Source organism: Rhinopithecus roxellana, chromosome 18, assembly GCF_007565055.1.
Source record: "Rhinopithecus roxellana isolate Shanxi Qingling chromosome 18, ASM756505v1, whole genome shotgun sequence".
Lineage (NCBI taxonomy): Eukaryota > Metazoa > Chordata > Mammalia > Primates > Cercopithecidae > Rhinopithecus > Rhinopithecus roxellana.
In genome coordinates this window covers 64367470-64620426 of record NC_044566.1, presented here as the reverse complement: position 1 = coordinate 64620426, position 252957 = coordinate 64367470, and the positions used below count along the sequence as shown (strand labels likewise).

At 42.2% G+C, this 252957-nt stretch overlaps 2 protein-coding genes across 8 annotated transcripts; one reads left to right on the top strand and one right to left on the bottom strand.

Moving 5' to 3' along the window:
• The first annotated feature begins 33665 nt into the window (after nt 1-33665).
• ZMYM2 (zinc finger MYM-type containing 2) lies at nt 33666-164084 on the top strand. 7 transcript variants are annotated; one of them, XM_030921959.1, is made up of 26 exons: nt 33671-33837; nt 34946-35014; nt 70480-70981; nt 71243-71336; nt 80270-80555; nt 82795-82960; nt 84089-84301; nt 97876-97947; nt 104994-105144; nt 105582-105697; nt 110112-110228; nt 113218-113368; nt 115694-115866; nt 126968-127133; nt 127821-127855; nt 132784-132913; nt 133902-134017; nt 135507-135678; nt 137361-137486; nt 139125-139219; nt 141360-141528; nt 141745-141896; nt 156938-157052; nt 157687-157938; nt 158565-158685; nt 160788-164084. In XM_030921959.1, exons 3-26 carry the CDS (start codon nt 70490-70492, stop codon nt 160978-160980), a joined length of 3873 nt encoding a protein of 1290 aa, XP_030777819.1. In that variant the 5' UTR covers nt 33671-33837; nt 34946-35014; nt 70480-70489; the 3' UTR covers nt 160981-164084. The 7 variants fall into 7 exon arrangements, 6 of the variants coding, with proteins under 6 accessions (XP_030777815.1, XP_030777819.1, XP_030777816.1 ...); XM_030921956.1 differs by adding an exon at nt 46492-46538 and having other exon boundaries at nt 33685-33837; nt 70480-71336; XM_030921958.1 differs by adding an exon at nt 46492-46538 and having other exon boundaries at nt 33704-33767; nt 70480-71336.
• A 52937-nt stretch (nt 164085-217021) lies between these two features.
• GJA3 (gap junction protein alpha 3) lies at nt 217022-239519 on the bottom strand. The gene is made up of 2 exons (XM_010353035.2): nt 239357-239519; nt 217022-222022 (listed from the first exon to the last, which is right to left on the bottom strand). The coding sequence occupies exon 2, from the start codon at nt 222003-222005 to the stop codon at nt 220710-220712; it is 1296 nt and encodes a 431-aa protein (XP_010351337.2). The 5' UTR covers nt 222006-222022; nt 239357-239519; the 3' UTR covers nt 217022-220709.
• Between the last annotated feature and the right edge of the window lie 13438 nt (nt 239520-252957).

Sequence of the window (252957 nt, the reverse complement as noted above, 5' to 3'; positions counted from 1 at the left end):
CCAACACTTTGGGAGGCCAAGGCGGGTGGATCACTTGAGGTCAGGAGTTTGAGACCAGCCTGACCAACATGGTGAAACCCCATCTCTACTGATAATACAAAATTAGCCAGGCATGGTGGTGCATGCCTGTAATCCCAGCTACTTGGGAACCCAGGAGGTGGAGGTTTCAGTGAGCCGAGATGGCACCATTGCACTCTAGCCTGGGCAACAAGAGTGACACTCAGTATCAATAATAATAATAATAAACAATCAAATTAATTAATTAACTGGGTGTGGTGGCGTGCACCTGTGGTCCTAGCTGTTCACAAGGCTGAGGTGGGAGGATTGCCTGAGCCCAGGAGGTCAAGGCTGCAGTGAGCCATGATTGCAACACTGCACTCCAGCCTAGGTGGCAGAACAAGACCTTGTCTCTAAATAAATAAACAAATAAAAATAAAAAAATGTAAGAGCAATGAAAAAGCTTCCAATAGTAAATTTTATGTTGTGCGTATTTTAGCCCATTTAAAAACAAAAAAGAGGCCGAGGTGCGGTGGCTTACACCTATAATCCTAGCACTTTGGGAGGCTGAGGCCAGCATGGATCACTTGAGCTCAGGAGTTCAAGATCAGCCGGGCAACATGGCAAAACCATGTTAGCCAGGTGTGATGGCTCGCACCTGTGGTCCCAGCTACTTTGGAGGCTGAGATGGGAGGATCACTCGAGCCCAGGAAGTCGAGGCTGCAGTGAGCCATGATCATGCCATTGCACTCCAGCCTGGGTGACAGAGTGAGACTCTGTCTCAAAAAAATAAAATAAAATTAAGAAAATTAATAATAATAATAATAATAATAATAAAAGAACAGTATTTAGGGAGGTTATTTTGGCAGGGGAGTGGTGAACTTTCAGGGCTCTAGGAACTTTTCATCTCTTTGTGAGGCTTACCTCCTGGTGGAATCATTCCTTAGGTTCTGGAAGTCTAGAGAAGACCTAGTAGACCCAAGAGAAGAACGTGTTTAACAGATCCCTGAACGCTTTGCCTTTTCATTAAAAAGACTGATCCATACATTGAGGCCTGAAACTCATATTTGAGGATAAGATATTGGAATTTATAGAATCATGGAATTTACCTCAGAGGTGGATTTATGTAGTTCAACAATTTTTTTTTGAATCATCTTTATGATATTACTGCCAAGTGAATATCAAACCTGGTCTTTTAAAAAATAATACTGTTGACCGGCTGTGGTGGCTCACTCCTGTAATCCCAGCACTTTGGGAGGCTGAGGCAGGTGGATCACTTGAGGTCAGGAGTTCACAACCAGCCTGGCTAACATGGCGAAACTCTGTCTCTACTAAAAATACAAGCGTTAGCTGGGCATGGTGGCAGGTACCTGTAATCCCAGCTACTCGGGAGGCTGAGGCAGGAGAATTGCTTGAACGCAGGAGGTGGAGGTTGCTGTGAGCTGAGATCATGCGATTGCACTCCAGCCTGGGCAACAAGAATGAAACTCCATCTCAAAAAAATGTTTTAAAATAATAATAATATTATTCTATTAGCAAATTGAGCAATCCAAAATGTATAGCAACGTTTGTAAAAATTACCTGTTACTCAACCAATCGTATATGAGCATTGCCAATATTTTGGCACACAAACGCTGGCTATCTCTCTTTTCCTGGATATCTCTTTATATACACTCTTCTACATAAATTAGCTCAAATTACACAAAGTGATATCATAAAATATTTGTCCTTTTGTGTCTGGCTTATTTCACTAAACATAATGTTTTCAAGTCTCACCCATGTCGTAGCATGTATAAAATTTAATTCCTTTTTAAGCAGAATAATATCCACCACAATTTGTTTATCCATTCATCTGTCAGTGGACACTTAGGTTGGGTCCTACTTTTGGCCGTAGTGAATAATGCTGTTATGAACAAATATCCATTTGAGTTTTTGCTTTCAATTTTTTTTTTTTTTTTTTGGTGAGACTGAAACTCAGTCTGTCTCCCAGGCTGGAGTGCAGTGGCATGATCTTGGCTCCCAAGATCATGATCTTGAACCTTCGCCTCCCAGGTTCAAGCGATTCTCCTGTCTCAGCCTCCCAAGTAGCTGAGACACCACCACGCCCCAGTTAATTTTTGTATTTTTAGTAGAGATGGGGTTTCACCATGTTGCCAAGGCTGGTCTGGAACTCCTGACCTCAAGTGATCCGCCCACCTTGGCCTCCCAAAGTATTGGGATTACAGGCGGGAGCCAGTGCACCTGGCCTATTTTTTTGTATTTCTGATGCTTTGCCATCGGGGGCCTTCCTGATCCTGGAGGGACTACCCTCTCCAGGTTAGCCAACGCCTAGAGATAGTGAAGAACTCACCTGAAAGTGTGCCTTGTATGCAGAACCACCCAGTCCAGAGCCCATACCCCACCCACCTTAATTATTAGACTCTCACACTTCTCACTGCTCTTCCCCCGTCTTACTCACTCCAGGGCTAGATAGCAGAGCAGGAAAGACAGCCCTTGTGCCCCAAAGAGCCTGCTGAAATTATTCTCACTAGCCAACCCTAAACCTGCTTACCCTGCCTTGCCTGTTCCTTCCCTTGGAAGCCACAGTGGAGGTTCTCACCCATGTTTTCCCCTCCTTCTCTCTGCCTTCTGACCTACCTTGCTGTTGCCCTGTGTGGCCTCTGCGTGGTGTGACATTGTGTGCTCTGTCCTTTTGGGACTGAATAACAAACTATCTTTTCTACTGCAACTGCCTCTTGATCCATTGGCCTCGTGTACCTGAATAAGAATAAAACTTGGGCTGGGCATGGTGGCTCATGACTGTAATCTCAGCACTTTGGGAGGCCACAGTGGGAGGATTGCCTCCCAGGAGTTTGAGACCAGCCTGGGCAACATGGCAAAACGCCATCTCTATTTTTTTTTTTTTTTTTTTTTGAGATGGAGTCTTGCTCTGTCGCCCAGGCTGGAGTGCAGTGGTGTGATCTCGGCTCACTGCAAGCTCTGCCTGCCGGGTTCACGCCATTCTCCTGCCTCAGCCTCCTGAGTAGCTGGGACTACAGGCACCTGCCTCCACACTCGGCTAATGTTTTGGTATTTTTAGTAGAGACGGGGTTTCACTGTGTTAGCCGGGATGGTCTCGATCTCCTGACCTCATGATCCACCCACCTCGGCGTCCCAAAGTGCTGGAATTACAGCTGTGAGCCACAGCGCCCAGTGTCTGCTTTTTAATACAAAATAAATGAGCCGGGCGTGGTGGTGCATACGTGTAATCTCAGCACTTTGGGAGGCTGAGGCGGGCGGATCACCTGAGGTCAGGAGTTCGAGACCAGCCTGACTAACATGGTGAAACCTCGTCTCTACAAAATCCAAAAAATTAGCCGGGCATGGTGGCACATGCCTGTAATACCAGCTATTTGGGAGGCTGAGGCAGGAGAATCGCTTGAACCTGGGAGGTGGAAGTTGCAGGGAACAGAGATCGCACCACTGCACTCCAGCCTGGGAAACAAGTGCGAAAGTCTGTCTCAAAAAAAAAAAAAAAAAAAAAAACACATATATATATATGCAGTTTGCCAGCTGTCTTTTAATTGGAGAATTTAAACTATTTACATTTGAAAGAATTGCTGAAAATGAAGGACTAACTTCTACCATTTTGCCATTTGTTTTCTATATATCATATATATATATATATCTGTTTTTTTTTCTTTTTCTTTTTCTTAGACAGGGACTAAGATCTGTCTAAGAAATCATGCCATTCAATTCTGTTGCCCAGACTGTGGTGCAGTGGCACGATCACAGCTCATTGCAGCCTTAGCCTCCTGGGCTTAAGTGATCCTTCTGCTTCAGCCTTCCAAGTAGCTGGGACTACAGGCACACACCACCATATCTAGCTAATTTTTAATTTTTTTGTAGAGATGGGGTCTTGCTGTGTTGCCAAGGCTGGTCTTGAACTTGCAGGCTCAAGCAATCCTCCCACCTTCCCCTCCCAGTGTGGGATTACAGGCTTGAGCCACTGTGAACATCCTTAACTCTAGTTTTCATCTGTTTCTCTGCAATTTTGTATGTTTGTTTTTAAGGGATGGGGTCTCACTATGTTGCCCAGGCTGGTCTCAAACTCCTGGCCTTAAACAATCTTCCTACCTTGGCATCCCAAAATGCTGCGATTACAGGCATGAGCCACCACACCTGGCCTGCAATTTTGTTTCTTTTACCTCTGGTTCATAATGGCTTCTTCTTACTAACTTTAAATACCCACTTACTCATTTTAAGTGGGTACAAACATCTATCTATTATCTCCCAATGTAGTATTCCTTGATTACTTACATACTGAGTTGCATTTAAAAACTTATAAATGGCCGGGCACGGTGGCTCACGCCTGTGATCCCAGCACTTTGGGAGGCCAAGGCGGGCGGATCATGAGGTCAGGAGATCAAGACCATCATGACTAACACAGTGAAACCCCGCCTGTACTAAAAATATAAAAACTTAGCCGGGCGTGGTGGCGGCGCCTGTAGTCCCAGCTACTCGGGAGGCTGAGGCAGGAGAATGGCGTGAACCCGGGAGGCGGAGCTTGCAGTGAGCTGAGATAGCACCACTGCACTCCAGCCTGGGGGACAGTGCGAGACTCCGTCTCAAAAAAAAAAAAACAACTTACAAATTACTTTAATTTGTCTTTTTATTCTAGTCATGGAATTATATTGCTTGTTTTGTTTTTTAAAACTATGATTCCGGATCAATCGTATATTCTAGGAATCTTTTATCAGGACAGTAAAAGAAATGTCAAAATGTTTGTATGAGATGATGTGGCAGTATGCGTTCATCAGTTATAACAAATGCACCACTTTGATGTGTGATGTTGATACCAGAGAAGGTTGTGTCAGAGCAGGGAGTATACGGGAACTATCTGTACTTTCCAGTCAAATGTACTGTAAACCAAAAACTGCTCTAAAAAGGAAAGTCTAGTCTAGGTGTGGTGGCTCACACCTGTAATCCTAGCACTTTGGGAGGCCAAGGCAGGCAGATCACTTGAGGTTAGGAGTTTGAAACCAGCGTGGCCAACATGGTGAAACCCTGTCTGTACTGAAAATACAAAAAAATGAGCCAGGTGTGGTGACGAGCACCTGTAATCCCAGTTACTTGGGAGGCTGAGGCAGGAGAATTTCTTGAACCCGGGAATCGGAGGTTGCAGTGAGCTGAGATTGCACCACTGCACTCCAGCCTGGGTAACGGAATGAGACTCTGTCTCAAAAAAAAAAAAAAGTAAAGTCTATTTTTAAAAGTGTTTATGAAAAGAGAACATTAGGTCTAATAGGGCTGAGAAGTTTACACATTCCATTTTCTTGTTTCGTGGGTAAACTCCTCCCTCTCTTTCTTCACACTTGATTTGTTAAAGAAAACAGGACATTTTGCCATATACTTTCTCTTAAGAATTTTGCAGCCAGTTGTGGTGGCTCACGCCGGTAATCCCAGCATTATGTGAGGCCAAGGCAGGTGGATCACTTGAGCTCAGGAGTTTGAGACCAGCCTGGGCAACATGGCAAAAACCTGTCTCTGCAAAAAATAAAGAAATTAGCCCGGTGTGGTGATGAGTGTCTGTATTCCCAGCTACTCAAGATGTCGAGGCAGGAGAATCTCTTGAACTCAGGAAGCGGAGGTTGCAGTGAGCCGAGATTGGACCACCGCACTGCAGTCTGGGTGACAAAGTGAGATTCCATCTCAAACAAACAAACAAACGAAAAACATTATTTGATGGTTTCGCGGTGAGCCAGGTGCAGTGGAGTCCCACCTACCAGGGAGGCTGAAGCATTAGGAGCCCAGGAGTTTGAGACCAGCCTGGGCAACATAAAGATAGCCTGTCTCTAAAATAAATAAAGATTACTTGGATAGTGGTATTTTGTACAGGAGGCACATCATGTTCAGTTGTTGCTCTGGCTGCGATATTAAGACCAATCACTGCATTTAGGTATAGTCAGCCTGCTTCATCCATTGTGAAGTTCCCCATCTGCTTTCCACCTAATGGCTTAGTATTACCTAATAGTTGCTGATCATTGCCTTGGTTTATTATTTCACTAAGTACTATATTTTCCCGAAACAAAAACAATTAATGAGAAGAGTGGCATTAATTTACATTTTTGCAAGTCTCTTTAGGTCTGGCTCAGTATAAGAAAACTACATTTCGTGGCTATTTCTGCATTAAATATTTTGTGATGTCACATGTCATGTAGCCTCTGGCTAACTGTGGCACTGACTACCCAGAAAGAATGTCAGAGAAAAGGCAAATAAAGTCTTATTGTTATTACAAAAAGCTTTGACCTTGAGGACCCCCAGTGGAAGGGGATTCTCAAGGATTCCAGAACACACTGTGAGAACTGTAAAGGCACAGGGTCTCAATTCATGAAGTATACTTCAGGGTTATCCCAGACAGTAGTATCTGATGTAAAGACTCAGCCAATGTTTATTGGTAATGACGACAGATTTTAACGTTTGTTTTTAATATGACAAACTTTAGTGATCAATGTTGTCATTTCTGGATTTTATGCTTATATAATTTTTTCCCTAACATTTTAATTGCTTAATGTTTCTGTCTGAAAATTTACTATATCTTTGTTGTATATGCATGAAAATATATGCATTAGGAGATGTTTAGTCTATGTTAATTACTTAAAAATCTTTCCAATCATTGGAAAAGACCTGCCACTGGAATTCAGTGACGACTTTTTCATGATTTTGTTTAATCGTAGGTATTACAAATAAAGAAAACCAGTAACTTTATTGCCTACCCCTCCTCATTTTTTCTTCTTTCTCTTTTTCTTTCTTTTTTTTTTTTTTTTTTTTTTTGAGACGGAGTCTTGCTCTGCCGCCCGGGCTGGAGTGCTGTGGCGGGATCTCAGCTCACTGCAAGCTCCGCCTCCCGGGTTGACGCCATTCTCCTGTCTCAGCCTCCGGAGTAGCTGGGACTACAGGCGCCCGCCACCTCGCCCGGCTGGTTTTTTGTATTTTTTAGTAGAGACGGGGTTTCACCGTGTTAGCCAGGATAGTCTCGATCTGCTGACCTCGTGATCCGCCCGTCTCGGCCTCCCAAAGTGCTGGGATTACAGGCTTGAGCCACCGCGCCCTCTTTCTTTTTTTTTTTTTTTTTTTGAAACAGAGTCTCACTCTTATCATGCAGGCTGGAGTGCAGTGGCCTGATCTCAGCTCACTGCAACTTCCACCTCCCGGGTTCAAGCGATTCTCCTGCCTCAGCCTCCTGAGTGGCTGGGATTAAAGGCATGTGCCACCACACCTGGCTAATTTTTATATTTTTAGTAGAGACAGGGTTTCACCACCTTGCCCAGGCTGGTCTGGAACTCCTGACCTCGGGTGATCTGCCTGCCTTGGCCTCTCAAAGTGCTGGGATTACAGGCATGAGCTACCGTGCTCGGCTATTTCTCTGCCTTTTTCAGACCTTGCTGTTTGCAGTTTCAGCAGACCTCTAAAGTGCAACCCAGGAGGAGGTGCACTACACTTCAAAATGACGTCTTGTGTTTCTAATTTATACAGACAAAAATCTGGGGAACACGTGTAGGAATGAATATGAAGGGCCTGAGATAAGAGTGGAAGAAGCGTTAAGAATTTAGCTGGGCGTGGTGGCTCACACCTGTAATCCCGGCACTTTGGGAGGCCCAGGTGGGTGAATCACGAGGTCAAGAGATTGAGACCATCCTGGCTAACACGGTGAAACCCCATCTCTACTAAAAATTATCCAAGCGTGGTGACAGGTGCCTGTAGTCCCAGCTACTCAAGAGGCTGAGGCAGGAGAATTGCTTCAACCCGAGAGGCGGAGGTTGCATCGAGCCGAGATCGCGCCACTCCACTCCAGCCTGGGTGACAGAGCAAGACTCCGTCTCAAAAAAAAAAAAAAAAAAAAAAAGAGTGGAAGAAAACATAAAGCTGTCTTAGGCCAAATGTACTGTTATGAACCCATTAAGCAGAGATTCTGCATTTAGTGTCGCAGTTTTGGGAATTAGAAAGGGTTAGTTAGGTTGGTTGGCTGACACATGGACCATAAAGTTGCCCACAGTAAATGAACGTGAAATGCCAGAGCTGTTTTGGTTTACTGACGGGAAAGGATTCAAAAGCTTAGAAAGATTGGAATGTTAGAGTGGATTTGTCATTTAAGACTTACTCATTCATCCTGGGAGGGCCCTGCAGACACACCTTTCTTTCTTCCTTTTTTTCTGAGACAGAGTCTCGCTGTCACCCAGGCTGAGTGCAGTGGTGCCATCTTGGCTCACTGGGACTTCCGCCTCCCAGGTGTGAGCCACCGTGCCCAGCCTAGGACACACCTTTCATCCTGAATCTGAGAAACAAATATCTGAGAGGAGCCCTAACCCTGCGATCACTCTTCTCTTTAGGCCAGAAATTACAGTGGGAAATTACTACCACTAAATTGGGAAACGTAAATACAATGGGCATAGTTGAACCCAGGGTGGCAGGGGCAAGGTGGATGTGGTCACCGTAATGGACAGCAGAGCCAAAGTGGCAATCCAAGTAGTCTAACTTGGGGAGACCTGTGGTGTCGGCAAGTTAACCATGGTGTTCTAAGAGTGAAATAGATAGGACGGTTACCAAATTTTGACTTGGTCCATAGATGCAGAAAAGTTCTAAGTCAGATGAACGGACGCCTAACCTGAATCATAAAAACAGAAAATCGTAGCCCTTCAGTCAGTTTCCAGTCTTTTTTTTTGAGACAGAGTCTCACTCTGTTGCCCAGCTAATTTTAGCTGGAGTGCAGTGGTGGGATCTCAGCTCACTGCAAACTCCACCTCCCAGGTTCAAGCAATTCTTGTGCCTCAGCCTCCCAAGTAGCTGAAAATACAGGCACACACCACCATGCCTGGCTAATTTTTTTGTATTTTTAGTAGAGACAAGATTTCACCAAGTTGGCCGGGCTGGTCTGGAACTCCTGACCTCAAGTGATCCACTGGCCTCAGCCTCCCAAAGTGCTGGGATTACAGCTGTGAGCCACCGTACTCGGCCCCAATTCTCAGCCTGGACACAATTTACAAACCTAGAACCCTAGGAGTGAAAGAAAGTTTGGGTCACCTTGAGGAAGAACCTTGGTGCACTGCCAAACATTTATACACTTGTTACGCTTTCTTTCAGCCTTTCCCAGAGGGACTGTTAGCTTTTTGTCAGGGCGGCCATGTGTTGGGGCAAAGGAAATAATCAGCCTTCGTGGGTTTACTGGACACTGACTGTCCAATTCCAGAAGACCCAAAAGGTCACTGTGGCCTGCCAGTCAAATTGTGGGCATTTGATCAATAGAGTTTTAGCTGGAAGTCCATCATGTCACAGTGGGCATAGGATGTGCCCAAACCCATCTGATGTTTTCTCCCTAGTTCCAGCATGCATATTTGCAGTAGACATACTCAGTATACTGGCAGAAGGCCCACATTGGTTCCCTGACCTGCGGAGTTAGGGCTATTACGTGGGAAAGGCCAAGTAGAAGCCACTAGACCTGCCTCAATTTAGAAAAATCATAAAGCAGGGCCAGACGTCGTGGCTCATGCCTGTCCCAGCACTTTTAGAGACCGAGGCAGGTGGATAGCTTGAGTCTAGGAGTTTGAGACCAGCCTGGCCAATATTGTGAAACCCCGTCTCCACAAAAATACAAAGATTAGCTGGGCATGGTGGCTTGCCTGTAGTCCCAGCTACTCAGGAGGCTGAGGTGGGCCAATCACTTGAGTCCGGGAGATGGAAGTTGCAGTGAGTCAAGATCGTGCCACTGCACTCTAGCCTGCGCGACAGAGGGAGACTCTGTCTTAAAAAAACAAAAGAAAAAGAAAAAGAACATTCTAAATACAAAGGTGATAATATCTCCACATCCTGGAAATTTATATTGTTATTAAAACATTTTAAAACCTTTTTATTGGCTGGGTGTAGTGGCTCACGCCTGTAATCCCAACACTTTGGGAGGCCAAGGTGGGTGGCTTACCTGGGGTCAGGAGTTCGAGACCAGCCTGGCCAGCATGGTGAAACCCCGTCTCTACTAAAAGTACAAAAATTAGCTGGGCGCGGTGGCAGGCGCCTGTAGTCCCAGATACTCGGGAAGCTGAGGCAGGAGAATCTCTTGAGCCTGGGAGGTGGAGGCTCCAGCGAGCCAAGATTGCACCACTGCACTCCAGCCTGGGCAACAGAGCAAGACTCTGTCTCAAAAAACAATTTAAAAAAAACTTTTCTTTTCTTTTCTTTTTTTTTTTTTGAGACGGAGTTTTTGTTCTTGTTGTCCAGGCTGGAGTATAGTGGCATGATCTTGGCTCCCTGCAACCTCTGCCACCAGAGTTCAAGCGATTCTCCTGCCTCAACTTCCTGAGTAGCTGGGATTACAGGTGCCTGCCACCGCGCCCAGCTAATTTTTTGTATTTTTAGTAGAGACGGGTTTCATCATGTTGGTCAGGCTGCTCTCGAACTCCTGACCTTGGGTGATCCGCCCACCTTGGCCTCCCAAAGTGCAGGAATTAGAGGCGTGAGCCACCGCACCTGGCCGAAAACCTTATTTTCAAATAGTTATAGAACTAAAGGAATCATTTTTTTCAAGTTTACTGCTGACCAGAAAATTGGTATCAGTATATTGCGCCTGCTTAGTTCTGTGTTATTTTGTCATATCTGCAGATTAATGTAACCAGTGCAGCAATTGAAACATTGAATTGTTCTATCACCTCAAAGATGTCCATTGTGTTCCCTCTTTATAGTCACACTCACTCCTGTCTACCCCCTTTCCCTCATTCCTGGCAAATCTGTTTTCCACCTCTTTAATTTTGTCATTTTGAGAATTCTATATAAGTGGAATAATACAGTCTGTAACCTTTTGAGATTGGCTTTTTTTTTTTCACTTAGCATATGCCATTGCGATCCATCCAAGTTGTGTGTATGAAGAGTTTGTTCCTTTCTATTGCTGAGTTTCATTTTTGGATGCACCAGTTTAACCCTATTGAAGACCATTTTTATTGTTTCCAGCTTTTGGCTTTTACAAATAAAGATATTACAATGAACCACTTGTACAGGTTTTTGTGTAGACTAAGTTTTCATTTCTCTGGGATAAATGCCTGGGGCGCAATTGTTACGTTGTATGGTAAGTGTATATTTAGTTTTTTAAGAAGCTGCCAAACTGTTTTCCAGAGTGGCTGTACCCTTTTACATTCCCACCAGCAATAAATGAGAGATCTATTTTCTCTGCCTTCTCACCATCGTAGGGTATTTTTACCATTTATTTTTTAGTGGTTCTAATGCATGTGTATTGATACCTCGTTGTGGTTTTAATCTGCATTTGTCTGATGGCTAGTGATGTTGAACACTTTTCATGTGCTTATTGTCATCTATGTATTTTCTTTTTTTTTTTTTTTTTTTTTTTTTTTTTTTGAGACGGAGTCTCGCTCTGCCGCCCAGGCTGGAGTGCTGTGGCCAGATCTCAGCTCACTGCAAGCTCCGCCTCCCGGGTTCACGCCATTCTCCTGCCTCAGCCTCCCGAGTAGCTGGGACTACAGGTGCCCGCCACCTCGCCCGGCTAATTTTTTTGTATTTTTTAGTAGAGATGGGGTTTCACCGTGTTAGCCAGGATGGTCTCGATCTCCTGACCTCGTGATCCGCCCGTCTCAGCCTCCCAAAGTGCTGGGATTACAGGCTTGAGCCACCGCGCCCGGCTATCTATGTATTTTCTTTGGTGAAATATCTCTATATCTTTTACTCATTTTCTTTTTGAAATGGAATTTTGCTCTTGTTGCCCAGGCTGGAGTGCAGTGGTGCGATCTCAGCTCACTGCAACCTCCACCTGCCTCAGCCTCCTGAGTAGCTGGGGTTACAGGCATGCACCATACCAGGCCAGTTTTTGTATTTTTAGTAGAGACGGAGTTTCACCATGTTGGCCAGTCTGGTTTTGAACTCCTGACCTCGTGATCTGCCTGCCTGAGCCTCCCAAAGTGCTGGGAGTACAGGCGAGAGCCACTGTACCTGGCCAAATTATTTAATTCTTTGTAGGGACTGGATCCTGCTATGTTGTCCAGGCTGGTCTTGAACTCCTGGGCTCAAGCAATCCTCCAGCCTTGGTCTCCCAATGTGCTGGGATTACCATTGTGAGCCAGTGAAGCCGGCCAATGTATATTTTTAAAGTTATGTATCTATGTAGGCGTCATGTATTTATGATCCCTAAATTAACCTTTTCAAGTATGAATCCTCTAGGACAGAGATGAACAAACTTTTTCTGTAAAGGGCCAGATAGTAAATATTGTAGGCTTGCAGGCCACATATGGTGTCTGTCAAAAAAAAAATTTTTTTTAAACAGCCTCTCTAAAAATGTAAAAACCATTTTTAGCTCTAAGGCAGTACAGAAACAAGTCTCAGACCCGATTTGGCTTGTGAGCATTAGTTTGTCATCTCTTGCTCTATGGAAGGATTGGTGCTGTTTCTTCAGGGGAAGGCAGGTGTAAGCAGGCAGAGTTTTGTATCACTCAATTCAGAGTGAGGGTAAGGGGGAGGAAGGGAAAAGCTGAGGGAAGGGGAGGGGAAAAAGAGTCGGGAAGGAGAGGGTGGGGAGGGGAGACTGTGAAGGAGGAGGTGAGTAAGGGGAAAGAGGAGGAGAAGAACACAGGGGAGGGGAGGAGAGGGGTGAGGGGAGAAAAGAGAAAGGAAAAAGACCACATGCCTGGAAAAAGAGGAGGGGGCTGAGGAGGGGAGTTCATTGAGAAACTAGTATATACATGTCCCTTCATTTATGCATGTATGTATGTATGTATGTATGTATGTATGTATTTTTGAGACCGTGTCTCGCTCTGTCTCCAGGCTGGAGTGCAATGACACGATCTTGGCTCACTGCAGCCTCTGCCTCCTGGATTCAAGCAATTCTCCTGCCTCAGCCTCCTGAGTATCTGGGATTACAGGTGCGCGCCACAATGCTCAGCTGATTTTTGTATTTTTTTTTTTTTTTTAGTAGATACAGGGTTTCTCCGTGTTGGCCACGATGGTCTCGATCTCTTGACCTCGTGTTCTGCTCTCTTTGGCCTCCCAAAGTGCTGGGATTACAGGCATGAGCCACCGCACCCAGCCTTTCCCTTCCTTTAGTAAAAATACTGTGAACCATCTGAGTTGTGTTCTTAGGTTAGATATTTATTTATTTATTTGTTTAATTTTGAGATGGAGTCTTGCTCTATTGCCCAGGCTGGAGTGCAGTGGCACAATCTCTGCTCACTGCAACCCTCACCTCCCAGGTTCAAGCGATTCTCCTGCCTTGGCCACTGGAGTAGCTGGGGTTACAGACGTGCGCCGCCACACCCGGCTAATTTTTGCATTTTTGGTAGAAATGGGGTTTCACCATGTTGGCCAAGCTGGTCTTGAACTCCTGACCTCAAGTGATCTGCCTGCCTTGGGTCCTAAAATGCTAGGATTATAGGTGTGAAAAACCACGCCCGAACTTGTTTTTCTTTTTGTTTTGTTTTGCTTTGCTTTTGCATTGACTAGCCATTCCAGTACAATATTGATTAGAAACATTATTGATGAGTCTTGTCTTGCTTATGAATATACTTAATATGCTTTTTAAATTTTGTCATGAACCTGTGATATTTGCTATTGATTAAAAATATATATATATTTTAAAAATTGTTCCCACCTCAAAATTATCAACATATTCTGCAATATCTCACTACAGTTCTTCAAATAACTTTAATGTTTTTCTTTTCTTTTTTTTTTTTTTTTTGAGACGGAGTCTTGCTCTGTCGCCTGGGCTGGAGTGCAGTGGCCGGATCTCAGCTCACTGCAAGCTCTGCCCGCGAGTTTACGCCATTCTCCTGCCTCAGCCTCCGGAGTAGCTGGGACTACAGGCGCCCGCCACCTCGCCCGGCTAGTTTTTTTTTTATTTTTAGTAGAGACGGGGTTTCACCGTGTTAGCCAGGATGGTCTCGATCTCCTGACCTCGTGATCCACCCGTCTCGGCCTCCCAAAGTGCTGGGATTACAGGCTTGAGCCACCGCGCCCGGCCAATGTTTTTCTTTTCAAATTTAGGTCTTTAACACAACTTGATCAAATTTTGTGTGTGGTATGAAGTAGTTAATCTTGTTGACCTACAAGAAAGAAGCTGAGGCAAAATTAATATAAGCAGAGATTATTTGGGCCAAGCTTGAGGACTGCAACCTAGGAACATGAATTCAAGCTGCTTTCGACACACACGCTGATGAGCAGTAGTTACAAGCAGTTTTTGTTTTTGTTTTTTCTTGTTTTGAGATGGAATCTCCCTCTGTCGCCCAGGCTGGAGTGCAGTGGCACGATCTCGGCTCACTGCAACCTCCACCTCCCAGGTTCAAGTGATTCTCCTGCCTCAGCCTCCTGAGTAACTGGGATTACAGGCGCTCACCACCACGCTCACCTAATTTTTTGTATTTTTAATAGAGCCAAGGTTTCAGTATGTTGGGCTGGCTGGTCTCAAACTCCTGACCTCAGGTGACCCGCCTGCCTCAGCCTCCCAAAGTGCTGGGAGTATAAGTGTGAGCCACCACGCCTGGCCACAAGTGGATTTTTAAAGGGGAAAAAGGGGGCAGGGAGTGGGCTGATACAAAGTTGCTAGTCAGCAATTCTCATTGGTTTACAGAAATAACATTGATTAATGATTGGCTCTACATGGTTAAGCTATAGGGTGAGAGTTACAGTGTCCTGCACAGCACTGTTAGGTTAATTTATATCTACTTGTGGCAACAGCAAGCAGTTTCAAAAGACATCCTCCATACTTCTAGGGGGAAGTAGAATGTGATTACGGTCTCATTTTCATGTCTCTCTGGGATTCACATTCCTCAGACAAGAGCTCTTTTCTTTTCTCAATCACGTTTGAATTTTTTTTCTCCATATGAAAAGCCAGTGGGTATAATAATAATAATAATAATAATAAAAGTGCAGCACACCAACATGGCACAAGTATACATATGTAACAAACCTGCACATTATGCACATGTACCCTAGAACTTAAAGTATAATAATAATAATAATAATACTAATAATAATAAAAGAAAAGCCAGTGGTTGGCTGGGCTCAGTGGCTCACACTTGTAATCCCAGCACTTTGGGAGGCTGAAGTGGGCAGATCACCTGAGGTCGGGAGTTTGAGACCAGTCTGACCAACGTGGAGAAACCCCCTCACTACTAAAAATACAAAATTAGGCCGGGCGTGGTGGCTCACGCCTGTAATACCAGCACTTTGGAAGGCCAAGGCGGGCGGATCACCTGAAGTCAGGAGTTCGAGAGCAGCTTGGCCAACATGGTGAAACCCTGTCTCTACTAAATATACAAAAAAAAAAAAAAAAAAATTAGCCAGACGTGGTGGCAGGCGCCTGTAGTCCTGGCTATTCGGGAGGCTGAGGCAGGAGAATCCCTTGAACCTGCGAGGTGGAGGTTGCAGTGAGCCGAGATCGCACCGCTGCACTCCAGCCTGGGCGACACAGCAAGACTCCATCTCAAAAAAAAAAGGAAAAAAGACAAAAGTCAGTGGTCTCAGTGCTTTTTGGTGAATTGCTTATCCTTTATTCATTGATTTGTAATTCCTTTTCTACAATGTATCAAAGTTGCATATCTATATATATCTATTTGTATCTGTTTGGGCTCTTCTTTTTTTAAGAGATGGGGTTTCCCTATATCACCCAGCCTGGTCTCAAATTCCTGGGCTTAAGTGATCCTTCCACTTCAACTCCCTAAGTAGTCAGGATTACAAGTGTGAACTACCATACCTGTAGGGACATTTATTTTTATTTTTTTTTTTTAAGACGGAGTCTCGCTCTGTCTCCCAGGCCGGAGTGCAGTGGCATGATCTTGGCTCATTTCAACCTCTGCCTCCCGGTTTAAGTGAATCTCCTGCCTCAGCCTCCTGAGTAACTGGGATTACAGGTAGGCACCATCATGCCCGGCTAATTTTTGTATTTTTGGTAGATACAGGGTTTCGCCATGTTGGCCAGGCTGGTCTCAAACTCCTGACCTCGGGCGATCCACCCGCCTCGGCCTCCCAAAGTGCTGGGATTACAGGAGTGAGCCACTGCACCCGGCCACGGGACATTTTTGTGGTGTGCCATTGATCTATCCCTGTGCCCAACCACGGGACCTTAATCATCTCTCTCTCTCACTTTGTAACTATCATAAAAGTTTTCAGGTGTTCCATAAGGCTAACTATATTTATATTGTCATATAGCAGATCTTTAGAACTTTTTAATCTTGCAAAACTGAAATTCTGTGTTCATTGAACAACCCACATTTTCCCCTCCCTTCAGCCCCTGGTTATCACCACTCCACTTTCTCTTTCTATGAATTTGACTACATTAAATACTTCATATAAGTGGAATCATAGTAGTTGTCTTTTCCGGCCAGGCACGGTGGCTCACGCCTGTAATCCCAGCACTTTGGGAGCTGAGGCAGGAGAGTTCGAGACCACTGTGGAGCAACATAGCGAGACCTCATGTTTACAAAAAAAAAAAAAAAAAATCTTCTAAAAATTAGCGGGGTGTGGTAGTGTGTGCCTATAGTCTCAGCTACTCGGGAGGCTGAGGTGAAAGGTTCGCTTGAGTGCAGGAGGCAGAGGCTGCAGCGGGCTCAGATAGCACCACTGCACTCCAGCCACTCCTCTCCAAAAGAAGTATTTGTCTTTTTGTGACTGCCTTATTTCACTCAGCAGAATGTCCTCAAGGCTGCTCTATGTTGTAGCATATGTCAGAATTTCCTTCCCTTTCAAGGCTGAATACCATTCCTTTGTATGTATATCCTACATTTTGTTTATCTGTTCATCTGTGGATGGAGATTTGGGTTGTGTCCACCTCTTGGCTATTGTGAATAACACTTCTATAACATGAGTGTTCAGATATCTCTGTGATTACTGGGTTTCAATTCTTCTGAATATATACTCAGAAATGGAATTGCTGGATCATATGGTAATTTTATTTTTAATTTATTAAAACTTTCTTTTGGCCGGGCGCGGTGGCTCAAGCCTGTAATCCCAGCACTTTGGGAGGCCGAGACGGGCGGATCACGAGGTCAGGAGATTGAGACCATCCTGGCTAACACAGTGAAACCCCGTCTCTACTAAAAATACAAAAACTAGCCGGGCGAGGTGGCGGGCGCCTGTAGTCCCAGCTACTCGGGAGGCTGAGGCGGGAGAATGGCGCAAACCCGGGAGGCGGAGCTTGCAGTGAGCTGAGATCGGGCCACTGCACTCCAGTCCGGGCGACAGAGCGAGACTCCGCCTCAAAAAAAAAAAAAAAAAAAAAAAAAAAAAAAAAAAAAAAACTTTCTTTTTTGTTTGTTTGTTTTGAGATGGAGTTTCGCTCTTGTTGCACAGGTTGCAGTGCAGTGACCACGATCTTGGGTCACTACAACCTCCACCTCCCAGATTCAAGCGATTCTCCTGCCTCAGCCTCCCGAGTAGCTGGGATTACAGACATGCACCACCACACCCGGCTAATTTTGTATTTTTAGTAGAGACAGGGTTTCTCCATGTTGGTCAGGCTGATCTCAAACTCCTGACCTCAGGCGATCCACCCGCCTTGGACTCCCAAAGTGCTGGGATTACAGGCATGAGCCACCATGCCCAGCAATTTATTGAAACTTTCATACTGTTTTCTGTAGTGGCTGTGCTGTTTTATAATCCCACCAACAGCGCTATTTGCTATAGCTTTTTAGTAAATTCCCTTTATTTGGTTAAAGGACTTCTTTTATAGCTTAGTTGCTAATCTTTTCTTTATCTGGAGTAGGTCTTTTTTTTTTTTTTTTTTTTTGAGACGGAGTCTCGCTCTGTCACCCGGGCTGGAGTGCAGTGGCCGGATCTCAGCTCACGCTGCAAGCTCCGCCTCCTGGATTTACGCCATTCTCCTGCCTCAGCCTCCTGAGTAGCTGGGACTACAGGCGCCCACCACCTCGCCCGGCTAGATTTTTGTATTTTTTTAGTAGAGACGGGGTTTCACCGTGTTAGCCAGGATGGTCTCAATCTCCTGACCTCGTGATCCGCCCGTCTCGGCCTCCCAAAGTGCTGGGATTACAGGCTTGAGCCACCGCGCCCGGCCTGGAGTAGGTCTTAAATGTTTTCAAGTACTTCTTCCACATTTATTGAGATTATAGATTATAATATGCTTTTTCCCCTTAAACGTGTTATGTATTTAATTATATTAACAGATTTTACATATTAAACATTTTTTAATATCTGAGGTAATCTCAAGTAGTTATGATATGTTTGTGTATTTTAAAAATATGTTGCTGTATTTGAAGTAGTTTTTGTTTTTCATATTCTTCTTGTCCCATTTTGGTATCAAAGGTATACTACTGGCTAGGTGCGGTGGCTCACACCTGTAATCCCAGCACTTTGGGAGGCTGAGGCAGGAGGATCACTTGAGGTCAGGAGTTCCAGACTAGCCTGGCCAATGTGGTGAAACCCCATCTACACTAAAACACAAAAATTAGCTGGATGTGTAGCATGCACCTGTATTCCCAGATACTTGGGAGGCTGAGGCAGGAAAATTGCTTGAACCCGGGGGGTGGAGGTTGCAGTGAGCCTAGATTGTGCCTCTGCACTCCAACCTGGGCAATAGAGCGAGACTCCATCTCAAAAAAAAAAAAATTATGTAATACTCTCATAACAGAGGTTGGGGATTTTATTCTCATCTATTTTCTGCACAAATTTGTATAAGACAAAGATTATCTTTTTTTTTTTTTTTTTTTGACACGGTGTCTTGCTCTGTCACCTGAGCTAGAGTGCGGTGGCACGATCTTGGCTCTCCGCAACCTTGGCCTCCTGGGTTCAAGCAATTCTCCCCCCTCAGCCTCCTGAGTAGCTGGGATTGCAGGTGCCTGTCACCACACCCGGCTAATTTTTGTATTTTTAGTAGCGACAGGGTTTCACCATCTTGGCCAGGCTGGTCTCGAACTCCTGACCTCAGGTGTTCCACCCACCTTGGCCTCCCAAAGTGCTGTGATTATAGGCATGAACCACTGCGCCTGGCCAAGGGTTATCATTTTTTTAAAGGGCTTCTTCAATTTGCTTCAAACAATGAAGGAAGTATTGTTTTTTGGTGGGGGTGAGTGGGTGGAGTTAGGACTACTTATTCTTTTTTTTTTTTTCTTGTATCAGTCTCATTCTGTCGCCCAGCCTGGAGTGCAATGGTGTGATCTCGGCTCACTGCAGCCCCCTCCTCCTGGGTTCAAGTGATTCTCCTGCCTCAGCCTCCTGAGCAGCTGGGATTACGGGCGTGGACCACCAAGCCCAACTAATTTTTGTATTTTTTAAGTAGAGACAAGGTTTCTCCATGTTGGCCAGGCTGGTCTTGAACTCCTGTCCTCAAGTGATGCACCCACCTCAGCCTCCCAAAGTGCTGGGATTACAGGCGTGAGCCACCACACCCAGTCTTTATTTTTATTTTTAGTTTTTGAGACAGGGTCCCATTCTTTCACACAGGCTTGAGTTCAGTGGCACAATCCCCTCTCACTGCAATCTCTGCCTCCTGTGCTCAAGTGATCCTCCCATCTCAGCCTCCCAAATATCCGGGAACACAGGCACGCATCGCTACGCCTGGCTAATTTTTGTATTTTTTGTAGAGACAGGGTTTCACCATATTGGCCCTTCTGGTCTCGAACTCCTGAATTCAAGCAATTTGCCTGCTTCAGCCTCCCAAAGTGCTTGAATTACAGGCGTGAGTCACCGCACCCAGCCAGGACTGCTTATTCTATTTCTTTATTATACTACTAAAATGTTCTATTTCTTCTTGAACTAGTTTTGATAACTTCTATTCTCTAGACAGTTCACGTTGTCTAAAATTTCAAATTCACTGGCATAAGTGATAGTCCCTTTCCTAAGACTTCTAGTATATTTGTAGTTGTATCTCTTTTTCTTGTATTTATTTGCTTTCTCTTTTTCTTGATAATATGTATTTGTTATTAAAAAATTATAACATAATGAATCCTTGTGATCCACCCTCTCAAATCAAGATCTAGACCATTGCCAATAACAGGCATTTACCTGTATTTACTTTCCTTGTCCTATATCCCAATTTGCCCACTAGAGGTAGCCATTATCTTGAAATCTTAACAAATATACTTTAATCACAGAGACAACACACACACACACGTAATTGATTGCTTACTTTTATTAGCTATTGAATTCTAAAAATGTTATGATACTCTATGTGGTCTTCTGAGACATCCTATTTTCACTAAATATAATGCTTCCGTGATCCCTACTGTGTTTATTTTCCAGTCTATTGTGTGAATACACCACAATTATTTATCAGCTCTTTTGTTGATGGATGTTGGATCATTTCCAGTTATTTGCTGTTAAGAATGTAGCTGCCTCGAATGTTCTCATAGTCTTTCCTTGTGTTCAGAAATGCGTGTGTTTCTCAGGTTTGTACTTAGGAATGAGATTGCTTGGCTCTAGGTATGTGAACACTTAGCTTTGAGAGAATGCCAAATAGTTTCCCATGTGGCTGGACATATTTATACTTCAGGGAGCCATGTATAGACAGTCTCTCCGCTCCAAATCTTCTAGCATTTTATATTGTTGAATAACTTAAATTTCTTATCCAAATGGGTTTAGCATAATATTTCACTATAGTCTGAATTCACATTTTCCTGACTAGTAATAAAATTGAGCATCTTTTAAATATGTTTAATATATTTATTGGCCATCTTCATGAACTCTGTTCATATTTTTGCCCCTTTGTCAGTTGGGGTGTGTGCCTTTTTCTTATTTATTTATTTATTCATTCATTCATTTCTTAGAGACAGGGTCTTGCTTTGTTGGCCAGGCTGGAGTGCAGTAGCAAGATCATGGCTCGCTGCAGCCTTGACTCTCCAGGCTCAAGCCATCCTCCCACCTCCGCCTCTTGTGTAGCTGGGACTACAGGCACTCACTACCATACCCAGCTAATTTCCTTTTTATTTTTTTGTAGAGGTGAGGTCCACCATCTTGCCCAGGCTGTCCTAGAACTGGCTCTAGCGAGCCTCCCTCAGTCTCCCAAAGTGCTGGGATTATAGGCATGAGCTAATGCACCCAACCTGCCTTTTTCTTACTGATTTGTAGGAATATTTAAAACGCATTCCTGTGTCGGGTAAGTAGGTCAAAAATATCTTCCGTCAGATTGTGATTTGTGTTTTTTTACTGAGTCTTTTTGCTAAGTGCAATTAAAAAAAAAAAAACGAATAGAGTTGATGTTATCAATCTTTTTCTATCGTTATCATTCTGTGTGTCTTGTTTAAAAAACCATACCAGGTTGGGTGCGGTGGCTCATGCCTATAATCCCAGCACTTTGGGAGGTTGAGATGGGTGGATCACCTGGGGTCCCAAGTTTGAGACTAGCCTGGCCAACATGACAAAATCCTGTCTCTACTAAAAATGTAAAAATTAGCTGGGCATGGTGGCATACACTTGTAATCCCAGCTACTTGGGAGGCTGAGGCAGGAGAATGGCTTGAACCCGGGAGGCGGAGGTTGCAGTGAGGCATGATGAAGCCACTGCACTCCAGCCTGGGTGACAGAGTGAGACTCTGTCTCAAAAAAAAACCCGTCTTAGTAGAGATGGGGTTTCACCATGTCAGCTAGGTTGGTCTCGAACTCCTGACCTCAGGCGTTCCACCCACCTCGGTCTCCCAAAGTGCTTGGGATTACAGGCGTGAGCCAGCAGGCCCAGCCTTTTGTCACATTTAATCTAGGCAATTTATAGCTTTGATTGAGACTGTAAATAATGTCTTTAAAAATTATATCCAACTATTGCTAGTATATAAAAATGCAACTCAAGTTTTATACTGATGTTATAGTCAGTCACTTGTGAAATATTTTTGTTATTTCTACTAATGTGCCTTTAGATTCTTCTAGGTGTTCTAGGTAAATAATCATATATCTGTAAATAATGACAGCTTTGTTTCTTTCTTTCCAATTTTTAATCTTTTTATTGTTCGGATGACATTATGTATTTTTTTCTCCTTTTATCTTTAATGTGGTGATTAATATTTAAAGATTTTTCCAATTTTGAGCCATTCTAGGATTTCTGCAGAAACCAAAATTTGGCATGGTACAATGTCTTTTTAAAATTGTTTGGATTGCCGGGCGCGGTGGCTCAAGCCTGTAATCCCAGCACTTTGGGAGGCCGAGACGGGCGGATCACGAGGTCAGGCGATCGAGACCATCCTGGCTAATATGGTGAAACCCCGTCTCTACTAAAACTACAAAAAATTAGCCAGGCGAGGTGGCGGCGCCTGTAGTCCCAGCTACTCGGAGGCTGAGGCAGGAGAATGGCGTGAACCCGGGAGGCGGAGCTTGCAGGGAGCCGAGATCCGGCCACCGCACTCCAGCCTGGGCGACACAGCCTCAAAAAAAAAAAAAAAAAAAAGAAAGAAAGAAAAACTTTAGGCAGAATAAAGTTAACAGAGTTTATTTGAGCATTAAAGGATTCATTAATTGGGCAACACTCAAAACTGGAAGAGGTTCAGAGATCTCTATTCTGATCTCTAGTGATCTGTAGTGTGAGCAGGGAGCTTTTATAGGCTGAAGGTGGAAGTACAGTAAAGACAATTACTTGACTGACTACCGCTAGGTGTTTTCCTTATTTGGGTATAGTTAGTTTGAGGTCCTTAATTTTATAACCAATGGGCTGGTTGACTTTCTGTGATTGGTTAAAGCTCAGTTCAAAATTAATCAGATACAAGGAATGCCTCTAAGTTATGTTTTGATTTGCTTGTATAAGGGTTCTGGGTACAGGAACAACTCCAGGCAAATGGCTTTCTGCTTTTTTTTTTTTTTTTTTTTTTTGGCAGAGGGCTGAGAGTGGGGGCGGGGACAGGATCTCACTCTGTCAATCAAGCTGCCATGTGGTGGTACCATAAGTGCTCACTACAGCCTTGACCTGGGCTAAGCTGATCCTCCCACCACAGCCTTCTGAGTGGCTGGGACTACAGGTGCATGCCACCACACCTGGCTAATTTATTTACTTTTTGTAGAGATGGGATCTTGCCAGTTGCCTAGGCTGGTCTCAATCTCCTGAGTGCTAGTGATCCTCCTGCTTTAGCCTCCCAAAGTGCTGGATTACAGGCATGAGCCCCTGCACCTGGCCAAAAATTACTTTCTATCTCATCAAGTGAGGTATTTCTATACAATTCTACTTTTCATAATTACCAAACCAAGTGTATAATGCATTATGTTAATTCAATCAAATATTTAATATAAATAATAGCTTCATGTGTAAGAAATTTTCAACACTTAGATTTTTGGTCTAGAAACTTATACATTTTGAATTTTAATGTATTACATATTTTTACTGCAGAGTAATATAGTAGGATGATCACTAAAATTTTTAATAACAAAAATATATTACACTAGGATACAATTCTGTGGGGGAAGTGGAATGGAAATACAAATGTGAATGAGAAAAAGGAACCACATAAAATGTCCTACTACTAAAGAATATATCATCTGTGTACTTTTTAAAGAAATGATGGTAAGTGCCAAATCAATAACATATTTTTACTGACGCAGGAGGATTGCTTGAATACAGGAGTTTGAGATCAACCTGGACAACATACGGAGATCCCGTCTCTACAAAAATTAAAAAAAAAAAATAGCCAGGCATGGTGGCACATGCCTGTAGTCCCAGCTGCTTGGGAGGCTGAGGTGGGAGGATTGCCTGAGCCTGGGAGGTTGAAGCTGCTGTGGGCCATAATCCTGCCACTGCATCCCAGCCTGAGCTACAGGTAGAGATCTTGTCTCAAAAAAAGTCAATCTATCAATCAATCAATCCATCAATCAATAAAAAGTAATTCTTGAAATAGCTCATAATTTTTTAATGAAAAATTTTTTTTTTTTTTTGCTGAAATGGGACAGGTTTTACTACCCCCCTTTTCAGTTTTATGGATGTACGTGATGGAAAAACTGGTTAACAAATAGACAAAAATCGAAGTTTTGTGTAATGCCATCTCTCAATTATTTTGAATTCTTGGGGAATTACATGCTAAAAGCTGTATAGAAATTAGGTTCGTAGGGCTGCCATCACATAAGACTGCAAACTGGGTGGCTTAAAACAGCACAGATCTATTGTCTTACTGCTCTGGAGGCTAGAAGTCTGAAATCAAGGTGTTAGCTGAGCCAAGCTCTCTGACAGCCCTAGAGGTGAACGGCTTCCTGCTCTTCCAGCTTTTGTTTTTTGCTGGCAATCCTTGGAGTTCCTTGGCTTGTAGACGCAACATTCCAGCCATGCGGACGCGTTCTGCCCAAGTTTCCCAGGTTTTCTTCCCTTTATATGTGTCCAAATTTCTCCTTTTCATAAAGAGATGAGTCCTACTGGATTAGAGCTCTTCCTAATGGCAACATTTTACTTTGATTATCTCTATAAAGACTCTATTTCCAAATAAGATCACATTCCAAAGGACTGGGAAATAGGTGGGGAACACAATGAAACTCACAACACCATGCATGTGTGTTTTATAAGATTAGCTGACATCCCAGTTAGCTCTTCATTGAATTTTGTTGAAAATAAAGAATTGAAAACCACCTGATGTTCAAAAATCATCTGCTGTCCAGTCATCAGAGTCATTTATTTAATTCAATTTACACCAGTGCTTCAAATTGCCCTCTCGTTGGGCATTTTGAAGTCTTTTTCACCAGGAAGCACCTCGCCTTCATGCAGTTCTGGGGCGAGATGCCTGCTTTTCGTTTTTAGTGGGAGAAGGGTGGATGGGAATGGGGCAGATCTATTTTAGGTACGTGTACAACTGAATTAGAGGATCTGAAAATGGATTATTGTAAAACTGCTCTTGCCCAGTACCCAGTTGGTATGTGTGCCCAAGTGTGAAATTTTCTGCCTTAAAGATGAAGTAGTTCACCAAACTGAGTGGAAGCCAGGTTTTCACTAGTTTGAGGAAATCGCACAAAGGCAGTCTGTTAAAAGCATGCAGAATTGTTGGGGTAGAGTAAATTATCCAATGTGTCTAGTGTGTAGGCTGTTTGAGAGAACGAGAAGGGAGATGGGGCTGTATCGGTGGGAGTCATTGTAAAATATGCAGGACTGTAGAAAGAACTCTAGAATTGATTCTTTAGGTAATGGGGGCCTAGTAGGCACCCTTGGTAGACACAGACCTCTTTTAGCTACTTCTCTTTTGCTATACATATGTAGAAGGACTCTGTAGGTTTTTAAAACAATATTAAGAAAGAAATAAGAACAATTGCCACAGAGACAGTTACTTAGCAATCAAAGCATTACCCCTTGCTCAGGATAAAATAATTCTTTTTTTTTTTTTTTTTTTTTTTTTGAGACAGAGTCTTGCTCTGTCGCCCGGGCTGGAGTGCAGTGGCCGGATCTCAGCTCACTGCAAGCTCCGGCTCCCGGGTTCACGCCATTCTCCTGGCTCAGCCTCCCGAGTAGCTGGGACTACAGGCGCCCGCCACCTCGCCCGGCTAGATTTTTGTATTGTAGTAGAGACGGGGTTTCACCGTGTTAGCCAGGATGGTCTCGAACTCCTGACCTCGTGATAAACAATAAAAAAATTCAGCTGGGTATGGTGGCACGTGCCTGTGGTCCCAGCTACTTAGGAGGCTGAAATAAATAAATGATTTTTAAAAATTAAAAAAATTAAAATCATTGCGTACTTATTGCCTTTGGAGGTAGGGAAAAGTATTAAAAACTTAATGTAATGATTCAAAACTTTCAGATCTGCTTAATTTTATATTTTAATCTTTTAGTGAACAGCTACTGGCGAATTAAGTTTAGCCTAAAACTACCTGCTTACATATTTTAAGTTTCCCCTTACAGAGTGAACTGCAACCCAGCTGGATATGTAAACAGAATGTAACCTGTTCTTGTACCAGTTGCGGAGTTTTGGCCAATCACAGGCAGCCAGCTGTTCAAACCATGTTGAAATAAGGCAAATGACAAGCTCTAACCAATCAGGATGTTTTTGGGCTTCATTTCTGTTTTCTTTAAGTCACTTTCCTTTTTCTACCCATAATCCTCTCTGACCACATAGCCCCTGCAAAGTCATTCTGAAACTCTTCCGGTTCCAGGTCCTGCCCAATTAGCAAATCATTCTTTGCTCAATTAAATTGTTAAATTTAATTTGTCTAAAGTTTTGGTTTAACACTACCCAGTACAGAAATTCACTAAATATTAACAGTTGACAATATAAGGAGTCCTTTCAGCTTATTATTTTATAAAATCATGGAATTTATTGCTGGAAAAGATCTTGTAAATAATCTGATCTTCCCCCCTTAAAATTTGCTTCTGTTTTGCAGTGAGTACCTCTAAAGCAAGCTTGTCCAACCAGTGGCCAGCAGGCGGCATGTAGCCCAGGACGGCTTTGAATGCATGTGGTCCAACACAAATTTTGTAAACTTTCTTAAAATGTAAGTTTTTTTGTGTGTGTGATTTTTAGATTTATTTTGGCTCATCAGCTATCATTAGTGTATTTTATGTGTGGCCCAAGACAATAATTCTTCCAATGTGGGCCAGGGAAGCCAAAAGATTGGACACCCATGCTCTAAAGCTTAGATGGAATTTGGTGGGCTATGCTGCCTGGGAGATAAATGAATAACAAGAAAGCACGGGTAACAACAGCAAAAACAGACAAATGAGATACATTAAAAAGCTTCTGTATAATAAAGGAAACAATCAAGAGAGTGAAGAGACAACCTATGAAATGGGAGACTGTATTTACAAACCATATGTCTGATAAGGGGTTACTATCCACAATATATAAGGAACTCAAATAACTCAATAGGAAGAAAGCAACCCGATTTAAAAATGGGCAAAGGGGCCAGACGCGGTGGCTCACTCCTGTAATCCCAGTGCTTTGGGAGGCTGAGGCAGGTGGATTAGTTGAAGTCAGGAGCTCAAGACCAGCCTGGCCAACACGATGAAACCACATCTCTACTAAAAACACCTGTAATTCCAGCTACTCAAGAGGTTGAGGCGGGAGGATCGCTTGAACCTGGGAGGTGGGTGTTGCAGTGAGCTGAGATGGGGCCACTGCACACCAGCCTGGGTGACAGAGCTAGACTCTATCTCAAAAATAAAATAAAATAAAATAAAATAAAATAAAATAAAATAAAATAGACAGACAAAAGAATACACACGCTGGCAATGATGTGGAAGAAAGGGAACCCTTGCACACTGTTTCTGGGAATGTAAATTAATACAGTGATGATGGAAAACAGTATGATGGTTTCTCAAACAAATAAATTGACTACCATATGATCCAGTAATTTCGCTACTGAGTATATACCCAACGGAAATGAAATCAGTTCCTTCAGGTGGTGCCTATACTCTCATGTTCATTGCAGTATTATTCACAGTAGCCAGGATATGGAATCTCTGTAAGTGTCCATCAGCAGATGAATGGATAAAGAAAATGTGGCCTATATACACTACGGAATACTATTCAGCCTTAAAAAGAAGGAAATCCTGTTGTTTGTGACAACATGGATAAACCTGAAGGACAGTACATTAAGTGAAATAAGCCAGGCACAGAAAGACAAATACCACATAATCTCACATATGGAATCTTAAAAAAGTTGAACTCATAGAAGCAGAGCATAGAATGGTGATTACCAGGGGCTGGGGTGGTGACGTGGGAGTTTGGTGGAATTTAGAGGATGTGGGTCAAAAGATAGAAGTTTTAGCTACATAGGAGGAAGCTCAAGAGAATGTACACCGTATTGTGCAACACGGTGTTTAAAATCAATAACAGTATATTGTATTCTTGAAAATAGCTGAGAGTAGATTTTTAAGTGTTTCTACCACAAAAAATAAGTATGTGAGGTTATGCCTATTTTATTTAGTCATTGCACAATGTATATATGTTTCAAAACATCGTGTTGTTGTATACAGTAAATATATTCAATTTTTTGCCAATTAAAATAAATACATTTGATTTAACAAGAGAAACATGGTGGGACTCTTATTCCAGTGTGAACTGATAAGGAAGAGTGAAGGGCAATGTTTCTTAAGACTATAGGTGCAAATACTTTTTATTACTCAATAATGAAGCCACGGGAACTCAGAGGAAAGGAATATTTACAATAAACTGGAAAAATGAGATGGGGTTGGTTGGAGGCATTGGGATCCCAAAGGATGAGAAGATTATAAGGAGAGAAGGGATTTTCCTTTTAAGGGCCTAGGATGTACAATTTCCTCAGTTCACTGAAGAAACTGAGGCTCAGAAAGTGGAGGGTCACTACTATGGTTTGAATATTTGTCCCCTCCACAGCTCATGTTGAAATGTAATTGGTGTTGTGATGGTATCAAAAAGCGAGACCTTTAAGAGATTGGAATGGATTAATACTGTCTTCAGGGAAGTAGGTTTCCTTATTGCAGGATGGGGCTTGCCCCTTCTTGCTCTTACTCTCATCCTCTCTCAGCCTTTCAGACATGTGATGCCTTCCTTGATGTTACGACATAGCAAGAAGGCCCATGACAGATGCCAGCACCTTGATATTGGACTTCCCTGCCTCCAGAATGGTGAGTCAGTAAATTTCTGTTACTGATACATTACCCAGTCTTAGGTATTCTGTTATAGAAGCACTAAATGAACTAAGACAGTCACAAAGCTAACAAGTAGTGGAATTAGCATTAACTTTACCTCTGCATACTTTTCCAGGCATTGTTAATAAGCTTCACTACTCTTTCATAAAGTGTAAAACATGTTGATAGGAAAGAATAAGCATTTCATATATTTAGGAAGAATGGCAACTTAAATCTCTATTTGTAAAATTTCAATCTATATAGGCTAGGTGCGGTGGCTCATGCCTGTAATCCCAGCACTTTGGGAGGCCAAGGTGGGCAGATCAGGATGTCAAGAGATCGAGACCATCCTGGCCAACGTGGTGAAACCCTGTCTCTACTAAAAACACAAAAACTAGCTGGGTGTGGTGGTGCGTGCCTGCAGTCCCAGCCACTCGGGAGGCTGAGGCAGAAGAGTTGCTTGAACCCAGGAGGCAGAGGTTGCAGTGAGCTGAGGTTGCACCACTGTGCTCCAGCCTGGCGACAGAGCAAGACTCTGTCTCAAAAAAAAAAATTCAATCTATGGTTCATTTGAGATTACTCTCAGTTTCTGATATCATCTTGTGTTTTTTCAACTGATTTAGAACTTAAATTTATCCATAACTTGCTTTCTGCAGAGTAATATTTTTCAAACCACAGTTTGTAAGCCATGAAATGAACTTGGTGTGTTGCAACTATTATTTATTTATTTAAAAAGAAGGACTAAAACTGTATAGACTAGATTTAAATATACTAGAATGGATAATATTAAAATGCATCTAAGACAGTGAAAGGTAATTAATTATTCCATGAATCCTGTGTTTCAGTTATATAGTCACGTATCTAGTAGGGGTTTGTACTGGGTGCTGATGTACAATGCATATCGCAGTAGTTGTCATGGTCAAAAAAAGTTTATATGCCACTGATCTAAAATGCATTATTTAGTGCTATGTTTAAAATTTTTTAAGATGACATGTTTAAGAGTTAAAATTTAAGAATGAAGACAAAGCTATCTAGAGAGGCCGTATCATGAGGTGGTTAAGGGCATGGATTCCGGAGCCAAGAATCCTAGGGCCAAGGAACTCCACCCTTTCTCCACAACTATGAAGCAAAATTATGGATTTTTGGTTGCTATAATACCAAACATCAGTATAAGCAAATTATAAACGTCAACATCTTAAAACTAACAATTTTTATTTAAAATTCTTATTTTTGAATCCCATGAGAAGCATCCTACCGAGGAGTACTTCATATATCAATAAGTAACATTAAACTGGTTTCAGTCTTTGTTCCTTCTCTCATAGAAAATTTTATTCACTGTTTTCATTATTAAAATACTGTTTTTTTTTTTTTTTTTTTTTTTTTCATTTTGAAACAGGGTCTCACTCTTTTGCCCAGGCTGGAGTGCAGTGACACCATCTTAGCTCACTGTAACCTCTGCCTCCCGGGTTCAAGCAATTCTCTCACTTTAGCCTCCTGAGTAGCTGGGGCTACAGGCATGCACCACCCTAAGTTTTGTATTTTTTGGTAGAGATGGGGTTTTACCATGTTGGCCAGGCTGGTCTCAAACTCCTGATCTCAAGTGATCCACCTACCTCGGCCTCCCAAAGTGCTGGGATTACAGACATGAGCCACAGCACCCAGCCCCAAGACTACTTGATTTAGTTACTGCAATTATTATTATTATTATTTGGATTATACGGTAGCATAGTATTGGTGGTAGAGATATCGATATGGTCCTAGTAGAATATTATAACTTTTTTTCTAATATTTCATTGAGTCAAGTATGAATGATAAAAACAACTAAAATTTACTGAGGTCTATATTAAGTGAGGTGCAAGGTGCAAGTTTTTATACATGTATGCTCGTTTTACCCCCTAAAAAACTCTATGAAAGAGGAATTATTATCTACATTTGACACATGATGAACCGATCAGAGGCTTAGAGAAGCTTACGCATGACTAAAAGCATCTAGCTACTTGCTAGTTGTGGGTAATGCCAGAATTCAGATGGGGGCAGTCTGGCTCTTTAAGCTGTGCCCAGAGTCAGTTATACTACATCTCAATGAATGGTGAGCTCTTGGTCTTCGAAATGCAATTAAACCTAACACTTTTGTGTAACTTTCACAGAAGTTACTTGGTCCTTACAACAACTCTTTTTTTTGAGATGGAGTCTTGCTCTGTTGCCCAGGCTGGAGTGCAGTGGCATGCTCTCGGCTCACTGTAACCTCTGCCTCCTGGGTTCAAGTGATTCTCCTGCCTCAGCCTCCTGAGTGGCTGGGACTACAGGTGGGTGCCACCATTCCCAGTCACAACAACTCTTTATTACTTTATTTTACAAATAAGGAAATGGACTCAGAGAGAGGGTAACTTTCTGAGGTTCTGAGTGGCCAGATGATATTTGAAATACAAGTCTTTTGCTCACGTCTTGCAGTTGCCTCTTGGATGTCTGGTATGCTTTTTGACAGGTACAGAATAGATTCATACACACATACACAGTTTTAGTTGTGGATTTATTGAGATATAATTTACATATCATGCAATTCACTCATTTAAGGTATCCTATTCAGAGGTTTCTAGTACATTCAGAGTTGTGCAATCATTTCAGTCAATTTTAGAACACTTGAGTCACTCCATCAAAAAACCTCATAACTTTTAGCTACCATTTTCTACTCCCTACTTCTCCAGTTCTGGGCAACCAGTAATCTTCTTTCTATCTCTACAGATTTGCCTATTCTAGACATTTCCTGTAAATGGAATAAAATATTCAGTGGTCTTTTGTGTCTTGTTTATTCACTTGGCATAATGTCTTTAAGGTTTGTCCATGTTGTAGCGTACATCAGAACTTCACTCCTCTTAATGTCTGAATAATATTCCATTGTATGGATGTACCACATTTTGTTTATCCATTCATCAGTTGATGGACATTTTAGGGATGTTGGAAATTATGAATGCTGTTATGAACATTCAAACACTTATTTTTAACATTACTTTTATGTAAAATTAAGTCTGCTTTTAACATTATGACAAATACTTTTTTCCCAGTTCTAAATTCTCAACGAAAATTCTCCCTGGTATCAGACTAGCAAACCAATGAACAGTTTCATGGACAAATGTACCTGAATGAACTAAAAAAGTGAATATAAATACTATAATTAGCACAGGTGCTCATTAGTTATATAAAACAGCAATAACACTAGGGAATTAGTAGCAGTATAGAGCTCCAACTGAACAGTATATGGCAACCCAATCTATCATTTAAGTTTATCACAGAGCTTATTTGGAAGTATGTCTACTTCACTCTTCTAAATATAAACTCAACGAGCTGAAGCTACTGCAATAGGAGCTGGCAGCAGAAAAGGGATGGTGCAAGTTTTCACCAAATTATTACAATTTGGTAGTAGAGGATGTGTCTGTTTTAATGATAGTGGCTGTTTTTGTTGTGATGTTTCTGTTGTGATGATAGTTTTTCAGTCTAAAACAGTACTGTGTAGTATAAAATCTTAAGAGGCTATTTTAGTGTATTTAAAACTAAAAAATTTTAGTTACAAAATAGTTTCCTAAAAATTAGTGATACTTTTTGAAAGGCTGGTTCAAGTACATTTTATTCTTTTTCAATAAAAAAGAACAGTGTATTCAAGGTATTTCGTACAAGGTGGAAAGTCTACTTTATTTTTTAATGAGTGACTGAATTCAACTTCTACTAGATTTCCTCTGTAAGTTGCGTCTATTAGTTTAAACATCAGTCTTTCATGGGTGATTAACTTCACTAAAAACTTCATGTTCATCAATATCGTGTTGAACTTGAAACTGTATTATCATCTGTTTATTAATAGGCAATGGTGTCAGATAATCGTGAAATTGAGAAGTCGCCCATCCATTTGGGTGGGAAAATAACCAACACCCTCAGTTGTAATCCCACTAAGAACCGCCAGGGCGAGAAGCAAGCGGCATCGCTTCCATCTTTACGTGAGTCTTGGAAATGGTTCAGCACCATGACGTCCGCCGAAGACGTAGGTGTAGACGAGGAACAAAAGAGAAGACCCCTCGTGGAGGTGGCCTGTGGGGCTCGCCCTTCTCGGGCGCCCGTCGCCGTCTGTCCCTGACTCCGCTCCCCCCGGGGGCCGCAGCGAGTGCGCCCCGCGATGGAGCGGGCTGTGGAGGGAGCCTCCATGGAGTCTCCATCAACAGTTGAGGACCAGGAGACGGTGGCAGGCGGTAGAGCGGCCTGGGCAGGGCCAGCGCCCCGGGCTGCGGAGCACAGGACGGCGGCGCCCAGGGACGCCCCAGGGCGGGCCTCAGCCCCTCCAGCCGGCGGGAGCCCAGCTCCAGGGGAGCCCGCAGCTCCCTCCATCTTGGTTGATGGAGGCGGGGAGCGGCGTCTGGGTCTCTCCACCGTCGTGCCCGTCCCCTACGGCCCCGCGGACGCAGACGCCGGCAGCCGGGGCTCTTCCCTTGGCCGAATGGCAGAGCCCAGTCGGGGCTTCCCCGGGACAAGTTTCCCGGCCCCACGGGGTTTGATTTTTAGGGGGTCCCAAGTTCCCACAGTCGTTCCGACAAAATGGAGGACGTCGTCTCCTCCTGCTGCAGCCATGGCGGGAGGTGGGGGACTATTCCCCACGGGGCGCGGCGAGGGTGGAAGGGCCTCCACTGCCCCCAGCGCGGTCAGGACTCCAGTTCGCCCGTGGCCCCGAAAGCCCACTCGGCCCCGCTCCAGCGCCTCCCCGGCCTCGCCCCTCGCAGGGGCCTTCAAGGAACTGGACAGGGAGGGCGATGGGGCATCGAGGCCGCGGCTCTCCTCGGGCAGGGGCGTTGGGAGCCACTGCCGCGGCCTGGGCGCCCAAGCTCGGGCGAGGGCAGGCGGCCCCGCCGGAGTCTCCCGGGCTGTCTAGGTCCCGAAGAGCCCCGAGCCCTGAGGAGCCGAAGCGGGGTCGGTGCGGCGGGCAGCGAATCTCGGGCTCCTGACCCTGGCAGACCCGGTGGGTGGGGGCGGGGGACCGGCGGGGAGGGGACCCGGCCGGGAGTCGAGGGCCGGCGGAGGCGGGAGTGGAACGGCAGGGCCGGGGGAGTGGCCCGCACCTGACGGACAGCCCTTCGGACCACCCCACCGAGGGGGGGCCCTGAAGGACGGCCGTCGGAGCCAATGGGCATGCCCGAGGCGCTCCGGCCCGCCTCCCCTGTCAGCCAATGAGCGCGCGGAGGGCGGGGCCTCCCCGGGCTCGGCCGCGCCGCCGCCTCCTCCGCCTCCTCCTCCTCACCAGCGCTAAAGCCGGGACTGGACCGAGCGGAGTTGTGCGTGTCGCCGAAGGGGGGTGGGCCGGGGGAGGGGAGGTTCGCTCCGCGGAGCCGCAGCCAGAACCGGGTGAGGCTTATCCCCGCTGTCTTTCCAGTCCGGGGCCGCCGAGAGTGGGGGTGGCTGGGAGCAGCGCAGCCTCCGGAGGAGGAGGCGGAGGCGGAGGCGACTAGGGAGGCGGAGATGGGTGAGGGCAGCCTCCGGAGCCTCCCACCGACCCGGGATTAATACCCCGCGGCGCGGCCGCCGTCGCCGCTGCCGCGTCGGGGCCTCGGGGGCAGCTCGGGGCTGCGCTCATGTCACAGGCGCCTTTGCGTGCGGCCCGAGGGGCTGGGAGAGTGCGGGCGAGGCCGGGAGGGCTGGGTGAGGCGGCCGCCAGCGGCGGGGGTCGCGGGGCCGGCGGGGCGGCGGGACGGCGGGGCGGGGGTGCCGGCCGCCCGGGGAGGTCGCGGGGCATTTTCCTTTCTCTCCTGCGGGGGGCGGGGGAGGGGCGCCCCGGCCGGGTCTCCGCTCTCGGGGCCGCGCTCCCACCCTGTCCACTGGAGCCGAGGTCCCCAAGTTTTTCGGGGTGAGGGCTGCTGCCTCTGCCCCGCCGGGTCCCCTCCTTCGCTCTTCTTTTCCTCGGCGCTGCGCTGCGCGGCTCTTGCTCCGCACGTATTGTTTGGCTGGGTCTCTAATGGCGGACGGGGAGGCAGCGCTGCCGGTCGCCGACTGCAGGGGGGGGCAAACCTCGGGCCCAGGGCAACTGCTTGGGGCAAATGTGGGCGATATCGGCCCAGCGGTGACGTGAGCCGCCCCTTACCTCTGAATTGGTACTTGGAGTGACGGGGATGACGCTGGGTGGGCAAATTTAGGAGGGAATACAAATCCCTTGCTGGCGTCGAGGCAGCGTTTTCCCTTCCCCCCTCCCTTCCCGGGAGCAGGCTCGGTGTCCTCAGGCCCCCTCCCTTCCAGATTTTGCCTTTCACATGGGTTTTGGCCCCAGATACATATTTTGCGCTGTTTTGCCCCACTTACGCAGGAGGGGGCTATTGTGCGCATGGTGGGGGTAATAATAGAAGAACCGAGCCTCCTTGACCTCTTATTCCCTTCTCTGCCTCCTTCTGGCAGAAAGGGTTGGTTTCTCCCACCAGGTTGTGTGTTCTTGATACATTTTTCTTTTTTCCTCCTATCCCAGGACCAAGAATCGCCTTCAGCCCTGTCTGGTGCATCCTTGGCAGAAAGTGAGGAGGAAAACACCCCCATTGTGAGTCCTTTGCCCCTAATTTGTTGCCAATAGAGGACATTGTCAGGTTGTAGGGGTTCAGCTACGGGACCTGGCCCTCCCAGTTGTTTTGAGGGGGAGGAGCTTTCCCTTGGGTGGCAGCTGCCCCCAGGGCGAAGCCTGGGTAATGGCTGGTGAGGCAGCTGGGAGTGGGCGCTGCTGTTTCCACCGCTGCAGACATCGCTCCTGCTGCTGCAATACCAACCTCAGCAACCAGACGACGATCTTCTGCAGCTGCTCACGTTACCGGGGAGGAGGGGTGGTGCGAAGGAGGGCATATTTCTGGTGCCCTCTAGAGTTCCAAAATGGGAATTAAAGTTATTTCTTGTTGAATGCTGAGCATACAACCTTAACATTTTTTCTTACTTAAACAATGGCTAATTGATTGAAGGAATTGGAAACATAGAAATAATCATATTTTTGTTTATGCCTATTGGAAACGCAAATTTTGACACGGTTCGTGAGTTGTTAGATCTTTTTTCATTTATTTACTTACGAAAGGGATGGAGCCCACTCCTCTAGTGCTATCTTGTTCAGCAAGTAGTATGCTGATCAGGCCAGTGTACTGATCTAGTTACTTTCTTCGTTCCCCGTCTTCCGTGTTGATCATCTTTCACTTAGCGGTCGCTTTTGAATGTGTTACCTGAGAATTATTTAATTTGTTGGTTTTAAGGCAACCATGTAATGTGCTGGAGAGGAAGATGAAGATAGCCAGTCATAGTTTCCTTCAGACAATTGAAACTAAACAAAGTATCTGAAGTCAGCACTCTGGATACATTATATCTCTGGAGCCCATTGACAGTTGATACTGTAACTTGTCATCCCTGTCAGAGTCAGAGATGAGTTATTTACGCTTAAGTATTCAGTCCACATGGTTTAAAAAATAGTTAATTGATAAGCGTTTGCTGAATATACATTGTGAAGGATGATGTGAGAATAGTAACTTGTATTAAATATACATCGTTCTAGGCACAGTCCAGGACACTTTCCTTTAATCTTAGCAAGTAGCCCACAGGGTAATACGAATGGCATGTATTGAGCCCTTATTGTATGCTAGCCCGATTCTAAGGTTTTTTTTTTTAAGTTTATTATGGAAACTTTAAATTTTACGTGTAAGAATAGTGTACTGACCCTCCATGTACCCATCATTCACATTCTAAAATTATCAATACGTGCCCGCACTCATTTTTAACATGTTAAGTAATTTAATTATCATGAAAACCCAGTGATGTTGATAACCACAGTTATCAATTAGATTTATATACTGCTTTGTTTCAAAACTAACGGGCTGTTTGGATCAGAATTAACATAGTCTCTTTTTCAATGTGTCTGTAAAATTTACAGTCTGTAATTGTTTTCTAAATACTGCTAACTTGAATGACTATAACTTCTCTAATGAGTTTGAAGTTCATCTCAGGCGTCAGATCATTCAAATATAGTGAATCAAGGTTAGATCTTTCAAGTGGATGGAAGATGCTTATCGCTGCGTATTTTCACAAAAGATTTGCCTTTCTAGGATTTTTTTTTTCTTTGTTCTTAGTTATGTTGATAGGGGAAGCTTGATAATTGGTTATGTTTAGTAGATATTTGGAGACGAGGAACATAAAAAATGTAAAATCAGTACTTTTCTGTAATGCCAACATATGTATACTAACGGGAAGCAGTGCTGCTTTTACATAACCAGAATGTGGTTCTTGTTTTGCTTAACAATTTAGCTTAGAATTGAACATTTCTTTACTTAAAAACAGCAACTAGTGATGCTGTTATGTGCTAGACAGTAAGATGAAGATAACCTGATGATTTTTAATTGGCCTTGACTAAATAAGTACTTTTATTATACAGTAGGAACATATGTGAGTACTTTTAGATCTATTTACAAAGTATTTTGACAGTTAAAACTACTTTAAATATTTATGGCATCTTTCTTTAGTGCATCCTTAATAATATCTATTCCCTCCCACCTATCCTTTTAAACTGTTGGGAGAAAGATATAAAGTGGTCTCTGCTTTTCCATGGGCTGGGCTTTTGCATTTCATGTGGTGAGACAACCCTGAATCACTCAGGTATGACATATACGCTGACATATGAACATTTTTAACTTCTGTGTGGATAGAGAGCTTATATTGCCTTTGAAGAACAGTTTTTTTTTTTTTTTTCAGTTTTATTGTATTTTGCCCTTGTTTGAGGTACGGAGATGTACAAACTTAATACATTTGAGACAAAGTGAGTCTTTACCTTCAGTCAGATGCTCTGGTATTAATGTGATGGGAAGAATAGGTATGAAATGCTGAAACTCTGGTGTCAAAAGGCGTGATATAATTAGAAATGTTATATTTTCTGTCTCTGTAGCATTAATATGTCTCCATCCCATTTGACAATATTGTTAACATATATCATGATAAATGTCGTTTATTATAAGAAGACTGGGCTATTCAAATTGCACGTGATTTTTTTTTTTTTCGAGATAGAGTTTCACTCTTACTGCCCAGGCTGGAGTGCAGTGACGCAAACTTGGCTCACTGCAACCTCCGCCTCCTGGGTTCAAGTGATGCTCGTGCCTCGGCCTTCCAAGTAGCTGGGATCACAGGTGCGCGCCACTGTGACTAGCCAATTTTGTATTTTCAGTAGAAACAGGATTTCATCATGTTGGTCAGGCTTACCTCGCACTCCTGGCCTCAAGTGATTCGCCTGTCTCAGCCTCCCACAGTGCTGGGATTACAGGCGTAAGCCACCTCACCCAGCCTCTTTTTTTTGAGATGGAATCTCTCTTTGTCATCCAGGCTGGAGTGCAGTGGCGCGGTGTCTGCTCACTGCAACCTCCGCCTCCTGGGTTCAAGCATTCTCCTGCCTCAGCTTCCCAAGTAGCTGGGACTATAGGCACTTGCCCACTACACCTGGCTAGTTTTGTATTTTTAGTAGAGATGGGGATTTTCAGTAGAGACGAGGTTTCACCGTGTTGGCCAGACTGGTCTCGAATTCCTGAGCCCCGGTGATCTGCCCGCCTCAACCTCCCAAAGTATTGGAATTACAGGTGTGAGCCACCGTGCTGGCCTGCATGTGATTTTTTTTAGCGAATGCAAGGAGAGCCCAAACTCAAGTGTTTTCTCTCATTGGATTCGCAAATAGTATTTTATGTAGGGCATTTCAATTTAGGGAAGAAATAAATTGCTTTGACTTCCTGCATTTTCCTCCTTTAAAAACACTTCAGTTGGTTAATTTTCTTATATTCCTGTCAAAGCACAAAAGTGAACAGGACTTTTGAAGTATTCAGATCAAAAAGTACTAATGCAGGTCTCCAATATATAAGACTTACAAAGTTGTCAATGAGAAAAATTGCTGTTGGATAAATCTATGAATTTGAGTGCAGCAATCTGAGTAACAGTTGCAGCTTATTTTGGTATTTTATTTTGGTTGTATATCAGCAAATTTTTTTATGTAGTTGGAGTTGCCCATTTTTATATTTGCAACCTGGTTTTTTAAATAAGTCACTTTGTAGTCTTAGATGTCTCTTACTAAAATAGACATATGAAAAGGATCTTTATGGTCATCACCAAATGCTTGGCAACAAGATGAGTTCATCATTTTAAAATGTGTTGGATTATAACACATTTGAACATATCTGTTGTTTTCGTGCATATTTTAAGATATATTAATTTTTTTTGAATTGAGCTTTACACAATACTTGAAGCACCTCTGTGGAGCTGCAGAATGAATTTTCGTAAACATTTTTAAACTTTTTATTAAAGTTTAAAAAATGATGTGCAGAGAGATTAGCAGAATCACTTGATTAGTATGACTTTGGGGTTTGTTCTTAGTACTGTTTTATTTTTAACTTTATAACAGTCCATTGAAAATTAGAAGTAATAAATTTTAAGAAAAATTAATGCTCTTTAATTTGAAAGAAGGGTATATATAGCTGTTGAGTTTTATTTTTACTGATTTGATTAGTGTTCTATAAGTATTCATGTTTGCTATTTCAAGAAATGACGTAGGAGTAAACTGGTTGGCCGAGCTCAGTGGCTCACCCCTGTAATGCCAGCTTTGGGAGACTGAGGTGGGTGGATCACCTGAGGTCAGGAGTTCGAGACCAGCCTGGCCAACGTGGTGAAACCCTCTCTCTACTAAAAATACAAAGATTAGCCAAGCATGGTGGTGGGCATCTGTAATGCCAGATACTCAGGAGGCTGAGGTAGGAGAATCACTTGAAACTGGGAGGTGGAGTTTGCAGTGAGCCAAGATTGCACCACTGCATTCCAGCCTGGGTGATAGAGTGAGAGACTGTCAAAAAAAAAAAAAAAAAAAAAAAAAGAGTAAACTGATTATTCACAGAAATAGGTAATGTATGTTTAATAGGTCGTTTTTTTGTAGAGACAGGGACCCACTTTGTTGTCTCCTGGACTCCTGGACTCAAGCGATCTTCCTACCTTGGCCTCCCAAAGTGTTAGGATTGTAGGCGTAAGCCACCATGCCTAGCCAGTAGGTTGGGTTTTTTATTTATTTATTTATTTATTTATTTATTTATTTATTTATTTATTTATTTATTTGAGATGGAGTCTCGCTCTGTCAGGGAGTGCAGTGGCCAGATCTCGGCTCACTGCAAGCTCCACCTCCCGGGTTTACGCCATTCTCCTGCCTCAGCCTCCCGAGTATCTGGGACTACAGGTGCCCGCCTCGTCGCCCGGCTAGTTTTTTGTGTTTTTTTTTTTTTTAGTAGAGACGGGGTTTCACCGTGTTAGCCAGGATGGTCTCGATCTCCTGACCTCGTGATCCGCCCGTCTCGGCCTCCCAAAGTGCTGGGATTACAGGCTTGAGCCATGGCACCCGGCTGGTTGGGTTTTTTAAACTTTTGCACACTTATGTTTTATTAATATAAGTTATCATCTTGTTTTTGTTTATTCTTAATTTAGACCCTTCTCTTTAATGTCAATAGGCTGCCAAGGATTAGGTTTTTCTCTCTTTTCCAGAGGGTTCCAGATTTTTTTTTCTCTCTAGTGTTCCTAGTGAATTTCAAGGTCAGATTAGTTTTTGTGAATTTATAAATCTAAAGAGTTTTAAAAAATTTATCCTTGGCCGGGCGCGGTGGCTCAAGCCTGTAATCCCAGCACTTTGGGAGGCCGAGACGGGCGGATCACGAGGTCAGGAGATCGAGACCATCCTGGCGAACGTGGTGAAACCCCGTCTCTACTAAAAAATACAAAAAACTAGCCGGGCGAGGTGGCGGGCGCCTGTAGTCCCAGCTACTCGGGAGGCTGAGGCGGGAGAATGGCGTAAACCCGGGAGGTGGAGCTTGCAGTGAGCTGAGATCCGGCCACTGCACTCCAGCCTGGGCGACAGAGCGAGACTCCGTCTCAAAAAAAAAAAAAAAAAAAATTATCCTTAAAAATATGTTTTTTATATTACAAGTTAATGTTTTTTTTTTTTTTTTTTTTTTTTTTTTTTTTTTTTGAGACGGAGTCTCGCTCTGTCTCCCGGGCTGAGTGCAGTGGCCGGATCTCAGCTCACTGCAAGCTCCGCCTCCTGGGTTTACGCCATTCTCCTGCCTCAGCCTCCCGAGTAGCTGGGACTACAGGCGCCCGCCACCTCGCCCGGCTAGTTTTTTGTATTTTTTAGTAGAGACGGGGTTTCACCGGGTTAGCCAGGATGGTCTTGATCTCCTGACCTCGTGATCCGCCCGTCTCGGCCTCCCAAAGTGCTGGGATTACAGGCTTGAGCCACCGCGCCCGGCCCTACAAGTTAATGTTAAATTGTAATCTTTCAAGATAAATTTAGTAGGAATAAATTGGTGCAACTTCATATGAAAATGTTGGGAAAGATCTGTTAAAACTATTGCATTCAACTCTCTAACCATGCATTTAGATTGGATAAGAAAAATGCATAGCTATTTTAAGTAACATCGGGATGCACAGTTAGAAGTTGCAGACAGAATAATATTTGTACAATGTGACTATAATACAGTGAGACAAATTCTTTTTACTTTATAGCAATGCATGTGTATATTACTCTCTGCCATAGTCACCTAGATACCGTCTCTGGACTTACTAGTGTAAGAATTGACAACTAAATTTTTGGGTTTTGTTACTTAACATTAAAAAACGACTTTTTCTAATACTGGAATAGTTTTATAATCATTCCTTTCAAAGAGGTATGTCTTTTGCGTAGGAAGAGTAGTGTTTCTTGGAATATCAAGTTGGACTAGACAGAATGTTCAGGGTAATAATCGGGACTGATTCAACAAATTGGATATTACAACACCTGTTGTATATTAAATAGTCATAAAAGATGTGTTCTGTTAATTAGGGGCTGGCAGTTTCTTTCGCTTTGCTTGGAAGAGCATTTCATCTAGACTTAGTGAATTTTGTTTCTAGTTCTATAGAACTAAGGAAAGTTTTGGGTGGAAGTGAAAATGTAAGTTAAATGAAAATTTTAGTTTATCCTCCTGTTTAGATTTGTACTTTTTTTCGTTCCAGGCTTGTCATATCTTGTTTTAATCATTTTAATGATTTCTGGCTCTGATATGATATCTGAATTCTTTTTTTTTGAAATGGAGTCTTGCTCTGTGGCCTAGACCAGAGTGCAATGACATGATCTCAGCTCACTGCAACCTCCGCCTCCTGGGTTCAACTTCAAGCAATTCTCCTGCCTCAGCCTCCTGCATAGCTGGGATTATAAGTGTGCACCACCACGCCTGGCTAATTTTTGTATTTTTAGTAGAGACAGGGTTTCACCATGTTGGCCAGCTGGTTTTGAACTCCTGAACTCAGGTGATCCACCTGCCTGGGCCTGCCAAAGTGCTGGGATTACAGGTGTGAGCCACCGCACCAGGCCTGAATTCTTACGTAATTCTATATTTGCTTTTTTTTTTTTTTTGAGACGGAGTTTCGCTCTTGTTGCCCAGGCTTTGAAGTGCAATGGTGCAATCTCGGCTCAACGCAACCTCCGCCTCCCAGGTTCAAGTGATTCTCATGCCTCAGCCTCCCGAGTAGCTGTGATTGCAGGCATGAGCCGCCCGCCTGGCTAATTTTGTATTTTTAGTAGAGATGGGGTTTCTCCATGTTGGTGAGGCTGGTCTTGAACTCCTGACCTCAGGTGATCTACCCGCCTCAGCCTCCCAAAGTGTTGGGATTACAGGTGTGAACCACTGCCCAGGCCTGAATTCTTTTATGTCTATAATTCTTTTTTTTTTTTTTTTGATACAGAGTTTTGCTCTTGTTGCCTAGGCTGGAGTGCAGTGGCATGATCAGGGCTCACTGCAGCCTCCACCTCCCGGGTTCTAGCGATTGTCTTGCCTCACCCTCCTGAGTAGCTGGGATTACAGGCATGCGCCACCACGGCGGGCTCATTTTGTATTTTTAGTAGAGACGGGGTTTCTCCATTTTGGTCAGGCTGGTCTTGAACTCCCAACCTCAGGTGATCTGCCTGCCTTGGCCTCCCAAAATGCTGGGATTATGGGCGTGAGCCACCGTGCCCAACCTGCTTGTTTTTTTACATAATGAAAAATTTGCACTTGTTTTAATTAGTTATAGGAAAATAATTATTATAAAATTTAACAAAGTTTTAGCCTTATAACTTTACTATGAATATTGTCTCACTTTATTTTGATTTTTGTCTGTCTTAATATTGTATAGTCCTGTTTCTTAATATTGTATAGTCCTGTTTCTTAATATTGTATAGTCCTGTTTCTTAATATTGTATAGTCCTGTTTCTTAATATTGTATAGTCCTGTTTCTTAGCCAAATAAGTGTTAACTCCTGCCTGGGAAGTCATTCCATCCTGTGTCTCTGTACGGTTTTACATGGCTTATAGAAGAGAAGCTTCGGCCGGGCGCGGTGGCTCAAGCCTGTAATCCCAGCACTTTGGGAGGCCGAGACGGGTGGATCATGAGGTCAGGAGATCGAGACCATCCTGGCTAACACGGTGAAACCCCGTCTCTACTAAAAAAATACAAAAAACTAGCTGGGCGAGGTGGCGGGCGCCTGTAGTCCCAGCTACTCGGGAGGCTGAGGCAGGAGAATGGCGTGAACCCGGGAGGCGGAGCTTGCAGTGAGCTGAGATCTGGCCACTGCACTCCAGCCTGGGTGACAGAGCGAGACTCCCTCTCAAAAAAAAAAAAAAAAAAGAAGAGAAGCTTCTGTTCCAGTTAGTCTCTCTTCCGTGACACAGACTCCTGACTTCTGTTATTTCATGTTCTCTTTATTTGTATATCACATTGTCCTTTTTTTTAAGGACCTTACTCTTCTGTTTTCATTCAGTCTTTCACCTGGACTTACCTATTCATTTGTCTTCCTTTTCCTAACTCCTTTTGCATTTTTTTTTAAAAAAAAGATTGCAGGCCGGGCGCGGTGGCTCAAGCCTGTAATCCCAGCACTTTGGGAGGCCGAGACAGGCGGATCACGAGGTCAGGAGATCGAGACCATCCTGGCTAACACGGTGAAACCCCGTCTCTACTAAAAAATACAAAAAAAATTAGTCGGGCGAGGTGGCGGGCGCCTGTAGTCCCAGCTCCTCGGGAGGCTGAGGCAGGAGAATGGCGTGAACCCGGGAGGCGGAGCTTGCAGTGAGCTGAGATCTGGCCACAGCACTCCAGCCTGGGTGACAGAGCGAGACTCTGTCTCAAAAAACAAAAAAACAAAACAAAACAAAAAAAGAAAGATTGCAGTAACTAATAGCATCCTATATAAAAGTCTGATTATACTTTGTTTTTAGGGGGTATGTTTCCAAATTATAATAAACTTGTGTATTTGGTGAGATCATGATATGTGAGTGTGGTTCTAGAGATATATAAGGGCCTCACATGGAAAGGGAACTAGTGAGTACTAACAGAAGATTGAAAGGGTAACGACTTAATTTTGCAGATTTTCTGCCAAAAAAAGCCATTTTTCTCATTGTAGCATGACATGAGTTGGAGTTATACAGATTCAGGCTTAAATCTGCCCTGCTCATGAAGGGAGTTTTGGGGTAATAGAGTGTTTTATAAAACTGGATTGTGGTGATTGTTGCATAAGTATATACATTTAATACATTTATCAAACCTTTCACTTAAGTAAATTTTACTATGTGTATATTATGCCTTAATATAACTATTAAAAACAATTTTGCTCCAGTATTTACCAGTTTGTGATATCAGGCAAGTCATGTAACCTCTGAGCTGTAGTTCAGTCAGTTAACAAATGAGTATGGTAATGCCTGGTTTCCTGAGATTGTTGAGGTGAGGACTAAAAATAATACAGGGTATGCAGCTGGCATAGTAGGTGCTCAGTTAATAGCAGCTACAATTCTTTAACTGTCTGTATGGACCAAACATAATGAATTTGCTGCCACCACCTGGTATGGTAAACTTACTGTGTGCTCATCTGGTAATGACTAGAAGAGTTTCTGTCTTTCTCTTCACCAACTTCCCTCCTCTGGCTTTTTCATTGGTCTGCAGTGCTTTATCCTCCATCGAGATAAAAATGGTTTATCCTCCAGAATCTCTGCATCTTTTTCTAATGATTTCTTCTCTTCCGTATACTTCTAGAAAGAAATCTATCTGATTTGCACTCTCAACAGTATAACAAATCTGCTCTTTTGAGATCACTGGCTACCTAATTGCCAAATCTTTTAACTGTTTCTTTTGGTCTTAATTCTGTAACATTTAAAATTTTTACTTCCGGGGCTTAGTGTGGTCTCATAGTTATGACCACCTTCACTTCCCCTTGCTAGAGTTTCTTTTTTTTCAGTTTTGCTTTTCTTGCTCAAGCTGGAGCGCAAATGGTGTGATCTCGGTCCACTGCAACCTCTGCTTTCCAGGTTCAAGCGATTCTCCTGCCTCAGCCTCTCGAGTGGCTGGGATTACAGGTGCACGCCACCACGCCTGGCTATTTTTTTTTGTGTTTTCAGTAGAAACGGGGTTTAACCATATTAGCTAGGCTGGTCTTGAACTCCTGACCTCAGGCGATCTGCCCACCTCGGCCTCCCAAAGTGCTGGGATTACAGGCGTGAGCCAGCACGCCCAGCCTGCCCTCACTAGACTTTCTAATGTTGAGACCTTTAAGTGTCCTTTGCTGTCATCTTTAGCTCTCTCTTATTTTGCTTTTAACTTTCACCTTAGTCTGTTAGAAAACGAAATTATTTACAAGGCAATATCTTCCTATTCTTGACTCCAGTGTAGCTAGATTAATTTTTCCTAAAGCTCAGTCTGATGACATTGCTTATTTTGCAAAAACTTGAGAAATTTCTGTTGGCATGTGAAATAAAATAAAAATTAAGCCTGGACTTAACCCTTAAAAATAAAAAATCAAGTAGGAAGTGTGTTATGTGTGTTTTTCATGTAAGTTCTCACTGTTCAGTTTACAGAGATAGTCATATAAATGAGTAAAGATAAACAAAATGTGAAACAAAGTGTAATAGGTAGTAAACAGAAGTGAATAATTATATGCATATCAAAAAGGACATTTCTTAATATTTTTTGGTTATAAAAATAAAACATTCCCTTAAAATCTTTAGGAAGTAAAAAATATATGTGACATAGAAAATGAGAATTCCCACCTAATTCCATTCTCCTTGAGACCAGTGTTTAAACTTTAAAATGTATTCTTATGATTTTCCATCTGGTCATCACACTAATTTGCATATATACTATTCCTATCAACAATGGGCATATTCATCAAAGTCTGACATCCTTGTTTTCCTTTCCCTGCCCTTAGGTTGCAGAAGTCTTTAGCCGATTATTTGAATTCTAGCGGTCAGTTTATTAGACCCAGTTCACTAGTCTTAGTTCTAGCAGATGGGAAGATAATGTGGTATAATGAAAGGTATGTGAACTTTTTAGGTACAAACTTTGTGTGTGCCACCTACAGCTGTATGCCATAGGAGATTTACTTGATTGTACAGAGTAATTTACTCAACTGCAAAATGGGGTCATAATATAGTATAAGGTCTTTTCAAGGAACTTGTGATGAGAGTGCTGTCAAGCATGTTTTTCATAATTGGTAGTTATTGTGTGAGATGTATGATGAAATTCAGAGGCAAAAGTATAACTCAAGGTGTGAAGGAAGGGATTGAATAAAAGAGATCAGCAAAGTAGACTATTGAGGACTGCCTTCTTTAATTAAGATTTATTGAGGGTTGCCTTCTTTGCTTCAGGCTCACTTTATTTACTAGATAATTTAAAAAATAAGAGCTATTGTAAGTGATAAGGTTTTTTATTTTCTGAGATTTGTCTAATAAGGAAATTCTTATGCTCCATGCTCTGTATGCCTTTCACTTTTTTTTTTCTTTTTTAAAGCAATCAGTGAAACATTTGAACATATCAAGAAAAAAATGCTGGTTAAAAAAGAGTTTTGAGTCTTATGAAACAGAGGCAAGAGATTTTTACTTAGTAATGGTCTGTATTAGAGAAATAGATTCTTAGTACCTGAAGTCTACCTTGTTGGATCTGTGGTCTCATTTGCTTATTGATGCAAGTATTGTTGTTTCTTTAGGTTAGATGAGGTCTTAATCATGGAACATTTGAAGTCACGTAAAGAAGGTAATGTTTTTTTTTAAAAGCCCTCTACTCCATCTGTTTAAACGTTACGGGAAATGTGTTATCAAAAGCAGTCGTTAAACTAGATCATAGATTTGGAATACCAACAAGTGGTCATAAGAATAAATGAATGTTTGATGATTTGTTTCCAAATTAACGTGTGTAGTTGAAGTTTATTTGTGCTGTTGTAGTTTTTAAACTATGTTTGGAGAAAGAAGTATGGGTTTATTTAACTTCTCTGGTAAAGGGGATCGCGGGGATAGGGTATGATAACCTTTCATTAGGGACTAAAATCAGGTCATGTTACTACTAACTGTACTTACGTAGATTAATATAGAAGTAAAACGAATTAGGACCAAAGACAAAGGATAGAGATAATTATGTTTTAGCTTGTTTCATCTTTTGAGGGAGTTATTCTAATTTTCCATTTTATAACAGGGAAATGGGCGTGGGGATGAAGTGATTGTCCTGTGCACACAAGAAGAGACAGTGCCAGAATTCACTGTGGGTCAGGGAGGAGTGAAATACCCGCCCCCACACCCTGCAAAACAGGCATCTTCAAATCCCAGAAAGGTTATTTGTTAAAGAGAAATATTCATTCAGTAAATATTTATTGGCCAGGCTTTTATTAAGTTCAAGGATACAGTAAGAGGCAATAAGAGCATAGGTCTTTGCCTTCATGGACCATGCAGTCTTCTGGGGGTTACAGATTACAGATCAACAAACATAACTGCAAATTGGATAAATGCAGCTGAGGAAATGAGTATGATCTGAGAGTGCAGCAGGAGACACCTAATTGAGACCAGTGGTGGATTAGTGGAGTGTTTGACACAGGAGAATCTTTCTTTGAGAGAGTGACATTTAAGCAGAGAATAGATGGAAGCGTGAAAAGGAGTCTTTCAGGCAGAGGAAGATCCTGAGATGAGGAGCTTGAACTCTTCCACAGCCTGAAAGAAGGCTTAGTTTAGTTTAGCTGAAGCTTAATGAGCAAGGTGGGGAAAAGTAGGGCTGAAAGTGAACCTAGATTGTAGGTAGGGATCAAATCAGACAGAAATACTACATACAGGTAAGGGGAGGAATTGTAAGCTTTCTGCTAAGTATACTGAAAAGCCATGTAAGAAGTGAATGTTGCAGTCTGATTTCATTTTTAGTTTATATTTATATATATTTTTTTGAGATGGAGTTTCACTCTTGTTGCCCAGGCTGGAGTGCAATGGTGTGATCTCGCTTACTACAACCTCCGCCTCCGGGGTTCAAGCGATTCTCCTGTCTCAGCCTCCCAGATAACTGGGATTACAGGCATGTGCCACCACAGCAGGTTAATTTTGTATTTTTAGTAGAGGCGGGGTTTCTCCATGTTGGTCAGGCTGGTCTTGAACTCCTGATCTCAGGTGATCCGCCCGCCTCAGCCTCACAAGGTGTTGGGATTACAGGCATGAGTCACCATGCCCGGCTGATTCATTTTTAAGAAGATCTTTAGATATTCTGGGGAGTATAGTAGGTAATGTCAGTATTCCAGCAGAAAAATGATGGACTTCTCGGGCAAGAAGGATAGTAGTAGAGATGGGTAAAAGTGGACAATTGCGAGATTTATTTTGGAAGTAGAATAAGCACTTGATGATGGCAGTCTGTAGCGGAAGAAAGGAGAAAGAATTAAGAATGACCTCCAGGTTTCTATTATTGAGTCGCTAGACACAAAACATGGTGAAATGACAAAAACTGGAAGAGGTACAGATAAAAGGGGATAGAGCAAGTTAAAAAAAAAAAAATAAAACTAGATGTAGAGAGTAGGCAGTTTGGAGTTTTGAAACATCTTGATTGAGATAAAGTAAGGAGTTTAGGGGTATTAGGGTATTATTATTATTATTATTATTATTATTATTATTTTTGAGGCGGAGTCTCTCTCTGTCGCCCGGACTGTAGTGCAGTGGCTGGATCTCAGCTCACTGCAAGCTCCGCCTCCCGGGTTTACGCCATTCTCCTGCCTCAGCCTCCCTAGTAGCTGGGACTACAGGCGCCGCCACCTCGCCCAGCTTGTTTTTGTATTTTTAGTAGAGACGAGGTTTCACCGTGTTAGCCAGGATGGTCTCGATCTCCTGACCTCGTGATCCGCCTGTCTCGGCCTCCCAAAGTGCTGGGATTACAGGCTTGAGCCACCGCGCCCGGCCGGGTATTATTTTAAATCATGGGAATGGATGAGAGCCCCAAAGAAAGTTAAAATTACTTGAAAGTACCTTGTAGTTAAATTTTGGTCCTATGGGAGAGAAGAAATTTTTTCTTACCTCTAGAAATTCTACACACTAGAGATCTCTGAATGAAATAATTGATTTATTCATTTATTTATTAGATCAAAGGGATTTTTGTTTAGACTGTGTCATAACCCTTGAAGGATTTTTAGTAGCTGTGTACTTGAATTAAATGGTTCCTATCATCTTCTAAAGCCAGACTAGCTTTGTTTTAGGTATCTAACAAAGATATGTTCAACAGATTTGTGGCTAAATTGTAAGCCATGTGAATACATAATTTATGTTATCTGTCTTTGGTTCTCAGGTCCCTGTCTCCATTCTCCCAATGTTAAGAATATCACTTTATTTTGTTATTACATTTACCCATAGGAATGATCTGGTAATCTTGTGTATGCCTTTTAAAAACATGTATAGTATACATATCTTTTTACAACTTTTTTTTTTTTTCATTCAGTGGTATGTCTTAGATGTCTTTTAGAGTTAATACAGAAAGATCTCCTTTTTAACTGTCGTGAAGTATTTAATGGCATGGATACAATACAGCTTAGACATTCTTTTGATGCACAGTTTATTTCCAATTTTTTGCTATTGTAGATAATCCTGCAAGGAATATACTTGCATTTTCTTCAGATTTATGAGTGTTTTCTCTAGGGAAGATTCTGAGAATAGGAATTCCTGAGTCAGAGTATATGCATATTATATATTTTAATAGATAACTGCCAGATTGCCCTCCATTATTCCACTATACCAACTGCATTTCCACTACTTCCTCCACATTCTTCCCAACACTGTATATTATCAAATAGCTAAGTTTAACGTGTTCCCTCTGAAGTATAAGTATCGATTGTTTGTTATAGTTGTTACAAATATATATATATATACATATATATATATATATATATTTTTTTTTTTTTTTTTTTTGAGACGGAGTCTTGCTCTGTTGCCCAGGCTGGAGTGCAGTGGCCGGATCTCACCTCACTGCAAGCTCTGCCTTCCAGGTTTACGCCATTCTCCTGCCTCAGCCTCCTGAGTAGCTGGGACTATAGGCGCCCGCCACCTCGCCCGGCTAGTTTTTTTGTGTTTTTTAGTAGAGACGGGATTTCACCGTGTTAGCCAGGATCGTCTCGATCTCCTGACCTCGTGATCCGCCCGTCTTAGCCTCCCAAAGTGCTGGGATTACAGGCTTGAGCCACCGCGCCCGGCCCTTTTTTTTTTTTCGGTGGAGTCTCGCTCTCGTCACCCAGGCTGGAGTGCAGTGGTGTGATCTCGGCTCACTGCAACCTCCACCTCCCAGGTTCAAGCGATTCTCCTGCCTCAGCCTCCTGAGTAGCTGGGATTATAGGTGCCCGCCACCACGCTTGGCTAATTTTTGTATTTTTAGTAGAGATGGGGTTTCACTGTGTTGGCCAGGCAGGTCTCGAACTCCTGACCTCAGGTGATCTGCCCTCCTCAGCCTCCCAAAGTGTTGAGATTACAGGCGTTAGCCACCGTGTCCAGCTACAAGTATATATATTTATGGAATCTTTTTTTGCTATGTAAATTTTTTCATGTAATGGAGAAATCCATTTTATTATTGCAAGAAATAGGAATAACTATAACAAGAAGTATGCAAGACTTTAATGAAGGAAACTATAAAACAATACCGTAGGGGTGCCAGGCGTGGTGGCTCCTGCCTGTAATCCCAGCACTTTGGGAGGCCAAGGCAGGTGAATCTCCTGAGGTCAAGAGTTCAAGACCAGCCTGGCCAACATGGTGAAACCCCATTTCTACTAAAAATACAAAAACTAGCTGGGCATGGTGGCACGTGCTTGTAGTCCCAGCTACTCGAGAGGGTGAGGCAGAAGAATTGCCTGAACTTGGGAGGCAGAGGTTGCAGTGATCCAAGATCATGCCACTGCACTCCAGGATGGGTGACAGAGCAAGACTCCATCTCAAAAAACAAACAAACAAACAGAAAAACCCTAGCACAATACCATAGGGCAAGCTTGTCCAGCCTGCAGCCCACAGGTCCCATGCTGCCTAGGAGGTCTTTGAAGGTGGCTCAACACAAACTTGTAAACCTTCTTAAAACATTGTGAGATTTTTTTTTGCAATTTTTGTTGTTGTTTGCTCATCAGTGATCATGAATGTTAGCGTATTTTTTTTTTTTTTTTCTGAGACGGAGTCTCGCTCTGTGGCCCAGGCTGGAGTGCAGTGGCCGGATCTCAGCTCACTGCAAGCTCCGCCTCCCGGGTTCACGCCATTCTCCCGCCTCAGCCTCCCGAGTAGCTGGGACTACAGGCGCCGCCACCTCGCCCGGCTAGTTTTTTGTATTTTTAGTAGAGACGGGGTTTCACCGTGTTAGCCGGGATGGTCTCGATCTCCTGACCTCGTGATCCGCCCGCCTCGGCCTCCCAAAGTGCTGGGATTACAGGTGTGAGCCACTGTGCCTGGTCTGTTCTTTAAAATATGAGATAATGTATCTGTTGAATGGATGCCTAAACGTGGAATTGCTTGGTCAAAGAAATATTTTTTTAGTTGCCCTCTATAGAGACTGTACCAGTTAACAGGATGGGAGTCTTGCTACATGGGATATTGTTAAGACTTGGTGGCCTTTGTTAATACAAGAGAAAAGTGGTGGCCTTTCAGAATTTAAGTAGTATTTTTGTAGATACATATTTAAGAGTGATTTTTTGTGTGTGTGAACTGTGTTTATGTTTTGTCCTTTATTCTATTTGATTGTTGGTTTATCTCATTGATTGTAGGAGCTCTTTGCTTTCATTTTATTACGAGATGACAAAAATGTTCTTTTTATAGGTTACCATTGTTTTTGGTGTTTTTTTCCCCCCATATAGTGTCTTGTCTTTTCTAAAAAAAAAAAAAAAAAAACAGTAAAATATAGTAACATAAAATTGACCTTTTTTTTTTTCCCACCATTTTTAAGGGTCCACAATTTTGTGACATTAAGTACCTTCACAATTTCTTGTAAAAATCAACATTATCCAGAATGTTTTCATCATCCCAAATAGAAACCATATTCATTAGCATTCCTTGTCTCCCCTCCCTCAAGCCCCTGGTAACTTCTGTTCTACGTTTTGTATTGAACTATCTCATGAATGGAATCACAATATTTGTCCTTTTGTGTCTGGCCTGCTTCACTTAGCATGTTTTCAGAGTTCATCTATGTTGTAGTATGTATCAGAATTTTATTAATTGTTAAAGCTGTATAATACTCCCCTGTATATGTTTATCAACATTTTATTTATCCATTCAATTTTTGTTGGACACTTAGGTTGTTTTTACCCTTTGACCGTTGTGAAAATGCTTCTGTGATCATTGTTGTACAAGTATCTATTTGAGTCATTGCTTTCAGTTATTTTGGGTTTATATCTCAGTGAAATTGATGGGTCATAGATTAATATCCACATGTAACTTTGGGGAACCATTAAACTGTTTTCCACGGTGTGGTACCATTTTACGTTTTTACCAGCAGTACACAAGCGTTCCAATTTCTGAAGGTCTTCATCAGCACTTCTTTTCTTTTCTCTTTTTAAAAAACTTTTTCCTCCATTTAAAAAATTTATGTATGTATGTATGTATGTATGTATATATGTATATATGTAGAGCTGGAGTCTTGCTATATTGCCCAGGCTGGTCTTGAACTCCTGGCTGCAATTGATTCTTTCACCTTGGCCTTCCAAAGCATTGGGATTACAGGTGTGAGCCACCACGCCTGACCTCCTTTTTTAGAAAAATAGCAATCCTATGCTGGGCACGGTAGCTCATGCCTGTAATCCCAGCACTTTGGGAGGCCAAGGTGGGCGGATCACGAGGTCAGGAGATCGAGACCATCCTGCCCAACGTGGTGAAACCCTGTCTCTACTAAAAATACAAAAATCAACAGGTGTGGTGGCGTGCGCCTGTAGTCCCAGGTACTTGGCAGGCTGAGGCAGGAGAATCACTTGAACACGGGACGCAGAGGTTGCAGTGAACCAGGATTGTGCCACTGCACTCTTAGCCTGGCGACAGAGCGAGACTCCACCTCAAAAAAAAAGAAAAATAGCAATCCTATTGCGTGTGAAATGGTACTTTATTTTTTATTTTAAATTGTAAAAAAAAAAAAAACATAAAATTACTATTTTCACCACTTTTAAGTGTTCAGCTCAATATTGTTAGGTATATTCACGTTGTCACACAGGAGATCTCTAGACCTTTTTTATTTTGTAAAACCAGAACTCTACCTATTAAACAACAGTTCCCCAGTTTTCTCTTCCTCCAGCCCCTGGTAACCACCATTTTTCTTTCTGTTTATGAAATTTGACTACTTTAGATACTTCATATAGGTGGAATCCTACAGTATTTGTCTTTTTGTGACTGGCTGTTTTCAAGTAGCGTGATGTCCTCATGGTTCTGTGTTACTGTGTGTGTCAGAATTTTCTTCCCTTTAGAGGTCTGTTGTATGTCTATGTCTTTTAGGTCTGAGTAGTTTATGGTGTTGCTTAAGCCCCTTCCGTTTGCTTACTGATCTTCTGTTCGGTGGTTCTATCCATTTTTGAAAGGGTATAATGAAGTCTCTAGCTATTATCATAGAGTTTTGTGTCTCTCTCTCTCCTTTTAATTCTGGTAATTTTTGCTTTAATATATTTTGGGGCTTAGTTGTTAGGTATCTATGTTTAGAACTGCTGTATCTTCTTGTTAGAATGAACCTTTCATCAATATATAATGTCCTTTGTCTCTTATAACCTTTTTTGATTTAAATTTAATTTCTGATTAGTATAGCCACTCCAGTTCTCGTTTGGTTAATATTTGCATGTGTTAGGTTTTCTATCCTAGCAGAAAATAGTACTCAACTATTCTGTATCTTTGTATCTGAAGTGAATCTTTTTCTTTAAATTGAGATGGGATCTCGCTTTGTTGCCCAGGTTGGTCTCAAACTCCTAGACTTAGGTGATCCTCCTACTTTGGGCTCCCAAAGTGTTGGGATTACAGGCGTAAGCCATGTTGCCTGGCCCTAAAGTGAATCTTTTGTAGACAGCATATAGATGGATAGTGTTTTTAAAAATTCAGTCTGCCAGTGTATCTTTTATTATCATTTAAAACATTTATATTTAAGGTAAGTCTTCATAAGGATTTAGCTCTGCCATTTTGCTGTTTTCTGCATGGCTTACGTTTTTTCCTTTCCATTTGTTTTGAAACAGTGTCTCACTTTGTTGCCCAGGTGGAGTGCAGTGGTGCAATCTCGGCTCACTGCAAACTTCGCCTGGTTCATGCCATTCTCCTGCCCCAGCCTCCGAGTAGCCGGGACTACAGGTGCCCGCCACCACGCCTGGCTGATTTTTTTGTAGTTTTAGTAGAGACGGGGTTTCACTGTGTTAGCCAGGATGGTCTCAATTCCTGACCTCGTGATCCACTCTCCTCGGCCTCCCAAAGTGCTGAGATTATAGGCGTGAGCCACTGGGCCCAGCCAACCGTTTCTATTTCTTTTATTATTGCTTTTTATATTAAATTTTTCTCTAGTGTACCATTTGATTTCCTTCTTTTCTATGTATTTTAAAAGTTGTTTTTTTTTTTTTTTTTTTTGAGAAGGAGTCTTGCTCTGTCGCCCAGGCTGGAGTGCAGAGTGCAGTGGTGCCATCTCGGCTCACTGCAAACTCTGCCTCCCAGGTTCACACCATTCTCCTGCCTCAGCCTCCCAAGTAGCTGGGGCTACAGGCGTGCACCACCACGCCCGGCTAATTTTTTTGTATTTTTAGTAGAGACGGGGTTTCACCGTGTTAGGCAGGATGGTCTCAAACTCCTGACCTTGTGATCCTCCCGCCTTGGCCTCCCAAATTTCTGGGATTACAGGTGTAAGCCACTGTGCCCAACCTATAAGTATTTTTTTTTTTTTTTTTTTTTGAGACAGAGTCTCGTTCTATCACCCAGGCTGGAGTACAGTGGCCGGATGTCAGCTCACTGCAAGCTCCGCCTCCTGGGTTTACGCCATTCTCCTGCCTCAGCCTCCCCAGTAGCTGGGACTATAGGTGCCCGCCACCTCGCCCGGCTAGTTTTTTGTATTTTTAGTAGAGACGGGGTTTCACCGTGTTAGCCAGGATGGTCTCGATCTCCTGACCTCGTGATCCGCCCGTCTCGGCCTCCCGAAGTGCTGGGATTACAGGTGTAAGCCACTGTGCCCAGCCTATAAGTATTTTTTAAATGGTTACCTTGGGGATTAAAATAGCCATCTTAAATTTATAATAACGTATTGCAAATAATTTGGTTTCAGAAGTATACGAACACTCTGCTGTACTTCTCTGTCCTCTTCCTTTGTATTATTGTTGTCATAGATTACATCTGTATATATTGTGTGCTTATTAATATAAATTTAAAATTACTGTTTTTTGGGATTTTTTGTTTTTGAGACGAAATTTCGTTCTTGTAGCCCAGGCTGGAATGCAATGGTGCAATCTTGGCTCACCGCATACTCTGCCTCCTGGGTTCAAGTGATTCTCCTGCCTCAGCCTCTGGAGTAGCTGAGATTACAGGCATGTACCACCATGCCTAGCTAATTCTGTATTTTTAGTAGTGATGGGGTTTCTCCATGTTGGTCAGGCTGTTCTCAACCTCCCGACCTCAGTTGATCTGCCTGCCTTGGCGTCCTAAAGTGCTGGGATTATAGGCGTGAGCCACCGTGCCCAGCCTAAAATTACTGTTTTATGCCTTTATCTTTTACATCATATGAAAAAGTTAATTATAAACCTAAAGTACATTACTACTGACTTTTCTGTTATCTCATTAGTTACCTTCACTCATATTCTTTATTTCTTCTTACCATGTTGAGTTACTGTTCAGTGTTTTACCATTTTTGCTGGAAGAACTCTCTTCAGCATTTCATGTCGGGCAGGTCTGCAGGAAGTGAGCTTCTTTCTGCTTTTGCTTATTTGGAAATGTCTTAGGTTCTCCTTATTTTTGGAGGGATTTTTTGCTGCATATAGAATTCTTGGCTGACAGATTTCCCCCCCCCCTTTCTGTTAGCACTTTAAATGTCTTCCCACTGACTTCTGGCTTCTAATGGTTTCTGATGAAAAATATGCTAGTAATCTAAATGATCTAAAGAGGATCCCTTGAACCAGATGAGTCTCTTCTCTCTTGCTGGTTTCAAAATTTCTGCTCTTTTTGAGGTCCACAATGTGTCTTGACACGGATATCTTTGAGTTTATCTTGCTTTTGGAGTTTGTTGAGCTTCTTGGATATGTATATTTATCATCATCATAGTTGGGCCGTTTTCAGCCACTGTTTTTTCAAATGGTTCGTTAACTTTGGAAATCTGGTTCTCCCAGTCTTTATAGATCGCAGATATTTTACTTGTTGAGGGATAGAGCTGTTCACGTGACTTTTTCTGCACTTTTTTTTTTTTTTTTTGCACAGTTTATGTTTCTTGTTTGTAGGCACTGGAGTTTCTGTTCCATTTTCTCTCTGGTGAGGTAGTGACCTGACAAAAATTTTCTTAAATGTCTACATAGAAAAGAGAAAAGGGTCATGTCTCAGTAAATGTGTGATAGATGCTGCAGGGAAAGCTGCTCCTGCCCAGAAGGCTGAAACCAAGGAAGTGTCTGCTCCAGACCAGCCCAAACACACAATCCTAAACTGTCAGCCCTGTGTATAGCCAGCTGTGCCAAGAACATAGCATGCTATTCCCAAAGCTGAGTTGGGGTGAGGAATGAGGGATAGTGGCTGGTTTGTCCTATTCACTTAGGAATGATCACCAGCCTCTCCCTCCGTTGCTCCTGCGTTGGTTTTAGGGGTACAGTCAGGTTCTAGAGATCCAAAGTAGTTGGTTCCAATCATGTTTTCCCACTCAGTGGTTGCTTGGGTGGAAGTACCCATACCTAGAACTTCTTGCCACACCATTTCGCCTGAAGTCTCTGTCTTCATCTGTGTTTTTTCTTTTTTTAAAAAATTTGTTACTTCATCTATTTTTTATGTCAGATTTGCAAGGATCTTGTATCTTTAAAATTATAAAAATAAATGTTTGGTTTTCTTGTAATTTATTTTTACATTAAATTTTTATTAAATAAGTTTAAAATTTAAGACTTTATCTTGGATTAACGTTTGTGTGTGATGAGAGGTAGGTGGGTCCCCAGATTTTTATTTTTATATTGGAATTTCTTTTGGTGTGAGACAAGAATTGAAAGTAATATTTCTCAGTTGCTTCCAGTTGTTTTATGCTACTTTTCTGGAAAATTTATATCCCCTTTGAAATCTCATTGTATACTAAATTTCTTGATACATTGGGTCTATTTCAGACTCTTTCGTCTGTTTGGTCTGTTTTTTCTTATTCCCTACCTCACTGTTTTATTTATTATAGCTTCATAATATGCTAGTTTCTTCTGTTACTCATCTCTTTTTAGAATTTTCCTGTTCTTGGCTGGGTGCCATGGCTCATGCTTATAACCCCAGCACTTTGGGATGCCAAGGCAGGCAGATCACTTGAGGTCATGAGTTGGAGACTAGCCTGGCCAACGTGGTGAAACCCCATCTCTACTAAAAATACAAAAAGTTAGCTGGGCATGGTGACAGGCACCTGTAATCCCAGTTACTTGGGAGGCTGAGGAACAAGAATCACTTGAACTCAGGAGGTGACGGTTGCAGTGAGCTGAGAATGTGCCACTGCACTGCAGCCTGGGCCACAGAGCGAGACTCTGTCTCAAAAAAAAAAAAAAAAAAAAAAAAAAATTTTTTTCCTGTCCTTGTTCGTTAATTTTTCCATATAAATTTGAGAATCAGTTTATCTAATTAAATATTGTTAGTATTTTTATTGGGATCAAAGTAAGTTTGCAGATAATTTAGGGAAAATTGATATCTTTATGTTACTGAGTCTTGCTTTGGAATTAGGTTTGCTTTGGTTGGTGTTAGTGCCTTGATGAACTCATGGATTGAAGCATATCTGAGGCCGGGCATGGTGGCTCATGCCTGTATTCCCAGTACTTTGAGAGGCTGCGGCGGGAAGATCATTTAGGGCCAGGAGTTCAAGACTAGCCTGAGCAACATAGGGAGACCTCATCTCTACAAGAAATAAAACAATTAGCTAGGCATGGTGGCACATGCCTGGAGCTCTAGCTTCCCAGGAGGCTGAGATGGGAGAATCACTTGAGTCCAGAAGTTAAGGTTGCAGTGAGCTGTGATCATGCCATTGCACTCTAGCCTGGGTTGCCAGTGAGACCTTGCCTCTAAAAAACAGAAAAAAACCTCCCCAAAACCACATATTTTATGTGTTTTAATTAACTGCAGTGATTTTTATTCATGTTTAAATTTTCCTGTCTTTGGCCAGTTGGAGCCTATTCATGTTGGCTCTGGAGTCCTTTTAACTCCTCCATTAGTCTTCAGTAGCTTTCTTGGTATCTACTATAAGCAAGTGTTTGGGCTAGTCTTACACATTTCCTGCCTCTGACCTGCAATATACCATTTCTCTAAGGAGCCCTGGTTTCAGTAGGTGGGAAATGGTATTTTCATCTATTGGATTTTAAGTTTCTGCAGTCATATTTTTAACATGGAGAAGTACCTTCTTCCTCCTATAGGTACGAATTTTTTCCTAGCATTCTGTTCATATTTCGTGGGTATGTTTTCTTATCTCTCTGAATATATTATTTTCTTAAGATGTTTTTTCCCCTTAGATAGTTACCATTTCTACCAACTTGAGTTTTTCATCCCATTTGTTTTCATCATGAAGATATCTTTCATATCTTTACTCATCTGTCAGGTAGTCCTTGGTTGTCTGTTCATGGTTAAGAATGCATGTCTAAAAGCTGTGTGGACACTCGGAGCTGTTGGGGGTCACAGTACACTGTTGATAATCACACTTCATTAAGGGATGATCTGGCTGGATGTTTGTTGGGAAGTCTCCATTCGTGGATATCTTTTTATGAAATCATGTTTCCAGAAAGAGCCTTCCAATTTCCTGAATAGGGAGATGTGTGACTTGCAGTTTTAGGTGGAGGTTAGGTCTCAGCACCAGTACTAAGTTGAGTATGTATCAGTTTATTTTATATCTCAGGTTCAGCTGAAATAAGGGGCTTGCCCCTGAACTGTGCCTGATATCTTCCTGTCCAAAGTCGATCTTGTACTTTCTCCACAGATTAAACTTGTGGATTTATTTGAATGGGAAAGGAAATGTAGGTTTCTAATTGCTTTTCAATAGTTTTCACTGAGTTGTCTATTAGCTGTCTTTTTTTTTTTTTTTGGAGACAGAGTCTCACTCTGTCACCCAGACTGGAGTGCAGTGTCCTGATCTTGGCTCACTGCCACCTCTGCCTCCCAGGTTCAGGTGATTCTTATACCTCAGCCTCCTGAGTAGCTGAGATTACAGGCATGCGCCACCATGCCTGGCTAATTCTTGTATTTTTAGTAGAGATGGGGTTTCACCATATTGGCCAGGCTGGTCTCCAACTCCTGACCTAAAGTGATCTGCTTTCCTCAGCCTCCCAAACATTAGCTGCCCTAAGTACATCATCCCCTTTGGGAAAGAGATGCTGCTATTAGGTTGGTGCAAAAGTAATTGCAGTTTTTGCCATTACTTTCAGTGGTTCCTGAACCTGTTGAGTATTCTATTTTGAACTGTTGCCTCATTCCTCTGAAAATTGTTATGTTGACGAAGATACTTCCTACCTTGACAAGTGAATGTTAACTGCAGTTTCATTTGTAATTTGTTCATTTCAAAACTTTGCTTCCTGTGGGTTCAGTGTTACTTTTTCAGGCCTGCTAAGTCAGTTACGACTAATCCATGCTTATCTGCCTTCCCTCTTCCAAAATTTTAGTGCACTTGAATTCCCTCTTATCTCCCCTTCGTTGTAGATTTGTCCTTTTTTCTAAAAACCCTTATTGTAGGTTTAGTTGACCTTTGGATGGGAGCAAAATTTTATGGCCATTCAGTTGACTGATTTCTACATATTAATTTGTTATGTAGATACAATTATTTTACTGTATAAACTCACTGTAATAGTTTTTCAGGTAAATCTTTCGGGTCTTTGGGGTAAAGAATTGTATAATTTGTATATAATATTTTCCCCACTTTCACTTTTTTTTTTTTTTGAGACGGAGTCTCATTCCGTCACCCAGGCTGGAGTGCAGTGGCACAGTCTCGGCTCACTGCAACCTTTGCCTCCCAGGTTCAAGCAATCCTCCTGCCTCAGCCTCCCGAGTAGCTGGGATTAAAGGTGTACGCCACCATACCCAGCTAATTTTTGTATTTTTAGTAGAGATGGGGTTTTGCCATGTTGGCCAGGCTGGTCTCAAACTCCTGACCTCAGATGATCCGCCTACCTCGACCTCCCGAAGTGCTGGGATTACAGGCATGAGCCACTGTGCCTGGCCTCACATTTGTATATTTCTTCATTTCTTTTTTGTGTAATCGCATTGGCTGTTACTTCTAGAACAGTGCTATATGGTAATAGTAGAAGAATGTTCTTGTCTTATTCTTGACTTTACTGATAATGCTTTTTTTTTTTTTTTTTTTTTTTTTTTTTGAGGCGGAGTCTCGCTCTGTCGCCCGGACTGGAGTGCAGTGGCTGGATCTCAGCTCACTGCAAGCTCTGCCTCCTGGGTTTACGCCATTCTCCTGCCTCAGCCTCCCGAGTAGCTGGGACTACAGGCGCCCGCCACCTCGCCCGGCTAGTTTTTGTATTTTTAGTAGAGACGGGGTTTCACCGTGTTAGCCAGGATGGTCTCGATCTCCTGACCTCGTGATCCGCCTGTCTCGGCCTCCCAAAGTGCTGGGATTACAGGCTTGAGCCACCGCGCCCGGCCTTGACAATGCTTTTAATAATTCTTCCTATAATTCCTTCTGCCTATTTTATTAGGAATTTTTATTCTTTTTTTTTTTTTTTTCTTTTTTGAGATAGAGTCTCGCTGTCTTGCCCAGGCTAGTGTGCAGTGGTGCAATCTTGGCTCACTGCAGCCTCGACCCCCTGGGCTCCAGTGATCCTCCCGCCTCAGTCCCATAAGTAGCTGGGACCACAGGCGTGCATCACTACGCCCATCTAATTTTCCTATTTTTTGTAGAGTTGGGGTTTCTCCCTGTTGCCCAGGCTGGTCTCCAACTGCGGGCTCAAGAGATCTGCCCACCATGGCCTCCTAAAGTGCTGGGATTACAGGCGTGAGCCACTGTGCCTGGCCAGGAATTTTTATTCTTAACATTTTAAATCTGTCTTATTAACTCAGAACTATTATAAGTGCCATGAATACATACTGACTTATAATACTCTTTGCGGTAAAAAAGAGTTCACCTGAGCTTTCTTTGTAATTCTTTAACGATACTTAGAAAGCATTTAGGTAGGCTTGTAAGGGAGATGATGAGTATTTTTGTTGAAGCACTTTGAAGAGCTTTCTTTGTGATTTTGTTTTTTGAAGGTTCATCAGCCTTTTTCAGCAAGTACTAATATTGATACAAATATGTGAACATTTATATTTTAACTGTCACCTTTTCATTGTTTTTTCATGACAACATCAATTGTTCTGTTAATTAATTCTCACTGAATCAAAATAAAGACCAAATAGAACTGAAAGCATATATGATTTATAATGTGGAGTATCACAAGGCAGCTTAAAAATTAATTGGAAACTTACTGAAATTCCGAGGTACAAGCATCAGTTGTCTGGTAATTGTTTAGGAGTTAGGTAAGTATTTAGGAGTGTGCTAAGTGGTTTTCACATCCAGTTATATCTTTGAATTAGAAGAAAAGCCATGTGAACCATTTTTATACCATTTACTGTGGTAAAGTGGAAATTCAGATAAGTTATTTGTTTAGTATTAAATAGCTAGTTAGAATTGACTGGAGGTAGAAGAGTGGCGGCTACATGGAGTAGATTTTACTTTGATAATGGAGAAGTGATCAACTTCTAATTGGATTATCTAAAGGACTAAGTAGATGTTTTCTGGTTGAAACATTATTTCTGTGATATATAGAAGTGACTAATATTATTTACAGTCTGTGATTTTAAAATAGCTGTCATAGTTGAATGGTTATTCTGTTTTGAGAAGTAGATTGCTGCAGGGATCTAACTGTGGTAAAGAAACTTTCTTCTAAGGAGACTGAATTGACACATAGCAGCCACCAGAGGGAACTGTGAAATCAGTTCTAGCTTTTCTGCCCCGGAAGTGGTTTTCTTCTAAGTATGCCAAAACAAAGGAGCCAAATAACTTACATATTAAAAGCTTGCACATTTTATAATATCTGTAGATTTGGGCTGAGCTGTTATCTCATTTTTGTGAAAATCATTATGTTGATCAGGTACTTCCCTTATGACAAGTGAATGTTAACTACAAGTTCAGCTTCATTGTGTTTTTTGTTGTTGTTGTTGAGACAGGGTTTCACTCTGTTGTGCAGGCTGGAGCGTAGTGGCATCATCTCTGCTTAACAGCAACCTCTGCTTCCCTGGCTCAAGCGATCCTCCCACCTCAGCCCCCGAAGTAGCTGGGACTACAGATGTGCACCACCATGCCCAACTAATTTTTTTTTTTTTTTTTGAGACAGAGTCTTGCTGTTTCCCAGGCTGGAGTGCGGTGGCTCCATCTCGGCTCACTGCAAGCTCTGCCTCCCGGGTTCATGCCATTCTTCTGCCTCAGCCTCCCGAGTAGCTGGGACTACAGACACCCACCACCACGCCCAGCTGATTCTTTTTTTGTATTTTTAGTAGAGACGGGGTTTCACCGTGTAGGCCAGGATGGTCTCGATCTCCTGACCTCGTGATCCGCCCACCTCGGCCTCCCAAAGTGCTGGGATTACAGGCGTGAGCCACCGCGCCCAGCCAGTTTTTGTATTTTTCGTAGAGTTAGGATTTCACTCAGTCACCAGGGCTGGTCTCTAACTCCCAGACACAAGTGATCTGCCTGCCTCTGCCTCCTAAAGTACTGGGATTACATGTGTGAGCTACCATGCCCGGCCCCATTTTTTAAAAAATCCCATTGTAGGTTGGTACTTTGGGTTTGTTTTTTCTTTTGAATCTTGTGTATTTTGAATATTGATTTGGTTGTTTTATTGAATGGTTATGTTTTTTTAAAAAATAAGAGCTGTGGCCGGGCACAGTGACGCCTGTAATCCCAGCTATTCAGGAGTCTGAGGCAGAAAATTGCTTGAACCCAGGAGGCAGAGGTTGCAGTGAGACGAGATCATGCCACTGCCCTCCAGCCTGGGTGACAGAGCGAGACTCGGTCTCAAAAAGAAAAAAAAAATAATTTAGCCAGGAGTGGTGGCACGCGCCTGTAGTCCCAGCTACTCGGGAGGCTGAGGCACAAGAATTACTTGAACCTGGGAGGCGGAGGTTGCAGTGAACCGAGATTGTGCCACTGCACTCCAGTCTGGGCAACAGAGCGAGATTCTGTCTCTAAATAAATAAATAAATAAATAAATAAATAAATAAATAAATAAAAAGCCGGGTGTAATGGCATGCGCCTGTGATCCCAGCTACTCAGGAGGTTGAGGCAGGCAGGTTGCTTGAGCTTGGGAGTTCAGCTGAGACCAGTCCAGTGCAACATGGGGAAACCCTGTCTCTGCCAAAAAAAATACAAAAAAATTAGCCTGGCGTGTGGCATGTGCCTGAGGTCCCAGTTACTCAGGAGTCTGAGACAGGAGGATACCTTGAGTCCAGGAGTTGGAGGTTGCAGTGAGCCTAGATCGCACCACTGCACTCCAGCCTAGGCAATAGAGCCAGACTCTTGTCTCCAAAAAAAAAGAAAGAAAGAAAGAAAAAGAAAATGGAAAATTCTGTTTAAAAGCTTAACCCAGCACACAGCTATAGTCCTAGCTACACAGACAGGAGCATCACTTGAGCCCAGGAGTTCAGCATGGGCAACATAGAAAGATCGCCATCTCAGAAAAAACAAACAAAAACAAAAAAAGAGAGGGGTGATTATTTACTTTACCCAAAGACCTATAAATTACTACTCCCTATCCCTAAGATATTATTTCAAAAATTAAAATATAAACGTCATTACTCTTAAGACAGTTCCTTAATAAGGAGAGCTTCTTTATAGCAAAAATAAGATACACTGAGGAGAAAGTTTCAGTTAAGTCCTTTAGTTACTTTTAAATAAATTTGAAAAACAATTTTTTTAACATTTCCATTACAGAAAGTTTTAAAAATTGCAATATACTGAATAACATTTTCCTTCAAAATTATCATAACTAATTCAATTAAAAATTTTTAAATGCAAGTACTGTCATCAGTAATAGCTAAACTTTCTTTTAATGGTTATTGTGGACCAAATATTCATGTCAAACACTATAGCAGCCCCTTAAAGTAGAATCATTATTCTATCAATTGTATAGATTAAAAAAATATCCTCAGCGGGGCACAGTGGCTCACACCTGTAATCCCAGCACTTTGGGAGGCCGAGGTGGGTGGATCACTTGAGGTCAGGAGTTTGAGACCAATCTGGCCAACATGGTGAAACCCCATCTCTACTAAAAATACAAAAAAATTAGCCGGGCGTGGTGGCTCATGCTTGTAATCCCAGCTACTCGGGAGGCTGAGGCAGGAAAATTGCTTGAATCTGGGAGGCGGAGGTTGTAGTGAGCTGTGATCGTGCCACTGTACTCCAGCCTCCATCCTGGGCAACAGAGTAAGGCTCCGTCTCAAAAAAAAAAAAAAAAAAAAAAAATCCTCAACAGTTAAGTAAGCTGCTTAAAACCACAGCAAGAAAATGGTAGAGGTCAGGATTTAAATATTCACAGCTATTAAGCAAAATGAAATTAAATATTAATAATGTAAATAAATAATGCAGCTCTTATATTTTTTTCTTGAGACGAGTGCAGTGGTGCAATCTCAGCTCACTACAGACTCCAACTCCCAGGTTCAAGCAATTCTCCTGCCTCAGCCTCCCAAGTAGCTGGGATTAAAGGCACCTGGCACCATGCCTGGCTAATTTTTTGATTTTTAGTAGAGATGGGGTTTCACTATTTTGGCCTGGCTGGTCTCAAACTCCTGACCTCGTGATCCGCCCACCTGGGCCTCCCAGAGTGCTGGGATTACAGGCGTGAGCCACTGCACCCGGCCCCCTAGCTAATTTTTTGTATACATATATATATATATATATATATATGTTTGTAGGAGAGATGGGGTTTTGTCATGTTGGCCAGGCTGGTCTCAAACTCCTGAGCTCAATCTGCCTGCCTCAGCCTCCCAAAGTGCTAGGGTTACAGACGTGAGCCACCGTGCCCAGCCTAATTTTTGTATTTTAGTAGAGACGGGATTTCACTCTGTTGCCCAGACTGGGCTTGAACTCCAGAGCTCAAACAATCCTCTCGCCTCAGCCTCCCAAAGTGTTGGGATTTCAGGCGTGAGCCACGACACCCAGCCCATTTTCTTTCAAGTAGTTATAAATGTATCTTTTGCCATTTTCCAATCACAGCATGTCTTTTATCTGACAGCAGATAGACACACAGCTCTTTCTCTGAGACCAATGGAGACTGGTTTTGAAATCGAGCTCTGTGTACATAGTGTTTGAATCCTATACTGTCTTGGGACCTTGGGCAGTTTTAATTAATTTGTGAGCTGCTGTTTTATTGTAGAAAAAATTTCTGTTTTTTAACTCAAAGGGATTGTCACAGTTATGTGAGAATAAAATAAGACCTTGGTATTCTGTAAAATATCGTATGTTTTTGAAAATATTTCATTTCCTTATTTTGTTGAGTGGTGGAAAAGTGCCCGTCTGACACTAGACTTGGTTTAGTGAGGACACTTAATCGTCAGAGAATAATACAGTATATATAAACTAAAGGGCTAGAGTGTATACTTTGATAATTAAATAATGCTGTTACTTAAAAATAACTTTGATAGTTAAAGTGAACATAATTGGCTTTGGGTTCTGTTCTTGCCGTAGATATTTGGGATATTTGTCTACTCTGTGCTCAAGCATTGTGTTAGGTCTTAAAGATTCAGTGAAAAGACAAGTTACGGCCGGGCGTGGTGTCTCACGCCTGTAATCCCAGCACTTTGGGAGGCCGAGGCGGGTGGATCACGAGGTCAAGAGATTGAGACCATCCTGGCCAACATGGTGAAACCCCGTCTCTACTAAAAATACAAAAAATTATCTGGACGTGGTGTTGCATGCCTGGGGTCCCAGCTACTCTGGAGGCTGAGGCAGGAGGAGCGCTTGAACCCAGGAGATGGAGGTTGCGGTGAGCCGAGATCGATCGCGCCACTGCATTCCAGCCTGGGTGACAGAGACTCCATCTCAAAAAAAAAAAAAAAAAAGAAAAGACAAATTATTTAAATGTTTCAATGTTTCATTAAAAAGTTAGTGTACCCTTATTTGATGTCTGTGAAAAGTGCTTATTCTGCATCTCTTTTTGTATCTGGAGATTGCATCTTTGACTAGAGTTTTGCCAACTGTATATCATCTTCTGCTACTGACTCTTTTCCTTCCTTTATTCAGTCAGATGCTTTGCTGCATGAAACTCTAGATTAAAGCAGAGTCCGAAGTGCATATGGTTGACCACTCACCCTCCCCTCCCTAAACTTCTGCCCTTCCTAGCAGACTACTTCTATCAGCATGATGTGATCCTCTGAAGAGTTTTTTTTTTTCCCCATGAATTTTTGTATAAATATATATACTTCAGGGAAAATATTGTATATATAGGTTTTTGGGATATGCATAACATCACAGTAGTAATTTTCTTTGTGTTCTATAACTTTTTAAAATTTTTGTGGGTACATTGTAGGTATATTTATGAGTTACATGAAATTGTTTTTGTTTTTGTTTTGGTTTGTTTTTGAGACAGAGTCTTACCCCGTCTATCACCCAGGCTGGAGTGCAGTGGTACAGTCTTAGCTCCCTGCAACCTCCACCTCCCAGGTTCAAGCGATTTTCATGCCTCATCCTCCTGAGTAGCTGAAATTACAGGTGCATGCTACCATGCCCATCTAATCTTTGTATTTTTAGTAGAGATGGGGTTTCACCATGTTGGCCAGACTGGTCTCTAACTCCAAACCTCAAGTGATCCGCCTGTCTCAGCCTCTGCCCGCTACATGAGATGTTTTGATACAGGCATGCATTGTGTGATAATCACATGGAGAATGGAGTATCCCTTCAACTGTCCTTTGTGTTGCAAATAATCCAGTTATACTCTTAGTTATTTTAAAATGCACAATTAGATTATTATTGATTAGGTCACCCTGTTGTGCTATCAAATAATAGGTCTTATTCTATTTTTTTGTGCCCATTAACCTCCCACCTCACCACTACCCTTCTGAGCCTTTGCTAAGCATCCTTCTACTCTATCTCCATGAGTGTTCTGTAACTTTTTAAAGTCATCAGTATACCTCGTAGATTTTTTTCACCCTTTTTTCAGCCACTGTCATCTCTCACTTGGACCATTTCAATGGCCATCTAGTTTGTTTCTTGACTTCCAGTTTTCCTCTCTTGTTCCCACATAGCAGCCGCAGTGATCTATTTAAAACCTGAGGTTGTATCACCTCTTTGCTGAAAACATGGCAGTGTTTCCTGTTCCAGTAAAATCCAAACTTTCTTTTTTTTTTTTTTTTTTTGAGACGGAGTCTCGCTCTGTCGCCCAGGCTGGAGTGCAGTGGCCAGATCTCAGCTCACTGCAAGCTCCGCCTCCCGGGTCCACGCCATTCTCCTGCCTCAGCCTCCCGAGTAGCTGGGACTACAGGCGCCCGCCATCTCGCCCGGCTAATTTTTTGTATTTTTTAAGTGGAGACGGGGTTTCACTGTGTTAGCCAGGATGGTCTCGACCTCCTGACCTTGTGATCCGCCCGCCTCGGCCTCCCAAAGTGCTGGGATTACAGGCTTGAGCCACCGCGCCTGGCCAAAATCCAAACTTTCATGTTTAGTTAGAGTTAATGCTTTCTAAGCTTAGGCAGGGCTGTTTACCTGTTTTGATTACTGATTTTGGCCTTGTGCCTTGAAAGTAGCTTGTGCATACTAGGTGCTCTGTAAATCTGTTAAATGTAATTAATGTATTAGCTAGTTGGCCTTGATGTGTTCTTCTCTGCCTGTTTATCTCGTTTTATCCTCCTCTTTGCTCCTGCTTTGATCTGCCACATTGGCTTTATTTTGCAGCTTGGATTGGCCAACTTCATTCCCTCTAGGCTTTGCAGAAGCTGTTTTCTTTGCCTGGAATATCCCGTCCCCAGTTTTCTCACAGCTGAATCTTTCTTATCATTTCATATTTCAGTTAAATGTCACTTGCTTAAAGAGATGTTCTCTGATCACCAAACTAGTTATCTCTTCACTTTCTGTTATTCTGTTTAAAAATTTTTAAATTTAGTTTTTAAAAAAAGTGATAAATCACGTGATCCAAAATTAAGAAAATGCTACAAGATGTACAGTGAAAAATGCCTCTACCACTGTCATCTGTAAATCAAAGCAATACATATTAGTCTCTTTTTTATCCTTTCAGAGGCTCTTTAAATGAAGTGTTTTTAAACCAGTCTTGAAGAACTATATAGCCAGTATCTCCTCATCTTTTCAGATAATACACTGTGAAAATTAGGCCAAACCACTGTATATAAGCCACTTCAACTTCCTATTCATCCTATCTACAAATTAATCTATAGTCTGTACTTACCCTTCAGTTTTTCCTTTTCTAGTTGGTTCCCCTTGCGTTTCGCCCCCCAAGTTTGATCTGGTTGATCAAAGTGGTTCTTGTTCAGAATTAGTGATACTACCACCTGATGATCTATCTCATCTCCATTTGCTCAGTAACTTTGTTCTAGAAATTTACTCTCTCTGTGTGTGTGTATGTGTGTGTGTGTGTGTGTGTATGTATGTGTGTGTGTGTGTATATGTGTGTGTGTGTGTGTGTGTTTTCTTTTGAGACAGGGTTTGTTCTGTTGCCCAGGCTGGAATATAGTGGCACAATCATAGCTCACTGCAACCTCGAACTCCTGGGCTCAAGTGATCCTCCTGCCTCAGCCTCCTAAGTAGCCAGGACTACAGATGTGCACCACCATGACTTTAAATTTTAGTATTTAGTAGATTTGAGGTCTTGTTATATTGCTCAGGCTAGTCTCGGATTCCTGGGCTCAAGCAATCCTCCCACCTCAGCCTCCCAAAATGCTAGGATTACAGGTATGAGCCGTTGTGTCTGGCCTGAGGTTATCTTCTTAACTCTGCTATTTTCTTTGGCTTCAGCACAGCATGGCATATAGGAGATGCTTAGAAAATATTAGTTGAATATAGCACAATGATGAGTTTTGAACTCTTGAGTTTTAGAGACCTGGGTATTCAACCTAGCTATGTGACTTGGGCAAGAGAGTTAGCATCTGTAAGCCAGAATTTTCTTTTCTTTTTCTTTTTCTTTTTTTTTTTTTTTTTTTTCCATTTTGAGACAGGGTCTCACTCTGTAGTCCAGGCTGGAGCGCAGTGGCGCAATCATGGCTGGCTTCAGCCTCAAACTCCCGGCCTCAGATGATTCTCCTCTTCAGCCTCCTGAGTGGTTGGGACTACAGGCACGTGCCACCATGCCCGGCTAATTTTTGTATTTTTTGTAGAGATGGGGTTTCGTCATGTTGCGCAGACTGGTCTCAAACTCCTGGGCTCAGGCGATCTGCCCACCTCAGCTCCCAATGGTCACACTGCCTTCTCTTTCACCTGTAGTCTCCCTCTGCATGTCTTTTATAAGGGTACTTGTGAGTGCATTTGTGACTCACAGGTAATCCCATATAATCTCACTTGAAAATCCTTAACGTTAATCATATCTGCAAAGTCCTTTTTCCATGTAAGACAACATTTATAGGTTCCAGGGATAGGGACCTGATACCTTTGGTGACCTTTATGCAGCCTGCTACTGGCAAAAAAAGAATTTATGCTTTCTGGATAGGGTCAAGAAAGATTAAAATTTTCAGAAAGATTTAATTGTACAATTAATGGGAGCCAGAGAATATGAGAAAAGTGGGTTAAAAAAAGATAAGATGGCCAGGCACAATGGCCCATGCCTGTAATCCCAGCGCTTTGGGAGGCTGAGGCCAAGGTCAGGGGATCTCTTGAGCCTAGGAATTTTGAGACCAGCCTGGGTAACATAATGAGACTTCATCTGTACCAAAAAACGTTAAAAAAATTAGCCAGGTGTGGTGGCGATGGCCTGTAGTCCCAGCTAGTTGGAGGTGGGAGGATCGCCTTAACCTGGGATATCGAGGCTGTAGTGAGCCATGATCACAACGCTGCACTCCAGCCTGGGTGACAGAATGAGACCCTGTCCTTCCCCACCCCCAAAAAAAGATGAGGTAAGGGAAAGGATTATAGCATGTGATTTTGTATGATACAGTGAATAAATGGGATAAGTGTATAATGAAGTAATTATTTTTTGTCAAATTTTGATTTTTTTTTTTTTTCCTGTTCAGATGTGTGGGAGGATTTATCCGTATTTTTAGTGTTAAAGTTTATGGAGTAAATAATGTACCCCTGAAAGGAGGTGGTGGTGGTGGTGGTAGGAATATGTTGCATATGATTACCATGAATATATTGCATATGATTCATTATCCAATAAAAATTGGATAATTGCCTTCCTTGTTATCCTGCAAAAGTTAACATGTGAACTATATGAAATGATTAATGAATGAGATCACAGAATGGATATCACATAATTTCCTGAATGTTAGATAAGAATCACTTCATTTAGAATAAAAATAAAATAAAAGTACCCTTTAAATCAGTGGTTTCAGTTAGAGTAACATAAAAAGTCATACTGACGTTTTAATTCTTATTTCTATCTTCCTAACAGGCTCTTTGGCATGGACACAAGTTCAGTGGGAGGATTAGAATTGACTGATCAGACTCCTGTTTTATTAGGGAGTACGGCCATGGCAACCAGTCTCACGAATGTGGGAAACTCATTTAGTGGTCCAGCTAATCCTTTAGTGTCTAGATCTAATAAGTTTCAGAACTCGTCAGTGGAAGATGATGATGATGTTGTTTTTATCGAACCTGTACAACCTCCCCCACCTTCTGTACCAGTGGTAGCTGATCAAAGAACCATAACATTTACATCATCAAAAAATGAAGAACTACAAGGAAATGATTCCAAAATTACTCCTTCCTCAAAAGAGTTGGCATCTCAGAAAAGAAGTGTAAGTGAGACAATTGTCATTGATGATGAAGAGGACATGGAAACAAATCAAGGGCAAGAGAAAAATTCCTCCAATTTTATTGAACGAAGACCTCCTGAGACTAAAAACAGAACCAATGATGTGGATTTCTCCACTTCCAGTTTTTCAAGAAGTAAGGTAAATGCAGGAATGGGTAATAGTGGTATCACCACAGAACCAGACTCTGAAATTCAGATTGCTAATGTTACAACTTTAGAAACAGGTGTAAGCTCTGTGAATGATGGCCAATTAGAAAATACTGACGGGCGAGATATGAACTTAATGATTACACATGTAACGTCACTGCAGAATACCAACTTGGGAGATGTCTCTAACGGACTGCAGTCAAGTAATTTTGGTGTTAATATACAAACGTACACCCCATCTTTAACTTCACAGACCAAGACTGGAGTAGGACCTTTTAATCCTGGTAGAATGAATGTGGCAGGAGACGTATTTCAGAATGGAGAATCTGCAACTCATCATAATCCTGGTAAGCAGTAAGAGAAACTCTACTTCATGTAAATAAATTTAAACCTTTGACTGCTGCTTTTTTCATTGTAGTAGCTGTTATTACCTTATTTAGTTTCATATGTGAAATATGTTAATTATATTGAATTTTATCTTAAGTTTGGAATTTTAATAAGAATTGTAAAACCATGTATAGTACTTTTCTGTGGATTACTAGAAAAAGTAATTTTATATTTAAAGGATTTAAGAAAAAATACTCTTTACATTCATCACCAAAGTCTGATAATTTGGCCAGGCACGGTGGCTCATGCCTGTAATCCCAGTACTTTGGGAGGCCAAGGTGGGTGGATTGTTTGAGCCCAGCAGTTGGAGACCAGTCTAGGCAACATAGCAAGGCGCCATCTCTAAATTTAAAAAGCAAAACAAACAAAAGAATGAAGTGTGATAATTTAATATCTTGTTTGTCATGTTTTACTTTTTGCTAATAGAATTTTTGCTAGTGTTTTAATATATAAATTAGAGAATCAGTAGATTAATATAATAGTACATTTAAAGAACAGTGTAATATGGTACAGTAGTTGCATTTAGATTTTTTTTTGAGACAGAGTCTTGCTCTGTCAACCAGGCTGGAGTGCAGTGGCGCGATCTTGGCTCACTGCAATCTCCGCCTCCTGTGTTCAAGCCATTCTCCTACCTCAGCTGCCCAAGTAGCTGGGATTACAGGCGTCCACCACCACACATGGCTGATTTTTGTATTTGGTATGGGGTTTTACCATGTTGGCCAGACCAGGCTGGTTTCAAACTCCTGACCTCAGGTGATCTGCCTACCTCAGCCTCCTAAAGTGCTGGGATTATAGGCATGAGCCACTGCACCCAGCCGCATTTAGATTTATTTCTACTTTCCCTGTGCTTATTTAATTTAATTAATTAGTTAATTTTTTGGGACAGGGTCTCTCTCTCTGTTGCCCAGAGTGGAGTACAGTGGCACAATCTCAGCTCACTGCAACCTTGACCTCTTGAGCTCAGGTGATCCTCCCACCACAGCCTCCAGAGTAGCTGGGACCACAGGCGTGAGCCACCATGCCTGGCTAATTAAAAAAAAAAAAATTATTTGTAGAGACGGAGTCTCACTATGTTGCCCAGGCTGGTCTTATACCCCTGGCTCAAACAATCCTTCTGCCTTGGCCTCTTAAAGTGCTGGGATTCTAGGTATGAGCCACCATGCCCAGCTATTTTATTTTTTATTAAGAGTTGGTTAAGATTTTCTTTTATTTTTCTCACGTTTGAAGAAAGCCAAACATATCATCCTTTTTTTTCTTTTCTAAAACTGAAGTTATGATTGACATGCAAAAGTCTGTATATATTTAATGTATACAACTCAATGATGCCGTGTTTATTTTTGACCACGTATCTTTAGCTTTTAGGTAGCATTTTACTACTTAAAAATTTTAAAAATTATTTTTATTTTTCAAGGGCATAAATAAGCAATACTTTTTTTTCTTATTTATTTATTTATTGACAGAGTCTTGCTCTATCACGCAGGCTGGAATGCAGTGGTGCAGTCTCAACTGACTGCACCTCCGCCTCCCTAGTAGCTAGAATTGTAAATGTGTGCCACCACGCCCAGCTAATTTTTGTATTTTTAGTAGAGACGGGGTTTCACCATGTTGGCCAGGTTGGTCTCAAACTCCTGGCCTCAAGTGATCCCATCTGCCTCAGCCTCTCAAAGTTCTGGGATTACAGGTGTGAGCCACTGCACCTAGCCCCCCACCTTTTTTTTTTTTTTTTTGAAGGTTGATAGATTTCTTGACTATTTGAAATTGTTTTCTGTGAGCAGCCTTGTTCTGTGAAAACTTTAAAATATGGAAGTGATAAGAACTCTGTGCCAGCCTGGGCAACATGGTGAAAAAATACAAACTACCGAAAATATGAAAAGTTAGCTAGGCATGGTGGTGCACACCTGTGGTCCCAGCTACTTGGGAGGCTGAGGTGGGAGGATCCCTTGAGCCCCATAGGCAGAGGTTGCAGTGAACCAAGATTGCACCACTGTACTCCAGCCTGGGTGACAAAGTAAGAACCCGTCTCAAAAACAAAACGAACTCTTGACTTTTTCATGACATGGCTGTGGATGTCTCTCTTTAACCTCTCCCCCAATTCCTCTATGTGTGTGTATCTATCTGCTTTTCTCTCTCACATACCTCTCTCTGTGTCTGACCCATTCTGTCATCATTTTAGGCCTTATCCTAGGGATTGTGGAGAATAACGTGAAGTAATTAAAATCTAGGCAGTGTAGAATGCTCTATGAATTGTTAGTTATTTTTCTTATTTGTAGAGTAATGTCTGATTATTGAAGACTGCTTGGAAAATCTATGATTAAAAACAAGAGCTGGTGCCAAGCATGGTGGCTCATGCCTGTCATTCCAGCACTTTGGGAGACCAAGGCAGGAGGATCGCTTGAACTCAGGCGTTTCAGACCAGCCTGTGGGCAACAGAGCAAGACCTTGTCTCTACTAAAGATCAAAAAAAATGCCAGGGCTAGTTGCGGTGGCTCAAGCCTGTAATCCCAGCATTTTGGGAGGCCAAGGTGGATGGATCATCTGAGGTCAGGAGTTCGAGACCAGCCTGGCCAACATGGCCAAACCCCATCTCGACTAAAATACAAAAATTAGTCGGGCATGGTGGTGCATGCCAGCTGCTTGGGAGGCTGAGGCACAATAATTTGTTGAACCTCGGAGGTGGAGGTTGCGCCACTTCACTCCAGCCTGGGCAACAGAGTAAAACTCTTGTCTCAAAAAAAAAACCAAAAACCAAACAAAACAAAAAACCCCCCAAAAAACTAGCCAGGCATGGTGGTGTACACCTGTAGCCTCAGCTACTTGGGAGGCTGAAGCTGGAAGGTCGTTTTAAGTCTGGGAGATCAAGGCTGCAGTGAGCTATGATTGTGCCACTACACTCTAGCCCAGGCAGCAGAGTGAGACATTGTCTGAAAAAAATAGAGAGAGCTGAGCATAATGGTGTGGGATGTGGAGCTGTTGAGATGGGAGGATCCCTTGAGGCCGGGAGTTGGAGATTGTAGTGCTCTGTGCTGGTGCCTGTCAATAGCCAGCACACTCCAACCTGCACAACACAGTGAGACCCAGTCATAGTCCTCCTGAGTAAAGATGGCCACCATCAATGCTTTGGGTGGTTGTCTTTTAGTCTTTTTTGTCTTTTGTTAACCTAGTGGAAATGCAGAACTGTGTAGTTTTGTTTTGTTTTTTCCTGCACTGCATTTTCTCATACCATTAACTATGTAAGTTTTAATGGCTGTGCAGTGGGTATTGATGTAACATTCCCATATTTGGCTTTTAGACTGTTCCCCATATTTTGCTGTTGTAGGTCTATGATGAAATATTTCTTCACATTCTTATTTCCTTAGAGTATATTCCTACAAGTGAAGTTACTGGGCTAAATGATAAGATTACTCCCATGCCCCTAACGATTTTTGGTTTAAAAATACATACCTGGTATATAGTGGTGTCAGAATAAATATGTTCTTTTTTACTCAGTTTTGAAATTTCTTATTACTTCTAAAACCCCTTGTAGGTAGGTAGAAGTGTGTATGTGTGTATGTGGGTGTATGTGTGAGTTTGTATGAGCATTTTTAACTTACAGAAATATCTTGTCATAATGCTTTTTAGAAAGCTCTTAGCAATTTATACTGCCATGAACTGTATGTTAGTCTTTCATTATAACCTTGCTGCTTAAATAGTGCTCAAATTAGTTTTAAAATAGCTATTTTTTTCTTTCTTATATGTAAAAATAGGAAGAAAATAACATTAAGTCTTACCACTGAGAATCACTTAATTAATGGTACATATAATTCTAACCTGAGATCATAGCATAGGTACAGTTTTGCAACCATTCCTGCCACTCCTTTTAATACCTAGCAGTAGATCTTGAAATTTTGTTCATGTCAATATATGCATGTGAAATTTGTCTATTTTGTATTTAGCTCGGTTCTGGTTTTTCTTACTTAGATAATTATTTTTTAAGAATATTCTTGTGTGTACATGTTGGGATACTTATTTCTTTAGGAATATTGCTGGATCAAAGAGACCATATCATAAGAATTGTGTTCTTGTCTACTCAAACTCTGTAAACTAGTCATCAGAAAAACTGTACACAGAGAAATATGAATTGGGTCTTGCATTTATATGCTGATTTTATTTGTAATAGAGAATAATGGATGAAGAGCTATAAAATCTTGGCTATTTATATTGGTTCTTGGACTAATTGTTAATTGGGAAAATTTACCAGCTATCCTTTCATGAAATCCCTTGTATGAAATTGAAGGTTTAGACAAAATGATTAGGCCTTTTCTATTCCTCAAATTTTTTTTTGATGTTGGAGGAAATAAAAATGTAAAACTAGGGCAAATGTAAATTGGAAATAGAGAAGCACCATTTATTTCAGTGTCAAGGCAATAAATGCCCTTAAGTTTTGATAGGCTCCTTTAACTATGTATTCAAGTGACAAGCCTAGAAAGTAGAACACCCTGAGGAGCCTGTGTTTGTGTGGCAAGAACTGCTTCTTTTAGATCTGTGCAAGCGTAAGTTTTGGTTGGAGGCCTTTTTTTCCTTTCATAAGATGGAATTACCAGTTCTTTTAGTGATTTTCTTTCTCGTTGATAAGATTTTTACCCATTTATTAAAACTGGTCAGTTACTGTGATGATAGCTAAATAACAGAATTCCAGAATGCACTCTTTATTCTAATAAATTTGGCGTGTTTTTGTTTTTGTTTTTCAAACTAAGGGGTATTAATACAGTCAGGTAAAATCTGAATAGCCCCTGGAAACCATTAGGTTGATGGAATGGGTCAGAACCAAAAAATCATCGTTTTTAAAGTTTTGGTAGGAAAGAAGTTTTCCCAAGCTCTGGTTATATTTTGTACTGCAAGGAAAGTAATTTTTTTCCTGTGTAAGGGCAGCTTTTATGTGTGGAAGTTCAAAATACAGGAGAAACTAGAAAGGAAAAAGAAATTTATGAGAGACCAAAGTAGTAGAAATTGGAAGTGGTAACCTGAAACGTTTCAAAATGAAGATAGGTTATGGTATTGGTAGCGCCATGAAAGGCCTGCAGAACAGGAAGTAGTGCAGCAAACTGGAGACTTCCTACTAAGCACTAAAGAAGCTTAGCACGAGAGAGAAAAGATGTCCTCTACCATTAATAGTTACCACACCTCAGTACTGTGCTGTGCTGAACCTGTGCAGTGGTAGAGGAATTTGACATTGGATTAGTCAGTACAGGCATACCTCATTGTATAGTGCTTTGTTTATTGCACTTCACAGATAATTGCATTTTACACAAATTGAAGGTTTGTGGCAACATTGAGCCAAGTAAGGCTTTTGGCGCCACACTTCCAACATCGTGTGGTCACTTTGTGTCTCTGTTTCACATTTTGGTAATTCTCACAATACTTCAGACCTTTTCATTATTATATCTGTTATGGTGATCTGTGATCAGTGATCTTTGATGTTACTATTGTAATTGTTTTGGATGCCACAAACCATACCCATATGAGAGTGAACCTGTTTGATAAATGTTGTGTGTGTTCTAACTCTCTCTCTCCTTGGACCTCCCTATTCCTTGAGACACAGCAATATTTAAATTAGGTCAATTAATAACCCTATAATGGTTGCTAAGTGTTCAAGTGAAAGAAAAAACCTCACATCTCTTGCTTTAAATCAAAAGTTAGAACTGATTAGGCTTAGTGAGGAATGCATGTTGAAAAGCCTAGAAAGGCTGAGAGCTAGGCCTCTTGCACCAAACAGCCAAATTGTGAATGCAAAGGAAAAGTTCTTGAAGGAAATTAAAAATGTTACTCCAGTGAACACAGGAATGATAAGAAAGTGAAACAGCCTTTTTTTTTTTTTTTGAGGCAGGATCTCACTGTCTCACCCAGTCTGGAGTGCAGTAGCTCGAACTTGGCTCACTGCAGCCTCTGCCTCACAGGCTCAAGAGATCCTCCCACCTCAGCCTCGCAAGTAGCTAGGACCGTAAGAATGTGCTACCATGCCTGGTTAATTTTTAAAAAATATTTTTTTGTGGAGACAGGGTTTCACTATGTTGCCCAGGCTGAACTGCTTAAGCAATCCACCTGCCTCAGACCCCGAAAGTGCTGGGATTACAAGTGTCAGCCACCGTGCCCGGCCACAAAACAGCCTTATTGCTGATGTGGAGAAAGTTTAAGTGGTCTGGATAGAAGATCAAACCAACTACAACATTCCCTTAAGCCAAAGCCTAATCCAGAGTTAGGCCCTAACTCTTTTTTGGTTTTATGAGAACTGAGAGAGATAAGGAAATAGAAGAAAAGTTTGAAGCTAGTAAAGGTTGGTTCATGAGGTTTAAGGAAATAAGCCATCTCCATAACATAAATGCGCAAGGTGAAGCTGCAAATGCTGACGTAGAAGTTGCAGCAAGTTCTCCAGAAGATCTAAGATAATTGATATAGGTGGCAACATGAAACAACGGACAAAACAGCTGGCTGGCTCTCTTGTTAATATAGTTAGTGACTGTAAGGTGAAGCCAGTGCTCATTTACTGTTCTGAAAATCGTAGGGTCCTTAAGAATCATGATAAATGTACTCTGCCTGTACTTTTATCAGTGGAACAGCAAAGCCCAGATGGCAGCACATGTGTTTACAGCATGGTTTACCGAATAGTTTAGTGTTGAGACCTTCTGCTCAGCAGAAATGATTCCTTTTAAAATATTACTGCCCAGTACACCTGGTCATCCAAGAGCTCTGATGGAGATGTACAAGGAGATGAGTGTTGTTTTCATACCTGGCTACCACAGTATTCATTCTGCAGCCTGTGGATCAAGGAGTAATTTTGAATTGTAAGTCTTACTGTTTAAGAAATACATTTCGTAAGGCTATAACTGCCATAGATAGTGATTCCTCTGATGGATCTAGGCAAAGTAAATTAAAAGCCTTCTGGAAAGGATTCGCCATTCTCAATGCCCTTATGAACATTTGTAATTCATGGGAGGAGGTCAAAACAGCATTATTAACCAGAGTTTGGAAGAAGCTGATTTCAGCCCTTATGAATGATGGTGAAGGGTTCAAGACTTTAGTGGAGGAAGTAATTGTAGATGTGGTGGAAATAGCATGAGAACTGGAATTTGTAGTGGAAGCTGAATGAGGCCGGGCATGGAGGCTCGTGCCTATAATCCCAGCACTTTGGGAGACTGAGGCAGATGGATCAGTTGAGGCCAGGAGTTCAAGACCAGCCTGACCAACATGGTGAAACCCTGCCTTTACTAAAAATACAAAAATGAGCTAGGTGTGGTGGCGCACACTTGTAATCCCAGCTGCGTAGGAGGCTGAGGCACGAGAATTGCTTGATCCCAGGAGGTGGAGGTTGCAGTGGGCCAAGACTGCACCATTGCACTCCATTCTGGACTACAGAGAGAGACTGTCTCAAAAGAAAAAAAAAAGTAGATCCTGAAGATGAGATTGAATTGCTGCAATCTCGTGATAAAACTTGCACAGATGAGGAGTTGCTTTTTATGGTTGAGCAAAATAGAATGGTTTCTTGAGATGAATCTGTTCCTGGTGAAGATACTGTGAATGTTGTTGAAATGACAACAAAGGATTTAGATTATTACATAAACTTAGTTTATAAAGAAGTTGCAGGGTTTCAGAAGATTGACTGATTTTGAAAGAAGCTCTAGTGTGGGTAAACTGCTGTCAAACAGCAGAAGAGTTCATTGATGGGGTACAGATCATTGTTGTCTTATTTTAAGAAATTGCCACAGCCAACAGCCAACCACCATCACGATCAGTCAGCAGCTGTCAACATTGAGGCAGGGCCCTCCACCAGCAGAAAGATTACAGCTTGATGAAAGCTCACATGAATAGTTTTTTTTTTTTATAGCAATATAGTATTTTTAAATTAAGATATGTAGATTTTTAAAAGATATAATACTATTACACACTTGATAGACTACATTATAGTGTAAACATAACATTTTTTGTGAAACCAAAAAAACTCCCGTGTCTTGCTTTATTGCAATATTAGCTTTATTGCAGTGATCTGGAACTGAACCAGAAATATTTCTGAGATATGCCTGTATACATTGGTTTAATTCCATCATTTCTATGTAATACTCTTTCTATGAGATTATGTGTTATATTTAAAGGCCATGAAACTAAACATGTATATGGAAAAGCTGTTCTTAAAAACATGTCTTGGAAATAATTGTAAACTTTATTAGACTTGCGTTACATTTGTCAAAGGTTCTTGTTAGGATTGTATTCTTTAGTGTTGAAATATGTGTTCCTTGCCTAAAGTAATGTTTTATAAATACGTGAATACTTCCTGCTTAATAACTAGTGACTTTTTTTAATACTTCCTATATGCCAGTTATTAGGCTTTATTATGTCTTAACGTCATTTAATGTTTACTGTTAGCATGAGGTTGAAACCATTTCAAGCGCTCTAAAGAGTAAGGCACAATTTAAGTAGCTTCCTAATCTTGTAAGCGATGGAGCTGGAATGTGAACCATTCTTTTTTCTTTTAACTAATTTTTTAAAATTTGACAAAACTTGTATATTTATTTATTGTGTGCAACATGTTGCTTTGAAGAGGATACACATTGTGGGAATGGCTAGATTGAGCTGTGTGTTACCCGACATACCATTTTTTTGTGCTGAGGACACTTAAAATCTAATGTTAACTATTTTAAAGAATTGTTTAAAGAATTGTTACATGTATTTTAAAGAATTGTCACATTGTTACTGTGACATTCTTACTCCGAAACTTGTGCTATAAACCTCTCTGCTATGTTGCTGTTCCATTAACATCTTAAAATTGTACAAAATGGAAAGTTAATATTTCTCTGATATAAATTTGAATATGTATAAACAAACACTTGTTTCATTACTCTTTCTTGTGCATTTTGTTTTTAAGATTCTTGGATCTCCCAGTCAGCTTCATTTCCCCGTAATCAGAAACAACCAGGAGTGGATTCTTTATCACCAGTGGCCTCACTTCCTAAACAGATTTTCCAGCCTTCTGCACAACAGCAGCCTACTAAACCAGTTAAAGTCACTTGTGCAAACTGCAAAAAACCTTTACAGAAGGGCCAGACAGCTTATCAGCGAAAAGGATCAGCTCACCTCTTCTGTTCTACCACCTGCCTTTCTTCCTTCTCCCACAAGCCTGCTCCAAAGAAACTCTGTGTTATGTGTAAAAAGTAAGGTTTACCTTTCAGCACAATTCCATGTAGTTGAATTGTGGTGGTGTAAAATTTTAAGAAAAGTGAAACAGATTTGTAATACCTTTGGAAACTTTCCTGTCAAATCCAGGTGGCGTATGGATAAAAGGCTTCCTGTTTGGATAGGCATTGGAGTTGAGTTAGATAGGTCCTTATAATTAATTTTGTCTGTAATCTCCATTGGACTCCTCGATTTTGTAACAATGTATGCTTATTTACATAAGTAATGAGAAGAAATTAATTGTTATAGCCAAATAAAAATGCTAAGCAGTTTATGCATGATTCTGTATTAAAATTGGTTAAATTTTACACCATCTTCAGATCAAGATTATAAAATTGGCAAGTCTTTGGATTTTATATGTGTGTGTTTTGAACATTAAGTCATTAGAAATAGTATTTCAAGACTCAGGTACCAATTTTTAGCCAGCCTTGGAAAGACAGGATCCTCTCTTCTGCTGTTTTCTCTGTTTTGTTTTTCTTTTTGTTTTTTTTTTTTTTGAGACGGAGTCTCGCTCTGTCGCCCAGGCTAGAGTGCAGTGGCCGGATTTCAGCTCACTGCAAGCTCCGCCTCCCGGGTTCCTGCCGTTCTCCTGCCTCAGCCTCCTGTGTGGCTGGGACTACAGGCACCGCCACCTTGCCCGGCTAGTTTTTTGTATTTTTTTTTAGTAGAGACGGGGTTTCACCATGTTCGCCAGGATGGTCTCAATCTCCTGACCTCGTGATCCGCCTGTCTCGGCCTCCCAAAGTGCTGGGATTACAGGCTTGAGCCACCGCGCCCGGCCTCTTTTTTTTTTTTTTTTTTAGGCAGAGTCTCACTCTAGCCCAGGCTGGAGTGCAGTGGTGCGATCTCAGCTCACTGCAGCCTCCACCTCCCAGGTCCTCCACCTCCTGGGTTCAAACAATTTTCCTGCCTCAGCCTCCTGAGTAGCTGGGATTATAGACTTTTGCCACCACGCCCAGCTAATTTTTGTATTTTTAGTAGAGACGAAGTTTCACCATGTTGTCCAGACTGGTCTTGAACTCCTGACCTCAGGTGATCTGCCTACCTCAACCTCCCAAAGTGCTGGGATTATAGGCGTGAACCTCCATGTCCAGCCCTCTTCTGCTGTTCTTTTTTGTTCTGGCTTCATTGGTTAAAAATAGCTGGAATATGGCATGTTACATGCAAGGTAAAGCCTGGTGGCGTTTCTGCACCGTATCTGGGAGAAGCTCAGTTCTGGGAAGCTATATTTAGATCTTGAATTTTACAAAGGGTTTAGTGCTCTGTACATGTTTAATAAATTCAAATACGGAAACAGTTGTTGCACAGATTGCTTTGCAGTAGTAAACTTAAACACTACAGTGTAGGATCTTGAAAATCAGAATAAAAGGAAAACTTCAAAGGTCATCAGTATTGTCATTTTTTTTTTTTTTTTGAGACGGAGTCTCGTTCTGTCGCTCAGGCTGGAGTGCAGTGGCGCCATCTCAGCTCACTGCAAGCTCTGCCTCCCGGGTTCACGCCATTCTCCTGCCTCAGCCCCCTGAGTAGCTGGGACTACAGGTGTCCGCCACCATGCCCGGCTAATTTTTTGTATTTTTAGTAGAGATCGGGTTTCACCGTGTTAGCCAGGATGGTCTCGATCTCCTGACCTCGTGATGTGCGCCCGCCTCGGCCTCCCAAAGTGCTGGGATTACAGGCGTGAGCCACCGTGCCTGGCAGTATTGTCATTTTCTAACATTTCTATTTACTGTTGGAGAGCCATGTTAATATTGGGTGAGGTTATTTGGGGATGGGGTGTGTGGGTATATTTTAAGTTCAGTTATCCCTCTAGAACATACACCATATTCCTATGACCTGGATACCTCTTGCTTTCTACTTATCCAGGGGAGGGAACTGATCAGGGTATACCTCAGTGAATTAATCCTTAACATTAATTCCATGTAACTAATAACAGCTTTTCTTTTTTTAGTTTTCCCAATATTTGAAATCCTTTTTAGTGAATTTAAAGATAAATTGAGTAGTGACAAAGATTTAATAGTATAAAATATTTCTGCTTCTCAGTCTTTATTTCCAAGAGTTCATATTTTATTAAGAACGTCTAATAAAAATGATTTATTAGATCCAAGAATGATGTTTGATTTGCAGGACTTAGTCTATAGAAATGAAAAATGTCACTTATGAGTCTTATATTTGATTTCTTTTAGAATGGAATTTTAATATGTACCTGTTATTTTTCAGAGATATAACTACAATGAAAGGAACCATTGTTGCTCAAGTGGATTCAAGTGAATCCTTCCAGGAATTCTGTAGTACATCTTGCTTATCTCTCTATGAAGACAAACAGAATCCTACTAAAGGAGCTCTAAATAAATCAAGATGTACAATCTGTGGTAAACTAACTGAGGTTGGTATTTTTTTACTTTATCATTTAGTTCTAACAAATAGGAATATTTTAAAGTTCATTTAAGAACTGTTAGATACTCTTTTATCAGTTCCTTAAAAATGAATATCTGTAAAGACTATCTTATAAATATCCTGTTATGTAATCTGATTCTCCCATAGGATCTTAAGTTATTAATATCCTTTTATATAATCTGATTCTCCCACAGGATGATTTGGGAAAAATCGTTGTGTTAATGTGCCTTTTTTTCCCTGAGATTGGGAGCACTCACAGACAGAACCATAGTGTTGAGATTGATTTTTGTCTAGTAATATATTTATTTAAACAAGCAGGCAGACTACACAAGAAATACTACAAATAATTTTGCTGAGAAGTAGAATAATTGGAATATTTTTTGATAACCTCACATGATTAATATTGTATTAAGTAAAAAGTAATCTGTTTATATATAAGTCATTTGAATGATTTGTAATGGTTCTCCCCTCCTCATTTTTCTGGAGAAATGTACTTTATTTATAGTTTTTAAAAATTGGTCTAAAGATTTTTAGTCTATGGAGTTTAATGTCACCACTACCCAAACCTGGTTTTCTGTCATCTTCTGATACCTCTAGAGAAGTTTGTAGTGATGTCACTGATGGTTTTTTCTTTTTTTCAGTGCCATACATGTGTTCCTGTGTGTATAAAACCAATTTAAATAATTATGAGAATGGGGCCAGGCCCAGTAGCTCACACCTGTATAATCCTAGCACTTTGGGAAGCCAAGGTGGGAGGATCACTTGAGGCCAGGAGTTTGAAATCAGCCTGGGAAGCATAGTGGGACCCTATCTGTACCTAAAAGAAAAAACATTAGTTGGGTGTGGTTGTGTGTCTGTAGTCTCAGTTACTCAGGAGGCTGAGGTGGGAGGATTGCTTGAGCCCAGGAGATTGAGGCTGCAGTCAGCTTTGATGGTGCCACTGTACTTCAGCCTGGGTGATAAGTGAGACCCTGTCTTAAAAAAAAAAAAAACATCGTTTTTCCTTTTCTCCAAACAAGCCTTATTGGGACGTGCTTATTTCTGTTCAGAATGCTTTATTATTTAGCTACTTGTCAGATTTATCTGTTTTGTAAGATTTTGTTTATTTTTCTTTTAGATTCGCCATGAAGTCAGCTTTAAAAATATGACTCATAAGCTGTGCAGTGACCACTGCTTTAATAGATACAGAATGGCCAATGGTTTAATAATGAATTGCTGTGAACAGTGTGGGGAGTACTTGCCCAGTAAAGGTGCTGGAAATAATGTTCTGGTGATTGATGGTCAACAGAAAAGATTTTGCTGTCAAAGTTGTGTCAGTGAATACAAACAGGTAATTCATGTTCTAATCAAAATTGGGCGTTCTTTAGAATGTGCTTGAAACTGTGGTAATACTTCTACTCTAACAGTGTTTATTAACCGAATTTATCTTAGAATTTCATTTAATTCAATTGTTGTCATATCATGGAGCATACTGAATGCATATTGCTTTGTACTGTTAAAGCTGAACCGTCGTAAGTCAGGGACCATCTGTATTTATTCATTTGAGGTAGGTCATTTCCATGATATAATGATGGAGTTAAGTCTGGGTAAACCCGTTGTAAGTTGGAAATGTCTTAAAATGCACCTTTGACCTTGGTCTTTTCAACTTAGAACGGGTTTATTAGGATGTAACTCCATTCTGACGGAACATCTGTGTATGTAGATTATTGGCAGTAATTTTAATATTTTACATATAATGGTAAATGCTATCAGAGTGATTTCTTTTTTGAATTTATTTCCTTTTTGGGAGTTGGAGAGGGTCTGCAAGTATTTTTCAAACTTTTAAAGCTCAGCTTTGAAGTCATATTGATTATATATAATTTTAAGCTTAATTTTTTTTTTTTTTTTTTTTTTTTTTTTTTGAGACAGAGTTTTGCTCTTCTTTCCCAAGCTGGAGTGCAGTGGCGTGATCTCAGCTCACTACAACCTCTGCCTCCCAGGTTCAAGTGATTCTCCTGCCTCAGCCTCCCAAGTAGCTGGGATTACAGGCATGCGCCACCATGCCCAGCTAATTTTTTTGTATTTTTAGTAGAAATGGGGTTTCACCATGTTAGCCAGGCGGGTCTCAAACTTCTGACTCCAGGTGATCCACCTGCCTCCTTCTTCCAAAGTGCTGGGATTACAGGCGTGAGCCACCTGCACCTGTCCAGGTTAATGTTATTTTAAGGACTTTCTGATTTCTAGTTTTTTCCATTGCTCCTTGGAAAGATACTCTGTGTGATTTCAGTCTTCATAAATTTATGAAGTGTTTTATCAGAAATTATTGCTTTAAAGATCTTTTCGTTGTCTGTGGAGAAGGTTTTATGAACTTTCTTCCTCTTTAGTTTTTTTTTTTTAAGACGAGTCTTGCTCTGTTGCCCAGGCTGGAGTGCACTGGCGTGATCTTGGTTCACTGCAACTTCTGCCTCCTGGGTTCAAGTGATTCTCCTGCCTCAGCCTCCTGAGTAGCTGGGATTACAGGCGTGCACCACCACGCTGAGCTAAGTTTTGTATTTTTACTAGAGATGGGGTTTCACCATGTTGGCCAGGCTGGTCTCACACTCCTGAGCTCAAGTGATCTGCGCTCCTCGGTCTCCCAAAGTGCTGGGATTACAGGCATGAGCTACCACGCCTGGCCTCAGATTTATTAAGGTGTGAGTTATACAGTAGTCCTTTCTCACGCAAGGTTTTGTTTTTTTGTGGTTTCAATTACTCACAGTCAGCTGCAGTTCCCAAATAGGTGAGTAGACTACAATAAGATAATTTCAAAAAGTAATTAATTGTAGGTGAGCAGACTACAATAAGATAATTTGAGAGAGATTAATTATAACTAACTATAATTGTTGTTGTTTTTTGTTTTGTTTTGAGACAGGGTCTTGCTCTGTTGCCCAGGCTGGAGTGCAGTGGTGCAATTTCAGCTCACTGCAATCTACTTTTCTTGGGTTCAGATGATTCTCCTTGCTTCAGCCTCATGAGTGGCTGGGATTACAGGCGCGTGCCACCATGCCTGACTAATTTTTGTATTTTTAGTAGCAACTGGATTTCACCATGTTGTCCAGGCTGGTCTCAAACTGCTGACTTCAAGTGATTTGCCCACCTCGGCCTTCCAAAGTGCTGGGATTACAGGCGTGAGCCACCATTCCCAGCCAATTGTTGTTAATCTCTTGCTGTGGTTAATTAGAAGTTAAACTTTATCGTAGGTATGTGTCTATAGGAAAAGATGTAGTATCAAAGGTTTCAGGCATCCACTGGGAGCCTCAGAATATATCTCTCAAGGATAAGAGGTGGCACTGCCATATTAGTAGATTTCCTAATCTATTGAGCCATCCTTGTATTCCTAGAATAAACTATGCCAGATAATTATTTTTTCAAAAATATGCATACATTCTGATGGTTAATACTTTATTTGGTACATTTGCATTGATATTTATAAGTAAAATGGGTCTGTAATGTCCTTTTTTTGTGTGCCTTCTTAAGGTATCAGTGTTACATTTTCTTTATAAAAATATCCAGAGGAAAATTCATTTCCTCATATACTTACAGCAGTAAAAATGAAAATAAATGAATTAAATAGTCAACTGAAAAAGCTGGAAAAAGGAAAATAAGCTGAAACAAAAGAGAAGAAAGGAAATAAAGATAAAAGGAGAAACTAATTAGGAATTTAAAATAGCGTTAACATTGTTCAAAATGTTGCCTCTTTGAAAAATCAGGTCTTTGAAAAACCAGGGAAAAAATACCCAATTGTTAATTCAATCAGGAAAAGAGTTTTAGAAACAGAAATACACAAAATAAGAAATGACAAGGTAGACATGAGCATCGAAACAAAGGAACTTGACAAAAATCAGTCATAAGAACTAACTTGTAGAGCCCTATATAAAAATCTTGAACCTAGATTGAGTAATTTCCTGTGAAAATATAATTTCCCCAGCAGATAAAATTAAGTGGACAAATTTCTGTAGATGAAATAGAGATAAGTATTAAAGTACTACCCCACAACAAGGGCCAGGCTCTGATGTTTTCATAGAGGAATTCCATCAAATTTAAACAAGAAAATCTCAGTGTTATTTAAACAATTCCAGAGCATAAAAAGGAAAGTAACTCGTAAGTTTTTTAAACATTGTGGTAGAGTATATGTAACATAAAATTTGCAGTTTTAAGTATTTTTAAGTATATAAGTGAGTGGCGTTAGTTACATTTACAATGTTATGCCACCATTGACTCTATTTCTGAAACTTTTTCATCATGCCATACAAAAACTGTGACATTAGCCAATAACTCCCATTTTTTTCTATCCCAGTCCTTAGTAACTTAGTACTTTCTGTCTCTATGAATTTGTATATCCTAGATATTCATATAAGTGAAATTATATAATATTTGTCTTTTTGTATCTGGCTTATTTTACCTGAAAGCTGAAACATAATGCTTTCAGTTTCATCCATAGTATAGCCATGATCAGAACATCGTTATTTTGTATGGCTGAATAATATTCATTATATGTATATGCCACATTCTGTTTATCAATTTGTTGCCCCTATGATAGATGTTGCGTTGTTGCCACCTTTGACTATTGTGAATAATGCTGCAGTGAATGTTGGTGTATAAATTTGATATAAGTATCCTGATTTTCCATTCTTTTGGATGAGTGTGGATTTGCTCAGTCATAGGGTAATTCTGTGTTTCACCTTTTGAAGAATTGTCAAACTATTTTACACAACTGTACCATTTTATATTCTCAACAGCAATGTACAAGGTTTCTATTTTCTATGTATCTTTGCCACACTTGTTATGTTCTGTGTTTTAAGCTTTTGATTTTTCTTGTAGATATCTTAGTATGTGTGCGGTGGTATCTCATAGTTTTGATTTGCATTTCCCTAATGACCAATGACAATGAGCAATTTTGCTTTTGTTGTGTGTGTGTGTTTTTTTTTTTTTTGAGACAGAGTCTCGCTGTATTATCCAGGTTGGAGTGCAGGCGCACAGTCTTGGCTCACTGCAACCTCTGCTTCCTGGGCTCAAGGGATCCTTCTGTCTCAGCCTCCCGAGTAGCTGGGACCACAGGCACAGGCCACTATGCCTGCTAAATGTTTTGTATTTTTTGGAGGCATAGGGTTTCCCCATGTTGCCCAGGCCTGGTCTCGATCTCCTGAGCTCAAGCCATCTGCCTGCCTCGGCCTCCCCAAGTGCTGGGATTGCAGGTGTGAGCCACCGCCCGGCCAGTGAGCAATTTTTCATTTGCTTGTTGACCATTCGTGTATCATCTTTGGAGAAGTATCTGTCTGTTCAAGTCCTCTCTCTGTTTTTGAATTGGGTTTTGTAGTTTTGTTCTTTTCTCTCTCTCTCTCTCTCTTTTTTTTTTTTGTTTGTTTTTGAGATAGAGTTTCCCTCTTTTGCCCAGGCTGGAGTGCAGCAGCGAGATCTTGGCTGACTGCAACCTCTGCCTCCTGGGTTCAAGCGATTCTCCTGCCTCAGCCTCCTGAGTAGCTGGTTACAGGTTTGTGCCACCACACCTCACTAATTTTTGTATTTTTACTTGAGACAGGGTTTCACCATGTTGGTGAGGCTGGTCTCAAATTCCTAACCTCATGATCCGCCCTCCTTGGCCTCCCCAAGTGCTGGGATTACAGGCGTGAGCCACTGCGCCTGGCCCTCTTTTATTTTTAGTTGATATGTAATATATATACGTAGGGGGTAGAGTGATGTTTTTATACGTGTATAAAATGTGGAATGTTCAAATCAGGGTAATTAGGATAGCCATCACCCCAAAATTGTTTTTTTATGTTGGGAGCATTCAAAATTCTCTCTTTTGTAGCCTTTTGAATCTATCCAATAATAATTGTTAACTGTATTCATTCTATAGTGCTATGGAACCATAGAACTTACTCCTCCTATGTAGCTATAATTTTGTATCCCTTTGTACTTTTGTTCTTGAGTTGACAGAGTTCTTTATATCATGTACCGTTTGAGTATCCCTTATCTGAAATGCTTGGGGCCCAAAGTGTTTCAGATTTTAGGTTTTTCAAATTTTAGAATATTTACATTATACTTACATTCAAATAATCCAATTCTGAAAAATCCAAAATACAAAATGCTTCAATGAGCATTTCCTTTGAGCGTCATGTTGGTAATTGAAAAGTTTTAGGTTTTAGAGCATTTCAGATTTTTTGCATCTGGGTTGCTCGTTCTGTATATGTTTTGCAAATACTGTCTTCCATTATGTAGGTTTTTATTTTACTTTCTCAATAATGTCCTTTGATTTGCAGAAGTTTTTATTTATTTATTTTTATTTATTTTTTTTGGGGGGGGGGTGAAGGAGTCTTGCTTTGTCACTCAGGCTGGAGTAAAATGGCACGATCTTGGCTCTCTGCAACCTCTGCCTCCTGGGATCAAGCGATTCTCCTGCCTCAGCCTCCCGAGTAGCTGGGGTTACAAGTGTGTGCCACCATCCCTAATTTTTGTATTTTTTTCTTTTTTGAGATGGAGTCTTGCTCTGTTGCTCAGGCTGGAGTGCGGTGGCACAGTCTCTGCTCACTGCAACCTCCACCTCCTGGATTCAAGCAATTATCCTGCCTTCGCCTCCCGAGAAGCTGGGATTACAGGCACACACCACCATGCCCAGCTGATTTTTTGTATTTTTAGTGGAGATGGGGTTTCACCTTGATGGCCAAGCTGGTTTCAAACTCCAGAAGTCAAGTGAGCCACCTGCCTCGACCTCCCAAAGTGCTAGGATTACAGGCACGAGCCACAGTGCCTGGCCTAATATTTGTATTTTTAGTAGAGATGGGGTTTCCCCATGTTGGCCAGGCTGGTCTCGAACTCCTGACCTTCAGTGATTCTCCTGCCTCGGCCTCCCAAAGTGCTGAAATTACAGATGTGAGCCCCCGTACCTGGTCTTTTTTTTTTTTTTTTTTTTTGAGATGGATCTCACTCTGTAGCCCAGGCTGAAGTGTGATAGTGCGATCTCAGCTCACTGCAGCCTCCGCCTCCTGGGAGCTACTGCGTCAGCCTCCCAAGTAGCTAGGACTATAGGCATAGGCCACCATGTCCAACTAATTTTTGTATTTTTTTAGTGGAGTCGGGGTTTCACCGGGTTGGCCAGACTGATCTCGAACTCCTGACTTCAAGTGATCTGTCCTTCTCAGCCTCCCAAAGTGCTGGGATTACAGGTGTGAACCACCACACCTAGCTGGAAGTTTTAAATTTTGATTTACCCATTTTTTTTCTTTTGGTTGTACTTTCGGTGTCATTTGAGAATCTGTTGCCAAATCCCAGGTCGTGGTTTACCTCTACAGTTTCTTATAAGAGTTTTATGAGTTTAGCTCTTAATTAGGTATTTCATCCATTTTAATTTACTTTTTGTTTATTATGTAAGGCAGGGATCTAACTTCATTCTTTTGTACTGGAATTCCAGTTTTCCCACCACCACCTGTTGAAGGGATTATTCTTTCTACTTGGAATGGACTTATCACACTTGTCAAGTATTAATTGGCTAGAGATCATTTCTGTGTTCCACTGATCTACATGTGTGATCTTATGTATGTGCCATACTATTTTGATTACTGTGTCTTTGTTCTAAGTTTTGAAATCAGGAAATGGGAGTTCTCCAACTTTGTTTTTTGTCAAGATTGGTTGAATATTCTGAACCCATTCTAACTTTATATGAATTTGAAGATGGGCTTTTCTATTTCTGCAGAAGAGTTTGTTGGAATTTTTATATTAATTGCATTGAATCTTTAGATGGTTTTGGGTAGTATTGGCATCTTAGCAGTAGTAAGTTATTCTATCTGTGAAAATGGCATTTATTTGTGAAGACGTACCATTTATTTATATCTTCTTTAATTTCTTTCAGCAGTCTTTTGTGGTTTTTAGTGTACAAGTCTTCACCTCTTTTGCTGCTTTTATTCCTAGATATTTATTCTTTTAATGCTATTTCTAGTGGATTTGCTTTATTTCCTTTTCAGATTGTACATTACTAGTGTATAGAAACACATCTGATTTTTGTACATTAATCATGTACTGTGCAACTTTGCTGAATTTGTTAGCTCTACTAGCTTTATGAGTTTCATGTCATCTGTGAATAGAGGTAGTTTTACTTTTTCTTTCCAATTTGGATGCATTTTATTTCTTTTTTTTTTTTTTTTTTTTTTTTTGAGACAGAGTCTCGCTCTGTCACCCAGGCTGGAGTGCTGTGGCCAGATCTCAGCTCACTGCAAGCTCCGCCTCCCGGGTTCACGCCATTCTCCTGCCTCAGCCTCCCAGACAGCTGGGACTACAGGCGCTGCCACCTCGCCCAGCTAGTTTTTTGTAGTTTTTAGTAGAGACGGGGTTTCACCGTGTTAGCCAGGATGGTCTCGATCTCCTGACCTCGCGATCCGCCCGTCTCGGCCTCCCAAAGTACTAGGATTACAGGCTTGAGCCACCGCGCCCGGCCGCATTTTATTTCTTAACTAAGGGTTGTGGTTATAACTTTCGATACTGCCAAATAAAAGTGGTGAAAGTGGGCATCCTTGTTGCTGATCTTAGAGGAAAAGAATTATTTTACCATTGAGTCTGATGTTAGAATGTATGGCTTTTAGTATGTTGAAGTAGTTTCTTTGTATTACTTTTTTTATTCAGTGTTTTTTTTTTAATCATAAGGTGATTTTTTCTTTTCCTTTTTCCTTTTTTCTTTTTCTTTTTTTTTTGATACGGAGTCTCGCTCTGTTGCCCAGGCTGGAGTGCAGTGGCCGGATCTCAGCTCACTGCAAGCTCCGCCTCCCGGGTTTACGCCATTCTCCTGCCTCAGCCTCCCGAGTAGCTGGGACTACAGGCGCCCGCCACCTCGCCTGGCTAGTTTTTTGTATTTTTAGTAGAGACGGGGTTTCACCGTGTTAGCCAGGATGGTCTTGATCTCCTGACCTCGTGATCCACCTGTCTTGGCCTCCCAAAGTGCTGGGATTACAGGCGTGAGCCACTGCACCCGGCCAAGGTGAATTTTTCAAATGCTTTTTCTATATCCTTTGAGATGATCATGTGGTTTTAATCTTTGCTCCTATTTATGTGATATGTTACATGCATTGATTTCTTTATGTTGAACCACACTTTTATTAGGATGAATCTCCGCTTGATTGTGGTGTATAATCCTTTTAATATATTGAATTCAGTTTAGTAGTACTTTGTTGAGGATCTTTGCATCTGTATTCTTGTGGGATACTGGTCTTTGATTTTCTTTCTTTTGATGTCTTTATCTGTCTTTGGAATGAGGGTAGTGCTGGCGTCATAGAATAGGGTGGGTGAGATATCTTATATCTTCTGATTTTTGGAAGCATGAGAATTGGTGTTAATTCTTTAAATGTTTGGTAGAATTTACCTGTGAAGTCATCTGATCTTGACCTTCTCTTTTTTGGGACTGTTTGTTTGTTTGTCTGTGAGATAGAGTCTCACTCTGTCGCCTAGGCTGGAGTGCAGTGGCACAATCTTGGCTTACTGCAACTCCTGCCTCCTGGGTTCAAGCAATTCTCCTGCCTCAGCTTCCTTAGTAGCTGGGACTACAGGCACATGCCACCATGCCCAGTTAATTTTTGAATTTTTAGTAGAGATGGGGTTCCAATGGCCAGAATGGTCTCGATCTGTTGACCTCACGATCCACCCATCTCAGCCTCCCAAAGTATTGGGATTATAGACATGAGCCACCATGCCGGGCCAGGACGTTTTTGATGACTGAGTCTCTTGTTATATGTCTGTTCGCATTTTCTATGTCTTCTTGTGTCAGTTTTGTTGGTTTGTGTGTTTTTAGGAATTTGTGCATTTCATCTATGCTATGTAATTTGTTGATGTACTATTTATTGTTCATAGCATTTTCTTGTACCACTTTTTATTTCAGGAATGCCAGTAGTAATGTCTCCCTTCCATATTTTATTCTTTGTGTCTATTCTCTTGATATTTTAAAATGACCAACTTTTTGGTTTGTTTCTCTCACTTTTTCTGTTCTGTTTTATTTTTCTCTGCTCTAATCTTTATTATTTCCTTTCTTCTGCTGGCTTTGGGTATAGTGATCTCATCTTTTTCCTCAAGGTGGTGAGAAGTTAAATTATTTACTTGATCTTTTTTCTTTCTTTCTTTTTTCTTTTTTCTTTTTTTTTTTTTTTTTTTGTTTGAGACAAAGTCTCACTCTATCGCCCAGACTGGAGCACCGTGGCATGATCTTAGCTCACTGCACCCCCCACCTCCCAGGTTCAAGTGATTATCCTGCATCTGCCTCCTGAGTAGCTGGGATTACAGGCATTTGCCACCACACCTGGCTAATTTTTGTATTTTTAGCAGAGTTGGGGTTTCATCATATTAGACTAGTCTCAAACTCCTGACTTCAGGTGATCTGCCCGCCTCAGCCTTCCAAAGTGCTGGAATTATAGGTGTGAGTCACCGTGCTGGCCTTTTTTTTTTTTTTTTTTAAACATAAGCATTTACAATTGTAAATAAATTTTTCTTGGATCACTAAGCTGCATCTCATAACTTTTGGTATTCTTTTAGTTTTGTTTTCACTCATTTCTAAGTATTTAAAAATTTCCTGTGAATTCTTCTTTGAGCCACATTTAAGAGTGTATAGTTTAATATCCTCATATTTGTGAATTTTCTAAGTGTTCCTTCTATTACTGATTTCTAGTTTTATTCCATTGCTCATTGGAAAAATACTCTGTGTGATTTCAGTCTTCAAAAATTTATTGAGACTTTTTTTGTGGCCTAACGTCGTTCATTCTGGAAATTGCTCCATGTGCATTTGAGAAGAATGTTTATTCTACTGTTGTTGGCAAGAATACTCAATATATGTTTGTTATTAATAACTCTAGTTGGTTTATATTGTTGTTCAAGATCTGTCTTTACTTAGTTGAAATTGTGTCTAGATGGTCTGTCCACTATTGTAAATGGTGTATTGATGTCTCCAACTATTATTGTACAGTTATGTGCTTCTACCTCTGTCACTGTCTGTTTCTCCTTTTACTTCTGTTAATTTTTTAAATGTATTTTGGGGGTTTTGATATTTGCTATGTATACGTTTGTATTTGTTATATCTTCTTGGTAAATAGACCCTTTGTTCAGTATGTATTCTTTTTCTGTCTCTTGTATCAGTTTTTCACATAAAGGCTCTTTTTGCCTTATATTAATATGGCAACCCCAACTTTCTTAGTTACCGTTTATTTGCATGGAGTGTCTTTTTCCATCCTTTTACTTTTGACCTGTTTGTATCTTTCGATAAATAAATCCTTCCTTATCAGTAATTACATTAAATGTACATGGATCAAATTATTCAATCAAAAGGCAGAAATTGACAGAATAGGAAAAAAATGGTGGCTTTTAATTGGATAATTTGATCCATGTACACTTAACGTAATTACCGTTAAGGAAGGATTTATTTCTGCTATTTTCCTATTTTTTCTTCGGTATATTCTATACCTTTTTTTTGGTATCTCATTTCCTGCATTACAGCCTTTTATGTTTAGTTGATTGTAGTGCACTGTTTTGATTTCCTTCTCATTGTCTTTATATTATTTTTAAATATATTATTTGTGGTTACTGTCAGGGAGGCTTTACATATAACATCCTACAATTCAATCTAATGTGAACTTATAACAAGTTAATTAGCTTTTAAAAATGCTGCGCCTATATATCTGTTCCCTCTTTTTGTTATGAATTACGTTTTTAAACATTGTATTCCCAGTAATACAGATTTATAATTGTGTGTGCATATTTGTCTTTAAAATCGTGTAGGAAATAAAAAATGGATTTATAAACCAAAAATACAATTATACTTGTTTTGTATTCTCCCATATATTTACTAAAGATTGGGTCAAGTGTACTTCCATTTCAATAAAAAGCTTTGACTCCCTTTAGCATTTGTTTTGTAGGGTAGATTTAGTGGCAGCAAACTCCCTCCACCTTTTATCTGTGTGGCTTTACTTTTCCTTCAGTTTTGGATGATAGTTTTGCTGGATATAGTATTCTTGTTTGAAAACTTTTTTTCTCCATTATTTTAAATGTTATTCCACTGCCTTTTGGCCTCCATGGTTGTTTCTTTTGTGAAATTGATGGTTAATCTCATTGAGAATTTGTTGTGCTGAACCATTTCTGTCTTGTTTTTTTTCAAGATTTTCTTTGTCTTTTAACAGTTTGATTATAGTGTGTCTTATTGTATGTGTCTGAGTTTATCCTACGTGTAATTTGTTGTGTTTATTAGATTTGTAGATTTGTGTCTATTATCAAATATGGGAAGTTTTTAGCCATTAATTTTTCAAATAATCTTTTGCCCCTTTCTCTTCTTCTGAAACTCTCATAAAGTATATGTTGGTCTGTTTGATCTTATTCCATGGGCCCCTTAGGCCTTTGCTTACTTTTCTTCATTCTTTCCTTTACTGCTCCTCAGATTCTGTGATGTCAGTCTTGGCCTCTTTACTGCAAGTCGTTGGTAAAAGTTCTGGCTTTGTGCTAGGTCAGACCTCCTCAGGGTGGAGGTGGTTAAGTTGTCTAATTACCACCCAGTGGGGTGGAAGTTCAAGTTTCCTGCTTGGCCTGCTCTGACTTTACCATTGCTAGGGTGCTGAGGTGAGGCATCACGTTGTAGCCAGGCCAGGGTGGAAGTCTAGGCTAATTGGCCTTTTTTATGTGAATGGAATTAGGGTCTGTGGAGCAGAGGAACTGTTGTCTTACTGTTTCTCTAGGCTGCTATTTCAACTGTATTTCCCCTACAGGTGTGTCATTTCTCTTGCCAGATTCAAGATTTTTTGTCTTTGGTTTTCAGAAATTTAAATTTTGTGTACCTTGGTGTTTCTTTGGGTTTTATCCTTCCTAGTGTTTGCTAACCTTCTATCTGTAGATTTATGTCTTTTGCTAAATTTGAGACGTTTAAAACAGTAGTGTTTTTGGAGGACTTTTCTAACTCTGTCCTCTTTTTCCTTTCCCTTTGGGACTCCAATGACATGAATGTTACTTTATTTTTTTTTTATTTTTATGTTTTAAATTTTGTTACCAGCCTACAGATCCCTAAGGCTCTGTTTTACTTTTCCTCCCACCCAGTCTGTTTTTCAGGTTGGGTACTATAATTCTATTTTCCTGTTCACTGTTTCTTCCCATTTTATTCTTTATATCTTCTATTTATTTTCTAGAAGTTTCTGTGTGTTCATTTGTTTTTAAGTGCATGTGTATTGGTTGTTGGAGCACTTTTATGATGATTGCTTTAAAATCTTTGTCAGATATTTCCAGTATCTCTGTAATTTCGGTATTGGCATCTGTTGATTGTCCTTTTCTATTTAAATTACAGTTTTCCTGGTGTTTGGCATGATAAATGGTTTTTTTATTTGAAACTTGAACATTTTGAGTGCTATGTTATTGCCAAGTGGAGATAAAAGGTCAGCCTCTCTACTTGGCTTCTCTGCACCTGTGGAGGAGAAGCAGCTGGTTATTGCTGAGTGGATATGGGAGTTCTGGTTCCTTTCCGGACATTAGCTGATACTACCCTGACTAGAGAAGTAGGAGTTCCTTATACTGTTCCCCACATAACCTCTACTGACACCAAATGATTCTACTCCAGTGGATAGAGAAAATGTTCTTTGTACTATTGTTAAATAAATAAAAATTATTTAAAATAGTGTTTCTTCTTTTATTCTTTAACATTACTTGCATGTTTTATAATTACATATTGTATGTTTATAATTCATTAGTTAATAAATAGGTGGGAGTCCCTGCCCTACTATTTTACTGATAAAGAGACCCAATCGGATGTGTTTGGAGACAACTACATGAGATGCTAGAGTGAATGTCTTCTTTTTCTGCAGCCTGGGAGCTAAACTTGTATCATAATCCTTCCTTCCGTTCCACTCACCCCCTTTGACCTTTGTCTGTAACAATGAACTTAGCTGCCTTTTGTTGTTTTTATCTGTGCTCTCGTTGCTCAATTAGTTTCTGAAGTGTATTGATACACTTAGTTAATAATCTAGATCCTGGTGGTGGAGACTGTATAACGCTTGCCCCATGCCTTTCAGTAGTTTTCCTTTTCTAGCATAGTATTTTGACTTTCATGGAAAGCAGGAAGCATGTCTTTTAAAACTTTTGTGCAAGGAGTAAGGATATATATTTGTATTATATTCTGGAAGCTGTCATATGTGCTTTCAAAAGAATTTCTCAAACATGCCGGGCTCATGACTGTAATCGCAGCACTTGGGTGGCCGAGGTGGGCGGATCACTTGAGGTCAGGAGTTCGAGACCAGCCTGGCCAACATGATGAAACACTGTCTCTACTAAAAATACAAAAACTAGCCAGGTGTGGTGGCAGGCACCTATAATCCCAGCTACTCAGGAGGCTGGGGTGGGAGAATCGCTTGAACCCAGGAGGCGGAAGTTGCAGTGAGCCGAAATCATGCCACTGCACTTCAGCCTGGACGACAGAGCAAAATCTCCATCTCAAAAAAAAAAAAAAAAAAAAAATTCTCAGTCCATTTTGCATATGGTAGGAATTGTAGCTGTGTAATCTCCAAATGACTTAATTTAGGAAGCTTTGGGTTTCATTGTAAGTGTTGGAGTTTAATAGGTTTTAAAGAGATCTTAGAACACTCCAAATTAGAAGTGATTTTTCTCAGAAATTAGAGGTGAGTCAGATCTAAGTGTCTATCTTTAATTCCTTAGCCCATTATTACTGTTTTATCATTATACCATTTTTTCTAAGATACAATTATTTGATAATTCTTTAAGTTGGGCAACAGTAGTGGGAACAGGACAGGCAGACATTTTTAAAAGTTGGAGTGAGTTTGTAAGTCACAAAATATAATTGAGAAGCAACTTTTACATAATGCTTATTTACCTTTCAATCTAGCACCTGTTCTTTATGTGTGTTTATAAAGTCTTTTAAAATCTTTTTTTTAGGTAGGTAGCCATCCAAGCTTCCTGAAGGAGGTTCGAGATCACATGCAGGACTCTTTCTTAATGCAGCCTGAGGTGAGCAGGAATGTAAATGGAGTTCAAGGCCTTAACATTTTCGAGCACTGCTACTACTGTCATTAATATGTATCTGAAAAATCTTGTGCAATTTGAAATATATTAAAATTTCCAAACTTAAATTGTATCAAATGATGAATGTTTTCTTTATCTCCAAGACATAGATAGGTTTCTAATTTCACTACTTTTACATGTATTTTCTTGTGATATGCTCATTTGTCTTTAGATATTTATGTTCTTAGGAAATTATTTTCAGATATAATTTTTTCAGTGCACAATACCTTGTACACAGTAGGCATTTGATAATGGGATATAAAAATCCTCTCTTTTGTGCCTACCTGAAAAGTTAAAAAAAAAAAAAAAACCCTTTCAAAAAAATGTCTAAGCCTGTATTTCTGTTAATCCAGATACATGAATTAGTAATGAGTAATAAGTGTTTAAAATTAGGAAGACTTTTAACTGTAGTACAGTTATCAAGATAATGAAATTTACATCAGTAAACTATTATCAGGTTAGTCAATAGAGCTTATTCAAATTTTGTCCATTAATGTCCCTTACAACAAATGAGAAACAATTATTTCTTGTCTAGAATCCAATACAGGATCATAGGCCATTATTTATTTAAATATATTTTTTAGGCCTTTTCCCAACCCTCTTCTTCTGAGACTCCAATTCCAGATATATTCCTGCCACTTTCCCAGTCACCGAGGCTTTTTTTTTGTATCGTTTTGTATTGTTTTTATATTGTTTTGTATCTGTTTTGCATTGTTGTTTCTATTTGTATTGTTTGTTTTTCCCTAGTTTTTTTACTTCTGTACTCCATTTTGGAAAGTTTCTATTGCTATATCTTTAAGTTTGCTGATCTTTTAAAATCACCTGTGAATACCATGCAGCATATTTTTTCAGATGTTATGTTTTTCATCTCTGAAAGTTCCATTTGGGTCTCTTTTGTGTCTTCTATTTCCTGCCTAATTATGTTCATGTTTTCTTCTAATATTTTAATATATTAGCATATTTATAATGTTCTTTTAACATCTTTGCCTACTGTTTTCGTATCTGTCATTTCTAGATCTGTTTCTATAGTTTGATTTTTTTTTTTTTTCTTCTTCTGGGTAATGAGTCATATTTTCCTGCCTTTTTTTTTTTTTTTTGACAAAATGCCTGTCATTTTTAAGTTTGATTCATAATATTGTGAATTTTACATTATTGGTTGCTGAATTTTTTTTTTTTTTTTTTTTTTTTTTTTGAGACGGAGTCTCGCTCTGTCGCCCAGGCTGGAGTGCAGTGGCCGGATCTCAGCTCACTGCAAGCTCCGCCTCCCGGGTTCCTGCCATTCTCCTGCCTCAGCCTCCCGAGTAGCTGGGACTACAGGCGCCCGCCACCTCGCCCGGCTAGATTTTTGTATTTTTTAGTAGAGACGGGGTTTCACCGTGTTAGCCAGGATGGTCTCGATCTCCTGACCTCGTGATCCACCCGTCTCGGCCTCCCAAAGTGCTGGGATTACAGGCTTGAGCCACCGCGCCCGGCCTGAATTTTGTTGTATTATTTTCAGTGTTTTGTTGGACTTTGTTCTAGCATGGCGTGCTGTCAAATTAACCTCGATTTATTTGGATTCTTTTGAGGCTTGCTTTTAAGTTTTTGAAAATTCTTTGGTAGAGCAAACTGTAGTCTGGGGCTCTTTTTTTTTTTTTTTTTTTTTTTTTTGAGGCGGAGTCTCGCTCTGCCGCCCAGGCTGGAGTGCGGTGGCTGGATCTCAGCTCACTGCAAGCTCCGCCTCCCGGGTTTACGCCATTCTCCTGCCTCAGCCTCCCGAGTAGCTGGGACTACAGGCGCCGCCACCTCTCCCGGCTAATTTTTTGTGTTTTTAGTAGAGACGGGGTTTCACCGTGTTAGCCGGGATGGTCTTGATCTCCTGACCTTGTGATCCGCCCATCTCGGCCTCCCAAAGTGCTGGGATTACAGACAGGCTTGAGCCACCGAGCCCGGCCTGGGGCTCTTTATTCATACTCCCGTGATGATACCTGGAGAGATCTGAATCTTCCCTGTATTACAGGGTCATCCCACTCTTGAACAGGTAGCAGCAATACAGAGTATTCCTGGCCATGTGTGTTCTTTGGGAATTGTTAGCCTAATGCTTTCTTGTGGTTCTGGGGTTCTTTCTCTGGCCATAGGTGCTTTCATCTCACAAATGCACAGATCAGTTTTCAGCCAAAATACGTCTGTAGACGTATTTTAACATCAGAGCTTTTTGGTGTAGCTCCATCATCGTCAGTGCTCTGTTTCCTAAGTTCTAGCTGCCTTGAAAGCCTTGTGTTTCCTCAGCTCAGTTTGACTACTAGGTAGGCTCTGTTAACCTCCCCTTCCCCCAGCTATTTCTAGGCCTCAAGCTTTGGTAGCCACAGGACTCGCTTGATTTGTTTCCCTTTTCTTAGGTGTACAGTTCTGTGCTACCTTGTGTGTAGAGTTTGAAAACCACTGTTTGTGTGTGTGTGTGTGTGTGTGTGTGTGTGTGTGTGTAATTTTCTAGTTGTTAAAGGTGGGTGGGAGGTTTAAATCTAGTTTCTGTTGGTTGGGAGTGGAAGTTAACTCTGCTTTAATCTAAATAGTTCCCTAGTTTTTGTCTTTTACGACTTGACATTTTGAATACCACTTTGGAGAGCATCCCTCACTTTGTGTTTGTTTAATAGTTCCCCAAGATTAGATTAAGGTAATGCGTTTTTGGCGTGAATACCTCCTAAGCGATGGTGTGTCCCTCTTCGTGCACATCAGGAAGCACATGCTGTCTTTGTGTTCCATTATTGTGTGTTAACTGGTTTAAGGGGATGTCTGTCAGGTTTCTCCAGGGTAAAGTTGTTCTTTTTCCCTCTGTGTCTGTTTAAGTTAAGCAAACTTTTCACCCACTATTGTTAGCATCTGTTGTCAATTAGAAAAAAAAATCCTTAAATTACAAAGTTAGAACGTGTCTGTTAAAAGAAAAATTGTAAATTATACAGTAATAGAGAAAAGTAAAACACGATGGTATATAAATTTTTAAACCCTTTTTTCTCTGCACAAACAAATCTTGTAATATGAAGAAATGATTTCCAGGTTTTATTGAATAAATGAATTGTAATTTTTACTTGAAATTATCTTATTTATTATAATAAATATTATAATATGTCATTGTTTAAGTTTTATTGCCACTTCTTCTAATCAAGGTTCTTCACTATTTCAGTGCTTTGGACTCCTTTGGTAATAAGGACAGATTCATTCTCAGAATGTTATTAAATGCATAAAATACCTGTGATTACAAAGACAGCCAATTATATCAAAATATAGTTACCAAAATATTTTTTAAATTTTTGAAATGTGCTGCTTTATTTTAATGTGTTTAGGAATAAAATACAGTGGTTAATAACTCATTTTGAAGTAAAGTTGAATGTAATTGATATGTTAAGGGATACTAAGAGTGATATAAAAATTGGGAATTTTTATTTTTGACAGTCATAGCCCCTATTAAACTAATGAAATAAGTTTGTTGCCTCCAATCAGAGTGAAAGAGAATGTTAAATTTCAATTAGAGGTTAGTAAATATAAAGGTAATTTTTTTACTGTGCAATGTCACAGACTAAAGTTCATATTGTATTTGAATGTGGCTAGGAAAGTAGATAATATGCAGGCTATATCTTAGGGCCCCATTTCCTAAATTAGATTTGCAGCAACAGGTACATCAAGCCATTCTTTCTTGATTACCTTCCAATGTGGTCTACTTGCTTGGTCCAAATGTACCAAATGAAATATATTTCCTACATGTAGAAGGAAAATTTGAGAGAAGTTGTAAAGTCGTGACAGTTTTGATACCCACATGAAATTGGTTAAAATTAACATATAAGGTATATCTTTTAAATGAGTAGACTGAAAATGAGCCAATTTGTCATAAACTTACCCATCATATCTACTTTTTACCTTTTCCATATCTTGTTTTACTTGGTTCTATCTCATTCTTTTTCACTGAAGTTATATATAGGCTTATTTTCCCCCATGTCCAAAAAGGGAATATTTTAAATTCTTAATTTGTTCCACAAAGCTTTGTTCCTTTACATCACTAAATGTGTGTTTATAGGATGCATATAAATTTGTATGAAATTTAAATATGATTATTTTGATTGCTTACATATGAAGCTGAGTAAACATGGCATAAAATTACATTTCCTTTTTGGCTAATGTTCTTTCATTAATTGGTTCTTTGAGGCAGCGGTAGCTGTGAAAGTGGCAGTATTGAAATATTCTCAGTGATTCTGTCATTCTGATAGTACTTTCTCATTTTCTTTTTCTTATTTTTTTTTCTTTGGAGGCAGTCTCCCTCTGTTGCCCAGGCTGGAGTTCAGTGGCGCGATCTTGGTTCATTGCAGCCTCTGCCTCCTGGGTTCAAGTGATTCTTGTGCCTCCGCCTCTCGAATAGCTGGGACTACAGGCATGCACCACCACGCCTGGCTAACTTTTGTATTTTTAGTAGAGATGGGGTTTCACCATGTTGGCCAGGCTAGTCTCGAATTCCCAACCTTGTGATCTGCCCACCTCAGCCTCCCAAAGTGTGGGGATTACAGGTGTGAGCCACTGCACCTGGCCTTCATTCTCTTGAGATAAAATTATTTGTCTGTATGGAACAGTTGCCTAACTCCATGTTTACTTGATGTCTTAAAACTGTTACTAATTATTTAATCATTCTGCCAATAAAATCAGTGTTGGGATCACAAATCCAACGGATAGACTCAGTCAGTTTGAAGAATGTTTCAAATAGAAATCAAATCCATGATTTGATTAGATGGTGGAACTTAATTTATATCAGTAAAGGAATTCTTTATAGGTGCTGATACATGGAGGCCTCTGCAGAAATCCAGTGGGAGCTGGCTTTTCTGTCTTGCAAACTTGCAACATAGTGGCAGTTGTCCCGAATATTTTATAGCATTACTAATTTGTACTGTCATTTCAAGTTTTAAACATGTTATATTCTGTTTCATTGATTTGCTTTGTTTTTGTCCCTTTTCCAGTATAGAAATTTAAGTCATCAAATAGACCTCAGGAAACAAAAACAGAGCATTCTCCTCTGTTGTACTTACACATCATAATAAGATATGTTTACAGTCATTTTTATTTTGTCCTTGTCACCGTTCTTTTGCAGTTGACAAATATTTTTGAAGGAGGACCTATCATTAAAGAATGAGTTGATTTCCACTTTGAAAAGCAAAATTGAGGGCTTTCTTTAGCTGATATTTCAGTAAATGAGGAAGTAGGCAGCATAAGTGTTTCTTTTAATAGGATGATAATGAATGTGCATTCCTGGCACATAAACAGCTGTGGTTTCTTATACCTTTTCTATTTGTTTCAAACTGAAAGGTCTTTTTCTTGATGTTGATTGTATTTTTTTTGTTTATTTTTACCTTCCATTTATTGCCTTCATTTTCTGAATCCCTGTGGTATTTGTGACATTTTTCCATGCAGTGTATTCATTTCAGTTGTGATTTTTGGCCTGATTGTTATGTATAACACCTATTATTTATGCTGTCTATGGAACATTTTGAAGCCTTCTTATATTTTCATATTGTATAGATGCTCGTGGGTATGAAGACGGATTTAATTGCAACATCAGATGGAAAATGGAAACAATTATTTTGCAACATGATTTGTGATACTTGATTTAACTTGATTATGACAGAGTTTTGCAACCACTCAGAAAGAGGATCAAAACAGGTTGCACTTGAAGGCTAGCCTTTCTTTTTTATTTCTACCTTTTTTTTTCTTTTTGTGGAAGATGGGGTCTTGCTGTATTGCCCAGGCTGTTATTGAACTCCTGGGCTCAAGCAGTTCTCTACAAAAAAAAATACACCCCCACCAAAAAAAAATAGCCAGGCGAATGCTTGAACCCAGGCTGGCCTCAAATTCCTGGGCTCAAGCAACCCACCTTGCTAGGCTTCCCAGTGTGCTGGGATTACAGGTGTGAGCCACACCCTGCCTCTCATATTCTTTATCTCCTTTTTTTTTCTCCGTTATCTTGTTGGCACATATAGTCAGGCATTGCTTAATGACAAGAATACATTCTGAAAAATGCATCGTTAGGCAGGTTTGTTTTGTGAACCTCACAGAGTGTGCTCAAACAAACCTAAATGCTATGTGAACATCACAGAGTGTGCTCAAACAAACCTAAATGCTATAGCCTGTTGCTGCTGGGCTCCAAGCCTGCACAACATGTGACTGTACTGAATACTGCAGGCAGTTGTAACACAATGGTAAGTATTTGTGTATCTACATATATCTAAACGTAGAAAAGGTACAGTAAAAATATGGCATTACAATCATTGAGTGAAACATCGTTATTTGAGTGAAACATCGTTATTTGGCACATTACTGTATTCACTTTTGGCAGGAGGCTTAACTTTATTATTATCTATTGATGAATTATTTACTTCATTTTATAACCAGAAGTCATTTTGAATATGGTTTAAATTTTTTTTTAATTCAAAAAATTTATTGTGTTTTATTGTGATTGAATGAGATTTCAAATGTAGTAGATAGGTGATAAATCATTTTTAAGAGATGTTCCAGAAGTGCTTGGAACAATAGCAGCTCAGTGGGAAAATGATTTAAAATCTTCAAATTCATTCTTCACCATACTTTTTATTATTAAGGCTTATATTTCATAGTTCCATTTAATTTATTTTGTCAAATGACAAAGAAGTATATCCTCATTGTAAACAAAAAGCACTGTACCTTTCCTAAATTTTCAGGTTTTACTTACCTTTATGTAGGGATTCTGTTAAACTAAATATAATAGAGAGAAAAACATTCTATTTTTGAAGGCAACTTAGCTGATGATCATTGCTTTGTTTGAACCTTAACAGTTGTTGCATAGTTAATAGTTTGTATGTAGATGAAGACTCGTGACTCTAAACCTGTTTAGAGATTAGCAAGATTGTTTTGCAGAGACAAAAAGTGTAATGAAAAATTGGTAATTCTTTTCTGGTTAAGTTATAGTCTTAAAAATTATCTTTTTATGTTTCAAATTTTAGAAATACGGAAAACTGACAACTTGTACTGGTTGCCGAACACAGTGCAGGTTTTTTGATATGACTCAGTGTATAGGTCCTAATGGATATATGGAGCCATATTGTTCAACTGCTTGTATGAACAGTCACAAGACAAAATATGCAAAATCACAAAGTAAGTTTCACATATTTGGATAGTTAAAAAAACTTTACAAAATAATTACTTTTTGCATAAATACTCTTAATGTTTTTATGCTTGTTTTTAACAGCTTTTTATTTTCTATTAATCTTTTTGAAAACTGTTCTAATTATTTTGATTATTCTGTACTACTTTTTTAGTTCTCTTCATATCTATGTTCTTAACTAAAATTGTTACTCCATCTAAAAAATTACCAAAACTGAGTTTTTTCTCTGTATCTATGTTTGTTTTAGTGGCATAATATCAGAGTCCTTTATGACAATATTTTTAAGGTGCAAATAATCTTCATTATTGAAGGTGCAAATAATAATAGTTTATTTTTTAACAGAAAGTTCTATAATCTCAGCAGTTAAGATAAAAAAACTTTTTTATTACTTTATAAACAAATCAGATATGTACCTTTTCTTTCCTAGGTTTGGGAATTATTTGCCATTTTTGTAAGCGAAACTCTTTACCTCAATACCAAGCCACAATGCCTGATGGAAAACTGTATAACTTTTGCAATTCCAGTTGTGTGGCTAAATTTCAGGTTTGTTGTTTATTTTGCATAACCCATGCCCCCAATAAAATACACATAGAAAATAACCAGTGTAATATAATATGCTTTATCTTTATTTTATCTTAATTTTTGCTAGTTTGTTGAGGGTCAAATTGGAAGGTGGATATCCTAGTCACAGAATATGCGGCTGTACCAGTTTTCCATTTTAGCTTGGATAGTCTAATTGAAATTATAATTGCTACTGTGATACAGATTTTGAAGGAAAAGAAATTTTAATATAGTTTAGTTCAGTGCTGCTGTGTAGTTTTTTCTTATTAGATGGTTTGAATAAAATGTGAACCGTAAGGGGAACTCTTATGTGACAGATGGATGGAGGACCTAGATGTATTTAGCCTAGAAGTGATGAGAATACATGCTTTCTTCATATGTTAGAAATGGACCATGTAAAGAGGGAATTAGATTTTTTACACTAGGCCTTAATTTAATACAAGATACAAGATCAGTTTATCTTGTATCTTGCAGATACAAGATCAGATACAAGATCCTCCTGCAGATACAAGATCAGTTTTGGGGAGACATTTTTCATTTTGGTAAATGTAAAGAAAGACTTTCTGACATAGTTCTTCAAATTTGGAGTATGGATAGTCTCGGAAGATAGATTATTGGAAGCGCTCAAACTTAACCTGGTTGACCACTAGGAAGGAATAGTTTAGAGAAAATTCAAGCATTAGTTAGGTGATACGATTAGGTTTACCTGTTGTGTGTGAAAATTTCAGGGTATTACCCAAAGGTTCAAACCCGTGCATAAAGCCATGCTTCATGAGTTAATTCATCCAACAGTTCTGCTTTGTTCCAGGTACTGTGCTCTATGTTGATTTATTTAAACTGAAAATATAGTTTCTTAAGTATGTTATGATAGTTACTATATCACTTATTAGTATTTAAATTGAGTTGTTTTTGAATTCAAATGAATGTCAGTTTTGTTAATAGTAATATTCTTACTGAACTTAGGTGATAAACCACATTTAAGACTTGTTGTTTTAGAAGTTGGGATCATGGCCATTGATACATCCTTACAGTGGTAGATACTGCTTTTGCCTTGTTGGCTTTTCTTAAACTAGAAATTAAGGAGTAATTATTAATTAGAAGAGAGGCAGACAGTGTCTGTAGTATGCTACTTGTCAGATCTTGAACTTTGTTTTTTCATATTGTTGGATAAACTAAACTGATAATTGAAAATGTTGTAACTGCCCTTTTCATTTAATTGAAACTTGTATCACCCATGATTTGATAAGATCCTCTGTATATGTACATTGTATATTTTAAGGTATACAGTTATCCTTTGCTATCCATGGGCAAGTGGTACCAGGACCTCCTGCAGATACAAAAATCCAGGGAATGCCCAAATCCCTTATATAATATGACATAGTATTTGCATGTCACCTACAATGCAAGTCTTCCTGTGTACTTTAAATCACCTCTAAATTACACTTAGTATCTAATGCTATGTAAATGCTATGTAAAGAGTTGTTATATTGTTTAGGGAATAGTGACAAGAAGAAAATGACTGTACGTGTCCATACAGATGCAATCATCTTTTTTTTTTTATTTTTGATCCTCTGTTGGTTAAATCCATGCATGTGTAGGACCGACTGTACTTAATTTAGGCTCTTATTTTGAGGAATACATCCAGATAGGCCTACAGGTAGCCTCATCACTCTGCATATAAATACAAAATTGACAGAAAAGCAATGTTTTCCCCTTTATCATAAAGCAAACCATATATTTTGAACTTTATATCTTCATTAGATGTTTTTCCTTTTAAAAGTAAGGTAATAGGATAGTATTCCCTCTTAGTCCATTCAGGCTGCTATTATGGAATACCTTAGACTGGTAGCTTATAAATAGAAATTTGTTTCTCGTAGTCTGTAGATGAGTAAGTCCAAGATAAGACACTGACGATTTGTTGTCTGATGAAGGTCTGTTCCTCATGGATGGTACTTTCTTGCTGTGTCTTCACATGGTGAAGGTAGCAAACAAGCTCCCTCAGGCTTCTTTTATAAGAGTACTGACTGATTAGATCATGAGGGTGGAGCTCTAATGGTCTGATCACCTTTTCAAAGCCTCTGCCTCTTCTAATACTGTCACCTTGGGGTTTAAGATTTCAACCTTTGAATTTGTGGGGGAACACCAACATTCAGACTGTAGCATATTCCATTTGTTTTGAAAGACTAGTTAACTTTAATGGGGCTCAAATTTTTTGGAAATGCTAAGGGTAATGTTGGCTTTTATTTTTTAAATTTATTCATCTGATAGTCTTAAATCTGTATATCTTATTTTTCACAAACTTGGTGTTGTACAGTGTATGCAGAAGTTTTAAAAATGGTAGTTTTTTTCTCCTTCTACTGTACATTGAATAGCTAATTTTTATTAACCATTTCATGCATTAAGATTATATATAATATGGCCGGCCGCGGTGGCTCAAGCCTTTAATCCCAGCACTTTGGGAGGCCGAGACGGGCGGATCACGAGGTCAGGAGATCGAGACCATCCTGGCTAACATGGTGAAACCCCGTCTCTACTAAAAAACACAAAAAAACTAGCCGGGCGACGTGGCGGGCGCCTGTAGTCCCAGCTACTTGGGAGGCTGAGGCAGGAGAATGGCGTAAACCCAGGAGGCGGGGCTTGCAGTGAGCTGAGATCCAGCCATGGCACTCCAGCCTGGGCGGCAGAGCGAGACTCCGTCTCAAAAAAAAAAAAAAAAAGATTATCTATAATATATGTGTGATATTGTTAAAAAGAATGATAATTAAATACCAGTGTCCTCACCATTCAGATTAGGAATTAGAAAAAAAATCTGTTAATGTCCATGTATGCTTATATTGTGTCTTGTTCTGTAAAAAAAATTTTTTTTTTTTTTTTTGGAGACAGAATCTCACTCTGTTGCCCAGGCTGGAGTGCAGTGGCGTGATCTTGACTTGCTGCATCCTCTGCCTCCTGGGTTCAAGTGATTCTGCCTCAGCCTCCCGAGTAGCTGGGATTGCAGGCACCTGCCACCATGCCTAGCTAATTTTTGTATTTTTAGGAGAGACAGACTTTCGCCACGTTGGCCAGGCTGTTCTCGAACTCCTGACTTCCAGCAATCCACCCGCCTCTGCCTCCCAAAGTACTGGGATTACTTACAAGTGTGAGCTACAATGTCCAGCCTGTAAATTGTTTTAACTTTAAAAAAATGAATACTAAAATTCCTGGTATGAATACCAGTGTGTAAATCTTTTTTGTCCTAACTTTGAAGAAGAAATGATCAATTTTTAAATGTAACATCAGCCAATTTCTTTTCCGTTTTTTTTTTTTTTTTTTTTTTTTTTTGAGATGGAGTCTCGCTGTCACCCTGGCTGGAATGCAGTGGTGTGATCTCGGATCACCACAACCTCCGCCTCCTGGGTTCAAGCGATTTCCCCTGTCTCAGCCTCGCCAGTAGCTGGGATTACAGGCATGTGGCACCACGCTTGGCTAATTTTTATTATTATTATTTTTTTGAGACGGAGTCTCGCTCTGTCACCCAGGCTGGAGTGCAGTGGCGTGATCTTGGCTCACTGCAAGCTCCGCCTCCTGGGTTCATGCCATTCTCCTGCCTCAACCTCCTGAGTAGCTGGGACTACAGGCACCTGCCACCACCCCCAGCTAATTTTTTGTATTTGTAGTAGAAATTGGGTTTTACCATGTTAGCCAGAATGGTCTTGATCTCCTGACCTAGTGATCTGCCCACCTTGGCCTCCCAAAGTGCTGGGATTACAGACATGAGCCACCACGCCTGGCGTAATTTTTGTATTTTTAGTAGAGATGGTGTTTCATCATGTCGACTAGGCTGGTCTCGAACTCCTGACCTCAGGTCTTTGCCCACCTTGATCTCCCAAAGTGCTAGAATTACAGATACGAGCCACTGCGCCTGGCCAACATAGGCCTATTTCACTGGTAGACTTGGAATGAAAATTATAGTAGTGATGCAGTGGCACAAAACATTAGTAAATTAGATATTTGATGGTTATTGGAAACAGCAATAAGAACTAGGTTTTTGTTTTTTTAAACTTCTGTTAGTTCAGAACATGGGCAACTTCACCTCACTATTGTTTGCTTACTATTACCTCCTTACATTTTCTTTAGGTAAACAGATCACGATTGAATGTATGATTTTTTCTTTTTTCTTTTATTTTAGGTAAATAATAATTCTGTGGTTAAAAAATAAATTGAATTTCAATTTTATAAAATTAACATTTACTATTACAATTTTTAAGGACAAAATTTGGAAATGAGTTTTATGTGCTGAAAAGATATCTAAGCAAGATGCATGTTACTTTCTGGACATCGTGGATATTTGACAGTAATCACAAATAGAAAATCAAAAATACATGTCAGGCTTAGTATCTTTTGTTCTTTGTTTTAGGCTCTAAGTATGCAGTCATCTCCAAATGGCCAGTTTGTAGCGCCAAGTGATATTCAGTTGAAATGCAACTACTGCAAAAATTCCTTTTGTTCAAAACCAGAAATCCTGGAATGGGAGGCAAGTTGTATTTTGCAATGTGTGTTATCTAGTGCTAAAAAGAAAGTCTAGTAAAATATATGTTGTATTTCCATCTGGAAACCTATTTCTTGGTAGATAAGAATATGCTTTTCAGATTTTTTTTGTGATTGGATTGTTTATTCTCATGTGGGAGTGGAAAACCAACAGAGGATCTATTTCTTTTTAGGTCCAAGAAAAATTATTGAAGTCATATTCCTGGTACATTATGTTCATAATAGTTCACAGAATGTCACTTTGTTTAGCTACGTACCTAGAGCAATTGTCTTTCCTTTTTTTGTCCCATGTTTCTCCCTGTCCTGTATTATCTGAGAACTATATTTTCTATCACTCAGCACCTGTACATATTAGAATGTATTAGTCATATGCCACATTGTCATTTATAAAATGATACAATTCTGGGGGGAGGGGGAGGGATAGCATTAGGAGATAACACCTAATGTAAATGACGAGTTAATGGGTGCAGCACACCAACATGGCTCATGTATACATAAGTAACAAACCTACATGTTGTGTACATGTACCCTAGAACTTAAAGTATAAGTAAAAACAAAAAAAGAAAAGAAAAAAAAATGATACAATTCTGTAATTGTTTTTTTTTTCTTTCTTTTTTTTTTTTCTCCTTCCTCAGAGTCTGGCTTTGTTGCCCAGGCTGGAATGCAATGGCATGATCTCTGGAATGCACTGCAATCTCTGTCTCCTCTGTTGAGGTGATTCTCCTGCCTCAGCCTCCCAAGTACCTGGGACTACAGGTGGGCACCACCATGCCCAGCTAATTTTTGTATTTTTAGTAGAGATGGGGTTTCAACATGTTGGCCAGGCTGGTCTCGAACTCCTGACCTCAAGTGATCCGCCCACCTCAGCCTCCCAAAGTGCTGGAATTACAGACATGAGCTACCACTCCCGGCCATAATTGTGTTTTAAGAAAATAGTGGCCTATGAATCCCAATACAAGTTTATTTTCTTTTCCTTTTTTTTTTTACTAGTTTACTAATATGCTTTGACATGTCTCAATTAGCAACAACTCAGATCGTTGACTTTTATTTCATAAGGGGGCAGTAATAGACGGGTAGATGGACAAGGCTGCCCAGGCTGCCCGTTGCTTTCTTGAGCAATGCTTGCCTTTGGCCATTGTTTCTTTTCACTCCTTTAGGGGTGGGGCTGGGTGGGAGGTAGTGCATGGAGTATATGATAAAATGGTATACAAGATTTAGAAGATGTAGTATTAACACTGTTCTTGAGCCAAAATTTATTAGTAGCTGTTGGTGAGTCATTCAGTATGTAAGTCTTAGGTGAAGGGTGGTACCCAGAACTGGATTACATGATTTCTTTCTTTTTTTTTCCTTTTTGAGATGGAGTCTTGCTCTGTTGCCCAGGCTGGAGTAGCAATGGCGTGATCTTAGCTAACTGCAGCCTCCACCTCCCAGGTTCATGCGATTCTCCTGCCTCAGCTTCCCAAGTAGCTGGGATTACAGGTGCACGCCACCATGCCTGGCTAATTTTTGTATTTTTAGTAGAGATGGGGTTTCACCATGTTGGCCAGGCTGGTCTCAAACTCCCGACATCAGGCGATCCGCCCACCTTCGCCTCCCAAAGTGCTGAGATTACTGGCATGAGCCACCGCACCCAGCCTGGATTACATGATTTCTAAAATACTTGGGAAACCTGAAATTTCATTTTAACCGTTTAGTGACTGGAACATTTTTTAGTTTATTCTTCGGTGCTGTCTCCAGATCATTTAAACCAATCCCTATTTGAGACTGTTGTTGGCATCCAGTGATGATTCTTAGTGACTGATAACCTTTAAGTAACAGCAGTAAGAATGAAGGCCCAGTAAGAGATAATAAAGGAGTGATGAGGGAATGAAGAAAGAAATCCATTAGCAAGCACACAGAATAATAGTGTCATAGAAAATGAAGATCCTGCATACACTGAATTTTGGTACTAGATCAAGATGAGGTCCTTTCCGCTGCATTTATGTCAGTGCCACCCCACTTTTGTAGTTGTTTTGGTGTGTTGCTTTTATTTACGTGGAGGTTAAGTGTTAGAAGCAGTTAAGAGGCACTGCCACGCTGAATGAGAGTTGAGCGTGTCCCTGGGAGATTGAGAATTCGGTGGTCTCTTGCTCCTCACTCCATGTGGCTTCTTTGTTACCTTCTTCCTTTTATAAATTACACAGTCATAATGGGGCAACTTTCCACTAATGATTGTTTTACTACTTGAGTTGATTCCCAGACTCCCTCACCTTCCTTACTCTGGTCTTCACATGTCTTTGCTAAGTGTAAAGTAGATGGTTTAGACTTAGTCTGTAGCCTGCTCAATAATGAGAGAACTTCCAGAGCTGCCTCCCTGGAAGTTTTAACTTGTTCATACCTGCTTGGGTGGATATTTGAAAAGTAGCTCTGGCTATTGTGGGTTTGGGCCTGGGAGACGCTAATCATATTCCTAGGGAAACAACTCAGTCTCAAGTTTTGCAGCACACTGTGTGATGGCACCAGATTGAATGCTTTTCTCATGATGATGTGTTACTGTTAAGGTGTGTGCTGGGGATGTGGTGGAGCCTACTTGTTTATACTCGACAAAGGATTTTTCTTTTTGACTGAAAATATTATTAGTGTCATAATTTTTATCTTTTTTTAGTTTACCTATGCTGTATTTTCCATCATTTTCTTCCCATTTCTCCAATTATGTTAGCAACACCAGTCTATCATCTTATTTAGTGATACTTTTACTTTCATTGACTAATTTTAGGGTAGCTAATGGCATTGAATTTTGTGGAGCTATGTTTAAATTTGGCAGTGAATTCGTTAAACTAGGCATCCATGGCCTGTAGGAAATTTATCCCCAAGGATCTTAACATTAAATAGGTAAATGATTTAACTTTGCTTCTGTGAAAGTGGCTTGTTTATTTCTTAAGCTTGTTCTTGAGGTGGTTATCATATACTTACCAAGGTTCCCATTGTGCATTTAGAACAAAGTGCATCAGTTCTGCAGCAAAACTTGTTCAGATGACTATAAGAAGTTGCATTGCATAGTTACATATTGCGAATACTGTCAAGAGGAGAAGACTCTTCATGAAACAGTAAATTTCTCTGGCGTTAAGAGACCTTTCTGTAGTGAAGGCAAGTGTATATACAGTGTTGTTCATAACATTTATTGATATTTAATGTGTTTTGCCAAAATACTTTAATATATCCAGAGTGGCTGCACAATTTTAATGTAGCCAAACAAAAAAATTGAGTTTACGTTTCTACTGACTTGTTTTGTTATTTTATATGTGTTTGTAGACATGGGCTTCAAGATGGTTTTATCTCTAAAAATTTGGTAACCTCTTATTTCATTTAAGTTTTAGAATAAAATAAAAGCATTGTCATACCATGTTATTTCTAAACCTACACATTGTGGTCTGAAAGTTGGTTTTCCAAGTGGATTAAAATTGTTTTCTAAAAATTAGCTCCATTTTCCCTGCCCAGCTCACTACTTAACCTGCAAAGGTTTTCAATATGTATACCAGAAAGAAAATCACATATGGCAGTACTAAAATGGGAAGATGCTTTTAGGTATTCAATTGGGGGTGCCAGGGAAACACTGGGTTCTGTTTTAGTATGTTCAAGAATTCCGTTTCCTCTTATCTACACTTTTGCTGCTCTGGTGCCAGGCAGCAGATTATACAGATGAGTTCAAATTCTAAATCTACTTATCCAGAGATAGGAACTAGGATTGTAGCTATGGATTTTGGGGTTCTTGTTATTCCTATTCCCAAATGTGACATTCTTGCTCTAAGCTGGCTTTCGCTTTCTATTCTTTCTTTGGCCCTTGGCACTGAACTCCCAGCTTTCCTGTCTGCTATCTTTACCTATAATTTTTTAATGAGGAATAATTTTTTCTAGATCTGCTTTTTCTATGGATTCCTAACTGCTAGTTTGGAGTAAGAGAAAGGTTGGAAAATCCTAAATGTCAGCAGTGGAGAATGACAGCAAAATAAAAAGATTTATCAGTTCATTCAACTAGTGCGTTCATTTACAGTCTTAACATGTAATGTAAAGTCATGTCCGTAAGAGGGTGCTGCTTGCTTATAAAACAAAGCATTCCTATTTTAATTTTGTACATTTCACCTGGAATGGAAAGTAACCATGTTTCACTGTTAAGAGCAAAGCTATAATGAAAAATGACAAATCTTATAATGTTTCATTGAAAAGATTGATTCTGAATTAGTCTTTTTACATTTGAGTTGTGCAATGACATTCTTGCTGATTCATAAATCTGGACATACTGATGTTGATTGCTCATGTATGTTATTAATTGTCTGCCATTTGGATTATATGGACTTTACTAAAATGAATAGACAATTAGCAGCAAGTAGGTAATTGACATTCAAGAAGATAATTTTCAGTTGGAGGGATTTATACATTCAGCTGGGTAATAGCATTTTAAAAAAGAACGTGTGTTTTTTTCCTGTTTAATGACATATTTTTTGCTTTCTCTTACTGCACCTAGTTCTCTGCTAGAACCTGTCAGAAATAACAAAACACATAATACCTAGTATTACCGTCAAACTCTAGTTAGATAAAGCTAAAAAGGTAAATTTTAAAGAATATTTAAAAATACAGTTCAAGGTAACAGAAGTCATAGGATAGTACATAAATGATTGCTAAATAAATTATGTAGAAAACAATTGCAGTTCATGTTTGCAGATAGGAAATGTCATTTTAAACTAGGTTGATGTTGGCAGCATTTGTGGTAGGGGTATAATTTGAGGTCCTTATGAAAGGATGAATAGGATTTTAGTAGATAACATGTAAGTCATTCTGCTTACATAGCACAGTGTAAGTATAGAGTATTGATCCTCGTAGAGATGTTATAGGGAATAAATAAGATATGTAAAAATACTTAATGCGTTTATGTACTAGAAAAAAGATATACTTCATTAAAGGACTAGATAACAAAAGTGTTTTCTTTGGGCAAGTCAATAAATCTGTTTTATTTCCCTGAAGGTCCATGTAAGACAGGTAAGCTTGAAAAATTAGCTAAAATGCCTGCTTAAGTTGAACATCTCTATAAGTTTACTCAGAGCCTCTTAGTAGTCTACATTGTTCCTTTTTCTAAAATGCCTGTTTGTATAAGGTATGCTTACTTTGATACTTAAGATTCTATCTATCTATTTCCCCGGCCCAAGCAAGATTCTATTTAAATAGAACAAATAAAATAATTCTGAGACATTACTAGATTTTAATGTCTTGAAACATTATTTTAGCCATGTTAGATAATATGTTATCTAATAAAATATCCCATATTCTGTTCTAATTTGTATAGGTTGATATTGATTATAGTAGATTTTACAGTTTTGATCAGGAGAGGAAAAATCTTGACCAATTTAGATCTGTCTCTGCGCAATAATTAATTTTTGTGTGTTTTTTGTTTTAATATATAAACCTTATATTTTTCAGGCTGCAAATTATTATACAAACAGGATTTTGCAAGACGTTTAGGATTGAGATGTGTTACTTGCAACTATTGTTCTCAGCTGTGTAAGAAGGGAGCAACTAAAGAACTCGATGGTGTTGTGAGAGATTTCTGCAGTGAAGACTGCTGTAAAAAATTTCAGGATTGGTACTACAAGGCGAGTAACTCCTTTGTTATAGCAGCTACTTTAACCAGTCTTAAAAAACGTTGTAGCTGTTACCATTATATATCTGGCAACTCATTTATTTTAAAAATGTACACACTTAAGGCCTAGCCCTGATAATATTCATTAAAATTGTCTTGTCATTTCTGCTTGTTTGAAGTAGCATTTATATCTCTTTTTTTAATAACCTAAGCATTACCAAAAGATTAGGATACACCTATATTTTCAGCATTGTAGTTTAACAAAATGGGTGTTTTTCTAAAATTTATTGTGTCTTTATGTCACTAAATAGAATTTTTTTTTTTTTTTTTTTGAGATGGAATCTCTTGTCGGCCAGGCTAGAGTGCAGTGGCATCATCTTGGCTCACTGCAACCTCCACCTCCCAGGTTCAGGCGATTCTTGTGCCTCAGCCTCCCAAGTAGCTGGGATTACAGGCGTGTGCCACCACGCCCAGCTAATTTTTATACTTTTAGTAGAGACGGGGTTTCACTGTGTTGGCCAGGTTGGTCTCGAACTCCGACCTCAGGTGATCTGCCCTGCTCAACCTCCCAAAGTGCTGAGATTACAGGTGTGAACCACCGTGCACAGCTAAATAGAAATACTTTTGACTATGTTATCAGTGTTGAATGTTAGCACGTAATTGTTTTGGATACTTGGGATATATTTTAAAAACATCTTGCTCTTTTTTGGCTTTTCGTCTTTTTAATTGTGAGTTTTGGGGGACTTTAAAATTGAAAGGAATGCTAAGTAGAGACCAGAAACATTTAATTTGAAACTATAAATGTGTGTATGTGTATGTGTCATACTAAATCCACTTTAACAATTTAACTTTTAAGTCGAGGGGTACGTGTGCAGGTTTTTTATATAGGTCAATTTGGGGCATGGTAAATGACGGGTAAATGACCCATCATTATATAGGTCAGTTTAGGTCGTGTTGTACTGATTGTTTATCACCCAGATACTAAACCTACTACCCGTTAGTTATTTTCCCTGATTCTTTCCCTCCTCCTACCCTCCACTCTTTCGTAGGCCCCAGTGTCTGCTGTTAATGTGTTTGTGTTCTCATCTTTGGCTTTTCTTTTCCTGTGTTGGTTGCTAAGGATAATGGCCTCCAGTCCCACCCATGTTCCTGCAGAGGATATAATCTCTTTTTTATCGCTGCCTAGTATTCCAGGGTATATATGAACCACATTTTCTTTATCCACTCTACTATTGCTAGGCATTTAGGTTGACTAAGTGTTTGCTATTGTGAATAGTGTTACAACGAACATACGTGTGCATGCTTTTTCTCTGCAGAAGCTCTTTAATTAAATCCCATTTGTCAGTTTTTGCTTTTGTTGCAGTTGCTTTTGGCATCTTAATCTTTGCTGGTTCCTATGTCCAGAATGGTATTGCCTAGGTTGGCTTCAGGGGTTTTTATAGTTCTGGGTTTTACATTTAAGTCTTAATCCATCTTGAGTTAATTTTTGTGTGTGGTGTAAGGAAGGGATCCAGTTTCAGTCTTCTCCATATCATTAGCCAGTTATCCCAGCAGCATTTATTGAGTAGGAAATCTTTTTCTCATTGCTTGTTTTTGTCAGGTTTGTTGAAGATCAGATAGTTGTAGGTGTGCGACCTCATTTCTGGGCTCTCTATTCTGTTCCATTGGTCTGTGTGTCTGCTTTTGTACCAGTACCATGCTGTTTTGGTTACTGTATCCCTATAGCATAGTTTGAAGTCAGGTAGCATGATTCCTCCAGCTTTGTTCTTTTTGCGTTTTTTTGCTTAGGATAGCCTTGGCTACTTGGGCTCTTTTTTGGTTCCATAGAATTAAAGACATGTTTTTGTTGTTGTTGTTGTGCGAAGAGTGTCACTGGTAGTTTAATGGGAATAGCATTGAATCTGTAAATGGCTTTGGCAGTATGGCTGTGTTAATGATATTGACTCTTTTTATCCATGAGCATGGAATGTTTTTCCATTTGTTTGTGTCATCTCTGATTTCTTTGAGCAGTGTTTTGTAGTTCTCCTTGTAGAGATTTTTCACCTCCCTGATTGGCTGTATTCCTAGGTATTTTATTCTTTTTGTGGCAATTTTCAATGAGATTGTGTTTCTCAGCTTGATTGTTGTTAGCATATAGAAAAACTGGTGATTTTTGTACATTGATTTTGTATCCTTTGCTGAAGTTGTTTATTAGCTGAAGCAACTTTTGGGCTGAGTCTATGGAGTTTTCTAGATACAGGATCATGTCATTTGTGAACAGGGAAAGTTTGGCATCTTTTCTTCCTATTTGGATGCCCTTTATTTCTTTCTGTCTCCTGATTGCTCTGGCCAGGACTTTCAATACTGTGTTGAACAGGAGTGGTGAGAGAGGCATCCTTGTCTTATGCCAGTTTTCAAGGGGAATGCATGCTTCCAGCTTTTGCCCATGCCGTATGATGTTCGCTGTGGATTTGTCATAGGTGACTCTTATTTTGAGGTATATTTCTTTAATATCTAGTTTATTGAGAGTTTTTTTTTTTTGTTTTTTGTTTTGTTTTTTTTTTTGAGACAACGTCTCACTCTGTCGCCCAGGCTGGGGTGCAGTGGCACCATCTCGGCTCACTGCAAGCTCCACCTCCTGGGTTCACGTCGTTCTCCTGCCTCAGCCTCCTGAGTAGCTGGGACTGCAGGCACCCGCCATCGTCCCGGATAATTTTTGTGTGTGTGTTTTTAGTAGAGACGGGGTTTCACCGTGTTAGCCAGGATGGTCTCTGTCTCCTGACCTTGTGATCTGTCCGTCTCAGCCTCCCAAAGTGCTGGGATTACAGGCGTGAGCCACTGTGCCCGGCCTATTGGGAGTTTCTAACACGAAGGGATGTTGAATTTTATTGAAAGCCTTTTCTGCATCTATTGAGATAATCATGTGGTTTTTGTCTTTAGTTCTGTTTATGTAATGAGTCACATTTATTGATTTGTGTGTGTTGAACCTAACTTGCCTCCCAGTGATAGAGCCTACTTGATCATGGTGAATAAGCCTCTTCAATGTGCTGCTGGATTTGGTTTGGCAGTATTTTGTTGAGGATTTTGGCATTGATGTTCGTCAAGGATATTGGCTTGAAGTTTTCTTTTCTTTTTTTTTTTTTTTTTTTTTTTTGAGGCAGAGTCTCACTCTGTCGCCGGGGCTGGAGTGCAGTGGCCGGATCTCAGCTCACTGCAAGCTCCGCCTCCCGGGTTTACGCCATTCTCCTGCCTCAGCCTCCGGAGTAGCTGGGACTACAGGCGCCCGCCACTTCGCCCGGCTAGTTTTTTTGTATTTTTAGTAGAGACGGGGTTTCACCGTGTCAGCCAGGATGGTCTCGATCTCCTGACCTCGTGATCCGCCCGTCTCGGCCTCCCAAAGTGCTGGGATTACAGGCTTGAGCCACCGCGCCTGGCCTGAAGTTTTCTTTTCTTGTTGTGTCTTTGCCAGTTTTTGGTATCAGGATAATGCTGGCCTCATAGAATGAGTTAGGGAGAAGTCCCCCCTCCTCAATTTTTTGGAATAGTTTCAGTAGGAGTGATACCAGCCCTTTTTTGTACATCTGGTGGAATTATGTTGTGAATCCATCTGATCCTGGACTTTTTTTGGTTGGTAAGGTATTTATTACTGATTCTATTTCGGAGCTCATTATTGGTTTGGTCAGGGATTCAATTTTTTCCTGGCTCAGTCTTGGGAGGGTGTATATGTGTCTAGGAATTTGTCCATTTCTTCTAGATTTTCTAGTTGATGTGCACAGAGGTGTTCATTGTAATCTCTGGTGGTTATTCGTATTTCTGTGGGATAGTGGTAATAATGTCCCCTTTATTGTTTCTAATTGTGTTTATTTGGGTCTTCTCTCTTTTCTTTATTAGTCTAGCTCGCAGTCTATTAATCCACCCCCCCCCCCCAAGAAAAAAAAACACTCCTGGATTTATTGATCTTTTGAATGGTTTTTCATGTCTCAGTCTCCTTCAGTTCAGCTCTGATTTTGGTTATTTCTTGCCTTCTGCTAGGTTTGGGGTTGGTTTTCTTTTGGTTCTCAAGTTCTTTAGTTGGGATGTTAGGTTGTTAAATTGAGATCTTTCTAACTTTCTGATGTGGACATTTAGTGCTATAAATTTCCCTCTCAACACTGCCTTAGCTGTGTACCAGAAATTCTGGTACGTTGTATCTTTGTTCTTATTGGTTTCAAATAATTAACTGGTTTCTGCCTTAATCTCATTATTTACCCAAAAGTTGTTCAGGAACAGGTTATTCTGTTTCCAAGTTTGTGTGGTTTTGAATGAATTTCTTAGTCTTGATTTCTAATTTGATTGTACTGTGATCCAAGAAACTTTTGGTTATGATTTCAGTCCTTTTGCATTTACTGAGGAATGTTTTATATGTGATTATGTGATCAATTTTAAGAGTATGTGCCATATGACAGTGAGAAGGATGTATATTTTGTCCTTTTGGGGTATCCATTTGATTCTGTGCTGAGTTCAGGTCTTGAATATCTTTATTAATTTTCTGCCTTGATGATCTGTCTGATACTGTCATTGGAGCATTGTCTGGGAGTCTAAGTCTCTTTGTACTTCTCTAAGAACTTCCTGTATGAATCTGGGTGCTCCTGTGTTGGGTGCATTTATGTTCAGGATAGTTAGGTCTGATGGTTGAATTGAACCCTTTATTACCATTATGTAATGACCTTCTTTGTCTTTTTTGATCTTTGTTGGTTTCAAGTCTGTTTTGTCTGAGGCAACCCCTGCTTTTCTCTGTTTTCCATTTGCATGGTAGATTTTTCTCCATCCCTTTATTTTGAGCCTATGTGTGTCAGTGCATGTGAGATGAGTCTCTTGAAGATAGCATACCAGTGGGTCTTGTTTCCTTATCCAAGCCACTGTGTACCTTTTAATTGGGGCATTTAGCCTGTTTACATTTAAGGTTAGTATTGATATGTGTGGGTTTGATCCTGTCATCATGATGTTAGCTCGTTGTTTTTCTGACTTGTTTATGTGGCTGCTTTATAGTGTCGCTGGTCTGTGTACTTCAGTGTGTTTTGTAGTGGCTGTTAATGGTCTTTCCTTTCCATATTTAATGCTTCCTTCAAGGGCTCTTGTAAGGCAGGTCTGGTGGTAACAAATACCTTCAGATTTTGCTTGTCTGAAAAGGATCTTATTTCTCCTTTACTTATGAAGCTTAGTTTGGTGGGATATGAAATTCTGGTTGGCAAGTGGCACTGGTGTTAAATTAAAAAAAAAAAAGGTTGAATATTGGCCCCCAATCTTTTCTGGCTTGTAGGGTTTCTGCTGAGAGGTCTGCTATTAGTCCGATGAGTTTCCATTTGTAGGTGACCTGACCTTTCTCTCTAGCTGCCTTTTAACATTTTTTCTTTCATTTTAGTCTTGTATCTGATGTTTATGTGCTTGAGAATGGTCTTTTTACAAGTGCACTTTTATGCCCGTTGTTTAGGAGGTTTTATTTTTAAAATTTTCTTTTGGATAATCTCAATAAAGGCATTTAGTGAGTACAAATTTGGAAATCCCATTTTATTTTTATATCTATTTGCATGGTTTATCTTATTGTTTGAGACAGAAATTGTTACCATGTGATGATGATTTCCCGTCATTTTACTGTACAAATATCTGCCTAATTGTAAAATTATGAATATAAAATTTTAATGTATAATAATCTTTCTTGGAGGATTATTTTGTTGTTCACAGCGCATACTGAATGTATTTCTCTGTTTGGCTTCTTTCTTTGAATGAATGATCTCCCAGCTTTAAAAAATATTACTGGGGTTGGGCTCAGTGGCTTATGCTTATAATCCTAGCACTTTGGGAGTATGAGGTGGGAGAATCACTTGAGGCCAGAAGTTCAAGACCAGCCTGGGGAACATAGAGCCCATCTCTGCAAAAAAAATTAAAAATTAGCCAGGTGTGATGGCATGCCCCTGTAGTCCCAGATACTCAGCAGGATGAGGCAAGAGAATTGCTTGAGCACAGGAGTTCGAGGCTGTGGTGAGCTGTGATTACACCACTGCATTCAAGCCTGGGTGACAGAGCAAGACCCTGTCTCAAAAAGAAAAAAAAAAGATTACTGAGAGCGGTAGCTCACGTCTTTAATCTCAGCCTTTTAGGAGGATGAAGTGAGAGGGTTGTTTGAAGTTGGGAGTTCTAGTCCAGCCTGGGCAATATAGCAAGACCCCAACTCTACAAAAAATAAAAAAAATTAGCCAGGCATGGTGGTACATGCCTGTAGTCCTGGCTCCTTGGGAGGCTGAAGTGGAAGGATCACTTGAACTCAGGTTTTTGAGGTGGCAGTGAGCTCTGATGACACCACTGCACTCTGGCCTGGGAGACACAGGAAGACTTTGTCTCTAAATTAAAAAAAAAAAAAAAAAAAAAAAATATATATATATATAAAAATATAGATAGATAAGTTTGGGATTTGTTTCTCTTTTTGGGAAGCAAAGGTATGTTCTTTGGCAGAAGACCATGTTATTGTAGATGCTGTCATGTGTTCCACCTTGCTTCTTATTTTAAAAGATAGTTATGTCTGTTTTCATTTATGCGGAATTTAGTGATGAGGATTTAATGAAGCAGTGCTTTTCAGAATATACAAAAAATACATTAGTCAAATACCAAGTTACAATCATCTAGTTATGTTTAATGTCAGTATTCTGTACCTTAAATACATTATATATTCCTGCCTTATTTTAAACAGATCTTTGTATAATATACGTAATAACTTATTATATATTATACTAATCTGAGGAACAAAGGTAAGACTATTTTGGTTACATGGTAGAAATTTATAAAGCAAGTAGCAATGCTGATTTTTCTATACAATCAATATGCACCACAGTCTTTGAAATGTCAAGAGTTGTCTCTCTTCATTCATCCTTGGTTTTTCTGCTTGCAGTCATTATTGTAATCAAATGGCAACTTTCTTCTCTGTGCTTTCTACTTGAGTCAGACTGTATTTTCTTATACCCCCCATGCATCCCTTCTATTCACTGTTGCCTTGATATCATCTTTAAATGTGGTAAACTAGTTATGGGGTCCTCCCCCTTTTATGATTTATCTTTTTTTATTTAAATACTCACAAGTTTATATATTTGTGCATTAAAACCTATGACCCTTAAAAATCATTCCGGCTTATCAGAAAAATAAGCTTCAAGCCAAAGGAAAAAAGTGCTTCATCACAGAAACTTAAAAATCAACAGCTAGCCAATCTGGCTGTTATTTCATGTTTAGCTATGAACATTTCTTAAATGGTCATTCACACACATTGTATTTTTACCTTCTCTTATCTTTGCACTTTAGATTGAGAGACTACTACCTATATAAATAACTTCTACATTTTTATTTAAATTTAGTTTTATGCTTTAAAATTTTTTTTACTTGACAAGTCACTGAATGAGCTGTGTTTTCTGGTTTATATCATGGTTTGCTTCTAGATTTAAAATAGAGATTTATTAAATCCTGTCTCTTCTAAATTGCAGTAAGAAACCTGTGACATCATGCAACCAAAAGATGCTGAAAATACAACTAATGTATTTTTCTTCTCCCAGATACCTTTTTAGAAAGAAGTAGATTTTACTTTTCCTCAAGTAAATGTTTCCAGGCATAATGAAAAACCAGATAGTTCTTTTGATCTGTGTAAGTTTAAAAGTTTTTAAGAAAAAGGATTTAGTATTATAATGCAATAATAGCTAGAAGGTGCTTGAAAAATTGGTAAAGATAATATTTCCAAAGGTCCACTGTTTCCCAATGCTGTGTCTATTAAGACCTAAGCTTTTCTTAAACCATATTACTTGCGATTGCACAGGTTTTTAACACAGATTTTGATTTGTTTTCCAAACAAGTAGCGAACGGTGGCAATATTAAATTCTTAATACAAATGCCCTCTAATAGTCTTAACAGTATGATTGATGGGCTTTAAATTAATAATATTAGACTTCTATAATTTTTCTTTATAAACTGCTATATCCATGTTTTTAAATTGTTTTTGAAATTAATTTTAGGAAAAGAATATTTAATATTCAAATATTGCTTTAAATATATATTTCTGGTCACCAGAGAATTCCTATGCTTTGCATAGTACCCAATCACCTTTTATCACTGCATTCTTGTTTTTGTAGTGAATCACTCTACTGTGCTCAGAAAGCTGTATTGAGAAGTCATAAAGAATTTCTGTTTAAAATGTCTGTGAAATACCCCTATCTTTTTCGTATTCATGGTTCTCCCCTGGAATATTAGGTTTGTTTGGTGAATTAGGGAACAAATAGATAGGAAAGTTTGAAAAGATACATATATCAACCCAAAATGAAAAGTTGAAACTATCCAAGAAGTGAAAGGGACTGGGTCAGGATAGGCTGAATGACCTTTTGCTAGTTATTGAAAATGAAATTTCTGTTTAGTTGATAGATTGGATTAAGGTTTTTGAATCAGAATTAGTACCTGGCTGTTACTTAGATTTGTTTGAACCTGTGACTTGTTTTTTTTTTCTCCTCCCCCTTAGTTTGCTATCCTTGATTTCACAATGACAAGAAAACCACAAAATAGATGATGCAGTATTTTTAAAACCAGAGACTTATGTTCCATTTATTTCCTTTTTAATGGTGTCTTAAGAGTTATTTTTTGCAAATGGCTAGGGAATGCATCTTGGAGTGGAGTTGTGTTGGTGTTGGTAAGGCATGATGATCATTAATGATCTTTTTAAATTGGCCATCATATTTTAGCTGAATTCCAAACATTTTACTAGGGGTTTGCATGAGTGGATGTAAAAGAAACAAAAGTTCACAACCTCCAAAATTTTGATTGTGGCATTAAACTTGGAATTATTAGAATGTGTGGAGTTCTCACTTACTGTTTTTTCAGGCTGAAAAAATAGATGCCTATTTTGTTTACATTTGTAAATTGGTGTTAATCTTGCCCCTTTTTTCTTTGGGTAGAGGGAAATTATCTAAATTTGTTTTGAACCTTTAAAAGAAGAAGGGAGCTTCAGGTATTGATTCTATAAAAACCAAGTGTCTAATTGTAGAACGATGAAGTGATTCCATTGTTCAAATTCTTTAGGTGGAATGTGTTTGATTTTATGCCCTTGATCTTCCAAATGATTGTATAAATGGCAATACTACTACTAAGAGTCAGCGTAGTACATGTAATGATTTGAATTAATACAGATTTCTATTTTAAAGGTTAAATCAAGAATCTTCTTGTAGCATTTTATTTGTATTGTGTTAGGATATTTATTCTCTACTCATTTATAGTAACTCATTTTGTCTTTATTGCTTAGTGTACAGGATAAAGCCTAGGTTTTGACTTGGTTGTCTGCCTTTGGAATCCTGTCTCTGCATTTTTAATATTTGGCCTTAGTTATTTAATCTTTTTAGATCTTAGTTTGCAGTACCCATTTTGCGGGGCTGTTGTGAAGATCTATATAGAGAGAAGATACAACGGGTTTGGCTCTTATTTCAGGTTCTCAGTGAACAATGTAGTCAGGCTGTAACTCAACTTTTGGTTCTTGTGCTGTTCAGAATCAGTGAATAAAGTATTAAGCTTCCATTTCCTTCCTTTATGCTTTGTCTCTTTTTTTGAGCATAAATTGTAAAAAGGGAAAAAGAAACTGAAAGAAAGAAAAGAAACCCTGGAACAATTCTATGGTTATTTTGAAAAACAGTCTCGCTGGTGAGAATTTAACAAAGGGACTTTTTTATTATTGAGTGAAAATATGATCTTGGTTGATATTAAGTGCTGTTGTTACTGAGATGATCACATAATACCATCAGCAGTATAAAATTTGGATTCACAAGTTTTTGGAGAAGAGTCGTGATACGGGCATCACTTAGTAGTCATAATTTGTACTATAAATCTTCATTCACTTAACATTTATTCAGCGGGAGAAATACCTGACCTCGAGAAAAAAAAAAAAGCCTGTGTTCTAACCTTGGGGTATGTTTGTTACGTAAGACCTGTTTGTCAACATAGTCATTTGTTAATATTCCTGACCAGGAATTTTGACGTGACATTTGTAGAATTCCTGTTGAAATTATAACGTGAGAAATTTCAAAATCCACAGTGTAAAACTCTAGATTAGAGTAATAAAGGAAAAGCTGTAGCCACAATTATTATGAACTGCAAAATACTTAACAGTTATTACTTTGTCAAAATTTCAAAGCTGGTAAGCCAAAGGGTAATTGAAAAAAATAATAGTAGTTCATTTCTAGATCAGAAACTTAAATTATGAAAAGAACTGTATTTGAAATTATATCATTTTTCTGTATTTGAAGATATATCGTTTGTATTTTCTTCACACTCATTAGTCAAGATGTTAAGAAATAGTGAAAATGGGCAAAATCTAGGGAAATTAAGATCTCTAAAAACAAAAATCTGTCTCAAGATTATTGATTCACCAAAATAAAGTACATTCTGTGAATTTTAATTTGTTTTTCTTGTATCATTTTTTGGTATTGCAAGTTAAGTTGTGGACCATTGGGCTGATTGTTTTCCTAGATGTGGGTCAAATCGCTTGTCTTATTGATATTACTGGTTTTCAGAACATTTAAACATTGAGTGTTTAAAAACATGAACTCAAAGTTCTTGTTACTAAAACTAAATAAATTTATTAAAGCTTTTCAAATTTATATTAAACTGTTGAAAAACTGAAATATTTCAAGTTAACATCCATAAATTTCCCATCATAAGAGCTTGCTTCAAAATTACCTTTGTCTTGTACAACAAACCTGGGAAATCCGTTCATTACTCATAAATGTTCAATATAATGGTAGGAGACGATTCTACCAGTGTATTATATGGCCCTCAAAAGTATTTAAAAACATAAAATACATTGACTTGGTCTACCAGTATGTGTTTAGTTACCCTACCTTTGTGATGCTGGCCTTTGACTCCTGGTAAGTATAGGATGGAACTTTGTCATTTGAGAAATTGCTTTTTTTTTTTTTCCCCACTTTTACTTATTGTACATTTTACTGTCTATAAATGATTTATATTATAGTTCTATTTTTCTTTATCAGTCACGGTTTTATCACATTTGGCAATAATCACCGATAAACTTCTGGAAATCTTCAAAAATAATTTGCAATGTCTGAAACCTTCCTTTTTAAATTAAGGCTGCAAGGTGTGACTGTTGTAAATCTCAAGGAACTCTTAAAGAGCGAGTTCAGTGGCGTGGGGAAATGAAGCACTTCTGTGATCAGCACTGCTTACTGCGCTTCTACTGTCAGCAGAATGAGCCCAACATGACAACTCAGAAAGGACCTGAAAACTTGCATTATGGTATGTAATAATTTAGGTGATAACTTGAAAACCCTGTAAATCAGTCTTTACGTAGTTCTGAATCCAAAACACTGATAATGAATAGTTGATTTTGGAGATCGCTTAATAGCAACTTAAATTCCGTAGATTCTCTGGGTTGCAGTACCCTGGTATGTTGTTTTTATAAATGTATTGCTTTTTGTTTTATTGTCTTTTTGAAATTTCATGCTAATTGAGAAAACAAGGTATAGTTGATAGTGAGGAGAAGCTAAACAGCGTTATAACACAAATTTTAAAAAGAATAGACATCTACCTATGGTGTCATCTGCAATTTTAAATGCAAATTATGTTTAGCAAATCGAATTGCTAGGGCGTAGGTTGGGAGGAACAACAAAAACCCTTTAGAAGCTGTAATTTTTAAAAATATATATATATCTTTTAAGATATAAATCTAAGAATATATAATAGTATTTCCCCAAAAGCAGTGTATACTTTCAGAGGGGACAAAAGGAAAAAAGGATTAATTTAATTTCATTTATTTACCTGTATATTTCTATACTTTATACAAATTTGAAATTCTTCCCTTAAAATGTCTAAAATATTTTCTTTAGTCACATTTTAAATTAGTGAAATTTAATGAGAAATAGGGATTTAGAAAATTCTGAAGAAAGAGTATTTGTCTTATTTTAAATTTTTTATGTTTTTTAGATCAGGGTTGTCAGACGTCTCGAACCAAAATGACAGTAAGTATTGGTGAAATGGAGTGCTAAATTGTGATTTTTTTAATACAGGGTAAAAAATAATTAGGCCAATTTAATGTGATCATAACAGTAATTTTTTTTTTTTTTTTTTTTGCTTTTTGCTTAACTGAGACAGTGGAGTATTCAGCTGAATTATATTAATACCAGAGACTGTCATACATGCTAAGGAATATAAAGGAGAATTAATTATAGCCTCTCCTCACAATGGGGCAATAGACATAAGTGATATTTGAGTTGACGGATGTTTCCATAATAGATGCATCTTTAAGACAATGGCAATAATGTGTTTGAAATGACTGTATTTGTTCTGAAAGATACGAATAAGCTGACTGTAAACAGTTGAGTAGAAGATTATCAGATAGGCATGAAAAATAGGAGAATAATAAAGTGCTAAGCACATGTGTTTTTGGCAGAACTACTTACTAGAGCCAAGCTTGAAGGGGATCTTTGGTGGAATAATGGAAAATGAGGCTGAAGGAATAGGCTGAGGCAGATTAGTAATGGCTTTATGCATTTATCTTTCAAGTAGAGATCTGAAGATACATGTTGGTGGCTAGAATTTTTTGAGTTTAAAAATTTGGGAAATACACAAAGTGTCCTGGATTTTTTTCCTCCTATTTATTTTTCTTTTGGTGTAATATATCAAATTCTACTTTTGTTAGCATTGTAAGAGTTTTATAGGTTGATGCTACTAATGACTACTAAAGATAAGAGGCAATGCTTTTGCCACTCTCTGGAGAGTGGTAGGGCACTGCCTGGCCTTGGCATGCTGCATCTTACAGCTGTCACCAGCGGTGGATCCTGGTGTTTCTTGCATCCTTATCCGAGGGAAGCTCTTTAGGAGTCATTTATCGGCAATAAAGTCTCTGGGCTAGTTCTTGTTATGTTACAAAAGAACAGATCAGTGGTTCCTAGCGCTGACTACTCATTAGAATCACCTGGCAAATTTTCAAAACCTTCCAGTGCCTAGGCTCCAACCCAAAAATTCTGTATTTTAAAAAAGTTCTGGCTGGGCACAGGGACTCACACCTGTAATCCCTGCAACAAGGCAAGTGGATCACCTGAGGTCAGAAGTTCAAGACCAGCCTGGCCAAGATAATGAAACTCCATCTCTACTAAAAATACAAAAAGTTAGCCAGGCGTGGTGTCATGCACCTGTAATCCCAGCTACTCAGGAAGCTGAGGCAGGAGAATTGCTTGAACCTGGGAGGCAGAGGTTGCAATGAGCCAAGATTGTGCCACTGCACTCCAGCCTGGGTAATAAGAGTGAAACTCCATCTCCATTAAAAAAAAAAAAAAAGAAAAGAAAAGTTCTTCAGGATTCTAATATGTAACCAGAAGTGAGAATCACTGATATAGATGAAAATTGGTATTTTTACATTTATTCTATTCAGTGTTTGTTTTTGATGTTAATAGTTGGACAGAATCCTAGAAAAGTAAGAATACTTTTTCCTTGCTTTCTCTATCCATACCCCCCCTTATGGAAATAATTTAAAATCAGATAATTTTGGAAGTATGTAAAGTATTCACTTGAATTATCTGATTTTAATACCAGAGACTTTCATCCATGCTGAGGATATGAAAGATGACTATTCCCTATTATATACTGACATTTATAAGGCAAGTCCTCAATCTTGTTTCAAAGGTGTGTGCTTTTGACCAGAAACCCTTTCTATTAGCATGATATTAAATATTTTTCTCCTCCTACAGGACTTGAACCAAACTATATGACGGAGGGATAGAGGAAGCATTATTGATAGGGAAGGATAAGTAAGGCTGCCATTGCAGCTGTTGCCTTTTGTCATATAAAGTCCTCTCCCATCTTTTCTTCTTTGTAATTATAAAGTCCTCTCCCATCTTTTCTTCTTTGTAAGCTTTTGGAATCTTCTAATTCTCCACCCGTAAACTTCAAAGGATAGGAGCTTAGCTGTTTAATTTTGGGCAAGTTACTTCCCTGTTCTTTGTGTAAGTTTATTTGAAAAATCAAGATGAATGTAGTACCTACCTCATGATGAATACTAAACCATGGTATAGCTGTTTTGTTCCAGACTTCATAGAGGCAGTATGTATAGTGAAGAACATTAACTTTGACATCAGATGAATCTTACTTGAATCCTGATTTCAGAACTTTTAGCTCAGTGCCTCTTGCCAGGTTGTATCACTTCTGAGTCTCAGTTTCCTCATATGTAAAATGGGAGTGATAAAAAGTCCTACCTTTTGTGGTGTTAGGAGTGTGCAATAAGATTTGGTGCTTTTCATACTCCCTGGCATCTAGCAAATACTCAGCAGATGGTGGCTTTTGTCATTATAATTTTTGTTCTTTTGGGTCCTACTTCAGCGTACACAAATAACTGGATTCTGCCTATTGACTAAAAAGTAAAAAACATTCTAAAAAACAAGTTTGGTTCAAGTGTAGATTTTCACCAAGTGGCATAGTTTATTGACATAAAGTAGTATTTGCAGAATGGCAAGAAGTGCAACATTGAGCAATCCCAGGATGTCTATGACTTTAGATCCTCTCTTTTGGGATGTAGAGTATTTTCCAGTTCAGACCAAACTTTCCTAATGCCTGGTATGTAACAGATACTGTTTGCTAAGTTATTCTCTCCATTATACGATGGTGGAAATTGAGGCATAAGAGATTGCGTGACTTGCCTGAGGTCACACAGCCGTAGCTTTAAGTATAGTTGACCCTTGAACAACATGGATTTGAACTGCATTTGTCCATTTCCACGTGGCTTTTTTGTTTTTTTTTTTTCTAACCAAACTTGGATGGAAAATAAAGGATTTGCGAGGCAAATTTGAGGGCAGACTTTTCATATGGGTGAGTTCTACAAAGGCTGACTGGGAGTTGTGTATGCACAGATTCTGGTATGAGGAGTAGGGTTAGGGGCTTTGGCGGATGGTGGTGGTCCTAGAACCAATCCTCCACATATACTGAGAGGTAATTGTGCAGTCAGTCCTCATTCATGGATTTCAAATTTGCCTACCCACCAATAGGCTATTGATAACTGCTGGGAAAATGTTTGATCAAACTGAAAAGGTGTTACAGAAATTATAAAGAACAATGTTAAAAACACAGTGTGCATCACACAGCAGATGAGCATAGAAGGCTTTGGCAACATGAAGGAAGGTGATATCAGAATGGAATTCTGTCTTGGGAAAAATTGTCAATAAAACAGAAAAATGGCCCTATGCTTGAGCACAATCTCAAGTTTAAGCACTACTGAGAACATGCCTTGAGATGCAAAAGGATCTGAGATTAAAAGCTAAGCTGCCAGGGCTGACACAATTTTTGAAGCCAGTTTGAGTAAGAAAATCACTGACACTGTCAGCAAGGCACAAGAGCCAGTTCTACAACCTCGGTTTTCATGCGGCACACCAAGGTTGAGAGGTCAGACCACACAGTGCAGTCTCATCACACATCCTGCAGCTCCATCCACAGTGGAATTTCGTTAATGTTTGTTTTGTTTTTGCTTTGTTCTTGAGACAAATTCTAACTCTGTCATCCGGGCTAGAGTGCAGTGGGATGATCTTGGCTTATTGCAACCTCCACCTCCCGGGGTCAAGCGATTCTCCTGCCTCAGCCTCTAGAGTAGCTGGGACTAGAGGTGGGCACCACCATGTCTGGCTAGTTATTTATTTATTTATTTATATATTTTTTGTATATTTAGTAGAGACGGGGTTTCACCATGTTGGCCAGGCTGGTCTCAAACTCTTGACCTTAGGTGATCCGCCTGTCTCGGCTTCCCAAAGTTCTGGGATTACACATGTGAGCCAATGCACCCGGCCAGCTTTTGTAAAACTTTGACTGCTTAATTTTTGTTTAATATTTTTTAAGACTTTATTTGCATAAAGTTACAGTAAACAGTATGTGTTCAGTGTTGTTTATGTGATCACTGTACAATATATGTGTGGCGTACTGTACAGTGTGCATGTGCTATGTGAGTGATGTACAGTATGTGTGTGCTGTATTTGTACTGTGTTTATCTCAGTGTATTACACAAAAATGCTCTAATGAAATACTGTTTTATTATAAAAAAAAACTGTATGAAGTATCTTTAACAAAATTATGTATTGATCAGTTGATGAAAACATTGTGATCGGAGGCTCACAGGAACCTAATCTTGTATTTCCCATTGAAGCAGCAGTTCAGTAGTCATTGTTTGGGGCAACTGTATAGAACACAACTATTCTGAATTATGTACCTACATTTTCTCCGTATCAATAGGTGATGTGGAGAGTACCTTACCTTTACTCCCTTATGCTCTTCAGCTTATTTCAGATTTTATTTATGTGGGGTTTTGTTTTGTTTGCAATGCAAATAATGCTACGGTGAACTTAGTGCAAAATATCTGAGAGACTGCATCTGTAGAATAGGTTTCAGAAATTGCCATTGCGGGGCCACAGGAAATATACAACTTAAAGTTTGAGGATATCTTTGGTATTGTTTTCGTTTTTCTTTTCAAATTTATGATCATATTTAATGCCATTTATCCAGCAGAGGGAGCTAGAGTATCAGAGAGCCATAATAACTGTAAGATCTTCTTTTTCTGAAATAAATTTAAAAGTGCCTAAGTGTTTTCATAGTTCAGGTTTGCAATCTTGATTTTGTACTTCAAAGTTAAATTGTCTTTTTGTATTTTTCTAAAATCATTCTGATGGTATCCTTTGAAGGTGATATAAATCTATAGAATGAATAATTGCTACTACTTTGCTAGTAGGTAGAATAGATTCATATTGATCCTTATAGATTAAGAGTATGGTGAACATAGTGATAATAGCATAATTTGGTTATCCTCTTCTGCTTTTGTGTGTTCCCTTCTTAGTACTGAAAATCCTTCATTGACACCAGGAAGTACTGAAAATTAGACATAAAAATAAAAATGTTTCTCTTTGCTTCTTCATAGGGTTCAGCACCACCCCCTTCTCCAACACCTAACAAAGAGATGAAGAACAAAGCAGTTCTTTGCAAACCTTTAACAATGACAAAAGCTACTTACTGTAAACCTCACATGCAGACCAAATCTTGTCAGACAGGTAACTTAGGACAATGTGACTTACATACTTCCCCATACCTTCATCTTTACATGCTTTTCTTGAATGGAACAGCCTCCAGGATAGATTCATTTGGTCAGTTTGTCATTTTCTGTTGATTTTGCTTATCTAATTTTAGATATTACCTGGAGAATACAGCATGTCATTTTAAATCATTATGATCAATCTCTGATAAAGGCCTAGAGAATACAAATTATGTCAAAGTGAAAAAATACTTTATCAGAAATTTCCTCTTTACCTGTGATTTGTAATGGTAACAATTCTGTTTCCTTCCTGTCAGAATGAGATGAAATTATTCAAATATGTATTTTTTATCAAATTCACAGTGTTATCTGTATTCTAATTATTTGATTAAATAAGCCTTTGGGGAGGTTGTTGAGGAGAGTATGGTAGGGTATCTGGAACTATATAGTGTTTTTAAAGGATGTTTTCTTTCTTAAAAAAAAAAAATCCCGGCCGGGCGCAGTGGCTCAAGCCTGTAATCCCAGCACTTTGGGAGGCCGAGGCGGGCGGATCACGAGGTCAGGAGATCGAGACTATCCTGGCTAACATGGTGAAACCCCGTCTCTACTAGAAAATACAAAAAACTAGCCGGGCGAGGTGGTGGGCGCCTGTAGTCCCAGCTACTGGGGAGGCTGAGGCAGGAGAATGGCGTGAACCCGGGAGATGGAGCTTGCAGTGAGCTGAGATCTGGCCACTGCACTCCAGCCCGGGCGACAGAGGGAGACTCCGTCTCAAAAAAAAAAAAAAAAAAAAAAAAAAAAATCCCTAAATTCTATTTGTATTTTCTGTAAGTAAGAACAGCTGCTGCTTTCTTTTTAAGTTACCTAACTTGTAAAAACTGGGAATTTAGAGAAAAAGAAAAGGTACTGAGGTAGTTAAATTTTTCTTGATCAAATTATTTTCACATTAAGCACCTGTATATAAGTGTTAGTTAACGTTGCTCCTTAAATATGTTTTGTGTTTTTAGATGATACTTGGAAGACAGAATATGTTCCAGTGCCTATCCCTGTGCCTGTGTATATCCCAGTTCCTATGCACATGTACAGTCAGAATATTCCTGTTCCTACTACAGTTCCTGTTCCTGTAAGTCACATTTTAAGTTCTTTTTCATTTTGAGATTTAGCAGGCACAGTTGAGAAAACAATGTACAGTTGACCCTTGAACAACAAGAGTTTGAACTCCATGCACCCACATATGTGGATGTTTTTTTTTTTTCCCCCAATAAATATGGGCGGCCCTCTATATTGGCAGGTTCCACATCCGTGACCAAACACGGACTGAAAATACAGTATTCTGCCTGTAATCCCAGCACTTTGGAAGGCTAAGGTAGGCGTATCTTCAGCCCAGGAGTTCAAGACCAGCCTGGGCAGCATGGTGAAACCCTGTCACTACTAAAAATACAAAAATTAGCCAGGCATGGTGGCATATACCTGTAGTCCCAGCTACTTGGGAGGCTGAGGTAGGAAGATTTCTTGAGCTTGGGAGATGGAGGCTGCAGTGAGCCGTGATTGCACCATGGCACTGCAGCCTGGGCTATGGAGCAAGTCCTTGTCTCAAAAAAAAAAAAAAAATTATTTGAGGATGTGAAATCTATATAGAAGGCTGACTGTAGGGGTGTGGGACTTTAGTCTGCATAGACTTTGGTATCCATCCACAGGTGATCCTGGAACCAATCCCCTAGAATACTGAGGATAACTGTAGTTGCAGTTACTAGTTTAATGAAGCTAATAAAATCATCTTTACCTTTCTTCAACAGTTAACTTAGATTTGGTTGTATCTCTGTTGTCATGACTGATTGCTTTGTGTGTAACTATGTATATGTTCATCCTCACGAGTAACATTTCGCAGATGTCTGCGCCTGCTCTGTGCATATTGAGTTTTATATTTGGGTTCATTTTCAAAATAAATATTTGTGGGCCATGTGCAGTGGCTCACGCCTGTAATCCCAGCACGTTGGGAGGCCAACATGGGCAGATCACCTGAGGTCAGGAGTTCGAGACCAGCCTGGCCAACATGGTGAGACCCTGTCTCTACCAAAAATACAAAATTAGTCGGGCGTGGTGCTGCACACCTGTAATCCCAGCTACTGGGGAGGCTGAGGCAGGAGAATCACTTGAACCCAGGAAGCGGAGGTTGCAGTGAACTGAGATAGCGCCATTGCACTCCAGGCTGGGCAACAAGAGGGAAATTCTGTCTCAAAAAAGAAAAAGAAGTATTTGTGAAGTCATAAGTTTTAGAACTGAAACGTAGAATTTCATATAAAATATTATTTGATCCCAAATCACTTGCAGTACTTAGACTGACACTACTGTGTCAGGGCTTGGCTGTTATAGTCCCCTGGGGGACAGAAATACTTCAAAAATTCTTTTTCTTTAATTTGTATTCCAAAAAGTAGATGTTTGTATTCTAGGCTTTCTTGTCACAGTTAACATCTTAGTTTTGTATGTGTTCTTTTCAAAGCTTTTATCCAGTGTGATATTATAAAGTAGATCATGTGTCAGAGTAATTTTTAATTTGGAAAAATACCTTTTAATGTTTAGTAAACCTAACTCAAAATGATTTGGTTACTTAGGTGCCAGTTCCTGTTTTTCTGCCTGCTCCATTGGACAGCAGTGAGAAGATTCCCGCAGCAATTGAGGAGCTAAAAAGCAAGGTTTCTTCAGACCCTCTTGATACAGAGTTGCTTACAATGACGGATATGATGAGTGAAGACGAGGGGAAAACAGAGACTGCCAACATCAGCAGTGAGCTACACTAAATTATACCTGGCGAATAAGTGTTACCATTGGTTATTTATAAGTATTGTTCCATTGGTTATTTATAAATATTGTTACCATGGGTTATTTATAAGTATTGTTACATTACTTTCCAGGGCATATAATTTTGTTTCAATTTATGTAGGGGTGGGGAAAGCATTGTAACAAAAATGTATTTTATATTAAGAGATCTACACTATATTTAGCCAGGTGCCCTCAGACAGATATCCGAAGCAGGAATTTGGTCTTTGGTCTCTGTTTTAAGCAGGATTTGACTTGTAAAATCCACTCAGAGTTATTCTTGTTAATGGAGTAGTGCAGATACAAAACTATAACTTGTAGTAGACTCTAATAGTGATCAGAACTCTTCTTTTGTAATAGTTATCCCTAGTTTTTTGTTTTTTGTCTTTTTTGAGATGGACTCTTGCTCTGTTGCCCAGGGTGGAATGCGGTAGCACGATCCCGGCTCACTGAGATCTCTGCCTCCTGGGTTCAAGCTATTCTTCTGCCTCAGCCTCCTGAGTAGCTGAAATTAACAGGCACGTGCCACCACGCCCAGCTAATTTTGATATTTTTAGTAGGGACAGGGCTTCACCATGTTGGCCAGGCTGATCTCAAACTCCTGACCTCAGGTGATCTGCCTGCCCACAAAGTGCTGGGATTACAGGTTGGAGCTACCACACCCAGCCCCTAGTTTTCTTTTATTGCTTATACTGATAAAATAATTTGCATTAGCAAAACCAGAGTTTATCTTAACCTCTGTTAGGGCAGTGCTTGCGCTACATGGTATATAACATGATGAGTGTGTTGTGGATGGTTCTAAGTCACTTAGAATATTTATTTTCCACCCTTAACCCTCTCTTGATACCCAGAGTCCTAGTTCAACCTTGAGCTAATTCTTACCCTACCCTAGAGGACAATCAAAATACTATAATTTTCTCTGGATTTAATAATGAGACAGTGTTTTTGAAGCACTGTGGTAAGAAGTTGTGAAATTAATTTAGTGGGTTGCAACCAATGTTTTTGTTTAACGAAAGAAAAACTAAGTGGAGCAGGATAAAAAAAATGACAATGTGAATCCCAATGTGAATCCCTCATAGAAAGGGTAAGTATTATTTTGTGAAACCAGTGTGTATACAGATGTCTTTCTGTTCCCTGCCATCACCTTGCAGTATGTGCTGGATAAAATGCATTTCTTACCATGACTATAACACAAAAACACTTGAAAGCAATTGATCAAACCATTAAAAGGCAGTTGTTAATAAGCGTATATTGAACGACTTGAGAAACCTAGGTCAAAATTCAAAGAGTATTGAAAACGACAGCTGTCTACCCTCATTAGTTTATTTTTGACAAAAAGTTGCTTTTAGAAATACTTTACTTGTTGAAGTTGTTTTACTATCAAAGCATACCTATTAGCTTTTGAAGGGAGTCTTCCTATAAAATTTATAGGATTGAAAGTTTTCATGTGCTTGTGACTAATTATAATTATGAGGTTTATAGTGGTTTACATTTTGAGATAGTTATATATATAATATGCCCTTTTGTGACATTAAATGTATTTTTTTATATTGCATTTCAAATTAAATGACTTGCTTTTGCCAGATTAAATACAGATACCGTTGGGGTTTTCTGTTTTGATTCCTAATGATAGTATGGATTGATTTCAGGTGTGATTATTGAAACAGATATAATTGGTTCCGATCTTTTGAAGAACTCTGACCCAGAGACACAGTCCAGCATGCCTGATGTACCATACGAGCCAGATCTGGACATTGAAATAGACTTTCCCAGAGGTACTCAAAACCTTCATGACTATGGGATTGAGTTGTGGAGTCAACTATGGTTATGATAATTTACCATTTGATGTTTGTGTCATTGCCTTTAACAGTGTTCATATTTTTTTAAACTCACCTTAACAGTTAACTTCATTTTTTTTTTTTTTTTTGAAAAAACCCACCTTACCAGTTAACTTCTGGAATGAGATCACTTGAACCCAGGAGTTCAAGACCAGCCTGGGCAATGTGGTGAAATGCCATCTCTACTAAAAAATATAAAAATTAGCCAGGATGGTGGTGCATGCCTGTAATCCCAGCTGCTTGGGAGGCTGAGGCAGGAGGACTGCTTGAGTCCAGGAAGTAGAGGTTGCAGTGAGCTAAGATTGTGCTGCTGCGCTCCAGAATGAGACCCTGTCTCAAAAAAAAAAAAAAAAAAAAACAACAACACCTCTAGAAGTAATTCATTATAGAAAGTTTAAAGAAGTGTTTGTGTCCTTTTTAATTTAAAAAAATTGTTAGCGTCTAGGTGCGGTGGCTCATGCCTGTAATCCCAGCACTTTGGGAGGCCGAGGTGGGTGGATCACCTGAGGTCAGGAGTTTGAGACCAGCCAGGCCGATGTGGTGAAACCCCGTCTCTTCTGAAAACAGAAAAATTAGCTGGGCGTGGTGGTGAGCACCTGTAATTCCAGCTACTTGGGAGGCTGAGGCAGAGTTGCTTGAACCTGGGAGGTGGAGGCTGCAGTGAGCCAAGACTGCGCCGTTGCACTCCAACCAGGGCAACAAGAGCAAAACTCTGTCTCAAAAAAAGTATATATATAAAGTATGTATATATTTTGTGTATATATATATATATATATATAGCATTTTTTTAAGATCCCTTTGAAAATTAAGTTCACCTTCAAAGGAAAAATTATTTTCAAGTCTTTTGTAAAATAGGCATGTCACTTTTCATTATTTTCTTTTTTTTTTTTTTTTTGGGACAGAGTCTCGCTTTGTTGCCCGGGCTGGAATGCAGTGGCGCGATCTCAACTCACTGCAAGCTCCGCCTCCCGGGCTCACGCCATTCTCCTGCCTTAGCCTCCCGAGTAGCTGGGACTACAGGCGCCCGCCACCGTGCCCGGCTAATTTTTTGTATTTTTAGTAGAGACGGGGTTTCACTGTGTTAGCCAGGATGGTCTCAGTCTCCTGACCTTGTGATCCGCTCGCCTCAGCCTCCCAAAGTGCTGGGATTACAGGAGTGAGCCACCGCACCCGGCCTCATTATTTTCTTAATCCATGGATGGCTAATGAGCACACTGAGTAGAATGTGAAACGTTGGTTTTTGTAAAAAACATTTAATAGATTGAATCAGATTTGTACCGATACTATTTAGATCTTATAATTGGATTCCAGACTGTAGTAATTTTTCTGATATCATACATTTTCATGAAAATTCTGTGTTGATACTCATTTTATATATGTTTTTAGGAGTTTGAACAGGGTTTGTCAGAACTTACAAACCACGTTAGATGCAATGAGTCATTTATTCCCCAGCCCAGCCCAGATTGTCCCCATGTACGAGTGCTGGTTTACATCCTGTGGTTATTTGCTGGCTGTGTTTATGTAACATAACCTTGTGCTATTTCGTTTAAAATAAAGTTCTGATTTGGTTGTCAGCTGCTGAGGAGCTTGATATGGAGAATGAATTTTTATTACCACCTGTTTTTGGTGAAGAATATGAGGAACAGCCCAGACCTCGATCTAAAAAAAAGGTACATTCACTTATAGCCTATATAACAGTATCTCTCTATAGGCAAACAGGGATACAGTGGTCTTTAGTGTGCCTGAGAATGTGGGAACATATTTTGTTTTCTAGGTTGGAAAATCATTTAAGAGGCAATCTATTTTTAAGTAATAAAAATATCTCAGGTTTAGTTGATACCTCAACTAAACTTTCTTGATGCAGGGTCAAAATAGAAAACAGTTGCTAAAGTAATAAGTTCAATTCTTTCACAAAAATTCAGACTGTTTTCTAGAAAGGGAGCTGTTTTTTTCCATCATTATTTCTGATGAGATTATCAGCGGTGTTGAAGTATACAGTTTATTATTTCTGGTGTCTTTTAGGCATACACACATGGAAAGACATGCTGGACAGTTTGATCATTCAGTAGACCAGATCTACATGCGTGAACAACTGTAATTGTTAGAGTATTCTGCCAACTTTCTGTGTTTCTGACTTCCAACATAAAGCAGGTTTTAAAAATACCTTAAGAAAGATAGCTTTCACAAATTGTCTCCAAAAGAAAGAACAAAAAACCTGAAAAGGGAGAGAATACTTGCAGTAGAATGAAGGTGGACTTCTCGTTGACACCAGACACAACAATTAACTCAAAATGAGCCATATACCTAAATGTAAGAGCTAAAAACATAAAACTCTTAGAAGAAAACATAGGCCTAAATCTTAATGGCCTTATGTTAGGCAGTTTCTTTGGTAAGATACCGAAAGCACAGGGAAGAAAAGGAAAAATAAATAAACTGGACTACATCAAAATTAAAAACTTTTGCATTGCGAACAATGCCATCAGGAAAGTGAAAACGGGGGCCAGGCACAGTGGCACCTGTAATCCCAGCACTTTGGAAGGCTGAGGCGGGAAGATTGCTGGAGCCCAGGAGTTTGGGACCAGCCTGGGCAACACAGTGAGACTTCTAAAAATTAGCCAGGCATGGTGGCACGTGCCTGCAGTCCCAGCTACTCAGGAGGAGGATCCAGGCTGCAGTGAGCTATGATCGTGCCATTGCACTCCAGCTTGGGCAACAGAGCAAGACTTCACCTCAAAACAGAACTCCAGCATGGATACTTACCTGGCAGGAGAGATACCATGATTACAAAACTCTAGCATGGATGACAGAGCAAGGCCCTGTCTTAAAAAACAAAAATAAAACAATAAAATAAAATAAAAAGTGAAAAGTAGTTAAGTGTCACTCTCTATAAGGTGGAGTTGTTGAAAAGTTCTTCAGTTTCTCTCTTACAGTAATATTTAGATTAGTTTATTAATTGTCTTATATTTATTTTCTCATCATTGGTGACTCTCACCACAGAATTTAATATGATTTTGTTGCACAAAGTGATTTATGTAGAAACATCACATTTCCTGAAATATTGACTAACTATTGTCAGATTCAGGAATACCAGTCAGTTCAAAGCAAATACCTGTGTTTCATTTTTTTCTTTTCTAATTTCATGACAGATTAAACAAATAACTATATTTTTATTACAGATTAAAGAAGTAACTATATTTGTAATTGCAGATGATCCTTGTACAATGCAGTGGTTGGGCTCTGATCCCCCCTGCACAGTCACAAATTTGTGTATAAGTTTTGACTCCCTAAAATGTTAAGTACTAGTAGCCTACTCTTCATTGAGCGCCCCCTGCACAGTCAAAAATTCATGTGTTACTTTTGACTCCCTAAAAAGTTAACTACTAGTAGCCAACTGTTGACTGGAAGCCTTGCTGATAACAGTTGATTAACGCATATTTTATATGTTACATACTGTATATTCATAATAAAGTTAGCTAGAGAAAATGTTATCAAGAGAATCATATGGGAGAGAAAATATATTTACGATTCATTAGGTGGAAATAGATCGTCCTCATTGTCTTCATGTTGAGTAGGCTGAGGAGGAAGAGGAGAGGTTGATCTTGCTGTCTCAGGTGGCACGGTTGGAAGAGATAGAAGGAGGCAGGAGAGGCATGCACACAGAAAAACGTATTTGTCCAAGTGGACCCCTGCAGTTCAAACCCATGTTGTTCAAGGGTCGATTGTAATTTGCCTTTGTTGAGAGATGGCTTGTATAAAGTAATGAAATAATGTAGGCTTTAAAAAAGATGTTATGGTGTTTTTTACTAATAGGGAGCCAAGAGAAAGGCTGTATCAGGATACCAGTCTCATGATGATAGTTCTGACAATTCAGAATGCAGCTTTCCTTTCAAATACACGTATGGCGTAAATGCATGGAAACACTGGGTCAAAACTAGGCAACTTGATGAAGATCTTCTGGTATTAGATGAGTTAAAATCTTGTAAGTGTTAATTTTGTTTCTCCTAAGTCCTATTTAAAATCAAGATTTCTGTTGTGGAGTACCTTTAAATTTAAAAAACATAAATGTAACTTAAAATACCTGTAAGAATGCATTTTATTTTTCTTCAGAGCTCTTACAAAGAATGTCAGAAAGTTCTTAACCTTAATAAGACAGTAAATAATAACAATTACTGATTTTTATCTTATGTATTTTTAGCTAAATCAGTAAAGTTAAAAGAGGATCTACTCTCACACACCACAGCTGAGCTTAACTATGGTTTAGCTCATTTTGTCAATGAGATCCGACGGCCAAATGGAGAGAATTATGCACCTGACAGCATCTATTACCTTTGCCTTGGAATACAGGAGGTTAGTAATTTGATGGCTGCTTTCAAGTATAACATTAATAAGAAAAGTTGTGGTAGTTCTTGTTCCTGTAGCATTATGGAACCTTTATTGACTTACCAAGAAAGACAAAGAAAAATTTAGTCTATTTGGAAATACTATGATATTATAAAGGATTAGCTACTTTGTGTTTCTTCTGTAATGGAATATATATGTTCCTAAAAACCTTCAAGTTCTCCAAAACTTTGTACCAAAACCAAAAAGAATTTATGGGAAAAATAGGGTATGGACAGATGACTCCAAACTTCGGCATCTTTTCTAGCACATCTACAAAGTTGTGTATTTGCCACCATTTATATATAAATGATCATCAGGATGAGATTCTTTCCTTACCGTTGCAGATAAATGAATTCACATTATAAGGCATGATATGTAGCCAGATCTGGCTGTAGATCCCTGTTGATCTACAGGTAAACAGAAAAATGTCCTGACTCTGTAAATAGGTCTGTTTCACTGTGTGCTGCTGATGTGTGTCTGTCTTGCTAAACAGTGTAACTACTCATTAATTCTTTGGCTATTTCATAAGAAGAGATCATTCTTTAGGGGTAAAGATAAACTTCATCCACATGTCTATGGATTTGTTTTCTACAGTAAACATGGAGATCAACTTTAAATAATGACCTCTAGTTCTAAACAAATCCTACAGATGTGTGCCCAGAAGTCAGAAAGAATCTCCAACTTCACACCCTATGTATTTTGAAATATGGTAGATGACAGGGGAGATCTTTTCAGAGTTTTGTTTGTAGGCCTAAAAGTTCATTTTATTCTGCTAATAGGTGTTAGATAATGAAATAAATCACTGAAAAAAACTAGAATTGTCTTAATTTGTGTTTTATTTACTTTTTCTTTAGGATAGAAATTTGCTTAAGATTCTGTAAGTGGTGGTGCAGATACATAGCGCATGGCTGTAATTCACTATATTTGAGGACCATCACATATCTTGCAGTAGCAACCTAAAAGATACGTGAATAGGTGTACTTTTTTATCATTTTATAGGTTTACGTGTACTTTGAGCCTCATGCTTAGATGATAATATACGTCCACCATTCCACAAACCTCTGAAAACCAGAATTTTTTTCATGAAAACACACTCAACAGTAAAACCTAACTTAAAGGATTGTGAAGCTATTGTTTTCTTTATTACTCTTGGTGTTAATACTCATCTATAGAACATTCACCATAAAACTTACTATAGGATTGTTAATGTTTCTAAACGAGTACAGAGTGTTTACCCACACCACTCTAGGAATATTAATGTATTATAATTATGTACATGCCCTGTTTCCCCTGTGAAATCCAGACAATTATGAATTCCAAACATGTGACTCCAGTGGTTCTGGCTGAAGGATTGAAGACCATGTGTGTCTTTTACCTCCTCTTCTTTTATTATACCTAGGAGGGAGGGGAGAGTGGGAACAGCGTTTATACTGTACCAGGCATAGATGAAATTGTCTTAGTCCTCGAGTTTCAGAACAATTTTATTACATATAAATCCTCTTAAAAACAAAGGGAAGCTAGGTCTTACTTTTCTTTCTTGTACATACTGTCCACATAGTAGGCACACATTGAGTTGGATGATTGTTGTGACTTTTTACACAATAAACCTCTAGATTCCATTTTCTACTGCTTTTGAATGTGTGTGTATATTTATTTATGGTGGTGAAACTTTTTTAAGGAGAACGTTTATATTTTAGAAATAATTCTGTTATCTAGATCAACTGGTTTTAAAGTGCTGTAGAGAGTACTAGGGTCGTGCCAGATTAACTCAGCAGGAAGAGAGAGGTTGAGTTCTAGGCTCCTCTTGTTTTAATTCATTCCTGCTTTTTGAGGGCTGTGTTTTGGGTTATGTGTGGAATTTCATTTAGAAGAAGTTTCTGGTAGAACAAGGCTTAAAAACGTATTTAGATAATACAACTTTTAAAATCAATAGAAACAACAAAATACCTAGTTCCTCTCCCTAAAGACATGCTTTTTGCTCTTTTTAGCTATTTCCCCTGGCATTACTTGCATATAGAAATATAATTGATTTTTATATATTCATCAGTTCACTATTCTAGTAGGTGGTCTTGTATTTTTTAAATATATCTTAGAATTTTCTATATGCACAATCATGTCACCTATGAATAAGGACAGTTTTACCTCTTTCTGATCTTTCTTTGCTTTGCTTTACTGCATTGCTTAAAACCTTCCCCCATTTTTCTCTCCTGCCACCCAAACCCTAGTCCTAGTACAGTGTTGAATGGAATCAGTGATAGCAGAAACTCTTGCCTAGTTCCTGATAATAGAGGAAAGTATTTTGTCTTTGACCATTAAGTACAATGCACCCTTTAGGGTTTTTTTTTTTCTTTTTTTGGTAACTTCCTGTTACCAAGTTGAGGAGCTTTTCTTCCATTCTTAGTTGACCAAGGATTTTTTTAACTTTTTATTTTGATGAGTTTTTTTTTTAAATTATAAATGCTTATTGAATTTTGTCAACTCCCTTTTCTGCATCTGTTAAGATATGGATTTTTCCTCTCCTATTAATAATGGTATGAATTTAAATTAATTTTCAGACATTAAACCAGCCTAGCATTCTTGGGATAGACTCCAATTGGATAATGTTATCTTTTTTATATATTGCCAGATTAGATGTGCAAATATATTGATGATGATTTTTGTAGACGTTCATGATAAGTAGTTCAAAGTTTTGTTTTTTAACGATAATTCTTACTTATAAAGAACATTGTTCTACGAACAACAACAACAAAAACTCAGGAAAAAAAAGTGATCAGAATATTATTTCTCACAAATAAGGCAACTAATGCCCCGGTATCTCAAAATCCTTTACAAAAAGGAGATAGCTTCCTAAGATCTAGTCAAGGGGTTTTGGTATATTACTTTTTTTTTTCTTTTATGTTACTTTGTTTTTCTTTCCATCTGCTTCCATCTTAAGCCTAATTTCTTCAGCTGTAAGAGCTCCAACTTGCTTATTCTTTGCTTACTTAACTTTTTGTTTGATGCTGGCCACATGAATTTTAGTTTCAGTAGAAGCTTTCTTAGGTTTCACATCGGGTTTTCTGTAGATGGAATTAAAGTTTTGCTTCTTTGCTCGTCTCTTTACCGAGGGCTTCCGCTTGTTTAGCCTTTATTGCTTCCATTTTCTGCCACTGCTTCTGATTCACCTTCGAAAAGTTTTCACCACTAGCCAGTTCGTTATCAATCTGACTTTCTGGCTGTGGTGGTGGGAATGGTGTATATTCTTTCTTAACTTTTTTTTTCTTTGGTTCCTTGCATTTATTCATAGTTGTATATTTGAATTGTGGCAGAAATCTCTCCCAGCTTTTGATTGAAATTCAGAATCTTTTGCCAAGTCTTTTAATCATTAAGGTTTTAATATTATAAATAGGATACATATTCTTCATAGTATATAGGACTACTTTTCAAGCCTTTTATTTTTTTGAGACGGAGTCTCGCTCTGTCACTAGTCTGGAGTGTAGTGGTGCAATCTTGGCTCACTGCAACCTCCGCCTCCCGGGTTCAAGCAGTTCCTCTGCCTCAGTCCCAAGTTGCTGGGACTACAGGTGCCTGCCATCACGCCTGGCTAATTTTTTGTATTTTAGTAGAAACGAGGTTTCACCGTGTTGGCCAGGATGGTCTCGATCTCCCGACCTCGTGATCCACCTGTCTCGGCCCCCTAAGTGCTGGGATTGCAGGCGTGAGCCACCGCGCCTGGCCAGTCTCAAACCTCTTTTTTAAGCCACTAAAAGGTTCAGTGACTGAAACTATGTTTCCCTCCTTTCTAATGGAGCAAGTTCATTAAGAGTTTTCAGTGTTGATCCTTTGAGACCAGTGAGCCATTGTCTTTTTACAAATCTCTTTATTTCTTACTAACTAACCTGTTTTAATGATGTTACATGCAACATCATCTGGAAGAGTTCGTACTGCCTGTTCAAATGAAACACTCCTTGCTAACTGTTTTAGATCTCTGGTTCCAGTGATGATATGTGAATCAAAAGTCTTCTGTTTTTTTTGTTTTGTTTTGTTTTTGAGATAGTCTTGCTCTGTCATCCAGGCTGGAGTGCAGTGGCACCATCTTGGCTCACTGCAACGTCTGCCTCTGGGTTCAAGCGATTCTCCTGCCTCAGCCTCCTGAGTAGCTGGAATTACGGGTGCCCACCGTCATGCCCAGCTAATTTTTTGTATTTTTTAGTACAAGTCTTCTTTGTACTACTGTTCATGGAAGTAAGGCCTTGAGTGTAAATTCTCCAGGTTCTTGGCATTTTAAACAAAGGATTGGACAAAATGTACAAATGACAAAGGAACAAAGCAGGGAAAGCAGAAATTTATTAAAGCAAGAAAGCACTGAACAGGGTGGGAATGGACCCAAGCAAGTGACTCTAGGGCTGAGTTACAAAGTCTTCTGGGATTTAAGTACTCTTTTTGAGGTCCTTATCGGTTACCCTTATCTGGATGAAGGATTTGGTCTAATACTAATAAAAGACTGAGGTGAATTGACCCCCTGTGCAGATGAAGGGATGGTCCCTGCTTGGCCCATGGTCAGTCCAGGGCACTCCCTCTTTCCACCTGAGACCTGGCGGAAGGAAGAGGATTGTAGGGAGAGTAGCCTTTGCTTCATGGGCATGGGGAGATGGGGTTTTCCTTTTTGGTTCAACTTTAGGAAATTGGCGTTAATTGGCCTTAGGTTCCCTGCCCCCAGACCAGGTGTTTTCCCTTGATTCACCATGAATGACTTTAATTTCTCTACCTCCAGACCCCATTCTTCTGCCTCAGTTCAAGCAGTCATGCTGCCCTGGATCCAGGGCAGGGTTGCTTTAACATTGACGTTCATTCAAGGCTTTGCGCACCACTGGCCAGCACTCTTTCTAGTAAGCCTCTCTGTATTTTGGGAACAGAGTTACATAATTGCTTTCCTTCAGGAGTCCTCTGGGATTGTCCTCTTTGGAAAGAGCTGGTTCCTTCCAACCATCAGGAAGAGTAAGGAATTCCCATTCATCTTGGTCTCTGGCTTCCGCTTCTGGTTATGAAATTCACTGTTTACAGCTGCTTTTTTTGGACGGTTCAGAGAGGAAGACACCATTTTCAAATTGCTTCTGGTGGAGCTGGAAGTAAATTTGAAAGTTCTCTTGTCTTTACCTGGCTTTGGTTTGGGGGTAGTAGTGGCTTCATAAAATGAGTTGGGGCTGGACACGGGGGGTTCACGCCTGTAATCCCAACACTTCGGGAGGCCAAGGCAGGTGGATCACCTGAGCTCAGGAGTTCTAGACCAGCCTGGCCAACATGGTGAAATGCTGTCTCTACTAAAAATACAAAAATTAGCCGGGCGTAGTGGCACGTGCCTGTAATCCCAGCTACTTGGGAGGCTGAAGCTGGAGAATTGCTTGAACCTGGGAGGCAGAGGTTGCAGTGAGCCAAGATCACACCATTGCACTCCAGCCTGGGCAACAAGAGCAAAACTCCATCTCAAAAATAAAAAGATAATAATTTTTTAAAAAGTGTTGGGAAATATTCCTTCCTCCTATTTTCTGAAAGAATTTGTGAGAATTGGTATTCTTCTTTAAATATGCAATAGAATTCACCAGTGAAGCCATATAGGCCTAGGATTGCTTTTTGTGGTGGGGGTGGCAGGGTATGGTGGGGGTGGTTTTTAATCACTTAATCAGTTCCTTTAGTTGATGTCAACTGTTTAGATTTCCTGTTTTTTCTTGCACCACTTTCAGCAATTTTGTCTTTCAAGAAACGATGCATTTCATCAGACTCGTCAAATTTGTTGGCCTAAGTTTGATAATAGTTCCTTATCATCCCTTCGTTCCTAATCCTGGTAATCTGTGCCTTCTTTTTGTTTCTTAGTTTTTTTGTTTTTTTGTTTTTTGTTTTTTTTTGAGACAAAGTCTCACTTTGTCGCATAGGACGGTGTGCAGTGATGTGATTTTGGCTCACTGCAACCTCTGCCTCCCAGATTCAGGCGAATCCCTGCCTCAGCCTCCCAAGTAGCTGGGATTACAGGTGCCCGCCACCATGTCTGGCTAATTTTTGTATTTTTAGTAGAGACAGGACTTCACCACGTTGGCCAGGCTGGTCTCAAACTCCAGACCTCAAGTGATCTGCCTGCCTCAGCTTTCTAAAGTGCTGGGATTACAGGTGTGAGCCACCATGCCCAGCCTCTTTTTGTATCTTGAACAGTCCAGCTCAGGAATCAGCCAACTTTTTTGTTAAGGGCAAGATCGTAAATAATTTAGGCTTTGCAGACCAAAAGGTAAAACTTTAGACTGTACTATAGCTACTTACATATAACTGCTTTAAATTGTAACCATTTTTAAAAGAGTAAAAAGCAATTCTTAGCTCGTAGGTTTGTCGGCTTGGGCCCATGGAGCTAGCTAGGTCTGTATAGTTGGCCTAGACCTCACTCATGTAGCTAAAGGTGCACCATTTTAATTTTTCTCCTGTATTGAATCTGAGCTGTATTATTTCCTTTCTTAATTCGCTCTCTTTTTATCCAGCTTCTTAAGACGCAAGCTCAGATAATTGATTTTAGATCGTTCTTTTTCAGGAAAGCATTTAAAACTGTAAACTTTTCTCTCAAACTAGTTTACTTATATCACAAATTTTTATATGTTGCATTTGATTTTTCTTGACTTAAGGAAAATGGTATCACAGGAAGTTGAGTCTCTGGATTGCTTTTTATTGAATGGATTATTTAAATAATTAGGACTTCAATACTATTAGAGGTTTTGAGAGCTAAGTGGATTGTGTAATGATTATGAAGTATGTCTTAAATAGGTTTTTTCTCTCAGTTTTTGTTATTGTAAAATACACATAACATAAAATTTACAGTTTTAAGCATTTTTAAGGGTGCAGTCCAGTGGCATTAAGTACATTCACATTGTTGCGCAACCAGCATCGCCATCTATCTCTAGAACTCTTTTCATCTTGCAGAACTGAAACTCTGTACTCATTAAATAATAACTCTCCATTCCTTCTCTACTGAGCCCTGTAAGCCACTGTTCTACTTTCTGTCTCTATGATTTTGACTACCACAGGCCCCTCATATAAGTGGAATCATACAGTATTTGTCCTTTTTAGTCTGGCTTATTTCATTTAGCATAATATACTCAAGGTTCATCTGTGTTGTGTAGCATATGTCAGAATTTCCTGCATGTGTGTGCGTGTGCGTGCGTGCGTGTGTGTGTGTGAGAGAGAGACTTGGTCTCACTCTGTCGCCCAGGCTGGAGTGCAATGGCATGAACTTTGCTTAGTATACCCTCAACCTCCCAGGCTCAAGTGATCCTCCTGCCTTAGCCCTTTCAGTGGCTGGGAATGTGGGCATGTACCACCACACCTGGCTAACTAACTTCTGTGTTTTTTGTAGAGATGGGGTTTCGCCATGTGGCCCAGTCTGGTCTCGAACTCCTGGGCCCAAGCAATCCACCTTCCTCAGCCTCCCAAAGTGCTGGACTTCACAGGCGTGAACCACTGTGCCCGGTTTCCTTCCTTTTTAAAATAGGTTCCTTATGTATTGATGAATGTTTTCTCAAAAAGTTGTTTTACCACTGAACTGCACATTTAAAAATGGTTACGATGGTAATTTTTTTGTTCTACAGTTTACCACAATTTTTAAAAATTGTGGAATATCTATTTTTATTATTGGATACATTTTCACAGCCTTGTTTTCAAAGACTGTGGTATTTATAAGCAGCTTTAAAAGTAATCCTGAAACTCAGTGTAAAGATAAGATAACTAAAGTAAACTTCCCAGAAATCAGTGCTGTTTAATGTTAGTTCAAGATGTATACAGAAATAGAAGCTATTTTTGGAAGAGTGTGCATATTTTTCTGTTGGATTCATTAGTTTTGCTCACATCTGACAATAAAGATACAGTTGACAGGAAGTATGATTTTCTTCCATATGTCTATAGAACTATAGAAGAAACAATATCTTTTGTTGTAAGGACTAAGTCTAAGTCCTGTGAATGTAAACTGAAGTAAATAGTCACTTCCGTTTTGTACATTGAAAAATTAAACATAATTGTAAATAACTGATACTGTATGAAAGGGGAGCACAGCCTTATTTTTTCTTGTTTTGTTTGTTTTTCTTATTCCTTCTCAAAGTAACTGACCTTCCTCCACTGATTTTGTATAAGGAATGGTGGTTATTGTTAAATGTTCACATAATATGAAAATGTTTGAGGAAGAAGAAAAATGATATGAAATCCTGTGATAACCGTCATTAACATTTCATGATCATTCTTTCATACACTGTTTTACGTATGTGAACACATATCTGTCATACTAAATTCATTATAAATAGAACTATAGACACCTTTTTTTTTTTTTTTGAGACAGAGTCTCTATCGCCTAGGCTGGAATGCAGTGGCTTGATCTCGGTTCCTCCACTTCCTGGGTTTAAGCAATTCTCCTGCCTCAGCCTCCCAGGTAGCTGGGATTACAGGAATGAGCTACCATTCCTGGCCACTTGGTCTCCCCGCCCCGTAGAGATGAGTTTTTGCCATGTTGGCCAGGCTGGTCTCAAACGAGCCTGATCTCAGGTGATCCACCCACCTCAGCTTCCCAAAGTTCTAGGATTACAGGCCTGAGCTACCATGCCAGTCACTTTTTTTTCTTTAATCTCCCCACCTTATCACTGTTAGCTAGATGTGTGTATTTCTGTTTTTTGTGAACGTGATGAAAGAGATAATTTGGTCAGCTAGGAACACTAGACCATATTACACACTTCTACATCTTACTTTCTGTTCATCTACTTCCCAGTAAATTGTGGCAGTCCCTCTAAGCAGGAACGGGCCTAACTATGTCTATATCTCATTGTGTGCTATATCACAATTAATTTAGTAATTTCTACAATGATGAGCGTTCTCTTTGATGAAATTTTGCTGTTATAGACAGTGTATACTTTCCTTCCTCCTCTGCTCCCCTCCTGCCCCACACAAATCTTGTATAATTATCCTAAAGAACTGATACGTTTATTTCTGAGATATGATTCCAGAAAGGGTATTATTGGATCTTAAGAAAAGTATATTTTTTATTTTTAAAGATATTAACAGATTTCTTTCCCAAAAAGTTTGAGGATCTTTGTGTTTATTGACCATTTGCTTTTCTGTGAATTGCCCCATTGTTTATCTTTTTTAGTTTGTGAGTTTCTTGTTTATTACAGACAATAAGTCTTTGTCATTTTTCCAAATTTTTCTCCAGAATTTTTATTTTTTACTTTCTACATGTTAAGTCTTTTACATAGAGGGATATTTTTTAAAGAAGAAAGAACTTTATTTACTAAAATAAAAAATATAGTAAACTCACAGTGTGACTTAATTTAATTTCTGTGTAAATGGGTAGTTTTCAAATAATTAAATTCTATTAAAATACATAGAGGATTTCTAAACTTATTTAATCTTTATTCAGAGGACCTTAAGAATTTTTGGGTTTTTTGTTTTGTTATTTTTGAGACGGAGTTTCGCTCTTGTTGCCCAGGCTGGAGTGCAGTGGTGCGATCTCGGCACACCACACCTCTGCCTCCCAGGTTCAAGTGATTCTCCTGCCTCAGCCTCCCGAGTAGGTACCTGGGACTACAGGCCACCACGCCCAGCTAATTTTGTATTTTTAGTAGAGACGGGGTTTCACCATGTTGGCCAGGTTGGTCTCGTTCTCTTGACCTCGTGATCCACCTGCCTCGGCCTTCCAAAGTGCTGGGATTACAGGCGTGAGCCACCATGCCCGGCCTCTGTTTTTTAATAGCAGTGATGAGGTTGATTCAGGCTATTTGAATCCTTCTTTCATTGGTTAATTTAGCAAACATTAAGTGCTGTTGTATGCTGGATGCTGGACATTGGAGTACGCTTTGGAGACTGAGATAAGCATGTTGACAGCTTACATTTACTGTTTACTGCTTTCCGTGCACTATGCTTGCTACATGCTTGATGTGTCATTCAGTCCTCTCAACAACTTTACTGTAATTATCAGCATTTTTTTATGAGGAAGTAAAGTTACTTGCCAAAGTTACACAGCTCATAAATTTTGAATCTGGTGGGCAGTTTGAATTAAAAGCCATTACAATATGTTCCACTCAAAAGAGTTGAAATACACAGACAAATAATATTTAAATAATGTTATGTTCATGGTCTATACAGACTTGGTAACACAGAATTGGGACTAATTAATTCTACCTAAGTATATACAATGAAAAAGTGTATGAATGTAGATGACATTGAATTTTAAATTTTAAATTGAGTTTTGAAGTACATATAGAAACGTATTCAGCAAAAGGATGAGAGAAGGACAATGGCAGTACAAGGGCACAGTTTACCAGAAACCACTTAGCCTGGCTGGAAAGTATAATGTGAAGTGGAGAAAGCTTTGGGGTATTGAGGTTGGGGGCTGCGGTAAGTAAGAGTCATACCACAAAGGCCTCTATTCTTTTTTTTTTTTGAGACAGAGTCTCGCTCTGTCGCCCGGGCTGGAGTGCAGTGGCCGGATCTCAGCTCACTGCAAGCTCCGCCTCCCGGGTTTACGCCATTCTCCTGCCTCAGCCTCCCGAGTAGCTGGGACTACAGGCGCCCGCCACCTCGCCCGGCTAGTTTTTTGTATTTTTTAGTAGAGACGGGGTTTCACGGTGTTAGCCAGGATGGTCTCAATCTCCTGACCTCGTGATCCGCCCGTCTCGGCCTCCCAAAGTGCTGGGATTACAGGCTTGAGCCACCGCGCCTGGCCCTCTATTCTTTGATTAAATGTTTAGATTTCATCTTTATCCAGGGAGAAACATGAAAAGGTTTTAAGTATTTTTAAAAATGACACTTAAAATTTTTTTTTCTTGAGTTATGTATAGGCATCTGAAAGCTGGAATATTTGAAACAAATTATTGTGCAGAACTACTGATTGATAAATTAATGGTGGAATATTTTATATCATTCTTAATGAAGCTTTATTCATATAACATTTAATAAAAACTGATTTTGAGACTTAGAATCTGATAGCCCTAAAATTATGTCTTATATTCCCAATTTTTATTTAATTTTATAAAATTGTTATGTATATTGTTGCACATAGTGTTTCTTGCTTTAGTTAGATCTCCAAAACATTATTTGACCATATGTTTGTCATATTAGTGACAATACTTGTCTGAACAAACATGCCAGTAGTCTGAACGTATCTAAAACACATGCTTTTCAACTCTCTGTTAGCTGTGTTTATGAGATTTTCATTTTGCTTCGCAAGTACTAGTACCGTAATTTCTGTTTAAGTAGATACCTATTATCAATGTGCTGCTTTGCCCTCCCAAGCATTTTTTATCCATAAGAAACAGAGCCTTTGAAATGTGGCTAGTCTGAAATGAGAAGTGTTCTGAGTGTGTAAAATTTATACAAGATTTCAAAGAATTTGTATTTTTAAAATGTTAAATATTTTTATATGTTGGGATTACATGTTTTGGATATATTGGGTTAAGTAAAATATTATACTTGTTTCTTTTTAATTTTTAAAATGTGGCTACTAGAATAGTTGTTATTTTTATTATTCAATACTGCTCTTTACGGATGTTCCAAAACTATCTAGGGAACTCTAGTTCTCTCATATATAGTCCCAAAGAAATCTAAGTAAAATGAGAGACCAGTAACTCTTAAAAAAGGAATTTATATTTTTTAAAAAATGATACTGATTGGCCGGGCACGGTGTCTCACGCCTGTAATCCCAGCACTTTGGGAGGCCAAGGTGGGCAGATCACAAGGTCAAGAGATGGAGACCATCCTGGCCAACATAGTGAAACCCCGTCTCTACTAAAAATGCAAAAATTAGCCTAGCGTGGTGGCATGTGCCTGTAATCTCAGCTCCTCGGGAGGCTCAGGCCGGAGGGTCGCTCGAACCCTGGAGGCGGAGGTTGCCTGAGCCGGGATTGCGCCACTGCACTCCAGCCTGGCGACAGAGTAAGACACTGTCTCAAAAACAAAAAAAAAAAGATACGAATTCAAATCCCATAATTGAAGACTTCCTGTCACGATTTTTTTTTTATTAAGAAAGCTGCTTTTCAGACAGGCCTATTCTGTCAAGGCGTTTTCTCTGGGATTGGTTACTCTAAGTTGCTGCTCTTCCTCACAGCTTCTCCTTTGCCTCTGTTCCTGAAACCACACATTCTTTTCTTCTGTAGATTCTCACTGGTTGCAAGGGCTTTGGTGCTCAGGCAACCATGTGTCTATAGATTAGATGTTTCTAAGTTGTGACTGCCTATGATGGAAAATAACAGCAGCAATAATATGGCATTGCTTCCCATACTACCAGAAATGAGTAATAAAACATACTGTAATTCATTCTGTAACAAGAGCAGCAGATCATTTATCATGGATTGCCTAGAGAAGCCTTTTCAGGAGGATTAAATGTTGGCCTTTCCTTTAGGAACTGCTTTTAGTAGAGCTGAGTTGGGAACTTAGTTTTTGGTTTATTATTGTTGCTAAGGTTCTGAATGTTACGTCGAAATTTTCTCTTTGTACTAGATTTACAGATGAAACTTTCAGAATCATTTCCCTCATTTTTTTATTACGCATGTTGCTTTATGTTAAAAGCAAAAAATATAAATTGCTCTTCCAAACTTGGGAATTTTACTTTAGTGATTGTTTTATGTAATGCCCAACTAAGTTTGTATTTTTAGAAATATAGGAACAATACAAAAGTTTATAGTCCCGTTAAACAGCTGGAATCCGGCCGGGCGCGGTGGCTCAAGCCTGTAATCCCAGCACTTTGGGAGGCCGAGACGGGCGGATCACGAGGTCAGGAGATCGAGACCATCCTGGCTAACACAGTGAAACCCCGTCTCTACTAAAAATACAAAAACTAGCCGGGCGAGGTGGTGGGCGCCTGTAGTCCCAGCTACTCGGGAGGCTGAGGCAGGAGAATGGCGTAAACCCGGGAGGCGGAGCTTGCAGTGAGCTGAGATCCGGACACTGCACTCCAGCCTGGGCGACAGAGCGAGACTCCGTCTCAAAAAAAAAAAAAAAAAAAAAAAAAAAAAAAAAAAAAAAAAAAAAACAGCTGGAATCGTGCTGCTATATTTTAAACAATCACTGCTATTCTCATTCATAACAATGAAGAGGATCTCCAGGTAGTTTAGGAAATGCTATTTTTAGAACATCTACCCTTTGACTAACCTGAAAGCCTGGGAGAAACCTAGCATTGTTACTTTCTTGATTTACCAGGGTTTTATCAGTTGGTCTATCATTGTATTTGAAAGACTTTAGGAGTTTTTGTTCTACTATTTTAGAATTTTGCTGACTAATATTCCTTTGACTAGTTTGAATAACATTGGATCAACTCAGATGATGGCATTCTGTTTTGATTAGTGTATACATGGTATACATTTTTTTTCTTCTACTTTTCACTTATCTGTTATTTTATTTAAAATAGTTTTTTTGTAGACAGCATATTGTTGAACTTTGCCTTTAAAAAAATTGAATCCGACAATATCTGTCTCTCTTTTTTTTTTTTTTCCCTTGAGACTGGGTCCCGCTCTGTCCCAGGCTAGAGTGCAGTGGTGTGATCTTATATGGCTCACTGCAGCTTTGACCTCCCAGGCTCAAGTGATTCTCCTGCCTCAGCCCCTCAAGTCGCTGGAGCTACAGGCACATCCCACCATGCCTGGCTAATTTTTGTATTTTTTGTAAAGATGGGGTTTCACCATCTTGCCCAAGCTGGTCTTGAACTCCTGAGCTCAAACTGTCTGCCTGCCTTGGCCTCCCAAAGTGCTGAGATTACAGACGTGAACCACTGCTCCCACCCCAGTATCTGTCTTTTAATTGCAGTTTAGACCAAGGACCAACAGACTTTATAAATAAAGGACCAAATGGTACATGGTTACAGGTCATGCTTGTCTGTGTCGTGCAACCATTCAGCTATGTCGTTACAACGTGAAAGCTGCAGTACAGTATGCAAATGAACCAGTATGTCTGTATTCCAAGAACACTTGATCAAAACAGGCATGGGCCGGACACGGTTCTAGGACTCGAGTTTGCTGACCTTGGCTTAGACCTTTTACATGTAACATGATCGTTGCTGTCATTGAATTAAAATCTCTTGTCCTTCTGGTTGTTTTGTATTCTATCTGTTCTTTGTTTTTTATCTTTTTGTGCCTTCCTTTGAATTAGTATGTTTTGTGATTCCACTTTATTTCCACTATTGGTTTATTATTTGTACCTCTTAAGTTTTACTTGTTACCTTAGGTTTGCAGTCTGCATCTTTAATGACATCTCTACATTCAAATAATATTTTATTACTTCACATGTAGTTTAAGAGCCTGAGAACAGTGCACTCCCCATTCTTGCCTTTCATTCTTTGTGCTGTTACCATACTTTATGTTGTTTTCTCTAAGTCCCACTCATGTTTATACTTTAAATGATTCTGTAACAACCCTCACTGTTAAGATTTTTCTAGGTTTGTGACAGTAAGTTATAAGATTCATAAATTTGCACTGTTTGACAGGTGGAGAATTAGGAGTATAGAGACAATAAGAAAAAAGCGTTAGCCTGACAAAGTCAGAGTGCTAGAAGAGAGCTGTCAATAGCTACAGATAACATTTCATCCCATCCTTACTTCTCAGTGTTTTTCTTTAGTCATTACCTTAATTACTCTGACTTCATAAGAAAAAAAAACTAGAAAGAAAAAAAAGTCACTTTTATTTTAAAATTTACATTTTTCTTCATCCACTATATAATAAATACTGGAGTCAAATATTCTGTTTTTTTTTGTCTGACAGACTGAAGATTGTCATCCAGTTTTTACATTCTCGATTCTGGGGTGTGTATTTCAGCTTTGAGTGTTTCAGGCAAGAGACTTGTTGATAATTTATGATTCTTTTTAATTTCTAGGTGCATACCTAAAATCAGTCATGTTTTAGTATGCATTTCAAAGACATAAAGCTATATTTTTTTCTTAAGAAATACAGAGTGTAATATGTTCACTATAATTAGCTGATTTTCTTTCAAGAAAGTTTGTGGGGCCTTTTTTTTTTTTTTTTTTGTAGTACTTGGGTGGAAGTAATCGAAAAGACAACATATTTATTGATCCTGGATACCAAACATTTGAGCAAGAATTGAATAAAATACTGCGAAGCTGGCAACCAAGCATACTTCCAGATGGTAATGCTATTTTAAATAAAGGTGTTGTTATTTTTACAGAGTATGTGTGAAAGTATTATAATTAAGTCACTTACATTAGATAACATTTTCTGAAAACTTAACTCTTGAGCTCATCTGACTTTCATCTCTTGTTGAATTAGAAACGAATGTGGTCAATAACTAGTGTTTATGAAGAACTTTGTAAGAAATGTGATCTACTTTCTCTGGAGTATGAGACTGGATGTTCATGTCTTAAGCCTTCCAGTGGAGCTTCTGATGTAAATTTCTCTTAAATCCGTGTTTTCAATATATGAAGAAAATGTGTATGTGTGTGGAGTCACCAATTTTTTTCAGGAGTTTAGATTCCTGAATTTTAATTTTAAAAAGATTTACATTTTTTTCTGACCACTATTTGGCTTGTCCTACTGAAGAACAGAAGCAAACGTCCAGTCCCTTATTCCATAGATAATAGTTCCATAGTAGCCTCTGTATCGTTAAAGAGCTGCATGGGTAATTCTAAAATTATTCTAGTTGATCTAATATGAAAGAAGAATTGGTATAGATTTGTCCTTAAATTAACTATGTCTACTTCTGGATGGTTAAATGAAAACTTTTATTTATTATCATTCTTTTAAAATAGTTCTCTCTATTTAAGGGTCAATATTCTCTCGAGTTGAAGAAGACTATCTCTGGAGGATAAAACAACTAGGATCACACTCTCCAGTAGCTCTTCTGAATACACTGTTCTACTTTAACACTAAGTATTTTGGCCTGAAAACAGTGGAACAACACTTAAGACTTTCCTTTGGCACTGTGTTTAGGCATTGGAAAAAAAATCCTTTAACGATGGAAAACAAAGCGTGTCTTCGATACCAAGTGTCTTCCTTATGTGGAACAGATAATGAAGGTAGTGTAACAGATTTCTATTTTTATTTTAAAATTTTTTTTGAGACAGAGTTTTGCTCTTGTTGCCCAGGCTGGAGTGCAGTGGTGCAGTCTCGGCTCACTGCAACCTCCACCTCCTGGGTTCAAGCAATTCTCCTCCCTCAGGCTCCCAAGTAGCTGGGATTACAGGCAGGCGCCACCAAGCCTGTCTAACCTTGTATTTTTAGTAGAGACAGGGTTTCTCCATGTTGGTCAGGCTGGTCTCGAACTCCCGACCTGAGGTGATCTGCCCGCCTCGACCTCCCAAAGTGCTGAGATTACAGGCATAAGCCACCACATCTGGCCCAGATTTTTATTTTGAGATTGTCTGTGGTAGGGATATCCAAACCTTGCCTTACTAAAGACCACCTGGGTCACTTGTTAAGAACCTAAGGACTGTCTGTTTTATAAAATAAGACAACCTATGTCTTCTTAAGATGTCTCAGTTCCTTTTGTTTGAAAAATTGTACATTACCAGAAGCCATAACTTAAAATTCCAAGCCAAGGGGCACCTAGTCCCTATTCTTTGGTATAACAGACACTAGGAGTGATGTTTTTATCTTTCTTCAAGATTATTTTAGGAGGTTTATTTCACTTTTTTTTTTTAAGATAAAATTACTACTGGAAAAAGAAAGCATGAAGATGATGAGCCAGTGTTTGAACAGATTGAAAACACAGCCAACCCTTCCAGATGTCCTGTGAAGATGTTTGAATGCTACTTGTCTAAAAGGTGCATGTTAATGATACTTAACTTTTAAAAATGATGGTAGAAGTTGGGCTGGTTTAAATTTAACATTACCAAGAAGTGACTTTTTTTAATGGATTCTTTTTGAGATTTCTTCTCTCTCAGTTATACCTAAGTTCATTCAGTTACGATCTTTTATTTTGAAAATACCCAGCTTATACATCATACTCAGAGTTTAAGCATATGTTAAGAAATCACTCTCTACTAATGAAATTTCCACTGCTGCCATTTTCATTTTCTTTCTGTTTTTTTGTTTGTTTGTTTGTTTGTTTTTGGAGATGGGGTCTTGCTCTCTCACCCAGGCTGGAGTACAGTGGCACATGATCATAGCTCACTGCAGCCTCAAACTCCTGGGCTTAAGTGATCCTCCCACCTCTGCCTCCTGAGTAGCTGGGACTACAGGCATGTGCCTCCATAGCTGGCTAATTTTTGTATTTTTTGTAGAGACAGGGTCTCACTGTGTTGCCCAGGCTAGTCTTGAACTCCTGACCTCAAGCGATCCTCGTGCCTCAACCCCCCAAAGTGCTGGAATTACAGGCATGAGCCATTGTGCCTGTCATTTTCTTTTAAATTACAGCGATTCCAATGACAGCAAAGCAAGGGACACAGACTTTTTCTTAAAGGGTCAGATGGTAAATATTTTAGGATTTTTGGGCTGTAGTATCTCTATTGTAACTAGTTGGTTCTCTTCTAACTAGAAAGCAGCCATATACTGTATATAAATTCATGGCATGTGGCTGTGTTATAGTAAAATATAGTAAATATAGTAAAATATAGTAAAACTTCACATAAGCAGGTGGCTGGCTATAGTTTGCCAATGTGCGGTGTAAAGGTATGCTCAAAGGTTGTATAGATAGGTGGAAATATAAGTGAAGTCTTTACATTTAGGAGAAAACAGTCAAGCAGGTATGAAAAATGGAATCATGTTCTGGAATTTTTTTTCCCCCAATCTCAGACCAACAGGCATTTTAAAAAGTTAAGCCAATAAAAGGTTTAGAGATCATAGATTATTTTATGCTTGCCTATTGTTTTAAGTAAGCACTCTCTAATTTTCAGAAGGTCAGCATGAATTCAAAATGTACTTCCCTATTTAAACAAATTTATAAACCACAGTGAGGTCCCCAGGATGGCCCTCAAGAACTCGTAAAAGCAATAGTGTCATGTATAGGATGGTAGTAGTACAAGTTGGATGCCCCTTATCCAAAATGCTTCTGACCAGAAGTGTTTTAGATTTCAGACTTTTTTGGATTTTGGAATATTTGCATATACAGCATGTCTTAGGGATGGGACCCAACTCTAAACATGAAATTCATTTATGTTTCATATACACCTTATACAGGTAGCCTGAAGATAATTTTATGTATGCATAGCCTGAAGGTGATTTTATTTTCCCCTTGGGGATGCTGAATAACCTGTGTCTTATGTGCCTGTGTTTTGGCTGCAAACTCCTCACATGAAGTCAGGTGTGGAACTTTCCACTTTTGGTATCATTTTGGCAAAGAGTTTCAGATTTTGGATTTTTGAATTAGGGATGCTCAGCCTGTATTTCTCACCATGGTTTAGGGTAGTCCTATTTGGCTGCAGTAGTGTCAGGGTCTTCAGTTGGTAGTAACTATTTGTTAGGTGGAAATTCCTATCTCACTATTATCTTGTTGGTATTTTAAAAATTAAGTTTCTATTATGTAATGCTGTAAGAATTTTTAAATTTTATGTGCTACTATATTTCATCAATTCTAAGACATTTTCACGTTTCACTATTTCTGAAACTGGGATGCACAGTTTAAATTGTTGCATCTTGAAATCATAATTGGCAGTGTTTTACTTGCTTAATGGTAACATTAAAGTAATGAGTGGTGTGTCTATTGATGGTGTCTTGGATTTAATGAAATAGAGTTAAAACTGTGGTGAGAAATAATCTCTATCACACAAAATGACAGAATAATGGAGACAGTGAGGCATAGGGTCTGGTCATATAGCGTGATTAATGGGGTCTGAATTATTCTTGAAAGAAGAAACGAAAGTTCTGGGAAATTTTGTATGTATTTTGTGAAATTGACTTTTTCCTCTCTTTCCTCCCACCTCCAAAGTCCACAGAATCTTAATCAGAGGATGGATGTTTTTTATTTGCAACCAGAATGCTCTAGTTCTACAGATAGCCCTGTCTGGTATACATCTACTTCACTGGACCGAAACACCTTGGAAAATATGCTTGTACGGGTTCTTCTAGTAAAAGATATTTATGATAAAGACAATTATGAACTGGATGAAGACACAGACTAAAAAGGAACGTTTCAGAAGCAATCGGGATAAAACAGCATTAGATAGTCATGCTGCTAGATCTTTATTATGGAAAACATTTCAAGTTTACTCCTTCTGTTTTGAGTTTTGTAGCAGTGTACCCACACTGGGTATTACCATGTAAATAATCTGTGAGTGAAAGTTGCCATTATTCTATGTAGTGGTTTTAGGATACTTAACAAATACATTCAAATTCTTTTTTTATTATTATTTATTTGATTAGGTATGTTTGTAACTTTTTACATTACAGAATATGAATGAGAATGTGCCATGTATAATTTTTTTCTTGTAGTAAGAAACATCCATATTGCACAACTCTGCTGTTGCAAAGCTTCCTTGGAAGGGGCTCTTTTACTGGGTTCTTAACCGGATGGTTGTGTATGGGTAGCACTACTAAAAGTTTAGAACTTGCAGTGTCTTTCGGAATTTTTAAAATAAACTGTAAACTAATAGGCTGGGGTTTTTGTTTTGTTTTGGGGGGTCTTTTTGTTTTGTTTTACATTTTAGTTACTGAAGCCTTACAAGGTTATGTAGAGAGATACCATCTTCTGTACCAAAAATAGACAAGAGAATGCTGTCGATATTGGTGTACTGTAATGTGAATCTATACTGCTGAAAACAATTTTTTGTTCCCCTTATTAAAACCTTAGTGTCCTTTTCTCATTTGTGGCTTTCTGCATCACCCAATCCATAAAAAAACAAATATATATATATATATGTATATATATATATGTATGTATGTGTGTGTGTGTATATATATATATATATATATATATAAATGATTGTAAGTTGAAAAGATCATCAAGACATTTCCTTTGTAAAAATGTCTGATGAAAGTATAAAATTCTGTTTTCTTTTATGCCAGCCATAAGTATCTGAAATCCTCTTCATTGATGGAGGTTTGATTTTTGTTTCTTTTTTTCCCTCTTAAGGATACAGATCATGCTGCAATGTTACCTGTGTAGTACTCTAAAACTTAGCAATTTTATTAGAATTCTTGTGCCTGTTTACATTGGATAAAATTATTTTTAGAAATTCCACTCCTGAAATAGTTACAGAAAGTCAAGCTACGTTACATAAGATAGGATCACATTTTATTATGAAGATTACCAGTGTAGTAATTCTGATATTGCAAATGATTGAGGAACAAAGAAATAAACTAATAGAGAAAGTCAATCTCAGAGGAAATCCCATTTAATGTTAGATTGTTTGGCTTTTTAAATTACTTCTTATAGAAGGTTGCATTTAAAAAAAATTTGTGCTTCTGCATAGCAGTTTATCCATTCAGACCTTTTCTTTTAGAATAAGGAAACTTAAAATCTACTTTCTAAAGACTGAACAAAGTGCTAGCTGCAAATTATCTTGAAATCATTTGGCCGTTTTCTAGCATGTGTGTAATCATGTTTTCTTCTGATTCCTGAATGACCATGGTAGCATTAGTGTTTAGAAATTGTTCAGGGGAAAATTGAGCTATTTTCTGTAGTGGCTAGCAATTGCTACACATCCTTAGATACTCCTCTCTCCCATAGGATAAATGTTACAGCACACAAAAGAAATTTTCTCAATTCTGATTTGGAAAATTTCACAGGTGTCATTATTGTATATTAAGCAATAATTATCTGAATGTTTTTGGCCTAAAATTACTTTATAATGTTCTAACTTGTTTTATAAGTTTAATGACTTTTCTGTCCCTTGATTTTATATTGTTGAGTGATAATCAGACTGATAGTAGCAAATCTGATACTACATTACCAAAATAGATTGCTGATTGTCTATTTAACGAAGACAAGTGGGTAACATTTAAAATATATAATACAAAAATTTCCTCTAACTTACTTTTTCCAGAACTAATTCTTTTAGCACTTTTCCTATTAATGCCTATTGTTGATTAAAAGGTGGTTAATTCTAACCATCTTTTAGTCTTCAAAGTGGTGCTATATTCCATCAAGAGCAATAAAGTTTTTCCCAGGTGTCACTTATTGTATATGTTACCAAATACCATAAATTTCTGCCATAGTACTACTATCAAGCACCTTGTCTTGCTATTTACAGTTTCTTCATTTGTACATTTTTAGCTTTTCTAAGTGGAAATGTCTACATAATTTTGATCTTGACATGATTGAGGATTTAGAGCTCTTGTCTTTGTCTTGATTGCAATCCAATGATAGATTAACTTGATTCTCAGGGGGAAAAGAAAAAGAAAAACTTATTTTATGAGAATTGTTTGTTCTGTGAAACTCACTTCACCTAGAACACATTTCATTGATTCTTGGATCTTAGTTTAAGTGGTCATAGTTGACTGCGGAGAAAAGGACAATGAAATGATAGCAATTTCCTTTTGCTTCTAGGTGATCTCTGATTATAGATAGCATCCTGTAAATATAACTTTATTGTCTTGAAATGTTTATTGAAGATGCTATATTTTTCTGTTCTGTTTTCTGAAGATTTTGCCATTTAAAATGATCCAATGAAACATATTTATCCACATTGAAGAAAGTGGATTTCCCATGCAAATTGAATCTTCATTAACACATTTTAAAAGTCTTTACTGTATTAGGTGACATAGATATTAAAGGATTTTTCTAGGCAAGAAGCTCAACTTTTTTTCCATAAAAATAATTTTTGCTTAAATAGTAACTCATGGTTTTCTTTTATTAAATGGGGTTGTCAGTATGTTAAACATTGAAATAGGAGGAGGATGCATATTGTACTATGCATTCAAATTTATCACTGTTTTTCTGAAGGACTTTCCCTTTGTCCTTTCTAGTTATGACTTGGGAATGAGGTAACTTCTTTATGCATAGTATTAAGGGTTATAGTATGAAGAAATCATAAAATTGCAAGTTTGGGTTTGCATTACTCTAATGTGGGTTCATTTAATCTGAGATCTTAAATATCTTGCAGCCTTAAATCACTACAAACATTTGCATTTTTATTATGCCAGTTATTTCCAAAATGTATTGTTATACGTGTCACTTATGTTTTTAAGCTAATATTGACTGTAGGATAATCTCCTTGTTCCCCTCAAAATAGTCATGAAAGTGTACATGAAAATATTTTTAAAGAATAAATTTCTTTAAATTACATACTTTTGGATTTCCCCCTTAATAAGCCCCTTACTCATTTTTAGAGAAGATTTTGAATTTCATTTATTCCATTCCACTGTGTTCTGAGGATTATATCAGTTTAGAAGTTGATGTCCAGAACAGGTTATCTGTAACAGTTTGGATCTGAGAATAGAAACAACTTAAAGTGCTGTCCCAATTTGTACTTTTTTTTATTTGGAAGTTAGATGTCAGAGGGATACCTCAAGTAAGTGACTGTGATCCCCTGTCTTGTAATGAAGTGGAAAAGGGAAGGTCCCTAAAATCTGGGCAAGTGATGTCCTGATTAGTTACTGAGTTACACAAGTTCATGAATTTAGGCCTTTTGGGAAAGAAAGAAAGGGAATATAAGATTTAACCTGTAAATATTAAGAATAGAACCAAAGACCATTAGTTGTTAAGAGGTGTCAATCTTAGCAGCATATTTTCTCTTGTGCAATGAAAAGAACAACTGTAGCTCTTCAGGGATCTTAGGTCTTTATTCTTTCTGGATGGCTCACATTGAATTCTTGTGAGTTATTTAAAGACACATTTTTCCTGGAGAGGAGAAAGATCTTTTCTAAAATAACCTTAACACGAAGAACATGTTAGGCCTAATTTTAAAAGTCCAATTCAGATAACTCCTCAGAAGTAAATGCAGCACACTAAAATTCATTATCACAAAAGTTAGTATTTGTTTTATGTTTCCTCTGTGCTAAAAGGCTGCTGCTAACCATGGTAGTTAGGGAGGAAGAGAAAGCAAAAGATATTAGTGTTAAAAAACTTACATCTTTTGGGGGTAAACAAGACATACAGTATATTTAAACTCCTAGAGAACTTAAAGTATTGATGGTAGAATAGAAAGAGATCATGGTGGACACACAGAAGTACCTCAAAAGGCCATTATGGTCTAGAAGAGGGTTCACAGGATTACGACCGTCTGTGATGATGCAGTCTGTGAAACGTGAGATCCTGTAACCTGGACATTGCTTTTAGCTCTGTTGGAAACGGTCAGTAGAGCGATTTCTGGATATTTTGATGGCGCGGTGTTGATGGCATAGGTCCTTATCTGTGGCTTTCAGCCCAACTTAATACAAGAGGAGTTAAAAATAGCACCCAAAAGGGGTAGCTAGAGCACCCTCACCATGCACTAAAGAGAAATCTAAAAGGTGTTCAAGTGCATTGAATCAAATGAGTAATCCAGCTTCTAGGTTATGTAGGATGGATGGAGCACACGAATTCTTGGAAACGTTGTAGTTTTTTTTTAAAACTTCATCCACTAAGGATTTTTTTAATAATTACTTTTTTGAAAATAAAACCTCAACTATTTTCCAAGTTACGAGTGTGCTGCTCTTAACCCTATAAGCAAGATGAAGTCTTGCCATTTGGATTACGTATTTGTAGTTCTCTATCGACACCAGCAGACGACAATAGTATACAAATGGTATACAGCATGAGGCTTCCATTGCTTTTACTTTCTTTGTTTATCAGTATACTATAATCCTTTTATCTGAAACCCTTAGGGTTTTAGAATTCAGAATTTTCTCCTTTTCAGAGATGATATATATAACGTACATTACGTAACACCCTCAGTGGGCCCGGGGCAACACCCCATAATCAAATGTTAGTATTTCTGCAGTTCTAAATGAGATGTTCATAGTAACTGGGATTAACTATGTAAGGCAGTAAGCTATCTGCCTGACATAGTTTAGGTCAATTTTTCTCACAAACTTAATGGAAAAACTAGGTTTTCAGAGATTTTTTGGATCTTAGAACTGGTGATTACGGATTGCTGACCTCTACAAGGAAACTGGTGTCGGGTCTAGAATTTTCCTTCCAATGAAATACGTAGCCATTTTCCCCCCTTTTTAAATTGCTTAGCTTTGGTAGAGATAACTGAGGACTTTCTTCTTTAGAATTTGTGTATTAGATTTTTAAGAAAAATGCATGAAGTTATTAAAACAGGCATATATATAAATGGCAATTCTAGAACCATTACGGAATTTTGAAACACTTAACAATTGCTTTCTTTTACTTTTCATCTTGCCTCAATACTTGGAGCATTACAAGTATTCTACGTAAATAAAGGTTCATGAAGAGCTGCAGTCTTACCGTGGAGCCAGTCATTTATTCATTCAACAAATACTCAGATTCTTCCACACACTAATTATTCCAGGTGCTGGGAACACAGAATTCAGACCCAGCCCTTCCTCTCGAGGACTTAGCGTAGTCTGGGAGAAATGGGAATGTGATGGAATATCAGAATAAGATGGGCACTTAGGCCTTATTGAGCATGATCACACTTGTATTTTGAGTAAAATACCCTGATCAAGTAATTTTTCAAGAAGTTACTTTTTGTGACACAGCTCCGTCTCCTGACTGCGGTTCCAGACTTCACCATTACACCTGTCTGTCCCCATTCTGGAAAGGGAGAGGTACTGGCTTTTAGGATGCAGAGATGAGCACATTGAAAAATAAGAGTGAACCAGGTGGAAGGCTCTCGATCTTTAGAGGTGATGAATCAGTGTGTGTTCATTCAGTTTTTAACCAGTCACCTTGCTGTAAGAGCAGAACATAATTGGCTGGAATGTAATGTAGGGAATTTTTCCCTGTTGGATCCCAAGCACCTAGAAAAGTCCCTAGCACCTATTAGGTGTTAATAAATGTTTGTTGAATGAATCAATGATTACAGGTACTTTTTAAGAATTTTGAAAATAAAGGAACCATTGGAAATACGACCTGTGATCAATGAAGAAATACCTGTTTTTTGGTGTGCCTTTGAACACTTCCCTTGCGTTTGTGTGTGGGTGTGTATCTTTTCTGATTTGCTCAGCATACTAGTACAGCTTGAGTTCCTGTAACCTTCCCTTTGTGAGAGCCAAGGAGATGAAGATGTAGGACTTGATGGTCTGTAGTACTGCTCAAAATAGTGACACTTAAACATCACTTGTGAATTTCGTTAAACTGGAGGTTTCTGGTCTGCCCACTGGAGATGAGTTTAGGAAGTCTGGGTGCAAGTCTCCCAGGGAGTTGCATTTTAAACACATTGGCTAAAAACCCAAACTACAGTCTAAAAAGTGGTCCACCTACACTTTAAAAAATGAAATAGAATTGCATGGAATAGAACATAATAAAGGCATTTTCTTCATGAACTTTGTTTTATACTCGTGTGCATTGGTTGGCAAATGTAAAACATTTTTATGGTTTTGAAAGTGTGAAAGCCTTCCCCTAGGAGAAAACTAAGCAACTCCGCACTACGTACAGAAGGATTTGGTGTTAGTCTGCACCTCCCATTTTGTTTTCAGATGTCATTTTCTACGTTTATCTACACTGAACTCCAGAAAGTTGTGACCTGTGGGGACATGTGCTTTTTCATTTTGCCGTAATAGGTAAGTGGCTAGTCAAAGCTAGTGTGGTGTAGTATTTGAATCATCCATTTCTCTACTTGTTTGCCGTAAGTTTGAGGCAAGATGCTTTTTCCCTTGAGTTACTGTGAGAATAAAAGCAATAGTTCTTGCAGGGCTTTCCTGTGTGCCAAGCCCTGATGTGTTGTGGGTGTTACTATTCCCAGTCTGAAGATGAGCGAATGCCTAAGGTCACACAACTAGGAAGTGGCAGAGGCGCGACCCACATTAGGTCTTTGTGTCTAAAAGCCCACGGGTGCCCCTGAACTACTTGGCCATTCATGTCTGTGACAGACTGAAATAGGTAGTCCTCCCAGGCTACCCCAGTCATCCACGAACCTCTTCTCAACTGGTAGAGCAAATGTTTAGTAAGCATATGCGGAGACAAAAGGAATAGGTGAGCCTGCAGCAGAATTGTGGAAGATCGCAGATGGATACATGGAAAGGAACTTAGCAGAGCCAGCCCCAGCCGCGCTCCATACACTTGCCCTGCTTGCCCCACCTGCACGTTGGCAGCTGACTGCCGAGAGGAGCACACCTGACAACTGGATTGCCATCCCATACCTTTCCCGCCGCACATGAACACTTCTCCGTTCTATATACTCAGGGGTTGGTCAGCTTTTTCTGTAAAGGACCAGAGAGTGAGTATTTTAGGCCTTGCAGACCAAGAGGCAGCATTGAGGATATTATGTAAGTACTTAGAGGAATGTCCGTGTATTTTTTTAACTGACAAAATTCGAAATAATAATTGAGTACAATTTTTCTTAATCGAGTCTACTAATGAGAGGGATAGAATGCTTTTTAGGGGACTGTTGTTCACTGAATTGGAGTTCAAAGTAAGTAGTTGGCTATGATCAAAATTGATTGCAAATGTTCACCTGTTAGGTTTTAATGTATTTCATCTCTGAAAATGTCTTTTCAGGCTGGGCGTGGTGGCTCATGCCTGTAATCCCAGCACTTCGGGAGGCCGAGGCGGGCGGATCACGAGGTCAGGAGATGGAGACCATCCTGACTGACACAGTGAAACCCCCGTCTCTACTAAAAATACAAAAAATTAGCCGGGCGTAGTGGCAGGTGCCTGTGGTCCCAGCTACTTGGGAGGCTGGGGCAGGAGCATGGCGTGAACCCGGGAGGCAGAGCTTGCAGTGAGCCGAGATTGCGCCACTGCACTCCAGCCTGGGCGACAGAGCGAGACTCCGTCTCAAAAAAATAAAAAAAAATCTTTTCAAGCAGGTAAATACTGCCAAATACTGATATCAGTCCATGAGCATGTGATTATAGTAAAATATTCATCACTTGGAAAGCATTTGTACAATTCCGTTAGATCGTTCTCTTGATAGTTACCTTTCAGCATGTTACTGTGTTGCAGATTAATCACCTTCAGTTAAAAGTTAGATGTGATCTGCTCAGTTTCACAATTAAATGGATTTTGAAGTACAGAAATTTCCTTCACACTTGCATTGAGCTCTGAAAAACACTGCTGGAACTCTAGTTTGAGACTGGCAACGTGTCTGCTCTCAATGTGTGGGGATGGGAATGCCATTGCTTTTGACTTTTGACAGCATGAGAATTGCATAAGCAGCTTGATGTTACTTGTGATTCAAGCAACATTAGTTGTCATCATTAACTGAAATAACCTTATTGCAGTATGTTTTGCATTTAAGCACTGTTTTGCCTTGTAATTTTAGGGTGAATTCATCAAGAAACGTCATCAAGCTTGCAACAAAATAACTTCCAGAGCTATTCAGTGTTGAATCGTAGTGGATGAGTGTGGTTTATCTCATTCAGAACAATTGCAGTCTTTGCCCTGAGCTCAAAACATCAAATAAAACTTGATTGCTGCCAAGTCGTTGACCTGCTGTGTGGTAGGGCAAGTCAGGATATTCAACTGTGCTGTCTGACAGATGTTCACAGAATTGACGATAGTTAAATCCATGAAAGTGAATGAAGTTCGCCATTGACACTGCTGGTTCAGTAACACGTGATCCATTCACGACGTGTTTACTGCAAAGCACTGCTGATAAATAATACCATGAACAACCTTAGGCTTTAAACATTTACATTTCAACTAAGACTTTTTCTGCTTCATAATTTTGCCACCATTAGTTGCACTCAGCCAATTCTATTTTCAGGTTTTCTCCACTTTACCTACAGATCTACTCATAGATGCTAATAATTCTTCAGTCACTTTAAACTTGCAATGAGACACACTGAAAAGACACCTAAGCAGTGTCGGTAAAAAATCATCAAGAGCAAAGAAAAACACTTGAAAACATCTACCTTGTTTTCAAAATTTTAAATGACTCCTCAAGTCCTCAAGTCTTTTTGCCAAAAGGCCAGTACTCTTAAACAAGCTTATTTTCTCTGGATACATTGCTTTGGCTGCTGCAATCACATACAATTTAATTAATTTACCATTGGGAAGCGGCTTTCCTTGCTTGGCTAACAAATGAGCCGCTGGAAACTTACTTTGGTTGCAGCTTCATTTGAATTTTTTATTTTTTGAGGAAATTGTGCTGGAGTGAGAGGTTCTGTTTCAAATTTTCTAATTTTTCTGACCGCTGCTCTCCTATGAGTTGGACATACTGTGAGGAGGGCTCAGTCTGGTCATGTTGATGGACACTGTGTTCTTTAGCATCGCTATCGTGTCATTTCACAATAAACACAAAGCCAGCTAATGCAATAGCAGAATCCAACTCCACTGTGCCTTAACATCGGAGCACCCAAAGGATGTTTTAATTGCTTTGACATGGTGAGTTTGCACTGGTGAAAATAAGATGTTGGCGTGGCAATGTGCATGGCACTTGAAACACGGATGTGAAGCCCTCACTGCAGTGTGCTAAGTGCAGCACAGAGCTGAGAGCTGCTCCGTCACAGCTCCTCAGCCTTGCCCTTGCAGCGAAATAGCCACCAAAGGCCATACATAAGTGAAAAAGTGTGTCTGTGTTTTAATACAACCTTATTCATGGAAATATTTGAATGCTATATGCCACAAAATATTTTTTTAAATGTCTCCAACCATCAAAAAATGTGTAAACCATCCTTAGCTAGTGTGTCTTGTAGAAATGGGTCGTAGGTAAGACTTGGTCTGCAGCCTGAACTTGCCAATTCCTACTTGTTAACTTTGCTTTCTACTTCAATTTCTTTTAAATGCACTTTTATTAATGTATTTATTTTTGAGACTGAGTCTTGCTCTGTCGCCCAGGTTGTGGTGCAGTGGCGCAATCTTGGCTCACTGCAACCTCCTCCTCCCGGGTTCAAGTAATTCTCGTGCCTCAGCGTCCTGAGCAGCTGGGATGACAGGCACGTCCCACCATGCCTGGCTAATTTTTTTTTTTTTTTTTTTTTTTTTTTTTTTTTGAGACGGAGTCTCGCTCTGTGGCCCAGGCTGGAGTGCAGCGGCCGGATCTCAGCTCACTGCAAGCTCCGCCTCCCGGGTTCCCGCCATTCTCCTGCCTCAGCCTCCCGACCAGCTGGGACTACAGGCGCCCGCTAGGTCGCCCGGCTAGTTTTTTTGCATTTTTTAGTAGAGACGGGGTTTCACCGTGTTAGCCAGGATGGTCTCGATCTCCTGACCTCGTGATCCGCCCGTCTCGGCCTCCCAAAGTGCTGGGATTACAGGCTTGAGCCACCGGCCCGGCCTAATTTTTGTATTTTTAGTAGAGACGGGGTTTCACCATGTTGGCCAGGCTGGTCTTGACCTCGTGACCTCAACCAATCTGCCTGCCTCGGCCTCCCAAAGTGCTGGGATTACAGGCGTGAGCCACTGTGCCTGACCTAAGTACAATTTTAAAGCAATGAAAAGAGACTTCCATTGATCCCACCATCACTTCTACCCACCTGTAAGCATACTGATTGTTCACTGTAGCACAAAAGCTGCTGTCGATCTCATCTTTAAAACAACCCTTTTAAAACTCTACTTCCCTCCACTTCATTTCTCTGCTTTCCTTTATAGCAGAATTCCTCAAAAGTTGTCTAGCCTTATGGTCTGTAATTCCTGTTTTCTCTCAGATATCAAGAAGGTTTTTGTCCCAAATCACACTGACTGCTCTTACCAATGTCACTCCTGACTTCTATGTTAAATCCAGTGGGTAATTCTTTTTTTTTGTTTTTGTTTTTTGAGACAGCATTTTGCTGTGTCACTCACCTAGGCTGGAGTGCAGTAGTGCAATCATAGCTCACTGCAGCCTGGACATCCCAGACTCAAGCGATCCTCCTGCCTCAGCCTCCTGAGTAACTAGGACTAACAGGTGCACTCCACCATGCTTGGCTAATTTTTGTACTTTTTGCAGAGATGGGGTTTCACCATGTTTCCCAGGCTGGTCTTGAACTCCTGAGCTCCAGCAATCCTCCCATCTCAGCCTCCCAAAGTGCTGGGATTACAGGAGTGGGCCACCATGCCCGGCCCAGTAGGTAATTCTTAATCATCATACTACTTAGCATTTTAAACTGCAGCACATGATTTCCTTTTTGAAACATATTTTTGAACTTAGTTTCCTATATTCTATAGTCTCCTGATTTTTCTCCTACTTCATATGGCTCTTCTCAGTATTCTTTGCTAATACCATCCTTAACCCCTTAACCCCTAACCTCTTAAAGTTAGGATGTCCACAGCTCAGTTCTTGAGCCTCTTATCTAATTTAAATCTGTGGGGTTCTTACGTAGTCTCAATGGCTTTAAATGCCACCCGTACACTGAAAACTCTGTTACATGTATTGACTATATACCTCCAACTTGGGGAATAGATGTTTTGTTCCAGCACTTCAGCTATATTAACGCAGTTAATACAACCACCCTATAAGCCAAAGGGTGGAAAACCTTTCTATTAAGGGCCAAAGGGCAAGTATTTGAGGCTTTGTGGACCTCCTAATGTGTCCTGAATTCCTTCTGGTGGGTTCTTGGTCTCGCTGACTTCAAGAATGAAGCCCCGGACCTCGCGGTGAGTGTTACAACTCTTCAGAGTTTATTCCTTCAAATGTTTTTAGATGTGTCCGGAGTTTCTTCCTTCCAGTGAGTTCGTAGTCTGGCTGACCTCAGGAGTGAAGCCGCAGACCCTCGTGGCGAGTATTACAGTTCATAAAGATAGTACAGACCCAAAGGTTAAGCAGCAGCAATACTTACTGTGAAAAGGAAAAGAACAAAGATTCCACAGCCTGCAAGTGGACCTCAGGAGGTTGCCGCTGGTGGTTGCTGGCGGGGGGACCAGCTTTTATTCCCTTATTTGGCCCCGCCCATGTCCTGCTGATTGGTCCATTTTGCAGAGTGCTGATTGGTCCATTTTACAGAGCACTGATTGGTCCATTTACAATCCTTTAGGTAGACACAGAATGCTCATTGGTGCATTTACAATCCTTTAGCTAGACACAAAAGTTCTCCAAGTCCCCACCCAACCCAGAAGCCCAGCTGGTTTCACCTCTTACTGTCATTTTGTTGCATGTTCTTTTATGAGTTTTTTTTTTATTCTTTACAACCGTTTAAAATGTGAAAACCATTCTTAGCTCATAGGCCATACATAAACAGGCCATGGGCCAGATTTGCACTGATGGCTGTGGTGCGCTGACCCCTGCCGTAAGCTATTACAGAGTAGTGTATTATTATCCCAGTTTTACATATGGAGATACTGAGGCACAAAGAGTTCAAATAACTTGCCAACACTCATCAGCTAGCAAATGAAACGAGGGTTCCAATAGGCAGTCTGGGCTCTAAGTCTGTGTGCCTAATCACTACGCTGCCTAGAAAGTTAAAATACGTGTTGGTAAAAAGGAAAGCTAACCAAAAGCTAGCAATTATGCCCCAGAACTCCAAAAAGTCTTAGGAATTGGAAGCATGAGACACTCTGAAGATCAGATACAGGCGATTGTTTAAAAGTCTGCCAGTAAAACCATGTAGTCCTTTCCAAGATCCTCCCCCCAGCCTTAGCAGCCATTCCCCACAGGTAGGAGTTGAGGTTTAGTCTCTGGAAAAAGTGCAGTAGAGAAGCCTGGGACTCGGAGAGGCCAGACAAGACTGAGGCTGGCGGGTTGCATGCCAGTCTACAGCTGAAAGTGAGAGCCCTACTGCTTGGCACCCAGGATGCTTGAGGCCAGGCTTGCAGAAGATCTGACGATTCCTCTCTGGGGGGATAAACAGCCCAGGACAAATGACAGTGATACCTACAGCTGCTGACATCACGATTCTGCACAATGATCTTACAGTGAATGCCAGCAGTCAGGAAACCCTCCTCAGGTCCACAGAGCTCCCTTTCAGGGGGTTTGCACTCTAGGTAAGCATGGACTAGACATTTGAAGAAAGCTTTCGACATGAAAGAGAACCAAAACAAGAAGGAAATGGGAAAAAAGTGCTACGATGTAGGAAACAAAGGAAAACTTTAATTCGATTAAAAAAAAAAGATAGGGCCGGGCACGGTGGCTCAAGCCTGTAATCCCAGCACTTTGGGAGGCCGAGACGGGCGGATCATGAGGTCAGGAGATCGAGACCATCCTGGCTAACACGGTGAAACCCCGTCTCTACCAAAAAAAATACAAAAATCTAGCCGGGCGAGGTGGCGGGCGCCTGTAGTCCCAGCTACTCGGGAGGCTGAGGCAGGAGAATGGCGGGAACCCGGGAGGCGGAGCTTGCAGTGAGCTGAGATCCGGCCACTGCACTCCAGCCCTGGCGACAGAGCCAGACTCCGTCTCCAAAAAAAAAAAAAAAAAAAAAGATAGATAGATAGATCCAGGAAGCAAGAATCAGAGGCTACGAAAAAGGAATATTAAGAAAGACTTGGAAAAATTCAAAATATGATAGCAGAAATAAAATATTCAGTCAAAAGACTGGATAACAAATTTAAGAAAATCTCACATAAAGTAGAGCAAAAAGATAAAGAAGGGCAAAGTAAGAAAGAGAAAATATTTTTTTTTAATCCTATAGGTTTAACCCAGAAGGTCCACTATCAGACAACTACAAATTCCAGAGAGAGAGAGAGAATGGAGAAGGTGCAGGGGAAGAAAATGGCAAAGAGATGATATGCGAAAAGTTTCTAGAATGGGAAAGTGAGATTATCCATGTTGAAAGGGCACAGGGTGCCCAGGGTAATTAATTTAAAAAGTCTCAGACCAAAACACATCGTCGTGAAATTTCAAAAAATGGGATGTGAAGCAAAGATTCTACAAGGTTCCAAAGAGGGAGAAAAAAAATCCAAAAAGCAGATTACATACAAAATATCTGGAATCAGAAAATGATTTGACAGCAGTGCTGGAAGTTAAAAAAAAAAGTGCTGTAAAGCCTTTAAAATGCTGAAAAAATTACTTCCAACCTGAAATTCTATGTCTAGCCGAGCTATCCAGTGGAGGAAGGGTATTTTCAGATCTGCAAGTTCTCAGAAAGTTTCCCCCTCAGATGTCGTTGTCAAGAGGTGGCTCTGTTCTGCCGAAACGAGATTATGAATGAGGAAAGGGGATCCAGGAAACAGGAGCTGCAGCCCGGATGAGAGGCACTGAAGGATGGCGGCAAGCTTTCAGGCAGCTGTGTGACGTATCATCGTGCCCCGGTTGTCACTTTATCGTCTCTCGGCTCTAAATCCACCATTCTACCTTTCTTTGTGCTCCTGGAGCTGGACCCTGTAAGCATTTCCCGTTTGCTGGCCGTCGCAATGGCAAGGCTTGTCAGTAAAGGGCATGGGAAGACATTGCAAGAGGAAAGGGTTTTCTTGGGGTTCAGTCCTCGTTTTTCTTGTTTTCGTGGAGAGACTGCCAGCAGAACCCCAGGGGGAGTTTTCCTGTGAGTTTCATTGGCAAATCAGTGGTGACTTCTGCCCATCGGCCCAGCCTCAGGACCTCATTGACTCTACCATAGGCCGCAGCCTCAGCCTTGGCCTGCCTTGCTGCCTTCCCTCCATCCTAGAGGTAACAGCTGCTCTCTACACCTGCTGTTCCTGCATTCTCCAATGTTCACTTTATGCCTCCCAGGAATTCATTCCTTATTTACTAGTTAATAATTCTTTATGTTAAATTTTCCCTTTTAGTGTTACTGGTGTGGATTCTGTCTCCAGATGATCCCGACTGATACGCATAGTACTATAAACACTGAAACATTATTCTATCAAGATGTATGCTGTGGTGGTCTTGGGATGATGGAAAGGGGACATAGGTATGGATGGACATGTGAGGGGGTATGTATGTAGAAGAGCCAACTCTTCTGTGGTGAGAAGTCAGTAGATTACATGAAAATTTAAAAACTAAAACCAAAAAAATGCACTGAAGTATGTTTAGAAATATGGCCGTAGTGACCAGGAGAAAGAGCTCAGTGACAGGAAAGGTGCTGCTCTTGGAGAGCAACAGGAGAGGAATCTGGAGTGGGCAGGGCACTGCTGGTTTTTATTATATGTCTCTCAGTGCTACAGCAGCCCCCTCTTCTCCTCGGGGGATATGGTTCAAGACCCCCAATGGATGTCTGAAACCACAGATAGTACCAAACCCTATATATACTATATTTTGGTCTGATAATCTAGATGGCTACTAAGTGACTGACAGGTGGCAGCAAGTGCAGTGTGGAGACACTGGTCAATGGGATGACTTGCGTCAAAGGGTGAGACGGCTTGGGACGGTGTGGGACGTCATCACGCCACTCAAAACGCTGCACACTCTTACCTTAGATAATTGTTTATCTCCAGAATTTTCCATTTACTATTTTGAGGCTGCAGAAAGCAAAACAGCCAATAGGAGGGATGACTTCTTTTTTTTTTTTTTTTTTTTTTATATTTTAAGTTCTAGGGTACATGTGCATAATGTGCAGGTTTGTTACATATGTATATTTGTGCCATGTTGGTGTGCTGCACCCATCAACTCGTCTGCACCCATCAATTCATCATTTATATCATGTATAACTCCCCAATGCAATCCCTCCCCCCCCCATGATGGGCCCCAGTGTGTGATGTTCCCCTTCCCGAGTCCAAGTGATCTCATTGTTCAGTTCCCACCTATGAGTGAGAACATGCGGTGTTTGGTTTTCTCTTCTTATGATAGTTTGCTAAGAATGATGGTTTCCAGCTGCATCCATGTCCCTACAAAGGACGCAAACTCATCCTTTTTTATGGCTGCATAGTATTCCATGGTGTATATGTGCCACATTTTCTTAATCCAGTCTGTCACAGATGGACATTTGGGTTGATTCCAAGACTTTGCTATTGTGAATAGTGCTGCAATAAACATACGTGTGCATGTGTCTTTGTAGTAGAATAATTTATAATCCTTTGGGTATATACCCAGTATTGGGATGGCTGGGTCATATGGTACATCTAGTTCTAGATCCTTGAGGAATTTTCATACTGTTTTCCATAATGGTTGAACTAGTTTACAATCCCACCAACAGTGTAAAAGTGTTCCTATTTATCCACATCCTCTCCAACAACTGTTGTTTCCTGATTTTTTAATGATTGCCATTCTAACTGGTGTGAGATGGTATCTCATTGTGGTTTTGATTTGCATTTCTCTGATGGCCAGTGATGATGAGCATTTTTTCATGTGTCTGTTGGCTGTATGAATGTCTTCTTTTGAGAAATGTCTGTTCATATCCTTTCCCCACTTTTTGATGGGGTTGTTTGTTTTTCTCTTGTATATTTGTTTGAGTTCTTTGTAGATTCTGGATATTAGCCCTTTGTCAGATGAGTAGATTGCAAAAATTTTCTCCCATTCTGTAGGTTGCCTGTTCACTCTGATGGTAGTTTCTTTTGCTGTGCAGAAGCTCTTTAGCTTAATTAGATCCCATTTGTCAATTTTGGCTTTTGCTGCCGTTGCTTTTGGTGTTTTAGACATGAAGTCCTTGCCCATGCCTATGTCCTGAATGGTACTACCTAGATTTTCTTCTAGGGTTTTTATGGTATTAGGTCTAACATTTAAGTCTCTAATCCATCTTGAATTAATCTTCGTATAAGGAGTAAGGAAAGGATCCAGTTTCAGCTTTCTACTTATGGCTAGCCAATTTTCCCAGCACTATTTATTAAATAGGGAATCCTTTCCCCATTTCTTGTTTCTCTCAGGTTTGTCAAAGATCAGATGGCTGTAGATGTGTGGTATTATTTCTGAGGACTCTGTTCTGTTCCATTGGTCTATATCTCTGTTTTGGTACCAGTACCATGCTGTTTTGGTTACTGTAGCCTTGTAGTATAGTTTGAAGTCAGGTAGCGTGACGCCTCCAGCTTTGTCCTTTTGACTTAGGATTGTCTTGGCAATGTGGGCTCTTTTTTGGTTCCATATGAACTTTAAAGCAGTTTTTTCCAATTCTGTGAAGAAACTCATTGGTAGCTTGACGGGGATGGCATTGAATCTATAAATAACCTTGGCCGTTATGGCCATTTTCACGATATTGATTCTTCCTATCCATGAGCATGGTATGTTCTTCCATTTGTTTGTGTCCTCTTTGATTTCACTGAGCAGTGGTTTGTAGTTCTCCTTGAAGAGGTCCTTTACATCCCTTGTAAGTTGGATTCCTAGGTATTTTATTCTCTTTGAAGCAATTGTGAATGGAAGTTCATTCCTGATTTGGCTCTCTGCTTGTCTGTTACTGGTGTATAAGAATGCTTGTGATTTTTGCACATTAATTTTGTATCCTGAGACTTTGCTGAAGTTGCTTATCAGCTTAAGGAGCTTTTGGGCTGAGACGATGGGGTTTTCTAAATATACAATCATGTCATCTACAAACAGGGACAATTTGACTTCTTCTTTTCCTAACTGAATACCCTTGATTTCTTTCTCTTGCCTGATTGCCCTAGCCAGAACTTCCAACACTATGTTGAATAGAAGTGGTGAGAGAGGGCATCCCTGTCTTGTACCAGTTTTCAAAGGGAATTTTTCCAGTTTTTGCCCATTCAGTATGATATTAGCTGTGGGTCTGTCATAAATAGCTCTTATTATTTTGAGGTACTTTCCATCAGTACCGAATTTATTGAGCGTTTTTAGCATGAAGGGCTGTTGAATTTTGTCAAAAGCCTTTTCTGCATCTATTGAGATAATCATGTGGTTCTTGACTTTGGTTCTGTTTATATGCTGGATTGTGTTTATTGATTTGCAAATGTTGAACCAGCCTTGCATCCCAGGGATGAAGCCCACTTGATCATGGTGGATAAGCTTTTTGATGTGCTGCTGAATCCGGTTTGCCAGTATTTTATTGAGGATTTTTGCATTGATGTTCATCAGGGATATTGGTCTAAAATTCTCTTTTTTTGTTGTGTCTCTGCCAGGCTTTGGTATCAGGATGATGTTGGCCTCATAAAATGAGTTAGGGAGGATTCCCTCTTTTTCTATTGATTGGAATAGTTTCAGAAGGAATGGTACCAGCTCCTCCTTGTACCTCTGGTAGAATTCAGCTGTGAATCCATCTGGTCCTGGACTTTTTTTGGTGGGTAGGCTATTAATTGTTGCCTCAATTTCAGAGCCTGCTATTGGTCTATTCAGGGATTCAACTTCTTCCTGGTTTAGTCTTGGGAGAATGTAAGTGTCCAGGAAATTATCCATTTCTTCTAGATTTTCTAGTTGATTTGCGTAGAGGTGTTTATAGTATTCTCTGATGGTAGTTTGTATTTCTGTGGGGTCGGTGGTGATATCCCCTTTATCATTTTTTATTGCATCTATTTGATTCCTCTCTCTTTTCTTCTTTATTAGTCTTGCTAGCGGTCTGTCAATTTTGTTGATCTTTTCAAAAAACCAACTCCTGGATTCATTGATTTTTTGGAGGGTTTTTTGTGTCTCTATCTCCTTCAGTTCTGCTCTGATCTTAGTTATTTCTTGCCTTCTGCTAGCTTTTGAATGTGTTTGCTCTTGCTTCTCTAGTTCTTTTAATTGTGATGTTAGAGTGTCAATTTTAGATCTTTCCTGCTTTCTCTTGTGGGCATTTAGTGCTATAAATTTCCCTCTACACACTGCTTTAAATGTGTCCCAGAGATTCTGGTATGTTGTATCTTTGTTCTCATTGGTTTCAAAGAACATCTTTATTTCTGCCTTCATTTCATTATGTACCCAGTAATCATTCAGGAGCAGGTTATTCAGTTTCCATGTAGTTGAGCGGTTTTGATTGAGTTTCTTAGTCCTGAGTTCTAGTTTGATTGCACTGTGGTCTGAGAGAAAGTTTGTTATAATTTCTGTTCTTTTACATTTGCTGAGGAGTGCTTTACTTCCAATTATGTGGTCAATTTTGGAATAAGTGCGATGTGGTGCTGAGAAGAATGTATATTCTGTTGATTTGGGGTGGAGAGTTCTATAGATGTCTATTAGGTCTGCTTGGTGCAGAGATGAGTTCAATTCCTGGATATCCTTGTTAACTTTCTGTCTCGTTGATCTGTCTAATGTTGACAGTGGAGTGTTGAAGTCTCCCATTATTATTGTATGGGAGTCTAAGTCTCTTTGTAAGTCTCTAAGGACTTGCTTTATGAATCTGGGTGCTCCTGTATTGGGTGCATATATATTTAGGATAGTTAGCTCTTCCTGTTGAATTGATCCCTTTACCATTATGTAATGGCCTTCTTTGTCTCTTTTGATCTTTGATGGTTTAAAGTCTGTTTTATCAGAGACTAGGATTGCAACCCCTGCTTTTTTTTGTTCTCCATTTGCTTGGTAGATCTTCCTCCATCCCTTTATTTTGAGCCTATGTATGTCTCTGCATGTGAGATGGGTCTCCTGAATACAGCAGACTGATGGGTCTTGACTCTTTATCCAGTTTGCCAGTCTGTGTCTTTTAATTGGACCATTTAGTCCATTTACATTTAAGGTTAATATTGTTATGTGTGAACTTGATCCTGCCATTATGATATTAACTGGTTATTTTGCTCGTTAGTTGATGCAGTTTCTTCCTAGCCTCGATGGTCTTTACATTTTGGCATGTTTTTGCAATGGCTGGTACCAGTTGTTCCTTTCCATGTTTAGGGCTTCCTTCAGGGTCTCTTGTAAGGCAGGCCTGGTGGTGACAAAATCTCTAAGCATTTGCTTATCTGTAAAGGATTTTATTTCTCCTTCACTTATAAAACTTAGTTTGGCTGGATATGAAATTCTGGGTTTAAAATTCTTTTCTTTAAGAATGTTGAATATTGGCCCCCACTCTCTTCTGGCTTGTAGAGTTTCTGCCGAGAGATCTGCTGTTAGTCTGATGGGCTTCCCTTTGTGGGTAACCCGACCTTTCTCTCTGGCTGCCCTTAAGATTTTTTCCTTCATTTCAACTTTGGTGAATCTGGCAACTATGTGTCTTGGAGTTGCTCTTCTCGAGGAGTATCTTTGTGGCGTTCTCTGTATTTCCTGAATTTGAATGTTGGCCTGCCCTACTAGGTTGGGGAAGTTCTCCTGGATGATATCCTGAAGAGTGTTTTCCAACTTGGTTCCATTTTCCCCCTCACTTTCAGGCACCCCAATCAGACGTAGATTTGGTCTTTTTACATAATCCCATACTTCTTGCAGGCTTTGTTCATTTCTTTTTCTTCTTTTTTCTTTTGGTTTCTCTTCTCGCTTCATTTCATTCATTTGATCCTCAATCGCTGATACTCTTTCTTCCAGTTGATCGAGTCGGTTACTGAAGCTTGTGCATTTGTCACGTATTTCTCGTGTCATGGTTTTCATCTCTGTCATTTTGTTTATGATCTTCTCTGCACTAATTAGTCTAGCTGTCAATTCTTCCACTCTTTTTTCAAGATTTTTAGTTTCTTTGCGCTGGGTACGTAATTCCTCCTTTAGCTCTGAGAAGTTTGATGGACTGAAGCCTTCTTCTCTCATCTCGTCAAAGTCATTCTCTGACCAGCTTTGATCCATTGCTGGCGATGGGCTGCACTCCTTTGCAGGGGGAGATGCGCTCTTATTTTTTGAATTTCCAGCTTTTCTGCCCTGCTTTTTCCCCATCTTTGTGGTTTTATCTGCCTCTGGTCTTTGATGATGGTGACGTACTGATGGGGTTTTGGTATAGGTGTCCTTCCTGTTTGATAGTTTTCCTTCTAACAGTCAGGACCCTCAGCTATAGGTCTGTTGGAGATTGCTTGAGGTCCACTCCAGACCCTGTTTGCCTGGGTATCAGCAGCAGAGGTTGCAGACGATAGAATATTGCTGAACAGTGAGTGTACCTGTCTGATTCTTCCTTTGGAAGCTTCCTCTCATGGGTGTACTCCACCCTGTGAGGTGTGGGGTGTCAGACTGCCCCTAGTGGGGGATGTCTCCCAGTTAGGCTACCCAGGGGTCAGTGACCCACTTGAGCAGGCAGTCTGTCCCTTCTCAGATCTCAACCTCCGTGTTGGGAGATCCACTGCTCTCTTCAAAGCTGTCAGACTCGTTCGCGTCTGCTGAGGCCTCTGCTGCTTGCCCTGTTGTTTTTTTAGCTGATCCCTGCCCCCAGAGGTGGATTCTATAGAGACAGGCAGGTTTCCTTGAGCTGCTGTGAGCTCCACCCAGTTCGAGCTTCCCAGTGGCTTTGTTTACCTACTTAAGCCTCAGCAATGGCGGGCGCCCCTCCCCCAGCCTCGCTGCTGCCTTGTGGTTAGATTGCCGCAGACTGCTGTGCTAGCGATGAGGGAGGCTCTGTGGGCGTGGGACCCTCCCGGCCAGGTGAGGGATATATTCTTCTGGTGTGCCCATTTGTTTAAAGCGCGGTATTGGGGTGGGAGTTACCCGATTTTCCAGGTGTTGTGTGTCTCAGTTCCCCTGGCTAGGAAAAGGGATTCCCTTCCCCCTTGCACTTCCCAGGTGAGGCGATGCCTCGCCCTGCTTCAGCTCTCGCTGGTCAGGCTGCAGCAGCTGACCAGCACCGATTGTCCGGCACTCCCTAGTGAGATGACCCCAGTACCTCAGTTGAAAATGCAGAAATCACCGGTCTTCTGTGTCGCTCGCGCTGGGAGTTGGAGACTGGAGCTGTTCCTATTCGGCCATCTTGCTCCGCCCCCCCAGGGATGACTTCTTTACTTTTAAATTGCTTAAAGTATTACTTCGTCTTTTAATTTATTCATGAGAGCTCAAATATGGAAACAGCTCAAATGTCCATCAACAGATGAATGGATGAGCAAAATGTGGCCTATCCATACAATGGAATATTTTTCAATCCTAAAAAGGAAGGAAATCCTGTCACATGCTATAACAAGGACGAACCTTGAAAACATTATGCTAAGTGAAATGAGCCAGTCACAAAAGGATGACTATCGTGTGATTTCACTTATAAGAGGTGCTAGGGGTTGGGCACGGTGGCTCACACCTGTAATCCCAGCATTTTGGGAGACTGAGGTGGGAGGATCACTGGAGGTCAGGAGTTCAAGACCAGCCTGGCCAACAGGGTGAAACCTCATCTCTACTAAAAATACAAAAATTAGGCAGGTGTGGTTGTGGGTGCGCGTAGTCCTAGCACTCAGAAGGCTAAGGCAGGAGAATTGCTCAAACCCAGGAGGCGGAGGTTGCAGTGAGCTGAGATCCTGCCACTGCACTCCAGCCTGGGTGACAGAGCAAGACTCTGTCTCAAAAAAAGAAAAAAGGAAAAAAAAAAAGAGGTACTAGGGTAGGCAAATTCATAGAGGCAGAAACCACAGTGGTGGTTGCTGGGGCGGGAGAGGGGAAGATGAGGAATGGTTTAATGGGTGTAGAGTTTCAGTTTGGGAAGACTAAACAATCTGCAGATGAATAGTGGTGATGGTTGCACAACAGTGTGAATATACTTAATATCACTGAGCTATACACTTAAAAATGATTAAAATGTTGAATTTTATGTTTGCTTTACCACAATAAGAAAAGCTGAATTTAATTAAATTGGTGCATTTGAAATACAGGCCTTTGCTACAAAGAACATTAATTCATGCCTCATGCTTGCAGTATTATCATCTGTAAACTAAGCATTAGCTTGAGAAAGGTATTTTGGGAATTTCATTTTATTTATTATTTAATTTAATTTATTCCTCTCTAACTTTGTCTTATGTCGTAAATGGCCACTACCTTGCCTCCATTATTTCAAGCATGATTTATACCAGAGAAAAATACTTGAGCATCAAAGAGCAGTTTTCAGTATGACATTCATTGACTTGCTGAAAGGAGATGTCAGATTTCATTCAGGGAGGATTCAAGGACCTGCTACATGTCAGCCCTGTGAGGCACAGGGTAAACAGAGACAAATAATATTTCCTTAAAGTATCTCCCACAGTGTAATAGGAGAGACAGACAGGGAGAAAGAAAGGGCCTGTGATCTACGGCGTCCAAGGTGAGCACACGGCGGGCAGAGGACACAACAGGACGAGGACAGCACTTCTCAGGTTGGTAGAGAGGAGCCTGGGGCCAGCACCACAGAGAGGCGATGAGGTCTTCGAAGGCGCGTGACAGTTTGTCGCGCAGCCACAGGAACCAGGTGAAGCTGAGCCTGCCCACCATCTTTTTTCTTTTTTTTTTTGAGACGGAGTCTTGCTCTGCCACCCAGGCTGGAGTGCAGTGGCCGGATCTCAGCTCACTGCAAGCTCCGCCTCCCAGGTTTACGCCATTCTCCTGCCTCAGCCTCCCGAGTAGCTGGGACTACAGGCGCCCACCACCTCGCCGGGCTAATTTTTTTTGTATTTTTAGTAGAGACGGGGTTTCACCATGTTAGCCAGGATGGTCTCGATCTCCTGACCTCGTGATCCGCCCGTCTCGGCCTCCCAAAGTGCTGGGATTACAGGCGTGAGCCACCGCGCCTGGCCCAACCACCATCTTTCGAACACCTGCCCCGTGTTCCTGCTTCCACGTCTGTGGTTGCTGCAGATGCGTCGCTCTCCACATGGCACCTCCATGCTGTACTGTGTGATGCAGAATGCACCAGATGCTTTCTCTCGGGATCTCTCCCATACTGGAGGCTGGAGGAAGCACCCCGCGTCTCGGGGCATTTTCAGTCTCACTGGAGTGACAGATCTTATCGGCAAAGACTCACCCAGGAGGACAAGTGTCCGAACGGGTGCTCGTGGGAGTGTGCTAGGGGGTGGGCAGCGTTTCCTTCTGTTTTGTGCTGCTACAATAGAATACCACGGACTGGCTAGTTTATAAAGAAAAGAAACGTCTTTCTCACCGTTCTAGAGGCTGGGAAATCCAACGTCCAGGGCCAGCGTCTGGAGATGGGTCATCGGCAATGGGAGGCAGAACATGGGCGCACTGGAGAGCACGGGGGCCGCACTCCCTTTACACCAAATGCACTCCACAATCATGGTGTTGATCCTGCACTTGAAGGGAAAACATTCTATAACAGAAGTAGTATTTGTTGTCTCCTGAGCCCATCTGGATCTACCTGAACTTGCTGCCTTTGGTAAGAAGGCAGCGTTTTGACTTAAGTGGGTGAGGAAGTCTAGCAGCCTCAGGTCCCCACACGGAATGCCTGTGTATACTTGTCAGCATCGGTTCCAACTCCTTTCATCCTCAGCGTGTGAAGGAGGGAGAGGATTTTTCTCCTTGGCAGTGTCCCACAGATTCTCCTGTTTGAGGAGCATTCCTGGCTAGTGACATGGAGGAGCACTCACTGAGAGAGAAGGGGTTGATTTTATCCCTGAAAACCCAGCTCTGTGGTACGTTCTAGAAGCTCTCAAGATGCAGGTGAGTTTTACTCAAAGACTTTTCTGGGAAAAAGGAAACCTTCCGAAATGAGAGACTGTTGTTTAAATTCTCATTCTTCTTTCCCCTTCTCCCCCAAGTCTGATGGTGGGCACGAGAAGCTCCTCCATCCTGTTGGATCTAATGAGAACGTCATGTGGGCAAGCGTTCAGTTAACACCCAAAACAGCTGCAGCCACAGACTGGCAACACATCGGGAAAGGCAGACGGGAACACATTCTAGTGAAACGCAGCAAGTTAGAGACATGAGGCAAGAAAGATGTTAAAGAGTTTTGTGTCAGAGATAAGCAGAAAATGCTTAATTACTTTTTGGAGTTTGGATTTCCAAATCACAGCTTTCTGGAAAATTCACATTCTTATCGGTAAAAGATCCTGCTTTAGGTTATTCAATGTTTGGAGCCATATTATTAGTATTTTTTTTGAGACTGAGTCTCACTTTATCACACAGACTGTAGTGCAGTGGTGTGATCTCAGCTCACAGCAACCTCTACCTCCTGGGTTAAGGTGATTCTTGTGGCTCAGCCTCCCACATAGCTGGGATTACAGGCGCCCGCCAACACACCTGGCTAATTTTTGTATTTTTAGTAGAGACGGGGTTTCACCACATTGGCCAGGCTGGTCTCAAACTCCTGACCTCAAATGATCTGCCCGCCTCAGCCTCCCAAAGTGTTGAGATTACAGATTTGAGCCCCTGTGCCTGACCTGGAGTCATATTATTTTGTAAAAGCAGTAAAGAATAGAAAATGGTAACCATAAAGAGGAAACATTTGAATACAGCAAATATATCTGAAATTTGACCCCTAAGCATATCAGTATTCCCCCCATCTAGCCCTTCTCTTATATATCCATATTATTTGTATGTAAAACAAAAGCATTTTTATCTTCCACCTTTTTCCTCTGGTATATTGTGAGCGTCTTACATAATTCCTCTGAGGAGTTTTGATTATATGAAATATTATATGAAATATTTCTACACTTTAATGCCCTTTAAACCATTTTTTAAAGCCTAAAGGAAGGACTGCCATTCTATTTCCCCCGCTTTGTTAAAGTTGCCAAGATTAATTTGATATTGGTTGACTGAGACAGGGTCTTACTCACCCAGGCTGGAGTACAGTGACTTGATCATAACTCACTGCTGTGGCCTCCAACTCCTGGGCTCAAGCGATCTTCAGGCCTCAATGTCCTGAGTAACTGGGACTACAGGTGTGTGCCACCATGCCCAGCAAATTTTTAAAAATATTTTTTAGAGACAGGGGTCTCACTATGTTGCCCAGGCTGGTCTCAAACTCCTGGGCTCAAGTGATCCTCCCTCCTCTACCTCCCAAAGTGCTGGGAATACAGGTGTGAGCCACCGCACGTGGCCTAATTCAATGTTTATTAAGAACTACCAGTGACATACATGTTGATGCTAGTCTGTGGAATGGGTTAAAGGGTACAAAAAACCAACACCAAGACAAACAGGTTTTTGTGGATTTTTTTCCTCCAGAAATGGGGAAAACAATATCCTTCGTTCATTCATACTTATTCACAGGATCATATGTTACTTGGATATCTACAGCGGGTGAGGTGTGCATAGGGACACTCAGTGCCCGCCCAGGGAGCTCACTGTCCACTCGGAAGACGGCTCCTACATACAGCATCAGACGACCCGGCGGGAGGGACACAGACTAAGTTCCACAAGGCACAGAGGACAAAGAACTGACTTCAGCCACACGGACCTGGGAAAAGATCGTGGAGGGACTGGATTTTAAATTGAAGTTGGGGAACAGATAGAGAAAGAGAAGGCATTTTACTGTCAGGGATGAAAGAAGTGAAGTCACCCAGGAAGAGAACTGCTGGGCATGTGGGAAGAGCAGTGAGCAGCGCTCCACAGGCTGGCTGCAGAGTGCGGGGTGGCCGGGCAATGGGGCCGGCCCACTGCTCAAAGCCCGTCACGGAGGGCCTCGCGGCCTTGCTTAAACAGGAACTCACAGGTGGCTTTCGATTAGGTGAGTGACTTCAAGAGAGGGCTTTAAAGCGTGAATCTGAGCAGTTGTGTTCAAGATAGGCTGAATGGGGGCCAGCCTGCCCAGAGAGCGCAGGGGACAGCCCAGGGAGCCGGTGGCAGAAACTGAAAGGAAGGGCCACTGAGGAGGTGCTGGGATGGAAGAGCAAAGGGATTTGGGATGGCAGACAAGGGAGAAGTACACGAGTTATTCTGGGGTTCTGAGTTTGGGGTGACGAAAGATCCCACAAATGGAAGGGGCACAGTCAGGAGCAGGCCCAGAGGGTGGCCTGTCCTCAGTCCAGCTGCTCGCCGTGTCTGGGGTCCAGGTGGACCCAGGTGCAATGCAGAGCTCAAGGGAAGGAGGGAAGAGGCTGGAGTTGGTCACAAAGAGACACAGACCCAGAGGTGGACGGGATCTCTGAAGGACGATGCCTAAAGGGGAAAGAACAAAGGACAGAACTTCTGGGAGTGCCCACATTGAAGGAGAAGCAAAAGAGGAAGAGAGAAAGAAGGCACTGCGAGGGCCTGGAGGTCAGTAAATGCACTGCCATGAGGTCGGGGGGCAATGAGGGGGTGTCCGTGTCAGGTTCATTGAGGCCAACCTTGACGCTGAGTTCAAAACACAGATCAGGAGCTCCAGAAAGAAAGGGTGCCCCGTTCTGCGAGCTTTGCTGGTGAAAGGGAGAAGAGCGGTGAGGACTTAATTTCCCTTCTGAGGCTGTCCTAGAAGCTGGCACTGCAGTTGTCACAGGGCCGTTCATTTGGACCCATATTTCTTCCAAAATAGTCTGTGGTGGAATGGGAGCTGGGGTCACTGGCACCCAGCCCTTTGCACTTCCCCACAGTGCTGTTCTTCCAGGCAGGTGGGTCCATCAGCTGCCTCTCCTCACCACACAGTGCAGATTCCATGTGACTACAGAACTGGAAGACTCCCCCGCGGTTATAGACATTTAACAGGAATTGAGTAAGAAAAAGCTCAGATGTTAATGCCTAAGGCAAAAGAGAAAAGGACAGAACCCTGAGTCTAGCCTCCTCCAGCTGGGGCTGGCCACTGCGCTTGCCCTGCTGGCCTCTGGGTGTTAGTGGAACCTCCTTTCCCTCCGCTGCTGTCCCTAACATCAGCCAGCACCGAGCAACTTAAATCCAAAATGCCACACGTCCCAAACGTAACAGATTGAAAGAATCCCAGAGTTGGAAGGAGACTCAGAGGTAACTTAGATTATACAACAGGGATTGCCAAAACTGCTGCCTGCACGTCATCCCACCACTGCCCTTTTTGGGTAAAGAAGTACTGGTGGCCGGGTGTGGTGACTCACACCTGTAATCCCAGCACTTTGGGAGACTGAGGCAGGCAGATCACCTGAGGTCAGGAGTTCGAGCCCAGCCTGGCCAACTGGTGAAACCCCGTCTCTACTAAAAATACAAAAATTAGCCGGGCGTGGTGGCGGGCGCCTGTAATCCCAGCTACTTGGGAGGCTGAGGCAGGAGAATTGCTTGACCCCAGGAGGCGGAGGTTGCAGTGAGCCAAGATTGCACCACTACACTCCAACCTGAGCGACAGAGTGAGACTCTGTCTAAAAAAAAAAAAAAAAAAAAGTACTGGTACACAAGCCACACCCATGGGTCCACTTATTAACTGTGGCTGCTTTTGTGTGACAGTTGTCGAATTTAGCAGTTGCATGGGAGACTATTTGTTTCACAATATCCAAAATATTTACTATCCAGCCCTTTACAGAAAAGGTTTGCAGAGCCCTGGATCATACGCTGGCTCACTAGCTAGCTGTGCCTTCACTATGAACAAACAGGCCTTTTTCTTTCAAACTGGGCAAATTATGGTGTTTTTAAAAAGCACCAAGAATACTTTTTGGAAGTCAGAGTTTTCTATCAAGTGGCTTTGGCTGTACTCCAGATCTTTTTTATTCATTTGGCCATAGAGCTGGATGGGCACATGGTATAAAAACAATTCTCAGACCTCACTCTTGTTTCTGCTCAATTCCCGTCCTTTTAACCAGCACAATGAAAGTGCTTCAGTCAGCAGGGTCAAGTAGGATAACCAGAGCGAAATGTGAAAACGAGATTAGAGCTGTGATTAGAGGCTGGGATGTGTGCTGAATTCCCTCTAATCACGTGATATGAGCTAAGGCCACCATTGATCATAAAACAAACTGTCCAGCTTTGGAAGACATGGAATGGATGACAACTGCATTTTAAAACGTGTTCGAGTAAATGAAGCACAGTCATTTTCGAAAACAAGGAAGCAACGCTTAAAAATAACTGAAAGGGTTTTCAAGTTTTCATATGTGTATGTTCCTGAGGGATTTTCGTTACTTTTGTTCTGAAGTGAGATGTGAAGTGGTTTCCTTTTATTAGCATATGAATATCGGGGCCTTTTGACTTTGGAGAGACGCACAAATGAAAGTCAATGAACATTTGGGGGGCAAGTCCACCAACCTACCATGAATTTACCTGAGTCAAGTTAGGTGAGAAGTCCTCCTGCGTGGGGAAAGGTGAACTTGTGAGCTGCCAATCAGGGAGGAGCCATCACAGGCTTTTTGGAAAGTGGTTTGGCAATATGCATCAAAACCCTTAACAGAGCCCATATCCTTCACCCAGCCATCCCGCTCCTAGAGGTCCACCCTAAAGAAATAACCAGAGATGTGGAGACCAGTTATGTGCAACAAGCATTATTTAACACAGGCCCAACGTGGAAAGAACTTAAATGTTCAACAGTGTTCAACAACTGAGTTCTGCTTAAACAAAATGTCATACATACATAAGGTGCAATGTCATGAAGCCTTTAAAACTTTGATTTTGAAGAAAACATAATGTGGAGAAATGTTCATAATAAGGTTAAAAAACCAGGATAAATATACAGCAGGATCCAAATTTCATTTAAGTGTACACTTAGAAAATACCTCAGATAAATCAAAATGTTATCAGAGGTTACCTCTGTGCGCTCAGATGCAAATCCGTATAACTCATATTCATGTTTCAGTGTTTGTACTTTTGCTATAATGTGTCTTGACTTGGTGGTTTTTTTTTTTTTTTCCTTGAGTTGAGATTTCTTGGACTTCTGAATCTATAGATAGGATCTTTTGTCAATTCTGGGAAATTCTCAGCTCTAATCTTTTCAGATATGTCTCTGCTCCCTCTCTGTCTCCTTTACTCCTAATATGTGAGACCTCTCGCCATTCTTCATGTCTCTGAATCACTTTTTCATATCTGCCATTTCTTTGACTCTCCATGCTGCATTCTGGATAATTTCTTCATATGTGTGTGTGTGTGTGTGTGTGTATTTTTTTTTTGGGGGGGGGGGGGATGGAGTCTCTGTCACCCAGGCTGGTGTGTAGTGATGCAATCTCGGCTCACTGCAACCTCTGCCTCTGGGGTTCAAGTGATTCTCCTGCCCCAGCCTCCCCAGTAGCTGGGATTACAGGTAACTGCCACCATGCCCAGCTAATTTTTGTATTTTTAGTAGAGACGGGGTTTCACCATGTTGGCCAGGCTGGTTCTTGAACTCCTGACCTTGGGTGATCCGTCTGCCTCAGTCTCCAAAAGTGCTGGGATTACAGCCGTGAGCCACCGTGCCCGGCCTCTTCAGCTATGTTTTTTAGTTCACCAATTCTTTCTTCAGCTATATGTTAAATCTGTCCACTGAGTTTTAAATTTCAATTATTATTATTATTTTTTAATTTCGAGAACTTCTATGTGGTCATTATTTATTATATCTTATTTACCTCACATATTTCTAATCTTGTTTTTGTTGTTGTTGTTTACATGTTTACATTCTGTGTCTGATAATTCTAAAATCTGAAGTCTTTGTAGGTCTATTTCTAGTGTCTCTTGTTTCTGTTCATTTGCTGTCATAGGGCCTCATTGCTTTGTGCATGTACTGGGTTTTTGTCTGTAAGCTGTGTAAGGGAAAATTTTAAAAATGACTTTTTTCTTGCTGCAGAAAGGGGAAAAGACCATTACTCCTTCAATAGCCGCTTACTGGAAGATCATGTGGGGCTTCTTTGAGACACAGGACGAAGATGATCCCTCCCGGGAGGACTGGCAGGTGCTTGTCCCAGGTTAGAGACACCTTAAACCCAGCTGTCACCTTGAAGGGATTTTTGTCCAACTAGTTGTGTGAGCTCAGGCTAAAAATATGCCTGAGAACTAGCTTATGGTTATAAGTTATCTGGGGCAGGATGACCACTTTCCACTGAATACCATGGATTAAACAGGCAAAGTTTCTTGCAGTCTTAGGAGGGAGTGATTACTAATTCTTTTCTTTCTTCCTCTAATTTTTAAGCTGGGTGCACAGTCCTTTGGGATGTTAGCTGTTGTCTAGTAGACTCTTTGGGTAAACCCTGGCCTTTACCCTTGACCATTGTGCCTCACAGTGCCGTGAAAAATGAAGCTCAAATTCATCCTCAATTCCTTTCTTTTTCTCCATGTTGCACAGTGGCCATGACGGGATATCCTACAGGCCCCATCTTCCATTTATATCCAGCTTCTGACCCCTTCACACCACCTCAACTGCCACCTCCACGCCGGGCCACCACCATGCCCAGCCTAGATGGCTGTGCCAGCCTCCTAAGCAGCCTCCATGCTCCTTCCCTGCCCTCTCATAGTCTTTTTTTTTTTTTGAGACGGAGTCTTGCTCTGTCCACCCAGGCTGGAGTGCAGTGGCCCGATCTCAGCTCACTGCAAGCTCCACCTCCCGGGTTCACGCCATTCTCCTGCCTCAGCCTCCCGAGTAGCTGGGACCACAGGCGCCGCCACCATGCCTGGCTGATTTTTTGTATTTTTAGTAGAGATGGGGTTTCACCGAGTTAGCCAGGATGGTCTCAATCTCCTGACCTTGTGATCTGCCCGCCTCAGCCTCCCAAAGTGCTGGGATTACAGGCGTGAGCCACTGCGCCCGGCCCCATTTTTCTATTTTTTAAATGTGACCTGAAACATTTCTCTTAGAGTTGAAGTTAATTTTAAAAATGAAAATAACTTTTATAAAAATTATGAAAACAACATAAACTCATTTTAGAAAAATCAGAAAATAGGGATGAGTATAAGGAAGATAGCTGAAATAAAAGTAACCTTTCAGTTAGTGATATCCAAAGGCTTTAGATGTAAAGGACCAGATAAAGAAGGTAGGGGCTTGAAGCCCCATAGAGTAACTCTGTGTTTGGTTTAAGGAGTTAGAAAAGTTCTTAAGTTAAAGTTTCCTGCATTAGCTAATTTCAGACATTAGTTAAAATTCCAGGATGAAGTGTTTGGGGGACTTTTGAATAATTTTGATGTTTGTAACCATCGGTGGATATAATCCGTTTTGTGTAAAGCTTAATTAAGGCTTTAATTCAATGAGTTTTTGAGAAACTCTTTCTTTTGAGGACAATTTTCTTAACTTCATAAAAAGAAATTATTAAATACACTGTATTTATTAAAAATAAATTTTATTAAATAAATATAAATTTAATAAATTTATAAATAAATATATAAAATAAATATATTTATAATATATTAAAATAAATAAATTTATAAATACATATAAATAAATAAATATATAACAATAAATTTATTAAAAATAAATACAGTGTATGTTTACATCTGTAATCTCAGCACTTTGGGAGGCTGAGGTGGAGGATTGCTTAAGCCCAGGAGTTCAAGACCAGCATGGGCAACAGAGTGAGATCTTGCCTCTACAAAAAATAATAAAATAAAATAATAAAATAAATTGCCAAGCACAGGGGTGCTTGCCTGTAGTCCCAGTTAGTAGGGAGACTGAGGTGGGGGGAGGCTGAGGTGGGAGAATGGTTTGAGCCTGGGAGGCTGAGGCTGCAGTGAGCTGTGACTGCTTCACTCACTCCAGCCTGGGTAACAGAGCAAGACCTTCTCAAAAAAATAAATACACTACAGTAAAAATTTCTCCAATAGACATATTACTGGCGAATATGGTTAAAAAAAAAAAAAAAAGACACTGTTTCTAACATCAGGAGAAGCAGCAGCATTTAAAATATGATAGTCTTGGCCGGGTGCAGTGGCTCACGTCTGTAATCTCAGCACTTTGGGAGGGCGAGGTGGGCAGATCACCAGGTCAGGAGATCGAGACCATTCTGGCTAACACGGTGAAACCCTGTCTCTACTAAAAATACAAAAGAGAAAAAAATTAGCCGGGCGTGGTGGGGGTCGCCTATAGTCCCAGCTACTTGGGAGGCTGAGGCAGGAGAATGGGGTGAACCCAGCAGGCAAAGCTTGTGGTGAGCCAAGATCGTGCCACTGCACTCCAGCCTGGGTGACAGAGTGAAACTCTGTCTCAAAAAATAAAATAAAATAAAATAGTCTTGCAGATAAATGAATAAATGATATAATTATTTGTTATGACTATTATTAGCTGTGATGGTTGAAAAATATGCCTATATATATATAGAGAGAGAGAGAGAGAGAGAGAGAGAGAGAGGAGAGAGACAGAGTCGTGTTCCGTCGCCCAGGGTGGAGTAGAGTGGCACCATCTCGCCTCACTGCAACCTCCGCTTCCCGGGTTCAAGCGATTCTGCTGCCTCAGCCTCCCAAGTAGCTGGGGGACTACAGGCGCCCCCATCACGCCCGGCTACTTTTTGTATTTTTATTAGAGACGGGGGTTTCACCATGTTGGTCAGGCTGGTCTCGAACTCCTGACCTCAAACGATGCACCCGCCTGGGCCTCCCAAAGTGCTAGGATTACAGGCGCGAGCCACCGTCGCCCGGACACATTTCTTTGAACTACTAGTGAAATAGCTCTATTGAATTGCGAGTGAGGAGTATCAATGTACCTACAGCTTCCATGTCCTGCTTTACTGACCAGCCGAGTATCAGTGACATACACCGGGCGGCCTTTCCGTTCCAAAGCAGACATTCTGGGCTGTCTGACCTACCTCGGAGGACGCAGCCTCACCATCCCACACTTGGCATCCAGCGCTCAGGCTCCCGGCGGGAGCCTCCAAGGGGTGGCGGCGTGGCCCGCCACAGGGAGCTGGGGAGCTGTCGCCTGCGATGGGCCGGCCCCGGCTGCGTCCTGAGCACGCGGCCTGCCCGGGGGGCCCGGAGCCTCGGCGCGGTCCCCATCCCTCTGCTGCGAGTGCGCCGAGGGCCGCGCGGAGCCCGGAGCGCCCGGGAGCCTGCAGGGCCGCCTCTCTTTTCAAGCTGCGCTTCCAGGGACCTCGCGTTTGCGCCTGGCGGGCTGCGGTTGGAAGAAAGGTGCCGACACGGCAGTTCCAGGGTCAGGCCCCTTCTTCCAGGAGGCCTTTCTCCGCCAAAGCGACGCGGCGCTTCTTTTCCCTCTTGGCACAGAAGTGAGGAAGAGCAGCTGAGCCGCTCTCGGGTCTCCCAGCTCCGGCAGTCTGAGGACCCGAGATGCGCCAGCCAGGGCAGACCCGCGCGGGGGTGCCCCTCCCCCTCCCCTCCCCTCCTCACCCCCGCGGGGTGCCCCCCTTCCCTCCCCTCCCCTGCGGGGTGCCCCCTTCCCTCCCCTCCCCTGCGGGGTGCCCCTCCCCTCCCCTCCCCCGCGGGGTGCCCCTTCCCTCTCCCCCTCCCTCCCCCCCCCGCGGGGTGCCCCTCCCCCCCCCCTCCCCGCGGTGCCCGCCCTTCCCTCCCCTCACATGAGGGTGCCCTGCCCCCCACCCTCTCCCCTCACCCTTCCCCGCGGGGTTGCCCCTACCATACCCCCTCCCCTGCGGGGTGCCCCCTTCCCTCCCCTCTCCTGTGGGGTGCCCCTCCCCCACCCTCCCCTCCCCACACCCTCCCCTGCGGGGTGCCCCCTTCCCTCCCCTCCCCTGCGGGGTGCCACCCCACCCCTCCCACGCGGGTGCCCCTCCCCCACCCCTCCCCCGCGGGGTGCCCCCCTTCCCTCCCCTCCCCTGCGGGGTGCCCCTCCCCCACCCCTCCCCCGCGGGGTGCCCCTTCCCTCCCCGCCTCACTCCTTCCCCGCGGGGTGCCCCTCCCCTACCCCCTCCCCTGCGGGGTGCCCCCTTCCCTCCCCTCTCCTGTGGGGTGCCCCTCCCCCACCCTCCCCTCCCCACACCCTCCCCTGCGGGGTGCCCCCTTCCCTCCCCTCCCCTGCGGGGTGCCCCCCACCCCTCCCCCGCGGGTGCCCCTCCCCCACCCCTCCCCCGCGGGGTGCCCCCCTTCCCTCCCCTCCCCTGCGGGGTGCCCCTCCCCCACCCCTCCCCCGCGGGGTGCCCCTCCCCCACCCCTCCCCCGCGGGGTGCCCCTTCCCTCCCCGCCTCACTCCTTCCCCGCGGGGTGCCCCTCCCCTACCCCCTCCCCTGCGGGGTGCCCCCTTCCCTCCCCTCTCCTGTGGGGTGCCCCTCCCCCACCCTCCCCTCCCCACACCCTCCCCTGCGGGGTGCCCCCTTCCCTCCCCTCCCATGCGGGGTGCCCTGCCCCCACCCTCCCCCCCTCACTCCTTCCCCGCGGGGTGCCCCTCCCCCACCCTCCCCTCCCCACACCCTCCCGCGGGGTGCCCCTCCCCCACCCCTCCCCTGCGGCGTGCCCCCTTCCCTCCCCTCCCATGCGGGGTGCCCTGCCCCCACCCTCCCCCCTCACTCCTTCCCCGCGGGGTGCCCCTCCCCCACCCTCCCCTCCCCACACCCTCCCGCGGGGTGCCCCTCCCCCACCCCTCCCCTGCGGGGTGCCCCCTTCCCTCCCCTCCCATGCGGGGTGCCCTGCCCCCACCCTCCCCCCTCACTCCTTCCCCGCGGGGTGCCCCTCCCCCACCCTCCCCTCCCCACACCCTCCCGCGGGGTGCCCCTCCCCCACCCCTCCCCTGCGGGGTGCCCCCTTCCCTCCCCTCCCATGCGGGGTGCCCTGCCCCCACCCTCCCCCCTCACTCCTTCCCCGCGGGGTGCCCCTCCTCCCAGTGTCGCCTCCTTTCACGTGCCTGCCCCTCCCCCATGTGTCTCCTCCTACGTCCGCCCCTCCCCGTCGTGTGTGGCCCCCGCCCGCGTCCTCCCCAGCGCCTGTGGAAGGGAGGCTGGGGCTCCCGGGACCAGCAGGGCAGCAGCTGGCAGAGAACGTTGAGTGTTCTCCCTGCCAGGGTCTTCCCCACCCCTTTTGGGGCCCTCACCCCGACCCACCCCGCTTCCATCTTGGGTGCAAAGGCCCTTCCTTAGCAGCGGGCGGCAGCTGTGGGGTCGGCGCGTGTTTTTCTGTGGGGACACCCGGCGCGGAGGGTGAAGGAATGGGGCTGCGCGTCACTCCCACGGCTTCTCAGCCGTTCGCTGGGAGGACCGAGTGTCACGCGAGTGAGCTGGGGGAGGTCACGTTACCTTCCGCTGAGAGGTTCAGACACAGCTCAGGATTTTACCAGTGCGGAAAGAGGAAACCTTCAGGCGGGGCGCGGTGGCCCCAGCTACTGGGGAGGCCGAAGCAGGAGGATCGCTTGTGCCCAGAAGGTTGAGGCTGCAGTGAAGCCGATTGTGACACTGCACTCCAGCCTGGGCAACAGAGCGAGACCCTGCCCGGTCCCCCAAACACACACACACACACACACACACACACACACACACACACACACACACACACACGAAAAAGAAAGAAAAAGAAAAAAAAAGAAACTTTCGGGAACCGGACAGCTTTTCCGTCCACTGGAAGGCACTCATCCCCCTGTCCTGGTAGATTCCTACCCATGCATCTGATGTCAGCTCAGACGTCTTCCTCCAGCGCCTGTAGGACGCCCAGACCCGAAAGGGTGCCTCTAGATGCCCTCCTAGTTCTCAGGCCTTTTTCTTCTAGCACGTGTCACCGTTTGTGAGAACAAATGATTTCTGTGATTGAGAACTGTCTCCACCTGTCGCCCGTGAGCCCTGTCAGTCCGGGGTGTCTGATTCTGCTCCCATGCTCAGGACCCAGAGGCTGATACATAGTATGCACCCGAGGAAAAAAAAGGTTTTTGAGTGAATGAATCAATGTATCTGACCCCAGCTCTGCCTTTTACTAGCTCTGTGACACACTGAGATACTTAACGTCTCCGAGTTTTACCTTCCACATATGCACAGTGGTGGTGTTAAATAAGATTTATGGGAGGCCACTGAATTGGACTGAGCTCCTGCACTAGGCCCCAATAGGCCAGACCAAAATGGAATCACTTGTGCTGAGTGCCACGTAATCAAACTGAAACTGAAACAAAGCAGGAAAATCCCCCAACAGGGCCAGTTTTCCTGAAAGAATAGACTACCAGCAACCAATCAAAAGGGGTCGGTCCAGTCCACTGAGCCTGCATAATAGAGAGGTCTCCTCTGCTTAAACTCATACAAGGACAGGTTACCAGTGGAGGGGTCCAGGTTGTTGGCGTTTTGAGCAAAGAATTGGACGAAACGCACAAAGCAAGGAAAGAAGGAAGCAACAAAAGCAGAGATTTATCGAAAATGAAAGTATGCTCCACAGGGTGGGAGGAGCTGGAGCATAGGGGCTCTTGTTACAGAATTTTCTGGGGCTTAAATACCCTCTAGAGGTTTCCCATTGGTTACCTGGTGTACACTCTGTGTAAATGAAGTAGTGACCTGCAAGCAGAGGCTGAGGTGTAACTTCAGTTACAAAGGTTACACCCTATGCAAGCCTCTGATTGCAAAGTGAAGTTACAAAGTTACACTTCTGTGCAAAGGCGGACTTGGCCCACCATCGGTCTGACTGGTTGTGGGAAGCCACAAAAAAGAGGTTGAAGTGAAGTTACAAAGTTACAATCCTATGTAAACGTCTGATTGGCTGCCCTCAGAGACACTTTCAATTTTCTATCTGCCAGGCAGAAAAGGGTAGGGTTTGCAAAGGGAGTAGCCTCCGGTTTTTTTTTTTTTATTTGTTTTTTCTTTTTTGAGACGGAGTTTCACTCTCTTGTCGCTCAGGCTACAGTGCAATGGCGCGATCTCGGCTCACTGCAATCTCCGCCTCCCGGGTTCAAGTGATTCTCCTGCCTCAGTTTCCCGAGTAGCTGGGGTTACAGGCGCCTGCCAACACACCAGACTAATTTTTGTATTTTTAGTGGAAATGGGGTTTCACCACGTTGACCAGGCTGGGCTGGAACTCCTGACCTCAGGTGATCCGCCCACCTCGACCTCCCAAAGTGCTAGAATTACAGGCACCATGCCCGGCTGCCCCTGGTTTTTTTGTTAGTTAGGTGTGAAATGTCAGGGTTTTCCTTTTGATTTAGTTCTAGGAATTCAGTGTGAATCGGCCTTGGGTTCTCTGCCTCCAGACCCTATTCTCCTACCTCAGAAAGTCACCCAGTGATAACCAACGAGCTTTTCTCAAACAACACCGTTTCCTCAGCCCTACTCAAGCTGCCTTACCAAAGCCAATTGTTCTGCGCCACCCAGCCGAGTGCCTTCTATTTTGTATTCGAAAGGCTGCCTGTTGCATACATTGCTAATAAGAGTCAATTAGATCTTTAAAACTCAATTTGTGAAAATGTTGTTCTTCAGTGTCAGAGACCAATACTGTAGGGAATTTGTGCTCATTAACTGAGCTCAAGTACACAGAACAGCAGGAGGGAAGAGACCGGCAGGGCAAGGTATGAGGTGGGGGCTGCAGGCGCACCACACTCCCACAACTTGGAAACTCTCCCAACCTCCTTGTTCAAGAGCTTTTTCAGAACTTGATTTCTAGTCCCCTCCCCTTCTCACAAGTTTAAGGGTGAGGCTGAAGGATCCAACCTCCTACTTACCTGGTCTTTCCGGTGACCAACCCCATCCTGAAGCTATGTAAGGGTTTACCCTAAGTCACCTCCGTAGCATAAACTCAGATGTGATCAATAGGGGCTTCATTACGAATAACAAAAGACACTACTATCACTCAGGAAATTCCAGGGGCTTTAGGGGCTCTGTGCTAGGAGCCAGGGACAAAGACCAAATATATTTCTCTAATTGTACCCTATCAGCCAAATGGGCTCAAGGTGGCATCTTATTGTGGTTTTGATTTGCCCTTTCCCCAATGATTAGTGACATTCAGCATCTTTTGTGCTTATTAGCCATTTGTAGGTCTTCTTTGGAGACCTGTTTATTCACGTCCTTCACCCATTTTAAAACTGGGTTATTTGGGTTGTGTGTGGTGGCTCCTGCCTGTAATCCCAGTACTTTAGGAGGCTGAGGTGGGCAGATCACCTGAGGTCAGGAGTTCAAGACCAGCCTGGCCAACATGGTAAAACCTCGTCTCTACTAAAAATACAAAAATTAGCAGGGCATGGTGGCAGACACCTGTAATTCCAGCACTTTGGGAGGCTGAGGTGGGCGGATCACGAGGTCAAGAGATCAAAACCACCCTGGCCAACATGGTGAAACTCCGTCTCTACTAAAAATACAAAAATTAGCTGGGCATGGTGGCACATGCCTGTAATCCCAGCTACTTGGGAGGCTGAGGCTTGAGAATTGCGTGAACCCGGGAGGCAGAGGTTGCAGTGAGCCGAGATTGTGCCACTGCACTCCAGCCGCGGTGACAAGAGTGAAACTCCGTCTCAAAACAAAAACAAAAACAAAAACAAACAAACAAAAAAAAACAAAAATTGGGTTGTTTATTTTCTTGTCGTTGAGTTTAGGAGTTTTTTGTTTTTTGTAGTTAAGGGTTTGTTGTTGTTGTTGAGTTGCTTATACAGTCTGAATAGTAAACCCTGGTCAGATAAGTGGTTTACAAATATTTTCTCTCATTCTGTGGGCTGCCCTCTGTTGATAATGTCCTTTGATGCACAACAGTTTTCATTTTTGATGAAATTTGTCTATTTTTGTTGTTGTTACTTGTGCTTTTGGTGTTGTAGCCAGGAAACCACCAGTGCTAAATCCAGTGTCATGAAGCTTTTCCCTTGTTTTATTCTAAGAGTTTTATAGGTTTAGCTTTTACATTTAGGCCTTTAATTTTTTTTTTTTTTTTTTTTTTTTTTTTTTTTTTTTTTTTTTTGAGACAGAGCCTCCCTCTGTCGCCCAGGTTGGAGTGCAGTGGTGCCATCTTGGCTCACTGCAATCTCTGCCTTCTGGGTTCAACAGATTCTCCTGCCTTAGCCTCCCAGGCGCCTGCCACCATGCCCAGCTAATTTTTGTAATTTTAGTAGAGCCAGGGTTTCACCATGTTGGCCAGGCTGGTCTTGAACTCTTGACTTCAAATGATCTACCCACAGCCTTCCAAAGTGCTGAGATTACAGGCGTGAGCCACCATGCCCGGCCTGATCCATTTTGAGTTAATTTTTGCATACAGTGTGAGGTATCCACATTCTTTTGTGTATGGATATCCAGTTTCCCAACACTATTTGTTGAAAAGACTGTCCTTTTCCCAAGGGACTTTGTTTTGTTCACTCCTATGTCTGCAGTGCCAGAAGAGCGCATAGCACACGAGTCTTATTAAGTGTTTGTTGAGTTACGAATGGATAAAACGAGATGTGCTCTTTCCAGGCCTCTGCTGTCCTGTTCCACAAAATAAGATCACTAGATGAGGCCAGCTCCAAGCCTCCTTCCAGCTCCTCTGTGACTTTTAACTCACGAAATGCTTTCCAGACTGGAAGGGAGCATTTGCCGAATGCAGTTGAGGTGGAGGAGAATGGAGACACCCAAATTTATTTTCAATACATTCTGTGTTGGAGGACCGACTTGGTAGGACATTTTCCCTCTTATCCTGTTCTCAGTAGTGTTGTTCAGCCCAGATCCACGGGAAGGTCTCACAGCCTGAAACTCTGTATTCCAGGCATCCCCAGACAGGAGGGTTTTTAAAAAGAACATTGGGAAGGCACACAATTTAATCTTCATATTTTCAGGGGTTTTACACAGAACCACATTGGAAAATCAAAAGGAGGCTCATAGTTATGAGTTTAAGCCTTTGTTTTTCTTTTTCCCTTTCCCTTCCTTTCCTTTCCTTTCCTTTCCCTTCCTCTTCTCTCTTTCTTTCTCTCTCTCTCTCTCTCTCTCTCTCTCTCTCTTTCTTTCTTTCTTTCTTTCTTTCTTTCTTTCTTTCTTTCTTTCTTTCTTTCTTTCTTTCTTTCTTTCTTTCTTTCTTTCTGTTTTGTTTTGAGACAGAGTCTCACTCCATTGCCTAGGCTGGAGAGCAGTGGCATGATCTCGGCTCACTGCAACCTCTGCCTCCTGGGTTCAAGCGATTCCCCTGCCTCAGCCTCAGCCTCCTGAGTAGCTGGGATTACAGGCACCCACCACCATGCCCAGCTAATTTTTGGGGGGACTTTTTGTAGAGACAGGGTTTTACCATGTTGGCCAGGCTGGTCTCGAACTCCTGACCTTAAGTGATCCACCTGCCTCAGCCTCTCAAAGTGCTGGGATTACAAGCGTGAGCCACTGTGCCCAGCCTATCCTTATTCTTTTCTCTGTGATTGCTGTTGTGTTGATTTTGTTCTTTATTTACCGGTTTAACTTTACTTCAAGGAAAAGCCATTTGGTACAGTCTGAGGTGTTTCATCAGAAGAAACAATGATGTTCAAGAGGAAGAAAATAGAAAAACTAAATGGAATGTAAAGTCTTGTGTGGGCAAAGCCCTTATTTCCAAACAGATATTTAATATATGTTGTCTAGTCCCAGGACTAGACATGATAATTTTTAGTGTTTCCAATCTAAGGATCTCAAAAATATTTTATACATGCGAAAGTGTATGATGCATTCATTCACTTATTCAGTGCATGCTTGAGTGACTATTACGTGCTGGGCATGTGCCACTCCATGGTGTCGGGGAGAGAACAGTGAACAAAGCAACTCAAGATTCCTGCCCTCGTCTTATACATAAGGTCTGATTTAAAGACAGGAATCAGAATGAACCAGATCTTTAGTGTGCTAGATGATGACACGTGCTGTAGGGGAAAGGGCGCTGGGAAGAGGAGGACAAGGTGGGTAGGAGCTGCAACTTAAAACTGTGGGGTCGGCTGGGGGTGGTGGCTCCTGCCTGTAATCCCAGCACTTTGGGAGGCCAAGGTGGGTGGATCACCTGAGGTCAAGAGTTTGAGACCAGCCTGGCCAAAATGGTGAAACCCTGTCTCTACTAAAATACAAAAAATTAGCCAGATGTGGTGGTAAGCGCCTGCAATCCGAGCTACTCGGGAGGCTGAGGCAGGAGAATGGCTTGAACCCCAGAGGTGGAGCTTGCAATGAGCTGAGGTTGCGTCACTGCACTCTAGCCTGGGCAACGAGAGTGAAACGCCATCTCAAAAAATAATAAAATAAAATATAAAATAAAACTGTAGGGTCAGGGAAGGCCCCATTGAGAAGGTGACAATAGAGCGGAGCCCTGGAGAGGAGGTGCAGCTATGGTGGTGTAGAGGGTGCAGTGGCTGGAACGGAGGGGCGGTAGTGTGGCCAGGGAGGCCAAGGGGATCCGGCCCAGGGGTCTCGTGGGCCTCCATGAATCCCTCAGCTTTTGCTTGGAGTGAGGTGGAAGCTGCTGGAAAGGTTTTTAACAGAGGAGAGGCATGATTTGACTTCTTGCATGGAGAGTGGACTGTCAGGAGACAAGGGTCCTACAGGAGCCTGAGGAGAAATGATGGTACCTTAACACCAGGACAGCAGGAATGGCTGGGCCCTGGAAGCAGGGGGCAGACAGACTGGCGTGCTGAAGTTGTTTCTCCTGCTTGCCAGACATTTTTCTCAACATTATCATGTATCTACTGCCTGGGCAATTTTAAGCAATACTCTATTGATTTAATTGTCATGTCATTTAATTTATGTTGCTTTAAAAGGAATAAAAACAGGCCAGGCGCCGTGGCTCACACCTGTAATCCCAGCACTTTGGGAGGCCAAGGCGGGTGGATCATGAGGTCAGGAGTTCAAGACCAGCTTGGCCAACACAGCGAAACCCCGTTGCTACTAAAAATACAAAAAAAAATTAGCCGGACATAGTGGCAGGCACCTGTAATCCCAGCTACTTGGGAAGCTGAGGCAGGAGAATCGCTTGAACCTGGTAGGCAGAGGTTGCAGTGAGCCGAGATTGTGCCACTGCACTCCAGCCCGGGCAACAGTGCAAGACTCCATCTCAAAAAAAAAAAAAAAAAAAAGGAAGAAAAACAAACCCGTATTTTTAAACCTCTTACCTTCTACATTTTACAGTCATTCACTCATGTGTTCATTCATGCATTCATTTGTTACTTCAACACGTATTTATTGAACACCTACTGTTCACCAGGCACACAGTAGGCTACAATTGCTCTGACGTTGTAAGATAATGGACTTATTTTCTATATGAAGGATAGTGATATATGCATATGTTCAAGGAGATTTTTGTGTCATTTACCACATGGTAGCTAGTACAGTTGCCAGAGAAAGTAACCGAAAACAAAAAATTCTGCCGTTGGTAGGAGTTTATGATCAGTCACAGAGCATGTGATCTGGCTAAATATAGACTTCAGAATTTCTAAGAAACAATACATGTAAGATAATTCTTTAACTCCCTACTACTCATTTTCTTTCTCTTTGGGTAGTCCAATTAATAGTAAAGTGTTACTGAAAATAAAAATTTATAGGTTTTTAGCTCTGTCCTGTTCAATATTTTTACCAATGACTTGAATAATGATAGAGAAAGTCCGTTTACTTCATTTCCCAGTGACACCACGTTAATACGGCAAATGACTCAACTAACTGGGCTGGCACCCAATGAACAAGATGATTTAACCAGGACAGTGTTGTCTGTTCCACTTAGGCTGGACCCATTGCAGGGGTCCCCGAATGCAGAGGCTTTTCTGGGCAGCTGTTCATGTGAGGAAATCAAATGAGATAGTGTAAGTGAGAGCACTTTGTAAACTGTGCATTTACAAATGTTAGCTATTTTATCAGTAAAAGTCCTGGGATTTTGTTGTCTACAAGCCCATGGTGAGCTCACATGGAGACAAAGGCAGCTGAGAAGGAGTGGTCCAGTGAGCAGACGCAGAAGGAAAAAAAGCAATAGAAAGGCAGCCGTGGGCAAAGCCCCCAGGAAAAATGCTGCAGGTGAGAGCAACTGATGGATGCTAAAATCCAGGGGGAAAGTGTGAGGAGACAGGCTTTGCATCATCTCAGAGTATCTCCCCAACTTGTTAGCTTTATAGCAGAGAAACTGGGAAGATGCCGCTGTAAGCAAACAGCCAAGGTGTGCTTAACTAAGTCACTATGGTATCACACACCCCTTGGTGTGATGCACTGAGAAGGGCATGCTTCATTTCTGTGGTCATCTTGCCAAAAATGTCAGATGACCAACAACCTAAAAACGAAGCAGTTAAGTCACTTTGGGAATTATCTAGGTTGCAAGTATATTCATGCCTGTCTTTGCCTTGTAAATAATGGACATTATTGGCTGTCATTTTTGCTTGTTTGTTTGTTTGTTTGTTTGAGATGGAGTCTCGCTCTGCTGCCCAGGCTGGAGTGGAGTGGCACGAACTTGGCTCACTGCAACCTCCGCCTCCCAGGTTCAAGTGATTCTTATGCCTCAGCCTCCCATGTAGCTGGGATTACAGGCACCTGCCACTATGCTCAGCTAATTTTTTTTTTTTTTTTGTATTTTTAGTAGGGATGGGGTTTCACCATGTTGGCCAAGCTGGTCTTGAACTCCTGACCTCGTGATTCGCCTGCCTTGGCCTCCCAAAGTGCCGGGATTACAGACGTGAGCCACCGCGCCCGGCCTGGCTGTCATTTTTTCAGCCTGGTTTATTCTCCCACAAGCAGGCCTGCAAGCTGTTTTTGTTAAAGGTGCTTTTGTGATGTTTAGGGCTGCTGTGTATAGTTGTGCAGGTTGTTGACTGTGCGTCTCTGGCGTGACAGTGGTTCTTGTAGATTGTGGTCCATGGACCAGCAGCATTGGTATCACCTGGGAGCTTATTAGAAATGCAAATTCCTGAACTCTAACCTTACCTGCTGATGCAGAAGCTCTGGGGACCAGGAATCTTTCTTCTTTTCTTTTCTTTTTTTTTTTTTTTTTTGAGCTGGAGTCTCGCTCTGTCACCCAGGGTGGAGTATAGTGGTGCGATTTCGGCTCGTTGCAACCTCTGCCTCCCGGGTTCAAGCAATTCTCCTGCCTCAGCCTCCCGAGTAGTTGGGACTACAGGCACACACCACCACACCCAGATAATTTGTTTGTATTTTTAGTAGAGATGGGTTTCCACCATGTTGACCAGGCTGGTCTCAAACTCCTGACCTTACATGATCCACCTGCCTCGGCTTCCCAAAGTACTGGGGTTACAGGCATGAGCCACTGTGCCCGGCCCCAGGAATCTATTTTTAACAAGGCCTCCAAGTGCCTCTTGTGTAAGCTAAAGTTAGATAACCAATAGGCTGCTATGAAATGAAACAGAGCCTCTAGCTTTAGAAGTGTTCAGCTCACACAAACGTGGGTAGCATCCTTGCTCAGCATCCTGTCTTTGGACTGCAGTCCCCACCCAGTGATCCTGGATTCCTGGATGTGGCTGTTTTCAAAGTGCAGGGTATTTTCAGCAGGATCTCACCATAGTGGGCTCCACCATGCCCAGGCTGAGAGCTCTGCCTGCTCTGTTAGTGAGGAGGTAGGGGTGCCCATTGGCCTCCTGACCCCACTCCCTCCCTCCTCTCCTCTCACCTCCCTCTCTCACCACCCCCAAACCACCTGTTTTGATGGCAAGCGTTGCTTCTGCACCCCTGAAGCTGCCTGGGCTCTGGTTTTAGTCGCGCTCAGTGGAGGAGCTGTGGGCTTGCATCTGAGGACCTGGGCTTCAGCAGGGGATCTGCCTCTTACCAACCGTGCTTATTAGCCCACAGCGCTGCCCGGGAGTCACTGCTTGTGCTTTCTGCATCCTGGTGTGACCTGAAGCAAACCTTTAGGCCATTTTTTTCCCCTTTAGGCCAAAGCTTTTTATTTTTTTAGACAGGGTCTCCTTCTGTTGCCCAGGCTGGACTGCAGCGGCACCATCATAGCTCACTGCAGCCTCCACACCCCCCACCCTCCCCACCCTCACTAGTAGCTGGGACTACCTGCAGGTGTTGCATCACCACGCCCGGCTAATTTGTTTTGTTTTGTTTTGTTTTTTTTTAACTTGTTTTAGAGGCGGGGTCTCACTATGTTTCCCAGGCTGATCTTGAACTTTTCACTCAAGTGATCCTAACACTTCGGCCTCCCAAAGTGCTGGGATTATAGGCGTGAGCCATGTGCAGAATCTGGACCAAGTCTTGATTCCGTCTGGATGCCCCCAACTGAAACATCAGGATGCCGCCCCGGGGGTCCATGGGGCCGGGGAAGTTGCTGAGCAACCTCGTCCTGCGAGAGCAAAGGCGCGCGTGTCCCTCGGGAGCGTACCCCGAGTGGGCAACAGGGCCAGCCCGCGCGTCCCCCAGGGTCAATGCTGGGGCCATGAGGGTGAGGTGTGAGGTGAGGTCAGCGGGCTGGGGAGGTGCCCACCGTGCGCGTCCGCATCCCGCAGGCCACGGAGCAGCCCCGGAACCGGAGCCCCCGGCCGCCGTGGCGCGGTGCCCTCCGCTGGGCCGTTCTCCCCGCAGCCGCGAAGTCAGCCTTGCCCCCTTTCCCACTCCCGAGTTCGCCCCTCTTTGCTGCCCTCCGGCTGGCTGTCCCGTGTCCCCTGCCCGCCAGTGTGCCACCCGCTCTCCTCCAGCCTGAGCCGCCGGCTCCCTGGTGTCCGGGTGGCCAGGCCTTGTTGCCCGGAGCCGCAGCATTCGAATCGCGCAGGCACGAGGAGGCCAGCGGGGCGGCCGGGCCCGGGTTCCACCGTCGGGTCGTGGGGCCGCCGCGGCGTCTCACGCAGCCTGACTTCGGACTCGAGCGCAGGCTCCTGCATGAATCGCTGTGTAGACAGGGTGGGTGGGGGCTCGGGTCTCCCCCGCAGGCCTGTCCGGGGGGCGCTTCCCGTCGATTCCAGGGGCGCCCTCGTCTCTGCTCCGCGCCACGGGGTCCAAGCGAGGGGAAGTTCGAGACTTTCAAGGCGGGGGTGACGGTGCCATCCAGCCCGGAATACCCACCCGCCGTGCCCGGGCCCTGATCCCTGCCCCTGCAAACACCAGTTTCTATCGCCCACGGGGCTCTGCAGATGTGACCAGGCTAAGGGTCCAGAGTTAGGGAGATCGTCCTGGATGATCCGGGCGGACCCCAAATGTCATCAAAGCGTCCTTGTAGGAGAGGGCGAGGAGGCGAAGGGAAGTGACCGTGGGGGCAGAGGCTGGGGACCGTGGGACCGATTCCGGACGCCCAGAACTGTGGGAATGCGACTGTACTGGGCGGCCTGTAAGCCACCGCATCTGTGGGATTTTGTTAGAGCAGCCACGGGACCCTCCACCCCCTCCAGCTGTGGTTCTTTACGCGGCGGGGCCACCTGGCAGCAGCCGGGCTCCCCATCCTGTGGGGTTCCTCTCGCCCGCAGACCGGCTCGGCCATAAAAACCTTGCTGAGAATCAAAGAGAGGGAAATACATGGAACGGAAGAGTCGACGATTTTGTGTCAAGTTAAGGATTCGTATTCATCGATATATATTTACATATATGCACCCGCAAATATATATATTTCCTTTGAAAACTTTATTGACACAAAATTTACATATAACAATATAAATTAATTTTAATGATGCAGTTTAGTGAATTTTGAAAAACGTCTGTACCTGTGCAGCCGCCACTCGCGGTGGTAAGGAGGGAGGCTCTGGGACCTACCCCTGGAGTGCGTGTGGTTAGGGAAGGCTTGAGACTCGGGCTCCCATCGGTGATGCTAAGTTTTCGTTTTTCTTAAGAAAAAAAGTTCTTCCGGCCAGGCGCGGTGGCTCACGCCTGTGATCCCAGCACTTGGGAGGCCAAGGCAGGCAGATCACGAGGTCAGGAGTTCGAGACCAGCCTGACCAACATGGTGAAACCCTGTCTCTACTAAAAACACAAAAATAAGCAGGGTGTGGTGGTGGCGCCTGTAATCCCAGCTACTTGGGAGGCTGAGGCAGGAGAATCGCTTGAACCCAGAGGCGGAGGTTGCAGTGAGCCGAGATCGTGCCATTGCACTCCAGTCTGGGCGACAAGAGCGAGACTCTGTCTCAAAAACAAACAAACAAAAACAACAAGAAACAAACAAACAAACAAAAGTTCTTCCTTTCCAGGCCACACTGCCGTTCTGTGGTTTTGTATCTTCCTCATGTTTTGTCCGGATTTAGTCCCAAATATTTTAAGACCAAATCTGAGAGTACAATGAGAAGGAATAGAGTGTGTACACACATTCACTCACACACACACTCACACACATACACACATATATATACACACACAGACACCCCCCCACACTCATACATTTAAACACCTATACTCACTAACAAACTCACACCCCCCCCATACACTCATATGCTTACACACAGTTACACTCACACACACATTCACATATAGATACACTAACATCCTCACAGGCACCCACTCACAAACACATGCTCACACACATTCACACACGCACACACACACACTCATACAGATACAGACACAATCACATACACAGACACACATTCACATGTACAGACATACATATAGATACACACATACACTTTCATAGACACACAGACACACACTCATACAGATACATTCACCCTCCTAGTCAGAGATATACTAACACACAGACAAACCCATTCACACACACACTCAGACACAGATTCACACTCATACACCCACACCCACATACAGGCACTCACACGTATACTCACAGTCAAACAGATACACTAACTATACACCCAGACATACTTTATTAGTCTATTTTCATGCTGCTGACACATACCCGAGACTGGGTAACTTATAAAGAAAAAGAGGTTTAATGGACTCACAGTTCCACGTGTCTGGGGAGGCCTCACAATCATGGCAGAAGGCGAAAGGCACATCTTACATGGCAGCAGGCAAAGAGGGAAAATGAGAGCCAAGCAAAAGGGGAAAGCCCTGATAAAACCATCAGATCTCGTGAGACTTACTCACTACCTCAAGAACAGTATGGGGGAAACCGCCCCCATGACTCAATGATCTCTCACCAGGTCCCTCCCACATGTGGGAATTATGAGAGCTACAATTCAAGATGAGATTTGGGTGGGGACACAGCCAAACCATATCACCTACCCACTCGCATACACATATAGACACAGATTCACACACACAGATATACACATAGACACATACACTCACACGCATTCACACTCATACACACGCATTCACAGACACACTGACATACACTAACACACAGATACACCCACTCACATACACATATAGACACACACAGATACAAACACACACAGATACACACAGACACATACACTCACACACATTCACACTCATACGCATTCAGTCATACACACTGACACACACTAACAGATACACCCACTCACATACACATATAGACACACTCAGATACACTCACAGACATACACTCATACAGCACAAACACACACATCGACACATAAACATTCACACACACTCATACACACACATATACACACAGACACAGGCTTACACTCACATACACACACACGAACACACACACGGACACATACACAGATACACTTACATATACATACAGGCGCACACGCACACACACACACACACGAGGTAAATGCTAAAATGGAGGTGGGATGTGCTTTCTGATTATTGTACTTTCTGTATGGTTTTCGAAGACGCTGAAAGTGAAAATTTGTAGCTCAGGACTGCTTTTAAGACCACTCTGTTCAATTCTGCCACAAGTGACCCATTGTGCATGTACATAGTTCCTCAGCACCTGCAGCCCACAGGTGCCATTGGGGAAGTGAGGGAGGCCAGGCCCATTGAGGCTGGGGCTGGGGGACCTGGGGGCTGTGCTTCAGCTCCCTCTCCACCCTCACCCCTCTGCCAACTTCCTACAGGCCTCTGTGGGCCTCCTCCTACAGTCAGCTATGCAGGCTGTAGCCGGGATTAAGAGCTTTCTTACGGCTTACTGAACTCATGCACAAATGACTGACTTTCAAAAGTCAGTCATTCTCCCCTCCCCTGTTTAATGTGCTTTGAACTTTCAAGGAAAATAAGAAGGAAGGGCACCTCCTATATTCTGTAAAAGTCTCTATTTCCATTTTGGTATTTGGAACCCAGTGAAGCCCTTTGAGGCTGCAGATCCTCTCCCCCAGCCCATTACTGGACAACGTAATCCGCAGTTTGGTGGGAAGCCGGAAGTGTCGGGTCCACTTCTGTGTGCGTCGCACCCACGAATGCCGCACAGAGGTAGATGAACAAGTACCAACTTTTCTGGAGGAAGGTCAGCTCATTGGCACTTGTGTCTATTGAGTGAATCATCAGCCCTATTAGAACCGAGTAGAGCAGAGGTTGCAAGTGTGTGATTTGGTGGCCTGGACGTGACTGTCTGACTCCCACAGTGTTTAACGAGGCATTCATTCCTTCAGCACGTATTATCGACGTTCATTCATTCAGCACGTATTATCGAGAACCTATGCGTGCCAGGCATTGTGCCTAGAGTTCGACGCCAGGCAAACACAAAAGCCACAAAGCCAGAGGGTGGGAAGCAGACAATCAACAGAACAGGTTGTGAGAAGGTGATCCGAACTTGCTCTAGAGGAAGGGAGTATGTTGGGGAGGGCCTTGCTGACAAGGCTTGGAAAAATTCCTTCTCTGATGTAAAACCTTACAGAAGTTGCTGCTCACCCAACTCCTGGAGCTTATTGGGAAGCTGTGATCACCAGTTTCTGGTGTTTCTGTTTATTGGGAGACTGCCTTTCCCTGGCACTGGCTGTGACCAATGATTGTTTTAGAGAGAGTGTGACAACTGCCTGACCATCACCTGATGGTCGCCTGACATTCCTGGTGAGGTGGAGGGAGCCCTCTCCTGCCACGCTCAAGCCTGACTAGCCACCTCCTGCAACACTCCAGCATACCTCATGTGGCCACAAAAGCTGCCCTCAGCAAGCATCTAATCCAGAGCTCATTCCAAGCGTTGGGTACAATTTCTTACTGCCCCCGGGCAGTGTTCTACAGAATCCACCGAGAGGGAATCCCGGCAGGGGTGCCATGGAGGTGAGCTGCAGTGATGAGACAATAGCGAGTGGGCCAGATGTGTAGCCAGCCTGAAAAACAAGCGCCTTCCGTCCACACAACGGAGAAACAACTTCTCCCCGAACTGGAAAATTAGTACACACAGCAAAACAACTAGCCAAGCTGACCAAAAAATTAGAGTTATTATGTCCTAAGTGCCTCCAAGGTAGCACAAATATAGTAGCATGGCAGCCTCATTCCCCCTGCCTCTGAGGGGCAAAGAAATTGTAGCTCATTTCTTTCTTTTTTTTTTATTTTAACAATTTCTATTTTTATTTAAAAAATGTTTGATTGTTGTGAATAGAATCAAAACATATAAAATTTGCCAACATTAAGTGCATTCACACTGTTGAGCAGCCATCATCACCATCCATCTCCAGAACTCTTTCATCTCTCCAGCCTGAAACTCTGCCCCCATCAAACACTCACCCACCTTGCCCCTCCACCCAGCCCCTGGCAACCACCATTCTGCTTTCTGTTCTATGAATTTGACCCCTCCAGATACTTCATGAATGGGAATCATACAGTCTCTGTCCTTTTATCCTGGCTGATTTCACTTAGTATCATGTCTTCAAGGCTCATCGATGTGGCATGTGTCAGAATTTCCTTCCTTTTTAAGGCTGGATCATATTTATTGTATGGACAGATCCCATTTTGTTTCTCCACTCATCTGTGGATGGACTTTGGGTTGCATCCACCTTTTTGCTGTTACGAATAGCCCTCCAGTAACTGTGGGTGATGCTGCTTGTTTTCATTCACAGATCTGGTCCCCTCCATGAGCCTGGCCCACTGGGAGTGTGTGAGGGCAAACTATGAGTCAGTGACATCCCCAATGTGAAGGGAGCTGAGGGGAGTTTGGGGCCCCTCCCCCTTGGCCTGATCTTGGAATAATATCAATTTGATTCTGACATCATGAAATATTCTTACTCCTTACAGCGACTGGGGTGTCATCTCCATTTCACCAAGGGGGAAACTGAGAGCCCAAGAGGGAAACTGTCTAGAAGTCACTCAGCTAGTACGTGACAGACCTGGGTCGACACCTTACTGGTTCCAAAGCATGGGATTCCCTTAATATTCATGACACGACACTGTTTTTGTAATTTTATGGTGTTTAATGGTGATTTTTATGATTGGATAGGTCTTAACATCTGAGAATGCAGTGAGCACATTCATTACCATCCTCCTTTCAGGCAACCCTGTGACATGATTTTTAATTCCATTAGGTGGCAGTGACTGAGGCTGACAAACAGGTGCCCTAGGTTCTGCCCTGGTGCTACCTCTAGCACTCACAGATGTGTTGTCTGTTGGCCTAGAAACTAGGAAAAGTGGGCACACACTTTCTTTGGGGGAAATGAAAGAAAGCATTCTTTTTTTTTTTCTTTTTCCTAGCAAACACATTAACCTCTGGAATTGGACACCCAGGTGAGTGTGGGGCCTCCCAGGGTGGACCCCAGGGAGGCAGCCACCCCTCCAAGCCCAGGGACCTGCATGGCTTTTTGTGATGAAACTGCTTTCCAAGTCTAAAGCAATTTATTTGGAAAAATCCATAGAAACTGCCTTTGGGGGAGATTTTTGTTTTTATTTATTTATTTATTTATTTTTAATTTTAATTTTTTTTTGAGACGGAGTCTGGCTCTGTCGCCCAGGCTGGAGTGCAGTGGCCGGATCTCAGCTCACTGCAAGTTCCGCCTCCCGGGTTCACGCTGTTCTCCTGCCTCAGCCTCCCGAGTAGCTGGGACTACAGGCGCCTGCCACCACGCCCCGCTAGTTTTTTTTGTATTTTTTTTAGTAGAGATGGGGTTTCACTGTGTTAGCCAGGATGGTCTCGATCTCCTGACCTCGTGATCCGCCTGTCTCGGCCTCCCAAAGTGCTGGGATTACAGGCTTGAGCCACTGCGCCCGGCATTTTTATTTTTATTTATTTATTTAATTATTTTTGAGATGGAGTCTTGCTCTGTCGCAGAGGCTGGAGTGCAGTGGCACGATCTCAGCTCACTGCAACCTCCCCCTCCCGGTTTCAAGTGATTCTCCTGCCTCAGCCTACCGAGTAGCTGGGACTACAGGCGTGTGCCACCACGCCCAGCTAAGTTTTGTATTTTTAGTAGAGACAGGGTTTCACCATTTTGGCCAGGATGGTTTCGATCTCTTGACCTTGTGATCCACCCACCTTGGCCTCCCAAAATGTTAGGATTACAGGTGTGAGCCACCACACCCGGCCTTTTATTTTTTTTTATTTTGAGACAGGGTATCACTTTGTCACCCAGGCTGGAGTGCGGTGACATGAACACGGCTCACTGCAGCCTCGGCCTCCAGGGCTCAAATCAATCCTCCCACCTCAGCCCTCAAGTAGCTGGGACTACAGGCTTGCCCCATCACGCCCAGCTAATTTTGGTATTTTTTGTAGAGATGGAGTTTTGCCATGTTGCCCAGGCTGGTCTTGAACTCCTGAGTTCAAGCAATCTGCCTACCTCGGCCTCCCAAAGTGCTGGAATTATAGGCATGAGCCACCACACCTGGCCTAGATTTTTTTTTTTTTTTTTTAAAGAACTATAAACCTTTTTGTTTTTCTCACTAGAAATTTGATGAAAACTCATGAAATGGTTCAAAGAAGATTCCACATCAAGGCCAATAACAGTGTTCTGGGGTGAGTTAACGGCTTGTCAAACCGACACGGGACCAAGCGCCAGGATGAGGACAGCTGCGGGTGACTGTATCCCAGGCCACTTGCCTCCTTCTGCACCTCCCTTCCCTCCTCCCATACCTGCCCTTCCAACCCCTCCACCCCCACAGCCCCCATCCCAAGGGCCTCCTTCTTTTCCCGGAGGAATTTCAGCATGAATAATGACAAGAGAAAGGGTGGGCAGTTGTGACATAGACAGAGGACAGAGAGGGCAGCTCTGGGGAGGAAGCCATTTTCTGTCTCTTCCTCTAGGTATGTTCAGATCCGCCAAGCGGTATGCGCAGGCATCGCGCCATTTTCCGTATGTATTTTAGTTCAGTTTGAAATGCGATTGTTATGAGCTTCTTGAATCTATGTATTTTAAAATTCTAATTGTGGTAAAATACACATAACAGGAAATTGACCATTTTAACCATTTTCAGGTGTACAGTTCTGGGTCATTGAACCCACTCACAGTGTTGTGCAACCATCACCACCATCCTTTTCTGGAAGTTTTCCATCTTCCCAAACTGAAACGGTCCCCAGGAAGCAACTCTCCATTCCCCTCCCCACAGCCCCTAGTGCCTCCATTCTAGTTTCTGTCTTCATGAGTGTGACCAGTCTATGGTATCTTGTACAGGTGGAATTGTGTCGTGTTTGTTCTTTGGTGTTTGGCTTATTTCACTCAGCATGAAGTCCTCAAGTTTCATCCATGTTGTAGGATGTGTCCGAATTTCCTCCCTTTTTAAAGCTGTATAATATATATATATATATATTTTTTTTTTAGTGGGACGGTTTTGCTCTGTCGCGCAGGCTGGAGTGCAGTGGCATAATCATAGCTCACTACAGTCTTGAATTCCTGGGTTCAAGCAGTGCTCCTGCCTCAGCCTTCCGAGCAGCTGGGACCACATGTGAGTGCCATTATGCCCGACTAATTTTTATTTATTTATTTATTTATTTTTTTTATTTTTTTGAGGTGGAGTATCACTCTTGTTGCCCAGGCTGCAGTGCAGTGGCATGATCTCGGCTCACTGCAACCTCTGCCTCCTTGGTTCAAGCAATTGTCCTGCCTCAGTCTCTCAAGTAGCTGGGATTACAGGCACCCACCATCATGTCTGGCTAATTTTTTGTATTTTTAGTAGAGACGGGGTTTCATCATGTTGGTCAGGCTGGCCTCAAATTCCTGACCTCAGGTGATCCACCCACCTCGGCCTCCCAAAGTGCTGGGATTACAGGCATAAGCCACCGGGCCCAAGCCTTATTTATCTTTTTTGAGACAGAGTTTTGCTCTTGTCACCCAGGCTGGGTGCAGTGGTACGATCTTGGCTTACTGCAACCTCCGCTTCCTGGGTTCAAGCGATTCTCCTGCCTCAGTCTCCAGAGTAGGTGGGATTACAGGCATGCACCACCATGTCCAGCTAATTTTTGTATTTCTAGTAGAAACAGGGTTTCACTATGTTGACCAGGCTGGTCTTGAACTCTTGACCTCAGGAGATCCACCTGCCTCAGCCTCCCAAAGTGCTGGGATTACAGACATGAGCCACTGCGCCTGGCCTGCCCAGCTAATTTTAGTTTTAATTAAAAAAATTTTTTTTGTAGAGAGGGGCGTCTCACTATGTTGTCCAGATTGATCTTGAACTCCAGGCCTCAAGCAATGCTCCTTCCTCAGCCTCCCAAAGCGTTGAGATTATAGGCGTGAGCCAATTGGCCTAAAACTGTTTTGTTTTGAAATAAAGGTAAACCATAAAAATGGGTAGGCAGGTGAAAATTTTGGTCAGCCTGCGGATTATTTTTATTTACCCTGAATCTTGCATTTATTAAGCATCGCTATGGGTTAAGGACTAGGCAAAGCATTTTAAGTTCATTCTTTACTCCTTGCAACTTTATTTCAATTTTTCAGACAAGAAAACTCATCTACAAAGTCAAAGACGTTAGATAACTTTCCCAAAGTCAGCTGTGGGAGAAGAGAGGTGCAGGATTCAGCCCCTTGTCCATGACCACAGCGGCTCACCTGGACTCGGGCGTGGAACTGTCCACCGTACAGGACCGTTGCGAGTTCCTGGTGAGGAGACTCCCTTCTAATGGATAGGCCCGCGCAGACGATAAAGCCCACGGAAAGCGTCTCCTTCCACGCTCGGCCAGCCTGGGTTCTGTGGCGCCAGCAGCAGGCGCTGTGGCTCCCGCGTCCCTCCCGGGCCTCCCGCGGCGCTGTGCGGAGCGCACTTGGCGCTTGTTCCCAGGTGTGCAGCCAGCCCAGGCTCAGACTCGGGTCCGCACCGTTTCCTCGCCACCCCCTCCCGAGGGAAACGGTCCTGATCCGTGTGTCCATGCTTTTTTTTTCTTTTTTTTAAGACAGGGTCTTGCCCTGTGGTCCAGGCTGGAGTGCAGTGGCGCCATCACGGCTCACTGCAGCCTGGAACTCCCAGGCTCAAGCCATCCTCCCACTCAGCCTCCCCACTAGCTGGGACTGCAGGCGTGGGCCACCGCGCCAGGCCTTTTTTTTTTTTTTGCTGTTTTGAAGAGACGAGGTCTCCCTATGTTGCCCAGGATGCACTTGTGCCTTCTTACCACGGCCCCTCTCCTCTCGTCGGTACCACTCGCGCACTGTCCCCAGGGTCCGGGCCGTCCTGGCCCGCAGTGAGCAAGGGACCCACAGGCTGCGGCCTGGGACTGTTAAACATTTCCCTCCACAGGCCGCGACTGTCTTCCCCAAACTGTCCCTCACGACAGGTGTTTGCACTTGCCTGCAATATGGGAAACTCCCACCAATTTGTGTTTGGAGGAGCTGAGTTTTGAGTTCTGGGTGTGGAGCTCTGAAAGCTTTCCCAGCCCCCAGGCCGGCGGCTTGGTGTTATACTGTGTCCCTGGGAATCATCTCACATCTGGGTTCATAAAGCAGGAAGGCTGCAGGTGGGAAATGCGTTCCTTCTCAAGCACTGAAAATCAGACGCATTCCAGTGTTGCCAACAGTGTCACAGAGGCAGATACAGCGGGCCCCTTACATAGAATTCCATGCGGGCCAGCTTCCCAAGAACCACAAACTCCAGCCTCCTAAAGCAAAGATCTCTTTCTCGCTCTCATGAAGCCCTATGGGGCTTGAGAGAACGCTGCTCAAGGGCGGACTTAACGAGACAGGAAGAAGGTGAACTTTTATATTATTTCTGCAGAAGAACTCGCTGCAGGCATCGGCAATGCTTGAACCCTGGGAGAACGTGTGTTTTCACTCTGGGGAAAGCCTGTGAGAGATGGGACCGCCCCTGCAGTGACTTCTCAAACTGCTTCTGTTAGGAAAAAAGGTCTTCCTCCTTATTATATCCAAGATGACAAAAAGTGTGATTCTGAATACCTGCTTAGGGAGTCTGTCAATGAAAGCAACCCACTGCAGAACTAGTGGTTTAAACTTAAGGCCACTTTTATTATTTTAGAAAATGTTTACTTCCAGTTACAGTGTAATCCAGGAAAGACACTTGTTATGGCACAAAAATTAAGTTTTAGTAAGAGTTTTGCAAATATATGAGCTAAATGAACATTCACACACCAAACAGCTTCAAATATGACATTTTCTGGAAACAGTTTGTTGCTTTGAGTGTTATTCAAATCCCTAACTTGTTTGCCTTGTTATGTTCTGTAATGTAAAGGGGAAAACATCTTGTGGGCAGTCAGAAACCTTAGAGTGAGTCAACCCAAGATTTGCACTGTAATATAAAATTAGGGAGAAAAGTGCCTTGCCTGACCTTAAATGTACAATGTCCATATGTTACATTAAAGGTTATGTAGGATATCCTCAATTTGTGGGAGTAGCAGGTGGTGATGGTGGCAGGACTGTACTCATCTTTGGAAAATGTATTTACTCTCTTAAATCATGCAATACTCTCTATAAGTATTTATTTTGGTGGAGATTCATGAATTAGTGTTACAAATATCAGAAGTTCAAAAAATTCAGAAAAAAGGACTTTATTCAGTAATACAAAATAATTACAGTGTTAATAATACTTTCTAAAAAGCCTAAAGTGAAAGGAGACCTAAACCCTGTTGGGTTAATTTTTTGTAAAGTAATGTTTAAATGATATTCATAGTTATTGTTCTAGGTATTGTTGTGTAGGAATTCTATGATCTATCCACTTACTTGTCCAGAGTCGAAGAAATCCAGGATAAATGAGAGAGATGCTGGCTTGCTATTTTTCTTTTGTAAATTTAAGGATTTCTTGGTGTCAATTCTATTAAAAAATACAAGAATAACTCAGTAAAAGTTTAAAAAGGAGAAAGTGAGTGATAATATAAGAAATAGTTTTAGAATTAAAAAAATGAATTTTGGTACTGTAACTATAGTGATCTTTAACATTTTAGAAAAACAGGGATATAAGAAGTAATTGTATACAGCAGCTTAAAAACCATGTATGTAAATATAATACTCAAATGCTATAGGTACAGCATTTGAGTTTTAAAATAGGCTTAGAGATTTTTTAAAACTTTCTAATAAAGCGAGAGTAAAATAGTTTCAGTGAAATTTCCAGGCTAGAAAAAAAAATGGTCTGGAATCTCGCCCACGGAGAGAGGCGATTTCTATTTTTATTGCACGTTTCAATGTCTTAAAGGACTAGTTGAGTAGAGAACAATTTCACACTGCCCGAGAGAGAAAGACCCAGCCTGTAGAATCATGGATACCTCAAAGAGGAAAAGGATGTAAGACATGCTTTCATTTCTTACATGAACTGAAATCAGTATGCTAACCTGAAAAACACCACAGGCACTGTTCTATTGCAAAACCTCACTTCTTTATAGATTAGTGATTTTCAAGTAGGTGAATCTAATTCTACACTCCTATCCACTCTAAATGGGTCTACTAGACTATGGTCAATTGTACAGTACTGGCATTTCCATAAACATATTTTGACTAAATTCAATTTTAAAATGTAAAAACTAAATACAATTTGAGTTCTCATGCTCATCTCCAACCCCACTCAAAATCAAATTGTGGGTAAACAAGAAGCCTGTTACTGTTATGAACATTTATTATGGTAGAATTTAAAGAAGCAAGTATTCACATCCACTTGTACTTGAGCTGTACTTATATGCTCTTGGATGATTGCTACTGCATTTTCTAAATGGCCAAAGCTTTTTATCCGAATGCTTCCCACACTAGGATCTTCCAGCAGCCTTTATCACTCACGAGAACTAAGTCCTGCTGCCCTAGGCCTATGGCATACACTGCATGTAATGAGTTAACTTCGGAGGGAAGTTATGCATCTAGAATGGCTGTAGTTATGCACCAGCCTGGTAAGAGGTGAGAAAGTCACTCACAGTTTTCCAAAGGGCTAACTTCTCTCTTTCTCAATCTGGTTGAGAAAGTCTGTGAGGAGATGTATGGAAAGGTTAGCATTTTTCAAGCCTAGGAGCCTGTCCAGTGAATCCTACAGCAAGCAGAATGTACGAATAAATTCTTTGTGTTTGACTGACACGAAAAACTAGTTGCATGCAGGAATCCGAGACTTGGAAATTGCATTCCTTTCATCAGATTGTTAGTGGAGCACCCTTTATGATAGAAAACAGAAAGTATGTTTGGAGTGTGGTCACAAATGCACCATCGAGAAGTTAATTTATAAAAAGAAATTATTAAATTGGTCTTGCTGAACAAGGGCTAACGATACTCAGTAGAAGTTGGAGGTGAAAAGTGGGAGTAGAAACAGGCTCAACATGACCATCCTTCATTTTATAAACAAATGGTGACCAAGATACTACAGCCGTGTGTGCAGGACAGAAAATTCTGCTGTCTTCCAGCCATGCCCACACACATAAATAGCCGTCCCTGTCAGGACAGCTCTGGTGTGGAGGGAGAAGGGGGCATACAGCCTGCATGAGCACACGCCCTCCCCCAGGCAGGGATCCCCAGACACTTATATTATTTACACTGCAGAAAGCAAACAGGCTGTCCACAAAGAATGATTAGGAAGCTTGAAGTGTTTTTATTCTGTACTGTTTTTTTAAAGTGTCGATTGTCATAGATTCATCTTTTCCTGGCAACAGTAGTTCACTTTTCACTTCCCATTCAAAATCTTCAGAACTTCAAGTATTTGAATGCACTTAAAACTTTCCCCTGCTTTTGTTTTATATAATACATTCTCATTGTAATTAGGTGACTCATGAAATTAAAAAATTTCTTTTAAAAGAAAGTTCAAAATCTTTACTAGTATGCATTAGGACAAATTAGCACTGTTTCCGCCACTAATCATTTTAACAGTATTTAGAGAAAGAAACACACTATTTTTCTTTCATTTTTCCTGAAAGAAAGTGGGAGAAAATAGGCATATCTGTACCATTCAAAGCACAAAATAATCATTTAGAAAATAAATACCTACGGCATACCCAACACACTTTTATGTCAATTTCCTCAACTGTTTAAAAACGGCCTCAGGTGTGGCTGCGTCTCCACCTGCCTTCTGCCAGCAACCTCTGGGGCCCTTGCCCACTGAGCCTGCCTCTGGAGGGTAACTGCTCTTTGTCACTTGTCATGAAGCCTGAGGCTTGATATCCTGGGCTTCACATGCAATTTCGGAAACAAATGACACTGCATAGACTTGCTGTAAATCTTTTTTTAGTGCAGTTTGGCAAATATCCCAAATGAAATTCAACTCTAAGTTAAAAGTATCAAACAGAGATAGAGCTAAGTGCCTCTGTGACTCTCTGGGCTGCCCAGAGGCTCTGGAGAGCTTAGGAATAGCAAACCCAATTGCCCTGGAGCTGAAGGGACTGCAGGATACCTGTTGCTTTATCACAACGGAACAGTTACCCCCAGAGACAGCCCTCAGCAACCAGACTTCTGGGCTGCTGTGAAGATCTTAAAGGCCCACAACCCTTGTCCCCCCAACCCCCAAACTCAGAAAGTGGGAGTTAGCCCCACTGCAACTCACAGTGCTAAGAACAGCAAGCATTGAACACGGAAACCTGATCTCTCCTCCATCGTCCACCTCCTGGGACGCCAGTCGCTCACTTTCAGGTTCTATCTGCTGGTGGGAAGTGCACTTTGGTTTTGGTTTCTAAGAAAAAGATCACTACACAGCTGTCTGGAGGCAGGCACCCGGGCCCTAGACGGCCAAGTCCTCCGGCCTGGCCCGCCCACTGCTGGCCCTGCTGGCCCGACCTGGGTCTCGGAGGAGCAAGGGCGGCTGGTGCATCTGAGCCGCGGTGGTCACGGCCTGCTCCTCCTCCTCGGGGGTCCCCGCCAGGGCGCTCCCCTCCAGACTGCTGCCGCTGCCATCCAGCAGCAGGGGCGCCGCGCCGGCCTCAGCCTCGTGCGTGAGCGGCTGGGAGCTGCTGCCGGTGGGGCTGGGGGCTGCGGGCGGGGCCGCCGCCGGGTGGGCCTTGAGCTCGTGGGGCTGCTGCTCGGCCGCCTGGCTGGCCCAGTTCTGCTCGGTCAGCAGCAGGTGGTGGTGGCCGCTGTAGAGCTGGGCGGACGGGCGCTTGCCGCGCGCCTGGGTCAGGGCCAGCAGTTTGAAGTCCGCGGCGGGTGGCGGGGCCCGGGGGTAGCCCACGGCGCGGGCCTGTCCCGCGGGCGCAGCGGCGTGCGCGTAGTAGGGCGGGAACCCGATGGCCACGGCCGTGGGCCGGGAGCTGGGGGGCAGGGGCGGGGGATCGGCCGTGCCCAGCTGGGCCTCGGAGGCGTCCGGGCCGAGGCTGGTCACGCCCTGCTTGAGCTTCTTCCAGCCCAGGTGGTAGATCTCCAGCATGTTGAGCAGCAGGGACGCGCAGGCCACCGCCAGCATGAAGACGATGAAGATGGTCTTCTCCGTGGGCCTGGAGATGAAGCAGTCCACCGTGTTGGGGCAGGGCCAGCGGTCGCAGCGGTACAGCGGCTTCAGCTCGAAGCCGTACAGCAGGTACTGGCCGGCGATGAAGCCCACCTCCAGCAGCGTCTTGAAGATGATGTTGAAGACGTAGGTTCGCAGCAGGGCCCCGGCCATGCGCACCCGGCCGCGGTCGTCCCGCGACGAGGGCTTGTCCTGCGGCGGCTCCTGGGGGCTGGGGCTGTCTCTCTTCGGGGGCTCCTCCTCCTGCCTCTCCTTCCTCTTCTCTTCCATGCGCACCAGGTGCAGCACGTGGCCCAGGTAGATGAGGGTGGGCGTGGACACGAAGATGATCTGCAGCGCCCAGAAGCGGATGTGGGAGATGGGGAAGGCCCGGTCGTAGCAGACGTTCTCGCAGCCCGGCTGCTGCGTGTTGCAGGTGAAGTCGGACTGCTCGTCGCCCCACACCTCCTCCGCCGCCGCCCCCAGCACCAGGATGCGGAAGATGAACAGCACGGTCAGCCAAACCTTGCCGATGACCGTGGAGTGCTCCTGTGCATTTTCTAAGAGTCTTCCCAGAAAGCTCCAGTCGCCCATCGCTTCAGATTCCTAACCTGTAAGAGGAAAACGCTCATGAACACCGGTCGGCAACGGCTGAGTGCCGGGGTTCGCGCCCCTGGGCGGCGGCGGCGGCCCCGATGGTACTGAGATGAGATGGGCCGATGGGCAGCTTCTCCACAGGGCAGGCATCGCAGCTCCCCAGGACCCGGAGGAGCAGGCACTACACAAGTGCAAGCGTCCATGAGGAACCACAGGTTAAACTCTTCATTTCAGAGAGGAGGAAGCCAGAGCCAGAAGAGAAAATGTCCCCCGCTGGCCTCCAGGCTGCCCAAATCCTCGCCCTGAGGCTGACCCTAGAGGAGCTCCGGCCTCTGCGCCCGCTTGGGCCAATTCTGAATCATGACCTTTCTGTTCTGGTGGGATTACAGCAACCTTTTCTCAAACTGCTGCCATCCCCATGCCCATGCCACCTTCAGAACTTCTGCCAAGTTAATCTGATACCTCTTCTACTATTTGCTTTTTCTGTCTTCACATCAACTCTTTACGCTTAAATTTATCTGAACTAGGAAAGTTTACATTACTACTGTCAATGGAAAAATGGCACTAATATCTTCAAGGGATGGTAGCTTTAAGAGTAGATACATTCCGGCCTGGCGCGGTGGCTCAAGCCTGTAATCCCAGCTCAAGCCTGTAATCCCAGCACTTTGGGAGGCCGAGGCGGGCGGATCACGAGGTCAGGAGATCGAGACCATCCTGGCTAACACGGTGAAACCCCGTCTCTACTAAAAATACAAAAAACTAGCCGGGCGAGGTGGCGGGCGCCTGTAGTCCCAGCTACTCGGGAGGCTGAGGCAGGAGAATGGCGTGAACCCGGGAGGCGGAGCTTGCAGTGAGCTGAGATCACGCCACTCACTTCAGCCTGGGCGACAGAGGGAGACTCCGTCTCAAAAAAAAAAAAAAAAAAAAGAGTAGATACATTCCAACTCAGTCAGCTGTATTTTGGAAATAAGGAAATAAAGGCTTACTCCTCCTTTTCAAAAAAGAATAAATTCCTTGATGACAAGGAAGTTGATACATTCTATGGGACATTGCTTGCTTGAGCTCTGGGTGTGAGCTCTCTTTGTTGCGAAGAGGAAGAGGAGGAGTACTGGAGAGGTGTTAAACAGACTAGTATCAAACCAGACCCCTCTCCAAGGCCACTATTAGAGTAGAAACAGAATTGATAAGGGAACAATCTTCTCACACAGGATTCAGCATCAACTGACAACCACCTGAAATCACCTCACCTGACCGAGTGCCCACATCGGATTCTAGGCAGACCTGAAGGGGTGGTGGATGGGGGCAGAGGAAGCCCTTGGGGTGAACCGAGCTTGAGGATCCGGCCAGGACCAGGGGCCAGCTCAGCAGAGCCGGGCCTTCAGTGGCTGTCACCCAACAGCACTCATGGGTACCCAGGATGTCTGGGGGTGGAAACAGCATGTCCAGAGTCAGTCAGGGTGCAAGTGAGTGGAGCCCAGCCAGTGTGGGAGATGGCATGGATCCTCGGTCTTCTGGGTCAGAGTGCCCATGGGTGCTGGGCAGGGCTCACCAGCCACACCTGCCCCAGAGGTGTGACTCCAACGAAGGCAGCCCAAGGTGGGAGGTGGTACCAGCTGCAGGCCCAGCCCCAGGCCCAACTCAGCAAGTGTTAGGTAAACGTGCCCAGGCAGGCAGCTTCCACTCTCTGAGCCTGTGTACAACAGGGACCACGGTCATCCACAGGGATGGAGGGAGGTGAGACTGCCGGCTTGCTGAGAAAGCGGCAGTGCCCGCAGACACAGGGGACGAAGATGAGATGGCACCCCGTGTTGCTGCTGCCCCAACAGGCTGGATGCTGGGAATGGAAACAGAAAGACAGCTCCATGCTTTGCAGTGAGGAAAGCAGTCTCAGCTGTGTGGACACAGTCTCTAGTGGAACCAAAGAAAACATTTGTCATTTTCGATTTTAAAATATTTCAGGCTGGGTGCGGTGGCTCACGCCTGTAATCCCAGCACCTTGGGAGGCTAAGGCAGAAGGATCACTTGAGGTCAGGAGTTCGAGAAAGTCTGGCCCACGTGGTGAAACCTCATCTCTACTAATAATACATAAATTAGCAAGGCATGGGGGAGCGCGCCTGTAGTCCCAGCTACTCCGGAGGCTGAGGGCAGGAGAACCTGGAAGCCAGAGGCTGCAGTGGGCCGAGATCACGCCACTGTACTCCAGCCTGGCTGACAGAGCAAGAGTCTGTCTCAAACAAAAAATTTTTTTTAAATATTAATTTTTATGAATTGGTTCAAAGGCAAATAAACAAAAGAAAACTCTACTCACTAACAATCTAAAGAAACAGACGAATGTTAACTCTCCCTCAGAATAAACTCCCAGCGTTTTGCTTGGGCCCCTGGAGCTCTTAGACAAAGCTGACTATTCACGCATCCTCCCAGTCTCTCATCTCCTATTGTGGCTGGCATCTTTTCTTATGTTCTAAGGAGGAGGATGTTTTACTTTAGAAACTTAATTACTGCACTTGAAACCACCCAGTCACCCCCATGAAAGACGTCTGGGAATTTCCTGCTTCTCCTCCAAGTGTCCCTCTGGGCTGGGACCAGGCCCCCAGTGGCATCTATGCCCCTACCTGCCCAGGCGTCTGGGTAGACACTGCACAGGACAAAACCATGACAGCATGCAAGACCCATCGGGACCTGGGCCCAGACACGCTGAAGCCTGAAACTTCACCTTTGGCCCCTGCACATGCTGTTTCTCCAACCTAAAGCCCCGCTCCGTCCAGCCACTGCCTGCTGACCTGCCCCTTGCCCCCAAAGTCCCCTCAGGGGTGGCCACCTCAGGCCTACACCAGTGCCCTGGGTTCTCTCTCCCCCTTGCCACGCCCTGATTTAATGGCTGTCACCTCCTCCCAACACCCTCCTCCCCACCCCGCTCCAGCAGGTTCTCTCCATCCTCCCCCAGCTCCACCTGCCAAGCTCTGCCGGGCGAGAGCAGCCTCTGGGCTCTAAAGAACACCTGCCCCCTGTGCCCTTCCCCTAGGCCTGGCTCTGAGGGCAGGGCTGGCATGGGCATCCTCCCCTGTTCCCTGTCTACAGGCAGAGCAGCGGGGTGATGTGCTTTCCAGAGCTCGTTCCCCTTCCAGCAGCCTCGCACATGCTCCAGCAGTTCTTGCTAAATAGCAGTCTACACGAGCTGCTGGGACAGGAGTCTGGCTGGCTCCCAACACAGGGCTGATGGCACAGAACACCATGAGGGAGGGGCCTGCTGCCCGTCACAGACCGGACAATGCTGCTGGCCTTTCCCTGTGGGGCCAGTGGAGGCAAAATGTTCTGCTGTGTTTGGGGTGACCTCACAGGAAAGAACTGTCCCACCCCAAATGCCCATCGTGCACCTGCTGAGAAACAAGGGGCAAAATACTTATTCAATTGGTAAACCAGACAATAGGATGGGGAAGCTGACCGCAGCGGCTCAGCCTGTTCCAGATCCTTCAGGCCCAGGGGCTGCAAAACACTCTAATATATGCCCTTGGAAGAGACTTGCGATCTCGGAGTGCAATCTACACGAACGATGACCAGCCACCAGCCAGAGCCTTGCTTGTGCCCCATCGGGGCCAAGGCTGCGTCCCAGAGACAGGACGACAGATTGTGTCCCGAACAGGAGCGTCCAGCATTCAGACACTGCGTGTGGTAGCACACCAGGGATCTGTGTGGATCTTTCTGGAAAAGCATGAGCGACATGAACCTAACAATACCTTTGACCTCTAATTCTACTTCCAGGACATCCTACTGAGGAAATAATCAGAGACTTGGATAAACATGTGTGTATGGCGTATTGTGATGTTACCCATAAGGAATGACTGGAAACGGAAATGGCTGGCAGAGGATGAACAGTTACCTGAGCAGTGCTGGCTGGCCATGGCTGACACCGTGCTCTGGCCAACCCAGCTCCTGCTCCCATCCTTCTCTCCCTTGCCTGACTCTAATGTGACTGGGAAGGGAAATGTTTGCTTCTTCATCCTCCCTTGTGGCTGGAGGTGAATAGAAAAGGCAGTTCTGTCCGGTGAGGTGTAAGATGTCTGCTGGGGAACATCTGGGAAAGCTTTGGTTTTCTAAGAAAAGAGCAGGCGGTACTGTGTGGTCCTTTCCCTTCCTTTTCCACGTACAGACGTGATGCTGGAGCTGGGCAGCCGCCTGGCAAGCATGAATCAATACGCGTGGGGGGTTGGTTAGGAGAGTCCTAGGGCACCTGCTGTGAACCGTGGAACTGCTCAGCCAGCCCCGTCAGCCACCTCCAGATTTCTGTGAGGGGAAAATCTTATTTGTTCAAATTAGGTTTCCTGTTGCTTGCAAGTGAAAAATAATTCCCAACTGATACACTATCTTAAATGCTTCATGGAATAAAGCCTGGTAAAAATGAAAAGCTGTGGTTCATTTATAACTACTAAAATATAAAGGAGCCATTAGATGTAATTTTTCAGAACACTAATGACATGAAACATTACTGATGCTATGATAAATGACAAAAGCTTTGGACAACACAACTGTCTGATACCAGCTATTTTATACACTCTCTTACATGGACACAGAAAAAGGAAAAATGATACTGAAATGTTAACAGTGGTGCTTCTGAGAAGGGGGTGATTTTTCTTTTCACAGTTCTCTGCATTTTCTATGACAACATATCACATTGCTCATCATAAAAGATGAATGACCATGGCTTTCATTTTTCGAAGTTGTAGTTTTTGAAAAAGTCAGCTGACTCCTTTTTCATTGTTCTTTCATTGTGGTTTCTACTCCGTTCATTGCTTTAATCATGTCTGCAGTAAGCACACAAACAAATACAATACACTTTGCACGCGTCACCCAATGTCAGAGGATAATGACTGTGGGATCACTGAGAGTTTACAGTGGATTCCATCCTCCTGCCTGGCAATCTCCCACATCAGGCACAGTGTTTGGAGAAAGCAATTTCCCCAACAGACTCTAAGCGAGCAAGGGCAAGGGTGTCCGTGTCCCCGCCACTCATCTGAACCTCACGACTACACTTCACAGTTTGGGTTTTGTTTTGTAAAACACATGCATGAATAAATGAAAAGTTAACCAGCAGACAGACAATCTATCTGGGAGACTGACAACTGGATCCTGATCAGACCTGTGTGGAAGCCTCGTCAGCAAGGCGGCATTCACCTGGCCACCATCAGACTGTAGTTGGCTCTGGATGACATGCAGAAGCTCTGGAGGCGTTTTACCAATACCATGTTTTTTTGTTTTTGTTTTTTTGGTTTTTTTTTTTTTTGTTGTTGTTGTTAGAGACAGAGTCTCACTGTCGCCCAGGCTAAGGTGCAGTGGCAGGGATCATCGCTCACTGTAGCCTCAAATTCCCTGGGCTCAGGTGATTCTCCCACCTCAGCCTACCAAGTAGCTGGGACTATAGGCATGTACCACCACGTGGGGCTAATCTTAATATTTTTTTTTTGTAGAGACGCGGTCTTGTGATATTGCCCAGGCTGGTCTGGAACTATTGGCCTCAAGTGATCCGCCCACCTTGGCCTCCCAAAGTGCTGGGGTTACAGGTGTGAGCCACGGTGCCCAGCCTGGTATCACTTTATAATCGTATTTCTAATATCATTAGATAGTGAAATCAGCAGAGACTTGCACATGTGTCACAGAAAGGCTCTCCTGGGCTAAGTACAGACAGAGGATGAGAGAAGGTATGCCAGGACTGACGGAGGGTGAGGTCAGGCAAGGCGCTGTTGAACCACGTCTCCTGAGCACTGCCGGGCAGAGGAAAACACGGGCTTTCGTTCATCACCCACGGGGAGGGCCCCGGTGTGATTGCATAACCTTGCAAGGTGCATGCGACCTAATGACAGAATACCGCAACCCACGTTATTGAGCCCTTTTAAGAGAACTGACCTAAAAACTGGGGGTTACATAGTCCTGGCTTGCAGGGTGTTTACGATCTCCCATGACACGGCCCTTCATCTTTTCGGTTTTGTCTCAGTGAAAACTTTGATTCTTAACTGTCTGAATAACAAACAGGTCTTATGTTTCAAAGTTTATGTCGCTGCTTTCTTAGTCTTTGAAAAGTTACCTTTTCCTTTCAACCGTTAAATTGTTTTCCCCTTGGCCTTCAAGAGCCATTGCATTTTCCCTCAGATAAATCAATGGCTATTTACTCAGTGACAGTCTTGCTCTCAATTCTGGGCCACAGGTTTTGTTGGCCACACAAGAAGTTTAAGGAATGATCTCGGTGCAGGAGCTCACACCTGTAATCTCTGCACTTTGGGAGGCCAAGCAGGAGGATCTCCTGAGACCAGGAGTTCAAAGGCAGCCTGGGCAACACAGTGAGACTTCCTCTCTACAAAAAAGTTAACTGAGTGTGGTGGTGCATGCCTACAGTCCCAGCTACTCGGGGGGCTGTGGTTGGAGGATCAGTTGAGCCAGGGAAGTTGAGGCTGTAGTGAGCCGTGATTGTGCCACTGCGTTCCAGTCTGGGTGACAGAGCAAGATGCTGTCTCTTAAAAAAAGAGAAAGAAATAGTTTAAGGAATAGTCTCTATCTTAAAAATCTATTTGTGGAGATGGGAACATTCAGTAAATTAGGGAGCTACATAATATATACATGCAAGGAGATTTCAGAGAAAAGGGATATTCATATTATACTAAAATGGGCAGGCAGAGAAAAGTGGGATTTTAGCTGGGATTAGGAGTTTGTGGTTTTGGATAAGAGGTGGGAGAAGAGAATGCATTTCCAGAAGACAGCAACGTTTCCATGGAAGTGGGAACAGGGTTTGTGGGTTGGAAGCAGTGATTTTATTTTATTTTATTTTTTAATTTTTTTTTTTTGAGATGGAGTCTCACTCTGTCGCCGGGGCTGGAGTGCAGTGGCCAGATCTCAGCTCACTGCAAGCTCCGCCTCCCGGGTTCACGCCATTCTCCTGCCTCAGCCTCCCGAGTAGCTGGGACTACAGGCGCCCGCCACCTTGCCCGGCTAGTTTTTGTATTTTTTTAGTAGAGATGGGGGTTTCACCGTGTTAGCCAGGATGGTCTTGATCTCCTGACCTCGTGATCCGCCCGTCTCGGCCTCCCAAAGTGCTGGGATTACAGGCTTGAGCCACCGCGCCCGGCCAGAAGCAGTGATTTTAAAAGGCGGCTTCTGTACCGCAGAGGCAGGCTGTGGCCATACTCTGCGCATAGCAGACGTTCAGTAAACACCTGCGGTACAGATGAATGAAAGAGAGCCCCTCAACAACGCTGGGTGGGAGCGACAGGCTGGAAGTGCTGTTCACGAACGTGGGGACCTCTCTGCCAGCCGGCAGGGCCTCAGGAAGAGTGGGGTAATCTCCGAGTGAGTGTCCAAGGCCTGGGCTGGGTGACAGGCAGGCGAATGGAAAAAAAAAAAAGAGAGCAAGGAGACACATTCTGAAGACAAAAATAAAGCAGAACGCAGTGTCTGACTAGAGTCGGGGAATAAAGGAGCTATGAACCAGAGGCTGAGCCTGGTGACGGGGAAAATGATGGCACCGTTCAAAGAGGAAGAAGTTGGCCGGGCGCGGTGGCTCACGCCTGTAATCCCAGCACTTTGGGAGGCCGAGGCGGGTGGATCACGAGGTCAGGAGGTCGAGACCACGGTGAAACCCCATCTCTACTAAAAATACAAAAAAATTAGCCGGGCGTGTTGGCGGATGTCTGTAGTCCCAGCTACTCGGGAGGCTGAGGCAGGAGAATGGCGAGAACCCGGGAGGCGGAGCTTGCAGTGAGCCGAGATCGCGCCACCGCAGTCCAGCCTGGGCGACAGAGTGAGACTCCATCTCAAATAAATAAATAAATAAATAAATAAATAAATAAATAAAGAGGAAGAAGTTGGGGCAAGTGCTGAGCTGAGCTGGAAGAAGGAGGGGGGCGGCTGTGAAAGCAGTGGTGAGACAGGAACAAAGACAATCAGGAGGCAGCTGGCGGCATGGGACGGAGGGCTCAGGAAGAGGGTCTGCACTACAGCTTTCTCTCTCAGGCAGGACCATGGAGCAAAGAACAGAGATGAAGAGGGAGGCAGGAGAACAGTGCTCCTGGTGTGTGTGTGTGTGTGCGTGTGTGTGTGTGTGTGTGAGGGTGGCCTGGCAGTGTGGGGACTAAGATGGGGCCGGGAGGACTGCGTCCTGGACAGTGTGGGGGAAGGCGCCCTCCGTCTCTCCCTGATGAGCATCTCCAGAGAAGGCCACAGGCTTAGATTGTTTTAGGTTTTTGGAAGGTGTACAGGGGTGACTCTGTGTCAGCGCCCTTCAGAGGGTCCAAAGGATGGAGTGGGGAAAGGCCTGTCCACCTCACAGGAAGGCAGGAGACAACTGTGGTCCTCAAGTGTCCTGTCCTGGGGGGGGGGGGTCAATGTAGTGCAGAGAGAAGCGATGGGGGGTGCCACCGGCTTCCATCCGTTCTCAGTACATCAAGAATGTCAGAGGAGGAGAGAGCATGGGCAAAAGTGGGGCCCGGGGCCCAGCAGAGGCACCCCAGACGGGGAGATGTGGATGTTGGACATCAGAGAGGGAGGAGGGTGTCGGAGGGAGGGTGAGGCGGGAGCAAGGCAGCTCCTTCAGGCCAGGAGGCAGCCAGTGAGGGCAGGCGTGGGCAGGAGGTCTCCAGAGTGCTGACAAGACTCTTGTCAGCGGGGTCAACGAGGAGGTTACCTCCTCAGCCAAGGGCAGGGCTCAGTCCTCCAGGAGATAAGGAGGCTTGATGGCAAGGACTGGAGAGGATGTGGAAGAGATGAGGTCCTGCCCCCCACACCCCACAACCCATTCCTCTGCAGGTACAGGAGATGCAGGCGGTCAACAAAGGCTGCTGAGTCCTGCTCCCCAAAGGGATGCCTCCAGCCCCAGGACGACATAGAACAGGACACAGGGACTCCTGTCCCAGTGCAGCCCCCGTGCTGGTGCGAAGTCATGCGACGTGAGAGAAGCTCCACGTGTCAGACCCCCTGATGCCCTGGAGAAGCGGAGAGCCGCGGAGCAGCATCAGTGGGGGTGCACAGGCCAGAGAGGACTGGGGCTCCAGGACATGGGAGCCTCAGGTATGAGGGCAGAGTTATCCAGGCCAGAAGGGGTTCTCAGTTACGGGCATCCCTCATGGGTTCAAGGGACAGCGAGGATGGGATTACTTGAGCTTGGCAAGCTGGAGCCAGGGAGGCAGACAGGCCACAGTAGACAGGAAGAGAACCCAGGCTCTCACTTCAGTGCGATGGGAAAGTGCTGGAGGGATGAAACAGAGCATGGCCCTGTGGCCATGCTCACAGGGCTGCCCTAGGACAGACTATGGGGGCAGGGGCAAATGTACAGCATCCAGCAAGGAGGCTGGGCCACAATCCAGAGACATGATGTGAGCAGTCGAGGTATGAGAAAAGGCCCGGCCTGCATATGCCTGAAAGTGGTACCCACAGGCATTCCCCTGGCCTGGTGTGGGGAGGGCACCAGCAATGGTGCTCGGAACTGGAGGAATGGAACTGCCTTTTACCAAGATGGGGAGACCAGAGGAGGCCCAGGTTTGGGGAAGAACATGGCGATCATGAATTGTCTGGGACACGTTAAGTTTAAAATGCCTGAGATGTGCGAGTGTGGAGGCTGGAGGCGCACATCTGGGAGTTGTCACTAAGTGGACCCTGGGGCTGGATTGAGATCACTGAAGGGCAGGGGAGGAGAAAACAGGGGTGATGATAGAGCCCAGGGGTCCAACAGCATCCAGAGGGTGAGCACACACGGGCGGGGCACCTGCAGAGGAGCTGATCACCACCAAGCCAAGTTTTACTTAAGACTCTGGAATGCAGCCACAGCCAAAAGGTGTAATTTGTACCATACCTGACTCCCTCTCATAACACCATATTGAAAATTAAGGCCGGGCGCGGTGGTTCAAGCCTGTAATCCCAGCGCTTTGGGAGGCCAAGACGGGTGGATCACAAGGTCAGGAGATCGAGACCATCCTGCCTCACCCGGTGAAACCCCGTCTCTACTAAAAATACAAAAAACTAGCCAGGCGAGGTGGCGGCGCCTGTAGTCCCAGCTACTCAGGAGGCTGAGGCAGGAGAATGGCGGGAACCCGGGAGGCGGAGCTTGCAGTGAGCTGAGATCCGGCCACCACACTCCAGCCTGGGGGATACAGCGAGACTCCGTCTCAAAAAAAAAAAAGAAAAAAGAAAATTAAAAAAAAATTTTTTTTTTTTTGAGACAGGGTCTCGCTCTGTTGCCCAGGCTGGAGTACAGTGATGCGATCTTGGCTCACTGCAACCTCTGTCTTGTGGGTTCAGGCGATTCTTGTGCCTCAGCCTCACGAGTAGCTGGGACTACAGGTACCCGCGACCACACCTGGCTAATTTTTGTATTTTTAGTAGTGACAGGGTTTTGTCACGTTGACCAGGCTGGTCTGGAACTCCTGACCTCAGGTAATCTGCCTGCCTTGGTCTCCCAAAGTGCTGGTACAGGTGAGAGCTACCACGCCTAGTCTATACTGACAATTTAAAACACTGTTACTTGGTTTACAAATTAGAGCTAATATAATATAAAGCTAGGTAAATTAATTTTGTATTAAGTATTTGTGATTGCCTGGAACACTGATGAGTAGGATTTTGAGGTTCACAAGTAGGCTTACACAGAAAGAGTTCTATGTTTAACTAGTCATGTCTGTGAGGGTTTGGCACAGGGCAATGGTGGTTCAGATGCTCATTTTTGCATCCCTGGTTTAGCACATTTCTAAGAGGGCATGGTGGGCTGAACTAGTCACAAATAATATACAATGAAAATGGGCTTATCTAGTTAGTCATCTTTTCAACCGCTGGAAAGACTGTCTTCGATTAGCCTCATTCATTCCTTGCCTATTTCAACCTTTGTACCTAAAGACTGTAATTTCCAGATGCCACAGGACCAAGCCTATAGTGTTCGGTACATCGTCCCACCCTTTTCATAGTTCTGATCTGACTTTTTAAAAAAGAAATAGAATTCAAAACAATCCTGTCAAAATAACAAAAGGAACAAAAGACCTTTTATTGTACTCTATACGGCTGACTTCAACATTTAGCATTGTCCAAGCAAGATTAAAAGCAGGCCTTTAAAAGCTGGTTTAGTGTCACTTATAATTTAGTGCCACAGTTCAATCACACAGACCAGCACGAAAGAGGAAAATCCTGAATCTCTGAAGTTTCACACTGAGAGCACATGATATTAGTTTCCCATCTCCGGAAGAAAATGACAGAAGGCTACCCCTGTTAACCACACCAGCAGGACACCCAATGGCAACAGTTCTAGATATACAGCACTTGGTATCTGGTAGGACAAGTCCCCCAACCTTGTTCTCCAAATGTTATCTTTCAACAATTTTTGGTCTTTTACTTCTAACACAGGAAACTTAGGTATAGTTTTCCAAGACCCACAAAAATCCAAGACAGGGTTTGGACTGGAAATGCATTACGTTTAGCGATGAATCAGATTTACTTCTGTACGCTCCTTTCCCCACTAGCAAGTGCAGTGTCTCAACTGCTGTGACGCTTCTTTAATGCCCTGAGCCTTAGGATGCTGTCCCTGAAGGTCTTACACATCTGTTAGATTTATCCCTAGATACTTCTTTACAGTTGTTCTGAAGAGTTTAAAAAATTTTCTTATTGTTATTAGTACTTAGGAACATTCTTTTTGTATATTGATATTGTATCCAGCGACCTGTTACAAAGGTTTTCGGTTCTAATAGATTCTTTTGGATTTTCTACGTAGACATAGAAATCATCTGCTCTTAAGGATAAATTTGTCTCTTCCTTTCCTAATTCCAATTCCTTTTATTTCTTTTTCTTGTCTTCCCTTTACTGGCCAGGACTTCTAGCATAATATGGTGTGGTAACATCTTTTCTTGTTTCTGACTTTAATATGAATGCTTCTAAAGTTTTGTCATTGAGCACGATGTTTTAATTTCTATCAGACTAAGACATTTCCTTCCAGGCTTTCTTTGCTAAATACTTTGTTCTGTTTTTGTTTTTTAAACTATGAATGAGTATTGGATTTAATGCAAAACTTTTTTCCTCCATCTATTGCGATTTTTAGATGTTAATCACCAAAGAGGGTAACTCCTCTTTGTTATGATTTATTTTTTTGAGACAAGGCCTTGTTCTGTCACTCAGGATGGAATACAGTGGCATGATTACAGCTCACTGTAACTTTGAACTACTGGGATCAAGCAATTCTCCTGCCTCAGCTTCCCAAGTAGCTGAGACTACAGGCACACACCACCATGCCCAATTTTTATTTTCATTTTTATTTTGTGAAGATGGGGTCTCACTATATTGCCAGGGCTGGTCTCAAACTCCTGGCCTCAAGTCATTCTCCTGCCTCAGACTAATGTCTTTTTTCTTAGGGGGTAGGAGGGAAGACTTGATTACAAATTTAATTTCATTAACTGTTACTAACATATGTAGGTTTACTAAGTCAAATTTGGTCACTTATATTTTTTAGAAAATTTTCCACTTTGTGTTTCAAATTGGTTGACATAAAATTATTCATGCATTTTCTTATGATTTTGAAGCTCTATGGTGTTTGTAGTCAAATTCCTTTGTTTGGTTCCAAATATTGTTTATTTGGGGATTTAAAAATATTTAGTCTTGCTAGGTTATCTTTTGTTACTGAACCAACTTTGATATGCTTTTTTTTTTTTTTTTTTTTTTTTTTTTGAGGCGGAGTCTCACTCTGTTGCCCAGGCTGGAGTGCAGTGGCCGGATCTCAGCTCACTGCAAGCTCCGCCTCCCGGGTTTACGCCATTCTCCCGCCTCAGCCTCCCAAGTAGCTGGGACTACAGGCGCCGCCACCTCGCCCGGCTAATTTTTGTATTTTTTAGTAGAGACGGGGTTTCACCGTGTTCGCCAGGATGGTCTCGATCTCCTGACCTCGTGATCCGCCCGTCTCGGCCTCCCAAAGTGCTGGGATTACAGGCTTGAGCCACCGCGCCTGGCTGATATGCTTTTAAAAATGACAGGTTATTTTATTTTCTCCCTTGTCCTATTTTGTATGCCATATTCGTAATATATAGAATAAATCTATAGGAGTCCTATAGATCTTTTCAATAGATAATGTAGATTTTAGTATTTGTTGGCATTACTATAAAATACACATATACAATTTTTTTTTTTTTTTTTTTTTTTTTTTTTTTTTTTTTTTTGAGACGGAGTCTCGCTCTGTCGCCCAGGCTGGAGTGCAGTGGCCGGATCTCAGCTCACTGCAAGCTCCGCCTCCCGGGTTTACGCCATTCTCCTGCCTCAGCCTCCGAGTAGCTGGGACTACAGGCGCCCGCCATCTCGCCCGGCTAATTTTTTTTTTGTATTTTTTTTTTTAGTAGAGACGGGGTTTCACCATGTTAGCCAGGATGATCTCGATCTCCTGACCTCGTGATCCGCCCGTCTCGGCCTCCCAAAGTGCTGGGATTACAGGCTTGAGCCACCGCGCCCGGCCACACATATACAATTTAAGAGTATCCTTTATCTCAAAGTTATGTGGTTATTGTAGAGTTCCAGGAGTTTCCATCTCTAATTTACATGGAGAGATACATGGGTTCTTTTCTTTTCTTTTTTTTTTTTTGAGACGGAGTCTTGCTTTGTCGCCCAGGCTGGAGTGCAGTGGCCGGATCTCAGCTCACTGCAAGCTCCGCCTTCCGGGTTCACGCCATTCTCCTGCCTCAGCCTCCCGAGTAGCTGGGACTACAGGCGCCCGCCACCTCGCCTGGCTAGTTTTTTGTATTTTTTTTAGTAGAGACGGGGTTTCACCGGGTAAGCCAGGATGGTCTCGATCTCCTGACCTAGTGATCTGCCCGTCTCGGCCTCCCAAAGTGCTGGGATTACAGGCTTGAGCCACCGCGCCCGGCCCTGGGTTCTATTCTTAATGTTTCAAAAATCTAATGCTGTTGTTGCAGGAAACATTACTCTCATCCAGAGCCAACTGATTTAGGAATATTATAAATTTAATTTTTTAACTTCTTTAATAGTTCTAAGGCACTGCTAGGATTATACATTTTTATATTTTAAATGTGCTTATTTATGAAATAAGAATGTATGGAAAGCATGTACAACAGTGTCTGCCATCTATGTATTATTACTTATTTTCTCTTTCATGTGGGGATTTAAATCTTTTATGCATACCTGAAAAGTCATATACTCTTAAACCTTTATTTGGCTAAGGTAAATATGGTGAAAAACTTTCATTTCTACTCAAAGGGAGGAACTAATCTTTTTTTACCTTTTATAACTTAAAATCTTAGTGAAAGTATTTTATTTTATTTATTTTATTTCAGAGACTCTCACTGCACTCCCAGGCTGGAGTGCAGTGGCATGATCTTGGTTCACTGCAACCTCTGCCTCCTGGGTTCAAGCAATTCTCGGGCCTCATCTCCCAAGTAGCTGGGATTACAGGCATGTGCCACCAGAACTACCTAATTTTTGTATTTTTGATAGAAAACACAAAAATATTTCTGGTTTCACCATGTTGGCCAGATTGGTCTTGAACTCCTGACCTCAGGCGATCTGTGCACCCTGGCCTCCCAAAGTGCTGGGATCATAGGCGTGAGCCACGAAGCCTGGCCATAGTGAGAGCTATTTTTAAACTGGAAGTAATTAAAACAACTGTGTTAATTTAAAAACAATTGTCTTCAATATCTATACTCGAGACTGGCCAAATTAAAAATATACTATTTATCTACAGTCTTTCTTCTTGAAATACTTGAATAAAATAAATATTCCCCCTAGAAATCAGCACTAAAGCACCATTTCCACAAGGAGGCCTAACATTAAGCTAGAAAATTAACAGCTGGTTTAGTTTCAATTCAGTTGACAGGCAAATGTAAAGAGTTGCAGCGTAATTAGAAACACTGTCTGCCAAGACTGTTCACGCCCCACTGGGTTTCCTTTCAACCCTCCAGAGACCTCCCAGCTCCATCTCCCAGTGGAACCCTCTGGTTTCTTCTGCTAATTACTAAAGGGCATTGTAAGTTTTAATAACTTCTGTGAACCACTTAAGAATTCCACTGAAATTATTTTCTTATCCAAACATTTTATTTAGACATTTCAGTGATGTGTTAATGTATTTCCTTCAATGTTTTAGTCCTCAAAGTTTTAAAAATTGAATAATGAAAAAAAGTGACTTCCTTAAAGTAAAATCGAACTTACCAGTACCCCACTTTCTGAGGGGTGGCTTGGGGCAAGGGTAAGTAATAGAGAAAATTACAGGGGTGCTGCAGCATCGCAGCGATCAGAATAGGCTTCTGTCATTTCTAAAACACAAGTCGTGACGTCTCAATAGAAGACCAAACACTGATCTCATAAACACAGTGCCATCAGTTAAAAGGCAATTTCCTCATATAAATCCAAATGACATCACTGAGGACAGTAAAAATAATTAAGATCCAGTCCTTACTCTCAGGAGATTTAATTGCAATCTATGAGAGAGGCAGACTGGCAAAAAACAGATCAAAATATAAGTACTACATAGTACTGGGGAATAGCTACCATCCAGCGGAGGGAGGAAGAAGGCATGGTGGTAGGCCCCTGTAGTCCCAACTACTCGGGAGGCTGCAGTGAGCTGAGATTGCACCACTGCACTCCAGCCTGGGTGACAGAGCGAGACTCCATCTCAAAAAAAAGGGCCAGGCGCGGAGGCTCACGCCTGTAATCCCAGCACTTTGGAAGGCCGAGGGGGGCGGATCACGAGGTCAGGAGATCGAGACCATGCTGGCTAACACGGTGAAACTCTGTCTCTACTAAACAAACAAACAAAAAAACATTAACTGGGCCTGGTGGCGGCGCCTGTTGTCCCAGCTACTCGGGAGGCTGAGGCAGGAGAATGGGGTGAACCTGGGAGGCGGAGCTTGCAGTGAGCCGAGATCGCGCCCCTGCACTTCAGCCTGAGCCACAGAGTGAGACTCCGTCTCAAAACAAACAAACAAACAAACAAAGGCTGCGATAAACGTATATAATGTTTCGTTTCACGTGTGTAGTGTGTAGACGTTATTTTAGCTAAGAGAAATGAATATAAGTTAAAATGTAAGTAACGTTCAAGAAAATTGGGTCAAAAATATTTTCCTTATTGGCAAAAAATTTTGTTATCCATCATTCTTTTAAGACAGCTTTCAGCCAGTTAACAGTTCCTGGTTAAGAAACAGTTTTGTCTGATTTGTTGGAGTAGTACAGTTCTGTGAATTAATTTCCACTACAGCAACACGTGCATTGCCCTTATGAGATGCTTATCTCAACATGAACCAAACTGCTGAGCAGGTGGAATCTGTGCCAAACTAGCTGATGTTTACTTTGCGCACAGTGATATTTGGAAAATAAATCCCTCTTTTTTCCTCTTTAATCTTTTCATGTTTGTCTTGCAATACATTTCATAGCACATGGATGGACCGCCAGTGAAGTGATGCACATATCATAAATCACCACGGTTTTGAATTCCTGGGTGATGAGAGCCGTAATTCGCTTAGCTGTTGGTATAGAACCATTTTTAAACGGCATGTTTTGGAGACATCTTGATAAAATAAAAACTGGAGTTCTAAAGTTGCAGTCACATATTCACGAGCCGAGAACTCTACACGGTAGGATGAATTGTGCTCACTCGTTTGGAGCCGGCAACAAAGCAAACGCAGCCGCGTCACTGCCATTTGTTTTCTCAAGTCTCCTACCAGAAGGGGCTCGGGCGGGGCTTTTCCACTCCTCTGCAAATTCTTTATACTTGAACACGTCATAACAAACATATAGGTCAAGACATTTGGTCGTGGCATTAATAGCTACAGTGTTTCTTAAAAATAAAAAGTTTAAAAAGTTTCTGAAAAGAATGTAGGCGAGCCAAGCTCGTTTCTAAACGATCCCAACACGACTTTGGGGAGCAGGGCGATGCTGAATGCCCGCGGACGGCTGGGTGCGCGGCGCTCGCTGGCGCGGTGACATCTGCTGCGAGTTTTCTAGCATTTCAGTATCGCTAGGAGCCCTGCAGCCTGACGCTCCGGGACAGCCCGGCTTCCTCCACCCGAGGGGCAAACCACCCGGGAAAACAACTAAAACTCGGCCTCGGACTGTCCATCACGGGAAGCCAAACCAGGCGCAGCTCTCCAGACCTCCAGGAGCAAAGGAGCAGGAGGATCAATTATTCCAAAAGTTTCTCACAAATTTCCCGAGCTCCCCACAACTTTCCAAAGAATCCTAAAAGAATCCCACGGGGCTGGGAGCCGCACACGTGCTTCCCAGCTCTGCAGTCCCAGCCCGCGGGGCTCGCCCGGGAGCTCCGCTGCGCCGCCGACCCGCCCGTCCCCGCCCCGCGCTACCCTCAGCCCCTGCGCCCGGCCTCCCGGGCGCCCGGCCCGCCTTACCCCGCTCTGCCGCGGCGGCGACCCGGGCGCCTTCCTCCCGAGCAGGGCTCCCGGCCTCTCTGAAAAGAATTCCTTTCACACGTGCGGTGCCGCTTCACGCGTGCGCCCCGCGCCAGGGCCCGGCCTCCCCGCCCTGGTCGCCATTCCTGCAGCCCCAGTGTGCGCTGCGCCCGGCGCCCCCACGCCGCAGCCCAGGCCGCCGCGCCACGCCCCCGCCGCCTCCAAACGGCCCCGCCCCGCGCGCCTCCCGGCCGCACCCCGACCGGCCCCGCACCCCGGCCGCCCCCGCACCCCGGCCGCCCCCGCACCCCGGCCCTGCACGCGCAGCCACAGCACTCCCCCGCGGCCCCATTCCGCACCTTAGCCCGCGCGCACGCTCAAGCCTAGCGCCTGCATCCCCGCCCCGCACCTGCGCCGGCGCTCCAGGTGCGGACGCGGGGCTCTTCCCTGCCGCCCACACACTCCGGGGCACGCTGGCGCGGGGCGCGAGAGGAGAGCCGAGGGCTCTTGGGGCCGTCCCGACCCGCTTGGCCGGCGCCCACCGCACGCAGATGCTCCAGCCCGCGCCCCGCTCGCGTCTGTCCCGGGCTCCGCAGGCCCCGCGAGGCAGCTGCTCTCCGGGGCGCCCAGAGCCGGGGGCGCGTGGGCATCGGGCCCTAGGTCTCGACCGTCTGCAGCCGCCGGGGGACGCGGGTCCCGGACGGCTGGCGCGGGGAGGGGGCACCGCGCAGGGAGTCCCCGCGGAAGCGCCGCCGGGCACAGCGTGGGTGCTGTCGGGGAGCGGCGCCGCGGCGGGCAGGAGGCTATAAATAGCGGCCGCGGTCCTGCTTCGGGTCAGACACACTTAATGGAGCCGGCAGGCGCAGGGATGCTTGTTTTTTAAACAGAACTTGTTTCAATGCGCTCGAGACTTGGCCCGGCCTGAGGTGACCAGGAAGGTGTCCCCGCGGGTCCCTCGCTCCATCTGGTCCTGGAGATGCCAGGGCGAGGCCTAACTTGTTTGCTGGCGCCCAGCGAAGATGTTAACGTTTTCTGTTCCCTTCGGGGTGGTTTTACCACGCTTGAGAGGGACGCCTACCCGGAGGGCCGCGGAGCCAGGGCGACATCGTCCTTGTCTGTTGTCTGGGCACAGTCTAGAGAGGCCGCGGGTCCCCTCCCTGTCCCCCAGGGTCTGGATTGGGGCTTGGCCAGTCTGGGATATTAACAAATATCGGTGGACTGCATTTCGGTGATCATTCTACAAGCTGAAACGGTTCCAAAATCACCTTTATGAGTAGTAAGTTTATTCCAGGAATGTGGCAAAATGCAAGTCTGATAGTTTTCGTGTCTCCAAGGAGCAGCTTCCATCGATTGCCTTCATTAGCGTTTAGATCTACTCGGATTAGCAGTCGGCTTGCCCTGAAGAATGCGCTTGTTCTGCTGAGATCTGAATTTAAAGTTATCCCGAGGAGGAAAAACTAAGCCCTTAAAGGCGCATCTAAAATATCTTCTCCCTTTGGGAACTTTGCGGTGTATGTATGGAGTAGCTAGTAGTTATGGAGACTTAGTTTCTTGTTTTTAATTGGAAAATGCTACCTTTGAAGGTCTTAAAATACTTGAGTATTTTTCTCATTTAAAACATTTTCTCTGAGAAGCACAGGAATAGTTTCTGGGTTTTGTTTTTTGGTCGATCACAAAAGCACTAGAAATTGTTAATATTTGTAGTATGTTTGCCAGATGCTATTATTGGTATTCTGAGGATAAAAATGGAAATATAGTAATAATTTAACATTTTTTATTAAAATACAGATTTTAAATTATGTAATTCAAACAAATATTTTACACGTATGTTCGTGCAAGCATTATTTACTGTAGCCAAAAGGTGTCCATCAATGGATGAATGGATAAACAAAATGTATTGCATACCTACAGTGGAATATTATTCAGCCTTAAAAAGCAAGGAGAGCCACATCACATTCTACAACGTGGATAAACCTTGAATACATTATGCTAAATGAAATAAGCCAGTCACAAAAGTCACAGATACTGTATGATTCCACTTACATGAGGTACCTACAGCAGTCAAAATCATAGAGACAGAAAGTAGAAGTGTGGTTACCAGCAGCTGGGGCAGTGGGAAATGGGAAGATAGAGTTTCTTAGGTATGGAGTTTTAGTTTGGGAAAATAGAAAGTTTTGGAAGCAGATGATGGTAATGGTTGCATAGCAATGTGAATGTACTTAATGCCACAGAACTGTACACATTAAGAAAGATTAAATGGTAAATTAAAGGTTATGTATATTTTACTACCATAAAACGATTTTTAAAACGGTATTTCGTAAAGACCAGCAGAACTAAGAAGCTAGCAGTTTCTTTACGCTTGTCATACTGTACAATTTCTAGGTACACAACTAAGATGTTAATCTTATGGCTTAATGTTTAGTTGTAACAGTTGTTTCCTTCTCATTTGGTTTCAAAAAAGACAGTATTTAGGACAATTTCAGGGAGAAATATGTGTATATGTAGATATACTCATATGTCAAACTGATTAGTGCTGAATTCTCAATCGACGGGTCACATTTCCACATTCTAATAACATTTCTAGCAAAGAAAGGGACACAGTGAAGAGAGAATTGCCCGCATTGTCATTGTCTCTCTTTGAGCCTAGAACGCCTAACACTTGGGTGTAGAGAGAGACTCAGCCTCAATTCGCTGACTTTCTTGCAGCCACTGAGATGTGCTTGCCTGGGGTGCCCCCTGGCAGGCAGTGCTGGAACTGCTTTCCAGTGCCCACACGGACTGGGAACGAATCTTTCTTTGTGCTTTGTGTACAGAATGGAAGTTCAACAAATATTTGTTGAATATATATGTCCTTCCTATACGCGGCAGCCCAGAGCAAACGTGGTAATCTTGTGTGTGTGCATGTGAGAGCAGAATTTAATGGTCCTTTTCTTTAAGCACCAAAGTTTAAGATGCATGAAAAAACTATCTCCATTTTTTCCTTTTCGTTTACAATTACTTGTATAAGCTGGGCACGGTGGCTCACACCTGTAATCCCAGCACTTTGGGAGGCCGAGGCGGGCGGATCACTTGAGGTCAGGAGTTTGAGACCAGCCTGGCCAACGTGGTGAAACCCCATTGCTACTAAAAATACAAAAATTAGCTGTGTGTGGCAGCACCTGCCTGTAATCCCAGCTACTCGGGAAGCTGAGGCGGGAGAATCACTTGAACTGAGGAAGCAGAGGTTGCAGTGAGCTGGGACTGCACCACTGGACTCCAGCCTGGGTGACAGAGCAAGACTCCATCTCAAAAAACAAAAACAAAACAAAACAAAATTACTTGTATAGACCGTACTATTCCTTTCTTATTATAGTGATTGACAATGTATAGTATTTCAGTTACTCTGTGGGCTGTAAATAGCTCTAACAGCACTTAAAAAAATGAATCCATCTGGGTGTGGTGGCTCATGCCTGTAATCCCAGCACTTTAGGAGGCCGAGGCGAGTGGATCACCTGAGGTCAGGAGTTCGAGACCAGCTTGGCCAACATGATGAAATCTGTTTCTACTAAAAGTACAAAAAATTAGCTGGGCATGGTGGTGCACACCTGTAATCCCAGCTACTTGGGAGGTAGAGACAGGAGAATTGCTTGAACCTAGAAGGCGGAGGTTGCGGTGAGCTGAGATCGCGCCACTGCGCTCCAGCCTGGGCAACAAGAGCAAAACTCCATCTAAAAAAAAAAAAAAAAAAAGGATTCCAACAATCCAACTTTTATTTATTGAACTTCTCTTCATACAAGGCCCTAGGCTGGGTGTTGAAGGATGGAAGGTTCCACTTTCTCTACTTAGAGAATTCATTACGCTCAGCTCTGTGCCAGTTTTTGTCCACAGAAGGATTTTACAGTCTGTTGTTTCTGAATTACTAAGTACTAATTAACCAACAGTTAGCAGGTGTGGTGGATCATGCCTGTAATTCCAGCACTTTTAGAGGCCAAGGCAGGAGGATTGCTTGAGCCCAGGAGTTTGAGACCAGCCTGGGCAATACAGTGAGATGCTCCCCTATCCCAACCTCCCATCCAGTCTCCACAAAAATATAAAAAAATTAACCTGGCAAGGTGGCTTGTGCCTGTAGTCCCAGCTACTCAGGAGGCTGAAGTGGAAGGATTGCTTGAGCCTGGGAGGTCGAGGCTGCAGTGAGTCATGCCACTGCACTCCAGCCTGAGTGACAGAGCAAGGCCCTGTCTCAAAATAAAATAAAAATAAATAAAATAAAATAAAATCCATGGGATAATTTCTATGAAGTGATTGCAATTGGGAGAAAATATAAACAAGCAGTGTTTATTTCCTATCTTGCATGCGGAAAAATGAGATTTGCATGTCTCGTACGGACTCTGCAGGCTTTGGGAATGTCCCGTGTGGAAATTATCTGGGCCAAGCAGTTAATACAAACTGTGTCCAATTCTTGTTGGGTAATTTATTTAATTCCAGAAAGTTGGGTAGTCAGAATGGAGGGTGGCAGAGATATCAGTGCAAGCAGTCATAGTACAGACTTTCTAGAACTACTAGGCCAAATAGAGGATTACACTAAGATTTCCTTTTTTTTTTTTTTTTTTTTTTTTTTTTTTTTTGAGACGGGAGTCTTGCTCTGACCCCCAGGCCAGAGTGCAGTGGCACAATCTTGGCTCACTGCACGCTCCGCCTCCCGGGTTCATGCCATTCTCCTGCCTCAGCCTCCAGAGTAGCTGGGACTACAGGCGCCGCCACCACACCCGGCTAATTTTTTTTGTATTTTTAGTAGAGACGGGGTTTCACCGGGTTAGCCAGGATGGTCTCGATCTCCTGACCTCGTGATCCGCCCGCCTCGGCCTCCCAAAGTGCTGGGATTACAGGCTTGAGCCACCGCACCCAGCCCAAGATAGATTTTCATAGAAATTTTAAGTTGCAAAAAATTTCAAACCAGAATGCTAGGATGAGAACATTTATTTAGCAATGTGGTGTGCATTATAAAGAATCTTTTCTCTTTCTTGCAGAGAGTTAAATCCAATAATTTGAGATTTCATCTCCCGTGGGAGTTTGCTTTGAAAACATAATGACTGTAAGGTAAATAAATCGGACTTGATTAATCTTGTTACAGCAGCATACAATTTCATGAATACGTTAAGAATTGCATTATTCAGGCTGGGCGCAGTGGCTCACGCCTGTAATCCCAGCACTTTGGGAGGCCGAGGCGGGTGTATCACCTGAGGTCGGGAGTTCGAGACCAGCCTGACCAACATGGAGCAACCCCGTCTCTACTAAAAATACAAAATTAGCTGGGTCTGGTGGTGCATGCCTGTAATCCCAGCTACTAGGGAGGCTGAGGCAGGAGAATTGCTGGAACCTGGGAGGCGGAGGTTGCGGTGAGCCGAGATCGTGCCATTGCACTCCAGCCTGGGCAACAAGAGTGAAACTCCGCCTAAAAAAAAAAAAAAAAGCATTATTCTTGCACAAATGATTATATCCAATTGATAGGAGCATTTAGAGCATATTAACCAAATCCTCTTTGGTGAAAGTTGTGTGTTGTATCCAGACATTTCAGATTCATCTGCTGGAAAGTCCCTTTGACAGTCTTCTTCCTTTCTTTGGATGTACGTTTTCTAAGTATCCATACATCCTTGCTTGGCTGGTCAGAAGGGCTGGGAAAACCAAACTGGAAAAACTGCCCAGAGAAGGCAGGAGGAGCAGGGTGCTATGGAGAATGAGTAGCCATAGTGCTGGGGCTCAGGAACCGTGCATCGACGCGAATGATAACAGCAGGGTGGAGGGTTAGAAAGAGCACTTGGGACTGGGCGTGCTCAAGCAGTTTGGGAGATTGCTTGAGCTCAGGAGTTCGAGACCAGTGTGGGCAACATGGAAAAGACCTGTGTCTACAAAAAATACAAAAATTAGTCGGGCATGGTGGCGCATGCCCGTAGTCCCAGCTACTCAAGAGGTTGAGGTGAGAGGATCACTTGAGCCTGAGAGGTGGAGGCTGCAGTGAGCCGAGATGGTGCCACTATACTCCAGCCAGAGCGAGACCTTCTCAGATTAATAATAATAATAATAATAATAATAATAAAACTTGGACAGCAGCCGAATTAGAAAATGAAATCTCATGTGGAAGAGGGTCAGTGTGATTCCTAAAGCAGGTAGGAGAACCGCTGATAAACCATAGACAAGCGAGAGCGTCAGAGTCCTTGCCTGCTCAGTTATTGTCAGTTATCATCGGGTAGAACAAGCCTTGTTCTGGTATTTCATGTACTTCAGAAATAAAGACAGCCTTGGTTGATAACAGACTTGTTTCTGGTAATAATAATAGAACCCTTCACCACTGCTTGGTGTTTTAATGTTTTCAAAGTGCTTGATCTTATTTGAGCCTCAAAACAAACGTGTGAGGAAGGAACGGCAGGGATCATTCCCATTTCGCAGAGGAATACATTGAGAGATGGGGAGGTGAAATGGTCTGCAGACGTTTGTCACTGCTGGTAAATAGCTTAAGGGAGTTTGGGTTCTGACCTTGCAGGTATCAACCTATTTCTTTCTGTGTAGCACTGTGAGACTTCTGAGGTTGACTAGGACAAGAACTTAGTCATCCATAAATCAGTAAAAGTCATGGCAACATCTAGAAAGGGCTAACCTCAGTGATGTGAAGTTGTCAGCCTGTGGTTCTGAGGGAATGGGCCACAGTCCTAGAGGACCACCATGCCTGCGCCCAGCCTGACTGGGCAAGATGACCCACACCTCACCACCCCTAAGTACAAGAAAAGCTCCTTGCCTCCTGGTGAGCCTCACAGGGTCTGAGAATTTGCCTTCCCTGAGGATCTCAAACGATGGAATTTAAATTTGGTGGTGTTTAGAAGCCGAAGGAGTTTATTTTCGTGAAAATTGGGCGGGAAAAGGTGGTGCTTTATCTTGTCTTCTGGGGAAGTGTTAACATTATTACCCTCATTTTAAAAATTAAGAAAACAGATAGAGTGTGGTGGTGCATGCCTGTAATCCCAGCGCTTTGAGAGGTTGAGGCAGGAGGATTGCTTGAGGCCAGGAGTTTGAGACCAGCCTGGGCAACAAAGCAAGACCCTGTCTCTACAAAAAATAAAAAAAGGTAGCTGAGCACAGTAACATGCGCCATAGCCCCAGCTGCTGGGGAGGCTGAGGTGGGAGGATTGCTTTGAGCCCAGGATTTTGAGGCTGCAGTGAGCTCTGATCCTGCCACTGCACCCTAGCCTAGGTGACAGAGTAAGACCCTCCTTACAAAAAGAAAAGAAAAAAAAATGTAAAGAAACCAAGTAGAGAAAGGATATGTGACTTACTCAAAAGCATGGTCTGCTTTGGTGGAAGGCGGTCAACATGTCTCAGGCTGAAGTTGTAAAGTGAGAAGAACAGGAGGGCCACCTGCACGATTTAAGGTAAAACCGTGAAATGTGACCCAGCAGAGATTTATTTTTCAGGGGGTTGTTTTGCATTCCAGCCCCTCCATCCTTCCTGGCGTTTAGTGCGGTTTGTTTGGCCGTGTGCTCCCTGGCATGCGTTTTTGAATGTGTGTGAGATGGGCTGTCTCGGGACCTGGTGGGTGCGGCCACCAGGTCAGGGCTGCCCCCGACCCTGTGCCTCCTTCCTCCCAGGCTCTGGCTCCCTCAGTGCTGAGGGTGATACAGAGCACTTTTCAAGCTAGATTTGGAATGTGGCCTCTCCCCTCCAAACTCCTGGAATCATGCAAAGGCCTTTGGAGCCAGCCAGTCACCTGGAATGTGATGTTCCCACCAGCTGAGGCCTCACCTTCAGTGGGGGCTGGGCAGCTTTGGAGCCTGGGGACGGCCAAGCCCACTGTGCCCATATCCCTGCCGTGTGTGGCCCAGCGGATTATCACCTGTCTTCATCTGTGTACTGGGCTACATCCCTCCTGCCATCCCCCATTTCCCTGATGACACCCACAGCAAACCCCTACTCAAGTGTTCTCTGATCCCCTATAAATGTGGCCTCCCTGGCGACTTGCTTTTATGAAACCAACAGTCCTGGGGACACAGTGTTTGGCTCACTCAAGATGGGGCAGCCACTCCTTTCCCCAGGCCTGTGGGTCCCAGGCCTGGAGCCAGGGTTGGCATTCTTGCCTGAATCCTCCACTCTATCCCAACCCCTGAGGCTGCCTGAGGAGGCTCAGACTCTGTCAGGCTAGGAAGACAGTCAAACCATAAACACATGCCTTTTAAGAAGTATAAGCACAAATCCCTCTTTGATGTTATACAAAAGCTCAATGTCACTGATGAGGAATCCAGCAGCCCAGGTCCCATGTGGACAGGACGGTGTTGAGGGAAGTGCCCTTGCAGCCGAAGCGGGTTGACTGCTGGCGGCTGTGCCCACAGCGAGGAGGCGGCTCTCCACTGTTGCCGTGCCACATTTCCAGGAGTGTGTTTAGTTTTGGACAGAGTCCAGTGGAAAATCCAATCTGTTTAAACAATGGAACATCACCCATTTAAAAGGTGACTGGCCCATTTAAAAGGATACAGAGAGGACTGAAAAACCACAAACTGTAAAGCGGGGTTGAAGGGAGTGGGAATAGTCCCCTAAGAGCAAGGACTCAGAGAAGACCCCGAGTCCGTTTAATCAGTACTGGTTACGTGCCAGGCACCGGGCCGAGACACTTACGTATATTAGCTCACTTAATCCTCACAGCAGCCCAGTGAGGGTCATAGAGTCCCCAGCTTTCCAATGAAGAAACAGAGGCTCAGGAAGGTTTATTAACTTGCCCAAGGCCACACAGCTAGAACGGGGCAGGGTCAGGATGTTAATATGAATCTGCAGCCCCAAGCCCTTGCTCTTAACCAGCTGTGTGTGTGTGTGTGTGTGTGTAAACACAGTCATACGTGTATGTGTGTGTATATATATTTATGTGTGTCAAAAAGTTTAGGCTTGCTTTGTATGTCCACCAGAAGGACAACTATGACCTATGGGCAAAAATTCCTGGAGAACAGCTCTTGTTTAAATCCATTACATATGCCCAACCAGAGTGGTCAAGAAGTGGCTTCAGGATGTGGTGTTTTCCATAGGTAGTGGGTGAGGTGTCTGTGGGGTGTGTCTCTGAGAAGGTGGCCAGGAAATGCATCTATGAGGTGATGGGAAGTAACTTCATGGAAGGGAGGAAGAGTTCAGATTAAATTAAGGCCGGATGTTAGAAGTGTTAGATAAAACCTATTGGAGGACCTGGTGGATGCTGGAAATTTGTCAAGCAAGCCAACCATGTACAGTGCAGCAGGGAAGGATGTGTCTTGGAGTCACCTGGTGGAAGACACTGTGAGGCGACCCACCCTGCGAGCTCTTGGGAGGCTGGTACTGAAGAAGACTGAGGAGGAACAGATGTGCCTTGGGCTCCCTTCTCCAGCTAACTTTAAAATACCTGTGCCCTACAGGGAGGACAGATGGAGAGATGGTGCCACAGAACCCAGGAACTGAGCCTGGGAGGCTCTGCTGCTTTTGGTTTTGGTTGAACAGGATTTGTTCATGGATTACTTTTTTTTTTTTCCATGCTGGCTGGAGTGCAATGGTGCCAACATGGCTCACTGCAGTTTCGACCTCCCAGGTTCAAGTGATTCTCTTGCCCCAGCCTCTCAAGTAGCTGTGACCACAGGCTTACACCACCATACCTAGCTAATTTTTAAATTTTTCATAGAAATGGGCATGTTGACCAGGCTGGTCTTGAATTCCTGGCTATCGGGTGAACCACCCCCAACATTTCACATAGGTTCTTTTCTGTTTCCCTAAGGGTTGGCCAGTCTGAGAAATAAAGGGAAAGAGTACAAAAGAGAGAAATTTTAAAGCTGGGTGTCCGGGGAAGACATCACATGTTGGCAGGTTCCATGATGTCCCCCAAGTCACAAAACCAGCAAGTTTTTATTAGTGATTTCAAAGGGGAGGGAGTACATGAGTAGGGAGTGGGTCACAGAGATCACATGCTTCACAAGGGAATAAAATATCACAAAGCAAATGGAGGCAGGGCGAGATCACTGGACTGGGGTGAAATTAAAATTGCTACTGAAGTTTCGGGCATGCATTGTCATTGATAACATCTTATCAGGAGACAGGGTTTGAAAACAGACAACCAGTCTGACTAAAATTTACTAGGTGGGAATTTCCTTGACCTAATAGGCCTGGGAGTGCTACAGGAGACTGGGGCTTTTTTCATTCCTTATCTGCAACCTGCATAAGACAGACATTCCCAGAGCGGCCATTTTAGAGACCTCCTGCTAGGAACACATTCCCTTTCTTAGGGCTGTTCCTTGCTGAGAAAAAGAATTCAGAGATATTTCTCCTATTCACTTTTGTAAGAAGAGAAATATGGCTCTGTTCCGCCCGGCTCTCAGGCAGTCAGACCCGATGGTTATCTCCCTTGTTCCCTGAACATCGCTGTTATCCTGTTCATTTTTCAAGGTGCCCAGGTTTCATATTGTTTAAACACACGTTTTATGAACAATTTGTGCAGTTAATACAATCATCACAGGGTCCTGAGGCGACACACATCCTCAGCTTACGAAGATGACGGGATTAAGAGATAAGTAAAGACAGGCATAGGAAATCACAAGAGTATTGATTGGGGAAGTGATAAATGTCCATGAAATCTTCACAATTTATGTTCAGAGATTGCAGTAAAGACAGGCATAAGAAATTATAAAAGTATTAATTTGGGGAACTAATAAATGTCCATGAAATCTTCAATCTATGTTCTTCTGCCGTGGCTTCAGCCAGTCCCTCTGTTCAGGGTCCCTGACTTCCCGCGATACTGGCCTCAAGTGATCCTCCTGCCTCGGCCTCCCAACGTGCTGGGATTACAGGCGTGAGGAACCATGACTAGCCACGGATTACCTTTTTAATTCCTCCTTTGCTTTTTTCTTTCTTGGCTTCTACGGGTTACATTTTCTTCTCACTTGTCTTTCCTATCCTTTCCTTTTAATTTCACTTTTGCCTAATACAGTCATAAAGACATTTCTGTCAGTGATGAACTGCATATCCAACAGTGATACCATAAGATTATAATGCCATATTTTTACCGTACCTTTGGTATGTTTAGATGTGCAAATTCTTACCATTATGTTGCAGTTGCCTTCAGTAATCAGTACAGTCACATGCTGTATAGGTTTGTGACCTTGGAGCGATAGGCTTCACCACACAGCTTAGGTGTGCAGTAGGCTATTCCATTGGTTTGTGTGGGTATACTCTATGATGTTCCCACAGTGACAAAATTGGCTAATGACAAAATTCTCAGAATGTACCTCTGTTGTTAATCAAGTGACTGGATATCATTTCTTCTTTCCCTCCCCTTAGTCCCCATTGCTGATGGCTCTTCTCCATCAGTAACCAGCCCCCGCCACCACAGGGTCCTTTTCTCTCTTCCTTCCTCCCCACTCCTGCCCCTTGTGATGGTAAGAACGAGCAGAGATGGTGCAGGACCAGCCAGTTCCTGCCGGCAGACTCCCTTCCACCAGCAGCAGTTGCCAGATAAGTAGAATACACCTGTTTCTTCAGGGCAATTGAGAGAAAGTCTGAGTTTCCATCACGATCTGCCCTTATTAGCTCTCTGCCTTGGGGCAAGTGGCTTGTGCACACTGACCCCTGTTTCATGGGCTACAACATGGATATTATGTAGGATTGTTATGAAGATGAATCAACATGACTCAGTGTGTGAAGTAGCCTAAACCAGTGCTGGTGCATAGTTGATGCTCAAAAAACGGCCCCCATTATTACTTAGAAACTTGTATAGCCATTTGCCATTGGGGTGATATTTATATTGTAATTTACACAGGTATTGATCCTCAAGAGATTAGGGAAAAAATCTTTCACTACTAATGTCTTTATTTCCCTTTCTTTGCAAAAGCTACTTACTATGAATAGAAACATTTATTTACATAATGAGTGAATTTCTCAAATGGTGCAAGAATCAACTGCAAAACAGGCCTCTTCTTTGAGTTTGGGAGAGAATAAACAAACAGAAATGAAATAACCTGGTCCCTATGGAACCTCTTCTTGCTTCTTTTTGCCTCCCTGCGGGCCCCTTTGTCAGCACAGGGCAGGTGCTAAAGAACTTGTGCTCACCTGGCCCAAGCGCCTGCTCCGTGTTTTCATCCTTGACAAGCCCAGACCAGGAACTTAATGTCCCCTCACAGGAGGACAAATTTAATTTCCTGCTTAGCCAAGATTTGTTTTATTTGATATGTAGGGACAGTGTGTTTATAAGTGGTTAGCAGCTATTAAGAGTGTAGAAATGTGTCATTTTCTTAACAGATAAGATCATCAACCCTCTTGAAAAAAGTTGACATCACTTCTAATATGGACGCTCTGTAATGTCCCCGAGGCACTGTGTGATGCCACAAAGGCAAAATAAAATATTTGAAGTGTGTAGATTTCAGTTTACAAAGGCCAGGCCCATTGTTTGCCAAGGAAAAGAAAGCAGGAACCACTGGGTTCTCCTGATAGTACTTACTTTGCTTTCTTCTTCTAAAACAATGAGGCATCTTTAATCCTTTTATTTCTACCAGAGAGCACAGAGCAACCAAGTGCTACATGTTATCTAGCTTAAATATGCACTGGGTAAGCATCTCAGTGCAGGTAGCACTGTTCTAGGAATTACGGGGCTCCTGGGAAAGCGTGACGTGTTTAGTAACTTATAATCCATCAATATGAGTTGATGTTGATGAGTTCGTTAATATGATTGATGAACTTATAATTCATCAACGCATCAAATGGCTGACGAGCACATCAACTATGCCAAAGGCGCTGGGGTGTGATGGTGAGTTGAGTTGGGGGTCCATTCTCTTGCAACTTACAATGAACAAGATGAGCATTAAACAGGTAAGTGCACAAGAAAACATGTACTGTGTTTCACTGAATCTAAAGTACCATTGATCATAAGACATATCACCATGTATGTACCACTGAAGTGGTACAATAAAAGAAAAAATAGACAAACTGGATTTTATGAAAATCAAAAACTTTTATGCTTCAAAGGACACGAAAGGGAGTGAGAAAGCAACCCACAGAATGGGAGAAAATATTTGCAAATCACATATCTGATAAGGAATTAATATCTGGAATGTACAGAGAACTCCTAAAACTGAACAATAACAGTTTTAACAGAAAACAAGCTGATTCAAAAGTGGGCCAAAGACTTCAGTAGACATTTCTCCAGAGATAGACAAATGACTCGTAGGCACATGAAGAGATGCTCAGTATCACTAATCCTTAGGGAAATGCAAATCAAAACCGCTGTGACAGCCCACCTCACACCCATCAAGATGGCTACCATGAAATAAACCAAAAATAACAAGTGCTGATGAGGATGTGGAGAAACTGGAACCTTTGTGTACTGTTAGTGGAAATGTAAAATGGTATAGTTGCTGTGGAATATGTATGGTCCTAGCACTTTCTGGGAAGTTGAGTTAATGCTCTCTTCATTTCGGGGCGCATGTGCGTGGGTGGTGGCCTGGGAAACTTCTCTTGCTTCTGGACTTCCTCCCCCATGGCTGCTGGAGTCTCAACACTCACTTGCACCCTCGCTCCCACCTGCTACCCTCAGCCTGCCCTGCTGCCTGCTCAGTGAATTCTACTCGTCCTCACCCAGT

Bases quoted from the DNA above. Each gene is read 5' to 3' on its own strand.
- ZMYM2 (XM_030921955.1), top strand. From the start codon at position 70,490: ATGGACACAAGTTCAGTGGGAGGATTAGAATTGACTGATCAGACTCCT. The intron at 127,134-127,820 runs GTATGTAATAAT...TATGTTTTTTAG, and splicing joins ACCTGAAAACTTGCATTATG to ATCAGGGTTGTCAGACGTCT. The intron at 158,686-160,787 runs GTGCATGTTAAT...CCACCTCCAAAG, and splicing joins GAATGCTACTTGTCTAAAAG to TCCACAGAATCTTAATCAGA.
- GJA3 (XM_010353035.2), bottom strand. From the start codon at position 222,005: ATGGGCGACTGGAGCTTTCTGGGAAGACTCTTAGAAAATGCACAGGAG.